Source organism: Grus americana, chromosome 5, assembly GCF_028858705.1.
Source record: "Grus americana isolate bGruAme1 chromosome 5, bGruAme1.mat, whole genome shotgun sequence".
Lineage (NCBI taxonomy): Eukaryota > Metazoa > Chordata > Aves > Gruiformes > Gruidae > Grus > Grus americana.
The window spans coordinates 65,182,559-65,470,916 of NC_072856.1; the positions used below are offsets into that span (position 1 = coordinate 65,182,559).

The following is a 288,358-nucleotide window of genomic DNA, read 5'->3' on the forward strand; positions in this document are numbered from 1 at the left end:
GTAAGAAAGGTGGTAGCTTCCCTGGCACTTTCCTGATGAACTCAAAGCAGCTGAGCCTGGGGAAATGCCAAAATGGGCAGCTCAGCTCCATCGCTCTTGCCTTCACCTGCCCAAAACCACCACCGTGCCCCCACCACAGCCATGCAGCCCCCACCTTCCCTCTTGCAAAGGATCTGCTACACGTTGACTTCCGCTCAAGGATGGCTTCAAAAGGCTGGATTTAGCAACAGATGCAGGCACACGATCAGTCACGCCGTCACCTCCACTTGTGCACGCAACCGTTTCCCTTTCTCTTGCTGGCCCACATTTGCCAAGAGCAAATTGAAGAGTTACAAAGAAAAGCAATGGAAATTGTTTATTCCCGTTCTGCAAAGGATCTAAGGGGGGTGTTCAGGGACCTCCGTGCAGGTACGGCTGCACTGCCACTGATACCAGCCTCACTGAAGGTAGGCTTTGCCAGAAGTTAACCACTGGTGAAAACCTCAGAAGAGCAGCCCAAGTGCATTTTTCCATCGCTGGTCACCTATGCATCATTGGAGGTTCTGTGAAATTTCTCCCAGTGTTTTTATTTTCTTTTTTCGTAGCCTCATAACCACTTAAAAACACTTATTTTGGAAGAGCATGGGTTGTCTTCTTTGTTCAGAAGAGAGAAGTGAATTGGCAGAGGACAAGGCGAGGAAAATCCCTTTCAAATGACTCCCCGTGAACTGAGCAAAGCGCCTGGATCTACAGCACGACGGAGGCAGAAGTCTTTCTTTGCTGGCTCTCTTTGGAGAAATAAACACAATAACTATGATTTATACAGCAGCTCACATGCTTAACAAAAGGCAGGCAACTGTTCAGCAGTTTTCTTGCTCCTGAAGGTGGGAAATCTGTTTGGTGACACTCGCCCCCTTCCCGAGTTGTTGGCATATCCCAAGGAGAGCGTGATATTCCCGTGTTTCATGGGAACAGCATAATGTGACAGAGAGACCTAGAAATCAAGGACCAGCGCAAAAGCAATAAATACCAACCACAGCGCTGATCCAATTAGCAAAACGAGAAAACCAAGTCAGCCTTGGGTTTTCACTTAAAGGTAGCAACGCGTCTGCTGCAGTCTGGGAAGTTCTCAGGCGTTGGCAGCTCTCTAAATTCACCTCGTGTAAACTCAGCAGCAAGATGAAAAATATGCTCCTGCTCCAGGCAAGCTGATGAGAAGCTGCAAAGTGGCTGAAAGAGGAGTCTGCGGGCAGATTAATGTGAGGATCGACGAAATAGCCAGAGCAGCCAAATGAACTCAGCTGGACATGTGAGCGGGTCGATACAGTTACGTGAGCAGCCCCCAGCCCGGCCGGTTAGCGAGAGCTTTGGAAACGATGGACTGCCTGGATCCAAAGCAGTGCTTAGAAAACGCAGCCAGAAAACGGGGCTGGAATCAAGGCTGACCATATCTCTTCACCGTGTGAGGAAGAACCTGACACAAAAATCAAAGCCCTCAAATCACCGTGGTACTCGGAGGGTGCTTACATGGCAGATAGCAGAGAGAGCAGCGCAATATCCTACAGAAGACGTACACAAAAGCACAAATGGAGGTTTTTGTGCCAGTAGCTCTCACCCCAGCTGGAGGGATGTATTCCAAGCTGAGAATTTAGTTCAGTTCTTGAGCTTCTACACAGGGAAGTCAACGCCTGATGTCCCAAGCAGCAGCTCTGTTCTGTCTTTATAAACCTTAATAAAAGGTTTTAAGTCAGCTTTTACACGAAGCTCCTGTATCAGTGCTTTTTGGCTGCAGGAACCATGGCTCTTCTAAAATCCTCTTCACAAAAAAGAAGGCACTGGGAACAGGCTCTGCTGCTGAATGAAGCTCCCCTACTCCAGAAGCTTGTGAGAAACCTCTCCTCTCAGGGGGAATGTGAAGCCCAACTAGCAAAAAACACATTATTTTAATTCATATAAACATTTTGACATTGCAGCCAGTCTTCATCAGTAAGACTAAATGTAATACTGGTGACTTAATGCACCTCACTGAAGAATGGGCTTTGAAAATCCCCCTGACGCTGCTGTCTGTGTGCCCATCACCCTCAAAATGGAGGATACGTGAGATTTAAAGGTGGCTGTGCCACCCCAGGTAGCTGCAGCCCCAGTCTGAGGAGCACGGAGCAGCCCAGCCCGGCCTGAGGGGACGCAGGAGCACGAAACCCCGAGCCAGCATGAAGGAAGGCTCGGGCCGGTCTGAGCCCCCCGAATGCTGGGCGAAGGGCCCAGGAGCGTCAGCACGGGAGGGCAGAGGCGACAGCGAGCGGCAGTAAAAGGGGCTGAGCTGGTCACCTAACCACAGCCTTGTGAGAGCCAGTATTTATGGCTCCACAGGTATCTGGGCCGGCAGGTAACGGCGACACAGCGCCGGCTTCAGCTCCCAACAAAGCACAGTCTGCAGGAGATCCCTAATCCTCTGGTTGCTGGGGAAATTTTCACATCCGGGGACCTCTTCTGTTTAAAGCTCTCCTAATGATCCCCTTTGTTTCCAGAGCCAGTTGCCATCAGCAGCAGGGAAAGGAGCAGGACCTCATGGCTGCCTCGCCTTTCCCACGCTGGCTCTGCCAGGCTGCGAGCGTCGGCAGCCGCCTGCCTGTCCTTGGCATCTCCCGCTGAAATCAGCAGAGCGGCTTCGCTTTCCAACGCCCCCCTCTTGCTTTCGGAAACTCTGGGCCACACCCCAGCCAAGAGCTGGCGTCATCCCCAGATAACCATCAGCTCCTGGAGCCGCAAGTACCTCTCGACGGGATGCCGGGATGCTGACGGCTCATCCGGGAGCTGCTCCGCCGACCTGATCCGTCACACCTCTTGTACCTTCGATCAGGAGCTCTGAAATTTAAAATACTATTTTAAAAAGTTGTTTTCAAATGGAGGGCAATAGTCCCACAGGGGCTCGGAGCCAGGCTGGCCACCAGCCCTGCCGTGCAGGGCGATATGCAGCAGCACGGACCCACATGGCGGGGCAGCCATGGGTGCACTGGGTGGGAAATGGCATGGTCTGACATATCCTCTGACAAAGCACAAGCCCAGGGATTTTCAATCATTCCCCATAACCTCCAGTGATGCCTGAAGGACGCAGGGAAGGACCAGACGATGCCAGCAGGGAGATGGGAGCCCGAGGTCCTTTCGCAGCCATTTCTCAGCTCGGCTGGAGCGGATGGTGGTGGGGTTTTGGCACGTTCATCCCCCGGACATCGCCCATGAGCAGTGCACAGGGAACGGAGCACACCTCCCTCCTCATACCCAGCACACAGCACCCCCACCCGCTGCCACCATCTGGAACAAATCCCTCGGCCAGGACAAGCAGCAGAGGATGGGGAGCAGCAGGAGAAATTATTTTATTTCATCTCTGCTGCAAGCATCAGGAATCCGTGTGTAAGCTGGCTTTGCAGCAACAGCACCTCTGAAGAAGCGTTTCCTGGTTGAGCGAGAAAGCTCTCTGTTAAATAATAGACTGAATGAAAGATGTCTTAAAAGCTGTTTATTTCTAATGGAACAACCCAAATTCCTAATATCTGCATACGCTTGCTGCCCTGAGATGCAGCACATAATATACCTACACATAGCGGCATGCAGTCTGAGAGCTCAAACACCATACCCATCAGCTGTCTGAGGGAGGAAGAGTTACCAGATTAAAGACCAGCAAGGTTTAAAACTGGCAGAGGATTTATCACAGTGTTTTTTGCACTCATCTGCTTTATGTACACAACTGGGATTTACTCGGAGTTGTTACTATTTGGGCTCTGAGGAGGAAGTACGCAGAGTCCTTCTACGTTTCTCATTCAGTGAGACACCTGAGCCTACACTTAAATTTACCCCAGAGAAGGGTCTCATTGAAGCCGGTACAAGTATTCATATGCTTAAATGTAGGCATGTGTTTTAAACACCTTGTGAAATTGAGGCTTGGGCGCAGTAATCCAAAATACTTTCACGTTTCTAAGCTTGTCCCCAGCCCTGCTCCTTTCAGAGCTTCTGTCAAGTTGCTCAAAACCTTTGCACATTAATATTTTCCATTTCATGTGGGTACTGTATCAGTTTTACTAGCAGCAGCCCAAACAATTGAAATACTCACAGGGACAATGTCACGGTAAAACAGCATTTGGTCAGGTATTTGGGCTGCATCAGAAATGTATGCATTACCTTTATTTTTATTTATTTCTTGCTGCAAGAGTTCAGTTTTGCATCCCTTAAAGTATCTGATTTCTGAGCACTGTTTTCTTCTGATGTTTCATTTGCCATGCAAAAGTTAAGTATCCCAGCTAAAAATTCCCATTACACCAAACACCCTTTGGAAAAAAAAAAAAAATCACCTCAAACTAACCTTTTCCCTAACAAAGATACCTAGCAAGATACAAAAATAGCTGTAAAAATAACAGATGAAGCGTAACGGCTGTGCCGCATCCGTCTAATTTGGTGTTGTCTTTCTGATGGTGGCCACCAGCACAGGAAAAATAAAATCTGTGACAACTGTCTCACATTTGCTGAAAACGAATTGAATTTCCAGTTAATTACCTCACGTGAGAACTGGCCTTCTAAGCCAGCTCGCAGCCTACGAAATGCTCTTGCAGACAGGAACTGGGAAGGAACATTTTAACGCCAGGAAAGGCTTTGCAAGGGAGCCGAGCTTCCCTGCGACGCAGCGCCCTGCCTAGAAACCCAGATCAGTTTTTCTCTGCTTCTGTTTAAGAGCAGCGTTCCCAGGCTGCATTTCCAAGAGGTTTTTGGTTTTACAGCTGTCATGACAGTAATTTTCTCGGCTTTGCGAGGTTCCCTCATATCCTGTTTGAACCGGCTTATCTCTGTTTAGAAGTGATGTTCCTACACGGCGTTCTTGAGGAACAGATGTTCCAGCTGATCCCGCATCGTAGTGCTCGACATATTACACGGCCCCATTTTGAAACAATTAGCCTGTCACCGTTGAAAGAAACCTAATGGTTGGCTACTTGTTCACTTTTGAAACAAAAAAAAAAAACAAAACCAGAGGTAACCTATGATTTATACTTTTTCCAAGTGTGCTAAGGTGTTCTAAATTTACAGTTCATTAAAACGGCAGCGTGTTCTGGTTCAGCTGCCAGTGCCAAGATTCCTTATCTGGAGAAGCAAATCTCTGGACAAAGGTGCTGGCAAAGAGCTTCCCCAGCCCCACAAGTGACCAAAAAAAATGAGGTAATGAGAATCTTTATTTACACAAATTAAAAGCTAATGAATTAGTGAGGAGTGTTTAGAGCAGTGGCATCCGTAGCTTTTGGACCACAGACTGCTGTCAACCCATGAAATTTATTGTAGAATACAAGGCAGTCGAATTACGAAGTCTTTAACAGTAGATGCTCTGGAGAAGATTGCAAACACCCAGCTGAGGGCCACGTACCCGTGGTTGTGACTCCAGTCGTCTGCAGACAACAGCTGGGGAACCGTCCGTGCAGGATGCTAACGCAGACCCAGTAAAGCAGAAGATGCGGTAAATGGCTGTAGCGCCATAGAAGTCAATGGAGCTACATGCAGATTTATATCAGCTGAGAATTTGATCACCTACATTAAGCAGGAACAGTACCCACAAAAAAGCAACCTGCAGGCCGCTGTAATGGAATTATCTCCCTTTCATCTCGTCAAGATTCCTCCAGCCTAGTCCCACTCGGAGAAATTGATCTTGTGGTCATACAGATCCGGACCAAAACGAGGGAGCACCCAGCACGGAGCCCATCTGCTGCCAACACACGTCCCTTGCTTGTCCCTATCTGCTTTGCGCTTTCTTCGGTATGATTTATAACCCTCCTTCTTGCCCTCGCCCTTTTTCCCTCTCTCTCCCTTTCTCTTTGGGGTGCACACATACAGCAACGTGGGCGGTAGAGCAAAGCCCGAGCTGGCAGCCCCGTGGCTGACGTGGCCCGGCCAGCACAGGGTGCAGTAACAAGGAAGACGGCAAGGACCGAGTTTCCAGCATGGAGCAGCTGCCAGGCCACGTGTCCCCGCTGACACGCAGCCTGGCAAAGAGAGGTCCAGGCTGCCAGGACCAGGCTGAGCAGGAAGAGCATCTCCAGGACCAGGCTGAGAGCCCAGGCAGGAGCAGAATCTCCGGTAACAGCCCAATAGCAGCAGACGGAGATAGGAGACGAGCTGAGTGTCAGGAGAGAGCTTTGCAACAGCAACGAGCTTCAATTAACTGAAAACAGCAGAGGCTGCCTGAAATAAAGCTCCTTCTCATATCAGCCAACACTCATGGCAACCGCATTTTTGACCATCAAAGCAAAACTGAAAGGCTTTGCTCTCTGCAATCTCTCACAGACTTTAGCTGGGAAGTAATCCTGCCACTCCAAATTTTAGCGAGAGAAATGCTTTCTCAGGCTCCTGGAAGGACCACACAGCACAGACATGCCAGAGACATTCCCAGGTATTATACATGCGTATCAAATGCAAAACTCTTTTCACAAGTACTACTACTACTCTCAAGCAGACAGCCCTTAAAATAGGAGTAGCTGAACTGAAAGGTGTGAGTGAAACATTTGCAGGGACCCATCCAGGTCACCGCTAACTCCAAATACACATTTAGCAGCCAACACTCCTCAGAGAAAGGTTGGAAGATGAGGCCTGCTCACTTGGAGGTTCCTGAGTCAACAGTGCTATTGGAAAATGACCCTTGGGGCGGGTTCATCTCTCCCACCCCCTGACCCCTGTCATCCAGGGATACTGAAGGGAAAGAGCCGCCTTACCCCAAAGGTGGTGTCTCCGAGAGCATCCTAGAGGAGATCTGTAAACCATAAGGAGGTGCAGAGGGCTAGCAGAGATGTGGACATCTTCATTGCCCAGCAAACTGAATCCCACCCTCAGTGGGGACACGGCAATAGGACCTCTGTATCGGCTTCCTTTTGTGTACACAGAAACAGTTGGTTTGGAATGAAAGGCAAAGCATGGACCCAGCACTTATTCCTCCTGGAATATTCCTGCAAGGTTCATCACTGATTAAAGTGATTTTGGCTCCCCACCACCCCCCCAGACTGGCCTTTCTGCCTCTGGGTTCTTGCACATTCTCGGGATTGCAGCTCTCAGGGACTGAATTACCGGGGTTGTAATTCTTGGCTGTGTACTTTTAACTACAGCGCGGCATTGGCAGAGCTCAGCGCACTAATTCACCTCCATGTAAACATGATTATTTTAAATGAACTCCAGACGAGGTTTAACTGTAAAAACATCTCCAGTTTTTGAAGCATTTTTAAGTGTTCAGCTCAGAACACTTTTTGCTACGGCAGGAACATACCCTTTCTTTAGTTTACAAAGAACATTTTCAGAATTAATGATGTCCCAACAACCCCCCAACTATAAGACAATGCTTGAACAAAAGTCACAAGTCTGAAAATCAAGCTGCTCTGGGATTTCAGTTAGGATTTTCCCTTTCTTAGCCGGCCATTCCCTTCCTTTCAAGCAGGAATGCTTTCTGGTTTCAAAGCCAAGTTGAAGAAGTGAAAACAGTAAGAGGTATTCATTTGGCCACATTTCTTTCAATGTTTCTGGCGCAAGGTTCCCATTATAGCTTGCAAGAAGAAGTGGCAGAAGAACATTGTGTATACATGGTAATGGTTGTACTTTCTCTGAGCAGACATGCTTCCAGGAGGCGGCAGATTAAAGAACTGGTGTTACTTCAGACAGAGAAGAATAACATCTTGCCAGTTGTGTTTATTTGTAGGGACCCATGATTTATGCTTTCCCATTTGTAGAGAAATGGATCGCATGGGCTCTGTTTAGATAATCCCTGAGGAAATTCAGACTGCATCAGGCGGGGAGAGATAGGGCTTGTTCTCACAGATGAGAGAGGCTGGGAAATGGCAGGGAGACGCGAGATTTCCTCAGGATCCCGGAATGAAGTTCAAGGCTCCGATTTTCTGAAAAGATTGAGTGTGGGTTGCGAGAATGAAGCAATTAAGATAACAACACAAATAGTCCAGGTATGTAGGGATGAGCAGTCCTTTGCTGTTATTTATTGGCACAATACAGAGAAAAAAACGTTCCTCCTTAAAGGATCTTTACCTGTCAAACAGTACAACAGGAAGATGCAAAACTCTTCCTACAAGCACAAAAGAGGGATGTCAGCCTCCAACTCACACTCCTGCTCTTTGTTTTCCATCAGGATGCCTTTCTGTGGTGTGGTCACCATCTCGTCCCTCTGCACCCTCCTGGTTTCAGCAGGACTTGCAGAAACCAGCCACTATTGTCCCAATAAAGGTCTAAACAAAACCACTGGCATTCCCTGCCCTGAAAAACATCTTTATCAAAATTAGAGGAGGCAAAAGTGTGACAACTTTTAAAAGGAAAATACTTATTGCAAAGATGGCTTTAGTTAATTGATCTGGGGAAACAAAGCAAAGCAAAACAAAAACAGCTATTCAAAGTTTGGCATTGGAAGAGGCGACAGCACAGCAGCTGGAGCACAGAACGGGAAATCCTCCTCAGTCTTGAGCTGCAAAGCTTATGGGCCAGAGGAATGCCCTACTCTACAGCACCTGGCACCATACTGCCTAGAAAGCTGCATTAAACGATCGGCATTAACAGACCTGAGTGCTATTTAAGCAGATGCTGAGTTTCACAGCGAGTACCAGGTCTGATCCGTGGCTCGGTGCCCGCTGCTTTCCCATAGGTGCTGATTAAGGAAACGCAGCAGGGAAGGAGGCACGACTCCGCAGCATGGAAGGGAAGATGGTATTTATGTGACAGATGCAGGATGTTGAATGCTCTTCTCCAAGGGTGTCTCAAGCAGAAAGAGCACAATTTCCAAGACTGTCAGAATAAAAAGAAGGGGGGGGGGGGAGGGGAATGACAGGATGCCACTCACACAGCAAAATCCCCAGTCACTGCAAGAAGCATCTCCCAGAACCCATTAAAAATAAGCTCAAAGTCATCATTTCAGTGGCAAGATTTTTACATGGTGATCAAACAGCTACCCAGACGATGACAGACTGCAGGGTAAGTACAACTGTACACGGATTAAGGAATAGTTGCGAACCAGGGGAGAATTTTTCAGCTGACAGTAAGAAATTGGTGTGCACGGAACGACCCCAGCACATCCCTGCACAGGGGGCTCTGCCGCCGGCCAGTTCAAGACAAAATGAAATGTTAGCAACCCTAATTTGCAGGGCTGGGCGCTCCTGCCAGGAAAAGACAGAGCCGAGAGAGGGCCCGAAGAGTCAGAACGGCCGCCTTGGCTGCCCAGGGCAGGCAGGATAAAGACCGGCACTGCTGGGAGCGCCCTGCCTGCTGCCTGCAGTGGTCACTGCCCTCCTCTGGGCAGCTGCCCGGGCTTCCAGCTCATCCACAAAGTAGGTGGTTTTAGTTTTTTGAGTTTTAGTAAAGTTCTTTGCTCAGCACCTGCTCAGCTCTTCAGATGACTGATTTTTGCATCTCTTTTTTTCCCAATTATTTTTCTGACAACTGCCCTAGTCCTGCAATAGAAACTACACAGGCAAGAACCCCACTGGCTTTTAGTTCAAGCCATTTCAGGGTCTTCATGTATCCCGTCAAGGTACTCGACAGCTTCAGTGCAAGACCCATCAGCCTGGAAATCCTACGGGCCATTGGGGTGAAGTCTGATCAGGACAATACTTCTCTGCCCCAAGCAAGCTCTACAGAAAGGTGAAGAAGCACCTCTTCCCAAAATATTGGGGAATGACCTCCTCCATGGACACCTCACAGGCTTCTGATTCCACTTCTGATTTGACTTTTCTCTTACCTTCTGGTTTCTAACCTAAATATGAAACAATGTATAAGGAAGAAAAAGAACCCCTAAACTGTAAGTCTGCACTCACCTGTGAAGGCAGAGCATGGGAGCAAAAGGGGGGGTTCACCTTCCACCCAAAGTCAAACAAAAGCTCTAGACATGGACACAGGACTGTGGGTTTGTATTATTGCCATCAGAGGAGCAGGGCCCAGGACATTATTATGGCTATGTCACCGTAGTAAGATTTCAAGGTTTTTTTGAGATTTCTGACAAAAGCTTCTATTCTGTTTCTGTAATGAGGTGTCAAAAGGACAACCCTGGAGAGGCAGAGAAGAGCCTCGTCTGGCTGAAGAAGCCACAAAGCAGTGGCCAGAATTCTTCCCAGCTTAGCATTGTCTCAGTGTTTTGTAAATAGCTTGACAGAAACAAGAAAACGCTAAAACACACAATGGTGTGGCTCAGGGATGCCACAACATCAAGATCTGGAGAAATGATATGGCCACATTTGTGGGACCAAAGAAGCAAAATGACATCCAAGTCCTGGAAGGTTGGGGGAGGCATCAACACACAATCATAATAATGAATATTTTAAAGACGTATCTAAATCAGGAGTGCAGCAGCAGAAGGGGAGGAAAAAAAAGAGAGCTCCATAGGAACGTGCCTGCCAACCAGTACAAATATGACAACACTTATACAATAGCTTTCGTCCCACACAGAAAACACAGTTGGACACCTAGAGAAAGGATGAACTTCTCATGTCACACCAGTTCCGTAGGATGCAATCCTCTTGCCTTTCTGTCTTAAACTCTTGTGTCGAGTGTTAACAGCGAGCTGTTAAACAGCTGCAGGGTTCCAGCTCTGAAATGGCTGCATTTCAGACTGGGATCCAGCAAATTTTTGCACATGTGTAACTTTAAACATCTGAGTCCCTAATTCACAGGGAGGGGGTTGGCACATCTTTACCCAGTCAGGACAGAAGCGTTATCCTGCAGTGATTTGTAAAGCACCTTGGAAGGTTAGCACACCTTTTTAGCAGCTAATTTTGACAACTTCCATCTCTGAGCTATGAATAACAAAAAATTGACTTTATCCAATTTCCCACAATTCTGATAAGATTAAGCGTGCACATGAAATTTTCTGCTTCCTATACTGAAACTCAAGATAACTCAGCTGAACAGGGGAAGGGTGACACTGGCATCAGAGAAACTGCCTACCAGCTTACGGCTGGCGTCCTGTCCCAAGAGCCTGTGCCAGGAATTGCATGATGTCCCCGTACATCCACCTGTTCTCTTTCTTGTTACCACCCTCACCCTACAGCATCTCTCTTTTTTCTTCAGGGAGGGGGAGAGGAGGAGAAAAAGCCTGGATTTTGAGCACCTCACTTCTAAACTGCCAGAATTTACTTACCAAAGTCAGAAAAAGATGCTCTGCAAATATAAACACTTCTGACATTTCAGTTTTGCGCTTTCATACACTGCAAGTCCAATCCATAAACAAATACCCTTGTTCGAGTGCTTTCCTAATGTAAGACACAAGCAAGCTTCACCAGGAATTCAGTCAAACCGAAAAATAAAGCCAGCGTTTTGGTTTCCACACTAAAATCCTGAAATCCAATAACATCCCCCTACCCCCAACCTCTCTGTTGCTGAGAATTAACTGAAAAATATAGCTGGGTAGAGGTGGGGTTTTAATACTTTTCCTGGATGGAATTCTATTTGATGCTGTTAAGCTTTGATGACATACCCCAATGACTTGCTTGGAAGAAATCCATTTAGCAAGCTTGCAAATCATGCTGTTTCAGTTCTGTGAGTGCCCATGAGAAATGTGCATTTTCAATCATAAAAGCTGTAGAAACAAAATGGAACTTGGAGACGCAGACAGATGAATTCCTTATCACGGTTTGGCTGTGTTCACAGAACATGTGCTTACCATTTCAAACTCCGGAAAACTATTTACAGGAATCTGAAATACAAGACTGAGCCCAAAAGTAAGAAATAGATAAATTTCTAGAAGATACTTTTTTTTCCATTTCAAAGGAAAAATGAAGACTGATTAAAACCAAAGCACACCCCACACACACATAGCCTTTAGCTTTTCCTAGGAATAGAAATACTTGTAACACTATCTGTGCAAGGGGTGCTAGATTTACAGAGGTCCCCTTTTGTTTATGTGGCAGGGTATTTTGTTTTGGGGAAGCTTTGGGGAAGGAAAACCAAGTCATTTGCACCTTCTTCACCTCTCCAAAATTCTCTTTGAATGGGAACAGCGGAGGTTGCAGTGGGGATGAACAATTAGCACATCCCACTGCCACGGCGTAATCCCCACCACCAGCAGACCTTTGAAGCACAGTGCCAGGCATCCAGAAGCTTCTAAAAAGATCAGTCACGTCAAGTTGGGAGAAAACATAATTCTATGGGGAAGTTTTAAAACTGATTGAAAATGGCCCTCACTGGGCAGTTTCTGACATATTTTCCTAAAAACAGAGCTCATTTCTTCAGGATTCAGTCAATGACAATGATAACACCTTTGGTTTAAATGCATGAAGAAGAGAAAAAGAAGAGAATTAAGAGAAAAATGTGAGATGCTCAGAACTGCAGACAGCAAGACCCGACACAGTTATTTTCCTAGTGCGATTAGACAGCTGCCTCTCCCATCGGCCAGGGTTGCCTCATCGTTTCCTGGGCACTCTCCTTGCCTGTGTATCCATCTGCTGTCTCCCACCTCATCCGTAGTTTGTCAGCTGCCAGCACGTTCTCAATTTGATTAACTGTACTTTGTTTAGCAAAGCGCAGTCCTGGTCCAGGCCTTCAGCTCTGGGTGCAGGAACAGAACAACTCATTTGCTTTTTACACTGCAACAAAGGGGACCTAAATTATATATTAGCATCCGAAAAAAACCCTAGCAGATTGATAGACCGTCTCATAAAGGTTTTCTCTTGCAGAAAGTTTGTTTATGAAGCATTTTGTTATCCTGGTGCCAGTTGTTCTAGTGCGACCACTTGATACTCTGCTGTAGCAACCTGCTGCAGGCTGAAAGAACATCTCCACCATCTCCAAAAAGGCTGCTGTTTTTTAAATCACTAATCGTGTCAGTAGTCTGATTTATAGCACAGTTCCACAGACAGCAGCATCAGCACAACCTCGCAGATACTCCTCTGCTCCTGGTGGTTTCTCACAGTGTAAGAACGTCTAGAAGCAGCTTTACCACTGGAGACAATGCTCATGGCATCATATGCTGAAAAACAGCTCTCAGTAGCGCTGTCTCATTTATACCTTTTTTTTTTTTTTTTAAATGCTGTTGCATTTTGCATGAACATACTAAAGAGACTCCCTTTAAAATTGAATCCTCTGGATATTACTGACCTGGAACGGTTGAAGCCCTCTCTTTTTCCATTTATCCTTGCAGATTCTGCAGCAAATCAACTGAACCTAGTGGTCGATGAGATCAAAATAAAAGCAAAAGGAACTTCTAATCTTTTTCTATTACGGAGAGATGAAATCAGTGCAGGCTCCATAAAATAAGAGTTATGGGAACTGTTCACGGTTATGAGTATCTGCAACAATAAAGTGCCTCTCATTAAGTGATGCAGTGAAGCTGTGCAGGTGAAGTTATATGCTCCAGTGTCACAACAAGATACAAGTCAGCCCAAAAGGAGTATTTTTCTCCTAGTTTTTGAGAGATGTCTTCATGCCCCATGTCTTTGAAAGTGCCACAGAATCTCCTCCTTTCCACAGATATCCCATGAAAAGCTCAGACTGGCTGAGGAACAGAGCAAAAGCTGTTTGCCCTGCTTGGAGAAGAGCTTCTTTCCTGGTTTTCCTACTGGAACATGTCCGAATTCCTCTTTTTTATTTCGCTTGGATGCTCCTTGGGGCAGATGATCCTACCACTGCTGGACTGACCACGTTGTCCTGACTGAGGCAATAAAAAAATTGAGCAATCCCTGGGAGGGTGACTAGAGATTATTTGGCTTCTGAAAGGTTGAGGCTGCAGCAACTAGCTCTGTCTCATGAGGAGGAGGAATTTACATTAAAAAATGTAAACAAATAACCTTAACCACACAATCTTTCATTCAGACATGTTTTAAGATGGAAAAATGTCTTTAGGTAAATAAACATCAAAGTGCTGAAAAATTCTTGCAATTCTGAAAAAAGAAATTCCTCATAATAACAATACAAACTCTAATGGTCTCTTTTACATACAATTTTGAATTGTCTTGTGATCTAAGGATGAACAAGCTCTGAAGATATCTAGGAACACAATTTTCTTGCAAACCTTGGTGTCCAATATATTTTCCTCTGTCACAGTAGTGACATTATATTGAGCGAAGCATTTTTTTCCATCAGTAAGGCAGACTTGTGCCATGGATTTTAACACCAATCACTTCCACCTTCATCTGTACTTACAATAAATAGTTAAATGGCCTTCACGTTTATTGATTTAAACTCACGATTCTGAAAGAACTGCATTTTATTTGCTTAAAAATATTTGATATATTCACAGAATCATTGCCTAAATTTATAATCATAACAAAATTATAAGAAAAATAGTAGAAAATAAACAGTACTAAAAGACCAGTATTTTGACAAAGCACCCAGACTACCACACTAGGCAGACAAATGTACCTACGACAAAATCTTCAGACAGTGACGGTCATAAAAACCTGTAAAGTTTAAAATGTATCTGTCCCTGAAGAATCTGAATCGCCATGTATACTACTCGTGCTCTCTGTTTGGTTATCTGTATTCATGGAAGGCAGCTTCACTGACACCTTTGCCGCAGAAACATGTGGATTTAAATGTGGGGCAGCGTCCTCTCCTAAAAAAAAATAAAAAGCAGAACAAAACACATTATTTGCTGTGGAAATACAAAGAACTAAACTGTACTGAAGTCACTTCCGTACTGCATCACTCCATGGAAATACAAAGACACAGACACCTCTCTAGTGTCCACAGTTTTGAGGCATTTCCAAGGGTGTTGTTTTGGCCGTCAGAGTTCTCTTTATCAGGTAACAAAGGGATGAATTTCTGTGCATATAGAGACTGGGCTGTATTTACATACAGATACACCGAACATACACACATACATACACATGTACATATATAATCTCCAGTAGGCCCAGAATAATTTCAAATATGTATATTGGTGTTTTCCACAGAAATGAAATGAGATCCGCCGACACGAACAGTATTTCTAAACTCCATCTATATGTGTACGTCTGTTTGCATCAAACCCTTAGAAAACATTTAGGTTGTTCCATACTGTGTATCTATATACAATCATAAAAAGCAAAGCAATCCAAGCTGAAGCCACTGGCTACAAGTCCTACAGAAAAAACCCACCCTATCAATACTTCAGCTGCCCAAAAGACAAGTGAGAAGTTGTTTTAGCTCTTCCCTATCTCCAACCCATTTCCCTGACTCATTAAGGGTACTTCTTGCTACTCCTTTGCGGTTTATCTCCCTCTTTTCATCCTCCGACAGACTCCAGAGAAAATGGACACAGCCTTTGCCCGGGAGATGTGGCTTGCAGGACTTTACAAGCCACGTTCATCTTCCAGTGAGTCTGAGATGGCACCTTGCCACTTCCCATTCTTGCAATCTGACCCTGCAAAATGTGGGATGTCCTGGGAGTGGGACAAGCCACCGCCATGCCAGCGGCCCCTGCAAGGGAGGGGGACACGTCCCACAGAGCTTCCAGCAGCACTGGCTGTTGAGCAGCTGTGAAAGAGCCCTGCAGCGCTGAAAAGTCCTCCTGTCTGGGAAGCAGTGGCAGGGTAGAAAACAACCTGTATCCAGATGCCCGAGATGGGAAGGGAGAAGGGTGATGGGCACGAGTTGCTACATTTAGCCAGAGGAAGGAGACAAGACGAATCAATTCATGGAGCAGAGGGAACAAGACATGAATTTGGCTTCAGAAGCAGAATGAGGGAGGACAGGAGAAAAGGCATTGGATGAATGGTACAACATTCACAAAACTACAGAAAGAGCATTTTGAGATTTCAGTTGTCCTTGGGACACGTATTTTAAGTGCAGCAGCTACAGGCAAAACAAACATATATGAGTCTGTGTACAATGGCAGAGGCTCTCCTGAGTTTGTTCTTATTCCAATAAGCTATAACAATTCTCCCTTCCTCTGTGATAGACTAGGTAATTAAAACACTATTTTCCCAATAAAACCGAGAAGTTAGGCTTTCTTTCAGCCCAGTTAATTATCTACTATGTCACTGTAGTAGTAATCTGCTTTCATCTGACTTGTAGCAAAGCACGCTTCAAATGACTAATTAAAACAACAAAAACCCACTGCTAAAATAAAATTTCATCCGGTGTTTTTCATGCTAGAACAGCAGCCAACAGCCTAGGAAGTCAAACACTAATGAGGCCAAAGACACTAAAGCCAGTACATGGGGCAACCCGTGCCAGCCAAGCCTCTTGCCCCTCAGGAGGGCTCTGGAGAGGCAGCAAGAGTATAAGAGCATTTTTTGTGTCCCCGGGGAATCAACACGTCACCTGCTCACCACAGCCGCTTATGCACTTTGCAAGAAGCAATGTCCATAGTTCCACTAGCTTCTCCTCATTAGTTGGACAGCCTTCGTCACCCCCAGCCCGAATCCCTCTACAAAACACAGCTGCCAACGTTTGGGTTGGCATGGGCCTGAGCAAACTTAACACACGAGCAATAAGACGTGAGAAATCCTACATCTTCTGAACATGATTCAAAAGCACATTTATGGCAACACCACAAAGATGTGCAAGCAACGTGTGTTGTTTTTCCAGAAGTACTTCCATGAGTTTAGTCTGTAGCCATGTTTGCACGATAAAAATAGGTTATTCAGAAGGGGAACTGAAGAATAGCAAAGCGTTTATTTGGTTAGACGTGAGGCTGACACACAGTAAAGATGTGGATGTGTAATGCCCAAGGAAACTTTGTAAATCATCCTAGACGCTAAAGCAACTCTCCAACACTATATGTAGTTTGATGCTTTCAAAGCTTGACTTTGTTAATAATTTCCACAGTCATGTCACATTCCATGATGTCATTGTTTCAACAGCTGTTTTCAGGTTTGTTAAAAAAAAAAAAAAAAGAAAAAGAAAAAATGGAGGGGGAACAAAAAGAGAATATTCCCTTATCCCAAGGCTCTGTATTAACTTCCCAAGTATTGGATTCTGGGGTGCTGAAAGAAAGTATCATATTAGTCTACATTCTTCCTAACACATGCTCTAATATATTTTACAGACATACTATAGTTCAATTTTATGATAGATATAAAATGCTAAAAGGACAGAAAAATTAAAAGAATAATTCCACCTACTTGCTCAACAGAAAAGTTACCACATCCTTATTTAGCTAAATATCCTTAAAGATAAGCTTAAAACTACCCAAAGTAAACATTTTCTTTTTTTTAAAAGACAGAAATCTGAAGTCTTTGACTTTGTTAGATGCATGCAGAAAATACAGAACCTGGATTTTCAGCATTTTAACTGTAAAAAAATGGATATCCTATTTCAGCTACATGGGAGATTCTGCTCCATGACTGTAACTTTCCAGGATAGAAAGTCGAAACTCTACACGTCGGCCCAAAGCTACAACTACTAAGTTACTCTCACATGTGCTTTATCATTATCACCTCTTGCTTAATCTAACCTTGTGCATGCAACACATACGTATATACGTATAGAGATGGGTATGTGAATAAATACACACAGGATTAAGTGCTTGTATTCCTGCTCACATATATTTACTGATGTCCGTATCTGCTTTTTTGCTGTACACCAGTGATAGCGCTTGTATAGTCCCTGGCCAGCTCCTTCTTTAACAATGTGATATTCCATTTTATTTCTTCCCCCCATCAGAGAACAGCTCATAACCAATATTAAGATGGTTTCCTCTCAAACATTGAGCTCTTTACCGCCACAAACATGCAAATTGAAATGGTGCTTATAATCTTCTGATATGCCATAAAAAGGGAATGGAAAATTCCTCCATTTACAAAGCAGTGCAGGGCAGGAAGGCAGGTAATCGTCACAGCTTTTTTCCCTCTTTAGAGGCTCTGGAAGTACTCAGCACAATTTTGTAATCATGTACTTAGATGCATTTATAAAAATTTTCCTTGTTAAAATCCAATAAATGGAACATGTGACCTCAGGTGACCTCCAGTTCTCCAAATTCATTGTCACCATCTAATAGAATACATTCATATAAACTGTGAAAACTGACACTCTTAATAAGTGTGTAAGGGTCCTTGACTGGTAGGAACTCAACAGCGACTGAAAACATCTTGGTGACCCACTGATGGAAAAGGTCAGATTTCAGATTAGAGATTTTTCCTGTTCTTGGCAATATATAACAAATTCATGTACAGTACTAAATTTCCAGATCTTTGTTTAACAGAAACATAAAAATTAATGGTGTGTCAACCATCCGGTGACCTGTGAAGGGAGTTTTTCTCTAAGAGGTACTGTCACACAGAGAGTATGCTATATACAAGTGTATCGTGAATGTATGCCAAATGGAAAAGGAATTAAACACACTGGAGGGAGGTTTGGTTACTAATACCATATGGCAACAATAAGAACAAAGAAAAATGTTTAAATCTTTCTTTTTAAATTGTTCTATTTGGCAAAATAAAAAGACTAAACAAGTCTGACTTTTAAGCCAAATAAAAACCATGTGCTTTAACTCCTTCAAGTCAGTGTCCATACACTAAATAAAACTTCTATTTTTAATCTATCCGGAAGTAAACCAGACGCATATCTTGTAAGTGAAAAGAGCTATCTTCAAGACAATAAATAGGGAGGGGTTTGAAGGATCATGACCCAGGTTATTGTTTCAGTATAAAACCGGAACCATAATTACTGTAATTACTTACATATTACTTCCTAAAATTTAAAACCAGCCATCACCCACAACAACCTTCCCTCTACTCTCTAACCTAACAACTGAAGCAGCTAACTTCTACAGCAAGAATAAACTTCCAAGCCTATATAAAAACAACTCCAGTGCAGTGCTCTCATTCCTTTAATAGCATGGGTTGATATGAATGGCTTGTTTCTTCTTCTGCCAGATTCCAGCTGCTTCACTTTGTTTATTACTGACTTCAAAGTTTAAAACACTGTCCTGTCCCAACAAATAACTTCCTCCAGATGGCATTATCTCAAGTGTTCCGAGCACTGGGGATAGCACAGCACCTGCAGATCTGTAACCCAGCATCTTAAAATCTTCAATGCAAGTGCCTTTTTTTTTTTTTCCTGTGTCATTCCCCCATTTTGCTTTTTCCCTACAAAAAAAGACTTCTATCTGGGATATAGTTACAAAGACCGTTAGCATGGAAACAGAGTTGTCAGAAATTCTTTAGAGTAATGACTGTAAAGTAGATGAATACCTACAAGCCCAAAGGTAACAGCACCACTATCAGTAGAAATGCTTTATCTGCTCCTCTTACCTATAAGTAAAGATGTGAGATACGTATTTGTGCCAATGTGTGTCTGATCCACGTCTCCATGGTTATCTGTAGGGTACCAAAGAAAAATTCCCTCATTTTCATACACAGTTGTACAGGCAAGTTACCAAGTACAGCAACCCAAGAAGCAGTGTTTTTTTGCAGAATCATAATTATTCCAGATTGATGGGCTAATACATATTCATAAGATACAACCATATTTTGATGTAAGCAATTCTGAAGGCTACATTGAAAGGAGAAAATACACTGTAATGTCAGTCATGTCACTAATTATAAGGAACAGTATTTCCAGTTCAGACTCATGTCTAGGTATACCCTGCGTGTCAGCTACATAATCCAATGCTTCTGGAATTGAATGGCTTGTAGAGTTGAGAGCGGGTATGGAAAGGATCTAGTCTCATGGCCTTGAGATCGTAAAGAATACAACATTCTCAGGGATAAGCAGGACCATCAACGGTTTCTCAAATAATCCAATCCTTTGGACAAAATTATTCACCATTCATTAGAAATGATAGCTCCTCCACTTTTGTATCTCTGGCCAGCTTGAATCCATATGCATGTTTATGTTATTGTGGAGAAGGTGTCCCTTCTCAGCTCTGCCAGAAATGAAGCAAAAATGCTTAAGCATGTGTGCTTTTCAGGGCAGGGACTCTCTTCTCATTGTGTACATGCTTTGTTAAGCATAGGGCCCCTGGCTGCAGGTCAGACCGCTGCCTTCCATTACGATAGAAATTCAGAAAGCAAGAACAAAATGCTCTGCAAATGCATGCAGTTCTGTTTTCATAACCCAAAACCAGGCTGTCCCTAATTTAGCCCATTTCATGACAAACAGAAAAGACTTAAGTTTTTGGCAAACTTAGGCCAAATTCCTAGAGCTGAGTTACATAGAATCATAGAATCAGAGAATGGTTTGGGTTGGAAGGGACGTTCTAGTCTAGAAGGGATCATCTAGTTCCAACCCCCCTGCCATGGGCAGGGACACCCTCCACTAGCCCAGGTTGCCCAAAGCCCCATCCAACCTGGCCTTGAACACTTCCAGGGATGGGGCCTCCACAACTTCTCTTGGCAACCTCTTCCAGTGCCTCAGCACCCTCACAGTAAAGAATTTCTTCCTTATATCTAATCTAAATTTTTCAGTTTAAAGCCACTCCCTCTCATTCTATCACTCCCTGCCCTTGTAACCAGTCCCTCTCCAGCTTTCTTGTAGGCCCCTTTAGATACTGGAAGGCTGCTATAAGGTCTCCAATGAAAGGGATAGATTTACAATTAAAACACTTCAGTTGTTTTACAGAAATGGACAGACATCTGTAGGACTTGAGCCAAAAATGTCTGAATTTAAAAGCATGAGTCTACTGCTTGAGCTGAAAAAACAGTTTCATTCTCAAAGGCTTCAGCCAACTCATAAACTTCCATAAGTGGGCCACAGACACCAGTGGAGACAGAAAACTATATAATATGAGTTCAGTTCAAGTTTTGACCTAAACTTGGCAGATTCCACCTTCCCATGGTGTAATATACTTACAGAAAGTCTGCATACAAGCACACAGAAAATAAACATGCATACACACGCGCTTTTCTTTTTTTGTTTGTTTGTTTAAACCCTAATGTATATCCTAGCTATAAATATTTCGAAAAAGAAAATAAATTCAGATCCCCAGTCAGTAAAGGAGGGTGGGGAACAGCCTAAGCAGCTAACAAATTTTTCAAAGCAGAATATTTGAAAATGATTTTTCCTCCTCTCAAGTCTGAGTTCAAGGTTCAGTGGTTTTCCAAAACACGCTATATTCCCACCAATAGCAACACTAAACAGAATAAAAACTACAAATACATAAAATAAACTAGAACCAGATTTTTCAAAATCCTAACACAGAGACCGGTAGGGAAGGGCAGACAGAAAACAGCTCCAAAAACATCTAGGAATGAGATTGCAGAGTTTACTAAATAAATATTTCCTTTTGGTGCCTAAAATCTACTCTGCTCCTTTAGATCTGGCATGTTTTGCTCTGTAGAATATCTCATTGCTTAACAAGTTCATTCCCTGGCCACAACTCTTGCTGTTGTTTCCCAGAAAATCACTTCCAAAAGATGTGTAATGATCTTTCCAAATAACTACAATAATTATTAATACTAAGAAGAATTATTAAAAGTCAATTTGATTTTTTCCGTACAGTTGCCTGTGATTTTTGGATGTGCAATTGGCTAGAAATAAACTTTTCTTAACTTTTAAGCACTGCTGTTTCTTGACTGCAACCATTTTCTTGAGGAGAAATGAGATGAGAGTCTGCGGTAAACCCTGAAGCAGTAGCTTTTATTTCAAAGTAAAAAAGGAGAAGGAGTTGGTTCTTTACTGATCCAGAGTCTTTGAAAAACACTGGGAAAATGTGCCTCATGCAAGGGCTGGGGGGAGGCGTAATCTCTAAATCCACAGGAGACAACCTAGGTAAACAGCTGGTGGAATCGGGAGAATCTGACAAGTGATAATTAAAACCCAGCATATCTAATTGTGTAATTAATATTTTATTTATTCAGTAGAACTAAATATCACCTACATACCAATCTTTTTCTCATTTTACTGTTTTTTTCAATCTAACAGGCAAGTGGACAGGAAGGTAATTTTACAAGTATGCTGGTATAATATGTTCAGCTCTGTTACTCACACCTTCACGTTTGGGAATCCAAAACACAATTTAATGCCAGCATCAGAAGCAAAATAAAGAAGCTCAAAAAGAAAATGGACTTGAATGATTGATAGCAGGAATTCACACTAAATTCTAAGATAAAGTTATGCAGACTTCCCTCAGGATGCAGAATCATTCGCTGCAATCCTAGCAGTGGACTGGCTCCACCGAGACCTCGTATCTTAACAATATTAATTGCAGCAATACTGCCTCCAGCTTATCTACATCGTACCACAGTGCTAGACACAATAGCTTTCGTAGCCTACATGGGGAGTGGCAAGTAAAAAAAAAATTAAAAAATCAAAGCATCTTTTTAATTCTTAAAAGTTACATGGTCTGGCTTTATTTAAAAATAATTAAAAATTAATTTACACAAGTAATTAAAGTTGAATGAACAAATTCAATGATGTTTCATCATAAATTAGGGTTGCAGTGGGTTTGAAAATGAACATCATTCCATCTTTCACACTTAAAATGAAGCTGGGTGTCCCAGTGAGGGGATCCCCTAAGCAAATAATGTTTTTTTCTAAGTTAGCATACTGGCCAGGATACACACTGGGCTACTGGAGAGTCCCTTACAGCCTCACAATTTTTGTTCAGATCAGTTTGGCCCACACAGTTAAATTACCAGCAATAACTCACACATACCACTCTTATGCAGTCTTTGATGCGTGGTTGTCCGTATCGCTTGGGATGCACATAATTCGGGGCAAGTGACAATCTCTACTTATCAGACAGGTTCAGTATGTTGCAGGTCAAGACTGAGCATGTTATCTGCAGCGATGCCTGCACTGCTTGTGCTTACTAAGCATCGTACGCTACCCAGCCCTATTAACTCTTCGGCTACGTGACTATTAAAAAAGGAATGTAAGAGGACAACTTTGAGCAAATCAGAGTGAGAAGTTACAAGCTACTTTCTATCACTTGAAAGTGTGATAGGGAAGACCTTGATGAGCTCTACCTCAAACAGCCAAGAAGATTTCCTGGGCAAGGAGGTGTCATCTCCCTCCAGCCATGGCAGCAATCTGTACCCAGATTTGAATGAAGGCTAGGGGATGGGCCTCATCAGGAAGAAAACAGAAACCTTTCTGTACCGCACAGCTCTACAGGCAGGGCTGCAGGGCAGAATTTTCTCATTGCAAGTCATTCTTCACATATAATGGAGTCACTAAATGCATTCTTATAATAACAATTTATATAAGATATACTAAAAATAAAAAACTGTGCAAATAACAAGTGTTTTTCTAGATGACCACAAACAAAATAGCTACATTTCTCTATTCTGAATATTCTAATTTCTAAATATTCACATGACCCTCTGCATTTGTTTTGATGATTTTCACTTACAAAGTCATGGGATTCTCCATATGGAAACAGTTTGCCAACACTGCTATTACTGTACTACCCTTACAAAGATCTGGCATATTAAAATGCTTATACCTACAGCACAATTATTCAATTTTTGTAATTACACCTTTTAGAAAGGAGATTATGAATGTTTTCTCCAGGAAAAAAAACAAAACAAAACAAGACAGAACAAAACCAGTCCTATAGAGTTAGCATTTTCCAGTGATATGTTCTAATAAACACTAGGACATCTCTGCACACATTTCTAGCATACACGCCAACAAACTTGTTAAAAAGACCTCCTTTCAAGCCATTTGTTTAACAGCAGAAGATGGCCACTTAGAGGTCCTACCCATTTGTGTGTATCAATTAACTTTCAAAAATGTATTAGGAATAAGCAATTCTAGGAGGCTGAGAGAAGCAAGTTATTTTCCTATTAGCCTAGAAAGAATACTGTAGTAATCTACATAAGCAAGCATATGTTAAAATAAAGAAAATATTAAATGTCTCTACTGGAAGATCTGCTGGGAGACAGCCATTCCTAAGCATCCAGTCCCTATTCTGCCAAAGACCGTCTAAGCCTTCTCTTGAAATGAGCACCCAGTGTGACGACAAGTAACACTGTCTCTACAAATTAATGCCCAGGACCAGAGACTTGGAAAGGTCTGAGAATAAATATATGTTTTTATCCTGTGCTATTTTAAAGTTGGTTAAAATCTAAAATGTTTAAACATTGTGCAGTAGAGATAAGCATCCCTTCAAGAACCTTGGCCTGTTACATGGGAAAGAGTAAAAACAAAATTCCTTTGCAATACTTGGGTGAATCTGAGCTCTAAATCAGTAGAATAAACGAACTGCAGAAACATATTGCTCAACATCTATGCTACGTATTCAGCACACTACGCCACCTTCTTAACTCTCTCTTATGCACATCACTACTTACTTTACCATGACGCGCACCTCTGTCTCTGCTAACCACTGTAAAAAGCAGGGAAAACACTGCAGACTGCTCCCAGCAACACTGTGCCTCTTGAAGATTTCACTACTGATCAACAGTTCCCCAGCAAGAATGGTGAAACCAACAACTGTTGTCAGCAACCCAGGAGCTGCTCTGCACAAATTTTCGAGCAGCAGTCAAGCAGTGCCTTCCAGGACACTGAACATACTTGTTTACATTAGGTTCTCATTGAGCAGATGTTCTTTACCTCTGAAGCTGCACACACACACAAGTTGAAATTTTGAACGCTGGCTGCATTAACTGATGGGGACAACTCCTTCTAGTATCTACTGCCAACTTATTTCAGAAAGCATTGCAACTCTTTGACATTCGCTCTTCCCAGTTCAAGCTGCTGGTGCCAAACCTGGTTGCACTCAGTTCATCAATAGCTTTCTTCATTGCTTGGGGCCACCAGCATGATTAATATAGCTTGTTAGCAGCCTGAATGAAATTCATTTACCACTTGTCTGGGTTTAAATATTCCTGGCCACAGTACAGGGAAATCTACACTGGAAAGGAGCGTGTACGGAAATCCAGTCGGCATGTGTGGGAGCGGCTTCCTTGCAGAGGTGTGGGCTACTGCGTGCTGATGGGACACGACTTGTGCAGGTGAACGGCACAGACGCCTGTGTCTGTTCTCCGCTCTACAGCACACACTGCAACTCTTGAATTTATATAGGGTTCATAGAAAGAGCAATTATGAAAAGCTCCTTAAGCAAGCAGCTTTTGCAAACCCTCCATATACCTGACAATGACATAAACCCAATTATTTAGCACAATCCTAATCTGCCACAATGACACCCAGTGTGTGCCAGTATGAAAAGCGCAAAGGCAAAAAAACCTTCTCTCATGTGTTTCATGGAATTTAATGGCTCCCCAGTATTTTACTTGAAGCAAATGCATTCACATTATATACACACACATGCACTCCCAAGTTCAGGAACACTTACTCTGCAAGTATTAGATAAATCAATCTGCTTTCTGGCAGTTTCTTGCACACGCTCACAGTAAGACCAGGAATTTTAAAAACATTATCCATTATTTTCTTTCTCTTCCTCTCTTAAATATCATCAAAGAACTGCGTCCAGAATAGACTTAAAATTCAATACATATACAAGTTGGGGAATATATTTCCCCTCATCATCACTGTCACTCAGACTTACATTGCCTACACAAGAGCAGAAGAGAACAAATGCTTAAAGATCATCTGTCTTTATACAAGACAATATTTGAATGTCGTCATTATTTGATGCAATGCTGGGTTATTAAATCATGGCGGGACAGAAGGCACATGTTGCAAGGTATCTCGGAACAGGACTGTCTCCTACCATGGAGGAAGCCTGGCAGAAAGGGACCTGGATTCTGCCTGGGACCTCTCAGTGATTCTGCAATGCAAACCGTAACAGAGTTTTACTGCCCAGGTTATGGAGTTATCCAATCCTTCTCTAGTCCTTCAGAGAAGAAATAAACTGGTTCGTGCAGACTCATTGTCTATTGCTCTGTATTTTCAGATAGCTACTTGGAAAGCGAGTAGCGTAGCAGCCAAGGTGTAGCACTATTCACACAACCTATGTTTGTTGCACACAGAAAGTTTCCTGGAAATGCATTCTAAATCTGATAAGAAAAATCCTCATTAAGAATCATTTGCTTGTTTAATTTTCACTTATTGAGCTTTAATGTACCATAAAAGTAAGTAATAACAACAGTGCCTTAAATAAATATCGCTTGTCTTGTACTCATTAATGTTTTAGAAGAACACAAAACTGCCTCTAGATACAGGAAGCTGCTGGAAAATAAAAACTAACCAATCATATAAACTAAAATGAGAGCTTTAAAGAATTTTTTTGTTGAACACGGAGTTCAACAAAAATGTATTCTGTTCACTGTACACACGACACCAATGGGAATAAGAGCCAGTTCAAGTTCTAAGTTACCATTACTTGGGTAATAGTTTCAAGCTGCAAGGCACAGCTGTACGGGCCCAGCCAGACAGGCTATCACAGCAATGCTTTGATAGCATGGGGCCCTTAAGTGTCAGGATATAGAAAAGGCAGCAGTTGTTGGCTGTGAAAACAGTCTGATACAAACCAGATGGGGACTTACTTGATGGGCAACACAAAGGAAAACAATTGGCTCATTCAACAAAGTCAGGCCACTGCCCCAGAGAATTAACAGAAGACAATAACAGTCAACCAGAGTTGATGCAAACAAGAAACAGCCATGTGGTTACGGTTTAAGGAATTGTTTCTCCTCAGACTAAACATAAAGTTTTGATTTCTAATTCTTATATTCATTAATTTCAGTCTCGTTTACAAGCCCCCTCTTCCTCCAAAGTCTTCCGTATAATTCATTTATGTAGCACCAGCCTTCGCACACCTACTTAAACAAGAAAAAAATTATATGACAAAGGCAGCTATATTAATCTAATGTTTTCTGAAGAATGCCAAGGCCACAGACAACTTTCTGAACTGTGTCAGAACAACATTACAGATACATAGCACACAATGTGTTATTAGACACATTTGCATACATATATTCCTATATTTACTGATTCTTTTTGTTTCAAAATGCAAAAAAAGCCCAGTAGGTCACATGCTGGGTTACTGGAGTACAGATGTCTTCCAGTTTTGTGAAGAGTTATTCTGGTTTCTTACTTAACTTTTTTTCAGAAGTAAATTTTAGATCAATTATGTTACCATGTAACAGTTGTGTTTGTCAGGCTACAGTTAGCTATTAAAATAGCTATTACCAAACTTCTTTTGAAGCAATCAAATATTTAAAAATTGGCTATTTCAGCCATAACTCAAAAAATCCCCAACCCATTCATTTTTAGAAGCTTGTAGAAGATTATGGTCCAAAATCTTAATTGCTCTTGCTGTTTTATTACAGGAAATATAAAAGTGACATGTGCAAAGGTATTTTGATTACAAATTACTTACAGAGATTGCACAATAAGTCAGACCTCTAAGGGCCTTCTGCAATTTCACTCTCAGACTGAAAACATCTGAACTTTCTTTTCATATACTTCAAAATATTCCCTCTGGCAGGCTCTGCACTGCAGTGCTCTACACGAGGGTGAATGGTCGGATGGCAATGCTGCAAGACAGTCACATACGCAGATACCCAAGCAAGTATGTCTAGAAAATGCAGTGACATGCAGATGTCCCGGATGCCTCGTGAAATCACGTTGTCCTGGGGCCGAGCAGCTTCAGCACACAACCACACATCCCCTGAGCTTCACCGCTTCTGAAGATTGCTCGATGGCTAGTTCATGGATTTCTGAGCTGGCCATGTTGCATGATGTAAACATCTCCTGAACACATCACTCAGACGTAAGACGGCTACGCATGAAGTCTACTGTTCTTTTTAAGTGCTTTGCTTGCCATGCAGACTTGCAAGAAGCAGGTGGGTTAAAGAACTGAAAGTAAGGCTCTCATTTAACAGCCCAGACCCGACAGAGCAAGCAAGGGAGTCTGTCCTTAAAGAAATAAAAAGACCTACTGAATTAAGGAAGTGTAAAGTCAGGCTCTAATTGTCATCTTAAGTGGTTCTAGCTTTAGCTGCTGAGGTGCTCAAGGCTGTAAGCATGGGTTTATTTAAAAAAAAAAAAAAAAAAGACTAAAATGCAGCTTTGGCCACAGTCAAAGCAACCACCACATATTGTAGGTAGAAAAGTAAGGCTTTTACTGAGTTTCCTGCTATAAGCACAGAGCCAACAGTCCAACAAAGCCGTTGTGTGCTGCGCTCTGCCTGAGCTAAAACATCTCTCCAGCAGAACCATGAGACTTATTTCCAAAAGCGCAGCCAAATTCTTGAAACCTCTGATGAAGGGGTGGGTTGTCACATCGTAGCAGAGAAGATTTTGCCTGCAGTGCTGCTATTATTCATTTTTCACATCACATATATCGAGGTCAGCACACATTTTTTACATACAGCTGAGATTTTGGGTTGACCCTCTTCGTTAGGCCATTTCTAGAAGATTATGAATCTTAGGCACAGAACAGCCTTTATCAAGCCTTAACCTCAGAGATACTGGCTGTCGTAGCCTTGCATTTAAAAGCAGATGAGAGAGGAGCAAAAACCTCTTTAAATCCCAGGTCTGCCTGTACAGGCAAACCACAATTGCTCTTGTAAAAAGGGTTTTGGACTTCGTTCGTCAGAGAACGCCTCCACAAAGGACGGCATGTAAAGGCCAGCTGGAGCAGGGGGAGGCACGACTGCAGTCCTCCGTTAAATTGAGGACTCCAACAGGAAACTGCCCCCCCCTTTCTTTTCTTTTTTTTTTTTTTTTTTTTAAATCAGGAAGGAAGCTTCATCTTCAGAAACAAGCATTCCCTGTGTAATCTCCCTGCTTGCCTGTCTCTAGGAGCGGGTCCAATTACTGAAATAAGCAACACGCACTTTTAAGACGTTAATCATGTATTTACACTGTAACTCAAACTAGTAAATATTTCACATTTATAATTTTGATTTATGCAACAGGACACAATGGCAGCTGTTAAGTAAATAAAACAATTTTCTCAAGATCTGTAATTATGGTTTTAGGATTTTAAAAAAAAAAAAAAACCAAACACTAAAAAAACCAGAAATTAAGCAACTGCCAGCAAATTCCATGCTTTTTACTTCTACTGAAGATACAGTGGCCTGACAAGGACAGAAACTACAGCTGTTAAACTGCCTTTAAACAAACATAGCTCTGCCTAACTCTTGCAATATGTACACTGCATAAAACAAGGCCACGATATGCAACCCTGAGATTATTACTTTACTGTAACAACCTGAGTTAGGATGGAGGTCAGCAGATCATCCCATATTAAGTCTAACCTGCTTTGATTGCATAATTTTGAGCCAAAACATAAATGCAATTCTACCAGACCCAGAAAACGTGAGATACATATTTTCATTGCTCACATATGGTTAATGATTTATTATTTTGTATCAAAACTGCATGCCTATCTGACATAAAAAAAGAAAGTTAATAGAAAGTCAAAGTCATGCCATACACAAAGAGAAACACCTCCCTGCGGCCAAAGCATTGGGGGAAGGAAAATGCATTTTACGGAACTGCTACGTATTTTGTGTCACACTCAACAACTTTCACTCAGGTTGTTTAGAACTGTGCTTAAAACCAGCTCTTCCTTCTTTAAAAGTAAAACATAAGTTTTAGATTAGAGAAGAATGACAACACAGATACAAAGGTTCTAAATCTAAATTAAGTTTTTCTAGTTGTAGGGTTTTTCTTTTCCTGAATGACAGCATTCGTGATAAAAACCAGAACACAGTAGTCCACAGCCCATCTCCATCATTTACTACTGTTCCTTGCAACTGCAGTTACCAAAAGCACATTTACAACTGGTATTTCAGAGATGAGGATTTGTTGTATTTTACTTTCAAAATTAGTTTTATGGAAGATGAAAAGTGTTTTAACGAAGTTTTACATTTGCACGTTATTCAACACTGTTACAAAATGCAGTCCCATATGCAACCTCAGCAGTGAGCAACAGGTCATGCATGACAACTTTAATCTTCACTCACCAGTCCTTACCCTATTTTTAAAAAGAAAGCTAGTTTGGCAGATTGCATTTCTCAAAATCAGCATGTTATCACAGAGTAGCATTACCATTATTTATATAGTATTCTTCATTTAGAAGACATCCTAGATAACATTTACTCCATGCTCTTGCCTAACTTCAAAGTTTCCTGGGCTCCTAGTCTTAAGAAATTTATCACATGGGCACTGGAAACATATATTTACATTCAATTATAGGCAGCCTTTGTGTGACTGTATTGAGAATGTGGTGTGAAAAACCTGGCTTTTTTGGTGCATCAAGTAAAAGGTCTGTTTACTCCTAAAATATCTAGAAAAATAAGCAAATAAAATACCTAGGTAACAACACTGTTCCAGAGCATGAAAACTGCCCATAAATCAAGCCCTCTCACAGTATAATAAGCAGTAAAATTTAAAAAATAACATTACAATTTGACTGTGGACACCAATCATCTACATATCTGTCTTTATTAGCTAGTTAGGTTTTATTAATAACTTTACAGCTATGCCTCGCCTCTGCTAGCAGTGCAAAAATTTACAAAGCATTAAAAAAAAGTTTAATGGCTGAGAAGGATAGTTTTTGTAAATTCCCCATTCCCTTTATAAAAGGTGTTTGGGGGCAGACAGTGAGAATCCGTGGGTTATTCATCACCCACATTAAGCCACCTCCACTCAGCATATACACTCCCATCCTAGTAATTTCTCTTCTACCCAGCCACTCCCCAAACAAACAGGTGGCTCCTTCCAGTTTTTATGTAGTACTTTAAAAAGCTGAATTGAGAGCTCTTAACAACAGGTAAAGCTGAAGGGAGTCCAGCTGCCTCTGCCCAAGGATCACCAGAACCAACACAACGGGGAAAGCAGAAGCTGTTCCTTCTGTTGCGTTGCTACCAGACTGAATTATAAAGGGCGACATCTGCCTTTCCTGCCAACCAGAAAAATAAAACAAATCCAGCACATACTGAAGACAGAAAGCCTACATTTCTCCTATCACAGTGCTAAAAATGTTTCTCCAAGTTGAAATATGTGTTGGTAATACTCCTTGTCTTCACCTTGTGTCACCATACAGATTCCATGCAATGTGTTGCCAGCACCCAACGGCATCAAGACTTCCTGGTCTGATACTGATGCCTTTTATAAAAGAAATGCAACTTTCACACTAAAAAAAGAAATGAGATAAAAGGCCTACTTAAATGACTGTTAATCCAAGAAAGGATGGTCAACCTAAAGAGATCCTATAGTGCATCTGCCAACTGAACTAATGCAGAGCTGGCAGCAGGTCTACCTGAGATAGCTGGAATGGTTCCTGACTCCAGCTTAGCTGGCATTGATGTCCCAGGCTGAAAACGATAGGGACTGAGGAGTCTAAGTACATCTTATCCAGGAAACTGCCTTTGCAGGCTGTAATCTCTGGCACAGGCTGTAGCGTACTCCTGGAGGTAGTAAATCTAACCAAATCCTCTGCTGAATACGAAAAAGACAATGCTATTTCTTACAATGCATCTTGTTATAGCAACATACCAAGGCACATCGTTTAGAACAACTAGGAATCTCAATTTAAATGCACTTGCCATCACTGATAACAAATATCAAAATAGCAAATTAAAGCAGTACAAGACCATAAAAATCAAATGCCTCTTTACAACATTATGACTGATGATGATGATGTGTAAAGGGACTTCACATTCAATGATATGTATATAAATGAGTGGCAGGTTCAGGAGAGACTATTCTGATCATTTTCCATGACCTACCACAACACACAGGCCACAGGACAGCTAAGCACGCTTACTTTCTAGATGCACATCAGTTCTTTCTTATTAAACCATGGGCTCAGAGCTGTGGAACCACTAATTTGTGAGAAACTTCTCCCTCCAGAGAAGAGCTAACTGGAAACAGCCCTGGGGCTGATGTAAGCATTAAGTACATAGGGAGTCTCTGTCCTTAGGTGGCTTGCCCAAGCCCATTAATTCTTTGTGTGTGTCCCCCATTTATATAAGCGATGTTTGCATGAAAGGGGAAAGCAGGTCAGCCTAGTCAGCTTGCTACCATCTGCTTTTATTCAGAGTTACTCAAGATCAGTGCCAGTGGGATCAGTGCCCATTTAGGGGGTTTATTGTGTGTGTTTATTTTTTGCTCTTTACAATGAAGGCAACGGCAATTACTGTAAGTTTGTAAAAGTGCATACAAATCATAATACACAATACAAAGCTGCTTCAGTCGGATCCTAGCGTGTTTACGAATCCTACACAGGCTGTGAGAAAGACTGCTTTGGCACAATAATTTGGATAGACTGGCGAGGAGTGTGTTAGCGTCCAGGAGATCTGAGACTGTATTTAATACTTGCTTATCAAGACCATACCCTGCTTGCAATGCACAGCGACTCCAGCTGATTCACCACCCCACGAGAATCTCACACAAAAGAAAAAGCATCACTTTCTAGCTTGGCCCCCAGACAGGCTCACAATAGGTGGATTTATACAACTGGAAACCGGAACTGGTAACAATCAAAGGTAGATTGCCAAAGTGCAATTTAGGGCTCTCAGCTAGTACATTCCAACTCTTACGAGTGGATATGTAGCAGCAAGAGGTACCCCTCTTAATGAGAATTCTGCCTTGAATATGCCTGGCCGCTAGAGACACAAGCTACAAAAAAATCCCAAACCAAACAAAAAAGAAACCCCAAACAACTGACCACCCGTTACCCCCCACCCCCCCTCAAACTGGTGAAAAGGGAAAAAAAAGGGAAAATATGAAGAAATCCACATTGCAAGGATGAGGCAATGGTGCCGCATGCAGCTTAGCAGAACTGCCTGGCAGCCTGGACTGCTTTGATTCCAGCAGGTAATCACAAGTGTTTGAAAAGCAAATGCAATTATGAGTTGATTTTTTTAAAAAGAAATTCTAATAAATTTGGAAGTAAAACCCTCACATGATTAAGATATACTTAAGAACAGAAGATCCTCAGAATCCTCTGATGTCTGTGTGATGTGATACAGACAGTTGATCTCAGCAGGCATGTATACTGGGAACCACACAATATTTTGAGGCAAAAAGGACATACAAACTGCAGAAGGTATATTGGATGCTTGACGCGGCAGTACCATGGGTTTTCAGCTTACCAGTATGAAAAAGGGACTAGTCTCTCATTATTTGCACATTACAACCCCTGTGTACGAGTGAAATACCACACTTAATTTTGTCACTGCCCTGAACTTCAGGTTTATGATATATAAAACACACTCTGAGGGATGCCATAGGGCACTGGATTAGATCACCTGCAATCCTTTAAAATCTAGGCTTGAAGAAGGAATCAGATGAGATTTCTGGATATTTACCTTGAGCCCCAGTAAATCTGAAAAAAGACAAGTAAAAATCCAAGTATTTGACAGTCTGCATAGGAAGTAATCCTTTAAGTAGTGATCATGTCAGTTTGAGTAAGTTTTTCTTTCCCTTTCACCAGAAAAATCCCAACTGGTGCTGGAATTTCAGTGAAAATCCCTGCTGCTCTGTGCAGACCAAAGGAGGGACTTGGCACAGGAATACACCCTGAATCTCAGCAAAATAAGTGTACTTTAAACACAAAGATCTGATTAAAAGGGAGAAAGAAGCAACTGAGAACTGCTTCCACCTGCTCAAGCGATGGGGCTATAGATACCTGCCTCACCTCCTGAATCTAACTGCTCAGCAGAAACAGCCCTTCAGCCTACACTGGAAGGTTTTCTGCTTTATTCTTTTTACCGTATGAAAAGTGAAAAATATCTTCTCTCCGAAGATTAACGACACACACATCAAGCATGGAGCAGAGATTGATTCTCATGTGGACTATACAAGGGAAACTTCAACATATACAAAGCTGTGCAGATTTCACGATGGGTGTACAGCATCATCTGTGGAGGCACCAAGGGAAGACTAAAAGCGGAAGTTTTCTGCCTTTGCACACACCTCCTGCAGCAAAAACCTCGGCACAAGGTCAGAGAAGTGTCTTGATGATACTGCAGCAGTGAGAGCACTGTATCCCTCTGTGCCATTTAAGGAGACATGCAGTAAGAGGAAAACTAACTCTCAGCTTCTTAGAAGTTGAAGAAAATTGTCAAGTGAATAAAAACCTAATGCATGATCAGTAAGAAAAGGGCCAGGTAATAGGTGGTGTGGAACTGGACTACAGAGGAGAATGACTTCTACCTAAGCATGCCAGTCAGTAGGAAATCCTCAGACTGCAAGGCAGTAGGAGCCTGCTTTCTACAGTTTTAAACCCAGCATAAACTGGGTTTTTTGTGTTTTTTCACTTTTCCATCTATTACTTATCAATTAATTAAGATGCCTCAAAAACTCAAATGACATTGGAGGAGTCTAAAAACATACCAGGGAGATTTATGCTTCACCCACTCTCTGAACTTGTTAGTAGTTCCTCTTGTTCATGCCTTTTGCACAAATAAGCAAGGGAAAGAAAGGTCTAGGAGACCAGAGGATCATTTCCCAGAAAGAGATCTTTTGGGAATGGGTGCAAGGATATGCAGAGTCCCATGAAACCCACAGCAGTTCCTGGTGCTCAGTTTCTCAGGACCCAAAGCAGCAGAACACACCCACAGCAGAAGGACATCATTATCTACAGTAACAATTCTACACAAGACTTTGCCTTAAGCCATGAAAAAATCAAAATTCTGTTTTACTATTTTGGCTGAAAAATAACTGAAATAACTTAGTAGGAAAAAAAGCAAACATAGATAGAAATAGCACTTCTTAACAGATAAATAATATTTACAAAAGTCAAGAAATTAAAAACTCCTGTTCCAAATGTACTGTAACACAGCTAAATACTGACTTACAGTAATTTAAACTAGAAACTCTGAAGTGTGGCTACTGAGGATTTTACGTGGGGAGAATATGCAAAATGAATTATTACTCAGATGCGTGTTTTCTAATACATGGGCTATCACGTAACTGCTATGGTCACGTGCAGAAAAAGCAAATGAAAAACTCTTTGAGAACTGGTTTTCTAAACCACTTGGAGCACCAAAAAGGCAATGACTACTTATAGAAAAGACAGAGTTTCTGTGGGAAACACAGCTTTGCATTTCCTGACTTGGCCGAATGTAAAATATATTAACTGAATTATGTTAATGAGCCATCTGATATCATAGGGAGGTAACTGTATAGGAAAACCAGAGACAAAACAGACCAGAAATAAGAGTTGTGAAGAAGCACTGGAAAACTTACATAAACCTCTACAGGACGTTTGCCTGTGAAATGCCATAATTATAGCTAAGTGATTTCATTACTTCAATTTCCAAGATCCTCTCTGAGAAATTAGTCAAATTCATGGAGCAATGTAGGCTACGCAAAGTATTCCTACCTCTCAGGTTGTGGTGGAACTCTGTCTACAGACTGAAGGAATAGCTCTGTTTTGCTTCACTAGCTGCTGTTTTCAGGGTGGTATGGACAGTCTTTAGCAAAAGCCTTTAGTGAAATTCAGTCCAAAAAAGAAACAGCAGGATATGAAGGAGAAAGTAAACTTTGAGTAGAATAGTTAAGAGTTTGACCAAAACAGTTCCAGTTCCAAGAAAAAAATAAAGACCTTTAGCCTTATCCTAATCTTCTTCCTTCCTTGAAGCATCTGTTAGAGATTTGCCTCATGCCACAATAGTTTTAAGAAAAAATAACCCTAAACCTGACTCAGAGCAATTCCTGGCTGAAGAAGAGAGGCAAAGAAATATTTAGTTATATCCATATTTTCAGTATTACATTTTTCAATACGGCATAATGTCATTGTTAACACAGAAATAGCCCATTTTCAATACAGAACAGGGACTCTGGAAGCTTTATTTTTTTATACAGATTGTTTTAAGGGTTTCTTGCCCTCTTATTCATTTATTGCACAGATCATCTCCTCCCATAAGCAATTGTGCAATCTCTCTGTGGCAACAAAGCCAATTGCTTAGCATCCTAATATTACTTTCCCATGTACTTATGGCTGCCTGAATATAATTCACTGGCTGGAGATAAAAAAGAATTACTGTCATGAAGTTGTGCTCTCCAGGTCACATTTTGAGAGTCTGTGCTGTAGAAAAATAATTAAGTGAAGATACATCTACCTCTTGGTTCCGACCTGCTCATGTTAAAGTTTAAAAACGCTCTGCAGTCAAGCATTGCCACCTGTTCTTTCATTTTAATTCTGAATCTTGTTAATGTGAGCCTGAAAATGCTTGTATTCTGGAAATGTGTGCATTCACCAACCACAACAATTATTATCATATTAAATTTATGAACATATATGAAAGAATGGTACAAAGATTAAAGGGTATTATAAAGCCAAAAATATATATGCATGTATATTATATACTACAAATACATGTTTTCAAACCACTGTCTCCACTATGTCTGGAGAAGGCACACATTTCAATTAATAATACATTCAGGCTTTATTTTCAGTTGTAACTTTCAGGAGACATTACCCTTTCAGGCATGATACTGTAACAGTCCTACTGAACTTCAACTTTCATTAGAAGACATCAATCAACTTTCTTTCAGTAAAAACACATGTTCACTGCAGACCACAAAAAACTTTTAAACAACAAAAGAAAGCCCTATCATATATATATTTATGACCATAGACAAAAGATAAATCAAATCTTGTCATGTATTTATCAATTAAATTAAAAAAAAAGCTTTTTTTTGCATCCAACTCTAAATCCAAAACAATTTCCCTTTTCTCCAAACACCCTGAATTCACACTTCATTTCAGGGCTCCAGATTTTCTAAGATCTAATACCAATACAACCACTTACCCTTTAAACTCTGAAAAAATACCTAAATGATCCCACCTCTGAAATACTTCTCCATTTTCAGGCAAGTACTCCTTGTCCCTTGCTATCTCAGTAAAGGCAATCAATTTGACATGAAGTTTTTTACAAACAGGGTGCTTTGAACTCACAGTAACAGATGTGCTCAATTTTAAAATGTTGTATTTACTTAAACCCACATATACTTATCATGTTGCAAGTTTTCATTTTTCTTTCAAATGATTCTTATTAATTTTACCCTCAACTTTTTGACTTATAAGTTTGCTCTGGTGAAGCTTATAGAGACAAGACCTTCTGGTTAAAACTGACAGACAGTTGTTTCCATTTGCAAATCCTCTAGATTTTTATTGGCTCATTAAATATGTATACTTTGAATGAGATTTAAATTATCTTGGTATATAAATCATCATCTTTTTTGGTGCCTCTCAAAGAAAATTGCCTGCTGCCATCTCGTGGTCAAACGTTTTCATCTGACACAGCGGTAGTTGGGCTGTGCCCAAATACCTTGTATTACAGTATAGGTAGATTTTTTTTTTAAAAAGATAAATATTCCAGAAAACAACAGATTCGATTAAAAAAAAAAAACAACTTACTCCATTTCCATCCCTCTCTAACACCCTACTCAATGATACAGGCTGGAAGTGCTGTCTTGTTAACACTTTGAGACAAAGTTGAGGTGTAAAAGCCTGAAGTGTTAGGAAGAATATTCCCCCTTTCCTCCTTCTCTCTGATGCTTAATAGGAAGCGTTGGGGAAGAAGAAGAAAAGGGAGATTCCTATAACCACTATTAAGGAAAACTGCTTTTAAAGTTGGGAACAAGTTGATCCTGCAAGGCACATCATTCCCTTTTTGACAATTTAGAGGTCATACTCAACTTAATAGAAATTCACTTTCCTTAGGCAGTTTGGATTTTCTGAACACCAGAGGAAACATACCGTTCTTCCTATTAGAAAAAATCATTGCAATATTTCCAACCAATATTAAATATGAGTTAACTCCCATTTTTTAATAAATTAAGTCTTTATTTACCAACTTTAAAACCACGTGTTGATAAATGTCCCTACAGCAAAACATATACGTGCACTGCGGTGTGCCATTTCAGTTCTGTATGCTTTACCACTAATCATCCATAGAAGTGAAGTTTTAGATTATTCATAACTTTCTTCATATGTAAACCATGGGTTTGAAATTAGGTTCCAAGTTCCATGACCAATAATATTGGCCTAGGGCTTTTCTTGCCATTTATAAACAGTTGAAACAAAATAATTCCATCAGAATTATAATTCGATTAGATGTTTTAAAAAAAAAATAAATGGAAGAAGTTCAAAGAATTATTTTAAAAAGGGCTTGAAGGAAGAATTTGTCTATACTAGGGTGCAGCAATTATAATTGCATATATAGTAGACATGCAGGTTTTTAGATTCCTGTTCTTAGCACGTAAGATTAAAACTGCTCCATATCTCACTCTACCACCTCCACAAATTTATTATCTGTTAAGACAATTAAATATGGCAGTAATATGCACAGTTTATGTTATTCCAACATTGACTTGAACTACAATAAACAAAAAATATTCCCTCCCTCTCATGCAATATCCTTAAGACTTTTAACAAACACTGTTAAGTAATCTCCAAAAATAGCATGGTTATGCATAGCTAATACATAGTGTCCTTCACAAAAGAAAATCACTATCTGTCACACACTGGCTTGAAGCCCATCGCAAACCAGGCCGTTTTAAAATTGAAAATCTCTATTTTTTTCCCCCACATTTGCATGATCTTAGCTTTCTATTATCTTTCAGTTCTCCTCTAGTACTGCTGTATTTTCTCATGCATATGAACCACTGCCATCTATCACAACATTATGAATATTTTGTTTGCTGAACAGCATTCTATAAAGCAATTAAGATTCAGCTGACTACATAATATGCACATTGTAATGCTCTTGGCAAATAAAAATTTAAATAAATACTTAATTGCAAGGATTCTGATGACTTACATACAGAAACATTTCCCATCCTTTCAGTGCACCCCAACAATATCGTAACTATGTACAACACGGATTTACACACACTATACAAGAATGTTTGGAAATTTTGGAAATGTGGTAGTAATGAATACAAAATTTAAGAAAATTGGAACTTTATTACACATGAGTATACAACAACATTTAAAAGTGATGTGCTTAACTGAAATAACAATGTTTGCTTATTGACATTGATTTACCTTCTTGTTGCATCTCTTCAGACTTCCTCCTCACATGAATAACTCGGGGTCTCACAGTCTCAACTTGTGCAGCTCCTTGTTTTTCCTCCTGTGTATCATACATTAAAATCATATTACAAATCTGACTTTTGATGTAAAAGTACAGTAAAATTATGTGGAGTTTCAAGAAACATCCAAAGAGTTTTTTAAAGATTCATTAAAGGATATGCACTTGTTCTGCTTCCTTTTGACTTCAAAAGAATTCAGATCTGAATTAGCCTATTGCAATGCTATTTCCTCTAGACAAACATCCTGGGAGCAGTAGGTATGGCAAAGTGCCATTTAGACCTGAAGACACATGAGACCCTCAATTTCTACTCCAAGCATGTGGCAAAAAGAACATAAGATTTCACTGGCTTTCTTCAATACCCAGGACTTCTCCCTAGGTATTATCCTCCTGAGTAAAAAGGGAAAGTTGAAAGGGAAAAGAAAAATAAAAATTTCTGCATACAGGTTGCAAATCTCATGTCAAGTATAAAATTTATTTCCTTGACCATGTTTTTAAAACCATTTTCCAGTCTTCCTGAAATTCTCTTCAGGACTTAGGTCTGCAACAATGCCTATGGGAAAACAGTTTCTTAGAAGCAACAAACTGCGTGTTAAAAAGGGAGACGTCATATTTGTTAAGTATGCTTCTTGTCTTACGCATTAACTGGAACAGGAAATTGTGGCCCAAGGACATTCCACTACAGGTAGATGGGAAACATGAAAAGTGCAAAGCGTACACCTAGACCTAGAAGAATTAAGCATTCTCTAAGAAAAATAAATTTGATTTCATCAATTATTCTGTTGATCCCACAGATGAATATGAGGATTTTTAATGAAGATTCTTAAAGAAGGAGGAACGTGAGAAAGATCATAAATATTTGCATATCACACAGTGTTTGGAGCTTATGGACAGAATTGCTGTATGAGTTTTGTGAAAATTATATGCCCTGAGAAGCAACGGCACGGGTATTCTCCTGAAGACCTGATGACGAAGCACCAGTGGTATTTTGCTCCCCAAAAGCTAAAAAGGAAGAAAAGGAAAGCATGCTTTGGTTCTGCGAGAGAAACCCTCTGCTATTGTGGAGGCCACAAGTGAAATAAGCAGCCAGAAATACAGACAAACAGAAGAAAATTTTTATGTCTGGCAAACAATAAGCACGGCGCCAACTACGCAATCCGGGCTTCCCATTTCTTTCAGCTAACAACTGTTTCCTACAATAAGAGGAATCTCGACAGTAATGATATTGCTTCTCATGTACTTAACGATCATTTAAGCCAGTGTTGCAAAAATCAGGACGAACAAAAAGATAAGCCATTCAGTCACTGTCTTTTCCTCAATGGCTGCATGGACTTGTTTACACTCCCCAGTGAACAAAGTGTAGAGAGGCCTACACTAGTAGTTAGCACGTCATCTCTAACAAGGATCAACACAATCTCACTAGTGCAGCGTAAGCTGTTGAAAGTGAATATGCAGGCATCTGAGATCAAGCTGGTATTTCCATAAGGCACTACATGCATGGATAGGCCAGTTAGGATTGGCACTAACTTGGGCAACTCTACGCACCTTGATGTTGACCAACTCTGTTCATCATTTAAAGCTGACAAGATGATTTTCTGAAAGCAGGAAGGTCTCATGGAAATGTGATCCAAGGCCACCAATGTTGCAGAACATTAAATGTAAGCAGCCTAACAGTAGATTCATGAGTCCATTTGAAGTGATTTTTTGTTTAAGACAAACCAAAAACCAGTTTAAACTGAACTGAGGTGCAAACAGAAGTTGAGAGATAACACATAGATTCATAACCTACAATTATACATTCCTGGAAGATTTAAAACAACATGTCTTTTGAAATACTAAAAATGAAAGCTAATGAGAATACCAAAGTGACAATCCCACTTAAAAAATGTTGATTGTATAAAACCATTCACACTTATATAAGAATATTATGAAAATACTTTGCAACTAACTAATTTTCTAAGATTTTAACGATGCACTTGGGACGTCAAATTATTTAGATTTACCATCTTTTAAATGTCTAGTCAAAGAAATATGACTGTCAGTGTTCGTGTCCCTCCCATGATCAAAATGATTTATCTAGAATAGAGCCCAGATTCCTCCTAGTCATCTCTTGCTGCTTAGAGCTACGAGCACAGAGGCAAAGTGGCCACAAATAACAGTTAATTCCTGTATTGTGGCACAAGAATGGACAGAAGAGGTCAAACTGAAGATGCATTCAGTCTGGCATTCTAACAGTGGCTAAAAGCATATATAAATCTCACAAAAATCCAATGCCAGAAATGGAGGAGCAGCCAAAGAATTTGGGTAGATAAGAAAATTCCTGTATGACTTAAGCCATTAATTTTGGAGTGAGTGACCACACAGACATCACTCTTCGTGACTAAAAGAAGGCATTTGTTCCTGCCCTACATGAAAAGACACAATGCTCTTTCTATTGGTCAGAATCTGATCCACACACCCATGGCAAGGAGCAAACAAGTGGTTTGTATGTGGTAGTTCCGCACTGCTGCCCACAACCTCTCTGAAATGAGGATCCTGTTCCAACAGATTACCAAATCACCCAAGCTTTGCCATAACAAGTCCTAACATCCAGGAGGATTGTTCCCACCTAAATCACAACAAAGCTCTACCAAACCCAAGGACCAGCTGGACGCCATCTGAAATACTGTGTATTTTCTCTGGCCTCTCAGAAAACACTATGAAAAGCCTAGTTTTGCTCCTAAATGGAGCTTCTTGCTTTGTATGTAGCTGATACAGTTTCATTTCAATGAAGGCAAAACACTGCCTAGAGATGAAAAACAAGATGTGGAACAACTGATGTGAGAGTCGGTGACTAACTTGGGAGGAAATCTTTTAAGAAGTTTAAAGGGATTATCATCTTAAATATTGCATAGAATGAATCATTCTGAAAGTCCGAGTATTTCTTGCTCTCTTAGCTGATATTATGTTACCACAAAATCTATTTTCTACAGGCAGGTGACATAACAAAGCCAGCTGTAGATCTGAATACAGATGCCATCCCTGTTTGAAACTAGGGGAAAGGTTCACCATTATTCCATGGTAGATAGATGCTGTCAAAACAAGCTTTCAAATCATCTGGTACAGGGATTTTTTTTTTTTATTTTTTTTTCGCCAGAGAAGGATGTACAGATCTAGTAGAGGATCTTACAGAGCATGGCTTTGCCCCAGCCAGGATAGACATTTACTGTGGTTATCACTTAAAGGTACGGTCATGTCATAGGAAAGCTAAAAATTTAGCCCATGAGAAACGGTGATTCAGAGTCTTACAGCAGGAATACCCAAGTACAGGAACAGATTATTTTGTTTGGAGGAAAAAACCAAAACAAACAAAATCACACAAAGAAATTTCAGGGTTGGTTTGGAGGGACAGTGAGTTTTATATGTGAGCAGGCAAAAAAAATCCACGCTACGGGTTCAAATGCAAGAAAAAGTTTCTAAAGATAAGATAGTATGTAATTATCTGTATATTTTCTATGAAAGACAGTAGGTCAGATCACCTTACATTTCTTGCATAGGTAAGACCACGTACACGTGTTATCTTACACATGGTACATTATCATATGCCTGTACTGAGGTAAAGAAAAATCTATCCTGACCCCATCAGCTAATTCTCCAGAGCAAGAGATGCAGGTATCACTGTGCTCTTTGTCACAGCCAGTGGTGCTAAAAGAAGGAAACATGTTTTATCCTCTCTGTCCCTTTTACTTTTGGCTGATGAAACAATAACAAGGATATGAGCTTCACCCCAACAGATAGAGTGGTTTAACAGAATCCAGTCTTGCCTGTGAAAAATTGTTCCAAGAAATAATATGTTCTAGTGATCTCAAAATGAAAGAAGTATAACATTTAAAATCCTCTTTGAGGATGTAACACATCACTTCAGATGACATAATTAAGAACTGCTCAGACAGCAATGGCACAACACATATCAAGGCTCAAAAACATAAAACCAAAGACAGGTCAATGTAAGATACTTTAGGTTATTTTTAATATAGAACATCAGGGAAGGACAGAATGCATCCATGAACATAGCAATCATTATATTATTACTTTCAAACATACGGTGAAACAACATATTAAAGAGCAATCTGCTACCTCATTTTTAGCTTTTGCCACTCGCTGTTCAAATTTATCTTTAGTTAGAGAGTAAACCATCATCTCTAGGTAACAGCACATACTAATAAAGTAGCAACAGATTAACCATATAGGTTTCAAGCAGAGATCAATAGGATCTTCTGCTATCTTCAAGTATTCTGAGGTACATCATCATTACCGCATTTCCAACCCTGCCCCTATGAGGACAAATGAAGCTCCTGAAATGCTGAATCAGTGGGGTATAATTGGTGAGGCCGAACCTCTACTGTCGCTTCCTCTCCCATATATCCGTCATGTTATTCTTGAGTATTTGAAGCATTGTGCCCCTAAAACATTGGAATGCCCTATCTGAACTGAGTATGAATAGTATTCGATCCTGTGAGACCAGTGAAGCTGTGAGGAAGTGCAGAAAAGGTAAAAGAGAAGGTCTGAGCCTAACAGAAAGCATACTGTAAGGATTTTACATCACAGTAAAACCAATCATTTTTATTACATACATGTACTTTTGACTTCAGTTTCTCAGCTGAATGTGTCACTTTAAAGGCACCATTTCTATGCTGTCAGTCACCATAGTGAAACAGGAAAATTTATTTTGCTAGGTTTCAGTTTGCAATTTCTGACCAGTCACAGAAAAGATCCTTTGAGTTTACCTGGGACAGATCCTCTGAGAGAGACATCACTCTGCAGCTTGGCTGGGCTGCTTGCAGAACAGGATCTGAAACTGGTTGAGATTCCAGTTCAGCCATACGCATTGGACCACTACTTGTATCTCCATCTCCAAGAATTTCTGCTGAGAGAGAAAAATAAAGATAAAAAAATTCTTTGATGAGTTTGAGCCATAATCTCCCGGTTAACTCATGTGGCAGGATGTGAAGTCTTTCAAGGTTCAACAATGGGATGTGCAATGTTAAAGAGAATTATTTCCTTCTTACACGGCTCATTGTATATCCCTTAAATTGTTCTTGTGGGGAAAAAAGAAATAAGAAATACATGTCTGTGGAAATTGAAATAAATAAATCAATTTTATCATCCGTACATTTCTAACATGGCAAACATTTGTCCTGGTTTCAGCTCGAGAACTAGCTGAGTATCAGCTTTGGTTGATGAGCAATTGTGCTGTGCATCACTTGTTTAGTATATTCTTTTATTATTATTCTCTTCCTTTTCCATCCTATTAAACTGCCTTTATCTCAACCCACGAGTTTTACTTCTTTTCCCCCTGATTCTCTCCCCCATCCCACTGCGGGGGGGAAGTGAGCAAACAGCTGTGGTTGTTTTAGCTGCTCGCTGGGTTAAACCATGACAATTTATGGTAACTTCAGAGTTGTATAGTTCATCATGTGCTTAATGAGCTTTATCACACGTATCGGAAAAAGACTGGAAAGGCTTCTTCATGAAAATGTTTCACTGTTGTGTGAGTGAAAAGAAACCTGTATATAGTCTTTTTTAAAGGGATAATTTGCTATATAATCCAGCATTTATCATGCTTTTGCAGCCTGCAAGTGTGTAAAGCATCTTTATGAAAAATGTACTAATAGCTCACGAACTAACTTTAGCCTTCTGCTATCATACAGAGCCAGAGAATGAATTTTAAGCCTAATTAACTATAATTATTGCTTAATTAACTGTAATTATTGTACACTTTAAGACTACATGTGCCACATTTCATTTGCATGTTGGGTTTTATATCCATGACTTTAAGCACTAAAAACAAGGATTTATAAATGAAAGACTGATCATCAAGATGCTGTTATATACCTACATAAGAAACACGTTCTCCATCCTACAGACATCATGTTGCCATAATACAAATAAAAACTGGTCACAAAAGTGAAGACAGCCATAGAAACACAATCTCCAGAATTCTTACAGATTCTTACTCATTCTGACAGAGAAACTGAGTATCCACAGCAAGGTTATATGGACTGAGATATACACCCTGAAATACATTAATTTTTACACCTATTGCTATAATTATTATTTAATTTTACCCCTAAAAATAATTCTGAAATAAAAGGACAGGCTTGCATTGTAATTGTTGGGGCTACCAGGAAAAAGCACTTTGCCCTGATTTGCAATAGACTGAAAGACATGCAATCTCACATACCAGTGGATGGACACAAAAGATTTGGAAGAAAAGTGGAAACATTCTCAGATCATTCCTTCCCTCCTTCCACCTCCCCCAAGAACAGATTGTTTCCTTTTCAGTGTTTACTTCGCTATCAAAAGGAGTTGCAAACAAGATTTCTTGTTTGTCCCTGATAAGAAAACACTCCTGTCTTGAAAGTAGATCCTAGGTGTTATACAATGTTGTTTCCTTAGCAATGTCAATGAATGCTGTGCTGTGTGTTCAGAGTTGGGGAGAGAGGGAAGATAAGTTAAAGATCATCAGAATGCCACAGAACTCAGGCCAGGATTATTACAGATTATGTAAAAGCACAGGGCATTCCCCTATGGTAGTTAGTCCAGGACACTTGCTTCCTCTAAAAAAAATACTATAACAGAAACAATACTACAAGATTTAGAGAGATGAGCATAAAAATTACTAGAGAAACACACTGCTTCTAGATTATCATGACATGCAGGAGCTGTTTTTGAAAAGTGTTAGATATTTACAAGACAGACAAAGGGCATCCTAATTTAAATAAATTTAAGAAATAGATATAAAGGAGATAGAAACATGTTATGCCAGATACAGCTACGGACAGTCTGGGTAAGAAGGAAACAGCCTTAGTAAACAGGTTTTCCCATTAACGCACATCTTCTGACTCTCTGTATGGTCCTGAGCACTGTAGAGACTTACCACAGATTGACCTAGATCACTAATTTATTCCTACATCCCACTGTTCTTAATGCTGACTGTCCTTTAACAAATCAGCATTAAATGAGTGATTTGGAAAAATATTTTATGCCAGGGAGCCTAATGTAACCAATCTCCAAACAAATTCAACAAAATACTTTCAAGTAAAAGTTTGATAATATATAATGTACCAGAATGTAATTTTCAAGCCTGACAGTGGCATAGCTGGTCCAAAACGTTAGGTAATAGCTAGCTTAAAAAGCTTACTCTCTGTATAACCAGTTCGAATGTGAATTGGTTCAAAACTAAGCAAATACTCTTACTTCTCTGAGCTTATTTTTGCCACAGGTCAAACACATTCAAGTTCAATCCACTTCCTACTGGCCCAGGGTTGATAATGTGAGATATGCTTCTCTTGTCAAATCCATAAATGTGAAAATTAAAAGGACAGAAAACCAGCTGTTTTATCACTTTAGTTTACACAACTTTTGATGAATCAGTGCAACCACATTTGTGTTGTAACAGCTGAATAATTATTTCAGTTTAGTTTAAATCATATTTAAAACCAGTCAACAAAACAAAGAGTTTCTACGTGCTTGCAGCAGTTTGATTAAGCAAGTATAGAAGTACATTTTCAGATAACAACAGAGAAACTGGGATAAAAAATAAGGGAAAGGAAGGATGGGCCATCGGTTACTGCACTAGTTTCGACTGAAAAGAAATAAATTCATTTCCCTGCTTTACCACAGCACTACTTTGTACAAGCCATTATGTGTGCGCCTCAGCTACCCATCTGGGAAAAAAAGAATTTCCATATTGTTATAGGAATATATGAAGTTAAAATGTATTACCAATTATCAGACGCTGCAGCATCACCTTGATGGAGTGATAAAAACAATGAGGAGGAGTGCTGTGTAAGCAGACAGAGAGAAACAGCTTGAACTGCCGGCGTTAATACCTGTCCTATGGAAACTGACTTGAAGAATGGTCAAACTAAGTGTTTTTGAGAACTGAATTTGACTTAGAAGAATAAAATACATACTTTACAGTCAACTTTTGTACAGGCAGGTGGGTACTTGGCATGATTTTTGTTCAAATTATAAAATATTACAGACAAAGAAGAGTGAAGACATGGCTTGAATTAAATTCCGTTCTCAGAATAGGAATGCTAACCATTTTGTTGCAGCAATTGCCTGTAAATTTTTAATATTGGGTTTTGAACATACTCTCTGAAATAATTTCAGATACTGTTACAGGAAAAAAGTCAGAATCCACATAAATATCACAGAGAAGACATAACAGTTTAATTGTACCTCCAATTTGGGCAAGCTGCCCTGGCGACAGAGAACGGAAGCACTGGTGTGGTCTGTTCTCAGAAGTTCGAGCAGTTGGATGGTCCATATAAACTGAATGTCCCATTAGGATTCTCTCTGCTACTCTGGTCAGCCTCGGTCTTTGACCTTCACTGAGCTCCCCAACACTATCATCAGAATCCTATACATAGGACAGCAACACCAGAACAGCAGGTATAAGAAACCCCAATGTATTTATTTCTTCCAAAACCAGGCATTGTTATCTAATTACATTTACCCTTACATCATATGTAAACTTAAGTCTATACTATTAGCATTGAACAAAGAAAACGGAAACTGAAGAGATACCATCTAATTGGGTTTGAAAGCAAGACCTACATTTATCAGTACTGGACAGAAAAAAAATCACTTACAGCCAAAGAAAATCACTTATTTTGTTAGTGATATCCCAACATGATCAGAACCTAAATTACATTTTTAGCACATGAAGTCTTTAATGCTACATATGGCTGTTGTTGACTGCCCGACCTGGAAGCATCTAAAAGCTATTGACTCTCTGCTGCACAGCACGTCAGATAAAAAGTTCAATTTTCAAATAGATTTGGATGACACATAAAATAGGGATGGTTCTCTGGATTCTGATTTTCAAAGCTGCAGGGAAAAAACCAGCTTGCTTCTATGCAGGAAAATAGGTTGAATACACACACAACGTGCACAGTATCAATCTAAGCCAATACTAGTAACACCTAGGAGAACATTCTTTCTCTTATAAAAGAGAAGGTATGCTTGCCCACACCTTGCCAAAATCTGGGGAGGGAAGTTTATTAGTGTTCTGTATGGACAGACTGAGTGGTCCGTAACTATGAGAAAGGAAAAAAGCAAATTAGAGATGCATTTGTAATTGGCAGTGCTGATGAGAAAATGTCACTACAATTACAGTTAGACTCAGAGCTGACACTAGAAAGCTTTTCACTAAGTCCATCCACCAGAGCTCATTAGGCGAAATAAAGACAGACAAGGGAACAGTTAAGGAGGTGAGCAAAGTTAGTAATTATTTAGAATAAACTGACCAAGACAGAAGGAAGAAAATGCATATGCATCAATAAAATTGCAAAAAGCAAGATCTGTCATAAATAAAGGTGTTCATGAAGCATGTTGCAGTACTCAAAATTCACTTCCTTTAAACATTCCTCTAGCTATGTCAGTTAGAATAAGCACCCAGTCCAAACTGTTATTTTCCACATAGAAAATACTTAGATCTGTGACAAAAAATGACTTTTGTCCTTTGTGATGCAGAAAGTTACATTTTTCTGTTAGCCTGTCTTTTCTGTCAACTGAATATGAATAGTTTGAGGTTTTGTTCCAAGATCAATATCAACAGCAGGTGCAAAAGTGCATGTAAACATTTGCTGAGTTATTCTTCATACCTCCCTAAAACACTTACACGGCTGTTAAATGCAGTGAACTTGGACTGTTAAACATACCACCTATAGCGCTGAAGTGACAGAAAATTTCCCTGGTGTCCAAAATGACAGGACAAATCTGGTACACTGGAACAGTCACATACACGCCTTGAAAACTAGGTACATGTGATATTATGTGCAGCTAACTTGTTTATAACAACACTTAACCTTCAGTGTTTTCAAAAAGTTTTACATGAGAACATAGCCAACAGAAGTGGGAGTAGTTCCAGCAGGGAATGAAGTGTATGAACCTGTTCTGTAGCCAACAGTAAAGATAAGTTTGAAATATTTTATCTGCTTTAGAGAAGGAAAGTATCACCTCAAAACTACTGTATTGGATGGAAAAGGACTGTAAGTTACCTCCAAATGGTACATTCCTTCTTGTGCAGCAACAGGTGCTTGATTTAATTTGGCTAAAAGAGCCAGAACAGGATCCCTGTGATAGCCTTTATTCTGTCTTCTCACCACTTGCCCTTCACTGGGAGGATCATAATCCTAAACCAAAGAAACAAAATCCACATAATACATGATCCCAAACTGGTTTTTGTAGGAACTTCAACCATTCTTACTTAAGTTCACAATTAAGCTTTTTTTTTCTTTTATAGTAAGTTGTTACAGTTTCCACACTGACAACTTGTGTCATGAAAATCTAGGCATTTGAAAATAAGCAAACTGACGATATACTGATTTCTCCTTTTGCCCACAGACATGCACAGTCTTTATTTGATACATAAGTCTGCAATACTTAGAGAAGAACAAGGTCCTTTAGGCCTCCAAAGTTCATGAAAACAATTAAATCCTCACACATACTGGTTGCTAGCAATGATCTGGCTGCAGAGCTGCTCTCACTAGCTCCCTCAACCAGAGAGCCTGGTTTGAGGATGGAGGACTACTGGAAGGAGTTACGATCCAGCTGACAAGGAGCAGGAAGAACATCTTAGCAAGCAAGCTTTCTAACCTGATGAAGAGAACTTTAATTTAAGTTCATCTGATAACAGAGTCTTAAGCTCAGAGTTTAAGAGAGGAAGTGCAGCAGACAGAGGAGGTATCCAATGAGAAGCCCACAAAGGGAATTTTTATTACAATCTTGATCAAGAGGGAGGACATTCTCCTCAAGTGTCCTTACAGGGGAAAGTCTGGACAACAGACAGAAAGATCTGCAAGTTCAGGGCACAGTCTCACAACTATGACATGAATGAAATCATGGATATTTGATGGGAGAGTATGCAGGAGTATGGCCATGTATGGGTAGAAATGTTTAAGAAGGATAGGCAGGGAGAAGAAATGAGGACTCCTACTCTAAGACTTTTAAACTTTGCATTATCGACGTTGGAAGGGACCTCTGGAGATTGACTAGTCCAACCTGACTGCACAAGGCAGCACCTCTTCCAGTGTTTGACCACCACCACAGTAAAAATATTTCTTATGTTTAAAAAGAATTTCAATCTATGTCCACTGGGCACCACTCAGAAGAATCTGGCTCTGTCTTCCTTACTTCTTTCCACCAGTTATTTATACACATTGGTAAGATCCCCCAGAGCTTTCTCTTCTCCAAGCTAAACAATCCAAGCTTTCTCAGTATGACAGATGCACCAATCCGTTAATCATTTTTGTAGTCCTTTGCTGGACTCACTCCAGTAAATCCTTATCTTTCTTGTACTGGAGAGCCCATAACTGGACACAATATTCCAAATGCTGTCTCACCAGTAGTGAGTAAAGAGGAAGGACCACCTCCCTTGACCTGCTGGCAATACTCTTCCCAATGCACCAAAGGATGATGGTGGCCACATGGGCACACCGCTGGCCCATGTTCAAATTGTACACCAGGATACCCAGGTTCTTTTTTGCAAAGCTGCTTTCCAGCCAGTCAGCCCCCAGCATGTTCTAGTGTATGGAGTTGCTCCTCCTCAGGTGCAGGACATGGCATTTCTCCCTGTTGAACTTAATGAGATTCCTGTCAGCCCATTTCTCTAGCTCGGTAAGGTCCCTCAGAATGGTGGCACAACCACCTGGTGTTTCAACCAGTTTTGTATCATCTGAAAACTTGCTCATGATGCAGTCTATCCCATCATGTAAGTCACTACTGAATATGTTAAACAGCACTGGCACTAGTACTGACCCCTGGCATACACCACTAGTGACTGGCCTCCAGCTGGACTTTGTGACACTGACCACAACCCTTTCAGCCCAGTAGCTCAGCCAATTTTCACTCCCAGGTCAAATTATTCCTTGAATTCACAGACCTCCACGTGCCTATTGATGGTCTGAGACAGGATCAGAGGGGAAAGGAACACTGGGGATGTTGTGGGCAGGGTCCGCTTCAGAGCACCTGACCAACAGAAAGCAAGAGAAGGTTTTCTATGAAACATTAACAGAGGCCTGATGATTGCAGGTCTTCATCTTCATGGCAGATTTCAACTATCTGGACATGTTCCAGAAGGGCCATACGGCATTGTGCAGGCAGTCCAGGAAGTTTTTAGAAATCGCTCTGGAGTTCCCTTCCAACCAATAGTATTACAATTTCACTATCTTTTTTTTTAATTCTTTCATAAAGAAAACAGTTTGGTTTAAGTTTAGTATTACTCTACCTGATACTATCATTTATATGACAGCTATGTCCTACCAGGAGGCATTACACAAAGTCAGAGAGAGAATGTCCAGGCATTTGAGGAAAAGAAAAGTGTTATAAGAGAAAGGGAATGGAGAATACCTTGACTTGGGAGGCTTCCAGGACAATGGACTAAAGCAGATGTCAGATGAGGAACTATACTGAAGTTTTAAGCAGCTTTAACTAACTCCAGCCTCAGCTAACCTACTTTAATAATTTAAGCACACAAGCAATGAAAAGATGGCTCAAAGCCGAAACAGCTTCGAGTATAACAATGTTCTATTCTGTTTAAGATGTCTTAAAAATAAAAACAATAAAGAAATGAAAATGCATATTATCTCTCACCTACAGAAGTATATAAATCATTCAACTTTTTAAAAAATATAAATTAGTTTGTATAATGTGGGTTTTTTTCTTTGGAGCTCTGAAATTCTAACATTCTTTGTAAGTGTACAATTTAAAAGCATGTATTTAAAAAGGTAATAAGTGAAAATGCTTAAAGCACAACCAATTTATCAAGATGCTCAAGGCAGAATACCACACTAACTCCATTTCCTTGTGAAACATTTCCTTACCATTTCATTGGCATCTCTTAAAGTACTCGTTAAGCTCCCAGTGAGATCTGGAAGAGAGAGTCCTCCTCCTGCTAAGGCTGAAAAATATTTTTCAAGTTACAAATACTAAAAAACATGCAAGCTATATGAAAGAAAGCCAAGGCCACATTCTTTAATAATTGCAACACAGTGCTTTAGTAAATTTGGAAATTCCTACTGCCGGATGTGTATTATAAAAGACGTATTTTCAGCTTCCAAGAAAATTGCTCTTACACTTTGCTTTCAATAAAAACTTAGTGCTTAGTAAAACATGGTACTTGTGCAAGACAGTCTCAATTATTTTCCAAGTTGATCTTACGACAAAAGAACAGATTTAATCTTTTGTCATTGGTAAGCAGAAGCATTTTGTTCAGAGACAAAAAAAGAGCAATGAGGTCTCTTAAATCCAAAATCACGAACTGAAAGTTAAGGATCAGGTTAATGCTTGCAGTTTTATCAGAAAATGTATGAAACGTAACTTCAGTAGATTGGAAGAGAAGTTTATAAAGAAAAAAAGAAATCCAAATTCTAATTGCCACAAATTTGTCTAGTTAGTTACCTCTTGCAGCCAGCACTTGTCCATAGCTGAAGAGTACCTCCCCTTCTGAGATGGGTCTGTCTGCAGTTTCTGTTTCCGTGAGGGTAAGGCTGTTGTCCTGCGTGGACTGCCCAGAACTAAGGGTAGGCACAGGTGACGGGACCTGTGGATCGCAAGGACGCGACTCGAAGGGCCTTGCTGATGACTGCCGAGGTGGTAAAATCAAGGCCTCTGGTTCCTCATCGTTAGCCACTGACATCTCACTAACAGAATACACATTGTGAATACAGAAAAACGCATTGAACAATATAGACTAAAGTCTTAAATCAATACTGAAAATAAATTATTTTGCAAGTATGTTTTCAAATGAAAGAGCACAGCATTTTACAGAATAGTCTGAGAATCAACATGGTTAAATATCATTATTAATGAATTTCTGGTTATAACTAAAAATTACCACATGTATTCCCACTGAGGTAATAGAAAAAGGTAAAATGCTTATAGTACAATATCTCATTGTCACTACATTTATTACTGGCAGGTGTAACAATACCAGTTTACAAAGTACAATGTTCAACAGGACAATGAATAAGGACCAATAAATTCTGAGAAAGGTCCTGATTTCACATTTTCCTCCAAAATATAAGTCAAGCAATTAAACAAAGAATCCTGGCTTATCTCAATGCCTTCTGAGATACATGTTAATCATTTCCGTACTGACTTTTTGAGGATATATATAGAAAGAATACATTCATTTTTTTATGAGAAAACCGTGCAGCTTGTTCAACTTACACAGGCTTGGGATGGAATGGTTCTTCAGTTAAAGGACTGGGTTTCTCCTCTTCCAGAGGAAGTTCTGCATCATCCCATGGGTTTGGAGGCTTTGGACCTTCCATTTTTGCAGCTTCAGAGACCTGTTCTGAGGCAGAAGGGCTTGGTGTAGTTGTTCCAGGAGGTGTATTGACAGGGGTAACCACAGGTGTGCCAACACGACTAGCGGCAGCTGGAATCTCAACTCCTGTATGTGTGAAGTCAAATTTCAGATCAGAAAGGAGAGCAGGAAATAAATCTCAGACAGAGAGCTAGTCAGTTCTACTAAGCACTTGTAGTTTTTGTAATACCTTTTGATATTTATGGAGACAAGACTAGATTAAGACTAGTTTCTTTTAAGTACAGTGTTGGCATCTGAATGAGCTAGAATAAAACCTCAGTTGCTTACTTCCTTTAAGAAGGGAGACTGCTCTGCATTTTAAAAACTAAGCTGCTTTACTTGGAGAGTGTAAATTTGGCTTAATTAATATTAGAAACACAGGAAGGAGCAAAAGACAACTATTTTTCTGATATGAAAAAGTGTGGAGGGGCTGGGAGGGGTGGAAATCACACAGGCCATAGAAATGTGCATTAAGTTTGAAAACAGAACTGTTACCAAAGAAAAGATGTTTGCTTTTTATATGAATTAACCCATAATTTTTGTACTACATGAGTTCCCACTTGAATTATAGCCTCAAGAATATGTATCCTGAGAGATAACGTGTCTTTGAAGAAGAAAATTAAAGGCAGCAGATTAAAGCATATTTGCTACTTCTAAACATCAATTACTATTTTCACTACCTGTTTCTTTAATTTTTTCATGTTCGCAAACATCCCCACTCATTTCTGTAAGAGATAGAGAAGATTCTGGAGTTTTGACCGGAGGCAATTCTTTTTCTGAAGGTGGTGTTTGTGGTGGTGTGGCCTGGGGTGTTGGCAATGGAGTAGGCACAAGAGACTCCTGAGGGAAAAGAAATCATAACCACAGTTATTATCTCAATGCAAAATTCCTATCTTCCAAGTAACTCCAGAGATAGCTGAGGAAGGGAGAGAAAGGTAGGTTATCACAGAACAGGAACAGTTGTTTAGATACGTGCTTCATGGATCTAACTCCTCTATCTAAATATAAAGTTGCACCAGGCTAAAGATTATGTCTGGACAAAATAAATTAAAAACCAGTAAATTATACATTAGAATGATTACCATTGGAAATCATTACATATAGAATACAATAGACTATTTCAGTTGGAAGGACCTACAATGATCATCTAGTCCAACTGCCTGACCAATTCAGGGCTGACCAAAAGTTGAAGCATGTTGTTAAGGCCATCGATCAAATGCCTCTTAAACACTGACAGGCTTGGGGCAGCGACCACCTCTCTAAAAAGCCTGTTCCAGTGTCTGACCACCCTCTTGGTAAAGAAATGCTTCCTAATGTCCAGTCTGAATATGATTTATATGATTATATGGATTTTAATAAAGCATTTGATACAATGTTAAGAGAGAAAATATTTTGTGACATGGATAACATTGAGTCAGCGAGATAGTTTTAGGGTAAGAGAAACAGCTAAAGAGAAGATTATAAACAAAGCAATAGCCAAGACTGTAAAGCACTAAAATAAGCACAAACCCAGTTGCAATGTTCCTTAAAAAATGAAAGTGATGGGGTAATATAATGAACCTTTCCAGGTTTTTTCCAGCCCTGTTTTCTGACATTTCATAAAGAAAACAAGATAATAGGGCTAAAGAAAGGCTGCCAGGCTAGTTTCTGAAGACTAAATCCTCAGACTGATGATTTTTATTAAAAACTCTTATGGGAGGTGGAACATGCTAATAACTGTGTGACATTGTGAACACTGAAGAACTCAGTAACTGGGCAGTTGAACTTCAAAATAGGAAAATTCACAGTAAGAAGGGGTAGATCAACAATGCATAAACTACTTATTCAAGAACTTCTGCTATAAGCTGAGCAGAAATGGAAAAAGGAGAAGAAAAAAGATGTACGAATGTACAAGTTATCCAAAGGATAACTGTTAGCCACAAATGTGGAAAGACTTTAAAAAAAACATAATTAGCTACCTGAAATTCCAGTAAAGGTAGGAGAGTATCACTACTATAGCACAAGGCACTGAGGAAACCCCACCTTGCATACTACATGATTATTAAAAATGTCTATTATTAGTGTTACCCGTGGTCAAGATCAATCTAAATTATAAAACATAAAAGTGCTGCCCATCAGCAAGAGTCGAAAAATGGTAGACATACGGATGATTGCTTTCTTAGGCTAATCAAACAAAGGCCAAAAAGGCCAAAACTAATCTCTTAAAGTGCGCAAATGAATACACAGAGTAAGGAGAAAACATTCATTTCAGCCTAAGGACATTTTGCAGTTTAAGCTAGTACAGAAACAAGAAGGCTTAAGAGGGTCATTAGTAAATGTAGAATGCTTATTAGAAGAGGTTTCTGTGTATCAGAACAAGCTACAAAGAGGACTCTTCAACATCACACCCTCCTTAAACTGTAATGGAGTGGGGAAGAACTCTTTAGATGCAGGATGGCTGTATTTAAACCTACAGCAGTGAAATTGTTACTTTGGACTACAGAATAATCTGTTGGTCACTTACAGCAGGCACTAGGTGGTATTTCAGTCCATATGCACCGTAGCAGAATAGAATAATTGATCACACTTTCAACAAAGCTTTGAATAGTTAGATTTCTAAGCACAGCAATTTTCACGTTCATCCCAAAGACATCATACAACACCAGACTGTAGCACAGCCATGTTGTTATCAAAATAAGAGCCAATTGATTATCAAAGGGAACAGAGAAAATTATCCTGTATTACAGGAAGCCCTACTAATCATTTAAGCATTTACTGAAAACTACTGAACTCATAACTTAGAAAGAATTAATACTCATTTTTACAGATATTAAAGAATGGTTGCAAGCCTCTAAGACCAAAAATAATATGTCTCAGCTTCTATTTCTTCTTATGAAGAAACTAATTTCTTCATATTTCATTTCTTCACAAGAAAGTAGCATAGCTATTTTTGGTGAAAATAACACAAGCTATCTTTCAACAACATGAAATGAAGTACCAAGTCTTTCCCTTAGAAATCAGTTTTGTGCTCATCCTTAAAGTAAATAAATAAATACAGCATGTTGCATGCAGCACAAAGGAATTAATTATTTTTTATTTTCAAATTTTTTTAAAACTTGAAATAGTTTTAATCTTGTTGCTTGCTGGGGTATAATGAAGAATAATCAAAAAATGCAAACCATGCACATTCAGTTCATCAGTCTTTTTCCATCATCTCTGTATTGCACATAGTTGAACCATCATGACACGAAGAAATTATTCCTTAGAACTTCAGTAGGAAAGCTTAAATAAAACGGACTCTTACCATCATAATTGTTGTGCTTGGAAGAACATTTGTAGCAGGAACTGCTTTCTGAGCCTGCTTGTTACCCAGCATGGTCGCAATTGTTTCACTGAGAGCTTCATTTACGAAATGACTTATCATTTCTGAGTCCACAGGCACGCCAGCATTGATAAAGAGTTGAAGTCCTCTACCACCTGCAACTTCAACTGAAAATGAAGAAACATAAAGCGCACATCCAGGTCTCACTTCTTAAAATGTATGTACTGTACTGCAGCTACTCATTTTATTCTTCATGAACTTTTAAACATTCCTTTGCAAAAAGTGTCAGGTTTTTTTACTTTACAGATAAAGAAACAGCAGTAGAGGAGCAATTCGGGATCATTAAAAGGCAGCAGCGAAGAGCAAGAGAAATGCATTTGTCTCCTATTCTCGCACATTTATAAGGGAGATAATTTTTGACATATCTATTAACAAAAGAAAAGGAAAAACATTACAGGCTTAGCAAAATGCCACATTTGATTTAGATGGCAAATAACAGAAGTTGATTTGCACAGTGGTGTATCTTATGTGTTCTTTTTCTTTTTTCAAATAATTTATTTCAATGGCAATATAATGCTTGCTCTGTTTCAACATAAATTAAAGCATGCACTTTTGCATTTTGTAGTTTCACTGGTTCAGCATTATCCACTCTTAGGCTCAGGCAACAGCTACCTACACAGCTTGTTAAAATTAGCTGAAAATTCAGATAATCCATCTGAGAACAATAACTCCTACTTACCGATGTCAGAGTTTACAGTCTCACTGTCTTCACTCTCTGAGGCGCTAACACTGAGCACTGTTTCTTTCTGAACCGGGTACATCCCACTGATAATTTTTGCCATTATTTCTTGTTCGACCCTAACAGAAGAATAAAACCTGTTTAACTATAAGCAAATGGCAAGACACCTAAAAGTATACAAAAGAGCATTCTTGACATAAAATGCAAGGCAGCTCAAAGGAAAGAGGAGAAAGGGAAGGGAGGGGAGAAGAAAGGGAAGGTAATTTTATGCAGTCACTCTTATTTTCTTGCCACTTTGTTACATTGCAACTCACCAATTTATCAACCTGTCTTCTACAGTTTCTTTCCTTTCAATCAGTTCATCCAAAATATCAGAAGACTGCTGAGGAGCGGAAGCCACTGGAGGAAACAAAGGACCGTTGTATTTTGGTGAGGCAACTTTAAACTGCCCATTAAGCTCCAGAAGAGGCTCACAGAATTCTGCAACTTCATCCCTCTCCTCTTCCTGATCCTAATAAATAAGTAGTAAATTAAGTTATGGTGCGTTTCTGGAAAGCAATGTCATTGAGGTAACCGACATGTTTTTTTCTTAAGAAACATCTGTAGATGTGTCACAGCACACAAACCACGTTGTTCTCGCTTCTTAGTATGTTGTAGCTAATTGATACAATTCTAAACTTTGCAAATCACGTCTCTGTAGAGGTATTAAGCTATAGGAACTGCTAAGTAAACATGATTTGGCTCATATTTCCTGCCTGTGCTGCACAGGGCAGGGAGCCAATGGTAGTGCTAATACTTGAGAAATTTATTTGTGACATAAGTCAGGTTTCTTGAAAATATACTCCAGAAATGGTCTTCCTTTAAACAAAAATGTGTAGTAAATTTTCTACAGTTACTTGTTGGGTTACATGTTTGGGGTTTTTGTTTGGGTTTTATTGTGGGCTATTTTCTTTTTTTTTTTAGAAATTAAACTTTTAAGTAAAAGTCTCCTTCTGAACAGATACATTCCCAAAAGTTAATGAGCATGTAGTCAGTCAAAACTCTAATAAAGTTGCCAGCATTGAAGACTAGATATTAATAATTTACACATTACATGTATGTTTACACATTCATTAACTTCATTAATTAACAGCATCAAGTCCCCAAAAGCAGTCGCCAACCCATCACACCATCATGTAACACTTTAGAAATGTCTCGAAGAAATAGAGTAGAAATACTCATAATATTAAAAATAAATGTCTCTAATAGTAATATGATTCTTTAAGAAGAAAATTTGGCATACCAGAAAAAGATGAAGAGCTGAGCCCTAAATTACCAGTGAGAAGTATGTGATGTTGCATAAAAGAGCTCACTGTAAATCTACATTTACTAAGATTAATCTCCAACACAGTGAAAGGAGAAAAAAAAGTCTTCTTTTCCCTTATATGAATTAAATTTACTGTAACCCAGAAAATAAAAAAGCTACATATTTTCCATGAATAAAAGAACAAATCACTAAAACCAGAAAGAACAGAGAAGAGGGGAAAAAAAAAAAAAAGATAGTAACATTGTCCTGTCTCCTTCCCCAGTCCAGCATTAATAGTTCTCTCCTACCTTAATATACTTTAAAACTGAAAAGTCAGATAGGTCCATGATGAGTATTACAACAAATAGCTATTGGGGAGTGGGGTCTTTCTGGATCTTTAAATAGTAATAATTCTTCAAAGAAAAGCTGTAACTTACAAAGCAGGCAAAACAGAGTATGTATATCTGGGTGATGAAGAAAGATCTCTAAACCATTCTAGGCATAGAAATAAGGCAGTAAAGTTAAACTCAGAATGGCACTGGATGCCTTACAAGCCGATAAGCCATTCATTCTGTTAGGATACATGTATTCATAACCGTAATTCATTCTGACAGTAAATGTAAAGATGTCTTTGTCCTCTGTTTCATTTTGCATTTTCTTCTGACTGCATTACTCCATAAATTTTCTTTGATGTTGCCTATTTAATATAATCTTTTCTGAAAGTATGCAAAATACAAACATCTGGATTAAATAAACCAAGTACCTACAATACATCTTACATATATTCAGTAACTTCCGACAAACCTTTGCAGTTTTCCTGCATTTCTAAACTAAGTGCAAAAATATTTTATATTTAATAGTGCACAAATCCAAAAGAAAATTATATTCATTTTGGGGTGATACATTATCTCTGCTGAAATAGAAAAATAAGATAATAGTATTTAATTATACAGATTGAACTTGCACATATATCACCTTGCAGACCAATCCCAAATAATCTGCACTCAATTCTGCATTTTACCTCCCTGGAGACTGTTGAAAATATCTATCATGACTCCAAATCAAAATATGGCATAAATTAGAAAGTCTTTCAGATATGATTGGAATATTAATCACTGTACTTTATAATAAAGTATCAGGCTGAAATTCTATTTTGCAAATTAGATTCAGATAATTAAAAAAAAGTTTGAAACTATTAGGTGGTATAGATTAATTTTGTTCCATTACCAAACATGTATATGCATAGTCTTTTATTAAAGCCATCCAACACTTAGTCAAGAATTTCCTCTTGACAGATTTCTAAAGCAATATTCACAAGCAAGGTCAGGCTGCATTGCAGGTGCCACCTGTGATCTTTTGTCTGCAGAGTTATACATGGAAAAAAATCACTGCCCCCAAGAGCATCTATGGGAAACCAGGGTTGAGGAAAACACATTTACTCTGATCTCTGCAGGTGATATTCAATATATTTCACAGTGGTGTTCAAAATGGAAGCAAAAATTCTGAGAAACAGGTCCCCACGTTGCAATTAGGGCAAGTTCAGAGAGAGCAAAGAGTGTGTCTAATCTTAAATCCTAATAAGTTTGCTAAAGATACTGCAGGATGTGGCTGCTCATAGGAGTTGGAAAGTAGACTCAATAAATCTGAGAGTCCGTTCTGGGCTCATGTTAGCTGAGCAAGTTCCTCAGTCTGGAATACGGCAGGGTCCATGCAAGGGTTGGCCTTACGAGACCTCTTCTGTGCAGAACGTCTGCACCTACTTTGTTGTAGGTGCAACCATTGATAAAAAAATAAAGTGTGTAAATCAAAGCTGTAACAGCTTTTTATGTTTTATTCCACACGCAAATTTTCTTATTGTGAAATAAGAGCACCTAATTCAACTATTTTGGAAGATGGAGCTCTGGGTCTTTAAACATTAGACTGCAGGGTTGCAAGGGGAGAATAAGGCACATCACCTCTTCCTATGGCAGGGCTTGCATTTTACAAGTTGGGACATGTTGTGTTAGTGCAAAAAAAATGTTACAACAAATTACTGTTAGGTTATGTGATAAAAGGTTTGTCTCCACCCACACAAAGTGGCGCAGAGGAGTGCTGACAGGTGGGAGAACCCAGATAACCTAATACAACAATGGAGCACCCTGACATGGCTACTCCCAGCGCTGTCACAGGCAAGGGCTCAGCCCCAGTGTCCAGGTGTGAAGCCTAGCAAGATGAGTCCATGGAAAGACTCTCCATAGCACCTTTCCTATGGTTGGGCAGGTGCATTTGGATGAAGTGATGACACAATGACTTATGGAATGCAGGGAAAAGTATTTTGGGATGATAAAACACTTTCTACGTGGTGTTTACAGGGAGGAACCAGAGGTGTGGAAAGGGAAGGACCCAGGTGGTTTGGAGAGGTCCCATGTGTTGGGGCAATCCCAAGCACAACTACAAGCTGGGCGGAGAATAGATTGAAAGCAGCCCTGAGGAGAAGGACATGGGAGTGTTGGTGGATGAGAAGCTCAACATGAGCCAGCAATATACGCTCAGAGCCCAGAAAGCCAACCATATGCTGGGCTGCATCAAAAGCAGTGTGGCCAACAGGTTGAGGGAGGTGATTCTGCCCCTCTACTCTTGTGAGACCCCACCTGGAGTATTGCGTCCGTCTCTGGGGTCCCCAGTACAAGAAGGACATAGACCTGTTGGAGCGAGTCCAGAGAAGGCCACGATGATGATCCAAGGGCTGGAGCACCTCTGCTATGAAGACAGGCTGAGAGAGTTGGGGCTGTTCAGCCTGGAGAAGAGAAGGCTCTGGGGAAACCTTAGAGCAGCCTTCCAGTACCTACTGGTACCTAAAGGGGCCTACAAGAAAGCTGGAGAGGGACTGGTTACAAGGGCATGTGGTGATAGGAGAAGGGGTGATGGCTTTAAACTAAAAGAGGGTAGATTTAGATTAGATGTAAGGAAGAAATTCTTCCCTGTGAGGGTGGTGAGACACTGGAACAGGTTGCCAAGAGAGGCTGTGGATGCCCCATCCCTGGAAGTGTTCAAGGCCAGGTTGGATGGGGCTTTGGGCAACCTGGGCTAGTGGAAGGTGTCCCTGCCCATGGCAGGGAGTTGGAACTAGATGGACTTTAAGGTCCCTTCCAACCCAGGCCATTCTATGATTCTATGATAGGTGTGGGAAAACACAGGAATAAGGGGACAAATGGGGCTGGCTGCATGTAAACGAGCAGCTGGTCAGCATGCTTGCCTGCCTTGCCCTGTGCCAGATCAGTGCAGTCTGTCCTGTGTCCTCACTAACCTCCACCTCCAACTATTTTCCTGAGCAAGGGGCTTTCCAGGGGTTGCATGTCCAGGTGCTGGAGCTGGGGAAGGTAAGGACCCAGGGCCAGGTCCTGAGTAGACTGAGTGTCTAACGCCAGATACAAGAGAGATCCACACTCTGTGTGTTTATGCCTGTGTATATACACCTATACACACACGTTATCTATTTGTACATACAAGCACACGTATGTCCCAGACCTCCATCCTGAATTGCCAAGAGAGGGGAACAGGATCAGCACGTTGGTGCTGCCACCCATGTGTACATATATGTATGTATGTATGTCTAGCATACGCGCGTGTGTGTGTGCCTATTGGCAATGCACGCTCAGTCTCGCTGCTGGCTGGGGCTGGGAGCAGGCAGCTGCCACAGCCTTGCCTCTATCAGGCTGCCATTGCTAACAATTAGCATTTCAACTCTTCAGTATCTATTAAATATGTATCTTCTAGTAGCAAAGGTAAAACCCTAGGAAAAGGAAATGCCTCGACAGGGTCCTGAAGCCTTTTTGCACTGTCTACCAGGGAAGAAAAAAAAAGACAAAAAGAAAAGGAAAAGAAAAAGGATATTTCACACAAATACTTATTCTCTTCAGTTCTAACAGAATTAAGTTTTCATAAGAAAAGGAGTGTGGGGGAAGACAACAATAAGTTATTTTCCTGTATAGCATTTTATGCACATTTTTCATGAATCTGAAGCCTCTTTCACAACAATAACTTTGCTTTCTCTTGACGTCTTAAATACCCCTGCCACTCCAGAGGTTGATTTTATGCTTCCACATTGTGTTTGCCTTGCACATTTTTAAGAATGCTGCCTGTGTGGTCACAGGCCAAACATATGTTCCACTTGGAACATTTTTGGTATCGTGGTTAAAATAGATCCCATTGCCAAAAATAAAAGATAAAAGCAATCCAGGAGAAAGATGAAAAAATATTAATAACTATAATTCACATATAAAAAATTTAACATTGCAGTACTTTTTTGTTAGTTCATAAACTGATTTCTTACATAGCTTTCCTATTTAATTTTATAAAATAAAGCTTTTTTGTGCGAACAGAAGAAAGTTGTCCGAATAGATTTAACTCCTCCCGTCCAATAACATAAGGTAATTTTGAAACTAAAAATTAATAAACTATTTCCCCACTTTTGACAGGTACACCACCCCTTTAGGACTGTTTGAACTAACTGATAATGTTAAATGACAAATTCATTTCAAAAACAAATCTACCATACTGACCTGTAGGCTATAGAGTTAATGTTTCATCTACATTCTAATCCTGGGATCAAGAGCACATAGAATAGGTAAAAAGAATAAATTTTGAGGTAGATTTTACTATGCGCACAGAAGCTTGAGGAAAAAGCACTTCAAGAGAAATACGAGCCAACAACAGCAATTTCAAGCTCCCGGTATTTACTGAGCCCTAAATGCAGCAGGAGGTGGAAGGTGCCATCCTCCACAGTGGCAAGATACTACACAACAGTTGGGTGGCAGCATCTGGCTTCCTTTAGAGGCAGCCCTTCCCAGCTACCATCGAGTTCCTGCTTGTGCTCGTCATCTGGAGAAGTGAAATACAGCCTGGATCACCAACCTTGAGTGTTTGTTGGCCCTCATTCTGACTGGCAAGATGTCAGCAAAGGACTTACTACATAAAAAAATTAAACTGTAAAAGACTATCTGCAATAAACCCATGTTATCATAATCCAGAAACAACGATGTTGTTGAACGTGCACAGACACACTAACAAGGCATCCAGCAAAACAAAATCTTGTCGACTCTTAAAATGATCCATGAGATAAATAGTACATCTTGTACACATATAACGCACATGCACTGCTTGCCTTTTTTTTTTTAGTTATATCATTTTTGACGGAAATGCAATATTTTGCTAAAGCATTTTATGACCTCAAGAACATATACAAATTGCTCTAAATGTTTTTAAAAGGGAACTCTCAGAAAATACTTTCACATGATAAAACATAGGTCACCTTACTTAAAATCTGTAAGAGCATCTCATATATGCATTATATTTAGACCTTCAAATTGTGAAATCTAAGTGCTATAATCAGTACTGATTTTAAAGTACTACTTCTATTTCTAATGGATTCTAACACATCCAAATGAAATCTAAATTTATCTTTTTATTGTAACTCTTCAAAGGTCCTTTACTTAATAATACACCGTAATTTATAATATTGTTTATAGCACTGTAAACAGTTCACTATTGATCACAATGTGTATTATTAAAGTTGCTAGTAAAGCAAACTAATTTTTTAAATTGTGTTTTCAGTTATAAGACAATGATATAAAGGAAATATAAAAATGTTTAAAAGGAAAGGACACCTTTGCAATGTAATTACCTCCATGACATCAGAAACACTGACGAAATTAGTTCCCGGAAACTTTATGTCTTCCTCCTCACTAGGTATATCTTCTGGACTCTTATAAAGACAGACTGAAATTGTTAGGTATTTCATATTGGGTGGAAAAAAATGCATTAGCAGAAAAACTTCATGACACAAATGCAATTAAATCATCACTCATTGTCAATAGCATGAATCCAGAAAAAAATGCTTTACCCACTTTAAGAGTTAGGAAGAATCTCTTTGCATAGGATAAAGATAAGAGAACCCTTTCTTGCATGCTGACAACTAAAATCTGCTGTTACCCAATCTAATGGAATACCTCAGCATCAAAAGTTCTAGGGCAACACTAGTAACTCTTACTAAAACATCAGTAAGACAAAATATTGTAAAACATAGCACACAAGAGTCTAGAAGTGTCTTAAACAACTTATGTGCAATTTCTACAGTGTTGTTTAATAACATCATTTTTTAAATAATAATTGCTATTTTAGTCCACGGTCTCTGTCTTTTTCAGTGAATACCTTGACCACAGGACTCTGGAGGACCTAACTCCTTAAGTCAGAATAGCAGCTAACACACAGGGTAAACAGAAGGTACAATAATTATACAGAAATCATCACTGCATCACTGTGCCTTCACACTGTCCAGTCTCTGCAATGCACAAGACAGAAGTCCACAGGAAGAAATAATATGCTATCCTGTAAACATGTGCCCTAGTTTACAACTTTGTCATTCAGCATGCAGCAGTTAACCTTTTAGTTGTACAAAACCTTTCATTACTGCTCAGATTAGATTAAAAACACTTCTGAAAAGTTCTATGGAGAGAGAATAGAGCAGACTGGCCAGCTCCACACACACCAGGCTACCAGTCAAGAGGCTGCGGCATACATGCCACTCATCACTCAAGTACAGCCAAGGAGCAGACAGAGGAATGAAGAACATCCTCAGCCTTCATGCCATGACACTGAAGCCAGTATAAATAAGACAGATATTTGCCAAAAAGGGATTCCAACTCTTAACAGGACAGAGAGGCACTGTTTTTCTTAGGGTTTTGCTATGGTGATTATTTAATCTTGGAAGAACAGCATCTTGCTGCAATTTTTCATTTCCTTAAACAAATACCTCACATTATAAATTCTTCAGAATGATTACTCCATTTTTCCTGGAACTGTCTAATTTCTCTAACTAAAACAAGATCATGAGATAACTTTGTAATAATTTAACATATTTTCTTTTTTAACAAATTTGAATCCACAGACATTTAGACCAATCAATACCTGTATTACAGCATCGACGGGAGGAAGTGCAGGTTCAGAGCCTGGAAGAACGTGGTTTACACTCACACTGTCACTTGAAACACTATCAATATCTACATTTGGTAACACCTAGGACAGAAAAAAAGCACGAAGCTGAAAACCTATGTATTGACTCGGCTACTATCATTGAACTTTTCAGATTCTCTCTCCTACTTGCTACTGAGCCACTAAACTTCAGTGACCTCCTTTTCTCATACCTGTATCTGATAATTACTTGGTCCTGAAAAACAAAATATTGTAATGTCCAAAAACTAACCCCAGAAGTATTCACCTCTTTTCTTGCAGTATCTGATTTCTCCTGTTCTCTAATTTCCTGATACTTGGCTTTGCATGTGACAAAATGTGACTATACCCATAACTAGCAGATGTGTGTTTGACTTGCAATTCCTTCACACTATGTTGGTCTACAAGCCAACTGTGTAGGCTGGTTATTGGTTTCATGTTGTCATACGTCTGATAAGGTAAAACAAAGAGATAATTGTATGACAATATAGTTTGTAATAAAGGCATGTCCACTACAGCATCAAAACGTTTTTCTTTTCTTTCTTTTTTTTTTTTTTTTTTTAAGAACAAAGATTTAAATGCTTGCTTAATTCTTTGGGGGAAGAAACGAATAAAAAAACCACCTTAAACATTTAAGAACTGTGTGAAATAACAGCAAAATGCATGTGGGTGGAAAACAGTGATACAGAAAGGGAACAAGCAACATACTCTACCTCTACTTAACTTTGAGTTCCATGAATCATTTGTATCTGAAAGGTGTGTGTAGGAGTGTGTATATTCTCAACAATTTGAATCCAAAATAATGGACGTGTAAGAAACATTACCTTCCTTGACAACAGACTCATGTAAAAAAATATTTAAAAAACCCCTACCCTCTAAGTAAGGACTGCAATGGTTGATTAATCACGAGTGAAATTCTTGGGTTGACTATCATGCTTGAAACATAAATCTTAAAGGCTAAAGCATTCATCCAAGAAAACTGACATTTATTTTAATACTTTTTTTTATTCAAAGTTTAATCTGGCTCAAAAATCTCATTAAAAAAAAAAAAAGAAAATGTGACACAGAACTATTTTACAAACAGTCTGCATAGGTGACTTATGGAAGAAGTAGTTTTCTATTTTGGTTAAATAATAAAGATATTTGTTAAAATATGAATAAAAATATTAGCATAGCATGACAGCTTTTTGGTCCCCCCTTTCTATATGTTTCTAATGCTTAATGAAAACCATCTGCTGATGTCAAAGTAAGTTACTGATGGATAAGACTGTCTTTAGTTAGCACTTATTAGAATAAACACACAAATAATCATCACTCTTGACACGTACCTGCACAGACAGTTGAGGTGGATCCTTTTTCTCTGATCTCATCTCTATTACAGCTATGTTTGGTTTTTTTATCTCAACCGGTGATTTTTGTGACACTTGAGGAAGAGAGGTTGTAACTGTAACAGGGTGTGGTTTACCTATAACTAGTCCAGCAGGCTGCAATGAGATGTCGCTAACTTGGGTTTGACCTATGGACAGTTTAAAAATAATTAAAAGATTTATATAAATCTCCAAAGTCATTAAATTAATAAATTAATTAAAATTAAATTCTGGGTGTCCGTGTTTCACGTGAGACAGACTGACATCTCGCGTGCAATTACAGACCAATTTAAAAGTCCTCTATTAACACTAGCTAAAGCTTCACCAGGTAATTTTAAGGCTTTCCCAGCAGAAACTGTAAACTCAACACTGCCATTTTTTTAAATCATTCACTTTTCTTGACTACGGTGACACCTACTGCCAAAAATGAGAATAACTACATTGTGTTTGCCCTTCAAAAATTACATACCATGCTTCTCCACCTCACATTTTCTTAACCATATTCAAAATATTATTACACTTAGTGTAGCATCATATAAATTTTTGTTTGAGACACCCTTATTTTAAAATAATTATCTTCTTTAAATGCCAATACTAACCCTTCCTGAAACAAGGCCTGTAAAAAGGTTCTATTGAAGGTCCAAAAATACAGGACATGACAATGAATTTAGTGTGTTTCACACAATCCTACTGAAATATTTGGGCCGAAGTCATCATAAATGTTGAATACAAGGGCCAATGATTCAGTTCCTGCCTACATGGATACCAAACTTCAAGCCAGAACAAGAACCCTAGAAATGGAAAGCGTACCCAAGAGGGTACGTACAGTTAAGCAAATAATTGCTCTGTCAGAGTGTCGCCAGACATGAAGAATGAGGAGAACCAGAACATTTTAAACTGTTCTCCCATGTAGATTTCCCATGAGAAGGGCAGCTACAAATCTCATGGGTCAGAGCGAATCACTGACTTAAGAAAGATGTAAGTGGTATTTCCGTGAAGTAGCAGTAATTAACCTTCACATGTCCCTTCTACGGGTTATTTGCTCTTACCCAGTGGAATAGCCATAGGAATTAGGTGGCCTTCAAGCGGACCGCAGACAGCAGGAACATCTCTACTTGGACTAAAGAGATACTGATTTTCTTGGGCAAGTGCATATAAAGGATGCTGTTTCTTAGGGCTGGTTACCATCTTCTGTGTGCGAGAACAAGTCTGTGTTCTTACTGACTTTACCTTTGTACCTGAAACAAGAGCAGACAAACCACATATCATCAACACATGAACAAACCCACTCTGCTACATTAAGCCCTTCTACTGAAACAATTATAAATTTTTGCTGTGGGATGGAGGGAGCAAGAGAGGGAGCCAAGAAGGGTGGAATCGAAAAGTGCTGTTACATGTCTCAGTATTTATAGCAATGAAGGAGTTAAAATTACTATTTTTGAGCATCTGAATCTAGCAAATAAAGGCACAGAAATACAAAGAAAAGGACACAAAGATGGTAGTGGGCTGGAATGAAACATGCAATTTAGCCGCTAAGAAGAAACTTGTGCTTTAGGTTTGAAATACAGCATTAGAACAGCACTACTACTACTACTTCTATTTTGTAGGCATTAGGAAAATGAACCTGGAAAGAATCACGTTGGTAAACAACTCCGTATCTTGATTACAGCTGAAAAATGTCATCTTACTCCTCTGTTGTTTCTACCCATCGCCCTTCCTGTACTAATGGCCAGCTAACACGTGGCAACAAGCACTTTTTAGCTCTGTTCACATTTAACAGCTTCCTAAGAAACTGAAGAAGTCAATGATTGTAAAATTTAGGGACAATAAAGATTGATAATGTGACTTTTAACAACTGCAGACAAGCAAGTAAGGCAATTCGCTCAAGAAGTGGTATTTTTGTACACACAAATTATGGGTTCTAAGCCTTGAAACAAGAACTGCAAGTCGTAACTCTTCAATGAGAAAATACAGGTCAGAAATAAGTGTCTCTGGAAAAGGCCTTAAGGTCATGTTGGATAAGCAATGAAATGAGAAATCACAATACAATGCTGTGGTCAAAAGGATAAATGTAATCCTCAGATGTCTCAACAGGATGTCAGTGAGGTGGAGCAGAAGACTTCCATACATGATAATACTGTATTCAGTTCTACTTCTGTATCTCTGTAAATATTAAAATAGATTGGACATTAAAAGCCTTTTTTTTTTATTTTAAGGAAAATTACCTGGAAACTGAAGTAGCAGTAAACTGAAGCCAAAACCGCTATAAATCAGATATTAAATTTGAAACATCCCATTTACTTTTGAACCATAAGGTATCTAGCCATGGGGAGATGTAATTAAGGGCAGAATTTCTGATGTCTTTAAATGATGAGCACGTGCCTTTCTGCAAAGCATAGGTTAGCCAGAAAAACTGTTCTTTAGTCAAAGACAAATTACTGGACTCAGTAACATAAATAGATACAGTTCAGTGGCTTGTGATTTAGAAGAGGTCATATCACATGATCTCACAGTCGGTCCCCCCCCCCGGCCTTGAACTTTTGAGTAAAAGCAGAAATTGGCAACATATCTGTAATACCGCCAACTTGTAAAAACAAGGTTCTCACAGTAAGAATGATTAAGTACTGTATACACACAGCACCTCATTTTAATTGCTTTCAACTTTTCATTTCCCCCTGAAAAGTTTATTTGCACTGGGCAGAAACTTAGCATTTAATTAAACTTAGCTTTAAAAAACCTAGTGTTTTACGTATATTTATCAGTTCAAATTATGCAAGAAAACAACTCCAACTTTTTTTTTTAAGAAATGCTCTCTTACTCATAAAAGTGTTAGTTGGATTTTTTTCCTAACTTCCCATAAGAAACCAAGCATTAGTCACTATAGTTTATTTGCAAAGAAAATGGTTGAGCAAGTTATAAAATGACTGAAAAGAGACTCTCCAGATGGCCATTTCAGTCTTAAATAAACATCCTTATTCTAACTCTAATTTAAAACAAGCTCAGTGGACTAGTCTAACAAAATAGAGTCATTTAATAAGTCTGGATTTTCCAGCCAATCAAACCCAAGGCCAACAACTTCCAAGTCTTTATCACCTGGTACATTAAGGCCAGGAAGGGAATCTGTGAGTGCAGATCCGTGAAGGAAAGAACTGACCATGCCTAATGTGAGCAAGATTTCTTTCTTTTTTTTTTTTTTTTAAAGAACCTGGTGCTTTAAAGTGCTCATTCAACTTTGTTTCATTTTATTTATACTCCTACTAAAGAGGAGTACAGATCTGTTTCTAATTTTATTATTTATACTTTCCTGCCATAACAGCATCTTAGCAGCCCTCAAAAATATTTAACTATTTTATCTTCATGAGACCCAGGTGAAACACAGAAGTATTACTTTTCCATTTTATTGGTAAGATGTAGGAAAGCATAAAGTGTCTTGCAAGACCAATTGTCTTGTAAGAAGAGTCAAAGACATGTAATGCCAGTATCAAACAAAAGCTGACCTCAGTCTAAAGCCATTAAAATCAGAAAACTGGGAAGTAGGACACATATTCATTGCAGTGCTATTCTTTTAAGCAACATGCAAAAAAATCCGTGCTCTTCCTTTCTTCCCTCAGATAAGAACACAAGGGGGTGACTTACTTTATTTACTGTCAAGATAGAGACAAAACCATAACTTTCTGTAACTGCAGTCTGATGTGAAATAAAGAAACGAACTTTATGGAGGCTTTATTATTGCAAACACACATGTTGCTGTACGCCTGTAGTATGACTTAATGACTTGGAAGAGAATTGCTTTGGGTAAAGGCTATCCAGAGTTCATTCTGTTTTCAGGCAAATAGATTTTAAACTGTATTTGTCACATGCAGGAGTTCTGGAAGATTGAATATAGCATGGATCCAGTACACAGTTTTCTCCCTCATTTCTATTTGCCTCCAACAGAAAACAAGCTAAAGCACAGGAGCAACTGCATACAACGAGTACCTTTACATTTCACTGACACTACTGAATTAAACACATTAACAGTAGAAAACAGTTAGTATCAAATGATCAAACGACCTACTTCTTAAAATTAGATTGGGGGGGCACCTTTTCTGCCTCTTTACAAGGCGTTGTTTCTGGAATGAAGAAACTGGCTTCCCTGGAAAGGTTGTGACCTTCTATAAAGGACAAGAGCCCAATAAATATAGAAGAAAAATGTAATTTAGGACTCAGCAAAAGCAGAACTGCTGATTAAATATTTTTAAAGAAGTGTCTGTTCTCAATCCAAATCTTAGAGGTCACTGATCATTGTTATTGCTACACTAAGTGCTTACTAGCACACATTTTATTAAAAAAAATCTGTACAGAATAAACTAAATTACAGGTGTGCAGCATAGCCAGTAGTCTAAAGGAGTGATATATCATGCTGGTCCTTCAAATAAGTATACTGGCTTTTCTCACAAATAAAGAAGTGGTTCAAAAGAGGTCAAATAAAAAAAAAAAAACCAAGCAACAAGACCAGCATTTTTCATATACCAAGTTCTTATCTTTTTAAAATAAAGTGAGTTTTGAAAAGTCTTCTAGATTTTTGTCAGGACTATAACCCACATTTTCCAGGAAGGTTATGAGAATTGCAAATACTTTCTACCAATAACACTTTCTTCATGGATCACAGCTGGCTCCAGAGCACTGGTAAGAAAGTGTCAGGAAATGGCATAAAGACTATGCTAAGCTTAACAATAGATTCTTGTAGTATTTTGAGGATCTGCCACTGTGGATATACATTACAATGTAAACCCCCCCCCCCCAACCCAAAACAGCAGTGCTTGTCTTCAAAGACTTATATCCATTTTATGCCATACATTTTAATGGCCTAAAAACATGGTCTCATCAAGTGACTGCCTTCTCACATTAAACTCTTATATTTCATACAGAATATAATTTTTTGACAGTTATAATAAAAACTCGGACACCATTTTTTTAAACATGACAGTTAAGATTGCATCAAGTATATTTTCCCTGCATGGGTAAGTGCAAGAAGCGTAGAGGGAAGCCAACGAATATTTTTTCATTGATGCTCATCCTATTAACTCGATTGTGCCCACTATCACTTTAACTGCCTCTTACACTTAACATGCTCTTATCTCTTATCTTGTAATTTGCTTACTCTCTCCTGCAGTGACAAGAAAAAGAAGCCCTTGTTGTTGTGGTTTTTTACCTGCACTCCACTGCAGCTTTCTCCTCTTGAATTTTCCAATCCCCATCATTTTTTATTGGTTTCTTGCCATGTTCTTCACTTCCTTACAATGTGTAAAACAACTTCTAATGAAAGGAACTGGTATCTTGACTAAACTCTTTTCTGCACAGATATGGGGAAGGATGAGGAGTTCCTCCATAGCTTCAATCATAATTAAAACAGCAAAGTACAACCACTTTGGAAATTTGACTAAATTTCATCCTTCGTGACAAGCATTTCTAGTTATTACAAGTAACTGTAGTAACAACATCTAAATCTCCCCATAATCCTACACATTAGGGGTTTTGGCAGATCAATTAAAGATTAATCTTAGTTTCTGTATTAAGAATCAGTAAGTTTTGAAAAGATAAACAGGAAATAAAAAAGATCAAATTGGAAAATATAGATCTAAAATACACTATTTCAAACTGTTAATAAGCTGTGAAAGACAACAAAAATTACCAAGAAAATTCCAAGAACATAACAACTGTAAGAAAATGTAGAGCAAAAGGCTACCGAAATAGAGAAAAATAGGAACTTATGTTCTTCTGCAAACCCACTTCAAATACAATCCTACACTTTCTGTATCTCCAGCATAAGCACCTAGGCAAGCACTAAACTGGCCTATTCTTAAAACCACTCATTTTTAAAACAGAAACAAGACAAAGTGTGCCTTTGAACAGCATTTGTTTTCCCATAGAAGTTCCACAAGGATGGATATATGTGTATGTTTTAATCCTGACTGAAAGTGGCTTTCCATAGCTTTCACAGCAGTGCCACATACACTCACATTGCTTGTTTCATATAAATATGTTGGTTGGTACTTCTCTTTTTTCCTTCCTTTTTCTTTACTTCTCTTTGAGAGACTACTTTGAAAGAATTGCCACTACTGACAGGGTGGGCTGATTTAAAACTAGAGCGTGTTACAAATTTACTTTACTTCAGAACAGGGAAAATAATCCATTCTGATCAAGATTTGTCTTTGTACCTTATAATTATTTCCTTAAAGAAGGTCATGTTGATTAACATGACTTTCAATGAATGGATGAATTTCACTAGACCAAACATTACTGTCTACTAACTCAGGTAAGTCTAGATAAATTTTATCTTATATCGGATATCACAGCTTCCCTTTTTAATTATTATTTTACACATTTTTAATAGGTTTAAAAATCAGAATCTTCTGATCTTAACACTTTGCCTACAAAACTAATGAATGCAATTCCTTATTAATCAACTAATAATCTTTATCAATCAACTAAATAATTGTAACAAGTTAGCACAAAAAAAAAGTTAATAGTCCACATTTAGTCCACCCTGACCTGACTAACAAGAGAAGGGTTACCTGCACTTAGTGAACTGAACCAATGCTTCTGATTAACATCTTTCAATATTTTCAAGTTAACAGTTGTCATCTTCACACCCATCAATTTAAATTTTCATATTTCAATTCATGTATTAGAGGTGGGAAAAGAAATATCTTAATTCCTTAATTTTTCAAATCTCAGTAGACTTCTTAATTCTGAATGAATCAATCATTTGAATGACATGACTGGATAAACCCAACACAAAGAAGACATCTCAGTAACCTTTATAAAAAGCCAAGTTAGATTTTCAACACACTAAGCTTTCAAGTGCTTATGTCGTTACTTCCAGCAATTCAGCTCTTTAAGAGTTGGGCAACAATAAATATATACTAACATGTTGATTGAATTTAGAAATAAGTATGAATTTGACAATCTAGAATAAGTGACATATACACTAAGCAAATCTGAAAACCTACTGGTATTTTTTAGTTTTGAAAAGAGCATCTTTTAACCCTACTGCAGTTGCTTAAGCTTTAAATTGAAAAGCAGGTGAACTACGATTAAAGTTTCATTTATACAAAGAATTTCTAGTAGAAAAACTGGGAAGGAACACCTTGCTCACATCAAAGAATTACTTACCTCTAACACACTCTATCACCTTTGGTCTTTGAAGTTTAGATTTGGGAGAGGGAGAGTTGAATCTCAGATATGGTGCTTTTTTAAGCGTGCTACGATGGCCCTGGTAAATTGGTTTCCCATAAACTTGGCACAGATAGTCTTCATTTTGTACCACTGCACTTCCATTCACAGGTCCCTGACACACACAAAATAAAAATGGCTTATAATTCTTCATGTGTGAAAATTTGAACACATCAGTAGTGTTGCAAGAGTCAAGAGAAAAAAAAAGTAAGAAGTTCTGTAACAAACAGTATACATTGAAAGCACACGTGAAGATATGGATACAGAATACCTCAAAGAAGCTTATTAACAGCTGAATAAAAGAGCAGGTACTGGGTAAGACAAATTAGTAACACGACAATGAATTCTACGTTGCTGTACACACTCAGCTTAGGCTTCCACAGCACATGAAAACAAGGACAATTCTGACAATAGAGCTATCGCTTTAATTTAAAATTACAGTTGCACATACAAACAATTTTTTATGTGAATACTGCAATCTACAGCATAGCAGTCGTTACCAAAAAAGAAACCAACTACTTGGGAACCCACATCTGCCCTTTTTTCTTTCCTCTGCAAACTTTCAGAAGAAAAGTAAGTTCTAACCCTCTGTTTGCTTGTTTTATCTTCTGCTGGCTTCTGCAATGGCTTAGCTGCAGAAAAAGGCTTCTTTGTTGAGCATCCTTGGATTTTTTGACTTTTAGCTTTAATTTCTTTATTGGTCTTCATAGCCTTGATGTTTTGGGCTCTCTTGATCCATGGGACCTTTTGATCATGTTTAATTTGTTCTGAATCATGTCTTGCCATTTCAGCCTAAAGATAAAACATAAACGTAATAAAAGGAGATTTTATCTTCAAGGCTATCAGAAGAGCCTGTGGATAACTTTGAAGTTCTGAGAAATGGCCTGTTTTTCATGTTAGCCAGCAACTGTGACCAGTGATTTTCATTAAACAACTGAAGTTTGAAAAAAGAGGTATTTTATTATAGCATACTACATGCTAGTAATAATCAGCAGTTTTCTCATGTTTTCAAGTTGTGAGTGAATCATGTTTAACTATTGACATGAAAGATCGATGTAAGGTGGAAAAATATAACACAAAAACCTGAACTCATTTTTTCCAGCCATACCTGGATTTCTACACTGATTGCCTTAATCCACTCATCCACAGTCTTCCTGATACGAATCTCTTCCAAGAGATCTCTGAAATAGAAGAAAGAACTATTATAGGTCACTGCTTCTTAAATTGCAGAGATTTGTTCCTGGGAAAGTAGTGACCTATAAACACTAGAAAAAGAGAAACCCAGATCACAGAGACAGTAAGATTATGTACCTCTACAGTCTCCGAGAGGGACGAAGCATACCCTATCCGAGTTTCCCAAACGTAAATCTGTTCTTACACTGCCGCCTACAAACCCCACGCTCCATTGGTACGTACTAACAGTATTACAAACATCTACGAATAAGTGGCAGCCAAGTGTCAGTTCCTATTTTGATCAAAAACTGAAAAAACAAGGCAACAAAAATATTCCAACTCAAAAGACAAAAAGCAGATGACAAAAATTACTACTTCCTCTAGAAGATAACGTTAGCAGGTATTATGCCTGAAAAAAGTCATGAACAGTTTAAGTTATATTTTAATAGGAAAACTTTCATTATAATTCAAGCAGGAGTATTTAACACAACTAACGAAGCAGAAGTTCAAAAGCCAAAGATCTCCCATAGGATGACTAAATCTGTAACATTTACAGGCTTATGAAGACTCTCCTGTTCTGAATGATGAAATAACTCTTTAATTTTCCTATTAATGCAAGTTTGTCTATAAAAATCTAAAGGCCCCCTTGTCATGACAGCACAGCAGTTCATCCAGATGATAAAGTCTCAGAATTCAGATTTACCAAGAAGTAACAGGTACTTGTCAAAAAATTCAATTCACAGCAGGAAGGTCAAAAAACATTTGAAGTTCAAGAGAATCATCTAATGATTGCTAAGAAGAATCAGTAACACTTCTTGCAGGGAAGTGCACTAGTTCTTCAATGCATGGAATTAAAAAAATGGAGAGAGAGGTGATAAAAGGCGAGCACATACAATAAGTAGTGACACAAAGTGTTGAATTATAGGGTCTAACCTGTTTGTAGTCAAGGCGTTAATAAAAGTATACATGGCATCTCCATCTTTTGCGCGAATAACAGCTTCCAAATTTTCTTCAAGAACTTTTTTATTGTTTTGAACTCCTCGCAAAATCCTTTCAGCATCCCTCAGTATAGATTTTGGCACTTTAACATTTTGAAGGATGGATGGTTTATTGAGCTGATGATCTATTTGAAGATCAGGTGCAACAGTAGGGTTTTTTGACTAAAATTGAAACAGAACCATTAGTTTTTAATTATAGATGGTAATTTCAATTTTCTACACACTGATCAGAATTCCTATTAATCTATTATCAAATCAAGGCCCAGCATATGAAATATCATCCATGTGTACCATCATCAACTTCAATTACTCAAGAACATTCAGTATGCTGCAAATATATTTAAAAGACAAGCAAATGGAAAGACATCCAAAGATCTCAAATGCTAAATGATGTAATGTATGAGAAGCAATGCTAATGAAGCAAATAAGTGTGTGAAAAGATGGCAATTAGATACATGAAGTAGGTATCCCATGCAAATCTTTCCATGTAACAATATTTAAGTATAATTAAATGCGTAATAAAAAACAAAGTCCCCTAAATATATGCACTCATTTGGCATCAATCTGTCCCAAGAAACACCAAGCAGTATACTTAAGTTTTAACAACAGAAAAATAAATCCTTCAACAGCACCATGATCCTCTCCCCCTTCCGCTGATTTTTACTCTTCATAAGAAACAATGAAACAACTATTAGCCTTTTACTTTGCCAAATCCTTTTACAAAGATAAAAATCGAGCATATATTAGCTGCTAAATACAAAAGGAAGGGACACAAGTACACTGGACACAGAGCCATACAGCTATAGTTCTCACATTCATTCTCACACTCCTGATGAAACCCAGAGGTCCCCAAGTAGAGTGCTTCATTTTCCAGAAAGAAAACAAAAAAAAAATTAAAAAGTGATAGAGGTACATAAAGAAAAAGAAACCCCAAACCAAAACCAAAATACCCAAACTTGAGTAGATTCTGAAAGCATCAACTGAATGAATAGAAAAAAAATCTCACAGATCACAAATCAGTTTTGGCTTTAAGGCTACTCTTTTATCAAATCAGAATTAAACAAGTTTATGTTCTAACAGGTGTACTGCTAAAGCACAATGGACATAACAAAAGAGAAATCAACACACTGATCCCATGATTTTGGTTTTGCCTGGTGAGAAAAGAATAATATACCAATTTTTTTACCAATTTTATATAGGTTTTCATTTTAAAATTAACCTTATGATGAATACTAGCTCAGTAAGACAGGTGAAATTTGTGAGAAAATGTAACAAATACAGACACATGGTCAACCGTAAAATTATGTAGATCTGAAAATTAGACCCAGATCATGAAATGGTAATTATATTAGCAGTCCACACTGTGTCCACTTGAGGCAGCAGCTTTCTGCCTGACATCTGTATTATTCACTCAAGGTAGTTCACTACGATTGAATAAAACAAGTCAAAGAATAAGTTAAATCTTACTTTGAATAATGTAATCTGTACATGATAGCAACTTTTTAAAAAAAATTTACAGGTATGCAATAGTTACTTAGTGTTATATCTCACTACAAGAATATTCAAAACTGTTTCAGTATTACAGTATTAAAAAAAAATTAAAACCATAAAAATTCAAGGCATACCTTAATAAGATCATTCATGTCTGATTTCCATGAATTTGCTTCCTAAAAAGACAGAAGAACAGCTGTTGAAACTTATCTAAAGACAGTTCTGCTAAGGTAAACTCTAAAGTAAATATTTGATCAGTTTAAATGGGCACAATGAATGCCTCATGAACTACTAAATCTCACTGCATACTTCTTTTGGATTAGAGCACCACCTTCTGTTCCGTCTCAACCTATCTCGGTTAATTCAGGCTTTTCATTTGCTTGTATGACAAAGCTAGCAGTCATTTATCCCAAACATTTATTTTCTCATTCTACAAATCTCTCAAGCAATGATGAGAAGTCAATAGCTAAGTATCTAATTGACTCAACTCCACATTTGGTGAAGTCATCATCTCTGTCTTCCTATTGACCTTTTTCATAAGAAAGAAGAAATTTGAAACCATTTGTCAACTGTATCTTTCTCACCTCCCATTCCTTCTTCCATCTTGTCCTGTTCTGTTGCCTATAAGGTATGTTACTCGATTATGTTTTTAGCAGTAGTGGTAAGCAAATATTTGCAACATGAGCCGGCATGTGGCATCTGTTCTCTTACTAGTACAAACAGTTAAACATGCAAACCACTAATATCTTACAAAATCTATGAAACAATGCATCAGCTATACTATAAGATATGACCGATGAAGCTATGTTTTCTAGAGATACAGGAAGAAATAACTGGCACATAAGACGCAGTATTTTTAGGGAAATATGCAAGCTGAAACCTTCAACCACAGAAACAAACCAATAGAATCAAAGCTATCATGTTCCAAGCCAATTCGCAAACTTGTGGATATTCAGTCTTTCTTCTTTCCCACCACTTCTATTTAGAAGAACAGACGACCACAGCAGACAGGCTAAATGATCAGGTATACCTTGCTTCCACATGGAACCAGGTTAACAAACAGATAAAAGCCTTCATTTTCAAAAGCCAGACATAAGTTACATGTTGCCAGTACAGAACCATTCTAGCACCAAAGGTACAAAATCATTAGCATGAGAAACAATACAATTATGTATACCAGGTAATTCTTTGGAAACAGCACTCTTTACAATAAGAAATGGCAAAATCAGAAAGGAAGTAGCTTAAGTTATCCCTGAAGTTGACTGCAGATAAATAGAACATTGTTCTTTCCCAAATGAGAACGTTACACCACCTCTTTAGCTCTAACATCACAGGAAGAGGGCAAGTAGAAAAGAGACATTGAAAATATCTGAAACCTTAAAGCAAATAAATAAAACACTTTAAAAAAATAATCTGTTTTATATTTAGAATGGCAGTAAGAGCCTCTCCAGTCTAGTCCACTGTATACTCATTGAGACATTACTCAGGTTCAAAGACCTTCTACATATAAAGACTGCAATATTTCAAGTCATTGAAAACAAATGTCAGTCTTTTCACAGAAGTAGTAGCAAGGACAACATTTTTACTGATACCGGGCCTCTAAGTTTTTCTCCACACCTTTTATTCCCCTTATTCAAAGTCTTGGTCATTCTGATAACATGGACTTTACCTGTAGCACATCATGCATTTCTCTTCTCAACTGGCCAAGATCTTGAAGTAAATCATTTGCTTTTTTCACCGTTTTCTCAACTGAATTGCAATTTTGGAAGGAGCTTTCAACAGCAGGAAATGAGTCTGTACACAAAGCAGTGTGCCTGATGGGAGAAACACTCTTGATAAAAAGTCTTGTGGCTCCCTCCTCATGTGGCCCAAGAAAGTATCCAACTTTGAAACTGATTATGAATTTAAAGTGCAAGAATAACAAACCTTAATATGAAATGGAATTTGCTTTTTCACCTCAGGTTACAGACAGGTTACTGGGTTATCTCTGTTTACCACTTAACACCTTGAGCTGTATCCTTGTATTTTAAACAGTGAAACTACATCTAAAATTCAGATCTAATAGAGAACATTTAAAGTTTGGATACCTATCCATTTGAAGCAATTATTATTTTGGTCCATACTATCATAAGTAAGACAGTATATATGTAGCTGTTTCTCTTTGTATTAGTGAAATTATGACATCAAATTATGGGGGGGGAAATATGTTTCAGACTGGGTAGCTAAGAACATTTCCTAACCCACTCTAAAGCTTAGAAATTGTTAGGCGGACGATGCAACTTCCCAACAAAGCATTCCCATACAGTTCCATAAGCAGGCAGCTTGGAATTTCACTTGACAAGGGCAATTCCACTTTAACACAACGTATGTATAGTTGACTGTGACACTACTGACACTACTCCACAAGCTGCTGCAATAGAAGAAATACACCCAGAAGGCAGAAAAGCACTCCAAGTGACACCCACTGGCTGCTGAGAAAGGTGTTACAAACCATCCTTAGCAACGAGCTTTCACCCACCTTCAATACAATAGAAATGCAAAAGCAGCACAGAAATACCAGTGCTCCAGGGTTTTACGTCAAGTGCAGCTTTGTCAGAGTCAAGGGGCACGCCAGTGACTCTATTACACCATCAATATCTAATACACCTTTCTCAACTTCATTAAAACAAACAAAAAATCTTCCTCAATTTTGGATTGTTACGTCTATTTACCTGTCTCTCTCAGAATGCCAGCTCATTTTATTACTATTTATTGCTGCCTCCTTGGAAGACTCAATTTGCCTCGGTGGCATTTCTTGAGAATTCAGAATATGCTCAAGAAGTCTCCCTTCACCTAAGACAGAAAAAAGAAAGTTAAGTTTGTTCAATAAATTTACTACTTTCTTTTCCTTTCCAAATATTTCACCATTATATAATCCTCACCGAGGATAGTAAAAATAGTTTTTAGATTTTAAAACATAGGTAAGACGAGTCACATAAAACCACTCACACTACCTTACTATGACTGCTTTACATTAGCAAAGTCAGAAAACAGATGAATGAAACTGTGACATCAATTAACTGAGTCACAAAGAAACATTCTGTTTGTAATGTCACAGATCTGTTCTTCTTCCTTTGTCTTGTTTCATTTATTTCTGGACCCAGGGAACAATAGGAATATGTGACAGTGATGTGAAAAAGAGAAAGAAGCAGCAGTCTGAGAAGGATCTGATGAAGACACCAACAGGCATTTTGTCCATGATAGCGTATAATGGCTGGATCTTTTAAATGTTCTTCCTCGATCTTAGATCCTCAAGCAATTCTAAACACAACCAGCTAAAAAAAAGATGTTTTATTTTTTGATGAAATCTTCAAAACTGAGTTTCATGCCACTAAACTGATCAAAAGCAGTAAAATTTCTTCCTTTGCTTTACACGTGTTATTTTCAGTACAATGGCCTAGAGATCCTATGAATGCATGGTTTTGAGGATAAAAAAATTCAATTCAAACAATGATCATGACTAAGCTATTGCGCAGACCTCAAGTTTCTCATTATTCTATATAATCTTCCTTAAACCTAACAATGAAAGGTCACTCAATTTTTCATCTGTACTGTCATTAAGTCTTCAGTTAGTTAAGAGTAAGTGACTTATCCACAAAATTAACCCTTCCCAAACATACTTTCAAATATTCTGAATGTATGTATTTAAGTGCCAGCAACCCGACAGCTCAGAATAGGCGAAGACCACTCAAAGTAACCCCCAGGCCATACTGTCCATGCCAGTGGAGGGCAGGAGTGTCTTAGTCACAATACCTTTGCTTGTGAATTTGGGAATATTTTCCTTTTCTGTTACAGGGTTTTCTTTCTTTGAGATTTTCACATTTTTTGATACAGGTTCTGGAGCGTATCTCCGAGGAATGGGTGTCTTTAGAGGAGATATTTGTGTATGAATGCCAGAACTTTGAAATTGGCTTGGATGTGCTTCAGGGGAAAAAAAAAAAAAGTCATTTAACATGTTAACAATTTTCTTCAAAGCAAAACAAATCTAGAAAAAAAAAATTCACAAAAATTCAAAACATTACAGAACTAGTTTCAGAAGTAAACAGGAAGAAAGTTTCATACTTACAAGTGCTATTATAAAGGGATCAAAAAAACCTCAAGAATACTATGAGCTAGTTCATTACAAGCTCCCACACAGATTACTTCTCAGTAAGATTATTTTAGGTTAAGTCTAGGCCTCCATTGGTACAGACTAAGCAGTTAGTAAACATCAAACTCTCACTTTAATTTAAACTGGAACATTTTCAGATGAAGTGGTATATGTTATATAGTATGTTAGGCAATAAAATCAATTATACAGAAGAAATGTTTACTACTCATTACTGATGTGATGTACAATCCAATATTAATAGAAACAAAATTAATGCAAAACTAACACTAGAAGTAAGATATTAAGAATTTATATTCACCTTCGGCAACTGGACCACCGGTAGGAAATAAACCCCTCTGACAGGAAGACACTTCGTTAGTAAGCAATTGCTGTTCTGGCTTCCCAGATTGTTTTGTCATGAGACTGGAGGAAGATACGTGCATTTGCTGTAAGCCACCTATGTTGACTGCAGAGCTAATGAGATGAGACTAAGAGACAAAATTACAAAGTATATCTGATATATACGTTACTTTCCCAAGTAAAACTCTAAACGTGAATACTTGCCATGTAATCACATTAATAGGATTTTGACATGCTATTTGAGAAAACTAATTTACGACAACCTCGTAACACAGACATGCTTGGACATTGTTCTGCCTTTCAAAAAAGCACAGAGAACTCTCCAAAGAAACAAGTTATAACTGTTCTTAGATGTTTAGTCTGACTGGCTACTTATTAAATGAAAGTTTCTTCAATTAACAAAGGTCCAAGCAATTTCTTAGTGAGAATGAGAACATTTCACAATTTTTTGTATTTACTTTCCACAGACCCAAAAACAGCGGGGCAGGGGAAGCAGATATTTATGACAGAACCAGAAATAAAACTTTTCCCCAAAAGCTCTAAGATCATGTGTTGGCCACTGGAACTTTCTTTCTAATACTAAGATATAATCCAAATTACTGTAACATTAACAGTGATATACAGAAGAAATTATTAAGCTAAAGCTTCTGCATTGTTACTTAGATACCTGAATATTCATTTGTTGCTCCTGTAACTTTTCCAAATGCTGAATCCGTTGCACCATGAAAGCATTCATTTGTTTTTCAAGCTCATTGACTCTTTCGTGACAGTGGGGCCTCTCATGTTGAGTTTTCATAATTGTTTGCAGCTCAGCAACACGCTGCAGTTGTCTGTCTGTCTCCTGTAGTTTATGAAGTAATGCTGAAACTGAGTTAACTTTTGCTTCCAAATCATTTTGAACCTGCAAGAGAGGGAAAAAAAAAAAAAAAAAAAAAAGGAAGGGAAAAAACCTTACTGCAAAAGAGGTGCAAGCATGTAAAGAACAAAATATCCTTCCCATCATCATGGAATGATTTGCTTCCAAAAAGACACAAATAAAATACTAGTTAGCCCTAATGTTTGGTGGTTTAGCAGTACTATGAAATTCTTCTAAAAGATAAATCAAATGGTCTCTGTCCATTTGCCCATTTAGCCAAATCCAAATTAGTTGTCTCTGGTATATTGGTCAGTGAGTCTGAGATCACTAACACACAGAAAACTGAGCACACACATTCAGTCTCTCTGGCTCTACTACCAACACGTTCAACATCTGCTATTTTAAGCAGACAAAGAACTAATATTACCACAAGCTACTTACTTTAAGAAGTGGAGCTGTAGTAGCAATGGCAGCAGCAGTTGCTGCTGCAATGGTTGTTGCAGAATCTACTTCCCTGTGTGCTGACCTGGCGTCTTGTCCAACACTTTCCTTTTTTTCTGTGGAGGCATTTCCTAAGAGCTGTACCTTTACTTCCTTAAGTACAGGAGTACTTTGAGTTCTATAAAAATAAACAAGTGCACATAAATAGCATTGTACTCTCAAAATCCCCTCCAAGCAAATAATTTCCCGCATGTAGCATTGGTATCACTACTTATATAAACATTTCTCCTTCAAGCTCTTGACACCCAAGAAATAATTTTATTCTCATCTTTTAGCAGGACACGAGAAATTTCTCAGGGTTGTGTTACAGATTCTAATATAAAAGGCATTTCCATGCAGTGACTGCAACCACACAAAGAATATGCTTACAGGTTGTATTTTGCAAAGTTCAACGTACTAGTAGCAAAGTCCAACTAAATTTCTGATCTTCAAGATTTCTAGCCAATGGATAAACAGCATGTGTCCTTATCGGTCTTTAAAACTATTAAATATTTTTGGTACTAAATGAATTATCTGTCAAAGTAGATCTTGCCTGACTCTTATATCATTAAATAATTAATTTAAATAGTCTACAAGCATTACCAAAACTATGCAAAATAAACACGATATTCCAGTGAGCTCTGAATAATAAACTGAAAACACCTCCACAGACAGAAAAAGAATACTAACAGAGAACAATAAAGAAACTTTTTCCTTACCAGCTATGCATTTTGGCAGAAACTGAAATAGTATAGTAGTATACCTGTACAGAAATAGAACAGCTGAGACGCTAACAACAACATGTACTTACTTTTGCTTTAGTACTGCTCTCAAAGCCTCTTTCTGGCCAGTAGCATATTGAGAAATAAAAACATCATCTGTGGGGAAGGATATAAAATATACTTGTTGGGTTAACTGACACAAAAGGTCTGTTTTAGAGACAAAGCATTATTTCAACAACATGTACAATTTTGCTGCAGAGAATCTGTTGCCTGCACAAACCACATAATCTATTCCAATAACAAATTGTTTCCCCTCACTAAGCAGACTTAAATCATGCTGAGAGAAAGGGTAGGCTTCATTTAACACAATTTTATCTAGTATTAAATGTTGGTATCAATAAAATCTATTTTGGTGTGCTCTGAAAATGATAATACCTTACCTTCATAAAATTCGGAAAAAAATGCCATATAAATGGTAACTTGAGCTCAGACAATCTATTCGATAAACCCCTGCAAATTCTAACTTGAAATAAATTAAATAAAAAAATCAGAACTGTGATATGAATATTTTCCCACCGTCATCATAAATTACAACAAATTTTCTTAATAGCTTTAAATTATGCTAAAAAGGTTACAGTCTCTCCTTCACCCACTGTTTGCTGGGCAGAGATAACAACCCCAGATGTGGCAGGATGGGTGTTTCACTACCGCTAATTACACACACACTGATAAGCCAGCTAGCTGCTGCCTCTGTGAGCGTAGAATAGGAAACTAAAGTATTGCTTTTTGGCCTTAAAGGGGTTATTGATTTGTGTTTCCTTTCTCTACAAAGACACAGATATCCAAGAAACCTGAAGAAGTGTTCTGAAATCAGATTGAAACTGACTGGCAGATTCAGAAGTTACATGAAAATGCATTGACAATATGATTTCTTAGATTCTTAAGGTTAAAAATATACTTTTTACAGTGTAGGTTGCTTCCAGAAAAATATGCATTTGTAGTACAAGTATACACAACTGGAAAATGCATCCAACAAGACACCCCCCCCCCCCAAAAAAAATTTCTCTATTCAGAGACATGACTGGTTTGATTATCAAAAGGAATCTCAACATTCTGGTGCACTGGTAGAAGTCCCTCTCAGTCAATCACAAGAGCTACATAGACTAGTGTAATGTGAGCAAGACTGAAGTAAAATTTACAAAGTTTAAGAACATAAATCACAATTATCATCTTTTTATCAAAGAAATCTTTAAATATTCTCACTGAAAAATTTCTAAATTGAAGAAAAATACCAAAGATAAATTAAAGCTCTCTTTTCCTCTAATTATCGGTTTTATTACAAAAAGGGCTGTAGCAGTACATCGATGCATATTACCTTCAGGTCTTCTGCTGTCTTCCATTAGCAGTGAAGGATCTTCTTGTACTGCAGGTTCTCTAGGATAATCCTTCAGAACAAGAAGAGCAGAAAAGCATACATTAAAGCCTCTGGTATCAGTAGCCAAAATTTGAGAAGCAGATGGAATTGCTGAATACACAAATGTAAGCATCTTCACACACTAACACAAGCTATTGGAACAAAACACGTTAAGACCCTATCGCAGAATCATCTGGACTTTGTAGTCAGGAACTCACATGACATTTTAGGGACAAAAAAACCCTAGAAACACAATTCAAATTAAAAGTAAGTATTCAAAGTGCTGGTTAAGTGTATTCTCCTCATTTATGGCCAAAGAAGTAGCAGTGAAACTACATGTGTTTAAGTTTATACAAGTTGCTAATCTCAAACATTTCAGGATTACCCATACACACAGAGTTAAGCACATGTAACACTGTAGAACTGAACAGACAGAGCTGAATGTTGTTTTAGTGCAACCCATGTATAACCAAAGTCTGTGAGGAGTCATAAAGGCCAGTTAGGAAGGTAAAAATCTCCTGCTTAACCTTATTTGACGGTGGAGTAGTCCACCATCCTTTGAGACCTCTGTTCAGCTCACTAGGTTTACTTTGAGCCACGCAGAGACCTTGCTGCAATCCTTTCACAGCATAGATTAATGCTATCCTCATGCATGCTCATCACAGTATGGGTGCCCTGGAAACAGGTCTCCACTGTATGTCAGGTACAACAAACAAATCAAAAGGAAATAAGCCTTTTAATTGTAAGTATCAAAGAGTTCCATAGAAACTGATGTCCATTTCAGTATCTACAATACAAAGGAAAAAAACATCCAGGTTTTTCTAACAAATATCATGCCATGTGTAACTGCATTTTCAAAGGAAGGATAACACTAAAATTTAGAAACACACCTTGGTGTTAACTATGCAACAGGTAGCAGTAAACAAAGCCCCTCCAAATACTTCAGCATTAATATCACATTAGCAGCTCAAAGAAGCAAGCAGCTGCACAGTTATTGTGCAGAAGCTGAGCCAATGATTTGCTATGTTTTACAGAAGCTACAGCTTTTTGAGAAAAGGGCTCTGGGATTGCAGGAAGCAGCAGTAACTTTTCTTACCACTTTTGATAAAAACATGGACTCTGTAGAATTTTCTACTGAAAGCAGATGTTCTGGATGTCCTTTAGTACGCTGGACTCCTAAAATAAAAGCAGTCTTACTGTGGTCATAATGATTTTTTATGAATTTTCAGTATACTTTGACTAACCCAAATCTCAATCTTTCCTCTGCCTGTATCTTTGAATACCTAAAAACAATGACTTTCATAACTCAAATGACCAAAGCCATCAAACTGAAGCTTACAAAAGTTAATGAATTCTGTGAGCCTGGATTATAGCCTTGTTTTACAATATATGAAAAAGTCTGAAAAAACAAAGCATCTAAAAAATTGACAATGTCTAGCTCAAATTCAAGGCTAAAAATCATAGGAATATAGAAAGTTATTGTTCAGAGAGACAACTGTAATTATACAATAACATATCTTACAGAAAGACATTGAGTACAGTACACGTTAGTTATGTCAGAGACTAGTCTGTCTTCCGAGCACTACAAAATTAACATTTTTTGAAGCTGTTTGAACCTTGACCCGAAAAGACTAAAATCCCCTCCCCAAACTTCAAAAACTGTAATTGATATACATTTTAAAGAAACAAAAGGAATATTCTAAGTAGCACAGACTGTGTCAGTTTTGAATTTGAAGAGTACATGGTACATTGCTACAGTCTCATTCTATTCAAAAAGACTTAAAATTATTTACCCAATACTACTACAAAGAGGGTTTTTTAAAAAAGGATACAATTGTTTTTTCATTTTGTTTACTCATCTATGTATGCTTCATTGGTACAGCCAGCAGACTGGTATATGTTGTTTGTGTCAAGCAGGTGGGGTTTAGGAGGGGTAGGGTCAGTTTGTTTGTTTTCCAAGACTACAAGGGAAGAAAAATGATTTTAACAAGTAAAATTTAAAGTTATGGCAGGTAGCAGGGGAACTTGGTTTTTCTTAAGAGCTTTTTTGAATAGCTTTTAACTGACCAGCTCTAAAACTCATATTGTCCAATAAAACCTGCAAAAACTCTGCAAATAAAAAAGACTAGAGCTGAATGACTTTGTCAGAATGCCTACTTCCAACATTTAATATTTCTTACCTTTCAAGTGTCCAATAAACACTTCTTTATAAAGGCAAGCTTGTACAGCTATTGCATTAACATCAACTAGCTCAAGCTCCCCAGAAAAAATCACCTTTAGAGAAGCAGAGAAAGAGGAGAAGTGTTTGAAAGGCTTTTGACCTCTTCCAGTATAAAACCACAAAATAATTCACAAAATTCCATGAAAACACAAAGAAGGCCCAAATATTTGGACTACTCAGAGCTGTCTGTTGGCAGGAGCAATATTCTGTTAGGCACAGATCTGCTTGCTGACTATACTGTGGGCATAAAATTGAAGAGATAAAATGGTGTCTAAAAAGATGAGCTACAAACTGCATTAAAAACTGTGACAGACTGGAAAGGTATCAATCTTGTTAACTTTCTTCTTTAGGTCCCTGCACGCGTACACCGTTTTATCCTCTGATGCTGCCTGAAACCTTCCTGCCTAGTATATTTGTGAAATGTCATGATTACAGTCATAATTTTTTCTGATAAAAATAATTGCCTAATTTAATCAGGAGTCGAGACTGGAGTTGTGTTAACGGAGCTCTGCCTGACCACCCTGCACAAGTGGCAAAATAAAGTCTGGGAAAACAAACAAACAAACACACAACTTTGGAAAGAGTGCCAACATTCCCAGTAGCGGAATACAAAAATTCCTTCGTTATAAAACTATTATATGACTGAAAACGCCACACAGCGATTTTACCTCAAACCTAAGCCGAAGGCTCATGGTAAATCACGCACCTGGGGCCGCGCTGCGGGGGGTGCCGTGGGTTACCCCCCCGCACGGAGCCCTGTTTGCCAACAAGGCTGGAGGAACGCGGGGTGTTCCGTCTCCAGCCACAGCCGCCTGGCAGGGAGAAACCACTTCACGAAGCTTCTTGACAGCGATCGTCACTTTCTTCGTACGGACACCAGCTCCTGTCACAGCGTCGATGGGCTTCTTCCTGTGGACACCGGTGGAGTGAATTAGCACGTCGCCCGCCGTGAGACTGGCCAGGGAGTCCTGGCTGAGGCTGGAGTTGCTTTCTGTCTCCATGAGGATCTCATCACGCAGCTCTGGAAGGGAGTCCAACGGCAGCACCCTGACAGAGAGGCTGTCCCTGCGGGCCGGGCGCTACGGCGGCAACCGCAGCTGCCTCGCCGCCTACCCCGGCGCAGGGAAAGCAGCCTGAAAGCTCCGGGGAACGGTTCCCCCCGCGTCCCGGGCACACCTGCCCGCCCCGGCGGCCTGACAGACGGAGAACCCCGCCGCAACCCGCTCCGCTCCCCGCCGCCAGCACCGGAAGTGCCCGCTGCCATGGCAACGGTGCCCGCCTGCGCCCCCTCACGCCAGTGCGCGGTCCGCTCCTCAATAGTGTCCGGAAGGAAACTTGCGCCCTATCCCCCCCCGCTTCCGGTAGAGCGGCGAGAGGGGCAGATAAGAGCGCTGCGCTTCGGCGAGTAAAGCCATTGGTAAGTCCGCGCTCGCTGATTCACCGTGCGGCGAATCGGCGGGGCTGGTAGGCCTCCTGCGGCCGGGCCTCCCTTCCCCTCCCGCGCGGTCCGGGTGAGTGCAGGCGCGGGTGGGTGCGGGCAGCGGCGCTCCTGATGGGGCCGCCCCGGGCGGGACGGACCGGGCAGCCCAGCGTGGCCCCTCGGCCGTGCCCCGCCGCCTCACGGCAGGCCCCGCGGCGGTGAGGAGAGCGGAGCTGCTTCCTGAGAGGCCGGAGCGGCGCCGCCAAGGCCGGGCGGCGGGGCCTCCTGTCAGCTCTGTGGTGGGGGCCGGCGGTGCCGCGTTGCGGGACGTGGGTTGCGAGGGCGGCGGGCCGGGATTTGCCGTCAGGAGCGGCCGTTACCGGGAGAGGGAGCGGGCGGCGCTGTGCTGTGCTCTGCGGGGAGGCAGGGCAGGAGGGACGGAAAAGGTCCCATGGATGAAGAAAGCCCCGTCCCAGTTTCCCTGTTTCGGGCATTTTCCTAGTGCTGAGGCGTGCTCTCCCGGCGGGATGAAGGGGAAGGGGCTTGCTCCTGTACCCGCACTGGCCTGGCTGGGGCTGTTGGGTCGGGGCTGGGCTCAGCGAGCATCTTCTCAGGAGAGAAACTCAAGGTGCCCTTGAAAGCAAGAACTGCAGGATGTAGTTAAAAAAAATAAACCCCAAATCGGCATTGTTTTATCTCTAGCGCGGGTTGGGCTCTTACTGGGTCATAAGTATCAACCTGGCCTAATCTAACTTAAATAGGAGACTGCTCATAGAGAAATATGTGTTTTCTCCCAGGACAGACCCCCTTGTGTGTGCTCAGCCCGTTCAGAGAGGCTCTCAAGGTGTCTGATTTCAGACTTACTATGTTAACTCACCTTTGCAATTAGCAGACTTCTACCATCAACCTCTTCTTCCTGAGAGCAGGGTCTAGTCCATGGCCACAGGATGATGAATTACAATAACCTGTGCACCAGGTACATCATCTTATCCAGCCACCTTCTCACCAGTTCCTGCCTCATCTCACCACCTGCCTTTGAAGGCAGACTGTCACGTGTGGGGCCAGAGAAAAACCTTTGTGTAACCGTGTTGCCCTCATCAGTGCACAGGAGAGCGGCCCACACCTGTTCTGGGAGTGGGGGAGAGCTGGGTTGTGCCTTTCTGGCAGGGAGGGGGTATTGCGGGGCCATCACTGTTGCCTTGCTGGGCTAGTGCAGGCCAGAGAGTCACCTGGGCACACAGCACCAGGAGTCCTGTATCAAATTGCCTCTTGTCCTGAATTTTATGTGATTAGTTAAGCAGCCTGCTGGTTTCATAGGTATTTGTAGTTTGATTGGATTCAGTAAAAGAGCTCTTTAAATCAGTGAGGTTTTTTTAATCTGATGTCAATCAAGTTCTAGCCTACTAATTCTCAACAATAAAGAAACACTTTCTCCACAAGCTGTGGGTGCTTTATCTTGACACATTTCTTTGACTTGATATTTTTATTCTTCTTTGATCCCTTTTACACATATGCAGAAGCACTTGCGTGGTGGTCTGTGTGTACAATTGAAGTGAAGGTTTAAAAAAATAAATTGCAGCTTTGTACATATACAGTAGGTTCTACCTACACCTAATACAGATTGTTAATCAGGATAACAAGTGTGATGGATTTATGGTGTTCCTCCATAGCCCCTCTCCCTCAGTAAAATGTAGCTTCCCATAAAAAGATTGGAAAAACCCACAACACAGGGCTTGTTTAGCTTCCATGGGAAAGGATACTGTTGACTTGAGATTAGGTAATAGACACTAACATTGATTACCTCAGTGGGGAAAAAACCTGCCTCACTGTAGTTTACAGTGCATGTTTCACCTGTAAGACCTCAGGCTGTTAGTGGGGGCAGGCTCTTCAGCTATCCAGCATTGCAGTAATAATAATCAAAATCTCTGTTCCAGTTATTAATGCTTAGGAATTACATCCATGAGGCCTCTGCTTCCAAAGATCTGGAGATGCAGCTAGGGAAGCTGCGCTCCCACATGTACGAAGTTTTAGAAGAGTTCTGACCTCTGTAGGTCTGGCTCTTGTTCCTTCTGCCATTTAAACAGATAAATGACTGACCCGGGTTAGCTAGGAATCCTTAACCTAATCACTGTTTTTATTAAATAAACTAGCTTTAGCTCTTTAAAAAAAAGCTGTCACTCCGTAGTGATTTCATGTTTCTGTGGGAGGGTAGCCACAGCAGAAGCAAATATTAGAAATGTTTTACAGATTGTAAAACAAGGCTGGGAGCTGGGAAGGCTCTTGCATAGAGAATACATTTGACTAGGCCAAAGCCTTTATTATCTTTGGAAAGAGGATGGAAAATCCTGACCATGAGAAATCAAAACTTCAAGTTATCCTTAGCTGCTAAGTTTGCTCAGAGAGGCTTATCTTAAAAGAATGTTTCTTCAGAACATCAAAACATATTTGGAAGAGCTCCAGGGCCCTTCAGGAAGGGACACTTCCCAGCTGTTGCTGCTTTCCTGGTGAACCAGCACGTGCAGACCGTGTGGCCCTTGTTGCAGATGTTTATTCAGAGATACCTGCTTCCTTCACTGTGACAGGTTTAAAGTGCAATGTTGAATTTTCAAATCATGTTTAGCCCAGAGGAAGGTAATCCAGGTTGCATAGGTTTAAACCTGAAGCATGCTGGAGTTGTTTGAGCAGCTATGTAAGAAGCTGTGTGGAGTGTTAGTTAAGGTGCCAGGCCCTGCAATGGGCTCTTTTAATCACTTTTTTTTTTGCTTGTTTCACAGGCTGGAGGGAAAGGGGACAAACAACAAGAAAACTTGAAATGATACATTTAACATACTTTAAGAATAAACCAGATATGTACATTTCTGGGAATGTTCAGGTAGCATGTTTTTAGATGTGAAGGCAACTGCTTGTAATTTATAGCTACAGAAGAGGTGCAGTAGAGCCATGTAATTTCACTGCCTGCTGTGTTGAAAATGTAAAATACCTGTAGGGGGACAAGTGCTTCAGACACTTCAAGTCAGAGAGTGCCATTGTGCTGATTTAAATCAGAGCTATTTCCCAAGTGCAAGCGTAAAAGCTTTGTGGAACTGCAGTTCAGTAAAACTGTAATTTTAAGCTTGCCAAACTAGTCACAGAAGAACAAAAGATCAGGTTTGTTAGAAACAAGCGTAATGAAGCAATACCAAGTGTGAGAAAATGGCACTGACAGGAGTTGAAGCTTTTAGTTTTCTGTGCTTGGGAAAGGACAAAAGTCTTTCCTGTTCTCTGTGGCTTTTAACTCTCTGCTTTAATAATCAGCTCAAACTGACTTTATAGAATTGTCACTGATTATTCTTCTAACAGGCTGAGAAACAAGATAGTGGAGTTGCTATTCTTTTTACTAGTTGTCCTAGATGACAGTCATGTCCACTTCTCCTAAAACAAGTCAGAGGTTTACGTTAATCTGAGTAACACCTTGTTTTGCAATAATAGCAACCATTTTCTGTAGGTTCTCCTTAAAAGTAACCTGTGTTGCTAGCTGCCCATGAGGAATTCTTGGTTGTGGGGGTGTGCGTCTTAAGAATCATATGTGTTCTTTACCTCCAATCTCCAAATTGACTTCCTGTGTAGTGATAAAGTGTAATGTTAAGGGGCAGATGTTATAATTACTCTGCTACTGGGAGGGGGTGTAGGGAGAGTGCATGCTTGTGAGAGCTTCACGGTGCTATTTTTAGTTGTTTAGTTTTCTTTTGCAGAAATAAATATTAATGTCTTTTTGTTTGTGTTCAGAAGGCTTGCTTACCCTTTCCCTTCCCCCTGCTGAGAGACTAGAATAGTTTAAGCTTTCTAAAATGTGAATGTCTTGCTCAAAATTTGGCAAAGCATAATAAAAGATTAATTATAAGTAACCCTTGCTAAAAGGCTAAATGAACTTTTTTCATAAAGTGATTACACTCCAGTATTAATTTTTCTTCCACAAGTTGATGTGAATTAAACTGAAGGCTCTTGTTCTCTTAAACGTGTAATATTACCTTGCATTATCATCTGTGATAGGTCTTAGATAATATGTAAATTAAGGGAAAAGGAAAGCTAGATTTCAGTGTTCTTCTAGGAAACCCCCAGGGATGTTTTCAAGCTTTAACTTGTTTACTGTGGTGGATGAGGAATGTGAGTCTTCCTTGAGGATTCTTGCTTAAATTCTTGGATCCATGGCTGTTCATTCTTCCCTCTTTCTTTGTCTCTTTCACTTCCTTTAAGGCCATTCTCATTCTTTTATGTTTTCTTGCATTTAATTCACTATATTCAACAACCAGAACATTTGCTCTAGTTTAAATGTTTGGTGAGAATGCAGCTACACAGAAACCAGATGTCTTCTCTGATGCAAACTGGCTTATGCTGCATCTATTCAGAGTGGCTACAATTTTATACTTGCCTTTTTTCTTACTGTTTTTACAGATTACATCTAAAGTCACTGAAACTATAAGGCTAGAGAATGTTATTGCTTGCTTTTCGCCTGACTTGTGCCCTAGTTTTACTTTGTAAATTTGAAAGCATTTAGAAAAGACTTTTTTTAAAGTCACTTTAACTGTTTGAAATCCTTAAAGTGTTTAAAGGACAGCAGTTAACAGGTGGATCTGGGAAGGTTTCACACCTGGCATTATCGTGGATGTTCTTGTAACTGAAAACATTTTGAAGGAAAGTTATCTATTTAAGTGGATGGCTTGAAAGTCTGCTAGCAAAGTTGCATTTAAACACACTTTGAGGACGTATAAAATTCCATTCTGTTATAAAATATTGCCGTTCATGTGTATGTTTTTTGTGTGAAACTCTACTTTTTATCTTCAGAATAGGTGAGTGAATCACAGGTGGTAGAACATGGCTGGCCAAATATCGGAATCTGATCAGATCAAGCAGGTAAGATGCTGTATTCATGAGTGGTGGCTTTGAAGATCTTATTTTTGTCATGTAGAGTGAAAGGTGTAGGGCATGGAGAAGGACAAAATGTTGAAGTTATCTTAGTTAAGGTTAATTCTGTAGCAACCAAAATTTAAACACTTGATCATTGACAGATACAGTCTAGTATCTGATTTGAGTACTAGCAGCATTTGGTGCTGAAATCTTCTGATATTAAACTTTTCTAGTGACTCATCCTTTAAATGTTAGTGTCACCAGCTGGCCCATGCAGCTGTGTATAAAAATTAATGCAGACTTTTTTAATACTCATTGTCTGTTCAATTTTTATTTATAGTTCAAGGAGTTTCTTGGAACATACAATAAACTTACAGAAAACTGCTTCCTGGACTGCATAAAGGATTTCACTAGCAGAGAGGTTAAACCAGAAGAGGTAGGTAAATGTTTCCTATGCTTTTAATGACCTTTTGGTAGAACTGCTGTGTAACATTCAAATTTCAGAAACAACTTGAACTTTTGATCTTTCAAGTATTTAAAAATCTAGTTAGCAGTCTTTAGTGGAGTGTAGGTGTCTGGCATGTAGCTTCCAAGTGAGAAAGAAGGTGAGTTAGTGGAAGGAAGGGAAATAACTTGTCTGTAGTTTTGCTTCTCTAAGTAAGTCCAAAGGTGATGACAAATAGTTCTTTGTACCCTAGCAGTCTGTTTACAAAAAGAAACCAAACAAAGCCAAGTGCTTTTGATGTGTTAAATCATCAGCTACAGACAAACTATGAGCTAGGACCTCTTGAGGTTTTGTCATTGTTGTCTTTTCAGTACATACACACAGAGAGAATCTTTCCAATCTCACTTGAGTATTGGCTGCTTATTGCAACTCTGTGTGTTTCCTTCTCTGAGCTATCAGTGGAGGTTCTTGTGCCTCGACTTCTGATGGGTGGTATCTTTATGGACATGGAAGTTGCCCACCTACAGCCTGCATCTTGTTTTTCGAAGGTAGAATCCTGCTGAAATACTTGTTTACTTACCCATGTTCCCTGCATTGTAGTGAGTCATAGAAACATAGGCCTCTAAAGCTCTGGCTGTTAAATCCACTTCTCTGCATTGCAGGGAGCTCCATCACATAGTCATCTACAAAAAAGATTAAGCTCTTGATAAGATTAGTTTGTGGGTTTTTTGCCTCTCCTCTCCTGCTGAGAGGCTGTTTCAAAGTCTCATAATTTTGTTGGTTAAAAGTCTAATAACCTTTGCTTGACTCTACTGGCAGGGAAAAAAAAAACTAAAGTTTTAAACTAACCATTGTTTTTGAGTATCTTCTGCCTCCTTGGAGTTTAACTAACTCCTCAGTGCAGGCAAAAATCATGTCTCCTTTCAGCTTTTGTTTTGCTGTGCTAAGGAAAGCTCTCTTAGCTTCCCAAGGCAGATTCCTTGTTTCCCTGATCTTCTGTTTCAGTAGAATTTTTATTGACAACAGGAGGTCAAAATTACTCTGGATAAGGTCTTGTTATTGTCTTTTACCAGCTTTTTTCGAATTGCTTGAACAATACAAGGAGTGTCAGTTAACAGAACTGACAGAAGTGCTACTGGCACAACCTCTTTACCTTTCTGGGATGGTATTTGATTTCCAGTAGAGAATTATACTTCTTTCTTCTGCTATCCAAAGTGTTACTAGAATTTCTTTAAAAATAACAGTTCATGTAGTCTTTAATGAAAGACCTGGGATCCAAAACCAAAGAATGCTCATTGGAGGGAAGTTAAACTTAGATCACTTAGATCCAATAATATTCTTAAATTCTAATCTGCTTTTCTGCAAAGGGGCAGTACAGGAGCTGTCTGTTAACGACGGAGGTTAGGAAGAAACTTTCTTATGGGAAGCTTTATCCATAATTGTCCATTAAGGAGTTTCTTGCAGAGCATCTGGCTCTGGCCCCTGCTGGAAACAGGACATTGGTCTAGATGGACCACTGGTCTGATCTGGTATGGAAATTGCTATGTTCCTATTTAAAGCTGTAGTTTCTTATTAAATAATTAAGACGGATACCTCCATGATTCTCATTTGAGAATCTGTATTTGAAAAAGAAAAAAAAGCTTCTGACCTCCTTCCCTACAGCAAATCTGTCCTGCAAGTCTAGACTTCCCCAGGCACCATATCACAAACACCACACCCTCTGGGAGAAGTGGCTTTGGGTAGTTCAGGAATTTGTTTCCTAGTGAGACTGAACTCCTGCTTAACAGGTTTTGCTGTAGCTCATGCCAGGTCCAGGAGAGAGAAAGGTGAGTGGTGTGCATAGCTGCACGGTTACTTTGTCTTGTTCATTTTCAGCCCCTCTGGTTTTCACATCCCTTTAAACTGAGGAGAATAAAAGCAATTTCTGGTTTTCTAGTAATCATGCAAAGTGGTCATCTTTCCTTTCTATCTAAATTTGTTAACTTTTACAGTGATAGCAAGGTTTAGAACCATGATACAGAATATCCGATTGGTAGAACTGTTGCTCAGAAATAGATCTTTTTTTTTTTACACTTAAAGAAAAAAACCCAAGCCTCTAAATTTAAAAAACAATACTATGTGCAGAATAGGTTCTGGTATTTCTTTGCCTGCCCAGCTGCCTGATAGAACTTCAGCGGGTACTCTGGTTGCCTTTGAAGGTTAACCAAGCAGGTACAAGACGACTGATAGAGCTAACAGGACAAGGTCAAAAAAAATTAAACTGAGGTAGCACATAGTGATCATATTTGACTGTCAAAAATATTATGCGTTTATAAAGATAGTTAAAAAAATACTAATAGATTTTGTATTTATTGCAAAATAAAATGCTTTATATAATTAATTTTACAAGAGGAGCCCAAGGATGAAATGGTAATATCTCCTAGATCTGAGATGTTTTCCGTGAAGACTTTCATATGAGAATGAATATTAAAAGATGTTTCGGACATCCCTCAAGCCAAACCTCATGTTTTCCACTTCACAGAGAGGCTGTGCACAATTAGGCCCTCCTCTTGAGGCTTAACACAGCATATGAGATGTAGTCACCTAATCGTTATCCCTGTATAGGATTATATTTTGGGTCCTGTTTGGGGAAGTGTTTTAATTACTGTTTGAAGTGTTTTGTTTCCCTTTTCCTCTAGATGACTTGCTCAGACCACTGCCTACAGAAGTACTTAAAAATGACACAGAGGATCTCCATGAGATTTCAGGAGTACCATATTCAGCAGAACGAAGCTCTGGCAGCTAAAGCAGGACTGCTTGGCCAACCTCGTTAGACTCGAGCACTCTGTTCAGACTTTACAAGCAGTGTCAGTGTTCACTAGGCAAGAACACAGTTTGGATTTCCTACTGTCAGGATGTATGTCCAGCAACTCAGAAGAGAGTTCTAGATGCTGTTCAGACAGTGGAAAACATGAAGGGTTAAACAAGAAGTTAGTCACAGCGGACTGGCAATGGAGTCTGTTTCTGAGCTCTTTTTCACTCTACAATGGAGTAATATTGACACAAACTTTTCCAGGGCCCACAGACTGGTATCTTTAAATGTCAAGGGTGGTGGGGGTTATACTGCCTTTCTGCTAGGACTGGTTCAGATGAAAAAAGTGTAATGTGGGAAGTACACTTTTTTACTTAAGTAAAATAAATTGGAACTGTACACTTGCATGTATTTTTTTTTCTAAAGATGCATCTTTAGGACACCACTCAAGAACAGCATTTTGTTTGTGGTCTCGTTCCTTCTCAGCTACTACAGAGTTCTGCTTATTCATTACTGCTTGAAGCTGCTGATAGATAACAGAATTAGTGACTTTGTTTCAGCAGCTGGGGATTTGTGAATGTGTTATTTCTCTTAATTCAGGAAGAACTTCTGTGGAGCCACCCTCACAGAGCCTGGTGATCATTCTGACTCCTGGAGCTGGATGGTGGTGATTAGAGTGTCAAGCTGAGGGTGGTTGTAAAGGGCAGACAACTGCTGTAGCTAATGAGCTCAAGCAGGCAGGGATGCTCTGCCAGCTTACCCCAGGTTATGTTTGCCTCATGTTTCACCTGGTTATTTAGAAGGGACAGGAGTGTGTCACTACCAACACCTGTGCCCAAGGCAACTTCTCTCCCCTCCTTGCTTCCCTCGGGGAAGCCTAGTGGTCCTCCAAACCCAGCTTCCTTGCCTGATGCAAGTGTGATGTGCTCCAAGCACTGAGCCTGCTGGCAGTTTTCCCTTTTAATGGTGTGAATGCCAACAGAAAGTACAAGTGTTCTGCTGCTGGATGAGTACAGAGAGAAGTTTGTGGGAGCTAACTGTTCTGATGTTGTGGTTTAGAAAATACATACCAGTCCTTTGGAAGGATCTTTATAGCTGAAGTCCTGCAGTCAGATTGTTAGTCCAGTAGAATGATACCTAACAGGCACATTTTACCTTGGCTCTAACTAATAAAATACAGTAACAAGAGGAAGTGAACATCAGGATTACTGTATTGATTTGGAGATTTTAAGTGATGAAGACTGATGCAAAGCTATTTCATGTCAGCTGCCAGATTCTGTTGTTGGGTAGAAAGGCAACAATAAGGAACAAAAATGGCAGGAAACCTGCCCACATGGTGTTTTCTGTTGTTACCTTCTCTGTTGCTTTTTATTTCCAGCAGCAATTTGAAAGAATGATTTTTCTGCCTGTTTGTTTGTTTACTACTGAAACTCTCAGCTATTCAGGCTGTGGATTACTAGGCCTTGACTGCAGCACAGTACGCCTGCCACTTGCACTGGACACTGCTCTGTTTGCTGCTGCTTAAAGCTGCCCCAGCTCTCCACAGAAATCTGTTCATACACCTTTCAGAGGTGGAACAAACAAGTATGTTCCTACAGTCTCATTTACATGTGTTTTGTACTAGCCCTATCACAGCTCTTTCCTACATAGCCATCTCCAAGGTTACAAGACATGGGCTAAGAGCGAACTCTGAAATAGTAAAGGCTAAAATAGACCCCAAATAAGGCAGCAAGTCTCCAATGTCCTGTGTTTTCAAAGGAATTGCAGGCTAATGATGTCTAGATTGTTTGCTACAATTAGGCCACAAATGTTATGGCCAATTAGAAATAATATATCCATAGTAAATTTTCAAGGCTTTCTTTAAAGCAGTCTTTTTGTTAAACACTTGAAAGTAATGCATGATTGAAATTATCCCATTTTCCATTGCATAATGAGATACAAAGGGAATAGTTGCTCACAAAAGTGAAGAGTTTAAGTGCTGGGATTTGAGGATGTTTGTGTCTTCTGGGGCTGAAGTGAGGGGAGGTTGAAAAATAAATCCATTTTCCCTCATGTTTCTGTGTTTGGGGATTTGGGGGTAGGAAGATGTTTAAATATTTAAGACATTTACTGTAAAAAAAGTTTAAGCAAGTAAATTACTTTCAGGTTCCCCATTTTTCTTTTACTCCAGTTTTTAAGCTGCCTTAACTCACTGTTATGCAAGGAAAATGTATAATCTTAAAATCTAATTAGATGTCATATCCCACCACCTCTCCCCATGCTCACTAAAACAAATAGGTGGGATGAAAAGTGTCACTGGAAGTATGAGCATAGGGTTGATACCCTGGAATGAAGTTGGCCAGACAAAAACTCCTGACTTCCACAGTAGCGATGTGCTTATAGTGACTGCAGTTTATTTACCAATGTGCCTGCTAATTATGACTATTTCAAAGCTAACTAGAGTGGAAAATAAGTTGCAATGCTACTGCACAAAGATGCAGATAAGGCTGGAGTCACTGGCTCACTCTTTTAGATAACCAGTTTTGCCCTAGCTCTATTTCACTCAAAAAATGTTGCAATCTTGCCACATCTCTCAATGCAGGTGACTGATGGAAGAAAGAGGATACAAATATATTTTAGCTTGGAAATAAAGCACATCCATGTAACTAAAACATCCAGGTGCTGCAGAAAAGAACAGCAAAAACCTTCTTAAAAGGTTAACCTGCTTTGCTGAGCTTCAACTTCCCTTTGCTGCCTTGGTGAGTCAGCACATCCTAATGGCTGGCTCAAATTATGTTATTTAGAAAACAGCACCTCGTAAGATTTTGTTAACAGGACTTGGGGGTTGAGAATGATCAATGACAGAATGCAAGAATCTGTATTTCTGTCCACACTGAAGGCTAGGAATGCCTACGAAGGCAAGCCAGGCTGCATGTTTTCTCTCCCAGCCAAGTATTCTAACCTCCATGGCATAGCTTAATCTGGAGTGTTCTCCTTCCCTCCTCTTGAATAGCTTCAAGTTTACATGGCATAATGAAATGCACAGCCAAAAAATGAGTATACAGCTTAGTCTGTGGATCCTAACTGAAAGGCAACAGTTATGTAAGATAAGGTGTGTGGAGAGTAGGTGGATCACCTTGATGAGGCCTATTAGGTTAGGTGCAGGAATAGAACCAATTCTGATGGGAGGAGGAGCAAAGGGTGAAAAACGGAGTGCTGCTGAGGAAGGAATACTGAGAAAGTTGTGAAAAAAGTGAGCTGGAGTGGAGGCACGAGGGGAGAGAAGGCAACAGCAGCGCAGCCTGCCAAAAAAATGGCTTGATGAAACTGGGCTAGTGAATAGACACTCATTTGGAGGTGACATTCATAGCAGCAGAGACAGGAACACAGATCCTTCATTCTGAAATGAGTGTCTGATCCAAAAGGCTAGAAAAGTGTGCAATTACTAGTCAGCCCACAGAAAACAGAACAATTTCAACAGGAAGGGTCAAATGAGAGCCTTGCTCCAGAATGCCCTGTACATCAGTGGTTCTGGCAGAGTGATCAGCTCAATCATCTGGAAGATTATAATAGAGGTTCCTTGAATTCTTTCAAGGATAGGAGCAAAGTCCTAATTTCTGTAACCCTCACTGAGAACTTCAACTACTGAGCTCTTATCTGGAAGGCAGGGAAAGGATGCACTGCAGTCTTCTGTAAGGAAAGTGTGGGTTAAATACCTAATGTCCAGCGACTGATTGTGGCTGTGACTTCACTGCAAGGAGGCATTCCTCTGTACTTTTAAATACTTAACTCTGAGAATGGAGTTTAAGCAACAGCTCTTTTTTCAGCATTTTCTATTAGCTAGGTTAAGAGGTCAGCACACAGCATTTGAGGAATCTAGTTCAAATCTTGGGAAGTCCATTAAGCTCAGCTCCAAAATTTTTTGAATGAGTCTGGCCCAAACTCTAAAACCTCTAAAAGCAATTAGAGCTTGTGACACCTAAACTTGCATCATGTTTGCACATTGAGTTTTGAGAAGACAGCATTAAAAAGAACTCTAAATAAATTCTGTTAAACATTAGAAATTTTTTTTAAATTATGTTTTACCTTACCTTCATGCTCGTTTAGCCTTTTGGTGTTTGGTTCTTTCTGTAAATGCAACAGGGAGCATTCAGCATTCAAGTTTTAGTAGTTCAGGACTGTAAAATGATGTTCAAGTCTGTCTTCCTAGGATTTCTCACATACAGAAACAGACGTAACTGAAAGACATGAAAGAGCCTAAATCACTCTGAAGGACAAAAAGATCTACACTTACACAATGCTTGAATTGACTATGGGTGGTCAAAATTTTTTATTCTGTAACTCGGGCCTTCTCTGAGGGAAAGTGAGAGGATTGCTGAGGGAGCTGGGCTCACTGTGTAAATATTTAAGGCACTATGCTTGATATATTGCCATTTATTTATGTAACACAAAGGGGAGCTTATCTAAATTTCAAATTATCAAAGTAGAAATCCAGTTGGTGGTTATTTCTGTACTTTACAGATCTTGCCCTTACTAGGAGACAGAACTGGGCACCTCTTCCCCTCTCTTTCTGCCCAAGCACATGTTGAATTTCTGTGCGTGCTGCTGGCCCAGGGACCTGCCAGGAACTGTTTTGAGTAATGGCTGAGAGAGAAGGGTTTCAAGCCTCCCTTGCACAGGGCACAGCTCTAACCACCTTATCGGTAGGAGAGGGGTGCTGGCTGCCTCTCCTGCCGTGTTTTTTGCTTAGATCTCTGGGAGAAAGTGCCTCGGTGCCCCACGGAGGACACGGATTCCCCCCCGCCGGGGACGGCGGCGAGGCCCGCGGAGAAGAACTGTGGGACTTCAGCCCTGCCACGTCGTCCCCCGGGGCCTACGCGCTCTTCTAGCCCTTCGCCGGAATCCGTCCCTCGGCCACGCCGGGGAGCGTCTCTCTCCCTCAGTGAGAAGCGCGGCGGCTTGGCCTGGGGCGCCCGCTGAGGCGCGAGGGTGCAGCCCGCCGCCACCTCCCCGCAGCAGCGGGAGCGGCGGCTTCTCCCGCCGCCTCAGAGCAGCGCTCTCCTGGCGGCCAACGCCCCTCAGCCACCGCCTCCGAGCTCCCGCCCTCCATTTGGGGGGGCGGTGGCGCTAGCCTTTGAAACGCCGCCAGAGCAGGGGCGGCGGCAGAGAGGCTGAGGGACGGGCTGGGGCCCCCCCTCGGTAACTCGCCCATCACGCGTGGGTGTGCCGGGCCGGGGGAGGGAGGGTCCTGCGGTCAGCGTGTGTGGAGGAAAGAAGAAAACCCACAGGTTTCTTACAAGTTTTTATTGCCTTCAGGGCACGTAGGGAGGATGTCTCGGAGAGGGAATCGAAATGCTGCGGCAGGTGACAAAGGTGATCAGGGAGCAGCCATGGCAGGACAGGTGCCACTTGGCTGTGGGGGCCCGTGGCGGGAGGGTGACAGATCTGAAATGAAAAAGGAAAAAGAATGAAGAGTGTAGAAAACAACAATGTAAGAGGCTCGACCTAAGGCAGGCAATCGGGGACTTGACTATAAAAAGCAATACTCCATGGAGAAGCTGCTGGGATGGCACAGTGGATCGCAGGGTGGGAAGCAGAGTGTAAGCAGAAGGACTAGAGACTTTAGGGTTTTTCCCTCTTTTTAAAATGAAATGAATGTGCATCAAGAGATAGCTTTAAGCTGTGCACACACATAAACAAGTGGCTTCTAAAAAAAAAAACCAAAACAAGCACAAACCGCTCTTGTGCAATATAACAAAGTATTTCATACAAATTTCACATCTTACCCCTCCTTACGTAACTGGCAGAGCTGGCAGGTTCACGGCAAATTAGGTCACGCTGTACCCAGATGAGGGATTAGACGAGGAACAGTTTAGAAATAGCTGAAGACACTGACAGGCTGGCACGGAAATGTTGGGTTACTCTGAAGAGCAGGCAAAGAGACATCGCCAGCAACACGTAACCATCCCTCACCAGCAAGGCTCACAGCGAGAGTTAACCTCACACCACTGAGAAACAACCTGCAGGTTTTCACAGCTGTAATGCAGCTCTAGTGCTGATTTTCTTTGCTGGCAAGCAATGAAACAGAGAGAAAATAAGTGTCACAATGCTGCTGTGTTTTTTTTTTTTTCCATGATGAGTGAGCTGCACTGAATTAAAGCCAAGTGTCATAAAAGCAAAGGCAGATACTTTTTTACCTTTGAAAACTATTGGTATAGGATAAGCAAAGGATAAGGCTACTAACTGATATAAATAGCACATAGTTGCAGACCTGAAGCAGAACCGACCAGCACAGCCCTGCTCCAAAACAGAAAGTAGGATTTCTCTGAAAATGGGAAGAAGCAGGAATAGCAACATAAATAGGGCTGAGATAATTCAAAACAAAGAGAAAGCCAGGAAAGTCCTATTCTTAGAAAGGGTGAGAAACAGTCTGCTTTCACAATTGTCATTTAAAGAAAACTGAAAAGATAAGGCAATGCAGTGAGTATTTGTCTTTTTCTGCACATTGTTGCAAATAATAAAATCCCAAGTACAAAGAAATAAAAATAATGAAGATTTTAGTGCACAATATCTGCAAAACATAAGGGTGCAGTGAAGTAAACAGCTTGACGTACTTTTGTTAACACATCTTTTGTTTCAGGTTGTAAGTCTGTCTTCTGGCTCACCTGTCAGATTTGTTTCAAGTGATCAAACCAAATATTCTCTTGTCTTTAAAAGAAAACAACATCATTTCTTAGACTTACTGCCGTAAAAGAATTCCAGTAAACGCTGCCCAGAAAACCCATTTGGCCGCCTCAGCTATCCAAGAATATTTTTAATGGAGAAAATAACCATTTTATAAGAATATTCATTTTTTTAATGTGAAATTCCATCTGGTTGACAAACCTTTCTGGAGAGAGAAGGCTCTCGCAAGAGTGGATAGTCTGACTGAGACACGGGAGTTGACAATATTGAAATTCTCTTTCCAGCTCCCCATCAAAGCCATCCCGAGTAATTTTGGTAGCCACTACCGTAAATTTGTTTCACCTCTGTTGAAATAACGGCTTGTTATTATTGTTCCGACATCTGTGCTTCTCCTGCCCCATCTGTTCAAACTGATTAAGCAAGAGGTTTCTCAAACACCAGCAATCTGATGGAGGAGCCAGCAACAAGTGGAGATTTAACTGGGTGTTGCTAAAGTTACACATTAGAGAGGCATTAACATCTTATTAGTATACGTGTAGCTGGTACACTTTATGAAAAGAAAGTGAAAACTAAAACAAGTAGGAAAATTAATCTTTTCTTACCTTATGTCCTTGCATGCAAACGTTTCAAGTTTTTTCCAACTTTCAGATATATGCTAATACAAAAATAATGAATCTGACAGAAATCTGACAGTTCTTTGTATCAATTGCAAGAGGTGGGGGGAGGGTCTGAATTCTCTTACAGCCCTGTTCTTTTTAACAGTTCTAACAGTATTTGATCCCATCATCTTAATTATATATATTTTTTAACCTCCTAACTAAGCTTGAAATAACATGTATCAGTTTGAGAAAAAACTGCAGAAGACTAGAAGGCAGGAAACAGTGTGAAGCCTGCCAAGAGGGTGCTTTATTTTGATTGCTCTTGCAAACACGATACCTAATCTCTTATTAAAAAAAAAAAAAATCCCAATTCAGTATAATCATAATTACTGTGTCCTTGACAGCATAAACTTTCATTCAAGGCATTGGAAGACACTCTGGAATTTATTTTATGGTAACAAAGCAGAAATAAAGAGATTATAGTAAAGTTAGAAATAAAAGACCTATTAGGGTTTCTTGTTGATATCACCATTAGCACAGGATAGTCCCATATATCTTATGTAGTTAATCATCTTTTCCCTATGGGATTTTTAAACTTCATAGAAACTACTTTAAACATCTACCAAATAATCTGGCTAACCGATACGCTTCTTGCCAGAAAGATAAAACTAGGAAATCATTAACACGCCTGAGGCTTTGCCAGTAGCTTGGCAGAAAGTCATCACCTTTTCTTGCAGGTTTAGTTTCCTGCCAGAGCAGTGATGGTAGTTGTTACTGGAGGCGTGGGTGTCTGTCTGATGAGTACTAGCGCAAGGTAAGCAGGTGGAAAGAGGAAGGAAGGAAGGAAGGAATTTCTCTATGTCAAGGAGCAACTGTCTGTTAGAATGGGTTTCCGTGTTTCACGGGACCGTACCTTCACTCTTCCGTGCAATATTTTAAACGTTCCTAAGAGATAACAAGCCGTCAGCGTACACAGTGTGAACGTCTATGCCGAAGTACGGACAGTTCAGAGCTCATTCATCATCTGTGCATGTTGAGTGTGTGTATATGCCTGTTTAAGATCTCGCACTGTTTGTAGACAGAGGTTAGATATCTCCATTAGATAAAATTAATCCTATTATTTCACTGAATTTAAAATTTACTTCTGTAAATATTAAACATGGAAGATAATCTGAGAAAATGTGACCCATGTTATTTCCTTTTAAATGAGTATTGCTTTTTATTCATAGCTATTATAAGATTAACAGTGAAAGTTAGCTCTGAAAAAAAAGTCTTTACAACAATTTATGGAGATTAATTTTCCTATTTAGGTAAGTCCAGACATTTACAAGAACAATCACTTAAATAAAAATAGAATATAAAGCCTATGTTTAAAACATGGCCTTTATTAATGCTGTCTAGTGAGCTCCATATTTATGTTACATTGAAATAGTTCTGCTTTGCTTAAGAAAAGACAGAAAAAGTGCATTTACAAGAGTACTTTTTCTTTAATTTTCTGCGAAAATGGAAGGAATTGGAACCACAAGTTGACAAATGTTGTAAAATGAAATTTCAAGAAACATCAATTTTAGTAATGCTACGCCATCACTAGTGTTTCGTTCTGACTTTCTGCTGTGTGAACCAGAGTATCCTGATATACAGTCTAGAGCATCTATGTTATTACTCTACAGCATATTAAACACAGAAAAGGGGGTTAAGAACCCCTTTCAATGTACAAACATGAATAAAAAAATTGATAAAAAATCACTTTTTTACATAATGTATATGCAAACTGTTTTAAATACATGGTTTTGGAAGAGTTATTTACAAACTGTATCTGTCTGTGGGACAATCCACAGACAAAGCATACACAGTTGCTTTACTTTATTGTTGCATCTCAACTTTGGGAGATATAAATTCATTCGGCAGTATAGCGAACATAAGAACTTGTGACAAAGTATCTTAAGGGCAACCCAATAAATTTTGTTCCTCAAAACAACGTAAGTACTAGGACTGCCAAAGTTTCCAAACGAAGTCATAGTTTAATCCAGATGCCCGCTTACGGATCTGTATTGTGGAGGATACGTAGACAGACCCGTTTGAAATACAGGCACAGCTACTGGATAAAACCTCCTTAAGAGCCATAACTGGTAAGTATGTTTTCTCAAAAGAGTGAGCTAACCTAGAATTTTTTTTTTCCAATTTTATTAATATTTTAAAAAATACATAAAAATACAACATCCAATGTCTGAATAAATATATTTAACAAGTTGCAAGATACCTTATTTTACACAAAAATTTCAGCTTTAGAAATCTTGTTAAATAACTTCATTGTTGTTATATATTTCATTTTTCGTCTTTTTGTAACAAAATAAAAACTCTGAAATTACATAGAAAAAAGACAAAATATTTTTGTCAAGGGATAAGATAGTCCACTGAAAACCTATTCACAATTCCACTGTAAACATTAATAAACATTAAAATATTTGCATAATTGTGTGCTCAAAAATCCTATAAAAAGTGGAAGACTTATTACAACTGTAGTTTTCAGTCAACTACACTTCCTTTCACAATTTATTTTGTCCCATTTACACCTTTAAAACTGGGCACATTGCTGAACACATACTTTGGCAGTTCTGTATAGCAAGTGCTTCTGCAAAGAGGAACTACTCACCAAGAGTTAACGTACAGCTCGGTGAAAGTGCAGCAGTTACTCAATTCTTTTTGATAATACTCTGATGTCTGCTTGGTGCACTTGCTTTTCTAAGATCTCCCTAGAACACCTGAATGCTTCATTGGACATAACTTTTCAAATTTGATAAGTGCCCTTTCTCTGCATTTAAAAACAAAACAAAACACAAAAGTAAAAACAAATAAAACAACAAAATCAAAACAAACACAATGACAAGCATGTCACATTGTGCCTACAAACCTTCAGTTACCAATGAGCTTAATTTCTCTGAACAGTAAATTAAACAGAAGAGGGTAGGAGGGGAGAACAGGTACAGTCCAGCAGTGGAAGTGTGTACAGAATATACTTGGCAATGTCAAACCAGTTGAGTGCTTTCTGTGGTTGAATGTCAGGATTTATGTCCATGGCAGCAAGTTGCTGGCAAGGCAGAGAAATGTGTATCACCTGCATTCTACAGCAAGCACATTTTGTGGAGGAGAAGATGATGACGGACTCATTCCAGTGTCTGATGAAGCAGATGACATGGACGCTCCTGTATGTGACACTGAATATACAGAACAACAGATCAGCATCAGATTATCAAAGTACACGACAGAATGAAGCTTTCCTTGGTTATTAGGGTGTTTAAAAAACCTCAAAGAAGTGGCACAGTCACAGAAAACTGATACAGACTTCTGGTCAATTGCTTTGGCTGCTATATTCACACAAAGTGGGTGAGTAACCCTACCCTTTCTGCATCACAGACTAATTGAAAAGATAAATCAGGTAAGTAATTACACTGACTGAAAACTCAGACCAAGCTTGCACTAACTAGGAAGTCCAAGTTTCTAATCCACAGTCATAAAATAGTCAGTGAATGTTTTTGTTAGGTTCAAGCTCTGAAAAGCCACAAATATTCTTTCTAAATATGTATAGGTATGAACAGGATAAACAGATGATAACATTTTTTTTTCCTCTCCTCCCCACCACCCCCAACCCAAAGCACTGTCAATTAAACTCAAGTTGCTTTGAGTTATGTATTTTCAAGAAAATGAACTTCTCATAGGAAGCATAAAGCAAATCTGAAAGTTACCTTCTCGGTCTTTCTTTTTTAATCGTTTTCTTCTCCTGTCTATGGTTGCTACTTCTGACTTCAAGGACATGTAGTATTTTCGTATTTCCTGTAGTTTTTCTTGTAAGAAGGAGATCCTTTCAGTGCTGCTCATATTATCTAGTTCATCTTAGAAGTGGGAAGAAAAGAAAAAATAGCTTTGTCAAGGTGATTTTAAACGAATGAATGTAATTCTTAAGAGTATACAAGATGCAGCATGAAAGATAACATTCTTCCATAACTATACCATAAAAGGCCTACACCTAATTTTGAATCTCAAAATCTGCAGAGTTTTCTTTCTGAACAAGTTTTCTTGCAAATTCCCTCTAATCAAGTCAAGTAAAGAATTCTTACTGAGCTGAAAACTCCATTTGTATACTCTAGGAGAAGCGTTCTGGTGGTGGTGTTTCTCTCTGTGTTTATCCTTCTCTCCATCTTTGATGTGAGGTGAAATCACTCTTGCAGGTGATCGAGAAATCTTCTGTGGTTTGGATGCATTTATGTGTTTTACAGGAGTACATTTAGTTGAACTGTCCAGGACAGGAAGGTCTTCACTGTCACTACTTTGTCCTACAGTAAGAGAAATGTATTTGGCCTTCATGTTAAATATGTCTGAATATTGTATGTCAGATAACTAAGATTTTAGTTTGATATTTAAAAATTATAACTGCTGCCACAGTTATATTGACTAAATATATTGACTCATTCAATACAACGATCATCAAAAACAAGCTAAAGAAAACACAAAAATCCAGATTTCTATAGCAAGTTAAAAAATAGTCACATACTTGAGATAAAACCACACAAGATTCCTTTTGCTGAAAAGTTACTCTTTAGCATCAAACATTTTCTCCATACTTTATAAATGCACTTTTTCCCCATGAGAAACACCCACTGTAAGACTTTAAAGGAGATGCTTCTATTCAGAACAAGCTCCCCTCTCCCAAATTCATAACCAACCCAATATATAAAAATCAGCATAATGGTAAATATTTAGCAACTGCTAATATACAAGTTTTTCCTAACAAAGTAACTAAAAATAGCCAAGAGATTTCGCAGTAACGCTGCTACCACACAGCTGGTAAGTTCTCTCCAGCTGACAGCCAATAATGATGACAAATACTAATGAAAAACCCCGACAAGGAAGTTCCATCCAGTAGAAATAACAGATAACAGTGAGAAGAGTGGGCCCTTATATGTGTTTATAGGGCAGCATAACCCCCCCCCCCCCCCCCCCCCCGGTATGTACCTGTTCCATTCTTTTCATTTTTGGCTGCAGCACTTGTTCGCTTTGGAGTACGCTTTTGTTTTTTTGCCAGTGTTCCACTATTACTATCACTGGGTCTTTTTTGACCTAAATGAGAAGGAAAAAAAAGACAAGACACCTCAAATATTTCTGCTACTTACAAGCTCTCTTTATAAGCAACAAATTTAAACCAGAAGACAAAACAAACCAGGTATTTTTAGCAAAGTGACACCAGACTTAGACTGCTCCAGAAATCATTACAGCAGAGAATGACTTCACAGAAAACACTCACCTTTCTCTCCAATCTCTCTCTCTTGCACGGCTATACTACAGTTGCTTGATGTAGTGCTGGCTTCAAATCCATTAGCAGACTCGCTTTCACAGAGACCTTCTTGAGACTCTTCTGCCACACTGTCAACTTCAATAGTCATGTCGCTTTCACTCTTGATGCTGCGTGATTCATCCTGACTAAGAGTAAGAGGTGAGGCCACCGAAAAGCTTGACTGGACAGCAGGGGGTAAGGCAGATGGATTTGAATTTGAAGCATTAGGGTCTGGTTTTTCTGATACTGCATCTTCACTACTGCTCTTCTCCTTTTCATCCAAGTCATCCAAGTCTACTTCATGGCAGAGCAAAGTTTCAGGACCAATCTGAGGCATTGCATCATCCTCATCTTTTAAGGGAACATTCTCGTTTTCTTCAGACGGACGTTTGAAGTTCTCATTCCTCAGCTCTTGACCATGCTGAACTGATTCTGCTACCAGGGATGGCATTTCCTCATTTTCAGTTCTGAGGGACTCTTCAGCATTCAGCCCTCTACATTCCTCTGCTCCAGTACATTCGTTGGTCCTCTCTTCAGATACAATATTTGGCACTTCCATCTCACTCTCTCGTCGATTTCTCTTCTCAGGTGATGCCTGTTCCAAAGTTTTCCTTTTCAAAAGCTTCTTATCCTTTGTAGAAGGTTCTGTTTCACTTTCAGTAGTGCTGGAAATCTCTTTACAGTCCAAGGAAGACACGTCTAATCTTTCAGGTTCTCCAAGAGATTCATTTGCCACCTCTTCTTGGCTTCCTGGTGAAATCTTTGCGTTCTCTAAACAGGGATCTTTTGTCTTGCTCCTTCTCCCTTTTCCTTTAGGTGATTTTTCAGCCTCTCTTTTGATTTCTTCTATTTGCTCTGTTTTATTTCCAAAAATCTGAACAATTTGTTCACTTTCTTCAACTTCCAGTTTCAGTGTTTCTAATGGCTGTACTTGAGTCCTGTCACTTTCTTTCAATGCATGAGGAATCTTTGGGTTTTCTTCATCTAGCTTCTCATCATGTAGTTTTTCACTTTTTTCCAGTTCTGAAGTTTCTGGAGAAAATTCTTCATTCAAATTCTTTTCAGATGATTCATCTGCTTCACTGTCAGATGAGCCAGAGTCTGCAAAAAATTTTTAAAAAGAGAAGGAAACAGCACCCTAAATCATCAATTTCAGCACTATTTCTTTTTTCAACCACACAAATACTTTTTGTCAGTAATCTATGCTATTAACATCAGTTTACAATAAACAATTCCGAACTTCAAAATTCTGTGTTATTCAACACACTTCTTAAAATTATTTTTACTCAAAATTTTTTATGAAACTACAATAGTAGTAGTACTTCTACTATTCCCAAAGAAGCCAACAGAAACAAATTACAGTTTATAGTAGCAAAAATACTTTTACAGATTCCTATGATCTACCTGGGGATAATGACACCTCCACCTGCCATTACAAAGACAAAACCCAAGCCTCCTCCCCTCCATGCACAGAAAAAACCCCACCCTTCCACACCACAACATGGACATTTCATTGTTAAACTATTGCACGAATCACGCACCATGCACAGAGCAAACATTGTGACATTACCAGATTATTCAGGGACCTGTACTAAAAGGAGACAGTGATTTCACTTCAGTTCTTGTTCACAGAGGCTTAAGAAAGACCAAAAATATTGCTGCTGTTTGTATATAATTAACAGCTCTGCTGGATGATGTAGTACTGAGGTTGAGGACTTAATTACCACGCTAAAGGCTACCATTATACCACTAGATTTGGGTCTGTTCAAGATTAGGACTGAAAGTCTCTGGCTAAAGAATATAGAATGACTTGCACAGTCATTTCCATGCCATGGCTCATCTGTGAGCAAACTGTGCTCCTCAGCAATTGTCAGCTCAACTACTTCCTCAATAAAATTCACAGGGAGGGAAAAAAAAGTAAAAAAGTAAAAAATAAAAATCAAACCTCTTTTCAAAAAGGTACTGAAAAAACCTCAGAAGCATACACAGGACTGAGATCACTCACCATTTGATCCTCTGTCAGAATCAAACATTCCTGAGCTACGTCTCATCTACCTTTGAGGTGCTGCTAAAATCAAAAGTATTACTTTTTATAGAGTAAAATCTGCACCAAAAATTTGTTTTGTTATATTGCTTGCATGCTGACTGGTTAAGTAGGACTTTAAAGCTGCTGAGAGCACTGTGTTCGCTGAAGTTCTCATATAAATGCACCGCATTACGTCACTGTTTACATGCACTTGCATGCCAGACCACGAGTGCACCAGATGTACCTTCTGTTCCATTTGGTAATGGTGAGGAATCTGACAAGTTGTTCCGTGCACTTCTGGCTCCTGATTTACCTTCACTATTAGGTGTTTTGGATAAACTGCAAGATGTGTTTGATGGAAGAGTGGATTTCAGAGGGGGTCGTCCACGCTTTGATTTTTGTTTCTCTTCATCCTTCTTCTCATCCTTTTCACTGTCTTCTTTATTCTGGGGGGGGGGAAATGAATTTATTAATCTGCTTCACTGCTCATCATCAAATCTTTTCTCCTTTTGCTTTAGACTTCTATTAAAAAACTAGACTGGACTGAAGAGCTTTTTTTAAAATAAAGAACAGTGATAATCATTAAATATTGTACTACAAGAATCTTATTGAAATAACCATTACTTTTGTTTTTTTCTTCTGTTTTCTCTTTGGTCCTCCTTTGTCCACAGGCCAGATAATCCGATCAGCTTTCACCCATTCATCATATCTAAAAGTAAATAACAACATACTGTTATTACTACATATAAAAAGTTGTTTGTAATATGAGGATTAAAAGACTGAGTTACAGAAAATATTTATTAAGGAGAGGTAGGAAAGCAGAGCACATACAAACACAAGCAGCATCTGACATCAGAAAGATGAACTACATTTCTAGCTCATTAAAAAAATTATGGGATGGGGGAACAGAGGTGCAGTCTTCCCTGTCTCTTGCTAATAAAGCACTGGAACTCTGGGGACTCAGTCAGCCATAAAGTTTGTCAATTATTACACATCATATACAAAAGGCAGTTTTCACCATACTGTGCCTCAACAGTAAAATACACTTTTTTTTTCTTAAAGGAAAAGTTTTTAAATTATGGAAACAAACTGGATGAGATTCTGAAAAGCACAAAGACACTGCTAATGCTCTTCAAAATCTGAGTTATTAAAAAGGTAGAGAGACACGTGTAAGTATTTGGGGAACACTGCCCCCCCCCAACGTTATGGTGCCATAAAGAAATTTACTTAGTTTACTTAGAAATATATGGATTTGGAACACCTCAAGTTATATACCGGAAGTGTTCTATTTTTAAAAAATTGATCAATTTTGTGATATTTTTGTCTACATCACAATGCTCTCAACAACAGCAAAAAAGCCATTTCTACAGCAGTACTAAATGTAAAGCATGGCTGCCAAGAAGCATTTGATGAATTTTTTCCTGTAGTTCTTTGTCGCTTAAGCCCCGTCCTACCCCCTCAACACGTAACAACCGCTCCTTATAATCATAGTTAACATTCAATACAAGAATAAATTTTGTTGCCAAAATTTCAGTGCTTGATACACTTAATTGTAGATGTCTTCACCATTATCAAGGTCTCCCTTAAATAAAGAAGTCTGATAGTGCTGACACAATAAATTACAGGGATACTCCTGAGGAGTGAGGATTACTCACTTTAATCCAGATGGAAACTTGGAAACATACAACTACGTTTTGAAATTTCAATGAAATAGTGTCATACCATGAACAAAACTACTAACAAGTGTAACAGTGTCAGATCCTGTTATCATGTTGATAATTCAATTCGGAGCCAAGTTGCTGATCATCTTTCACTTTTTTTTTTTCTTAAAAACAAAAAATCTTTTTCAAATAATCCTTTTAACAAACAAAGAAATGAAAGGCAATGTTATCCTCACCTTACATTCCAACCATAGTAATGAACTAAATATAAAACTTCTCCATCATCAATTTCTGTGCTTTTAATACTGGCTTCATAAATTTTTTGAGTCTTTCCACGTCCATATTTTACTTTCACTTTGGTTCCAGTCAGGCAGGGTTCTGCGTCCTCCTCATCCTCTTCACCTTCTGATTCTCCTTTGTTCTCAATTTCCTCCCTGCAGTAAAATTTATTTAAAATGCCCACCAATTAGTGATAATCAATGTTTTAACATTTAACTAGCATAGCCAAGCTACTACAAAAGAAAAAGGCTGCAAAAAAATTTTTTTTTCATTTTCTGCATTCTGCACTGCCTCTGAAGCTAGCTTGGACACAGCTTTTTAAAGCAAGAACAAGATTTGGGGAGAATAGAGGTAAGTGCCAAAAATATCCAGAAAAATTGTATTATAATTTAAACACAATTTAGTAGGTGTATGACTACCTCAAATGTTAAAGATTATTTTTTTAATGAATATTTTGATAATACAGAAAGGAAGAATTTAACTCAGTATTTGGCTCCTAAGTAAGACAGGGAAAACTAACTTCAATATTTAAAATAGACTTGATTTTGACACATTATTAAAAAAAAAAGTTTTTCTTCTACAGTTTGCTTAATAGGCTACAGTTTACTAACAGTGCACATCAGTTTTAATCGCCACCATAGTGATCTTCTCATGGATACAAACACCATTCCATTGGAAAAAAAAAAAGTGGATTACAACAGTGTTTAACCAAGATTATAAGTGTCCACAGAGCTCTTATTAGCCATATCTACCTCTTATTATAGCTATATCTAATATTTAAATATTGTACTTAAACATATTTTCAAGAATTACAATCTAACCTGTTTTTACCTATACTTCTCTCCCTCGTTCAGGGTGAATTTAGCATAATGTATAAGTTAAACTACAAAAAAGTCACCCAAAAAACCCCCAAACTGAAAAAGACTATGGGTTTGCTTTCAATGAAATATATTTGCTAGCCTTCAGTGAAGGAAGAACTATCGTGTTGTGGCAAACAACTAAAAGAAAGAGGACAAACACCATCAGCACCAATTAAAGAAAGCTCTTTGATGCCTTAGCCATCTGATGCATTTCTGCAACCTGCTGCACACCCACACAGTACCTTCATCTCAGGCATTTCTGCACTGCAAAATTATTGCGTTTGGACTGCACAGTGCCACTTTTTTCAAAATAATTGTATGTTTTTCCCATTCCTTAAATCTCTTTAGAAGAAAATACGCAATACCCCTCTCAGTCTTTATTCAGTATCAACTTGTGTCCACACCGCTTAGCCGCATGGACAAGAAAAACAAGGTAGGAAAGCCAACTTAAACAGGTAAGACACTGCCCTTGACCACAGTCAAAGTTAGCTAAGGAGAGGTCTGCTCTGGTAATAAATTAGTCACCTGCTCACAACTTGTTTGTAACCAGGACTATAAATCCAATTCAACATGTCAAGCTTAGTATCTGGATGCTATTTTCACCCGGCCCTTCCATGTCTCCCCATTCCCTCCTCTTCAACCTACTTCTAGGTTTCATTCAAACTCCCTCTTTCCTTCTCCTTTGCTTTATTAGCTGATCCCCTTCCTGCCTGTCAGTATGTACTAGTGTGACAAAACACCAACAGAACCTTGGCAAGACCTTCAAGAAAAAGAAATTTAAAAAAACTGTCTGGCATCTACCAGAAAAAAAATGCTTCCCTAAAGTACAGCAGACTCTGCTAGCTTGAAATAAAATTTTCCCTTTCCTGTCTGGCTGAGTGCATCAGGCCCCCGATTTCCACATTTTAGTTGGTAAGATCTCCAACTCTGTGTATACTCCTGCTTGGAGTACAACTCAATCATGACACAGACATACTTGTAAGAAGGTGATACAAGTTAATGTTTACCTCTCCCTCTGCCTCTCTTCCTCTTCATCGGACTCTTTATCAGAATCCTCCTGCTTTTTAATTTTTTTCTCTTTTTGCTTTGGTGTACTTTTTCTCCCTAGTGGAGTTTCATTTTCTTTCTTTTCAGCATTCTCGGGCATTTCCTCTATGTCTTTGTTTTCTTTGTTACTGTCTTTTAATTTGTCTTGTGTTTTATCCTCTTCACTATCTTTTTTAGCAGGGGTTGCATCACGGGCAAGTCTTCTTCGTCCCTAGAACAGAAATTAGATCAGTTTAATGACTTCTGTTGATTGTTCTCTATACAGCCTCTCCAAATCTCAGCTAAAAGTGAAACATACTATTCCTGTGCAGAAGAAAGCCTGAAGAGAACACCAAAAAACTTGCTTTGAGTAGCCAGACAACTTCTGTCCAGGATTATCTGCAACTGGTAACTTGGGGATCTAGTACAGGTTTATCATTTTGCTATTACAAGTCTCTTGTATAGGGTCATTGCTTTGTAATTGGAACATTGAAAAGACATTATGAATGCAAGATTAATTATTTGGAGGCCATTCAAAGATGACAGTAACGAAGGCACTATAATAATTAAAATTCACAGTAATATAATGGTAAATACTTTGGAAAAATAGTAATTCATAAATAGCTGGTGACTGGATTAATAAAGTAATAAAAAATGTAATCAAATAATATTTAAATATTAACAAATTAACATAGACAATGATAAAAAAGGACAAAAAAATTCTTCCATTTCTTTATCCTCTCACCAGTTTTCTCCAAAACCAGAAAAATGAACAAACTAACAAGAAAGCTAATGTCATACCAGGAAGTTCATTAAGGCTGATACAGCTTGGAAAAACCACCTGCAGTTAAATGGAAATATAATACGTAACACAAATCTAAACTTATGTTTACACTACGTCTTTTCTTCTAGTACTTTAAAAGCCATGTACTTGCTTGAAAAGCTGGTTTGCAAGAAGTACTTTAATAGAATTACATGTTAGTTGAACACCATCCTTGCAGCTTGAACAATTAAAAAAAAGCAGCAGTTCATCAGTCATGCTAAGAGCACTAAGTCAGTCATAGTCAAATATCTTAAAAGTATTCTTGTGTTCTCCATCAGTTCAATATCCACTAGCTGATGGGTCACTGGTCTTATCTATGTAGCTACTAATACAACCCTCACCTCTACAGCATTCAAAGACAAAGGAAGACAAAACTTAAGTGTTCCTCCCTCTACTTTTGTCTACATACTGTAAAATTGCAGTGTTGCTTTCATTAAAAGAAGAGATATTGTAATAAAACACAAGTCAGAGAAATGGGTCTTCCTTTAATTCTTAAAGCTGGAGCAGTCCCTTGATATTCCTGCTTCTTGCCAGAAAGCTCCAGATTCCACGTGCCTGGGGAAATTCTCACCCAGAACCAAGACTGTCCTGCTGAGTTTCACCGATGATATACAGCGCTCAGTAGCTCTCAAAGCCATTCCTGAATCGAAGCATGTCTGACATCCAACACAGCCTGGGAAAACCCCAAGGATGGTTTAGAATATAAAGAAATAATCAAAACTGATTCTATTCACAGGTAGAACATAATTAACAGCTAACACCAACTCTGAGTTCACAGAACCCTGTCCTATGCTTGTACAAGTAAGCCAATTCAAACGTACAATCACTCCACAAGGGAAAACTCATTATGTAAACTGTTCACTATACAAAGGGGTTTTGTTAAGTACTAAATAGAAATCAGTTCAAACCATTTACCCTTGGGGATCTTAGTTCTATTTCTTCTTTTTCACTTTCACTGCTGGAATAATTTTCTTCTGCTTCTTTTTTAACTTCTGTTGGGGGCATTTTTTGTTCCTCTTTTACACTTTCCTCCATTGGTTCCGCGTGTTTCTGTGTGTCTTCTACCACTTTTGGTTCATTGTGATGGATGGTCCTAAACTGAATGTTTGCAGAACGGCAGTACTCTTCAAAACCATAAAGATACCTATAGATACAAATAAAGTTTCATTTATATTTCATGTTTAATTTTCTATTTACTGAAGTTCATAAAACCTATTTTACTGCTCACAGAAAAGCAAGAGGAGCAGCAACTTCAGGGGGAAAAAAAGCACACAACAAAATAAACCCAAATAACTGAAAAATAAAAAGCCAGAGAAGATTTCAAAATGAAACAATTATGCACACAAGTCAAATGGTGAGAAAGGATACACACAGGTGCTTTCCATAAACTTACCTTCATCCTTGTCCAATTAAGAATTCATGACAGTAAAGCCTAAGAACTGTTTTGCAAATGCACAATGACAGCTAAAATCGGCCTACTAAAAGAATATGGGCATACAAGAAGTCACCACATGGTAACAAATCGCCATGCATCAGCTTGTTCGCTGGTAACTGCCTGTGTGCTCCAGTCCAGTTACAGGTGAGAGAAACATGAACTAGCTTATTCATCAAAGAATAAATACACAAGTTGCAACACACTATCATGTGTCCATACAACATAATTATTTCCACCGTAACAACCACCTAGTACATATTTACCAATTACTCTTTTTTATGATAAATACTCTTCTCTGTAAAATACAGACCTTAAATATGTGCCCAGTTCAAATCCCAGTGGAGATAGTCTGAATATTTTCATCTTCATCATCATTAACATGAGTTGAGTCATTAGTCATCCCTATTCAACCAGCCAATTTTCCTTAGGTTCAAGTCAAGAGAACCTCATTCTTCCCTTTTACTCAAAAAGCCCAATTGTTGTTAAATGCCCCAAAGAATAAATAATAAAAATAATCTTTATTTAGAAAATGAGCTTGAAAAGTGTCATTCTTAAAAGGTTTCCACTTCAAAAGTTAAAACACAACCAAAAACCAGCGGTCAGAATAAAAAGATTTATGCATTTTTTTATTACAGCAGTGATTTTACTACTCAATACTGTCACATCCACCACAGCAATGTACATAGTTATGCCCTAAAGCCGTTGTTCTACAGATTCCACAAAGATGATATTTAAATACACCGTCTGAAACATGTCTATCTCTATAAACGTTCTTCAGGAAGTTAAAGAAACTGGTACAAAATTCTCGTCGCTGCATGCAATATCTACAGACTTCAATGAGCATGCAACTGTGGACAGAGCCCATTCTTGTTAATCCCCATAAATTGCAAAGCTGAATTTGCCAAAGCTTTTTTTTTTTATCAATCTCATTGTTGCACTCTGAAATGGCACTGTCAGATGCTGAAAATGAATGCTTCTGGATAAGAAAATGAGTGGAATTCTAATGCATTAGACCAACAGGAACTTAGGCAGCTCTGAGCGCTCCCTCCTTTCCTCCACTATTCCAATACTCGGCACTGGAAAATGCTCAGAACTGCTTGTTAACTGAAGAATGTCAACTACTGTTTCACCAAGCTATCAAGAATTGCTTGAATATTGTACATGCTACTAAAAAAAAAGGAAAAATGTTTTTGCCATTATACAGTATAAGAACTTACTTTCTATAAGCAGTTTTCACATTGTAGGAAGCAGCCGAGTTCAAAATAGGAATGCCAAGGTCCATATAAATTTGCTTCCATACAGCACCACTCTCAATCTTCGGGGGGGGTGGGGGGGGAAAGGAGAAAAAGAAGTTTTCAGGTTTTGTTAACCAAGAACATTAAGGAATGATATCTAACACAGCCACAAGCCACAGCCTTCGAGAATGAATAGATATATTTAGTTCAGGAAACATCTGACACTTACACTGTCACACCCACCCTGCTGATAGACCAGTCTAAAAAGTTTGAAGAGATTAAGGTCCTTGTAGCCCAGAACAGGTGGTTTATTGATAGGAGTACCTAAATAAAACAAAACCAGAAATAAGAAGTTATCACAAAGAACAGCAAACTGCTTCTTCCATTCCATTAGCAAGCATTTGATTACTAGTATCTTTCTAGATTTTAAAATCTGTATTTAATAGTTCTAAGATATGTCTCAAGTCAATAGTTTCCAACCACCGATTAAGGCTTCATCCTCTTTTGAATGCATCGCTTAATTCTGGGTGGTTTATTAGCACACTGGCACCAGCCGCTTGATAACTACGATTTCTCGACCTCCTTTTCAGATTTGTGCAATAACCCCCATCCAATTGGCTCATCCCACTGTTCCTCTCCTGAGCAGGGGCACAGCCAGAATTGCAGCGAGCTCTACAGAACACCTGATGAATGCTGCAATATAGCAACGTGCGAAGAGATTAAGTCAAAACACTGTGGTCTGAAAGGAATGGCGTAGAAGCAGAAATGTTGGATTAGAAAAAGATACACAGACAAATTGTCAGGATGTGAGAAAGCACAAAGCCCTAACAGGACGTGAATGTTTGGGACAGTTCTGGGAAAAAGAAAAAAACTCAAATCAGATGAGTGGCAATGATATAAAGAACAATAATTAATTGCAAAAGGAGAAACCAGAGGTGACTTGGGGCAAGCAGCTGCATACATAGACAGTATTCCTCCCAGCAAGGAAGAATATCAAACCTCTTCCCTGCTGCTTCTCATCTTCATGCAATTATATTTGGAATCATTAAAATAATTTTATAGGACTTTGGGAATACTGTCATGATTACACGAATCAAAACATTCATACCGAGAGAACAGAATGTAGAACAAATCTGTTGGGAACAGAAATCTTGCTATAAGGACACAGGGGAAAAAAAACCCCAAAAACTGACAGTAGGCAGACAAGGGGAAAGACCCAGTCCTGAAAAAGTCCTGTACATTGCTCAATCGACAGACTTGCTTAAAGAATAGTTTCTAGACTGAGTCTTCAATTTAGTGCACAAATGCTTTCCTCTTTTGCCTCTACAAGTCCCTGACACGATCTCTACTTGGTTTGTAGCATAAGAGTGCCTAAGAAAGGGAGTGTGGAAGGAGGAAAAACAGAAAAGAGGGAAGAATCAGGCTACTAGAAAAGAAATAAAATCGTGGATTAGTCCAGCAGCATAGGGATTTTTTTTTCCCCCTACATAGCCTCTTAGTCCCTCAAGACAGGTTATTCTCCAGAAACACTGGTTATACACAGGAGGCCTCAAAATTATATCGGATGAACTCCGGTATACTTTTCTATAATACATGATCCATTTCTAAATCTGTGATAAGAACTGGCAATATTGAACAGATTTGGAACTGTTCTTTTGTGAGTCTGTGGTCTAGAACACACCTTGTTAGTAGGGATGTAGAGTCTCTTTTACAAAAGTAACTTGATTTCTCCCCAATTTTAAATCCCAAGAAAAAAAGAAGGGGGGAAATACTCCAGCACTACATGCACTTTACATTTTACTCTTAGCTCTGGTTATTTCAAATTCAAATATATCAACATTTGTTGTACTATATGCTGCTACACAAATACCATTCAGGTAACTTTTCTCAAGGAAAAAGAAAGAAAGAAAAAAAAAGTAAAAAGGCAGTAGTTGCACTTGTGATCTACCTCCACCAACGTTATTGCATAATTAACACTTAGTGTATTCAAACTGAAATAGCGAGTTCACAAGTAAAATGAATAAACCAAATATAATCTAAAGGATAAAACTCCTTCCAAGCTTAAATATAGTTTAAAAATTCACCCACATGAGAATATGCTTGTAATAACAGCCATTACATTTAAAAGAAACTTTTAAAAGCCATTTAAAAAGTGGACTCGAGATTAAAAAGAATAATAAAATTCAGTGTTACCTCTGTCTTCCATAAACTTGTAAAGCTGTTGGAGGAAGTTGTCCCTCTCTTCAGGATCAAGCTCTTCCTCAGGCTGTGAAAACAAATGCAATCATAATGAAAACAGAAAATATGCAAAGTAACAATTTATTTGTACAAAAGCCTAACAGCAAGAACTAAACCCAAACCACTTCCAATTTGGCCCTGCACCCATATAATGATGAAATATGCAGAAACTAAAACTTACTCAGGAGACTGAAGTGCGTACCTCAGGAAGAGAAAAAAATGCAGGTCAGGGAAAGCCTCAATCCATGACAGAAAGAATGTAAGTGTGACCCTCAAAATGAAAGCACTAATATACTTCACATACTGTTCTAATAGAGAAAAGGTCTGTTATTTACAAGACTAAAGCAATTCACAGGAACTCTAGGTTTTTTCATTTGTTTTTTTTAACTCTTCTTCCTTACTCCAACTATAGCTAATGTTCCAGAACAATTCTTTCTCCAACTGTTCCTGGTTTTCATGCTCCAGACCATATTCATTTTGTGACTGAGCTCCAATGCTTGATTTCAGCTCATATTTGAAAACACTTTTACAGTCACTTCCATAATTCCCTGAACACATATTTTCATAATTTATTATTATAAATTCCTTAGTTTTATCTTTACAATTTAAATCCTCAAAGAGATAAACATTTATGAACTTTATGGTAAGCAGTCCACAGTGTGAAATAAAGATTTTATTTTATTCAGGTGGAACCTATGAAAATAAAGTACATTTATTGGGGAGGGTAAATAATTTCTACATATACTTCATGGAATTCTAAGATGCTAGCAGAGACTTAAAAAAAAAAAATCCTTTCCCTGCAATGCTTTACGCATGCCACTTTCTTCCTGCCAGCCTGGCAATCATAGGGATTGCTGGTAAGGCAGTTTGCACAAGGAAGACCGCAGCTGTCTTGAAGCAAAGATGTACAGTATGTGCCAAAAAATCTTATCATTACTTTATTAAAAATAACAGAAAAGTCACAAGCAGTTCCAGAAGGAAACCAGAATAGCAATTTCAATTTCAGTTGTCTCTGCATTCTGTAAACTTTAAGCTTCAAGGCAGGAAGACAGGCATCGAAATGTGAATGTATATGCTACTGCCTTGTTAACCAGAAAGCAATCTGCCCAGCATCAGAATGAATTTCAGCCCTGCCTGCTTCAGTGAATTCTGAGCTTCAAAGCCCAACAGGGATCACCTACAACCGGGCAGAGACAGCATCTGTTTCTTATTTTCCTATTTTTTCTTGGGAAATAATTTGAGGAAATTAAATGAATTATCACAACATTGCACAGCATCAGTTACCATTTGCTCATTCTGCATATTGCAGGGATTATATAAAGAGAAACAGTTATCTATAGAATTATTATGTTCTTCCATGTTAACAAATGAATTATTGCTATAGAAACCACGGCTTTTTCTCTACATCTAGATTGCGAATCAACTTCAAGATCGAGAAATTTCTACCATCTACTGTAATGTTTACTGATTAAAGGCAATACGACTCAAACTATGCAAACTAAATATATCTAAATAACAGTAAACATTCAGAAATATTTCTGAATAGTTCAATTCAAACCATTTCTTTTATGTGGGCATAATGCCAAACCAAAACTGTAGGTCAGAACAGCAGAAATGTAGGTTAGAAAGAGCACTCTTGCAGACTGAATGTTAACCATTTCACTGATGCCAAGTATTTTCAGCTGAAGGAAAGCGAAAAGGAAAGATGAAAAGCTTTTACATACTTATAGGACGGGGACCAAAAACCTGACTGCAGTATTCATCCATGTACGTGAGACATCCTGAATCCTGTACCTACTTCTCTGTTGACGGTGTATGAGCTAGGATGCCACCACTTGACAGACAGCGTCCGAGCCATGCCTGGTAACAATGCCAGAGTACACACCAAATCTTTCTGAGAGGTGACTTGAATAAACGACAGACCTAAATGACTGTCACCAAGGAATAAATCATGTATCAGCTATTTCAAATTCTTTTTCTGCTACTGGCCAGCATGAGAAAGATCGACCCTTCACAGATATTATTGCAACATTAAGATACATGTATTTTTATAAGAGGTCAATTTTCATCACAATTATCTATTTGTAACTGGACATAATGACTTCCCAGGAGTGTCTACCATTCTGAGTTAGAGTTGAGTTTTATTTTAAAACAGAAATCATCATCTAAGCTGCTGTATCAGCAACCTTAAAAGCTGCACCCCAAGCGCAGAAAACACCGAAGAAATGTTGATGCCACAACCTGCAATCACCATCAGTGACTCACTGAAGAGCTACAATTCCCAGCATCTCTTTTCAGCAGGCACCGGGATGACACTGCTACCCTCCAAAACTCACGTCTATCCAGACATTTGTGCCCATTTTACACTGGACATAAGTAAGTTCACAGTGACAATTCTTCAAAATCAGTTTTCTTAAGAGAGTTCTGTCTCTCCATTTCATTTTTTCCTATACTGATGTTGCAAAAAAGGGAGACTGCAGCCAAAGGTAAATCCAAGTGAGAGGCAAAACAATATGAAATTTTTAAGTGGCAGTTGTTCAAAATTGAGACCTTTCTGCTGTTCATCCAATATCTGAAACTAAAAGTGACATGAGAATTTTTTTTTTTCAGGGAAAGAGGAGGAATTTCGTTTAAAAAAAAAAAATCTCCAAGATGTCCTTTTTTGCTTATGATTAAAAAGTTAAAATTTTATGGGTTTGAGATGTTTTTTTCCTCCTTTCTGACTAGCAAGTCACATCAGTTAGAGAATATTGTAAACAGTAAAACAATGAAATCAACAACTAACATAGATCTCTGTATAAGGGACATACTCCTTTCCCAACTCAATTTCTTATTCCAAGGCTAACACTAACAGTGTTCTAGTATTTTGTGAAATTCTTTTGAGAGTAATAACCAGCAAATAAGCACAACATTAAATCCACAGAAACTTGTAGAAAACTTGTAACTGGCTTTGCTTCATTTGTTTTCAAGCCACTTTAATCACCATGAGTTTTGCCTCTGTCTTTAGCATGATTTTGAACAAGAATACAGCTCTGTTATTCTGACTCATTGTTACAGAAAGATATTAAAGCTTCTGTGGTGCTAACCTATAGAGCTGAGTGGGAACACAAAGGATAAATAGTTTATTTTACAAAACAAAGAATGAATCTCTACTTACAAGCATGTACACCACATAATCAATGCAGGGCTAAGGTACCAGGGACAGATCTTTCTTTCATATTATTAATAGATTGACAATACCATGAACTCTTCTGTGAAATAAATGCAAGCTAAGCGGAAGAACAATGTGTACAGGATTTGGAGTTCAGAAGAGTATATGATCAAGACAAGCTGCCAGAATTAGAGTTAACGTAATTTTGTTGCTTCAGAGTACTTAAATGCGTTTTTATCACTTGCACATTTGCTTTCTGATGCTAAGTTTGAACACTAATTAAGGAAATGAAAAGAATTAAACTGATTGCAACAAGTTAACAGCTTTACACCATGTGGAGATGAGAGTAGTCTTAAAATGTTAATTTCTACCAACAGGAACCAGGAATTCAACTATCCTCAACAATGACTCACTCTAGAGCTGTGCGCGCCTCAGTTTGCAACTTCTTCGCTCCTCTTTGTGGAATATTCTGAGAACGTCCGTTATCATAAAATGATGAGCAAGAAAGTCTTTGTAAAGAACACTTGTGCATGGTATGATGTAGGCCATGCTTCACAGTAGCCAAAACTCCTACAAATGCATGCATGCGAAGGATGATTAGCTAATCGATGTTTAGCTATTTTATAAAGGCTATTTTGCATATTACACATCACAGCTGCTTAGACTGTTTTTGGCTTTTTTTTTTTTTAATATGTAAATAAACCACTTGTTTCTGGATACCATGCACCATTAACTTTGAAATTACTGTATTCCTGTATTTAGAGTCAGCTTTATCAGTGTTATCTTAAAATACACATAGGTTGCAACAAAAATGGAGGATTTGGGTATCATTTTGTGTGGTCTCCCAGTCACTTAGAGAAAAGACTACATGGGAAACAAAATATTTACATTTTGCTTCAAAGTAGTTCTTCATAGATGACTACTGATCATTTGTAGGAATCTCAAGCCTCCTAAAACATATAATGGATTTCATATACTCATCCTTCCTTTATGACTTAGTGCTCATAAAATATACGGTAATGACTTACCATGAGAACCGAAATCCTTGCTTACTTGCAGAATAGGTACATTGGAAAACGCTTCTGGCATTTACATTAACAACGTAAAGCAATTGTGACCGATGTTTCTCGATGCTGTTGTGATGCAAGAACCCTAAAAACTTTACATGGAAGCACACTATTAAACAGATACATCCTTCAGGTGACTGTTAAAATGAAGACTGAGAGAAAATTCCTCTAAGCATTGACCTGCAGGTGCTACAACTCTTTCTTCATGAGAGGCATGGAGGCCAGCTAGCTAGAATTTTTTTCTGTACATTTTTTGCATGTTTGATTAGGGGGGGAAAAACATGAAAGAACAAGGATCTGCTATTAAGGTGACATAGATAAGTTGGAAGAGTCTCTCAAAGATGGTGTTATAACCAATTCTACAGGTAAGATAGAAATCCCTTTTTCCAGCTCTTGATATTATAAAAGGATATAATTTTGAAACTTGCAAAATTCAAACTCTAAAGAATAAATTCCTTACTCTTACTCTGATCTTATATGAATGTATCTGTTAAGAACAGGTACTGCAAATGTATTTCAAGTAATTGCATGTTAAAATCTTGATTCTTTGGGAATCCAAATGATCTACAGGGAGACTGAGAGGCAAAACCAAATGTTGCCTACACATTCCCTCATAAAAATAGGGAGTATTCGAGTATTTAATCCTGAGAAACAAATAGGTATGACTTCTTCCCTGACAGAAGAACTTAAATACAAGGAAATACAGTAGTGTATATAATCTGATTTTTAGTAAAATTAAGGTAATGTTCACAAGCTTCTATTTCTATGTGGAGATACTGGAGTTTAGATTTTCTTCTTCCTTTTAGCTGCAGTGCATTATTTGACTGCCAAATCTATCCTCAAAACACAGTTAATTTTCCTATTCTGACATGCTGAAAACTGGGTAATACCAAAAGCAATATCCAGATTTTTATCTGGATTCAAACCAATTGAGTGATTCTTTACATTTTCATTTGGTAAAGATTTTTTTTCTATGGTACCTCTGAATTTTTTCACTTTTTGTGACACAAGCAATATCTGTGCTGTTATTCAAACCTCACACTGTGAATGGAAAGTAATACTGAGTTGCACCATATATTGCAATTATTGCCAAAAATCCAACAATTTGAACACATTGAGCAACTCAATGTAATGCAATCCCTGTTAAAGCCAATGACAAGCAATTTCCACATTGTTCTCCTTTGGAGTCAACTCCGGACCACACAGGTCGGTGACCACTGATGAGGAGGATTAGCATCTCACCACCACCATATTGGTTCCCACTCCTTAGCTTACAAAAGACATCAAAGAACAACCATGTAAAGCCTGGAAATCTTGTACCAATTCTACCGTACTCTTAAGACATCACGAAAGGCAGCACAATTAGAAAGACAGCCTCTGTCAAAACAAAGTTACAGATTTTAACCCAGCTACTGGAAAAATGGTAGGATCCATTATCACCAGCTACAGTAGGTCTCTCTGCTCCATTATCATTATAAAAGATCCTACTTCAGAAAAATAGGATCCTTTCCCTTCCCAGAATTAGACTCTTCTGACTGACTTTATGCTCTCATTATATATTAAGTAAGTCTGTGTCAATTTGATTGATTTAATGAAGGCCTATCATTGCTGATCAGCAGCTGGCCAGGCCTTGCCAGCAAGGCTGCTGTGCATTTCAGAAGATGGGGGGAGGGAGATAATTTTTAAAATCTCCCTCCCATCTCCAGTAATATAACAATTTGCAGTTCTAAAACAAAAGGTCCACCGAGAATATTCTAGGAGAGGACAGACAGAAGCTATTTTCGACCTTGATTATTAAAGGAGAAACTCCACAAAACGTAAATGCAAAATTCGAGTAATTCAACATCTTTAGTCAAATAAAGGCAAAAAAATATCATTCACTTATCAATTCTCTCTGCAACCGGTATTACTGCCTTTCTAAGGGAAAAGAAAAAAGAAATTACGATAAATTCCCTAAATGCTGTCTAATTGCACTATCTAGCATGGCCCACAATTAAAATAAGAATATGTATTATAACAGTTGAATCAGCAATTCGATTTAATGGGCCAGAATGACAGTTCTGCTCTGACATAATCTAAAGAGATCAATATCTATCCTCTGCTACATAGCTTCAGCATGAAGAAGCTCACCTTATTTTTACATGCCCACTTGTCACTTGGAAAGAATGGATTCTACAGCTTCTCCTACCAGCCCATCCACCTGTCTGGAATCCTTTGCTTCACTACTCTACATTTAGATTATTCTTTAAAAATAAACTCTATTTCTTTTACAGGAATGCTTTTTTTTAAAAAAAAAAAAAACCTTCAAGCTCCCCCCTCCCCCTTCTTTGTTTGAAACACACAGCACTTTTATGCAATAGCCATGAAAAATTATATTAAAAATGGATACTAGAAAACTAGAATAGCAATCCTTGATTTTTAGTAACTGATACTCTGCAATTTTAACCAACGTTAATACAAACAGAGCAATACAGACTGCAACAGTTCACACCCTGCAAAATGTGGCCTATTCCGTCCTTTTCACTGCAAACAGAGAAAAAAAAACCCCAGAGGATTCTATATTCTGCACGCATTTATCCTTATATTTATCTAATCATACCATTATTCTCATACAGACATCTACTCCATTTTCCAGAACACTGTTATCAAGGCATAAAATTAACCCCTAAAAATAGATTCTTATTGTCTTTTTTTTTTTTTTTAAACTGGAAAGATCTACCCTGACTGCATGCTTCACCAGACAGTTCCCAGATCAGAAATGTAAGTCAAATCCGCATTCTTAACAACCATGTTAACATTACAGATTAAAACACAGAATCCTTACCTAGGAGCTGCATTCTTTCAAATGTAAAATGGTTTTACTTCCTTTCTATCTAATCTGCCCACTGCCTGGACATATTTCAGCCTGACTTTCCAAATATTTCCTCGCTTTCTCTCTCCCTGCACGGCATCCGCAGTTATACGGCATTACTTACATTCTCTTCCATATATAAAAAAAAAAAAAATTATATATATATATATATAAAAAAAACCCCAGACATTACATGAAAGGCAAAGAAAAGAGACAGCCCATTTCAAAGCATCTGGCAAACCTCCCCCTGGCCGGCGGCCAAGCCTCCGCTCCAGCGCCCGCTTCTCTCCCCCCCCTCCCGCCACACACACACACGCTCGCTCGCTCCTCCACCCCCGCGCATGCGCACTGCCGACCAACACTCCGGTTGCCCTGGCAACGCTGTAGGCCGCCTCCGAGTCTGAACGGCCATTCTGCGCTCGGGGCTGACAAAACCGCACGCTGCAGGGGAAGCGAAAGGGAAACGGGGTTTGACCTTCCTCGCAAGATAAACTTCACTTCATTTTTTTTTTTTTCCTATAGAAAGAAAGGAACGTTTCGGAGGGTATTGTGAAAATCGCACGACGAGGAAAAATACCAAAAGAAACCAACCCGACAACCAAACACACCCCCCTGCCCGTACTTCTAAATAGAACGTTAAGGTACTTCTAAATAGAACACCCAGGTTAAAAACAGATAGCAGAAATAAAAGGAAACTCTGTAGATACTGTTTTGATGACATGAAGAAGCTGGCTAACTATTTCAGCCTTAAAATTGCTGATGCCAATGCTTGCTGTGGCATCTTGGCTTCACTGGTTATATTTAAGGAGTTTTGTCTCTTATCTTCTCAAAGAAAAACCTATTGCTGTAAAAATTAGACAGAAAGTCCATCCACGTCATAGCATCTGATTCTACAATTCCCAACTGGTAATACTGGTGTTAAGAAAAAACTAACACTGACAAAGGTAACTCCTATATGGCTCTTAAGTAGTGTCTTAACAGGCACTGTGCTCATACTTGCAGCCAGCCTATTGCTTTTGCTTTAATAGTTTGTCCTTTTGGCTTTTAATCAAACTACTCTTTTCAGAAACAAGTTATTTTTTGCATAAGCTACATATAAAGTACAAAAGAAAAACAGAAAGTTAGTTTTATTTAAGTTTGGATTACTACTATTAGGCTCCGCATCCATTTTTTTTGGTTACGTTTCTCCTTCTGACCCAGATTCATTCTGTCACTCATCTCTGCCTTGAATTCTTAATTTCTGAGATTTGCCTCCAATTTCTGCATGGATAATAGAAAGCAATCTGCCAGTGCTCACAAATCCCAGTAAAGACAACTGGTAGCAAAGGGAAGATGAACAGGTCTGAAAAGATGTTGAAGTGAGTAAGCTGTCTGAGAGTAAAATGTCAGAAAGTACAGGACTTTCAGGCATGCAAATTCAAATTATCTTTGAAGAATGACTGAAATTGCTCAGACTTACCACTACTTCTTCAGTTTTCTCTTCTCTCTTTTCTTCCTCTTCATCAGTTTCTGCAGCAGCTCCATCTTCCTCATCGCTGCTAGAGGACTCCAGAATTTCACTGATGTCCATTTTCCAGTTCCGAGGAACACCCTTTGTGCTGAGAAACGTGCTTGCCTCCTGTAGCCCTACAGAAGAAAGGGCCCTGCTTTTACCTCATCTGCAGTACTTACTCACAAAGCATTTTTAATTTCCTTTTCACCTTCTTGTAAATTACAATGCCAACTTAAACCAAAAATGGAATTAAGTCATAAAATAGATACTTCAGCTTTAAACACTGGGCTTACACACTTTACATTTTGAGCTTATCAGCAACTCAGAGAGTTGAGAACATCCATCCACACACAGCATCCAGCAGTTTTCTAGGCACAGGTCCCCATGAGCACTGCTAAGGTTTACACCTATATATGTGAACAGTACCAAAGATAGGCACCTATATGCATCCACATATATTCTCTGCAACTGTGAACTGTTCTCCTTCTGTATGAAAGACACAAATACTGTAATAAAATTATTTCAAAAAGCAAAGCCATCACAGTTAGATCAAGTACTCTGTTCTTTTCAAAATATCTTCATGTCTTAAAGTTTAGATTGAAAAAAATTGCAAATATTTTGTTTAAGAGCACTGCCTAAAGAGATGCTATGTTAATGTTTGGAAAGGAAAAATACACTGATGAGTAAGGGAGTGACGGGATGGGGAGAAGTCACACTTGTACAATGAAAATACCTCAAATTCTTTTCCTTGAAGACGTGCTCCAAGGGGGAAAACAACAAAGCAAAACAAACCCAGATAACCCCAAAACATGCCCCCCCAGACACAATAAAAAAACTTTAATAAAGAGGAATTGGAAGAACACCCAAACGAGGAACATATTCCAAAGAACGATTCACAATGCTGCTGGAGAAGAAAAGGCACTAGTTTTTAACAGCTGCTGATAGAGTAACCTCTGGAAATTTGTCTAAACTCTTTTTTTGAAACCATTAGTACCTTTGGTTCCACAATACTCCCTCATGGCAACAAATGTCACAACCCAATTATGTTCTGCACAGAAAAAAATCCCTTCCATCAATTTATCTCAAACCTGGCATCTGATCATTTTTTTGGCTGTTCTAAAGTTCTTGTACTGTGAAATAGTTATTAAGAAGAAAGTATAAGAGAAATCATTAAGAATTACACAAATCAACCAAAACCACCTCAAGCTCTCATTTGTGAGTGTCACGGTCAATCATTACTTGTTAAGGAGCTGTTCCACACCGTTACTCAAAATGGAGGAATTGTGCTTGTTGAGTGGAGGGTTTTTGTTGTTATTGTTTTATTATATATTTTCAAAATTTCTCCTTAACAACTTTTGTGTTTTGAGGTCTGACTGGGAGAAACACCACCAACAGTTTAAGAATTATTTACATTAAAGTAAGAATCTGGCCTTTTACAACCTCACTAAAAAGATGGATTACTGTAGTCATATCATCCATCCATCCATCAATCAAGTTCTCTAATTATACTTTTAAGTCAAACGTTATTAGAACAGCCTACCTGTGATTAAAGTTTACACCTTGCTGTCTGAGTATTTTTAATGTAAAGACAGAGAGTTTTGAGCAATAGCACAAAACTTTGGTTTTAGGATACTTAACAATATATTCCATTGTTCAATGACATTTCAAATACTATGCCTTTAAAATATTCTATTCACTTTCTAAGAACTTGGAGTGGATCAAAAGAAGGAAATAAAAATCAAATAAACAACACTTCTACTGGGTGCAATTTTAATAAGGCAGCTATATCCAAAGTTTCTCTAATTTATCACATTTAAAATTGTTTGCACAATATCCAAGAGCAATATCAGAAATCAACAGGCCATAATTTATCTGCAAAAGTTAAAAGTACTATTGCATGAGATTTTTTTTTTAAATACCTAGAATTTATTTTAATTTACCTTTTTTAGGAGAAGACTCAGATTTTGGCAAGTTCTGAACGTCTAGTTCTTTAATGTCCTTTCTTGCTACTGAGTAACTGAAAAAGAATAAAGTTCTGCTGTTATTTTTAAATCACAGTAAAGCAAGCATTTCAGTTAGAAAAACAGCAATTTCTAAAATTTTCAAGGTCCTTTCTAACGTAATGCGTAAGGCATTTGTTACTGTCAAAACCAGAATAAGTTTCCAATCTTTCTTTGAAATTCAGACACTAAAAGAACTCTTGTAATTAAATAATTAAGAAGAGTTTGTAAAGCTTCTTTACTTTAAATGTTTAAGTTTGCAAAGGTAAAATACTCTACATAAACAAAAAACATTTTCTAAATTGAAAACATTCACACCAATCAATAGTTGCTACCCAAAACAGCAATCTAGCTAAGAAGAAAGAAGCATTTCTACTAGCACAGAACAACAGTGAAGCCAAATTCACATATCTGCATTCATAAATAGTTGATTTTTATTTTTAAAATTACAAAAGTGTTCTTAGAGCACAATATATGGAAGTTGCTCTGTTCTAAAGTTATACTGAATATTCAGTTACTGAATTACTACAATAGAAATGCTAACCAACCTGCAAGGAAAGCCTTACAAGTGAGTTATTATAATAAGATTTTTTTTCTTCTTTCATTATTTCAGAAAAACTGGAGTAAAACCTCAGGAATTGGAGGCCGCCATTTTCTGAAGTTAAAGCCATAAGACTACGGGGAAAAAAAAGTAAACAGAGCAAGTCTGCATGCTTTTCCAATAACATTCTACCTTCAGTATATAAAGAACCAGACTTATCTAGAAGGCTGAGGATACATGTCTACATTAAGAGGCCAAAACGAATTAAGTCTTCAGTTACTTGAAATATGTTTTAGTAATCAAGTACTCACATCCTACTCAAAATCACAGCTATTAAAAATTACAAATTGTTCACTTTGAAAGAAAGAGAGACAGAGGGGTGACGCCTGACCTTCAGCAAGGAAATTTTTAGTTATAATATGTTAAGACAGATGCGTTAGAAGTTAAGGATGAAGAGAAATAATGGGAAACAGCTTTAAAAAACAGTCTTCATATTCTTTTGAATATATTATTCCATAAGTAAGACACAGATTTCTCTCTCTTCCTTCCCCCCCTTTTGTGGGGGGGGCACTAATAGGACCTTTCTTTTTTTTTCCCAGGAATCTTGGTTCAGATTCTGTAAAAATTTTAATTAAAAGTTACTTTACATTCACTTTTTTATTAAAAAAGTAGATTAAACACTTTTAAACTTTGCTATTTAAACAGCAATGGACATCTGGGCACTGGAGGTAATGAGTCAATCAGATTTCCAAACTATTACAACAGACACCCATAAAGATGTAATAATTAAGACATTAAGGGAAATAATTAGAACCAAAACTCACACTTCAAAGAACAGGAATCATCCAAAGTGTTAACACCTGGGTTTTTTCAAAGTTGTTGATTTTTTTAAAACGAAGAAACACTAGAAACTTCACTAACCCAATGAACTCTATCTGTACAATGTAAAGGTAGGCGAGTAAGTGCAGAAGTTGGCTGGAAATGGATTACGAATGACAAATGTGTACAACTAACAATACACAAAATTCTACACTTTCCTTTTGGAAGAAACAACACCTTCAGAAACAATATGTAATTAGTTTTGCATTTTTCTTCCATATACATCTAATGAAAGCAAGCTATTACTTACAATTTGGAATCTGCAAAGGATCGAACTAAACACTGGTCCTTTTTCACTGTGATGTCATCATTACAGCTGGGAGACACAACCTGAAGTTTCAAATAAAACACTTTTTTTAAACAAACAAAAAAAAAAGCTGATCTTGAAAGGAAAGAAAGATGGACAGCAGGAAAACAGCTGTTTTCCTGTTTCTTCTATTTAATTTCCATTTCTGAGAAAAGAAATCTACTCCAATTTATATTACTAAGACCAAGAATGACAAATTTCAAGAAGCAGTTTACCTCAAACTGTTAACTTGTTAGGTACAAGCTAGAAAAGTGCAATTTCATTTGTAAACTCAAAACTACTCTACTGGGTTGACTTCAAGGGATCCTGTTTAGTCACTCTGCTTTTTTTGTCTTGTTCATACAAAACTTATTTAAAGCAGCTATTTAAAAAGTCAGACCCACTCTTATTATACCAGCTTCTGATCTTTGGCATTTGAACTGAGAGGTAAGCAGTTATGGTTTTTTTTTTTTGAGGTGTGGATACTACAAGCCAGTGTGGAATACAGCACATCCTTCCACAGCAGTATCATCTCTAAGTCTAAAAAGGTGATAGAAATGCATTTGCAATATTTGTATTACCACACACAGAACCAGTTTACATTTTGCTCTAGACCATATACAGACAGAAAATGTCAAATGCAGATGAACTTCTGGATCTACCAGGACTCTGCAGAAGCTGTGCCACCCCATTCAGATGAATCAGAAGTTTTACCCCAAAAATCAAGATAATACATTCCTGTTTCTCAGGTAGCAGAGAACAGAACAGGTACATGGCCTCCAATAACTTAATCCCCTAGTTAGAACCATGTTAAATTAAAATCTGTCATTAGTAAAGGGATACACAGCAATCAAAATATGTACAATGATACCACATTTCACACATTTAAACTGAGCTGGATAAGTCAATTGTAGCTTGTTAAGTCAAGTGTCAGCCATTCACCCTACATTACGACATCATGTTCTTTCAAGGAAGGGAAAACAACTGGCCTGTGTAGTTAGTTACCTTTTGATCCTGGATTCACACAGGGAAATAAAATCTTAAACTAAGTTAGAAGATTGTAACAGCTGAGCTCATTGCAGCTAACCCTGAAGACTCAAAAATAAAGGACTACAGAATATATAGTTAAGTAAATAAAATCTGCAAAAATTAGTGAACCAAACGTGCCTGTTTAATGCTCCAAATAATTTTTTTTTATAAAACAAACACACCTCTGATGGATCACAGGTGATGTGTATTGAGCTTGTCTGACAATACCGAAAAGTTTACTAAAGAAAGCAACTTTTAATATGCATCCATAAACCCTTCTGGGTATATAAAGAATTTGCAAAATGTCTACCTTTCAAGTACAAGTAAACTTGTACAGTTATTTATTTAATATATATTTATTGTCAGCAATGGCAATGAACAGCTGTATCCTATATTGATAGTCAAATAAAAATAATAATCAACATCTACTGCTAGAGTAACTGGCCATTTATGTAAATGCAAGCATGAAGAGAACTAGTATTTCATAAAATTGAAAGTCTAAGGAAAAAGGCAATCATTAAATAAAAAAAAGTAAAAATTCCACTACAATTAGAATTCACAAATTTAGTTGCCCTTAAATTGCCTGGGAGTGCAAGTCCTAAGGCATCTTATTTTTAGAAGAAAAATATTGTTACATATCAATCATTTTATGTACAGTTTTGACAGACTTAAGAGCCATAGAACTGTAACATATACATAAATGTTAATCTTTGCTCTCCTACTCTTCATAGATACTGTAGAAAAATTGTATTTTTAGCAAATATGAGCATCAGAGCTTAGTCTGACTACATTCACAACTTTGCTGTAAAAATTGTTGAGTTCGCAAATCCCCCTATCCAGGAAAACCGCTATATGAACAATGCTGGATGACACTCTTGTTTAAAAAGATAGTAGTAGTATGACACTAGAGATGTCAATGTCTTAAGCAACTTACCAAAGCTGGATACCAGTCTGCCTTCTCAGAATTACAAGTCACACTCACAACTTTGCCAAGCAGTTCATCATTGAGACGCCTTTTATCTTCATCTTCCTCTTCACTACTTTCTTCCTCCTTTTCATCTTCAGTACTAATTTATTAAAACATACAGTATTTTAAAGTTTTCATCTGAACTTAATATTTGAAAGCAAATATAGCTTACAACCAGATCAGTCTTCCTGTTCTGCAAAGCTTCAAAAACAAAATTAGAATTTTAAGAGTTGAAATTGCTTGACACACACTTCAATATTAAGTGCACTTAGTTAGTAAGAGGAATTTTGTAGAAATTCTTTCCAAGTAACAGTATTTTACAATAGCATCATGTTGGAATTGGAGGTATGAATCAGGATTTGATTGTGCACAGACATGAAGCAAAGAGAAATGGCCTCTACCCCAGAAATTTAAAAGCATCTTTTTTTTTTCCTACTTTGTGCAGTATAAAGAAGGTTAAAAACCCTTCGTTTCCTGACACGTGAGTTCCTATTACATGAAAGAAGCATAAACATTCTTAAGGCTACTACAAGCAAAAACCCCATGAATTTCCTAATTTTGCTAAGATACAAACACATCTGCATGAACTGAATTACTTAAGTCCATAAGCTGTGTCCACAGCTCACATGATGGAACATTCAGACCATTACAGCTTCAAAGGTACAACTTCAGTTTTAGCAAAGGATGCTAAAGGAAAGCAAGAGAGCACTATCAAAACTCACACAGGAAGGGAAGATCTTCTTCCTCTATTAGATTTCTTCCCAATAACTGGAGTTCCAAAGTGCTCTGGATTGGTTAGTGGCAGTTGATCAAGCGTCTACATGGAAAAAGAGGAAACAAAATTAGTTTGCTATTTCTTCTCATTATAAATAAATAAATAAATAAACCACTAAATTTTCACTGCATGTCCATCATTGTCTTACCTCACTTTCCGCAAAGTGCCTTTCTCCCTTCAAGCATAATGAAGTTCGTCTCAAGGTCCTTTCATCACCATCATCAAAAACTATTATGAAGCCAAGAAAACACAAGGTGATCAGATCTCTTTCACAAGGTGACAAAACAAGTTTACTATTTATCTCACAATCTAGAATATTCTCTAAAACATGACTTTCAAAACCTCCATTTAACTGTTTCTTTAGTTCACAAGCAAAATGAAGTGTGGTATTCAAGATCCAGCCTAAGAACAGATAACATTTGCACACAGATATTCAAGCCAGTATAAAATAAGGCTTTTGGATGCAATCATCTAATTTAGACATCCCTCTTATCAATACACTGCACATTTCAAACCATAGCTACTGGCTGCATATCAGTTACTATTATCTAACAATCTCAGGGTTTTGTTTGATTTTGGGTTCAGGTTTTTTTTACCGCATCCATTTATTCCTTACTGATGCTACCTACAACCAACCTCATGAAAGGACAAATGAATGAAAAAAAAGCAAGCAAGTGATAGTTTTTGCTACACTATCAATACTGTGCTACTAGCAGACTAAGAGTACCGGAAACTTGCAACTGTAAATCTGACCAATTTATACAGAATACTTAGTAGACATCCTGTTCTCTCAAAACTCATGCATAAGTGAAAAGGAAGTTCCATCTATTTCCATCAATACACATCTGAAAAAGACTAGAATGCTATAAGGCTACTGCAAGCTTTGCCTGAGAAAGATCTACTCTTTACTCAGTTTAAATAAAACCTTTTCACGAAAACTTCCTTGAAGAGAAGGAAAGAAAAGTTACTAGTTCCCCCCCACTGGCTCAGATCCCACTGGCTGAGCCATGTGAACAGGCTCTTTTCAAAGAGCAGAGACCAGGTGGCTGCAGTCTGGCATTCCAGTAAGGTAAAAGTTTATTTGTATGGGTCAAAGTGCAAGATACTACTCTATATTTAAAAGACTTAAAACAGGCTTTTTCCAGTAGTGAACTTAATAAATAAGAAAAAAAATAAATTCCAGAGTGTTGTGCATATCAGTATGGTAATTTTAGCATACTTCTATTAAAAATAAATCTCTTGCATGAATGTCAAATACATGTGTACTGTTAGCAAAAACACAGATTGGTTGCAGCAAGAAAAACACTTATTTGTCAAGTAACTAAATAGAAGAGTCACATTCTCATAAACTTAGATTAAAACCATAGACTGCAATAATAACTATATGAAAAGGTATGAATAAAAATTTAATTAAACTTGACAAGATAAGCTTTAAGGCTCCTCCATCTTCAGAGTAGGAATACCGCTGTGGTATGCTCCACTGCTGAATTATCTTAATGGCTTATGTTATAATAGTCATACACACAATGCAACTAACTTTTCCCCCTCCATACTCATAATATTTTAAGAATAGCAGATACGTATAGCCTAGTTATCTGGACTAGTTAATAATATTTTCAAAACTTTTAAAATATAAATACCAGTAAGACCCATCAACCCCAATATCGGCACATTACTCTCAAAATCTTCTAGTTTAGCTTACAGCTCAAGGCAGCCACCACTGCGATGCTTCGCGCTAACTGGGAAAACAAAGTATGAGCCCTTCCCCTCTGCATTACTTACTCAGCTCTGGTACCCACTGATCAGCTAAGCACAAAAAGCAGAGCGCTCAAAATAATTCTGAAGTTCAGTGTTGTCACAAGTTTACATTAATTAAAAAAAAAAAATCTGTGCCACCCCTTTGAAGTTTAAGCTTCATTACCTACTCCAAATGTGTCACTCATCAGCTCTCTTGTACACTTTGATAACAATATTTCACTGGCATATTTTTAAGTTTTAGGGTTGTTTGGCTGGTTGGGTTTTTTTGGGAGGGGGGTTTAAATGTTCTGTGCACCCTACAGCATTTGCCATTTCTCATCACTCTGAAGAGACTTAAAAGCAGATTATCATCAGTATCCTTTGCCAAACACATTCAGAACTAAAGTCAAAGTACTGATTTTTCGCAAATAATCATTTTAGGGGACAAATGGCTGGTAATTGGCAACAGGTAACTTTATTGAAATAAACAAACAGAACCTGGTACTTGACTTTAAATTAAAAAAAAAATCAGACTACTTTATCCCCAATTTTGGAAGCTCTACCTATTTAATTAAAACAAGTAGAGTAGAGATCAAGCAAACCATTCATAAAACAAATGACACAAGCCATTTTTTCATCCCTGAAAGATTAAATCTTATAAATACTGAGCATTAAGTAAAATTCACTCATAAGACACACTAAAAACTCTACTTAAGACACATAAGGAAATTATGACAATTTAGAACTGTGTGAGATATTCTGCTTTCCTCAATTACAACAAACATGCAAGTTAACTTAGAACTTTGAAAGTCACATAATTAGATATTCCTGACCAATATGAGGCAATTATAGACTGCAAAATGTAATTACAATTGCAGAAGTGTCAGCTTCATAAATTTATATTTCACTTTCATGGACAAAACAACATGGAAGAAAAAATAATTAATGCTGAATAATTAAGTTTTCCTGATCACCCCTCAAACCCAGAGACAATGCTCTCAGAGCTTGGCAGTCATGCTTTCAGTCCTATTCCCAGTTTCCTACCTGAATGAAGACAAGTCTATCCCATGCCTCAAAAGCAGACCTCTTCCTACAAGCCTTTTTCTGCCATTTGTTTCCGCTTTCTCTAGTTTAAGGTACAGAACTGGCCTGTTCTACAAAAGCAGCTTATCCCTTGCCGTACAGGGAAAAAGTGCTAGGCCACTCCACATTTTCCAGACTTAAACCAGGTGGACTACAAAAAGGAAAATAAAAAAACCCCAAAGCCCCTTCTGAAATCCCTCTCCCGCCCCTGGAAGGAAAGCTGCTCTTTCCAAAAGGACAGAGTACTTTCTTTCATATGAGAGACAGTTATCACACAACTTCAGGGAAGGAAGATGGAAAATTCTCAAAGTTCCTTCCTGAACTGCAAAAGTCCAAGGAATTGGTGTAACTGCTAAATGAAAGTGTAGAAAAATATCTCTGTTCGGCAGCCATGTGAGAGTGTCCTGCCTGGGGCAAAGGAGATACACAGCAGAGTGAAGAGTGTGTGATTCTTTCAAAGTAATCAAGTCTAATATGTTCCATTTTACCTTGGTAATTTTCTTCCAGGACTGAAGTTTCTCTCCCTCTCACCCCTCATTCAGGTTAAGAGAATGGATAGAGTCAACATATGCAACCCCCAACAGTCTCATATGAATATATGTAAATACATATATACACCCATAAATGACAGAAGTAGAAAATTTTTATCAAGTCTGTGTGTGTTTATCCCTACAGACATTACCTGCTCAGTACAGAAAATGCTTTTAGACAATTACAACAGAATTCTCAAAAGCAAAACCTAACTGGTGTTATATAGAAGAAATACCATAGCATTATCATTACTTAAAAAGACTTTGCCTTTTTTAAAATTATTAATAGCTAAGTGATAGTTACCTTTAATCTTCTGTCTTGATGGGGACCAGTAGGGGCAGAGGTAGAAAGACCAGGAGGGGCAGAAACAGAAAGCACTAATATTTTTGGTATTTCAAAGTCATTTAAATGCTTCAAGGACAAACCGAAACTTAATCTTTGATTACGTAAGAGTGTTTAGATACATAAGAAATTGTCTGCTCATTCTACAACAATTTATGTTGTGGACACATGCAACAGCACCTGCAACTGACAGCATAGCTGCACAACTCAGAGCAAGACAACATCTTTGTGGAACAACAGTGTATAACATAACAGTATAAAAAGAAAGATTTCCTTAGCTAAATTAGCGATCACTTTATAAAGGGTCAATGGAGAAAGGACAGCATCATTTTCATACAAAAATATCAATTATTTGAATTCCTAAAGTGGGGCCAAGTAAGAAGTCTCTCCAATCAATCACAATGCAGGAAATATTTTGTAATTGTAGCTACTTTAAACTTGCGTCTCTTCTAGGGAAATCACTTGTTTGTGCCTTACTGAAAGGGTAATCAAAACCACACATTGGTAGTCTCGTCACCTTTAAAAATACGTACCTTTCTTAAACTAAGTAGGCCTTGTGGTTTCCATCTCACTTTTAAGAAAAATCTACTTCACCAAAGTACCATTCATGTTATTGCCACCCTATGCATGACTTTTTAATGCTAGTCCTAGAGGCTTTAAGAGAACATCTTTTCAACGTACAGTATTATATATTAAGGATTTAATAAATATAAGCAGTAGGGCAGACAGCATGTTTTTTGGCTATGCAATACTTTGATACTATGATAGCAGTCATGTCAGAAGAACTTAATAGACTCTAAGCTGCAAATTCATTCCTCTTTTTAACCTCACCCACAAGTAAGACTGTTTAAATAAAACGCCTAGTACTAACAAAAACACAAATTAAAAACTGTTAAATTAATGTTGAATAACTTGAATTACTGTATTATGCCTTAAATACATTATTGTTACAACTCCAAACCAGCAGAAATTCTAGAGGTTGTATTCCGTAAGAAAGAATTTACTGAACAGTATCAGTTGTGCTAAAGAGGGAAGGAAACAGGAACGGAAGACAGGGAGATATCCCCCCCATACACATGTGACGTAGTCATCAAAAGATGTGTTTACAGTGCCACAATATTTATCTTAGAAGAGGAACTTACAATCCTGTCCTTCCAAAAGAACAAGTATAAAAAAAGCAGAAGCCCTTTAAGTACTACCATTGCCTAATCTTGTAGCGGGCACGTACTTGTTGGGGAAACAAGGTGTACCAGCTGACTACTTCGGTAAATACTTCTGGAAAGAGAATGATACACACCAGCCAGGAACCTAGATACTACTATTGAAGAGTCAATATAACACAGTAGAAAGGACAAAGAAAAGCAAAGTTTCTGCTGGCCAGGGGCCTTTCTTCCAAATATGCTGCTTAATGATGAACACAGAAGGGGAAAAAAGATGACTAAGCAGCACAACCTGGAGGAACAGTCTCTGTTATAACGCTTGTTTTAGTCCCAAGAATGAAGTTCAATATACTCCATATGGAGCATATTTGCACAGTGGAAATAAAATGGAAAATTTCAGAATTTTGCTGCATCCCAACCTTGTTGATAACAGGAAAGAAATGGAATTGATTTTTTTTTCTGTTTGTGGAAGCCTAGGCAACCCAAAGCTATGACAGAAAAACAAAGCTTCCCAGCTGGAATCAATGCAATACTTCCCAAAAGTTAGAAAAAAATTCTCTCGATTAAAAGTTGAGTACCTCAAAAACACTTTGAACAGTGCAACTTTCAACTCACTATTGAAGAGCCAGATATCTTCCATTCCCTGTCTATAGCAGGTCTGTATATGCCATTAACAAAAATAATACTACTCCTGTCCTAACAAAAATGCTGTCTCAACATTGGTTCTTATTTATTTATATAAGAAACATTAACAAGTCAACTAATCAAAATCATTTTAGGAACTGTGAAGAAACTTGCCACAAAATACTGCAGATCAGTTTAACTACATCTAGTTTATAAATATCCCTAAGATTAAAAGAAAAAAAAAAAGAAAGAAAGAAAAAGGAGAACATAACAGGACACTAGTGATAACATCCTCATAATAGTTACGATATTACTTACACACAGAGCAATCAGTGTTACCCGAACAAGGCAGTCCTGTAACAGGCAAGTGAATAGGGAAAACAACCCTTAAGGCTGCATTCGCTTGCTAACTCCAAATCCAACAAGTTATGGTACTGTTGCTGCCCAAAGAAGGAGAGATTCTATACTGCACAGCAAGTAAACGTTTTTTTCTCATTCCTCATCCCATTCAGAAATTTTTATCTACCAAGACAATGAAACTACTTACCAAGAAGTAAAAGCTGCTCCAGTGTCACTATGTACACTTAATTATCTTCACTAGCTGCCTGACAAAGCAGTAATTTGTGAACTAACAGAGATGCTACCTACAAATATATCGATGAATGCGGGCAAGTTTTGCAGATTTTTGGTTTTCAGCTGTGGAAACAATGTAGAAAGTACCAAGAGTCATGCAATACTTGTTGAATGACCTCGTAGACAAGGACTGTACTAACTACCGATTCATCACTGTAAGAGGGCTTAAGAGCAAGATACTGCAGTGTATTGTGCTACCGGAGAGACTACAGAACTCAATTAAAAAAAAAAAAAGTATATGAAGTATCACTGAAAACTTACAAGTGCAACCTTTGCGTCTACTCACAGAAGACTATCACCTTACAAACAAAAACCTACTGTCTGAAACTGCTTTTTCTGAGATGTTACAATAATCTTACTATTGTTACATATAAAGAGATTACAGAAAAAAGAGTCTATTTCCTTGCCTTCTCTACAGCATTGTTTGTACACATTTTTTTTTTTTAACAGTCAGTCCACATTGTAACAACAGTAGTTTTATAAACAAAGGCTCTATCCAGTTGGTTTCTAACAAGGTTCAGTTAATATAGTTTTTCACCATCACATCTGCTCCTCTACCTGCACATTGTGTAAACACACCTAAGTTCAAAATGCAGCGCTATTCTTTTTTTCTAGATTCTCCAGAAAGCAACACAACTATTGCACAGTTTCTGTGTGTCATAGGTGCACTTGAACAACGACATGGCCCATGGAAGGGCTCCAGGCAAATAGAGCATGTCCTCAAAATCCAGCCAAGCAACATTTTGAAGATGAAAAGAACAAACTTATGATGGGTTAGGGTGGTGTAGAGCACCAGTGAAGTGGGGACAACTGGACAGTTCCCCTGCCACACTTGTGGTTTTGGATTCCCAGATGACACATGCACAGCCCAAAGATGAAGTGATGTTTCTGGGATGTAGAACTCAACAGGATGCTGGGAAGAACTGGTCAAACTGGCCACACAAACTAGTGTGACTAGTGCCTTGCACATACTACAAGACGTGTGCTGTTCAAGTTCTAAGTGGTGGCACTGATAGCTTTTATCACCCTCCATGCAGGAATAAGACATGTTAGGAGCTTAAATTTGTAGCACAGTCAGGACCAAGTAAATTTTTCGTGTTAGCACAGACACCTCCACACAGCAGAGGAAATATTTTTTCTTTTTAAATAGGAAAATGTGACTATAAATAGCTCCTGTTAACAACCTTGCTCCTGAAAGTCCTAGGACATCACTGTTCGTTCATTTTCTCATAAACACTCTCAGAATTATGGATTAGAGTTTTCAAAACCCATGCAACATGAGAGAGGACTAGAACCAAACACTTCATACCTTTTGTTTCTGTCTCCTCTTTCTCCTAAACACAGTCCTGGTTTCTCCTAAACGATGCAACTGCTGGCTGAGACTATACTTCATTTCCCAAACGCCTCAAGTAGACTACCCAAAACTCCACTTGCACAAGGAAGAGCTCTCAGGGATCTAACTCCTCTCAGCACACACTCACTCGGCATTCCCTGCAAACTGCCACAGTGACTACGTGAGAGGAGGCAGTTACCACCACATGAGGCTGGAATGCAGCACAAGCAGAGGTATGGGGCTCACAGGGGTGTCTTGGAAGCGGTGTCTGGCTTACAGCACAGCCAAAGTTGGGCCATGTTGAGGTACAACACCATACTAGAGCCAAAAAGGAAAAACTCTGTTGGCTTTGCAGACTCATGCAGTATTGAAAAGAATGAGAAAAACAAATTCTTTACTATTTATGTTAAAATATTTTGCCATTTCATGATAACTTTTAAAAGGGGAAAAGACATGTCTTCTCTTACATAAAAGTACTAGATGAAGCGTGAAAGCCATAACTCTCAAAAAATAAAGACTCACGCTCCCTTTCACTTGAAACAGTATATAAAGCCCTCCTGTTGACAGCAAGGTCTGCTAGAAACTTCAAACGCCTCTCACTGTTTTGGTTTTCTTCTCCCTATTTCCTACTTATTTCAGAGGAAAAAATACCAAAAATTAATACATGTTTTCTCTTTCTCTCTTTAGAAAAACTTCTCTATGATTCTATCTAGCAAAATACATGGCACAAAGCTCAATGTATCTGATCTGGTTTTTCTTTTGTTTAAAGTTGTAGATATGGTTAACTTAACAAGAGATCTAAGCACATGCAAATTATTGACCTGAGTTTTGACAAGAGAGAGATGACACTTCTGTTTTGATGGGGCAATAAAAAAGGCTGTTCTAACAGTAACTCTTCAGATGCTTGCTCAATTGAAATACTGTTTCTCACTTTTATATAGACATTACATCACTTGTAGCTCTGTACAGAAGGGATACAAAAGTGTTTCCTTAGAGAACATATACATAAGGATTTCTGTTTTCTGAAATTCTGGTAATGCTTATAAGACTCCTGAGAATATGAAAAAAGGAAAATATAGCTATGCACTTTGTAAGGTGTAGTCTGGGTTTTGTGTCGGGGTTTTTCTTAAGTCATTTCAGACATTATTTCAGTATTTACCTGAAACATTTTACAAGTTAACAGAGAATCAGGTGGAAGAATCAGGTGGATGTTATGCTAAGTAAGCTGTAATTTAAACCTGGCTCAGCTGAAAGCAGATCTAATAGACCATTCTAATTCTATGCAATTATCACCTAGCAATATATTCAGCACTTCAAAAGCATCAATGCAGCACTTTAAAATTTGTAAATTAAGTAAGTTCATTTTAAAGATTAAAACTTCTAACTGAGCCATTTGTTACCCAAAGAACTTAAAACGCTATTACTGTCATCCTACTTTAGATGCAATTGAGCAGATGAGAGGGCTGACACGTGCAATGGCATTTTTCAGACATTGTTAAACTTTCACTCCAAACGGCTTTTGTTTCTTCACCTACTTGTACGGAAAAGCTGAATTTCAAAGGCAATTTCAAAAATATTTCCAAATCACAGCTGAAAATTTCAGTACAACTAAATGACTACAGTAACATCATCATTATGTAAAAATAGATGAAAAAGTGATTCCATGGCAGCTACAATAAAAATTATCCTTATTTATTTTGGGTACATGAACATCACTAATAGACAGGAGATGCTGTTAAAATAGACTAACGGATCATCTTTGAGGCTCTTTCATTACGTTGGTGGCAAAGTCGCCTACCACAGCAAACTCAACATAGCATTTATACTGGTTCACCTTATTGAACAAAGCAAAGTTGTTTCTGCTGACTTTTCTTCTTCTTTAGATACCTATCTGAAGTAGAGAACCTGATTTGCAAAGGTGAACCTCATTGCTTCGCTCTAGACATGCATGCAGTTTGTTTTGGTGGATTTTTTAGATATTTGTACTTAATACTTTGAAAATGTTCGTATATATTACCGGTTTCCCTATCCATATCAGTCCACTTTAGAACACAGAGACAGAGATGTTACATAACACAGAAAATAAATAACAAAGGAAAAGCACATACTACTGAAACACAAGCTTTTCCTTGTGCTTTCCATCTCAAGCCTGACCACATTCAGGAAGACATTCTAGAAACCTAAAGGCTGTTTAATCCACTTCCCTCTCAACTCTTTAGCTTTGAATCAGTCAGTAAGACTGCCGAGAAGTATGATCCACCATCTATTAAAAAGGAACCGATTCAACTGTATTTGCTTCATAGCTAACGTATGAACATACAGCTTACGTACGAACATACAGCTAATGTCTATCCAAAACTTTGTAGAAAGATACAATAGAAGCAGCAGGCAAAAGATAAGGCTTATTTTTCACACCTCAATGTTTTTGCACTCAATCTTGAACACATCCCCAATTTTAAAAGTAAAATAACTATTTTTTTAATGATACAAACTTCATGATCTCTTACTTTGGTCAATGTTACCTTCGCTTTCAACACCAATAAGCACGGTACCACATACAACTCACAAAAACGTTCATAAGATCTAAATACAATTCCAATGTGTTATAATTGTATTTTCGTAGTCATAGGCATATATAGTCTACATGCCATATTACAGTACTGCATGTTAACTTACCATAAGATTACTTAAATCCCCCCCCCACCCCCAGCTCCAAATTTTTACGAAATCCTAGCAGTCTTAATACATTTGCATATGGAAAACATGAGTTTATTTTCCCTGTACTGTCTGTCAAAAAATATTTTTGGGGGAAAGAAAATGACAATAATAAATTAACCATTGGTTTGAGTTTCTAAGAAACTGCGTTTTAGTAAATGTATCAAGTAAAAATCATGGCATGCATGATTTACCTCTTACATTATTGGGGAGAGTTCAACAACTTGTTAAATCTAAACAACAATCCACTAATACAGTATTCACTGTTCAAATTACCTGCTCATCAAGTAAAGATTTTTGGTAGAAGTGTACTGCTCAAAAGAAAAAGAAGAAAAAGAAAGAAAAAAAAAGAAAAAGAAGAAAAAAGCAAAGAAAGAAAAAAAAAAGAAAAAAGGCAGAGACAAAATTCACTCCCAAAACAGGGGATTTAAGGTTCACCTGTCAAATGTAAGAAGATGAATATGTTTGTTTTATCAATTAATAGTTTAAAGCCTTTATCACTGAAGCAGGAATATGTAGGGTTGGTTTACTGATGTAAATCTTCTGGTCCAAATTCAAATAGAATTAACTAAAAATGCTACTTTAAAACTAAAATAAGAGTTTTAAAATGGAAATGCTAATTCATAAACCATGAAATTATTAGTGCAAGACTGTGTTTCTTACCTCTTCTGTATCAGAACAGTGAGCCTCTAAGTCAATATAAAGCAAAGTTGAAGGTCCAGCATTCTTCATTGAGTATGTCACATCATAGTACTAAACCAAGTAGATTTTAAATCTTCTGCATTCCAAAGTAATCCTCCCTTTCCTCCCTGATCTGACATACACTACAATTTTACAGCTAAATCTACAATTTTACAGCAATGTTATAATCTTGAAGAAAAATACAAAGAGCAATGAGCTTTGTCAATTGGTAAGCCAAGTGGCTTATATTTAAAGCATGCAATACAATAATAATCATAAAGTGATAAATCCTTCCAAATTGTCTGCAGTGAGAGCCTTATCCTGATCCCACCAAAGATAACGTAACCTCACCTACTGCAATGGAAATTATGGATTACTGAAAATATCTTCTTTATATCTTAAAAAAAGGGTTAATGAATCAAAATAATTGACACTCCATGTGACAGAGGACTCCTCAAGAGAGTACAAAAGAATATGAAGTAAAGCTGAATACATTCGGTATACAAGGCAGCTAGTAAGAAACAAACAGCTTCAATTTACAAGAACCAATCTCAAAAGCAATGCCAAAGAATGGCACCTGCAAGACAATTAAGAGGAGCATGTTCCCTCGATGCTGCTATTAGCAAATATAACACTCCAGTGCTGTAAGAAAGTTTTTGTGCAAAACCGGATGGGTGCTTGCAAAGCTCTTTGATCCAAACACTGTGGGTTTTTTATTTGCTTATCTAATAATACTTGAATGTTGCTAGGTCTACTCTTAAAGCTGTTTCAGAAAAATCTAGAGATCAGAATGAGCAATTCTAATTATTCAAAATAAAGAAATTTATCTTGCAATGAATTTTTGTTCAACATTGAAATATCGCTGCCTCCGCATTCTGAGGTTTCTATTTCAAAAACTGAAAAATGCCTGAGCCTCCAACATGAGAAGCAAAGTAGTTTTCTATTTCACTTTAGATATAATCATTATTTGAAAATTATTTTAAATCAAAGTTATTCACATTATAAGTGAATGTCCCCTCTTTTCTTTTTAAAGTGTGATGTGTCAATTCTTTTCTAAAGAAAAAATAAAATCCTCTCTTCTATTGTTTCATAAAAAACCCCACAACCCTCAACTCTACACAGAACATAGTGGTGCTTTTCTTGTGTACAAGGTTGCATACAGCGAAAGAAAGTCTGCATTTCAGTCATTCATTACATGCCACAGGGTTTCAGCTAGAAGTGCAATTACTGGGTTTATGTCTTAAAATCTGCAAAAATTATTCTGAATTCCAACGAGTGAAACTAACATCAGTATCGTCAAATAAAACTTGATTGTTCAGCCCTGCAATTACTTTTGCAACAGCACAACTACTCTGAACATCAAATAATTATTATGCTATTTTAAATGGATAAGGAAACAAGACCTGGAAGACTTTAAAGTCCCCTACAAAATCTATCTCAGATATTACAATACAAGATATAATTACTTACATTATTACCTATAATTAGAAATGTATTCTTCAAAGATTAGTGACTGTAATGAAAGCATGTGGCTACTCACCTACAGTATACCAACTAGCATCTGTCAACTTGCTGATAACAGCTTCTTGAAAGGATCCATCAGGCATTTTGGTTTCAACCATTGCACCAACCTGCAAAAAGGAGTATCTCAAGGTTACACGTAATCCCAAACCCATATAATGGAGAAAAACACACTGAGGCATTAATTCTTCCAGCAAGCTAGATTTATTTTTTTAAGGAATCATTTTAGCTAAATGTTACTTTGTAAAATTTAATTACTTAGCTAGTAAGAACAAAGGTCCTTAAGCATGAACGCTGAACTGCAAGTAGACAGTAAAGCAGTAAGAAACCCAGAACATCTAATTTCAGCATGACTTACATCATCACAAGAAATAATACAAGGCTAATTGGAGATAAATATTCAAATATTCAATCAAAGTAATTATTACTGATGTGCATGCAATTACTATTTCTTATACTTTAAACATTGTTATACTGTCAGCCAGATCAGAATTTCAGTAGCAGACTACAACATGCATTGGTGTTCTTGCAGTAGCTACGGAGAAAAGACAAATACAAAACCATTGATCTCCAAAGAGTTCTATTTGCATTCAGTGATTTATAATGCAGCTATATATTTTCGCAGACAGCTGTTACATATACAAATACAGATCAACACCTATTTTATATAAAATACATAAAGGATTTTAAAACACATTTGGAGCAATCGTATTTACTGTTGTCTAACAGGCTTGAACTTAGCTTTGTAATCAAGTTCTCCATTACTTATAAGAAGTTTAAAAGTTTCATTACTTATGAGAAGTTTTGTATCTTATAAGAAGATACAAAAATCATTCTGCATGCAAAACTATTTGCATATAAAGTATACTACACGGAGAAGCATAAACTGTCTCTAAAAACTGCCAGAGTTAAGACTAATTACTCAGAATCAACCTAATCTAAAGCAATAAGCCTCCTCCTGTTGATTTAAACTCTTTAGAACAGGTACTCACATAAACAGCATCAAAAAGTAGAATTTTACAAATCAATTGTGTGATTTTAAAAAAAAAAAGGCATGCAATATACATACTCTTAAAGGTCCTTTCACTTGGTCATCCTGCACTAACTGAGTTGAGTTATCTCCCTTCAGGACCACCTGAAAGATATTCATAAACATTTATATTTTTTTATATATATATATATCTATATATATCTCTTATTTTTAATAGCATACAAAAAGCATACAAAACTATATTTATAGTAATAATAATTTGGAAAACAAGATCTTTATCAGTTAAATGGACTCAAACTTTATTAACGCAAAACACTTGCAATGAATGCTTTTACTCACAGGAAGCCCCAAGTACCACATTTAATATTTAATCTGAAACATCATAATTAAAGAATGGGGCAAATCAAACATCAGCCATTCCAAAGCAAAGAGTTTGGATATTGATGCAATCCAGGACACACCTGGAATTGGGCTTCCAGATCAGATTAAGCAGGCTTTCTCTCTCTCTCTCTCTACTTCAACTGTAGCACTTTTTTAACAACATATTGAGTGCTAAACTACAACCAAAATAAAAAGCTCTCTTTATCAAACATGTATCAAAAAAACCACCAAACTGACCACAATACCACCATTTCTGCTACCTTGAGCAAGAGAAAGTTTTTATGGTAAAGATGTGAATCACCACAAGTGTAATGAAAATAAAGATCAGTTACAGTGTAAGTGAACTATGCTTCTCCCTTTAAAACCCTACGTTTGAGAAGGTAACGCTGATGAGACAGAGTGAATGTAAGCCTATGCAACTTGAATCCCTGAGTTTGCAGAGACTCAGTTTAGAAACATAAAAGATGACTATTTAGATGTCAACACTGTTAACTCTTTCACTGCTGTTTGTTATAGCAAAACCACCTACGGCATTTTAATAAAAAATACCAAAGTATCTATTTCTTTTCAGGAATCAAAAGTTCCAGGAGCTTCCTTTCCACCTATAAAGATGTCTTCTAGCTCCCCCAATCATTTCTGAACCATAGTCTACACTGTGGCTGTATTTATAAAACACTGCTAGTGGCATGCTAAAATAGCATTGGTATTAACACACATTCTGATTAATAATGCAGTTTATACAATTTTTATTTACATTTTTTTATCGGCATAGAGATGAATACAGGTTGTCCTGCTACTCAGGAAAAGGCTACCGGACTTTTTGGACTCTTTGCACTCTTGGCAAGTGCACTGGGGTGTGCCTACAAGCTCTTAATTACAATATCAGGCTTAGCTTGTTAAAACTTCAATTGTTATAATATAATTGGGATACAGCAACAGGAATTTTCACCAAGTCCACCAAGCAGCCCCATATACATCCAATTCTTATCATGGAATAATAAAGCATAAGATTCTAATGAGAAAAAGAAACTGACACCTATCAACAGACTAAATACTTTACCTGACCAAAGATACAGACACAAAATCAAGGATGTCAGACCAGGAAGGGCAGCACACTGCTTCCTACGGAGCTTCTCATTAACACAGATTTCAAAGAACATCAGAAATTTCTAAAAGCTCTCATCAAGAACAGGGAAAAAGACTCCAAGATCTGAATTGTGGGGTTTTTTCTTATCATGAAAAGCACTCTGATAAAGTGATATGATCTATATATGTAACTGAAGAGGCTGATAGCTTTTTCTACTTGATCTAAGCATTAAAGCGCATGAAAACTTAGATGTGCAGTTATAAAAAGAAGCTTTCATCTCAATTTGTTAGGGGTTTTGGGGTCACTAATGCCTTATTTACATATCCTGGACAGCAGACAAGAAAGTAGGAAGTGGGAAGATTTTGACAAAACAAAGCAGAAGAACAATTTCTATATTTACTTTGAATTCTCAACTTTTATTTAACTACATTTTATTCTTATTTTCCCATACTAGCATCAACAACAGCATTGCAAAACCAAAATAATTACTTTTTTTTTTCTGGTTGTTTTGGCATAAGACCTGTAAATGTGAACAAATATTATGTGCCAGTACTATGCATGCGTAGAAACTCAGCTACAGCCAGAGCACACTGTTCAGAAGCGGCAGCAAGATGCTCAAAACCTAACAAATGTTATCCTGGACACTTCTAAAACCTGGTCTAAAAAACTAATTATTGCCATCTTTTTTGCTCTTATGTTGATTTATTTTGGTATTGCCTCTTAAGTTGTAAGCTGTAAAACTGAGAATGTCAGCTGGAATGAAATGGAACTTCTGCTTCTGAAGAGGTTGCTCTTTTATTCCTCATTACTCATGTAAAGCCATAATCCTCTATTTGTGACATCAAAACTGATTGCTGTGAAACTGATGCATTCACAAACAGAAGACAACCATGATCAGGAAAGACGTAGCAAGAATAGGTAATTTGAAAGCTCGTTCTTGTTCCAGCAGCCTTCTAGAAAAATTAAAAAAAAAAATCCACAGACCCCCCCCAAAAGAACAAAAAAACCCAACCAAAACCCACCCCAAACCCAACACCAAAATATGAAAAACAACATTCAAGTGTTTTTTAAAATTCATACAGTGAGGTAATGAACATTTCCTAATCTTCAGGACTAGGATCTCCTGACAGTTCTTTCAACACAATGCTTTAATAAAATCAGCAACAGTCACAGTATACTACCTTGACTTTCACAAGCCTTTTCACTGTTTTAATCTTTGCCTCACAGAAGGCACCACGGTACTTGGCACTGACATCAGTTCCCACTGTCAGGTAGGCAGGCTCATCTGCTGCCTATTAAGAAACAAAAAATAAGAACAAAGTTTAGTTATTCTTATTTATTTTTACAGGTACATCATTACGTATTTAATTTTACATCTAAACTTTTAGAACTATTGACTTTTAAGTGATAAACAATGTATGTACATGGAATTGCAATCAGACTATTCTTTAAAAGGAAAAAAAAAAGAAACCAACAAACAGGTTACAGGAAGTTTTGTTGATGTTGACGACCCCACCCCCAATTTTGTGAGCCTAATTACTCTCCTAGAAATATCTTGGAGGGTATTGAACTGATATTTGGAACATCTCCTTACAAAATGGGTAACAATGTGTAGGAGTGACTATTAATTCAAGTAATTCCTATACAGCATACAAAAGGAAAGTATTTCAACTGCAAAAAAGGCAGCATAAAAGATAGTTGTACTTTTTTCAGCTATAACCAATCCAATGACACAGATTATTTAAAACATTTAAGACTGCTATCATCCCAATACTTACAATTAAGTCTATAACATTCTATCTACAGGATACTTTTTCCCTGTTGACTAAAAGGAGACCTCTAGAGAAATTTCTTGTAATCTTTCAAACAGCTTTTAACTAGTATTTTTCTTTCCTGAAATGCCTTTATCAAAGTTTAATTGCTTCTGCATTTTAAGAGAAAGAAATATTTCTCATCACGTTTTCCTTAATCTGAACTTTATTACTCTACATTTGACTTTATTATGTTTGTAGCAACTGATAAACACCAACAAAATTACCATGTTGAAAACATCTATCAAGACAGGAAGTCAGCATAGAATAGTAAATAACAGTTTTTCTGTTATAGGTTTTTTCTACAAAAATTATTATTTCTTCATTTCTGAAGGCAAAAAAAGTTTTCCTCTCTTCTGTGAATTATACTGCAATTGTTAAGCCTTTGTACTGAAAAAAACCGGCAACGGCTAAGGCGGCACAAAAGCTGTGGTTTTGCAAACTTGCAATAGCAGCTGCTGATACAGGAAACATTTAAAGACAGTAGCCCAAAGGACAACAACTCAAAGACGTTGTGCATTTTCAGACTGCTACTGCAAGAATATAAGAGCTTCGCTCACCCACACCTCAGCTGGAGAGCAGAAACAGGATTCGCAGCATGCACTGAAACCCCAGCCAGCGATATCCTACTGTTGCTCAGCCGAGACGTGCCATTAAAAATGAAATCGCCAGAGTAACTAACGAGCGGGGAAAGGCAGCCGTTCCCTGCTCCGGAGTTAGCCTACCTTCATCTTTAAAGGTTATTTGAGGGATTCCAGCTCAAAGACTTTTCCTCCCCGCGAACGCACGGGAAACCACTGCAAAACAAGAGGGAGGGAGCGGTGAAGGCGCACCCGAGCGAACGTGGGTCTCCCCGTGAGGGGGCGACCGGGCTGCGAGGGGAGCCCAGCGCGGGCGGGCGGGCGGGAGCCGCCGCCCGTCCCAGCCGGGCCGGGCTGCGGAGGGAGCGGAGCGGGGCCGCGGCCGCCGCCCGCCGCTTCCCGCCCGGCGGCCCCTCGGTGTGTCACGTCGCCATTGCTCCCGCTCCCCACCTCAGGGCGGAGGGGTCGGGGCGCGCGTTTAAACCGGGAGGGAAACCCGCCGCCCCACACGGGCAGCTCCTCGCCGGAGGCGGGGGGGGGGCGGCAGGGCCCGCCGCCGCCGCCTTCCCCACCCCTTCCCGGCCCTCGCAACTTTCTGCGGCCCGCGGAGGGACGCGCCGAGCCCCTCCTCCCCGCCCCCCTCACCCGCCGGCCGGGCGGACTTCTGGCTCCCGCCCCCCCTGACACCCGCCGCGGCCGGCCGCCCAGGCAGCCCGCCGGGACGCTGCAGCCCCCGGCCCGGGGCAGGGGAGGCGGAGCGGGGGCGGGCCGGCGCCGCGCGGCTGAGGGGGCTGAGGATGGAGGGCAGGGCGGGCGGGCGGTCCCCGCCGCCAAGCGTCGGGGCAGCCCCGGGGACGGCGGCGGGGGGAGGCGGCCGGGGCTCTCGGAGGGGGCACGGGGCGGAGTTCGGCGGGGAAGGGAATCCCCGTCCCCGCCGTGAGGGGAGCGGCGGGCGTCCCCGGTCCTTCACGGGGTGGAAGGGCGCGTTGATGCGGGCGGGGAGGGGGGGGGGGGAGGGGGAGCTCCCAGCGCTGCTCTGCGCCCCCTCCCCCGGGACGGCGGCGGAGTTGCGGCTGCCGAGGCGCCCGCTGCCCTCGCTGCCTCCTACCTGGAAACTCGGAGCGAAGTGGGCAGCCCCGCACTGCCCGGCCCGGCCCCGCCGCGCTCCCAGCGCCGCGGCCCCCTCCGAGACGACGACAGCCCCGCGAGCGGCGGCGGCTGAGCGCGGCCCCGCTCCACCCCCTCCAGCCCGGACTCGCACCGAATCACCAGCGCCGAGCCCAATAACAAGCTGTTGAGCAGAATCTGTCCTGCTTGAACTCCCATTGGCCCCCTCGTGACGCCCCGGGGGCTCTGCCCCGCCCGGATTGGGCGCCGCGGACAGCACCTCTATTGGTCACAGGGAGGCCAGCAGAAGGCATTGGCCAGCCGTCGACGCAGGTAGCGCCACAGAGACTTTTGATTGGTGTTCTTTCGGAACGCCAGCCGATTGGTGAAGATTGAAGTGAAGTCAGCGTCCCCCCACGGTTGATTGGTAGGAGTTGGATCCGGATGTAGCTCTAGGCGCGATGATTGGCCACGAGCGGAGAACAGGAAGAACAACGGCGCGATCTGATTGGTGCCGACCGTCTCTTGGAGACGCGGTGGGGCGGGGACAAGAGGGAGGGAGGGGACGGTGGGGGGCGGAGACGGCGTCCTGCGGCGGCGGCGGCCCGGGACGTGCAGAGCGCATGCGCCGCGGTCAGCCTCCCGGCGCCATTTTGTGTGCGGCTCTTTCCCATTTTAGGCCGCGGGAGGAAGGCAGCGGGAGTGGTTGGCGCCTCTCCCGCGGGGGGGAGCGGGGGAGCTGCGGGCACAGGCGATGGACAGACTCCTCCCGCGCTCCGAAGAGGCCGCGCCTCGTTTCTTCCCTGCGGCCCACCTTCCCCGCGTTGGATGGTGGTGGCGGCCGCGTTGCCCCCTCTCCCGCTCGGCGGCGATGGCGTAGGAGCGGGCCCGGCCGGACCCGGAAGTGAAGCGGAGGCCATGGAGGGGTGGCGGCGCCTCTGGCGGCGCGCGGCGGAACCGCCCGTCGGGAGGGCGCGGAGGCGTCGGTCGGCCGAGCGGCCCAGTGAGGCGCGGACCAGCCAGCAGCCATTTCTCCCCGGCTCTCCCTCCGGAGCCCACCGGAGTCGAGTGGCGGTGCTGAGGCGGCCCGCCTGCCGCGGTCGCTGCCGAGCGCCCTAGCAGAGACACCGCCGGGGCTGCAGGTAGGGGCTGCAGGCGCCGCCCGTGCCGCTTTTCCCTCACGCCGGTCCCTCAGCCGGTGCGGGTGGGGCACGGGTGGCTGTGCTTCCCTCGGAGGAAGGCGGTGTTCCGTCCCCATTAATCATCCCCTGCTGCCCATGACGCATTTGGGGTGAAGCCCGGGGAGCGGGACGTGACCGTCTCTTGCTGCCTGTTCGCTTCTGCACATGGTGCTGGCAGTTGTGATGGCAGCCTGGCCTCCCGCCAGGCGGCTGAGGTCATCTCTTCACAGGAAGACGCAGCAAGGGCAGGGGAAGATTAGTGTTGACGGGGGCCGAGTGCTTTTCGGTTTGTGTGTGGGGGAATGTAGTCCTGTCCGGTCCTAACGCGCCTGTGACGGGCGCTCTCTGAAGGTGTGGACTCAGAAGGCAGGGTATCTGCACCTGTCAGAGGTCCTATTCAAGAGAATCTGTTGTTAAGGCTAGCTCTGACACTACTGAAGTGTTAGCAGTGACTAGCTAGCCTATAATAAAATTATATATTCTTTTTAACACTAGTTTCACATTTTGACTTCTTAAACAAAATTTATTCTCTGGTTGAATGTAATGTGGATCCATTAGTTTTCCACAAAGTAATGAGCATCTTTTTGATAGTGTTTACTCAGCTACAAGACATTCCATAGGCTTATCTAAAGCAGTAGTGGAGGGACCTGTCTGTATAGTTAAGAGATCCATTGTGCGAATTTGACAGAAATTGATTCTTAGTTTAGGTGTAGTTTCCATGTAAGGTCTGTTTTGAAGGTGTTTGATGTTTTGCTTTTTTTTTTTTTTTCAATTTTATTAAATTGGATGCTTTGGAAAGCAGCAGGCAAAAGGATGGATCTCTAGGCAGTTAGTGGTGTATAGTATAAATAAGATCTGAAGGTTTAGTAAGGCATGTTTGGGATTGAGTACAGGAGATGCCTAACACGGGGAAAGGATAGCTCTAGAGTTCTGGTGTTTGGATCTGGGTTGTAAATACAAAGATGCTTGAGGATGTATACAAATGTATAAAGATTTGAGGTATTTCTTGTAGTGCTGAGGGAACTTTGATTCTGTGTTGTAGTTCTACTTTATGCAGTAGATAAACTGAAGAGCAAGTTATTGTTTAGAATATATTAAATCTAACCAAAACGTTAACAAAACTTCAAAAAATCACTTTGAATGTGAATTTCTGATCTGTGGAATGTATTGGCCAAATCATGACTTACATTCTGACCTTTTTTTGAGGCACAACTTGTATCTCTGTACTAAGTATAGTACCATTCAATAAATAACAGTTTCTGACAAAACTAATCAGTCTTGTTTCTGATTTCTGGCAGAAAAATCTTGTCCACCTGGATATATCTGTTACAGCGGCATGCTTAGGGAAGTTAATGGCACATCACCCATCTAGCTGTTGTGAGCAAAAGGACCTCTGCATACAGTCAGTCAGCGGGAGAGGTGACTTGTTCTTTTATGGTATTTAAAGCACCTAAGAATGCCAAGCTAGGCAGCTCAACAAAGAGCATAAACATTCTCATGCAACTTAGGGATGATGTCTAGTATAATGGAATGAAAAAGCTGTGCTTTTTGGCAAGCCAGGGAAAGGGTTTAATTTTGGTTTAAAGTAACTTTACATTGGAATATGAACTTCAGGACTCGGAGTTATGCCATGATATTGAAATTCTACATTCAGAATGCATGTCAGTGTTAACTAGCCCGAAGACTTCAAGATAGCTTGGCTATATTGGATCCTCACAGCTGTGCCCCTTCCCCCAGTGCGATCCTGTGTAGGGAAACAGTTGAAATGAGTGGAAGAAATGAGCAGGGGACTCTTCTGTTGTCAGCCACCCTGTTTACTTTGTAAAGTTAACGCTTTAGAAGCTCTACAATGAGACAAGTATAGTAAGTTCTTTTAGTGTCTAATCTCTATGGTATCAAGTAGAAGAAAACAACATCATTCTTCAAAGCAGTGGTACTTGTATTATGTGTACTTTGTTAGTACTAAAGGTCTTGTAGAGGCAGTACAGGAGAGTCACCTGGGGATATACTTTTTGGTCTTAGCTTGTGCAAATTAGCACAAGGCTTCTTCATTTTAAAACAGCTCACACAAAAGCATCACAGCACTCTAAGATGACAGTAGTCTTTGGTCATATGTAATTCTAGAGCTTGGGTGATGGCTGTAAGTAATAATGTACTTTAAAATGTCTTTGGTGTGTTAGTTGCAGAATGTACAGAAATTTTGCCCAAAGTCTTCATATATGTGACACTCAGTAGGAAAAGGCAACTATAGGAATGTCTGTATCTTACAGTATTCTTTATAAGAATAGCAGAATAAGTAGCAGCCAAATAAAACTGTTGAATGTATCGTGTGGCTTCCCTGAAGAGAGACAAAATGAGAAGAGATACTTCTGGGATAAGCAAGATGTTAGAATTCTGTTCTGTAGTCACATATTGCTCTTGACATACTGCCTTTACACATAGATAGAATATGCATAAATCACAGCCAAAATATTCTAGAAATATTAGAAATTGATTCTTGTTCTAACATTGAGCTTCTTTGTATGTAATGAAATGCTGTGGTACTTTGTCAGACTTTGCAGATGATTGGGAGACATTTAGCTGCTTCTGGTTTTGTCTCAAGTGTTTTAGTTCTCCTTTTTAAAAATGCTCTTCTCCTTGGTGTTTCTCTTCTGTTAAGTAAAGAGGCAACATTTTTCCAGTGGTGGCTGAGCAAACATCTGCCTTGTGGTTCAGAACCTCTGTCTGTGTGGAACTGCTGTATTTCTGTGCAAATGAAGGTCAGATGTATGCTTCCCACAGAGCTGCTTTATCTAAGTGATTGCAAACTGCTCAGACAAGAAAGAGTGTGATAAGAAGTTTTGAAGTACTTACTGTGCAGGTATAAAGGAAAAAAAATCCTGACGACTGAAGTTGGCAACAGTAAAGTTCAGTCAGTAATGGAAGGTTAAACCTTCTTTACTAGTCATGGAGAAAATTGTGCTTTACTTTTAAGTATGAGCAATAAGTTCCTTCATAGTTATTTGGGGGGGGGGCAGGACCAAAAAAACCCCCAACAAAACCACCTGTTATGCTAAATGCTTACCTACAGTTTCCCCAGCTCTGGCACATTCCTGTCCCCATGTTCAGAAAAAAAGGATATTTAGTTATTCAAGCATAACCATACATGCTGTTTGTCATGATTTCATTCTGAGTGTTTCTGCTGGAGAAGACACAAAGTTTAACAACCCTTAGGAAGCCTGAATTAGTGCATTATATCCATTGAAGTCTAGTAGTGGTTTCTTGAATCTGGTATGGGTATGTTTTGCAGCAGTGCAGTATATCTTCTGGATATGAATAATCATGAAAATATTTACGACATGAAGTACTCTGTCATAAATATTTGTGTGAGGAAAATCTCAGAGTTGGGTTTCCTGTCAGCTCTGCAGCTAACAATAATACTCACTTTGTAGTTGCTTTTTCCAGTAACATTAGTAAAATGATGTTATGTGCTCAGCTTGTCAGAGTAGCTCTTGTTAGCGGCTTCAGAGATCTCTGAGGAGTAGTCCCATTTTTACTGAATAAACTATATCCAGACTTTGTTGTGCTTTGTGGCTGCAGATCTTAACTACAATCCCTTGTGTTAGAAAACGTGTGCAGAAATCAGTGATGCATTGACTGATGTGTGTTATTTAGCAGCCTACCACCAAGTGAAGAGGTTTTAGTTCTCAACTGATGTAACTGCTGCTTTCATCCTAGCCTGTTAGCTGTGTGGGGGTGTTTTGGCACATACCGTGCAATCTTTTAATTCCAAACGTAAAATCTTCCTTTTTAAAGACTGATTTGGTAATCTTGTGTTTGGACAGAATAAGAGCTGTATTGTAAGAGACTATTTTTATTCTTTCTGGTATGTAATTTTCTATTATGATAGCTAACATTAGCCAACATCAACATTTGATACAAATTTAGCAAGTATGGAAGAAGGGTGCCCATTGCCAGGGTTTACTTAAGATTGGATTCTAAAGCCAGTTTTTGCATGTTTTGTCATGTGCTGTTAAGTTATCTGAATATAGATGTTTAATTTCTCTTCTGTTGCCTAGCAAAGGGATGCAAGATAATGGAATTTGATTTCAAATCCACTTAATTTCCTGTATTACCTCTAAAGGCTATAAGTTCATATTGGTGACAATAGCGAGGCTATCACAACTACACTGGGAAGTTGTGCAGTGTTGCAGAACAACAATGCACAGTAGTACTACAGAGAAGCTGAAGATTTGTACAGCAGCTTGAATTTAGATGTGGCAAAGGACTTCGGTTGTCATCATCTGCAATCAAGTGATCAATCTGTCTTGCAAAACTTGAAGTAGGTGCTTGAAGTCAAACAAGAGCTTAGTTACTGTTCTGGGTGGTAACGTTACTTCAGGCGACTGCTGAAGGAGAGCATCCTTACGTATTTTTCAAAATAACAGTTTGTATCTGAATGCCAGCTGGAAAAGCGAAGGATTAGATCTACCTGTCGTTAGTGAGTAATCAAACCTTCTGTTGCAGGCTTTGTAAATAACTTTTTTTTGGTGACAGGCACAAGACACTAGTTACTAGTAGAAATGTATCCTTTGCGTGTATGCATATGAGCTGTGTTACTGCATCAGCCATTTCAGTATTCTAAACTTTAATTTTTAAAAATTGTCTATACTCTTTAACTGGCTTTCGAATTATCTTACAGCATGCAGCTTTTTTATTGACTTCTGAGCTGCAGACTTTACTGCTGATGTAAATATTTTATCTGTGGAAGTTTTGATCCTTCAAGGTGAGAAGAGATTTTTTTTACAGGATTGGACAAGTGGTTTTCTGTGTAAATATAGCCAGTCACCAGTCTACAGAGCAAATATGGTTTTAGTGTTCCTGAAATAAACTTAAATTGAAAACATTTAAACTTGCATCTGAATCTCTAAATAGTCTGTATTCTTCCTAACAGAGTCAAATCCTGATTATAAATACTACTACTTGAGTAACCTCCCATCTAAATCAAACATACAGGGTAAAACTTGAATGCAAAACCTGTGTGCTTTTGGGAGTGGCAACTATATGCTTCATTGCTATGAAAACTAACAGGAGAAAAAGTCTTTCAAGTTTTAACTTTTAAATGAGGTTGCATGTTGTATTTGAAGAACCTTACTGCAATCTTCTGAATAAGTTAAGCTTCTGAAATAGAAGGTATTCCTCCTTAATATTTAACTTCTGATATCTACTTTGGAGCAACAGTGTGGTCACTTTTTCAGCCTTTTGTGATACCAGACTGGGAATAAATGTATACTGAATAGGTGTCTCATGCTATCCATATCTAAGATGTAGATTGCTGCTGACGTTGGAGAGCTGAAATATGCTGCTGTTAGTTCTCTTTGCCAGAGGGGAAACTCGGGTTGGACTAATTTCTCGATACCTGTGTTAGTAGATTCAGGGTTTTCTTGGTTTTCAGAAGTAGTTTTGAGTGATCTGTCATGGCCAATCTGAAGTAGGAATATTCCTCTTTTATTCTACCTGTTGCTAGTTTGTATCTTGGAAGGCTTTGTCCCTGCTCCTTCCTGATAAAGAGTAGAAGTAGCCATGTTAAAAAGTACAGAAGGAAATAAAGCTGTTAAGAGCTATGTTCTTGTATACACAAGCTTTTTCAGACTGGCAAGTGGCTTGCTCAGTTTGGATTTTTACTAAAAATACATCTTTCCATACTTGCAGAGATTAAAAAAATAGGGTTCCAATACTGATGGTGAGTCCTTGGATGTGGTCCACCTGCCAGCCTAGGTGTCACTCAAGCTTGTCAGCACTGATAAGCTGTTGATTAAAATAATGGACTGTTACAGGTGCAGGTTGTAGATCAGCATGATCCAGCTGAATTGGGACTGTAGATGCATGGTCTTTCCTTGTAACTAGTCTCCAGAAAGCAATGTGTATTCCCCTCATAGTATGCAGCCTAGCACAAAGAAGCAAGTCCTATTTCTGCAAAGCGTGGTTGCTCAGCAAAAGAAAGCTTGTGAAGGCAGCAGTTACGTGGTCTGTCTTCTAGGGCTTCTGCTTGTCCAAGTTAATCACTTAACCTCAGCTAACAAGACTAGAGTTGGTCAGTATTGATTCTTTTTAAAAAGTATTAATGCCCTCAATCTTTTGAATTAGGTGTTTTTAGCTATAAGTAGCTGCTGTTAGTAAGAATCTACAGTTGACCGCTTATTAAATTATGAATTTCTTCCTACTTAGCCACCTTTTTAAAAAGATACTTTTTATTTGTATATATTGTTTGGAGGATATTATTACAGGTAGATAACTTCCAGGTGGCCAGGGAGTTAGCTGACCAATCAACAAAATGCTCACTTAACCTGTGAATTAATTGCAAGACTGTACTGTTTGCAGGAGGTTTGTACCTTCAGGAGTATGCTTTCTCCTGCAGTCTGTCACCCCATTAGTTACACCAGTACAGCTGTAAACAGAACCACTGAAATGAGCTGTGTGTGACATCCAGAACTCTGAAAGAACAAAATACATGTCTTTTTGGAGAGTTTGCACATTCTGGATCAATGAAAGATCTTTTATTAGTGTGGGTGATCTCTTCCTTGCAAGCAGCACAAGGGGGGACAAACTGGTATGAGCATAGAAACAAGCATTTGGCTGGTGGAAATAGCTGCTTGTTAAACTGACAGGAAACACATTAAGGTACATTTTGATTCTATCTCCTTAAACAGTATTTCAGATTTTTTCTATTGCTGATGTATATAGAAAAGTATTTGGGAAAAATAGGCTCTCAAGTGGTGTACTTTGTAGACTGTGGAAACACCTAGAATTAGAACTTAAATTGAGCTTTATGTAAGCATTCTGTTAAAGTCATCTAGCACTTCCTTTGCTGCTCTTGACACCTGTTAATGTAGTCTAATGCAATAGGTCTCTGTCTTTCCCCAAAATAATGAAATTAGCAGATTTCCTGCTTTTCTAAAAGCCCTGCAAACAAGATAAATTTCACTTCCAAAAACTTAGGCATCACTTGGATGGGTTTTGGGGTTGTGTGTGTGTGTGTGTGTGTTTGGAATGTATCAGCTTCTGAGTGAACTTACTATAATTGAACCCACTATTAATCTGCTGAAATGGAATCTTAAACCTATTTTGGATAGAGATACACCACATGATACCACCTCATATTCTTTTTAAACTCTTACTTGTCTTAACATGTCACCTAAAATGGTATTTTCAGTGGGAAGTTCTTATACTGTCTTTAGGGGAGACTTCAGGTGATGTCAGTTTTTCTTCTGTCTGATTATATGCACATGATTGGACTATAAACTGTGATACTGCTGCCTGCTTTATTCTGGTTGTCCATTTTTGGTTGGCACAGCAACTTGAGAGCCAGTTTTAAACAACTGTTTCAGAGTCCTTTAATAGCAGTGTACTAAAGATAAGAGCTCTGCATGGTGGCTGCCTAGTCCATCTGGAAATAGAAGGCTTAGTAGATGGCATGTTCTCAAATACTAGAATGTATTTACTAGATGAACAGTAAGGCTGTGCTCTTACCTCTCCTACCACCTGTTTAGACATAATATAGGTAGCAAGGTCTTCTATGATGGAAAGTTACAAACAGTTGCTGTCTCAAAGTAGTTCTCAATTTTGCAGTAAAAGTAACTTCCTTGCTGCATGTAACTTGAAAAACTGGTGGGTGGAGGAAAAGCTAGTCCTTGTCTTCTAGGTACGTGCAACTGAAGGAAGAAAATGAGGGGGAGAGAACAGTCTCCATACTGTGGTTTTGGTGCTATTACAGTCTCAAAATTGTCATGACAACTAATACTATTTTTCTCTTCAGAATCTTGAAACTGTGCACTTTATTTTAAGGTCATGACATCTTCCAGCTGACAAATGCTTCAGATACACTGTTGAATTCACTGGTTTGTGTTCCCTTCTATGGTTACAGTTTTATCTTAAGGAAGAGACTTGCAAAACAGCGTATGTAGTTATTCCAAATCCCCTTCCTTAAGGGTGACCTGGACTACCTAGGCAGAGAGCGTCCCAAGCAGTATTGTGTCTGTGTGGACAGTCACACTTTCAGCACGTGGGGCTTTTAACCTCAGGCCAGAAAGCTATTTTTGGTGATGAGAAGGAAGTAACAAATGACCTGATGCTTGGCATACTTCAGATCGGCATGAGACAAATTCTGTTTGAAATGTTTCCTTTTTGAGAGTCAGCACCAAATAAAGATTAGTAGTATTTCTTTTGGAGATACCCTTATGGATATCTGCCATATGGGAAATTTTACATAAGGGTTACTTATATGAGCTTCTACCAGCCTAATCTTACCATAATTTCATGAGCAGTACTAGTCAGTTGTAATGAGGGTATTATCCAAACCAGGGGTCTTTTTATGACCATGTAAAGGTAGTAAGAACAATAAAAAATTATCCTGATGCAATAGGCTAAACTTGATCTTTGAACTCTGAAGTCCAGTTGCATATTCTAAAATCTGTCCTGGTGCAGTAATGGCAATTTATGTATGTAAACTAGATACTGGAGCTTTTTTTTTGGTCACCTGCAGCTCACCATAGTCCCCTTGTTAATTCTATTGAACAAGGCTTCTGTATGTAGACTTGCTGACTACATAATTATAACAGAGAATGTGACACATCCAGTCCTATTAAATATCAGAGTAGTGATTCATCAGGTGCTAAGTCAGTGGATGTATGAGACTTAAGGGGACAGGAAGCATCTTACTGTACAGCCTACTCTTGTGTCATTGTTGGATCTATGTAATTCTAAAATACTCCTTGGCGGAGGGATGACTTTAAGCTAAGAAATGAGTTGGTCTATACAGTCTTACTTTCTGGTGTTCTTTTAAAGCCTGTGCTTCCGGTCTTAAGCAACAGCATATGCCATTAAAACCCTGAACTTAAGTGTTTCAGCATGGCAAGAACTACAGCTACACATTCCAAGTGGGTATGTGACTTTATACTCCGTTATATACTCCCATAAATGGCCAGAGTCCGGACTAAGGTTACTTGTGGAGCCTGAAGCAAGAAGTGCTGCTTGGTATGGGCTAATTTATGCTTCTCTGATATCTTTAGAACTAAAACTTCCCAGTGCTTTGGGCAGAAATAATCAAAATGAGACTGTTACAAATCACCTTTTGCTCAAATCTCAAATTCAGAAACTTCTACCCTGTCCATTTGTTAGTTTTGCAATGCATTTTCACATTTTAGTGTTAAACTGAAGTTATAAGGGGTAATGGGTTTAAGCTGAAGGAGGGTCAATTTAGATCAGATGTTAGAAAGAAATTCTTTACTGTTAGAGTGGTGAGGTACTGGAACAGGTTGCCCAGAGAGGTGGTGAAGGCCCCATACCTGGAAGTGTTTAAGACCAGGTTGGATGAGGCTTTGGACAACGTGGTCTAGTGGAGGGTGTCCCTGCCCACAGCAGGGGGGTTGGAGCTAGATGATCCTTAAGGTCCCTTCCAACCCAAACCATTCTATGATAATTGACCAGTTTCAAGCCAATTATAAAGGTAATTTTAAGGAAGGGGATCCAAGCTCCACTTCTGTAGGAAAGCATGCTGCCTCTGCAGCTGAAGGCTGGCCCTGGGAGCCTTTGGGGTCACTGAAACAGCAGCAGGCTGTTCAGTCTATCATACTGGGCCTGTGTCTGTTGCAAGCAGCTCAATCATGTCAGCCAACTGGGTGGCCCTTGGCATGTTACGAGACTCACTGCTCTGAGTGATCTTACTCAAAAGTAGTGAGGTTTAAGTAGGAGCATGTGCTATCCTTTGTCTCAAAGAACAGTTCTAGAGCATTGATTCTGAGCATACATACTTTCTCCAGACATGCCCCACAGCTGAAGCTACAGGAGGCTGACTGGTGGAAGTTTTCAAATCTTTGTTTTAGCTACCTGATCAATTCTTGCTCTCTGAGCTTAAGTGCTTCCTCCTAGGTATTGTTCAAGACTGGAGGGTAAGGAAGTATCTATAACACAGCTGGATTTTTTTCCCTAGTCCTGTACTTAGAACCTCTGCTAAATGCAAGCTTTTTTTGTTGAGATTTAATACTCTCTTGTTCAGTAGTCCTCTCTTAAATAATCTCAGATCCAGCTTGAGCCCTTCTGGAGCTTGAATTTTACCAAGTGATTTGACTCACACAGTGCTATATATTTAGAAAAAAACCCATGGTCTTCAACATTTGAAGTTTAATGATGTTGTGCTGTCCAACTGCATTTTTAAGTCTTTATGTGGTCTGTGTTGCAATGAGTAGCTACTTTTTGGGCTTCTTCCTCTGTGCAACTTCCACAGATTGACACAGCAACAAGTAATACTAATTCTCAGTAGCCAAATTCCTGAAAGTTGGCATTTACCCTATCAGGTGTGGACTAAATTAGTGGTACTGCACAAATGTGTCATTAAGCATTCTTAAGTAACTAGCTTCAAATTAGTAAGTTACTTGTTAAATGCAATGTGGTTGTCTTGTTGGTTATCCCAGTTGGAACTTCTCCTGCAACTAGGTTATGGCTACAAAAATAGCTGCAAAGGGGAGTTTGCAGTAGTTTTTTCTGCTGAAATCAGAGTCCTTCTGGACTAGAAATAGCTTCTAATGTTCCCTGGGCCTTATTGTTAAAAGGTAGCAATGCCTAATTTCAGATCAAATAGAGGTGCCTGCTAGATTTCTGTTTCTAAAGCTAAGGAAAATTTCAAAACTAAAATAGCTTATTCAGTATTTTCCTGCTTTTTTCTTTTTTGACCCTCCTCTCCTGAATAAATGTAAAATATTTTTTCCTTCCAATGCTCACTTTTTTCCCTCTTTCCCCATATGCAGTCAATGGAAATAATGGATTTTTTCCTTACTATAGATAAAGCTCAATTCTCATAACCAGGTTGAGCCTATATTCTGATAACTTAGTTATTTAATTTGGAAAAGAACCTGACAGCAACAGTCACCCTGTCATTGTTTAACTAAGTGTTGCCATGACAGGTAAGACTGCTGTGCAGCACTTTGTACTACTATCTGCTGCAAAATGCATGTACTCTTGAATTGCTTCTCATTGGACTTTACTACATGCCTTTCCACAACAAGCAAAGCCTCAGAGCATGGTTCTTCAAAGGAGCTTTTTAGATAGCTGCTTACAGAGAACATGGCAACTTGGAAATTCTGAATAAGCAAGTAGGTGGCTCTGTTCATACCTGTATCTTTTCACATACTATGGAAAATTTTCCTTCTGCTTTATCTTGTAAATATACATGACTGATTTTGCTCTTCTTTCTTAACCCTGAAACCTGACTTGTATAATTGTTACAGTTCCTGTCCCTGAAAGGATCAGATGGATGTGTGTAACCACATGAGGATGACAACTTCCATTTACCAGTTTGCCAGCGACATTGGGCAATATGGTCTAGTGGAGGGTGTCCCTGCCTGCAGCAGGGGGGCTGGAACTAGATGATCTTTAAGGTCCCTTCCAACCCAAACCATTCTGTGATTCTATGATTTGAGGTACAGAATAAAGACAAAGTGAAGAGAATCAGGTAGTTTTGCTGTCATAGCCAGTGAGTGAAAGATCAGCCCTCATCTAATGGTTAAGAGTGCTGATGAGAGTTTCCTGAATGGCACTTGCTAATGACTCCAACAGCTGAATCAGCAGTAAATTCAGTTTGGAGAAATGCAACACAGAACTAAAGGCTGACTCAGTGTAAGAGCAATGCTATTGCCTCAGGAGGAGACACTGAGGGAGGCTGTCACGGGCATCATTAGTGTTAGCTCAGGCAGGCCTAACCAATAGTTCCAACAGCCTGTGAAAGCTATGCCCAGCCAAGGAGGCAAAGAGTTCAGGTAGCTTGACTCCAGCTAAGGCTTAAGCCTGAGACAGTCACTAAGTATCAAGACAGACCCAACTCTCTATTGGCTTTCCCTTGTCACAAAAAGGAAGTAGAACCTGTATCTTGGAATCCCATTAGAAAGGGGACTGTAGAAGGCTTGGTATTTTTTCAGAAAGAAGAAAAATATACAAAAATAAACCTGTAAGGGAAAGCTTTTGTTTTAAGGGCTGGTGATCATAAGTGTGTAGTACTAAAGCTGAGGAGTTTGATTCATTAGAAAAGTATGCATTTTTAGATTAAGATGACCATTAGAATTTTAACTGCATGTACAAACAATACTTCAATTTTAACTGAGTTTTAGTGTGCCAAACAGAACAGTTTTTTACCTTCTGAGACTTTGAAGTGACTAGAATAGACAGTCTCTTTTCCTAGGAACTGGGGAAAGAAAGTGAGAAAACTTGCTTTTGACTTCTGGGGAGGTCAACAATTGATAAAGCTGATTCAGAAGCAATTTAAGAAACTAAACCTGAATGAAGTAATTTCAAAATAATTTAGCTCTTCAAGCATTAATTTCAGTTCTATTGCTTAATAGATGTCACAGCTTTAGAACTTAACACAAGCACTATTTTAAACTGAATTAGTTTTTAGTTTCTCTTACTCTTCAGATAAGCCTAGGCTTAATACTTCAGATTAAAATTCCTTTTCCTGAACTCTTGCTTGTTACATAGGCTGTTTGGAGTTGTCAGCCATGCACATCACCTCAATGTGTAACCAGTTGTTTCACAGGGATGCTCTCAGCTCTTCTGCCAAGTGCAATCACAGACTATGGCTATGAATGAGCTGCAAATTGTGATACTGGTTAATCAAGGCATAACCAAGTGCTAGTTTTTAATATTAAATTCTGCAGTATAAAGAAGAGACTTGTCAAATTTCTAAGCAGATTGTTTTTCTGTACATCCCCTGGCTCAGTGCTGTAGTAAGAAGCAGCAACACAATCCTGATACTATCTTTCCTTCTTAATGTCTGTTCTGATATACAGCACAGTTACTTCTTGATGATGCTGGCCTATACTCTTTTGAAATAAAAGCTAACAGAGTAAAATGGAAAATTTATTAGTGCAAGTTGGTCGCTCAGTTTCTTCCAACAAGTACATAATAGCATCCCATGCTTAATACATTATAAACAAACCTGTTCTAAGTTAAGAAAAGTTGAACTTGTCTTGAAGTAACAATGTGTTACATATTGTCATCGTCTGATTCATCTTCCTCTTTCAAAGATTCCTATTTAAAAAAAAAGTTAATTAAAAATAGTTTAATAGCTGTTTTATAATTGAGCCTACAATCAGCAAAATTAGTTTTGCTGTAGCTGTACAATCCTCTCAGTCTGTCCAAAGCCTTGTATTGAGCAGGCTAGCTCACATCTTTAGGAGGGAATACCAAGCACCATCATTACTTTTAGAACAAAAGCAAAGCTGTTCTAGGCAACATGACTTACTACCTCTCCTACTCACTTACACCACTGTGGAGGAGTTAATACATTTCCTTTTAAAGGAGAAACACACCACCTGTGCAAGCCTGCTGAACTACGCTGGTTTTGAAAGTAAGAACTATCCCTTGATTACTACACTGTAAACTTCAATATTCTCCCTTCAGAGTAACATTAGCTAACACTTAAGTGATGTGTGTTCTAACTACACATTTTCCAGTCACCTAACCTTCAGTTAGTTCCTTCTGCTCTAGACTTTTGTCTAGCAAAGCACTGAGACAACACCAAAATCAGACCTTACCTTGGCATACTTTTCTGCTTCTTCCCTGATGTCTTTGGGAACAATTTCGTGTTTTCCATTGGTTACTGCCAATAAAAAGAGTACGTCTTAAATACAATTCACACAAAGACCTTGACATAAGAGTAAAGTTAAAAAGCAATGTTTTACTTTAGTTATAGAAAGTTATACATTTTCTATAGCATTTATAGAAATTACAGAAATGCATTACTTTCTCCAACCCAGCTGAGTTCCAACTCAAAGGCTTTATCCTTTACTTCATCGTGAACTATGTAGATTCTGGAAGGAACAGAGAAAGTACAGATTAGAACAGACCGATCAGTTGGCTAAATATACTTTCTTCCTTTCACAGATTCTTCTGTTGACGTAATCTTCTTATGGATAAGTGAAGCTCTCCCCATGCTTTCTCCCCTGCCCACACACAAAAAAGCCATCAGAGAATTTTCCAGGCTTAATTGCTAGTATGACAATACATGAAATGATGATGGCTAAGATGCAGGTCAAGATGCTCAAGTTATCCTAATCAGAACAAACATTAAGATTCAAATACTGCTATATTGTCACTGCCTGCTTCTGCAAGATACTACAGTTAGGAGTGTCCTATATTTCTCCTGTAAATCTTATTTCTGGTTACACTTAAGACTAAATCCCAACACTATAGTATCTTGTGTCTAATTAGAAGCCTGTACATAGATCTCTATGTACACTGCCATGCTTATGGCCAACACAATGGTAATCAGAAGTTAAACTACAAGTGGTGTTACAGCATATGCAGTACCATCCAGGCTAGTAAAATCACTTAGTCTGTGGGATAAAAATATTACACTATAGTAGCAATACCAATTTGACCGCATCGTGGTATTTAGTCCTCAGTGGCAGAACATGTAAATGAACTACTACAACCCTGAGCTGAAACATACACTCAGAACAATAGTAGAACTTACAATAACTTGTGGCTTCACTTGTTGAGAAGGCTGTATTCCTCAGTTGTTTTTTCAGAAAGCATATTAAGTTCAAAAGCTGAAAAATACCAGCTATTTCTAGCCAACATAGAAAGCTTGGAGAGAGAGGAGGGAGGAAGCACACCTTCAGCACCACAGCAAGTACTTCCAATTAAAGTTTGATTAAACTTTTAAATTATTGTGAAGGAGATATAAAGAACAAAGTTAACATTGGTGCCCAGGGAAATAGCACTGTAAGCGTATGTTCTTCTGACACCCTTCGTCACCGTTAGACTGGACTTACTGATCATTGCTTGAGATGATCTATAGGCCTTTCTTACATGCTCAGCTGTTTACAAGCCTTTTGGACTCTGGCTAGTATTTTAGGGTTAAAAAAAATGATTGAAGTCTTTGCTATCTTGCTAAATGCTACTAAGGAGCTGAATTTGAGCTGAAAACAGAACTATATCTAGAGCTGCTGTTAAGTTTTGAGCTGAGGCAGAATTAAAGAACAGAAATCTTTTCATTATTTGAAAATCCATGCCTTATATATGCCATTTTAGAACTGCTTTGAGGTCCTTGCTAGGTTTTAAGAACAGAGATCCCACAAATTCTTTCCTCTAGCTGCTGCCATGACAGCCTCAGACACAAACTCTGAAATAAGCTCGTATGCTGCAACACCAATGATAAATACTACTTTATAACCTTCTAACCAATAGCCATAAAATGATGGAGACTCAGTTTCACAGCTGCAGATTATTCAATTTGTGACAAGCACAGAACATGTCCCTAAAACACTAAAATGAAGTGTTGTAGATAGCTATAAGTATCCTTTTAGGTCTTTGAAGAGATACTAATTCACAAAGTATTTTCAAGATATTTTACTACTGGCCAATTCATGCTCTACCTAGCAGAAAGTTGTGTCTCTTCCTGGTACCTTTTTTCCCCTCACTAGTACGTGACATCAACGGAATGGTACCTTTTTTCCCTGTAAGTACACTATCCTCACGCAGAGTTTCTGTGATAGTATTAGTGACCACAGGCGATTCTATCACTGCTGTGTTCTCCTAAATTGCATCAGTAAATTGCAAATTAAACATTTCGTCTTTTAATGCGGTATCGAGCTTTATCATTTAAATGAAACCAGCTATACCATACATACGTCTTTAAACAAGGAGTTATACTTTGCTTCTTTCCTAAGCACTTGAGTCTTTTTTTCAGGCAAATAGGAAGGCTGGGTCAAAGACCTCAGCTCCATTTCTGGACTCCTACTTGATGTCTGAAGCATCAGTTCATTGTTCAATCTGCGTAATGAAGCGTACAGCTCTTACTTAGAATTGAGACACCAAGGAGTTTCTCCCATCTGTTACCTAGTTTATGTATTTTAAAACCAGTGACTATATTCAGACAGTTTAACCTTTAATCCAATGCTGCTACAAGTTGCACTTATAAAAAGTAGCAAATGAGATCAAAAGGCGTATTTTTCACATCCTTTGGCATTTTTCAGTACCAAGTAGCATATCCTATCTCACAAGAAGAGAAAAAAATATACTAGAGTCAGCCTGAGGACTCATCTAGAAGAAGTGAAACCTGGTACCCACTTCAAAAGGGACAGCTTCAGTGTGAAACCATAGCAAGCTCACCAGTACGGATTTTTGTCAAGTTGGAAAAACAGGTTGGAGACTTACATTTTTGCAACCTCTTTAACAACATCACGGCAGGTCATTTCCTTCATCTGCAGACAAAAATAAAAAATACACAGCATAAGAGAAGATACTGTTTTCCATTTGCACGAGGCCAGAACATGAGTGGCTGTGCACATGCCTAATGAGCTTACTGTTCAGTGGTGATAAGAGTGACAAAAAGTTAAGACTAGAACCAAATTTATTCTCTACGATGCTTCTTTCAGCCTGCTATAGGCAAGTTGTTCTTCCAGTGAAGAATTTTACAGCTGAAAGATTCTATGAAAAAACTGTTAGGCGGAAACTTCCCCAGTTGAAAGCACTCATCAGCTGGAAGGTTAGAAGCTGGACAGATAAACCTCAGCATTGTAAAAGCTTGACTTGTTCTTAGATGCTTTATGATCAACTGACATAAAGTAACCACATGTACAATATGGGGGAGGCACTGTATTTTCATCTACAGTATTCATATTCATTCTAGGTAGTATAGTAATACTTTCAGTCTTACCAACATTTTATGCAAGCAATTTTGACTTTTAAGTAATGCCCTAAGAGGAGAATATTGTTCCAGTGTTAAGAACCAACTGCATGCCTGAGCAAGGTGTCAGCATCTCATTTTGTATTTTCCCACTGTTACATCACAGTCTTCTGACAGTTTCACAGTTGACCAAAACAAAGTCTTGTGCCAATTTCCATGACATCACAAACTTATGATTTGTAGGTCAAGTCTCTTGCCAGTCAGCTCTTCTGGACTAGGAAGTAGTAATATATTCTACTATATTTCCTTAATTCAGGGTAGAAACAAGATCAGCCTCATTTCCTTTCTCAAGGTTTCCTTTGCATAAACCAGACACCAGCCTTTGATACTGCACTCACAAAAATGCACCTGACATTATTCATTGAAACCAACGAGCCGTTACTCACAAACTACAGTCCAATACATTACACATTCTACTGACACTTTCCTTAACATAAAATAATTTTCAAGTTCAAAAGAAATTACTGTTTCTTCCCCCCGCCCCGTTATTTACACCGAGCTCAGAACGTAAACCATTAATTAATGTGTCCTTTACCATCTCTTCCAATTGCCAAAACATTTTCAAAACCCTAGTACGGAAGCTAGTTTTGAGACACTGGTGAAGGAATTAAGACAACAACAGTCCTTTGTTGACATTGAGTGTCACAGCACTTTCTGAGGTGAAGTGCACACCCACGGAAGCAGCAGGCCAGAGAAAAAATGCCCACACCTGGTTAGACAGACACGCCATTGCGATGAGACAGGTACCATTGATGCAGCGTTTTCTGCTTGCACCCTCAGCTACATACAAGAGTTTCACGTACTGTGCCCCCTCCCCGATACAGTATCTGCTCCGCAGTACCTGTAAGGTTGGTTTAAAGTTTGGACTACCTGCTTGCCTCTTACTTTCAGATGATCTGTAGTCGTCTCTTCCATAGGAAGAAATCTTTGCTGACAGGCTACTGTAGGCAGTATTGCCCCACAAAAGCCTTTCTATGTCTGTGTCTTTCCCATTCTGGTTTTGACAAATTCATCTCATCAAAATTAACTCTGACCTGGAAACTTGCCCAGTCTATGGGTAACAAAAAGCATTGGCATGCAAGACTGACTTGCTTTGCATTGCTGTGACAAGATCATACACGTTACTGAAGACATTCTGCAAACAAGCCATTAAAATAAATGCAGTGAGGCCATACAGCACGCCACTGTTCCCAGATACTAAATTTTACAGGCTCTACTGTCAAGTTCAAGTAGTAAACATACCCATTAGCTGTACAAAAATCAGTCAGTAAAACAGAATTTTTTTAATATCCCAGCACTGCACAAAAAAAATACTTTTTTGGGTAGATTAATATTACCCAACATACCATTATCTTTCTCCCAATTTGCACACATGGAAATTGAAATTACTATTTCTCAAACACCAAGATTCCTGTATCAAGATCAGATGATCTCATAGGCTTCCTACTTCTGATTTGGTATTCCAGCATCTGACCAGATTCAAGACGGAATGAAGCAAGTCTAGGAACATTTTAATTTTTCCCCTGTAATTTTTCAGTTATGGTGCTGTAGCACCATAAACAGACCATTCTTAAAAGCCTGATAACCACATGAACTCTGAACCTTTCCATGAACAGCTGTGAGTTCTTTCTGCAGACCAAAACCATAAGTGAGATGCAAGCAGAGTATCAAATAAGAATTACATGAGACAGACCAGGAGTAGGATTTTGTCCCATGTTAATTGTCTCCAATTCCAAGGGTGTCAGATATTAAAACACAAGAAGGACAGAAATCTTTTAGGATTCTAACATAGTTCTGAAATGGCTTAAGGCACACTTCAGTAGTCTTCTCTCCATGGACTCATTTTACAGAGACAACTGTTTGCATGCTCATTCAGAAGGCTACAAAACAACTTCTCAGCGCGCACTCATAGAACCTCCTTTAACACTTGGCAAGTTATAGTGTTGTGCAAGCAGGAAATGCTGAACAGCTCTTTTTGGTATCAATAATGGTGTGCTATATAGTTGTACTCTTCCTAGTGTTCACAGCACTAAAGTCCTTTTCATCAGACAGGTAAAGATGTTTTAAAAGGCATATTACATTCAGCAACAACAAGCTGACAGATCTTTTGAAAAAAAGGCAGTACCTCAACACTAGCCAGCTGGGAAACACTGTCTTACCTGGCAAGGATTTTATTTTTCTCCATTACATTTTCAGAGTCATAATATTCCAGTGGTCATTCAGCATCCTGCAGTTCCACTCATTGTCCTTAACAAGACCAGCTTTTTTCAACTTTTTAAACAAAAGGATCATCTAAAACCTTCGGAAAAAAATAGATATACCACCCTATACAATGCTGCCCTAAGGTTTTCATTCAGAACAAAAAAATGTAGTTACACTTTTATTTTCACTCAGTTACTTTGCCAGCTGGCATGCATGGGAGTGTACATTTACACTTCCCCTTTTAAACATGCACTCCCTGCGGACTACCCACTGTCCAGGGACAAGACTTGAGAAATGCTATTATAGAGGCTAAAACATCTCCTAGAACCTACAAGGAAATATTCCGTCTGTTTCTCCTGTATTTTAGAATTTACGCATCCAAAAGGCTAACATAATAAGCTAGGAATATTTGTCTTGAAACAGCACAACAAAACTGTAATATCATACCTGAAGTTTTTCTATCTCTGTTTTTGCAGCCTGCCTGGCTTTACCAATGGCACAGCCCCAATAACCCTAAAAAAAAGAAACAAAAAAATATGCAAATTTAATTAAATAAAGTCCTCTACAGTTCTTACTGCCACTTAGCATATGACAACCCCTACCCTGCTCACATAGCGAGAGGCCAATATACCATAAACCTTGCTATTGTTCTCTCTCAGGGCAAGTTCCCAAATTGTTGGCTAGAACCTAATTATTACATTAAGCACTACTACTGTTACTAGGAAACAGAAGAGCTCAGTAGCTCCTGGACAGAAACATATACGCTCAATTTGTTGCAATAGCTAATTTTTTTATTGTTGTTACAGTAAATGGAAGAGCAAACTAGAATTAGAGAAGTCCTACGGGATTAAAGAAAACAAACCAAACCCGCCTACCAAGAAAATACATTGAATTGTAAGCACATACAAATTAAGCACTTTTTCCCCCCTCAACAGCTACGGTATTGGATAGATCAAAAGAAAATTTAGAAAATCAGAACAGTATGAGTGTGTATCACCCTGTGCGCAGTACACAGCTCAAGAGGCAGCACTAACAACAATTAACAAAGGTATCTATTTTGATGTGACTTGCTGTTAGCAGCCCACGTCAGAGTAACAGCCCTCTCCTACCTGAAGTATTTGGCGAGTGGGTATCAGTACAATACTTGCCCTTTCTGGGCAGTGCATGGGACTTGTCATTGGATATAGCCAGGTGGAATGAACTCCCAAATTTCTGAGACGAGCTTAAAAACTCTTTTCTCAGAGATCGTACTTCTAAGAAATACACAACGTGTGTTTAACAAGGACATGCAAATGAGCAAAAACCAGCTCTGTCCATCTTAAGCAGTGATTCACCACAGATCTTTTTCCCAGGCAAAAAGAGGGGGAAAAAAAAAAAAAAAAAAAAGACAGCTCTCGTGGAATAGCACTTACTATTTTCCTAACTAGGAATTTTAAAAGGAGAACTTATGCCAAGATGGAAATATTTTTGACACACTCACGTATGAAACTCCTGATGGATCAATCATGTATAGTTGTGCACCATCGTCATCATCATAGGATCCCAACATGAAACTGGAGGGGAGATGAGAAATTAGAAACATTTCTTCTACCAATCCACACAGAATTACACAGAGACTACACCAATTCAGGTTTCCTACATTCCTCCTGGAGCAAAACTCCTACTGTCCTGCTACATTCTATTAAGCAATTTGTCAAAAGGTTTAGTGTTATCATGACAGCCAAGCACCAGCAAGCTGCCAGAAACATTTTACTTAACTCTAACAGCAGATCTCAGTTTATTAGTCCCTTTGTACTAGAACTGCATAGTAGCTGTAATCTACTCTTTAGCTATCAGGGCAAGCAGGATGATTGTAGAGGAAGGTTCTGCTTTTGTCATCATCACAGACATAACAGCATCAAGTCTTCAACTTTAAAATTCAGGGACAAACTGGCATCTGTGTAGGAGCTTGGCATACTGTTATGCAGATCTGAATTCTTCACCTAAGGTTTTACATACCACAATAAGAAAGGGAAAGGGAATCTGTTTATGAGATGAACTGTAGGTTACTAATTTCAAGTTTAAAAAAAGACCTAAGACAATGTAAATAGTTCCAGCAACTGTGAAACAAAAGATCATTACATATAGTATATGTTTGAAAGGCTTACCTGCAACCAAAAGGTCTGACAGCACTGTATAGTGTGTAGGCATGCACATACATAGCTACTCGGTCCGCAAGATGCTAAGTGGGGGGGAAAAAACCCAGAAAACCAAAACTTTATTTACAGAAATAAGTAAACATCGAGTAACAAAATTTAATTGTCCATTTCATAGAATCATTTAGGTTGGAAAAGACCTTTAAGATCATTGAGTCCAACCACAAACCTTGCACTGCCAAGTCCACCACTAAACCATGTCCCTAAGTGCCATGTCTATACATCTTTTAAATACTTCCAGGCATGGTTCCTCAACCATTTCCTTGGGCAGCCTGTTCCAGTGCTTGACAACCCTTTTGGTGAAGAAATTTTCCCCAATATCCAGTCTAAACCTCCCCTGGCAAAACTTGAGGCCATTTCCTCTTGTCCTAAACCTTGGTACTTGGGAGAAAAGACCAACACCCACCTCACTACCACCTCCTTTCAGGTAGTTTAGAGAGCAATAAGCTCTCCCCTCAGCCTCCTGTTCTCAAGATTAAATAACCCCAGTTCCCTCAGTCACTCCTCATAAGACCTGTTCTCTAGACCCTTCACCAGCTTCGCTGCTCTTATTTGGACACACTCCAGCACCTCAATGACTTTCCTGTGGTGAGGGGCCCAAAACTGAACACAGTACTCGAGGTGCGGCCTCAGCAGTGCCAAGTGGAGAGGGGTGGTCACTCCCCTAGTCCTGCTGGCCACGCTATTTCTGATACAAGTGTTGCTATTGGCCTTAGCCACCTGGGCACACTGCTGGCTATCGACCAGCACCCCCAGGTCCTTTTCTGCTGGGCAGCTTTCCAACCACTCTTCCCCAAGCCTGTAGCGTGTTGCATGGGGTTGTTGTGACCCATGTGCAGGACCCAGCACTGAGCCTTGTTGAACCTCATACAGTTGGCCTCGGCCCATCATCGATCCAGCCTCTCCAGATCCTTCTGTAGAGCCTTTCTACCCTCCAGATCAACACTTCCACCCAACTTGGTGTCGTCTGAAAACTAGCTGAGCGTGCACTCGATCCCCTCATCCAGATCATTGATAAAGATATTAAACAGAACTGGCCCCAGCACTGAGCCCTGGGCAACACCACTTGTGACCAGCTGCCAAACAGATTTCACTCCATTCACCACAAGTCTTTGGGCCTGGCCATCCAGCCATTTTCCCAGCAAAGTGTACACCTGTCCAAGCTGTGAACAGCCGGTTTCCCCAGGAGAATGCTGTGGGAAACAGTGTCAAAGGCTTTACTAAAGTCAAGGTAGACAACATCCACAGCCTTTCCCTCATCCACTAAGCGGGTCACCTTGTCATAGAAGGAGATCAGGTTGGTCAAGCAGGACCTGCCTTTCATGAACCCATGCTGACTGGGCCTGATCGCCTGGTTGTCCTGTCAAGACTAAGAAAGCCAGAAAACCTGAGTGAACAGCACCAATTTCTTACCTTCAGTGGAATATCGTAGCCATAGTTAGATCTAAAATTAGAAGCTTCTTCTCTAGCTATGTCCGCCAAAGAACGAGCATCTGCCAGAAGTCCCGCCACTGCCTGAAACGAGAATTGTCATCAGCTAGAGAAACAAACCTTGCAATAATTTATTAATAAAATCAATGTTCAAATGTCTAATTATGTGACTTAACTGTGATCTTTACTGAAGTCTATGTATGACTCCAAGTGAATTCAATCAAGCTATTCATCTGCTAGCAAGCTCAAAACATGTCGATATGATTATATATTAATACGGTACAGAATTTTTCTCTAGGAAGTCAATAACCAAAATTATCTTCATGTTAAATACAGTCTTATTATTTGCCACCGCTATGCTAACTCAAACAATATTTCATATTATAAGTGTTCATATGATATATGAAGTATTGTTTATTATAATTCTTCAAAAAAGACAACCATAGCAATAAACTATTTTTTCCCCCTGTTTTGATGACTAATTGGATTAGAAGCAAATCCAACTCTCTGCCCGATACTGATGATGTCACCAGCAGATAGTTTCAGGCATTTCTGTCACACAGTAACAACTACTTGATATCATCCTGACATCTCTATTACGGATTAGCCAGTAATCCATACGCCAGTCTTCACAGAATTCAGCTGACTCCCACAGTGTTGAGAAGAAAATCTTCTGGGAATTGGACTCGATGATCCTTGTTGGTCCCTTCCAACTTGAGATATTCTATGACTCTATGATCTTACAGACAGCATGTTTTCCCCTCAACACACCTTATTTGTTAACTACATAAAAAACGATGTCTTAAACACTTGTGCTTATCTTTACATTAATGTTTGAACAACTGGAGTGCTGAAACAACATTTTAAAAAAATTTAAAACAGTCTCAAAATAAGGACATGTCTTCTGTTTTAAATTTGGACTTAACTTCTATGTGTGTGCAATCAAGAATTACAGAAAACAGTAAAAAAAAAATCCACTGGCATTTCCAACACAAAACCATTAACATTACTTTCTTAATCTACTTATTGATTGTGTGATCCATAGATTTATATTTTTGAGGCGAGTTCCCTTCAAATTATGAAAAACTAAAATAGCACCTTACCATTCCAACATGTCGATCGACATTAAAGAGACGTTTATTGGAACCCTCTTCATAAAGCTTGGACAGAACTAGTTTTTCTACTCCAAAGACAACACCATCTTTGCATCTTATCCCGATTGCTGTACTGAAAGACAAGATAAATGTAAGTTTCTCACACAGAAATGGAACTGTAGTGTAAGATACATAACAAAGAGTTAACAAAATACGAGAAACAATGACCTAATTTCCCCAGAAGTAGATTTGTTACAACTCCACTTTAGAACTGAAGATAGCAAGGGTGAAAAAAAAACCACACAAAAGCTTACTAAACCTACAAACATTTTTTTAAATAAAGGAGGATGAGGCTGCCAGAGGTCCCTACCCGAATAGTTTTGAGCAGATTGTATGCAGTGGTGACACTGTTTGGAGTGACAGCATAGCCACTGCCCCGTCACCAAGCTGAACGATACTAGTATGAAAAACAGGGACTGTTTAACCTCTCCTTTTGGAAAAGGAGATCCTGTTGATCTAGGAGATGTGAAAGCTCTTTCTCTAACCCTCAAGTGCATCATCAGGCATAAATTACCAACCATGGCATACATGAAAATACTTCACTAATCCTTATTTGGCAGCCTGTGGCTATGATCAGACACTGGTGATCCAGTCCATGACGAGCTAATCAATCATCTTGCTGCCGCTGCAGCACAGCTGGGATTTTCGCTGTACAGCATATACTGAAGGGATGACAGATACTCACAGAGAGGTTGATATAGCTTTAGCAGAACTTGGATGTCCTCAGTTTCTTGAGGAATACACGTGAAGTTATAATTTACAAGGCCTTGAGCATGTCAGTGTTTCAGCACCTCAATTCACATCCATAAAATGTGTGAAAAAATTTCCTTTGCATTCTCCACAACCTATCTGTCTCTAGCAAGCAAAAGCGATTCCTAGCAAGCATGACAAGTGATTTCTAGCAAGCAAAAGTGATTATACTACCTTTACACTTAATTTGAAGCCTCCTAAAGTGAACCTAGGGATGCAGTTGCTCAGAACTCATTTTAACAACATAATTTTATCTGCAATGCCATCACGCTTGTCTAGTCCAACTACATTGCTTTAAAAAAGACCACTCAACAGAGATGCAGGTACTCATATCTTACCTACTATTCTCCACAGCTTTCATGGCATATTCAACTTGAAATACTCTGCCATCTGGAGAAAACGTGGAAGCCGACAGGTCGTACTGAAGAAGAAAACACAGTACTCAGAAAAAAACCCCACAAATATATTGCAGTATTTGCAGAAGTTTATTTAAAAATGCAAGACTGTCACTTGCATGCCATCAATGTGTGTTAAGTACCAGAAGCAGGCTGCCCCGACATAATATGCATGAACAACAGCAAACACACACTAACAACTACAAGAAGTCACTGCAGCCATGCTGGATATACCCACGCTTCAAATCCCGTCAATCCAGACGTTGCAGAGGTCTGCAATCACGGTGCATTATGCAATACTTAAAACCTATGGGGAACTTTCTGTGTGCCTCTCAAATTTATTTGATCATTTTTGAAAAAAAAAACCAAACCCCCAAACAGATATTTACTAACAGGAATATGTTTGAAACGCTTAGAAGTACACTGCGCACAGAGGCAGGCTCACTCCCCGCAGGCAGAGCACCATTTCAATGACAAGCCGTGGGTCGGGACCGAAGGCAGGAGAGCGCAGGAGCCCCCCGATCTCCCGCCGAAGGACCCGGGCCCGGACCCACCGGCGCAGCCCCGCTTCGCTGCCCCACACGCCGAAGCGGTGGAAAGCGGCTCAGAAGCCACCTTCGGAGGAGGCAGGCCCCAGGCGACAGCCGGCCCCAGGTGACAGCCGGCCCGAGGCCACCGAGGCGGCTCGGCCAGCCCCCGCCAGCCCCGAAGGGCCCGTGCGAGCCCTGCTCCAGCAGCATCGGACCCCTCCGGGGCTGCCTCACCCCCGCCCCGCCCGCGCCCGAGTCAGGGGAGACCCGATCCCCCCGCCCCGGCTCCCGCCGCCCCCCGGGTCCCCGGCGGCGGCCCCGCCTCCCGCCTTTCGTTTCCTCGGCCTAACGGGCCGCAGTGACTCAGCAGCGGCCCCGGCCCCGGCCCCGGCCCCGCAGCGGCGAGGCGGCGGAGCTGACAGGCCGCCCGTGCCCCGCCAGCCCCCGCAGCGGCCGCGCTCCCCGAGCGGGGGCGAGCGCGGGAACGGGGAAGGGGTGGCTGCTCGCCCCGGGCCGCCCCCTCGCCCCGCTGCGCGGCGGGCACAAAGCTGACCCCCAGGCCGGCGCTGGGCCCAGTGGGACATCCGCGCTGCCGGCAGGGCCCAGCGTTCGGGCGGGCCGCACTCACCCCGGTGCCGATGGAGCTCATGGCGGCGGCGCGCTCAGCCACAGCCGAACGGAGCCCCCCTCCCGCCCCGGCCTCGCTCACGCTCCCGACCGCCCAACAACACGCACTCCCATTGGCCCTCGCACGGACCAACCAGCGCCGGCCGAGAACGAGGCGCAATCTCCAGTGCTTCCCGGGGCGGGGCCGCGCGGCGGGGCGCTGACATCAGCCTGTCATTTGGTGAAGGGCACGTGGTGGCGGGCGCTCTGCAGCGCCCGGCTAGCTCAGTCGGTAGAGCATGGGACTCTTAATCCCAGGGTCGTGGGTTCGAGCCCCACGTTGGGCGCATAGGTTTTGTGTCGTCGCCGCTTTTGAAGGGCTTTGGGAGGGAAAGCGCCGCCTCAGGCCCGGCGGCCTCCGTTACTATGAGGGACCGGGGGGTCCTGAGTGAAGCAAACGGCCCCGGGGCAGCTCCAAACTTTGGCAGTGACTATAGTAAACGCTGTATTGCGGCAAAAAGAAATGTTTTTGTAAATGGTGCAGGAGTCAAATGTACATTAATAAAGGAGGAGGAGCTGTGGAGTCCTTACCGTGAGAGATGGAGGGGCCTGAGAGCAACCGCCAGCCGTGGGACGTTGAACCAGAGCAAGTGTGGGATTCTGCGCCTGGGAGAGAGCGATCCTGGTTGTACACACAAACTGGGGACGAGAGGGTGCAGAGCAGCCCTGCAGAAAGAGCTCGGGGGGTTGGGTTGATGGCGAGTTCAACAGGAGTCAACAGCCTGCCCTGGTAGCCCAAAGGGCCAGCCCTGCCCTGGGGAGCTGGCTGGTGGAGGGTGACGATTGTCCCGCTCTGGGGTGGCCCCATCTCTGGCGGCATGTGTGGCTTTGGGCGCCTCAGTGTAAGGACATCAAACTATTAGAGTGTGTCCAGAGGAAGGTGACCAAGATGGTGAAAGGCCTTGAGGGCAAGACTTAGGAGGAGCAGCTGAGGTCACTTGGCTTGTTCAGCTTGGAGAAGAGAAGGCTGTGGGGTGACCTCATCACTGAGGAATGACCTCATCACTGAGAGATGGCCTCATCTACACCCTCCTCAAGGGGAGCAGTGGAGGGGGAAGTGCTGCTCTCCTCTCTCTGGTGACCAGCGACAGGACACAAGGAGATGGAATGAAGCTGCATCATTCAGACTGGACATTAAGCAAAGGCTCTTCACCGAGGGCGGTCGGTCACTGAACAGGCTGCCCAGGGCAGTGGTCGTGGCACTGAGCCTGTCAGAGTTCAAGGAGCGTCTGGATGATGCTCCTAGTCATACAGTTTAGTTTTAGGTAGTCCTGCGAGAAGCAGGGAGTTGGACTTGATGAATCTTATGTGTCCCTTCCAACTCAAGATACTGTATGATTCTGTGAGAAGGCGATGAGGGGAATGAGTTAAAGCCCCTTCCCCCAGAGCCCAGCTCCCACAGTCGCAGCACGGACACCGGGCACACTGCAACAGGCCATGCTCGTGAATATTCCAAAATATTCCTCCTGTCAGCAGGACTTGGCTCAGCTGGAGTGCTTGGCTAACACCAACCTTCAATGGCATCCAGTCCAGAATCGGGAACTTAAGAGAGAAAACCTCCAATTACTGCAGGGGTTTGTATCTCTCACTGTCCTTCCCAATAAAACACTTGATGTCTCTCTGAATTTGTCTGCAGTGAGGAGCCACAGATCCCTGCCATGCCAGGCAGGGAAGAACTACAACATTTATGCTGGGGGGAAAAAAAAAAAGCCAAATCTCCTTCTATGCAATAATAGATTTAAGGTGTGATCTCTAGGGGCTTTCCAGGGCTAGTCATTATGAAAAGCAGATAATAGTTCTTTCCTCACTCCTTTGATGAAGTAAGAATCCTGTTTCTGTCCTTAGAGAGTTGTGGGACTCTGCGCTTAAACCTGCCAGTAACACAGGAGTTAGGATTTCTGGTCATGCAGCTGAAACAGCAGCTGTTGAAGCTGTTCAGTGATGCAGAAACCCCACAGGAGAAGAGCGGGCAGAACAAAGACAAGGTGGCAGAACATGCCAGGCTTGTGGAAGGTCCCAGAGTACAAGCGCATAGCAGTACAGAAATACTCCTGAAAAGGGAAGGGCTAAGAATATTCTGAATTTCCTCAGCTGCAGTCTGCTGCAGTTCAGGAAAATGACATCATTGCACCACCACAAATACAGGCTCTGTACGAGTTTCATCTCCCCTGCATATCCTTCCCAGCGAGAGCTACGCACGGACATGAGTAATCCCTCCCGGCTCCACGGCACTCGTGCTGATGGCAAACTCTTCTTTCAGGAGCAAACCCCGGCAGACTCTGGCTCAGTTCTTACTGAGGCAAGACACAATCTGGGCCATGGAGCTACATCGCAATTATCCAAATTATAAATGAAAATGAGCAGCAGAGCTTGGGCCTGAATGTTCTTTGCCCAGGCCTAAGGATAGCTCTCTGCGCCTTGCAATGAAATAACATCTATTTAAGCAAGCCTGTAATCACATCACAGATCGGGAACAAGTTAGGAACAGGGATGCAGCAGGCTGGTATCCAAAACCTGCATTTTTATGCATTTTGCTTTTTTAAGCATAACTGCTTCAATCTTACACACTTTCTGAAGTCACCCAGAAACCTACCGATAGACCCAATCCTTGCCAAAGACTGCTCCAGATGGGTCAGCCTCGTGCACTATGTATTCGCCTCCGCAGCCCTGTAAGGAGAACTAGACCTCTCCCACGGGTTTTCTTGCCAGAAGCAGCTGGAGGGACCCTCAGCCTCCTGCCCAGCCCCGTAGGTGTTTGGGCTATGGCAGGGCAGCACAGCCGAGCAGCGTACCCCAGAGCAGGGCCCCGCTGGAGGGGACGCTCTTGACGTCCAGCAACCCCGTAGTCCTTGGTCTCGCTACAGGAGAGATAAAAAGGGTTTGGTAAGGGGGTACAAGTTAGAGTGAAGGTCCCAAACCCTCAAGAAAACAAGGGGAATGCTGGTATTTGAGGAATCTGCTGGGGAATAAACATCCTCAAGTGCATTAAACCATTCAAGGACTGTAGGCTGATAGAAGTAAGGAAGAGAAGAACCCCAAGATGTAGGAGAGTGTGAAATACCAGACACAAAGGGAACACACATACCTAGCTATAGCGTTTAATCCATTTTCCAAAGTCCAGGCCTGACAGCACACACCACAGTACATTTTGAGGAAGCCATTTCTGTGTCACGGCATACCACTCATCCTCAGGCTGCCGCAGAAAGGCTCTTGCGTGTGGTAATTGCAACTTGTTCGACCTGGAAACCCAGAAAGCGTTTGGACTGGAGACTCTCACAGCAGTGCGCACTGGCCAGGTCCCATCGTGCTTTGAGGACTAAGAAATGATCTCTGAAAGTCCAACCTCATCCCAGGACTGTAAAACAACCATTAACAACTACTTACAACCGTGCCTTGTTTATTTTTCTACGCTGTCTGTGTAACAGCCACAGAGCTCATTTGCAGTAGGAAAAAGGCAATTTAAAAACACGCCCACCAGCACCTCTGGAGAGAAATCATCCACAGTAATGCTATTAGAGCACTGTTATCAACCAGCAAAGTCTCATCTAACACTTTAAGCAGCAATTACCTTTTTTCCTTGGGTTTTTTATTTTAAAACCATTGAGATAAAAAAGAGTATGTCCTACCGTGTGCCAACTAACACCATATGTTAAGGTAAAGCGTATATGAAACAGAATGACGAAGTCGTGCAGAAGCTTACTTAAATGCCACGCGTTCAGTTTCACCACAAGAACATTTCTTTAAATATAGGCTTAATTTCAAGAAACGTGCTTCAGGAACCACAGCAGGTAGTTAGCAGGCAGCACAGGGAAATTGCCCACAAAAAGCGTGTTTGTGGCAATAAAAGGCTCTACCACCCCTGCCCCCAAATAATTTTATATATATGTAGATCCCCAAATTTGAGCTAAACCAACTACTGCTCAGAGTAGGATCTGAACCTCAGTAATCAGCAGGTACCAGCAGGGTTACCGTTTAGTCAGCGAGTCAAATTCAGCATGTTTAGTGGTATTTGAGGCCAGGGGAAAGCCCTCTCCTAAGACGTGATGCTGCTGAGATGCAGTGGCACTGTCTGGAGTGCCCACCAGGAGCCACAGCTCCACTGCAAAGTTAATTCACAGCATTATGATGGAAGGGTAGTGAGAATCATGACAAGCCAAAACCAGCAGCACTAGCAGCAGAATGGAAGTGTACGTGTTCTGCTTTCCCACAGGAGAAATGCTCCTTCTCCTTCGACATGCAAAGTTACAGCATTGCTGAGAGCTTACTACTTAACCAACAGTTCCTAAATAGAATGTTAATATCCAAATGTACTTTTTTTTTTTCTTAAGTGATGAACTTTGTATTGCATTTAATACACATTGCTGCAGGACAATGAAGTTTAATATTTCTGATGGTGGAAAGGAGGGCAAAGAAGTGACTTCTGAACTTGACATTTCAACAAGAGACTCAAGATTTCCTCACAGCTGTTCATAATTCTTACACGGTTGAATTCTTTCTTGAAGGAGAGATACTGGGAGAGTTGTTAGCTCAGCACTATTTCAGAATGACAGGCAGAAGAGTAGTTCTCTGCTAAAACTCTCAAAACCAGACTACATCCAGGGGAAATAGTGCTCTAGCACCTTTGCTAAACGCCCCAAATCATTCGCTCACATGTGATTCAAGGGTGGAATATTTTAATACAGAAAGTGGCAGAAAAGCTTCCATAGATGTTTCCCAATGTCTGTGCATTCTTCTAAGCATATTTAAAATCAAAATATCTTAAAACAAATTCTCTCAACGATGTCATTTACTGTACAGATAAATAACAAACAACCAGTAGGCTACAACTCATGACAGTACAGAATTTCTTCAGGAGAGGACGAAACAGTATAGTAGTTGCCAGAGTTACATTTTTAAACTACAACTGGACATGGTTTTAAATAGTGTTAGTACCTACCACCATACTCCCCCAAAACTTCCACATCGTTCATATTTAATAGTGTTAAATACAAATTACTTAACTTAAAAAAAAAACCAACAAACAATGCATATATATCTACTTGAAATAGATGAGAAGAATCCTTGTGTAGCATTTAGGTGCTTATTTCTCAGTAGAAAAAGCCCTCTTCATCAATGGTGGGGGTGCTTTTCCAATATCAAACATCATTTCCAGGGGAGGATTATTAAGACAGCACCAGTCAGGTATGCGGCCTGTCTGGCTGTAATATTCTTTGGACACAGACCGGCTCCCAAGTATGTCCTGAAGTGCTCCAAAAATGGCTCCTACATTATTGGGGGAAAAAAATGTTGCATTAATTTGATGTACTGAATTTCTTTTTCTACTTTTCCCCATCAAGAATCTCCACTATTCTTTTTCAGCTCTGTCCCAAAAATTAAAGGAATGAAAGGATCTAGCCACTTTCCTTTTCAGTGGCCTAGCGAGTCCCTAATTGCTTCCATTTATGTCCCTTGAAAGTAACTGAAAGTAGCTGAAAGGAAAGAATCATCTAGTCCCTGCTGACAGCAAAACTCACCTAGCTGACCTGCTTCTTACGACAAAGTTTCCTAGAAGTTTTAATTTTAAGCACTTGAAAGAAACCACCTTGTGTTCGAGGAAACTTCCTCCCCCCAAAATGGTGTCACACAATACCCGTAAGAAGTTTACATATGCTGTGAGAAGATTCAGACCATGGCAGCTGACTAGCACTGCCAGTGAAGAAAAGTATCAGAGAACTCGTTGCACATAAATCATTCTTGTTTGCTAATCCTAAAAGGAGACTCAAAAGGTTTCAAAACTACAATTTTATAAACATTTACATTTCAAAGCATGTGGAAATAAAATCTACCTTTACAGTTAAAGTTAGTTCCTCACACATACCAGATGGGCTCCGCATATATACCAAAAGTTTAGAAAAGCATGAATTCTTCTCAACCTCAGAACCTTCCTGAAGAGAGTTGCTAGCAATAGAAAGCCCTTCTTTTTCCCTAGCCTGCCAGTACAGCATCCCAAATCCATCACAGAGCTTCTGTATTTGTTATTGGCACTTGGGAACAGCACAGGAGTTAGCAGCCTCCGGCCTCTCCACAGCTCAGAGCTCCTCAGTCAGTAATTAAACTTCTTTTTTCAATAAGCAGATCTTCCTCCACGCAGCAGGTCTCTGCTCTGCCTAATCGCTTTACTGGTGCCACCATATGGCAGTAGCCCTGTACCGCACTTGAGTCAACAACATCTTCCACACCGTTTCAAATTGCACATTGCCTCTTTAAAGCTCCCATAACCTGCAGCGCCATTCTGCCCTCAAAATGCCCGAGGGAGCTTTGCTCTGCAAGATTTCTTCCAGGAGGGCATAACAATTCCACAGAGCTGCAATGCAGCTTGATTTCAATAGTTCACCCAAGTTTCACTGCTATTTATTCATTACAAATCCCAGTTGGAAGGTTTGTTTTTCCACTTTGTACCTTTGCTTAGCAGTTGTTTTCATTCTTACCTCCCAGCCAGGCCACACAGTTGGGTTTGGCAGGTGGAGTGTGAATTCTGAAGGTTTTAGTGGCAAGTGTTTCTTTGTATTTTGGTTTCTCTACCAGGTATCTGATTTCTGCCATGAGCCTGTGAAGGAATCCTGGCAACATAGCGGTGCCACCAATAACTACCAAGTTCTCTGCCAACTGCTTCCGAGTGTCTATGGGACACTAATGCAAACAGGAATAAAAAAAAACAAAAAACAAAACCCACACAACACTCATAACTGCAGTTGCATGAACAACCATTCAGAGGTCTGTTAGAAATTCAGCCTGTCTATGCACTTCAATCACTGTTTTCTCATGCTTAGCTGAAACATAACCAAAATCACTTTTATCCAGACTTCCCAAGAAAACCAGGCTTAAGAAACTGCCCAGCTGAGGCTTAGGTGGTTCCCTGTAAAGCCCTTCAGCTGAGACAGGCCAAGAGAACAGAGGACAGATGTATCAGTGACAGTAATTCCCATGAGTTCTGGGAGAAGATGTGCCAGAGAGGTGAAGCTTCAACCAGTGCTCTCAGAGGGAAACCTGTTACATGTGAGATCGACTCTTTTTAGCTCCATCTGGGAGAAAGGTGCTACAAAAGTCTCAGTGGCTGAAAAGGTTTCTGTTGGATCTTGCGTCAGGCATCGGATAATCCAAATAGAAGACACGAAGGCATGAGAAAAGCAAGCTTTGTCAGTTCTGCCCCTCAGAAACAGATCTGCGCTAGCCCTTTAAACAAAAAAAAATCCAGACTGCTGTGGTTCTCTTGTCCAGCAGAAGTAACTGGATGCTGCTTAACACTCGTAAATTTAACACTGGTATTTCCTCTGGCCAAAGAGTGATGCAACGTAAATGCCTAAAGGGACAGAAGTGAGGGGTCCAGGCACAGATCTTGTTAAATAATTTGTTTTCATAAGGAATTCTAATTGAAATGTTTGTCATGTCATCCAAGCCTATGGCTCTCCAATAAATTATGCCTCAGCAAACTGATTTAAATGGCATCAATAACTACAAGAAGTCAACTTTAATTAACATATATATACCACCCTATAATGAAAATTTCCATTTATAGTGGTTTTCTAATCCATTTTTCCTAAATATAATAAGAAATGAAGCTTTTGTATATGCCAAGAAAATTTTCCATAATATACGTAATACCCTGCCTGTAACAGAGATGTCCAAATTAATTTTATTTTATCTTAGGTAAACCAGCAGTCTGCAGGATGCATAAAGTCTAACTCTGATCAAAACACCTTGTAAAAAGAAGAAACAGAATACGTGTGTCATTTCAGTTTAAGCAGCGTAATTCCTGTAACACTAAGTATTAGCTACTCCTTTGTCATTACATATGTAGAGCTTCACTCCCAAACAAACGCAAGATAGTTTATTACCTTTGCTGAGGGGTGAGCACTGCGATTCTTAGAAACCTGTCCTAGAAACGCTGCAGTACACCAAAGAGCAAGAAAACAATCACAGAGCAGATGACACTTGGTGACTTACTACCCTGGAGTAATTCATCATGTGGCAGCACCCTAGGAGTCACCTTACGCTAAACTTTTGCAACCAATCGCAACGTGCAGTTGGAAGGGTGTTACTCTAGAAAGTCATTCATAACAGCAGGTTCTCTAAGGCTGGAGGCATTCCATAAATTGTTTATAATATAAAATTACCTGAATGAGTGAATCTAAGATCAAAGTGGCAACAGATGTCTCTTCATTATCCTGTTCAAACAGTATTTCAACAACAGAGTCTCTGTTGAAAAGACAGGAAATGAGTGTTAATGAGAAGCAATACTACACCATGAGCTAACACTCACCAACAGCAGGGCTGGAAATAACAACAGACTTCCTGCTGACAACACATCATCACAACTTCTTCTGTCATACAGTCCATGCACCAGGCGGTGCCAACAGGGAGGAGACAATGCCCGTTTACTTCACTAAACGTGTTTCGTCATCATGCATTATTACTCCATTTCTGTTTTCCCATCCCTCCTATTTGTTTGCTCTCATCTTCAACTGTGAGCTCTCTGGGGAAGCAGATACCTCTTACTATGGGCTTGTACTGTGCCCAGCACAAAGCCTTAATTTAACAGACATAAAAAGCATATGCAAATGTTTCATTTAAATTCAATTTTATGAAAATGTATGTGCTTTTAGAGTTGAAAATATATCCTCCTAAAGATAAATATTCAGCTACAGTATTTCTCACCTGATGGGCCCAACTACATGGAGAATCTTTTCTCCATCTAAAGGATAGTCCACATCTGGAGGTGGTGAAGGACGCTAGAAATAAAAACATACGTGTATTATTTTAGGGGCCAAAAAGGCTACATACACTTCAAAAGACGAAGATAAGCTTCATTTGCCACCCACCTCAGCACTGCCATCAATGTTAAACTTGGCTGCTTGGATTTTCAGTCCACGTTGGAGATCACTCACAAAACAAGTGCGGACTTTGTAAAAGAGAAGGAAGGGGCAGAAGAAAGACTTTGTTGGATCCTTTCGTCACCAATACAAACAATAATTTTGCTTAATTTAGAGAGGAACACATGCTTTAGGCCCTTGCTGGTCCAAGACATTATCAAATAAATGCAGAGAAAAACAGTCTCTACACTTCAGAGGCGTTCAGGTGCTATCTAGGCCAGAAGTTTAAATGAAGCTAAGACTGAAACATTGCTAAGATAGGCAAGATTTTTTTCTCAGACAAGCTACATAAGATTTAAAGACAAAGGGACATTACTAATCCTGCCTTTGGTTACCACAAGGTGCCAGGGGTTGTATTCTGCTGTCAAACACACCACTGCGGGCCTCACACCATGGCTTCAAACAAGACACTACTCATTTTTTAAACAAGCTGAAATAACCCAATATTTTTCCTAGTGCAACTCTTCAGCACCTTAAGAACTCCAGAGGGTTTTTTCTCCAGGCAACACTGAGAGAACACAATTTCATTTGTATCCCAGCTGCTAGTGTTACTTATGCCAGACACAAATAAGTAAGTATATAACGAGCATTCTTTTCATAAATGGCTGTCACAAATAAACAACCCTTCAATACACAGGTAATCATAATTTCAACCCTAGCATATTATATCTGGTTCCAAAAGACTGCACAAAACCCAGAACTGATCAGAAAATTGTGTTCCAGTCCAGGAATTAGAAAAGCAACTTCCATTTGACAAAGGACCAGCTGCATTTAAGTTATTTTGCATTTGACTGATGGATTTCTTCCTAATTTGGACCAAGAGATATATACTAGTTGCTATTTTCTACAATTATGTATATTTTTATATCTGTTTCACATTAAACATTACATGGGAATTCATCCAAGTTCTGCCCAAAGATAGGCTCTATTTTTTCTGGTGTAACTGTAGTCCTTGACTCATCTTGCCCACATGATTAACACAGCAAACTGCCTTTTGTACATACCTTTTTTTTTTTCCAAAAATTGACTTTAAGGCAAACTGAGCCTTCTTAGTTAATTTATAAACAAAACATCATGACATAAACATTTTTAAAGTTAATTAAGTCTGCTTAAATGCTGCATTTGCAACCAAAATGTATCTGTGACAACAGATTTTGAACATTAGATCTGCTGAGTCCCATGTAGCGTACACACTGTACGCACGCACGCAGCAATAGTTAAAATGCAACACCAAGTTAACCTGACCTGCTGATCACAGGATATATATAATAGTGTAATACTCTCATTGCGCTAGCTTACCAAACATATCACAAGCTACGTCTTGACAACACAAAGGCTAAACCTCAAAGGGGAATTCAACACTGTTTTGGTTTTGCTTTCAAAGAGGAACAACACTGCAAATTCTTCCAGTAGGTAAGAAATATGATAAACAGAGAAGATAAAATAAATTCCTAAATGTAAAGTATTGCACACTTGCTATTATCATAGTCTACTGCACAATTTAATAAACTAGAGTTTCATGAAGCAGAAAATTTTACCTTTTATATCCTCTACTATGTCTTCCGGAACTGAGCCTGAAATTAAAAAATAACTTAGAACAAAAGATTTTAAGTAGAAAGAGAATTTAAGAATTAAACTAAGTTTGAGTTACATTTAGTACATTAAAGTTTCACCTTGACAGCTGCTTTTAAAGATTTCTAAGGACACAAGAATGTTAAGAACAGAAATAAAAAGTGTGTTTTCTCTCAAAACAGACTAAAATATTACTACAGAACTTTTATCTCAGCCTTCACTCAAACCTGCTGTTATAAATGGCTTATCATAAAAATAATATACTTGTTAAATACAGAGAAATAAATAATGAAAGTAGATCACAAATCTACTGCAGTGAATACCAAACTCATTTTATTCACTGTTAGTATTAACTCACTTTCCCCAATGCAAGTTCACAGCACATATGCTACATCAAACAGACCTTACCCATCACAGATGGAAGGCTTTGTCCTTTGGCTAATCCTGTATCAACTGTGCACTGCTCCAACAGCTGATATTCCAGCTCCCTAAAACATCACACATTAAGTTAGAGATAGCTATTAACTCAGGCCGATTCTCTGTATTATACTTAAGGGATAGTATTTATTCCCTTCAGTTATATTCTTTTAAATATAGACTGAAGCAGATCTGATTTCCACAGCTTTTACTACATAAACAATAGCCAAACTGCTGTCACAGCAACAGTGATGATTTAAGTCATGCTCAATAGGTATCTTTGGTCATTAATCAAAGATGAACTTTCACAAAGAAATCATCAGTAACCCAGAATGTATAACTGTGAACTTACTTGTGGATAGCCTTTCCTCCCAGAGGAAGGGAACCCCAGCAGCTCAGAATCGGAATTCCCTCATATATCTACATGAAGATCAGGAAATTCTCCTTTTTTGTTACGAGTTTTCAGTCTGCTGGAACTAAATGCTTTTTCCCCTCAACAATCTCTTACATTAGCTATTGGAAACACTTCATAATTGCTTTTCTCCAAAACTCATTTCTAGTTTATAAAGGCTGAGGTTATGAAGCATCCTTCCCAAGTTTCGAGGGTACACAGACTTAGCATGTCAGTTGTGAAGTGATGACATCTTACAGTCAAAAGCCAGACTAGTTGATCTGTTCCTATTGCTTTTTAGCACACTTGAAGTCTATAAAAATATCTTGTCACAACAGCCTTATTGCTGAGAATTTTGTTTGTGTATTATTAAAGGATACAGGCAGCACCAAGCTTTCCGCATATCCACAGTCTAGCACCATGGCAGAATTGATCCCAAGTGTCAGCAGAGACATTAGATGACTCGGAGCAAACAAAACGGAAGGTACCTGCATGGAAACCAAAAGGACAATTGACAGAAGGGGGAAAAAGAAACAAACCACCCAAAGCACTGATGCTTTCCCTGAATGTCATATTAAAAGCAAAATCCAAACAACTGTATCTTGAGGTATCCATTTTTAATTTAGTTTTTAAGGTAGTGTAGTAATGAACAAAATACAACAGGATTCTAAATTCTACGTTCACCTTATTTGCAGTACATACCAGTTATTTCAGTAACAATGAATCTTAGAATGTGCTTGGAAGAAAAGCAAGTGTTAACTGTAGAACTCATTTTAAGTCATAGATCAAGTTTCTTATTGTCCTTGTCATTAAAAAGAAATTAAAGAAACCAAAACACAGTTACTTGAAGTGTTGTATAAAGACTTGAAGATATGAACAAAGGTGCCAGAAAACCCACAAAAATGTGCCTTATGACAACATACTATCACACACAAACTCACAGAAGAGGCTATTTAAAACACTCTCCCCAAAGCTATGTGGAACCTCACGTCAAAATTACACAAGAATTACTTCTTTCTCCCAGAATTCCATAAATCAAGTTTCCTAGATAGCAACAGTTCCTTTAATGGAACGCCTTGAAGTGTGAATTAAATGAGCAATTTCAATAAATCATGCATTTAAGGGCAACATTACTGATACAGACACGTAGTTATAATATTGACCCTGTATTAATATGCCACTCTTATTCTTTGCATCAAATGGAAATACTAGACAGAGACCCTCACATCAGTATTAGCTGGCTTCTTAACAAGTTACAAACTCTCTCCATCAAAATATTACTTTCCAAGTCACGCTTCATTTTTGATAACCAATTTTGCACTGGAGTGCTTTATCTGAGACATGTATTTTTCCTGTAAGGGGATTGGGAAAAAAACAGACCCAACCTAAATCACTCAAATCTTTCAGCAATTTCAAGTCATCAGAAAATTTTATCAATTGTAGGAAAGAATTATGCAGAAATTTAAGATTAGTTGGTAAACTGTGCTGTGGAAGCACAGTGAAGAAGCACTGTAGACAAACGAGCTTCAACACTTTTTATAGAAGAACCTTAACCTTTGTTCCATCTGAATTGAAGAAATATGGATTCACCTTCCAAAACATTTTCCATTAGAACTAAGCAAGAATTAAGTTCAGACTTTTCTTCAAAAAGACTGATTAAGCAGAGAAGGTAAGTTCTTATCTAAATGAGTACAGCCAGAGGTTAGATCACGTGCCAGGCAGATATTGACTCTGGTAGAAGTCATGAGATTTGCTGACAGAGCACTAACAAGTGTTTAAATATAAATTCTGGCTTCAGGCAGTGCTCGGTGGGGATTATTGGATCTGTCTGGAACAGTGCAATGTAGTTGTATTTTTGTACAAGCCAGAAAAACCTTTCGGATTCTTTTTAATAGCTCCTGTTTTGTGGCCTCATGAAGAGTCAGAATGGAACAAAAATGGCCTTTAGTCCAATCTCCAAGCCCTACTTCTCCAGACAACGATCAGCTTTTTTTTCCATCTTCTTTCTGCGTCTCTCATTCTTTCAGCATTATTTTCATTTCTTGTCTGGTAGTGATTGTAAGTAAAATTTCTACTGGCAAGTGCTACGCTGAGCATGTACAGTAGTTACGTAAAACACGTACCTCAAAATGCTTGAAAAGGACTTTTGTGAGTGTGTCTCTGAAGTGTGAAGGGCACAAGACAGATTCTATGATCACAACACGGCGGTCTCTGGGATTCACCAGCAGATGTCTAAAAAAGGCAAGATGTGTAAAACAAAACTGTTAAGTTTAAGCACGTATTATGAGACCTACCTTATTTTCATATTCCATTCTCCTCAAAAATCCTAAAAATTTGCATTTAGATAGCATTTTCTACAGTAGATCTCAAAGTCTTTTTCCCAAATTTAAAAAAAAACCACCACACCACTTTCCTAAAAGAAAGTTAGGAAACTGAGTTACAGAAAACAAGTTACAGAGTTATCTGCCAGCAGGTTGTAGTTCTGAATATCCATTATAGATTTCTAAATCGGTATAAAGAAATGCAAAACCAGGCATACATAATAGCCATTAATGGCTTGTCCTGTGTCATACAGCATGTCCATAAAAGAAGAATGATGATACAGATGTCCTGATTTCAGTGGAAGAGGATGGAATTGTCCTGATATCAGTTACAAAGCGATGATCAAGGACAGAAAAAAACCAAAACAACCCCCACCAGAAGATCTGAGGCACAGAAATTAAGTACTGGTTTCCTGGTGTCAAGTGATGATTTTTTCCTGTGTAAAAATAAGGATTGAAAGTAAAGAGAAAAGACTAAGTCTATTCATTATTCACTAATGGTACTAAAAATACAATAAAAAGATGTATTGCTGAGCTAAAATATTCCACAGGTTAAGATTCCTCCTTCCAGACCACTGTCATGTGGAGAGAGCTCTACAACAATATAAGATGAGCTTCAGCCCTAACAAAATCTGTGTAACTTCTTAGGTAATGACTCCCCTATCAAGTCCTTTATAAGAGCCACAGTTAAAAGGCAACTTATCAAATACTTTTTTATTTCTAGAGAGCAACTGATGCTGCAGGACACTAATTCTTTGTAATATAACCTGAATCTCAGCACCACTGAATTTCTCCTGCAAGAACACAGCCAGGCAGCCACCTGCAAAATCTTGTTTCTGTTTTCTTATTCAACTAGCCAGCAGTTTCAGTCACACTTCTAACACCTCTCACTGTACTCAGAAAAGAGCCACAGAAAGTTCAGTAAGTAACATCCAAGGTAAGAGCTACTTACCTGAAATACAGCATATGGATAAATTCCTTGAGATATGAATATAGCTCTTCTGTATTAATATTATATTGAACAACTTTGACAGGCTGTAAAGTAAAAATATCCACAGTCAGCTTAAATATTAGGCAGTGATTATATATAAAGGAATATATACGTGATACATAAAAAAAAATCTATGATATATATGATAATATATTATATCTGAACGTATATATAATCTGACACATATAAAGAAATACTCACTCTTGCCTGATTTGCTCTACACCCCTTACAATGCATCTCAAACTCACCCTATAACTAAATTCCAGAGTTTATTCATGCTAATTTTTTGTACTGGTAACATATCTCAACATTAGTTTTCCAAAGCTGCCATCCTCTACTAAAAGAAAAAAACTCAAAACATAGCTAGGCAAAGAAATTTCTCAATAAATGCCCCAAACATAAGCTGCACGGGTGATGAGTACCAATTAACATCAGCACTGGTATCACACTTACTTGTATGTAGTTACAATCTTTTGATAGCAGCAGTTACAAGATAATGAAAAATAGTTTACGATGAACAGAAAACATATCTGCAAATTCTTTCTATACCCTGACATACCAAACATTATAAAGGTAAAAGTTCAGGTAAAATCATTTACCTTTGCCACATCGGGTTTCTTTATTTCACTAGGAATAATGCATCTTGGTCCTGTTTCTCCTGCAAAACCACACCTAAAAGAAAATGTTGGAAAACTTCTCATTTGAAGTCACTATTTCACATACTGGGCCTAAGAATCATCAGAGAGTAGTTAATTAGGGATACTTCTGTGACTGCAAAGTGCTTTGCATAGAGCTTTTCTATCTAGCCATTCTGAATGAGAAAGGTTTTCTATCTTTTTATTGACTCCCTCTCAGCTGCATTAAACTAACCAAGTTTTCTTCACTTCTGTAAGGACTGTAATGTAACTCTTATGTGCCCCCTACTTTCCACTGACTAGTTTTATATTTGTAACCATCCACCTGCAACCTTCCTTACTGCCTATTAAATTTCCAAAGAAATACCTTTCTGTATCCTCCATACGGGCCCACCATTTTCACAGAAGCTCTCAGTAACTACAGGCAAGATTAAGTTATCATGTCCTCTTTAAATACCGATCTTCTGTGACGTTTATTTAGAAGAAACAAAAGACAAAGACACGATAATCGCAATCATGCAGGTCCTGTGGCCTATTTCACTGCTGACCAGCAACATTCCACTGACACTTTTTTCCTATTTCCAGCTCTGACAGGCAGTCCCTTCACAAGCATCCTGGGTGATTTAATTACTGCCTCAAGACAACTAACTCCAGGACTCCTGACAAAACATGAGAGTTCTGCATCCAACCTAGATACAAGATAATAAAAATAGTAGCAATCCCAAAACAAACTTTTCTGAAACCGATCTGGTTTTCATAAAGCAATTGTACCTTAAAAAACACAAGAACCATGGACCGGAGAAGGCAAATTAAAAACAAAAGAAATTCAAGATTTGATTTTAAGAAACTCGGGGCTTGACATTTCTTTCACTACTGCCATCCCCATTAAGTACAAACCTTAGAAGAAAACTACATTAGAAAACTATAGAGCTGCTGGACTTTGAGTACTTATAATGCAAAAGGTCAATGAATATTTTATTTTGGTATTTGACAACTGTCAACATGTTTCTTCAGATCATTTCAGAAAAAAAAAATCTAAAATGACATAATTCAGAATTTAATTTTTTTCTTTGGTCTTCCAAACAAAGACTGGTGCGGTCCCAGTGTGCACGTGCAGTGTCCCTGCCTGTCCTCCTGACAGCTTTTGAACTTTTGGTTAATTTCAGCCTTATTTGCAAAAAGGACAGATGTCTTATATAATTAAGTTGCTGTCTCTTCTACAAGAATGAAGATTGCAAACAAATCTTAAAAACACACTATTCAGAGGAAATGCTTTTCTGTAAGAGCATTTTATTAGACAAATAATGCCCATGGGATAAAACCTCACAAGTGCCCCAAATTTGGGAAAGCTTGCGATCAGCCACACAACATGAATCCACAAGGAGCCACTCGTGGAATCCCTTGTTTCAATCCATGAAGGTTTTACTACATCTTCTCTATAACCACACTGCAGCAACTTCCAGGTAACGAAGTCTGCCCGCTGGTCTGCAATTACACAGTCACTTGAAAAAAGGCAAGTGCAACTTAACACAAAACCAAGTTGGGACAAGAAACCCTGCTCCTGCAACTCCTGCCTCTTTAGACAACCAGAGACATCCTAACGGCTTCCAGCAGGTAAACGCATCCACAGAGACACAGGCGTAGCCTAGCAAGAGTGACATACATCTGAAAAGATGCTTTTGTTGCAATATATATGTTTTTTTTTCCTGTGTGCAGGCAGCCTCTTCCAAATACGCCACTGAAACCATACTCTGGAGCATTTCCAGATTATTTTAAGCCTGGACACGGGGCAGGATTACTTAAACAGCCCTTTTTCTGCAAGGCCTGTGTGTACCTGGGACGAGAACTGTTGGTTGATGAGAAGCTCGACATGAGCCAGCAATGTGCGTTTGCAGCCAGAAGCCAACCATGTCCTGGGCTGCATCAGAAGCAGCGTGACCAGCAGGTCAAGGGAGGGGATTCTGCCCCTCTACTCTGCTCTGGTGAGACCCCACCTGGAGTACTGCATGCAGCTCTGGGGTCCCCAGGACAAGAAGGACATGGAGCTCTTAGAGCAAGTCCAGAGGAGGCCATGAAGATGATCAGAGGGCTGGAGCACCTCTCCTATGGAGACAAGCTGTGAGAGTTAAGGGGGGGTGTTGTTCAGCCTGGAGAAGAGAAGGCTCCGGGGAGACCTTAGAGCCCCTTCCAGTCCCTGAAGGGGCTCCAGGAAAGCTGGAGAGGGACTGGTGACAAGGGCAGGGAGTGACAGGACAAGGGGGAATGGCTTTAAACTGAAGGAGGGGAGACTTAGATTAGATATTGGGAAGAAATTCTTCCCCGTGAGGGTGGTGAGGCCCTGGCACAGGCTGCCCAGAGAAGCTGTGGCTGCCCCTGGCTCCCTGGAAGTGTTCAAGGCCAGGTTGGATGGGGCTTTGGGCAACCTGGGCTAGCGGAGGGTGTCCCTGCCCATGGCAGGGGGGTTGGAACTGGATGGGCTTTCAGGTCCCTTCCAACCCAAACCGTTCTGATTCTATGAACGCAGGAGCAGTTGGGGGTTTCTAACGCAACCGGGTATTTTGACATGGGGCAGGCCAGAGACACGGCTGCATTTTTGTGCCAGGACATAAATTACCAAATACTGAACATTTCTCCTTCCACCTCGAGCTGCACCCTTTTTTCATCTAAAACACGAAACTAAAAAATAAAGCTGTTACTGTCAGCTTTGTGCCGCGCAATCACCATAGAGAAGGAGCGAGAGGAAAAAACCTCACACAATTATTCATTCCGACAGCAGGCCCGCCCCGCTGCCGCGACACTGACCCTACGGCGAAGCCTGTCGCGACAGAAAGGGGCCAGACAGGGCTGGGAACGCGGCGCCACTCACTTGGTGAAGGCCTCGCCCAGGTCTATCACTACAGCGGTCTTCTCCCCGCCGCTGCCCAGGCCCTCGTACAGCGGCATCGCGGCCTCCCGTCACCTCAGGCGGCGGCGCGACAGGACCTTCCTCACTGCCGACGCGGTGCGATGGGGCCTTCCTCCTCCCCAGCGCGGCGGGCTGCCCACGGCGCCTGTCCGCACATCCGCCGCCCCGCCGCCCTCCCCGCGTCCCGCCGCCGCCCACCGGCCGCCTCGCAGCGATTCGAGGGGAACGGGAGCGCCTCGGCGGTGGCGGCCTGCGTGGGGCCGCGCGGCCTTCCCTCAACTCCGCCCCGGCGGCGGGCAGGGCGTCTGCGAGCGAGAAGGGCTGGAGGAGGCCCGAGAGGGGCAGCCGGGTGACCCGGGAGAGGGCGGGCCGGGGGCGGCCGCGGGCCTGTGAGGAGACCCAGCGCTGGGGCTTCACCTGCCCGAGCGAAATGGCACCGAGAGCTGGGGAAGCGTAAAGCCACACTGAAGCAGCTGTGCTGGAGGGGTGCGTTAATTTATACCGCATCATGGCTCAAGGCCAGGTTGGATGGGGCTTTGGGCAACCTGGGCTAGTGGAGGGTGTCCCTGCCCATGGCAGGGGGGTTGGAACTAGATGGGATTTAAGGTTCTTTCCAACCCAAACCGTTCTGTGATTCTGTAGTTTCTGAGGGGCCAGGCGTTGCTTGCCTGCGCCATCTGACTGTGCATCAAACTTTCTTGTGTCCTTCCACAGCTGACCCAAAGCCCTCGCGAAAGCTTAAACCCACCACGGGCCCTGTGGTGCGTGCTCTGGCTGCCGCGACATTTAATGCGAGAGCCATTTAATACCAGGCTGACTGTGTAGGTACCCTTAGGGTACAGTATCCTTCCTTTCAAACAGAAAGAAAATGTCTCAGTGGGCAAAAAGGCCCGATCTCCTACCTCCAAGAGCATGGTGATTAGGAGTGAAGATATGAGTTTGCACATACAGTAAGGGTATGCATAATAAACCCCACCGTGGTAACCCGTGCTTTCAAGACTGGGTCGCCTGTGTCTGGCAGACAGGCAGGAGAGGATCAGCTATGGTGGGAGTCAACTGGTAGGATGCGAGTGCTAAAAATGTAATTTGAATTAGTTCAATTTTAGCCACTTTCATGAAAGCATATCATTGTGCCAATACAGCTGGGTACTGCCTTCATCTGTCTGGTTTTTTTTGAAGGGGGAATTTGTCGGTCTTCGGACTTCCATAGTCACAGAGCCACACCACAAGACACATTTTGCAAAGTTTGTGGGAATGCTTTATTTTCTCAAACCCTCACAAAATAACAAGCTGTCAAAACCAAGATCTAACTCAGTTTTGGAGCAAGGAAGAAGCTGCATTTGCATGCAAGCATGTATGTTCCCACATACTACAATGAAAGACTTTGACCCAGTGTTGAGGTTTTAACCCCATCAAGGTTAGGAAATGTTAAGTTTTTCTAAAAAATCTTCATCTCTGCTTTATAGCTGAGTGTCAGCTCTGCTACAGGTGAGGTCAGTCACCATTTGTTTACAAGTAAGTTATTCAAAGTGTCTGAAATACGCAGCCTTCCTTAGATGGCATCAACATTTCTGGTCTGTGACTGCCGTGCCACAAAAGACCCTTAGTGCGAAGTTGTGGGAATGGGTTCTATACCTCAGGATGTGGATCCAAAAACAGACTGAAGAGAGGAAAAGTACATGCCAAAAGGAAGCACATGAAAGTCCCCCGAGAATTAATGAGCCCCACAGGCTAGCAACCCTGCTGAACCTGCCAGAAATAAGCTCAGAACACCAAGAGTTTGCCGCACCTGTGCAAGGCCCTCAGCATGAGCAATGAGTTGTCTAACACTGACTGCATCCACAAAGGCGGTGGCTGCGCTATGCCAAGAGAGACAAGAGGATTATCAATACACCTGGTGAACAAAGGCACTCTGTGAGGGACTTTGTGAACACCGACCTAGAAGCCACTGGCGCATCAGTACAAGCCTCTGTTTCTGGGTAAGCAGCGGGGATTGGCCTTCCAACTGTTGCTCCTGCTGGAAAACAGAGAGAGCATGTGTGCATGAGTGAAGTGTGTAATTATCTGCTATTAATAATAACAGCTGGACTTTATTAATAGTAAGAGCTTAGACAATAAAAGGTGTTCTAATGAATACTGTTTGTGATACGTGACCAGTAAAGTCAGCTGCTCTTCAGGCACTTTTTATGCATGCCCAGGAGTGTAACTATGGCTCTGATCATGTCCCCAAAAGATCTGTCACAGGGTATTTATATAGGCTCAGTGTGTGGGACCCATTTCTTCTTCAAGGAAGGAAAATAAATATTGAAAAAGCTATTAACTGGTGACTTGGGTCTAGACATTTGCTCATTGCCAGATGGGCAAGCCTGAGTGCATATGCACAGCCAGACAAGGGCTCTAACGAAGCAAGAGGATTTCAAAGTAGGCTGTTGTCAGACTGATGTGCTCTGTTGTCACTGATCCCAAACTCCTGGAGCTGTGAGCCACTGTAGTGGTTTGTAGATGCTATGCTTTTCACGTAGTCTGTGGCAGTGCTGTTGGTCCCACATCCACACTTGCTATTTAAGAATTGTGAAGGTGGAGGTGTGTGGGAGAGTCGGACGATGAGTGGGAGTGATGTGAGACACCAAAAGCTGTCGCTGCCACCATCTGCTCTGTCTCCTGAACAAACCTCTGCACTAGCCCAGCATTGGGACTAGCAGCTCTACATAACCACTTTCTCTTCTGCTTCTGTCACAGCCTTGTCACCTTTCCCTCCTTCTGTTCTCCCTGAAGTCACAAAGCGGGGTCAAGAGTGTGGAGCTGAGAAGGTCCATGTGTGTGCAGAGCAGGAGTGGAGACTGAGGGAGCTGAAGTAGATGGGGCATCGTGGAAGGGAAACATAAGGCATATCCAGGCATATCTGGATCTATATCTGGGGAAAACACAAGGAATCCAGGCAGTGCAGAGGGAATGAATGCAAGAAAGGTGTGAAGACAGGGAACTCTGCAGTGACAAACTCGGGGGAGACTCCTCACAAAGCCCTTGTATCTTATATCTGTCCTTCCAATGCTATCCCACAACTCAGCATGAGCCCATCCACTCTTCATGCCACCTGTCACCAGCTTCCCATCCTGTCAGCTACCGCTCCTTGGAGAGGAAAACTGAGGAGCAAGAACAAAGCTGTAGTGGTGATGCGAGATGCAGAAACAGTGACGGGGCCAGCATGCAACCGGCAGGTTCTAGAGGAGGAGGAATCATTGCCAAGGCAGCAGCGGAGGATGCCAACATGAAAAAATAAACAAACAAAAGCCTGTAGCAATTAAACACTCCAACATAGAGTTCAGATTGCCTTATGATTTTGTGTGGGTTTATGTTTTTAATGGTTTTTTTAATTTTTTATGGTTAGTATCTTCTGCCCTTCCAGAATATGGAAATGCAGCTGAACTTTAAAGCATATGAAAAACAACGATGCCCAAAAATATGTTTAAATGTCATTCTCACAGCAGAGCCTTAACTCTGCCATGTTTGAGCAATACCCCTGTGTACCAAGAATACACACGCAGTTAAAATTACACCTGACTGAGCTGGGAATTATATTCAAGAAGCTTTTCTCTGTTTGGGCTTTCTGTCAGGGAAACGATCCTGGAATTCCCCAAGTTACTACCTGGAGTGCTGTCTGCCATCGCTGGTTCTTTCAAGGACAGCAGGAAGAAAGCCGCAGGGTTACTGTGCCTGGTGAGAATATGCTCTCGCTGGCGTGTGAATTTTCATTCTTTTAAGTTCTGCAAAATGCTCCTGGATCTCTCTGTGATAGGGGACTTATAAAGGCTTAATATATTTAATGTTGTTGCTCTTGAAATACTTGAAGTCTAAAAATTGGAGTAAAAGTTCAGATAATATATGATTAAGTTAAAGTCTAAGCATGATGTTTTCATCACCTGTTTCACCCCCAAATCTCACCTGTTTATGATATATTACTGTGCCATAATGATGTGTTTACAACACTATGCTTATGTTTTAAATTCAATGTTTTAGGTAAAAATAATTACTTAGGTATGTTTTACAAAACTCACGGTCCCTACTTGAAATACATAGCCCATCGCTTCCTCCTAAACGTATTATCGCTGGGTTAGGAAAGATCAGAGTTTACTGCTAATCACATCACCGTCTTTATAGTCCATTGGAAATCTTTTCTTAAATTACATTAATCAATCACAGTTAACGTGAGTTCTGAAATGCAAGCTGCAGCTTAAAAGTGGCTTAATTTAATGGATGGTCTTTCCAGAGCCTAGCAGTTATTGATAATAGAAGCCAGAGACTTAGGAATGTGCCAGGGTTTCATAACAAAATCCATCCACGCCGTGCTGGTTTAATCGAGAGAGCTGCTTGCATAATGTGAAAAGTGCTCGCGCTCTACCGAATATGTAACTGTGGAAGAAACAGATGGTGATGCTAACCTGTAAGAATCAGAGTATAAATACATTTAAGATAACAGTATAAATGAAGATAATTATTCACAGTCTAAGGAGGTGGTAGGACAAGGGGAGTAAAAAGCTAGTAAGCAGAAGGTCAAGGGGAGTAAAAAGCAGGATCTTCCTAGGTCAGTAGAAAATTATTCCCTGAATGCAGCCAGTTCCTGCAACTCTTGGAAAGTATTCTCTGACAAGCAAGGAAGAGGATGCATAAGTATATAAAAATACAAGAAATTAACAGTAGCTCATTGAAACCAGTGAAAACTTTCTGATTTCCATCAAATTTGTAGGACAGTTTCTTTTGGCTAATGCAGTCTTTTTTTTTTCTTTTTTCTTTTTTCTTTTTTTTTTCTTTTTTCTTTTTTCTTTTTTTTCATTCTTTTTTTCTTTTTTTTTCTTTCTTCTTCTTTTTTTTTTTTTTTCCCAAAGCCCTGTTGGTATTCAAGCCACTGACAGCAAAAAATCTTTTGGAATCTCATGCAGACATGTTATTGTCACAGAGCAGCACCGTGCGCTCGTCTGCAAGGAGCGGTGGTGAAAGCGATGCTGGTGCCTCGAGGTGGCAGCTACAGAACTATCCTGGAGGGTTAAAAGGGAACATTTTTCATAAAGAAAATGACTTTTCTGTATGAGTCCTGAAATACAGCAGCTCTCAGTTGAATTAATCCCCGCAGTGCGCTTGCAAACATTGAAAACATAAAAGAATGTGTCCTGCAGCATAAACACTGCAGGCTCGAATGGGTAAGGCAGGGAGGCATCACGCCCAGCTAATATTCTGTTCCCCTTAATGCCGAAATGCCTATCTGGACCCCTGCGGAGACTCGGATTTCAGCTGAACCCTATGCATATTTCAACAGCAAAGCATTATTATTTTTTCTTGGTCATAAAATAAACAGTCTTTTGTGTCCCTGTGTTGGATGGCTTTGTCTGTGTACTCGCTTTTAAGCCTCCTTAATCCCTGTATACAGGCTAACTGAGGCACGTACCCAGTTTTTCCTCGCAAAATCAGATAGTTGCATAATTAGGGCCCGCTTTAGACATAACAAAAGAGCAGTTGCTCAGAGATCTGTTGTAGCTTCTGGAGCTCACAGAGTGTCTCCTCACCTTTTCCCAGCACATGGATTCAAGGGGATCCACTTATTAGCTCTCCAAAAGGAGAAAGAGGAAGAAAGCCCATAGTCTTTTTACTGCTTGAGGTTCTGTTAACAGCTGGACCTGGCTCCTGCTGTAGGATTTCAGCTTCATTTGAGTATTTCCAACACAAAAATGGGTGTTTCTCTGCTCATAACTGCCCAAAAAGCTGTCTGTACTGCCCTAAAAATCCCCCGAAAAGGGAATAATGAAAACATTGGTGGGGTCTGGATGGAGAGCATTGCTGTTTCACACTAAAACACTGTCCTCCTCTCGCCCAGGTGTCCTGCTACCGCGTGTTGCCCACAGCAAGGACCCCCTTTGTCCCTGTGCTTGGGGGCTTTCAGCCCCTCTGCGCTAGTTTAGTAAAGGCCTGTACTGTGAGCGATGGAGTGGCAGTACTGAAACTGCACTTCTTTAAAACCTGTGGATTCAGGGATTTGGTTTAGCCTGAAGTTTTGAGAAGCAAAAGAAAGCTGGAGTTTTCAAAGTCCCTCTGGGTATTATCTAAACAACTCTATTTAAGATGATGGAGAAGCTGAGGGTTTAGTGTCAGAACAGTGCTTAGGGTTAGCTTGCTTTGGGGTGGTGTGTCAAGTGCTTTTTTTATTGTCAGCCTAATTTTGTAGTGGAGTATGTAGGACGGGGGGAAAAAATATCCAAGCGCTACAGGGAATTGACAGATGGTTCATGTTTTAGCTGAGACTCCAATATGCATGGGGATGGCTTCCTCAGCACTTTATTTCTGGGAAAATTGTAATATGTGGTGTACTTTGATATTAACTGCATTGATTTTGTTGAAGGATGTGAAGAAGAGCGAGGGCTGTACTGTGATTCAGTTATGGAGGTGAGCGTTGGTCCTCCTGGGCTGTGTTCCCGGAGCAACTGCAACTGATTCCCGTGACCTTGGGCCAGTCAGCAAAAGCCCGGTTCTACTCTGAAAAGTGACTGTGTAAAAATGGCACTTTCCTACTCAGCAGATCTGGTCGCTGTGTGCTCTCCAAGTCACATCTGCTGACTTTAGTGACAAAAATAAGTTTTCACCGCTTTCCTGCTCTCTGAGCGCTGCAGAATCACGAGAGCTGTGAAGGCAGAAGCTGGATCCTGCGCCTCTTTGTAGGACTAATTGCTATAAATTACAGCCAGCAGTGGGGCTGCGCTGGCATCGCTTGGCCTTGCACAGCTTTTCTGTTAGTGCCAGTGGTGAGGAACATGGAAGAAGAAAGGAATCCAAGTTGATTCTCTTGATTGAGTTTTAGTTGCAGATGGCATTTACCGGGTTTGCGGTTAGAGGAAAAAGAAATTGTTCATCTGTAAGATGATTACGTTTGAAATAAGTGATTGGCCATAAACTTCCTGATACCTTTTTCAAAGTGGATTTTTTTTAAACATACTTCCCTCTCTCTGACAGGGGATGCTGTTCTCCCTTTCCCTGAATTACACTCGTTGCTACTCCATTCCAATGGCTGTGGTGTAATGGGAAGAGCAGGACCCCTTAAAACAGATGCTACCAGCTGATGTAAAGGTGAATTGTGTGATGGAGATGTGCACTGATTTATGTGCTGGGTGTCCCCAATATTCAATTTGGGAAAGTCATTCAGCAGAGAAATTAATGTTAACTATTTTAAAATTGTCTTTACCTTCTGTGGCATGTCCTGACACACTTAGGATAGCTGATACCATCTCCCCACCGATGCCAGGAGTAGGATCGTAAGATGCAGTATTCTGATGTCAGGACAATGATTTTTTTAGTTCATTTTATGCATACAAAATATGTCTTCACGTAAATGTTTAAGTGACCCAGTCTCTTAATTAGGGCATGTTATTTGTACTTTTTGGGTTGTGCAACAAGGCTGCAATAGGAATATAACATTTAAAGTAATCCACTGTATTATATTATTACTTTATACAATGGAGTTTGCTGTTATAATGATGCACAGACCTTATAAGGGACTCTTTCAAAAATTAGGTATTGTTATTGCCATTTTACAGATGGGGAAATGAAAGCAGAGAGCAGTCAAGTTCTGTTTCGAAAGTATCAGAGCTGGGAATGGAACGAGTCCCACGCTCCTTTTATCAGCTACGCTACCTGCATGGAAGAATAAACCATCTTACATCTGAATTTAATCTCTGAATTTCACCTGAGGGGGTGGGAAGTCTTTGAAGGACAAGACCAATAGGGGATTGCACTGAAATGTCTCAAACCAGAGCACTGGTAAGAAGGGCAAGGAATGGATGGTTCTTAACTTGCTGTGGAAGTGGAGCTGATTTTGTTTGTGTGTGCTCTGTGAGACACTGAACTGAGTTAAAAATTAGCATTTCCAATTAATAAACCATAGAAATGACTAACAAAACAGTGCTCTCTGTTGATTTCTGATTTCTGCTTCTTTCATCATGCCTCCTTCTATCAGTTTTCAGTCTGCAGATTTTTTCTGTTGATAACGCAGAAGCCCCCTGATTTTGGCAGGTTACATGGGGTAGAGAAACTTGCAGTGTATGGGGAATTTGCAATTTCAAACGGGAAAAAAACATAGATAACCTGCTATTTTGGTTACAGTGATTATCAGTGAAATATTTAACCTTGAGAGTATACAGTGCCAATCTGGGTTCAGAGTCAGTCAAAGACAAGGGGGAAGTGAAAACCTCTCCAATCTATTAAGTGCTCCGCATACCTTAGAGAACAATAGAGCATCATGAGTTACACATGCTTTAAATTTTAAATAACTTTCCTGATAATTTTAAAGGTTAGATAGAAAAGGGGTTGAAAACAATATCGCTCATTCTGAATCCCAGGTCAGCTGTTAGGGGTGGATTTTGTAGCTACTGAAGCCAAGCCTCTGGCTCGAGCCTGGCAGACTCATCGCCGACGGCTCTGATTTCTGGCGGGGGGGGTCTCTGTTATCCTGCCCCTCTCCCTGCACACGGATGAGTGAGCAGCTTGGAAATCAATCCCTGACCCGCCACAACGTGCAGTGCTGCATTGGAAAATGAGCCCTCATCGATTTTGGTTTGCTGTAACCATTAACTTCAGAGGTAGCATCTCCTCCACCGCCGAGCAATCCCCTCTTCTCTGTCAGAGCCCTCGGCCAAAACGAAACGGGCAGAACAGCAGATGAACCCATGGAGAGTTTTGGGTGCCTAAATTGGGAGTTAATGCTGTTTAAAATGGCCACAAAAATGCAGCTCTTGTCTCTTCCTTTCCCACCCCTCTGTCTCCCTTAGAGGAGAGAGTAAACATCCTTTCTTTTCACATATTTGTATTTTTTTTTTAGAAAGATGTTGCAGCACTAGAGATATTGATTCATGAATAATTTCCCAGATTTAACAATTCCTAGATGCAAAGCCAGAAGGGACTATTCCCATCGTTTTGTCTGACAGTTTGTACCGCCAAGCCGAACTCTGAAGTTCTTTCTGATGTCTTTTGCCAATGACTGTCTTTATTGCTGATACAGGCATTTTTACACTTTATTTTCAACTTATGCAGAGGTTAGCAATATTACCCTGAAAGAAATTGCCCTGATCTACAACAAATCTGTCTTTTAAAAGTTTTAATATTGGATGCAGAATGCTACCAAAATGAATTGGGTTGGTTCCAGTTTGGTTGAAATCCAGAAGAAAACACTCTATTTCTCTAAAATTAAATAGGTAAAACATTGGGGTGAGGCTAGCAAGGAGAACAAGCCACTAATATAATCGTTATTTCCAGTAGCATAACAAACACACTAAAAAACCCCAAACAACAATTTCTTGGTGAGGAATATCTCAGTTTTCCTCAATCAGTTCTTTTATCTTCATAGAATCACAGAATGGTTTGGGTTGAAGGCACCTTTGAGGTCATCTAGTCCAACCCCCCCGCAGTGAGCAGGGACATCTTCAACTAGACCAGGTTGCTCAGAGCCCCATCCAACCTGGCTTTGAATGTTTCCAGGGATGGGGCATCCACCACCTCTCTGGCAACCTGTTCTGGTGCCTCACCACCCTCATCATAAAAAAAAAAAATCTTCCTTATATCTAGTGTGAATCTACCCTCTTTAGTTTAAAACCATTACCACTTGTACTATCAAATGGATGTTGTTTGTTTAGAGAGCCCAGGGTTTGACAGGTACAAGCAGGTTAAATGTTACTCTCTTATGCAAAAAAAAAAAAAAAAAAAAAAAAAGCACCTCATTGTATAGATTATTATAACTGGTAGTACAGAGGGATTGACTAATTTGCTTCCTGGTAGAGCACTTTCATAGCAAAGTCAAGATTTCGACTCTTCTATATCATTCCTCTGTTCCCTCCTAGCCACACACACCCCCTTCAAATCTCTCTGCCCCAGCCATTCCCTCCTTTGAAAGAGCATTATTTTTGGTCTCTTCTCACCTGTGCCTACCCACCGCAAACACTTTGCACCTGCTGCAGCACCGAGCTGAATGAGTCATTGCCCAAGACGAGGTATAAAATCCTGCGTGTGCAGCTAGGAGCTTGTGGTGTCTCTGACACCAGGCTGAAAGGGGAGGTAAGAGGAAGAAAAGCTGATCCCTTTGGGGCTTTTTGGAGGCAAGGTATGGACTCCTGAGTGGCTATTTGACAAAGTGAGTTGATATGTACTTCAGGATCTGATGGTGTAAAGGTTTTCTATTTCTGTTAGAGTAGCTGTGGGGTTCCTGGTGGAGAAAAACAGGTGGAAGAAGGAAACCAGGAGTAAAATTGTTTACTTTTCTTTCTGGCCAAGTAGGTGCTTAAAATGAAGCAACAAAAGAAGAAACTGAAGCAAGCTCTTAATGCATGTGTGGGATATTATTTAAGAGGTCCTCCTCCTTTGCAGAGAGAGTATTAGGGGAAGGTGACCTCTACAGCTGAAATATACTGGAGGAGAATCTGTAATAGATGGAAAACTACTAACAGTGCTGTAGGCCTTGCTTTTTGCATCCTGTTGTAAGCAGAGAGGGAGCCTGTTGGGTTAGACTCTGATCCCGGCTTGTGAGGAAGAGTTGGGTGTGTGGGCTGAGGTTCTGACTTTGAAACTTCATTTTGGGGGAGTAAATAAAAATAATTAAAAAAAAAAAACCAACAAACCGTGAGTCTGGGTGACCTCTCCCAAGTGATGCGGGTGGTTTTGAGTATTAAAACCCACTAAGGGAAGGCGGGAACAACCGCACGGGCGGAGCGGACCGGCCCCCGACACCGCCCCGGTGGGGCGGTGTCGGGGGCCGGTCCGCTCCGCCCGTGCGGCCGCGGGTCGGTGGGGGTGAGCACGGAGCCCTGCCGAGGTACCGGGTGGAGGCGGCGAGAGGCAGGTGAGGCCGAGGAGGGGTTCTAAACAACATTCCCCCCCCCCCCCCCCCGTTGAATTTGTCCCGTGTTCATTCGGGTTTTTTTATTGATAATGATGCTCGGCTGCCCGCGGGGCAGCGCATCCTCAGCGCGGTTCTTTGTTCCCGATGAGCGGGCTGGTCCCCGCAGCCCCGGGGGAGGGAGGGATGGGGGGGTGGTGGGATAAGCGAAGGGTGCTGTCCCGTGGGGATGGAGGTGGCCTCTAGGAAAATCCTGGGGTGGTTTTCATCTCCCGGTGTTGGGGGTGGGGGGGTGATCACCGCTGTCCCTGCGGGCCTGGGTTAGAGAAATCCCCGGGTGGTTGTTTGCAGTTGATCTGCTGGCGTAGTGGGTGGCTATAGGGGAAGGATGCACTTCTGGGTCTTTAAGCTCACCTGTAAATATGATTGAGGAGGGCAGGGGGATGGATCTGTACCCCACAAGCAGGACTGCTGGGTGTAATCAAGCTTTGAGCTGTCCCTAATCCCATTCCCTTGCTAACAAGGAGGTTCTACCCAAGCTAAAAGGGCCTGACAAGGTGTAGTTAATTTGATCTTAAACCTTCACCTGCAGAGACTCATGATCCTCAAGGAGTTCTACTGTGCGGTGTTGCTGTCTGTGTTAGGTGAGGCACTGAAATTTCTGAGCGTTTCTTGCTGATTGGACTCTGAACACTACCTCTCTGCTCCCAGTCAGTCTGGAGAGCAGCATTTCCATCCTTCTGGTGTCTGAAAACTGCTACACCCTTTGGCCTCCTTCTTAAACCCCCCCACCTCCAATCTTTTTAATCCCTCAGGAATTTGGTAGACCTCTGACTTCTGTGGTGCCGGGGACCTGGTGTGGGGCAGAAGCCACGAAGAACTATGTGGCTTTTAATTGCAAATCCGAGTAGGGATTTCCATAGGTGGTCTGTGCTTTTCTGAACAGGGCAAGCGATTGCTTAGTGGTTGGGGGAATAATGCCTAAAACATGTAGTGTCTCTTGTTTCTCAAAGAACTGCTGGCACACCAGTGCTGGAAGTGGAGATGATGTATTATGTATTAAGGGGCCTCACTAGGACTGGTAGGAAGCTGGCCTTACAGAATATTAATCTCATTTGTTTACTTGTCCTCAAAGGCAGAGGAAGGTGTGCCCCTCTGCGTGGTTGTGTCTGCATAGTTTTGCTTGTCCAACTTGGGCTGTGTTGGTGGCTGGCGTGGAGTCGTGTCACTGTTGAGATTTTGCTGTGAGCTGTTGGAGGTGGCTTAACCGGTTGAGTTCTGTTTATCTGTAGTATGTGCTGTAAGAGCATCAGCTCTACAATTCACTTGATTGAACTGGGCAGAGACATAATGTAAGATGAAATGAAGGCTTTTTTCTCCGCTTGTGTGCGAAAGTAGGAGTTGGAGCTCTGCAGTGTATTATCTGCTGGGTTTTGTATTCAGGACGAGTAATAAGGCTTGGATAGCATACATTAGCACTCGGGTAACATAGCATTTGATTGCTGGCAGTTGCTTGACTTGTATATTTTGGCCAGATCTTCACATTAAAAGATTTGCAGCGTTTTTGTCTGTTTCCCTTATCAATCAGTGGCTGAATTGTGGAGCTGAGCACATCCAGGACTGTTCAGCCAGTCAAAGCTGGCATAATCAAGCCTGTACTTGGAGGTGTGAAAAGCTGTGTTCTGCAAAGGCTAGACAGTGATTTGTCTGACGCTGACCTGTTAATCTCCTGTGCTCTGCTATATGATGCATGCAGCCACTTCAGCTTTGGAGTACAAGTGTCCTCTCTGTGTGGGAGAGGGATTGTTAGAACAGGGTTATTAATTCAAGTGAGTTAAAAGCTCGATGCTTTTTTCTTGCTGTTTCAACAATTCAGGAAAAACACAGCCAGAACTTGCCAAAGGCAGGAAATAACAGCAAATGGTTTTCTTGAGTTCTCTAAAGTGGCTGGGTGAAACTCTAAAAAGCCATCCTAGGGAGTAGCTGCATATAACTGAGAGGGGAGAATTCCATCTTCTGCAGCATGTGTCCACAAACAGCTGATCCACGTAAGGAACGGCTATTGAACAAGAGAAATCTGGTCTGCTCTGTGCTTGTCCCCTTCAAGCCTGCCCTGTTGGAGGTTGGGGTTCCTTCCAAGCTGGCTTTTGTCAGACCTCCTGAAAACTGACTCTTCAAACAGGTCTCTCAAATTCACGGAGGGAGTTAATGGTTTAATAGCTATTGCTAGTGCTAACTGTATGGAGCGAGGGAGCAGCCTGGTTCAGAAAGATCCAACTGAGTCTGCAAGACTGCATTAGCTGGTGACCAATTTATATTTATTGTCCCTCAGCTTGGTGACTTGCCCATGGGAGTAGGTGTTTCTTAGTCTGATGGACAGCTCCTGGAGATGCCTGGTTTTGGCACCCATTCTTAGCCTAGCAGTCCTCTGTGCTTCTTTCCAGCCTACCTGGTGTTAAAAGAACCTTAATTTTTTTTTTCCATACTAAAGATAAAGCTCCTTGGCTGTTGGCAGTTGTACTGCCTTTGCGGCGAGGGGAATTGCATCTCTTGGGATTTGTTGTTATTAAGTGCAGGGGAAGTAGCTGGTGTTGTCTCTCACCCTCTGTGTGTGCTTCCTATTTGAAGCAAGAATTAGTTTTCCACCGAGAGCCTGCCAGTGCTTGGCAGCTGTCCTCCAGGGCTTCGGCTTGGAGAATGCCAGGTGAAATCTGGGGACAAGGAGCTTCTGCAGCATGAAATACCGAGTTATTCTACAGCTTCAAGCTAGTAACAAAAAAGCTTAAGCTTACTACAGAGGAAGCGCTTGGTCAGAGCAGTATGCTCCAGCTTGTTTTTATTGCTCGGCTAAGGCTGTAGAGCAGACTGACTGTAAAAATAGCCAGATGGGAGGATAAATGTATAGCCCAATGCAGCTTGAGTAACAAACTACTCTGCAGCCAGCTACCTGCTAAAACCTGGATCACTTTTGCATTAAGTGGAAGTGCTACAGCAAGGTGTCAAACTCTGCTTAAGAAGATAGCCAGGTCACTGCCTTTCATACGCTGTCTAATCCATCCTCTTCCTAAAGCTGAGTAGATCTTAAGCTCTGACTAATCTTCTTTGAAGTGTGAACTTGTACCATTATCCTGCAGCAAGCTCCATGCCACTGTCTCCAGCTTTCATTGAATGTTGAGGTCTAGGTTAGCTAAGATCTCCAGCATTATTTTTACCCTTTACAAATGTATAACCACAGTCAACAGTGCTTTGCAGACTGGAGGAAACAGTGTGAGGTTGCCTGGTACCCCAGGAACTCTTGTATTGGGCTAGTACTGACTGCCCATGTTAGCTACTAGCCAGAAGGAAAAAAGCTCTTAATTATTTTTTTTATATTTTAATTAATGGATGTCTAAAGGCCAGCCTTTCAGGGAGCAGCTTTACTTATTCAGTGACACTCTTAATCCTAGTAAAGGTGGAGTAAGCTTGTTGGGAAGATATTAACATTTCAGTACTTCTGCTAACCACCTCCTGAATGTCTTGGGCTATTTGAGAACCTAGAGCTAGAAACCTACACATATGTAATGCATAATGTATATAACTGCAAGAGAAATGCTATGGTTGTCTTTGAAGTGCAGCTGGAGTTCTGTTTAGGTTTTAACTACTGCTGAAACTACTTGTGTAGCCTTAAAAGACTTGATGTCTAAAGAGACTGTATTTAGATCCAAATGGTTTAGCTAAAAACCCAAACAACTTTACATGTTTCAATTTGTCTCATCTTAACTGGCACTTGCTAAAGGGGTGTAAGGTGAACATAATTTATATTCATCAGCATGGCAGATGCATGTCATCAGGCACTACAATTTAACTTGCATAATATACTCTTAGCACTTTTTAATTACAAAAGTGCATGAAGGATTAGCCTGGAAAAATAGCTGAATACTGTCAGTTTTCAACTATTTCTTTTGGCAGGGTGGGTTGAGAAGATAGATGGGTGGCCACCCATCCTTCAGAGGAAGGAGATGCTAAAAATAAAGTGGAAGATATCTATGCTGTTGCCGGTGAGCAACTTCTTGATACAAATCTGTTTGTCCCTGAGCACATGGTGCATGTGTATGGCTTGGGATGGGGATTTATTCCAGCAGCTCGAACTGCTGAGGGCCAGGGCTGCAGGGAGAGTGTTGGTGGGGGGGGGAGATTCTATGTGCCGTGAGGGCTCAACCAGATGACGCAGCCTGCAGCGGTTTGCTCTGACCTGTTGTGTCTCTAAGCTGGTAGTGCTGATGTTGTCTTCTAGGCTATGGGCAGCCCTGCAGATCATAAGGGAAATCTTTTTTTCCTGTATGGAGCAAGAGGCATGTTTTACAATGGAAATACACATAGCTGTGTGTGACCAGACCAGATGTATTGAGCTTTCTAGTGTCTTGGTTGTATTTAGCTGGCTGGACACATACAATAAATATTTTCTAAGAGCAGAAAATACACATGAGCAGCTGGTTGTGGGGGGCCTTTGTTAGATGGACTAGCACAAGCATGGTGTCATTGAGATTCCTCTCAACATCAGAGTTTACCTCTTGTGCAGCATCACATTGGTGCATGAGAAGACATGGAGGAGTGATACGCCCTTGTGTAACAAAGCAGTGCTAGGCGACTTGCTGCTGCGCTGTGTATACAGATGCAAGTAACTTACATGCCGTTTGGGTTGGGGAATGAGGAGTCTAGTAAGCTGGAAGGACTCATCCTGGTGCCCATGAGCAAGGCTGCAAAAGATGACCTTTGGTCTTGTTGGGAAGAGGGGATAGTTCTGACAACCTGAATGTTTTTGCTTTACTAATCATTAGTCCTATGGCTCAAAGGTAGGAGCAGTTCACTTGTGAAACTGAGACCATACCAGCCAAAGCAAGTGAAGCTGTCAGTGGTTGGAGGCTTCTTAGAGTAGGGCTTGATGGTGCCACTAAAACTGTCTCCTGAAACTGTGAGGATGACCTTGCCAGATCTACTGTGTGATGGAGGGTTGTCTGCTGTGTGCATGAGGCTTGGGTGACCAGCTGTTCTGCATGTGATGAGTGGGACCTTGGATGGGATGGTCTTCTGCTGTTGAGTGATGGTGCAGCAAGTCCAGGACTGAGGCACCTGCCCAGAGGGAGGTGGCTGGGAGCAGGCAGCTGCTGCGAGGTCCTCCATCTGTCCAGCAGCCTGAGCTGTGTTACTGGAGGAACAGAGCCTGCCAAGACCAGGCTGTCAGCTGGCTGGATCACTGCTGGGCTACTGGTTCAGCATTCTCTTGGAAACTCTCGAAGCACACAATGATTATACACATGAAACTTTCTGGAAGTGCCTCCATGGTGCAGTGCAGCATAAACACTGTGCTAATGCAGCAGTGCTGCTATCTGGGCTGTGAACTTTCTCTGTGGGGCCAAGGAGCTCATGGAGGACATGACACTAATGCAGCCCTAAATCTTCCTGGTGCCCTATAGAACCACCTTGTTTGCTGTGCAAGTTCCTTGGTTTCCCCTCTGTCAATGCACAGAACAGAGCTTGCTGTAACAGGCCTGAGACTTCAGTCTGGCCATAACAAGTATCAGTCCTGAACTTGGTAAAGGACAAACAGGTTGATCTTCATCACATACTTTCAAGCCTGATGCCTGCTAGGTAGAGCATAGCACTCTACCACTGGGGTGAGAGCTTGGCAAGGTTTGTCCTGGGCTTCAGATCAAAATTTGGTTTTGTCTGGCATAAGACTTCAGATCGGGTAGGCTAGGAATGGTAAAATAGATGGAGGGATCCATTGCTTGGGATGTGTAGGCAGAGCCTGCTCAGAACAGGCCATAGACTAGCATGCTTGGAACTTGTCACCCAGTTATTTAAGGCCCTGGGTCAAGAGGTGGTTATGGGTATGTGTAATCTTGGTTCCTTTTTCCTTTTCTAGGTCTTGTCAGCCTTGCAGGCTTTTGGCACATCTCCTCTCAGCTATGAGTAGATCAATAGGATTTAACATCTGTGTGGTCACCTGCAGCATCCTGCTCTTGTCCTCCAGTCCACCATGCCTTGCATCTCGGCCACTGGAGGAGAGGGACATGACAAAGGTCCAGCATGGCCCCTGGGCAGGGAATGGGGTAGAAGATGAAAGGGCAAGTGTGCTGAACTTGAAAAATAACCTGGGCCCTTCTGAGCAGACTGTCTCTGAAGAGCCATGTGGAGTGTCAGCAAAGCCATCTGGGACGCCCTTAAATAAAGCTTTCACTGCAGAAGGAGAAAGGCTGCCTGCAAGCCCAAGCCATGTTATCCCAGGCAGCCAGGGCCTGGGTGCTCACACCTCTGCTGTGACAGCAGCTGCTGTAGATGAGGAGGAGCTTGGTCCCACAAAGTCAGAGCTGGATGAGGAAGATGTGTTCAAGGCCATGCTGACCACAGCTGTGACCACACTGAACCCTGCTGTCCAGGAGGAGTCTGTTGGTGGCCCCATTAGTGAGACCACCACAGAGGGTGGTGTTGAAATAGAGTACAGCTCTGCCAGCCTCTCAGCAAACCCCCTTTCTGGGACAGCTGTGGAGGAGGTGGCAGAGAGCAACTTGCACCCCTCTGCTGTGCCCCAGCCCATGCTGTACCCCAGCTCTCCCAGCTGGGAAACAGCAAGTGACCACCCTGTCATCCCAACTCCCCAGCCCCATGGCATGACGTCTGAGGTGGGACTGCCAAGAGCCCACACGGGGAGCCTTCTGAAGGCCCTGGCTGGGCAAGCATCTGTGGCTGCGAAACATCCACTCATGGTCACTGAGGCCTCCCTCCACCTGGATGTGGGGACAGGTGTCAGGCAAGGAGAGCTGCCCACCACAGCTGGCACTGTCACCATCCACCCTATGGACACTGTGCCACCTGACTGGGATGACACAAAACTGGGGGATGAAAGCCAAGGGGGAAGCATGTCTCATGAGGAGGTGACAGAGGACCTGGGGACGACAGAACCATCCCAGACACCACAGGAAGGTGTGGGAGAGGAGGAAGATGCAACAGGAGTGCTGCCATCTCCAGTGTCCCCTCCACCAACTCCAGAGCTTGCCAAGGAGACCAACTGCACAGCACTGGTGCGAGGGGAGGAGTTGCCAGCAGCTTCCATGGCCAGTGGTGATGCTTTCCACACTGTGAACCTGACAGGTGTAGACATGGCTGATCTCAACTCACTGGAAAACATAAATGCAGTCACAGCAGAGGAAGGGAAAAACATCCCACCATCACAGCCGGAGGCTGCTGTGGTGACAGATACACAGTCTGATCTCTCTCCTACTCTGGAAAGCTCATGGAAAGGTAAAACTTGCCAGTTACAGACACTTGCCTCTAAATGTAGTTTTAGGAGGGATACTTTTGGGAATCTATGCTTCCTTTCAGGGAGGCAGAGAAAGGTGGGATCTTGATACTTGCAATAGAGGTAGGACACCTCTTTCCCTGCCCCCAGGAAAGACCATGGACCTTTATGGAGTGGTAACAGCCTAAATGGGTAACTCACACCCATAAAGTACTGCCTAGCCTTGGCTGTTCCTATATGTGATGTCCCTGTGTAGAGGTAGGCCCAGTCTGTTGGGTGGTACCCTTTCCTGACTGTCATGTGGGGCAACTGTATTGAGCAGAAGAGGCAGCTCCTCAGGCTGAGAGGGTGGCTGTAGTAGCAAACAGGAAAGCTGAGACTGGAAAGGCTGTGGCAGCTGAGCCTGGGGTTGAAGGGTGTCCTTGATTATGGAGATCTCTGTAGAGAATTGGAGTCTCATCAGCAGGGACTTAGTGCTAGTGAAAAAAAACAAACTTGCCTTGTTACTCTTCTGCATGCGTGGTGTACTGCCAAAGCAGGGCTGCAGTTTTGGTGCTCATGTAGTGGTTGAGGGGGATGGCTGTAGTCTGGTTGTAGGCATCTTGCCTTGACCAGAGATATGTAAATCTGCTTTGAATAACCCTCTGGTGTGCCTCTCCTGTGACTAGGGAGGGAGCCCAGCCTTTTAACCACTGGTTAAACGCTTTTTCAAGGAGGATAATGCTCCTCCAAGTGTCTCTTTGATATGGCAAGTGCAAGAACCCAAAGGTGGTCCTTGCACTTGCCCCCCCTCTGAAGCCCTGCAAAGTGGAGAGGGGAATAATTTTGGGGTGTTACATGAATTGGCATCTGGGATCACCTGGCTCTCAGCTGCTGGCTATGGACACTTGCAGTCAATGCAGAAGATGGATGGCTGATGGTGTCACCCTGTGCTGTACTTACCTGCAGGGATGGCACCGTCAGCCCACTGACTGAGTTTCCACTCAGTAGCTAAAAAAAAAAAAGACAGTAGAAATGTGGAAGGAGAAGTTCTGGTCAAGTGTGGGCAATGACATGTTCCTAGCCTGATGAGGAACTCAAGCTGGGGTTTAGGATTTTGTTTTAATTGGGCATCTTTAATCTTCCTCCCTTAGGCTGCAGGAGCAAAAGGATGACTTCACCTCACCACATCCAAAAGATTTAGCTCTTGCTGTAAAAGAAGGAAAGCTAATTGCATGCTGGTGCTTAAACCTGACTGATTAATTTCTAGATTAATTTATAAGCACTTGACTTGTCAGCAGGTTCCCTCTCCGCTGTTTCCCAAATGTTGGGGAAACAGTATCAATGACTTGTGCAACAAAAATAAAACCTTCTGCAAAGCTGAAGTCTCATAGCCGTGAGAGCCTGTCACTAAAAGCACTGCTCTGGCAGCATCACTTGCTCTGACTGTTGGACTTGATGATGTTAGGTCTTTTCCAACCTTAATGATTCTATGACTGGTATTTCACACCACTGGCCTGCAGTGCTGTGCTCCCATAGCATTCTTCCCCATGGGTTCACTTGTCCCTAAGGGATGATTAAGAAAATGAGGACTGATTCTGCTGCTTTTGTTCCTGTCGTGCACACTCTCAATCTGTCTTTATGCTGCGCTGCCCTAATGATACTTGGCTGGACCTACTGCTTGCACTGTGACTCTGGAAGTGCTAATGTGTGGAGTTATAGTCCTTCAAACATCTGCTCTGTTGCTGTCAGCTGTTCTCTGAGTTGGTACTGACATGTGTTCTTGCTGTAGGTGTTACTCAGGAGGTGACCACAGATGCCCAGGAGGTTGATGCTGCTCTGTCAGTTGTGACATTGGTGCCTGGTGCTACCCAGGGAGCAGGAGCTGCAAGTCTTCTGCAGGAAAACAGTGGGGAGGACACCCAGGTGCTGACTGCTCCTAGTGCCACCCAGATGCCAGTGAATGCTCCAGATGTAGAAGGTAGGGTTCTGCTTCAAGCTCTGCAGGTGTATTTCCACATGAGATGGTACTTCTGAAACTAAAATCAATGCTTGGACACTGAAGTCTCAACATACAGCGTCTTTATCCTAAGTTGCTTTTTTTAGCAGGCTGCCTCTAGCCCTGGACTGTTGCTGATTTCTGCGTGTGCTACCAGATTCACTATGTTAAAATATGTCAGCGTATTGTTTTTGTTGCAAGTAACAGTGGGGTAGAGATTTTAAAAAACCAAAATCACCCAAAACCAAACAAAATCCCAACATCTATCCTTGCCAGCAAGCTGACTTTTAGCCTTAGATGTTTAAGCCAGTTCTTATTTATGGAGGAAGAGCTCTGGCTCCTGGAGCCAAAGGCAGTCAGATATCTGACGTTCAGTCCAAAGGACCAAAAAGTTTCATCAGAGTAACATGGGAGCAGTGTAAGGTGGAGGGATTGTGTAGTGTGTGTGTGTAACCCTTTTGCAAGAGTCTGGCAAGTTGTTGGGTGTGGAAACCTGTGTTGATATTCACTTCCATGAGGAACAGTGAGTTCTTCTCAGGTTGTAGTTCATACAGAAATGCTTTAAGCAGTTGTGTTCATCCAGCTGCTGCCTACTGGCTCAATGTCACCTTGGCAGGTATGCGTAGGAGCCTGTCTCTGACAGGAGCGTAGCAAGGGTTCCCTTAGCACAAAGTTGACTTTGAGGTTGAGTGTATTTCTGTAGTAGTAGGTACCACTAATGAAGCTGCTGCTGGGCAGCTTTTTTGGTGATTTTTATATTGCAGGGCATAAAAAGAAAAAATCTATTTGCATTGTATCCCTTAAATTAAGGTCCCTTTGTAGGGCAGAGAAGGCTCTTCCAGCAGTTTCCACTAATTAATTTGCTCCTGGGATTTAATTATAAATTCAACTAATTTTTCTTTGCAATAAACGATTAGATCTATCACTCAGTTCAGATCTCTACCAGTGTCTTGATGCTCTGATCTTGCTACGGGGTGGTGACTAGCAATCCTCAGAGCAATGGAAGTAAAACCTAGCGAATTCTCATTAAAGGGAACCTCCTGTGCTTGCTGTCCCAGAGGAGATGCATTCATTACAGCAGAGTCACTCTCATCTTGAAAGAGGTGAAAGTTTAATAACTTCTTCCACTCAGAGTTAAGTTTTCATTAAGGAGTTTGTTCTTAAGTGGTGGGGTTTCTAATGTTGTGCCAAGCTGCTGCTGCTTCCTGTCTTCTGTAGATCTCTCAGATGTGGTCCCGGTCACCAGTGAGAAGGCTGTTCCAGCTCCTGGTGGGTTGTCTGCTACCCAGTCTGGACAGACAGAGGAGCAATCCAGCAGAACTGTGGTCCTGGCAACTCCAGCATCAATGGCATCTTCTGTCAGAAGGACAGCTCTTCCATCTGTGAGGAAGATCAGTACAGCTGTGACCTATGGGCTGGACCGCCTGGAGTCAGAAGGTACCATCGATCCCAAGGCTAAGAGGCGGGCAGTTTCTTGTGGAGTGGCACGCTTGCCTTGACACTGAGCTCTGTTTGGCACCTAGCTATGTGCATGTGTTATTGCTGCTAATAAAGTTGTTGAACAACCTGTCTCCTTTCAGGAGGTACAGGAAGCAAGCAATGAACAGTGTCATGGAGAATGCCTGGAATTCAAGCAGCTGTGGTGGGAGGGATGGGGTTGTCCCTTGGAGACGGAGCAGCAGTGGTACTGCTGTTGCAGTAGAGTCTGGCTCTGTGCACCTGTAAATGCTGGTGTGTGCAGAGCCTCTGTGCCAGGTAACACTCATGGAACATGTTCAGACAGGTGGAAAGCCCTTGCCACCCTCCTGCTGAAGCCCTCACCGCACGCAATGCAGGGGGATATTCAGCATGAGATAGCTACCTTGGTGTCCAGCTGGCTGAAACCTTGCCAGGACAAGTGATGCTCTATTGACACTGCTGGGAGAGGTGAAGGATGCATCCCCTGTGATATGCTCTTCTAACTCAAAGCTACCTGCTAAGCTGCTGTCCCATCACTGGCTCCTCCAGTCTTGCCTCACTCTCTGGGCTGCCTTTTCTTAAACTGCTTTTGCCCACTGCCAGTCTTGGAGTCTCTACTGCCTGACTGTCTTCAGACAGCTGAAACCCAGTGATGCAAATTCTGCCTGGGCAAACACCCACCAAGAGAGGTTTAGGTGAAGATCTAGAGTTGCTCTGCAGCTCAGATGTGTTATCTCTTCAGCTAATCCATGATTTTCTTGCAAGAGGGAATTGTTTTGCTTCTGCTTCTTGCTATTTCTCCTATTTAAACTCTTCTCTGCTTGCTCATCCATCCAGTTTTGTACTCCAGTGTCTGGACTGACACCACCTGGCAGGGATTAATCTTTCTGCCTGTTTTGCTCCTCTTCCTTCATCTTGACCTTCTCTTGCCTTCGTATTTTACTGCAAAGGTTGGCAGCCCTCCAGGGGTGGCATGCCAGATGGTATTTTTCTTCTGATTAGAGGTGGGGTGCCATAGACAACAGCTAATCAGCATCTTTTCTCTGCATGAAGCAATAACTCTCACTCCTGTTAAGTTTAGAGGGCAGCAGAAGCTGGGAGCCCTCCCCACTGTGTGTGTAAGGTGCTGCAGCTCCTGCCCTGTCAGGCTGCTTGCTTTGAAGCCAGCCATGAGCTCTCTGGGCCTTGAGCTACAGCGCTCACCCCTTGCCAGGGTGAATCTTGCATGTATCTGGCAACACACGGATGTGGTCGTGATGATGGGAGAGCGGCATGCATGGGGGAGGAAACCTGATCTTTCAGGCTGGGAAATAAGGTCTCTGCTTAGCAAGAGCAGTATGATTCAGGAGGCTAAACTGTTTCTGAGCCCTCTGGGGTCTCCTTTAGAAGCCTGGCTTTCTGCACAGGAAGATAAGAGGGATTTCTGTTTCAACTGAGCATTGGTCTCTCCCTATTTAATGAGACTTTCTGCATCAGCATTTAAAAAAACATCTTTCTGCTCAGGCAGGACTGCTGCAACTTTCTTGGGTTCCTACTGAGCTCTCTTGCGCAACCACAGGCCTGTCTTCTTTCCCCTTGAATATGCTGTAAGGGCAGATGTGGGTTGTAGCTAGGACCAGCTTTCCAAAATGATGACTCAACTAGAAGGCTGTGGGTTTCTTGGCTCTGGGGTATGGCTCTGCAGGTACCTGTCATCTAAGGGACATGGTGTGCTCTGCTGTGTGGTTTTGACAACTGGCACAGCTTTTGTGTCTTCTGATCAACCTAGAATTTATTGCAGTGAGCCAGACTCTTTCCTGGTGTTAGAGATCACCAATCCACATGTTGTAAAATGGGACAAATACCACTTGGGGATAGGCTTTCTGCCTGGGGATGCTACTGCCCCAATTAAGTAGAAAGGAAGCTTTTGAGCTGTGACTCTGCTTTCTAATATCTTTTTTTCTGTGTAATGGTAATTAGGGAGTACAACATCCTCATGGTGGAGTGGCACTCGGAAGCTTGGCTTCTGTTCCCTCAAAGCTACAGTTCCTAGTGCTTAATCTCAGGATATGTAGATGGTACCAGATACAGGAAAGCACTCCCAAACATCTTGTAAAGCTACACTGAGCCCCAGCCCAAGGTGCCCAGGCTCTGCGGGATGCAAGGTCAGACATCGCTGCTGTTCCAGGCATATGCTGGAGTCCCTGATGAGGGTTCCTGGCCCTTTGCAGGGAAGCTGTGCCTTGCTCACCAGTGGGAGAAGTGCCAGGAGCTGAGTGGGCTCGGCTGGTCTCTGCTGCCTTCAGTGGGGTCTTGCTGACTTGCCTCACTGAGGGCCTGGCTCATCATTAAATACAAAATCCTGCTGTTCAGCTAGTTCTGTTTCTTGGGGACCATCTGTGCCAAAGTGCCTGCAGTTAATTGCATCAGTATATTCACCTACCTGGCTTGGATGCAAAACTGTTTTAAAAATCAAATTGCACAATAAACATGAGGTGCTTTGAATATGTCTCTAGATGAGCTTATCCTTCTCTGTAGTGGACTCTGGAGAGATTAGCTGGGTAACAAATATCCTCCTACCTTGACTCTGTGGTGGTGCTCGTTCTACTTGCCCTTCCTAGCCAGAGAAATCCTATAAAGGGATTATAGGATGTGGGGACAGGACACAGCAGAGGATGAGGCTTACTTCTCTGGGAGACTTAATTACATATTTTGTTCCTGTGCCCAGAATTTGGGTGATGCTCTAGCAAGCTAAACACTGCGGCTTTCTCTGTAGGGCTTCTAGGGTCTGAAGAGATATAATCTAGTTCAGCTTGCCTACTTGGGACCACTGTGTAAGCCTCCCAATGCTTTTCAAAAAGTGACTCTTAAAAGAAGCCATGTTCCTTTTGGACTAGATTCTTTTGCCATAACATCCCCCATGGTAGATATGGGCAGAGATGGCTGTGCTCCTTGACTGTGGCAAGATTTGCAGGTATAACTTTCCAGAGTGGCAGGTAGTGTGCCATGTTCCCTCTTCTGCAAGATCCTTGCAGTGTTTAGTTGAAACTTGGTGGACAGAGCACAACAGCAGCTAGGTCCTCTTGGCTGTTCCTCAAGCAGTTCCTGTCACTGTTCCATATGAGATGCAATTCAAGGGTGCACTGAGGTCAAGCAGGAGGTAGGTTAGTGCACTTCCTATGAGGACCATGAATGTCATCCTTACATGCTAATCCTAAACCAGCAGGTAGTACAGAGCTAGCCTGCTGCCAAGAGTCATGCCTCACCTATCGCAAGCTAGTTTGGTGTGAACAGCTTACAGCACCATTACCTGTGGCTGTTGGTGAGGGTGGGTCTGCATCTGTCAATGCAGACTCAAAGTTTGGTCTCAGGTACTGCCAACCTGCCTGGACAGTAAAAACTTGGCTGAAAGGGCTGGAGGTGGTGACTGGAGCGAGGCACATGGGATAGAGAATGGGAAGATGTCTCAGCAGTCTTCAAGCCATGCTAAGATTAAGTTCTTCTGACATGTAGGGCAGATATCACTGTCACCTCCCTAGGCTGCCCAGATGTAGCACTTGCAGCTGCCTCTTGATGTGTGCTGTGTTTCAACCTACAAGTTCATAGAAGCCCTTCAGCTGTTAGACCCCTGTGTGCTGCCCTTGCTGCATCCAAGCTCAGCAGGAAAACAGTTTAGGCTGAGTGCTACTAGTCCCTGCAGCTCAGTAAGCTCCAGCTTGGCCCACTTCAGTGTTAACTAGGGATTTAGAGACTGTTTACTTGTGGTGACTGAGATGAAGGGAGGAACAAATAATCTGGCTCTTGCTACTCTCCTGTAGGTGTTTTGAAGATAATTAAAAAGAGGAGTGGTTTCTAATGTGCCTATCCTACTTTTCATGTACCCCTTACCCCCCAAAATCAAAAACTACTCTGCCTCAGTGTATAAGGCCTAAGGATGGTTCCTGTTCAGTCATCTAGGCTTGCTTTAAGCTGTTGCTGAGGATGAGCTGCTTATGCAGTTCAGCTTTCATGTAGGCAGCTGGATGTAGAGGGTGTTTAGAGCTTTAAAAGCAGAAGATGCTCTACCTGTTGTATGGTGTCAGGAACAGTCAATAGCTCTGAAAATGGGCAACTTAAACCCAGCTGCTCTAGAGGGAGATCTGAGCTGTGTAGCTCTTCAGTGTGAAGTGTTCATGATTAATCAGGCTAGCTCTTGACATGCAGCTGGCAGAATTCTGGTTGTTAGTGTGGAGGAGTAATCCAGGGGTTGGAAAGGCAGTGTCAGAGGTCTGCTGCCTAGGACAGCACAGTGCTGTCTTCAGTACTCTGCTTAGCTGGCATGTCCCACCTAATGCAGCATTTGGCTGTGAAGCTCCTCAATGATGCTGAAACAGGGCTGGTACTGTCCTTGGAACCAGCAAATCCAGTGTCCTGTGGCCATGGGGCACCTCCCCTCTGAACCTTGGCTGTGGGCTTCACTGAGTTTACTCAGCCTGCTGCATTACAGGCTGTTCCAGAACAGTGCCAGTATGAAGCTTTAGACTTTCTGACCTTTAATATATTAATGATAACTTAATATCCACTTGTCTTTGGGTTTAAACAGTCCCTATTGCTGTCTACTGACCTGCATACTCAAGTTTACTCTTCCAAGGAAACTGTAGCTTAACTAATTTCAGTGAGAAGAGCTCTTCTATCCCTCTTCTCCATTCTCTTTCCCCTGCCTCTCTTGCATCTTGTTCTTCTTGTAGAGCCATCTAAGCTGTGCATCATACTTCAGAAGTGAAGGCAGTGGTTGCCTCTCAAAATTCAGAATTTGTAGCCATTTACATAACTTTATAGAAGACCCTTCAACTTCTTACATTTTTCTCCTGAGCTGTGTCACAGTACAAGGGGCCTTTTTTTTTTTGGATGTGAAGAGTATTTTTGCTGGAAATCAAGGCTCTGACTGGGATTGCTATTTGGACCCTGACTGTATGGATTAAGACCTGCCTTGTTAAATCTCTACAAACCCATTAAAAATTTAAATGAGGTTGCAGGGGTGTAAATAAGACAGACACTTAGCCCAGCATGGTTAACTAGCCTGGTACTCTAATTCCTCACTAGCTGTTTGGATATCAGCTAAATTGGCAAGGAGCAGAAGATTTAAAACAAAGCATATGCAAAATGAATTAATTATTAAACTTTTGTCTTTCTTCCAGTTTATTACTGCCATTGAAATGGGAACTGTTGCCCCTCTGGTGCAGGTTGACCTCCATGATCTTCACAGTAGATCCCATGTTCTCCTCCTTTGTAGCAGAAAACTGTAAAAAAAAAAAAAATAATGTGGCAGAATATTAAAACAAGCTTTTTTCTTTTCCTGAAAGTGTTTGACCAAAGACATCTCTGCTGCTGAATCTGGAGGTGACTTGGTCAAGCATTGGAACAGGCTGCCCAGGGAAGTGGTGGAGTCACCATCCCTGGATGTGTTTCAAAAAAAACATGTAGACATGGTGGTGTTGGGTCAACAGTTGGACTTGATGATCTTAGAGGTCTTTTCCAGCCTTAATGATTCTATGACTTGTTTTGCTTCATGAAATTCATCTGAGAGTTGAGGAAGGAGGCATATGGAGGGTGATCAAGCCCTTAATGAGTTGGGAGCTTGTGGGGGAACAGCTAAGAGGGTGTTAGGCTAACTAAAGGCTTGCTGAGGAAAGGAGTGAGGAAACTCCTGCTGTGTGCAGCCAGTGTGCTGAGCTCAGCCTTGTCCATGCTACCCTGCAAAGGGAGGCAGAGTGTGGTCCCACCACCCTGCTCTGCACTGGCAGCTCTAACAAAACTCAAACCACATGATCTCTCAAGTGGTTGACTATGCCCAGTGGTGGACTCTAGGGCTTTATGTCAAATACCATATCTGTGGTGCTTTATGGTCTCCAACAGCAATACCTGCCAGAATCTCTAGGAATGGTTTAAAACATCATTGCATCATCTTTCCCAGATGTTAAGGGAGTTCCATGTGCCTGCCCAGCTGTTCTCTGTGTGGAGGTGAGCTGCACAGCTGTTTTACTATTGGTTTTTGGGAGGAGAATGAAACTTTCCAAGTTACCATGTTCTTTGAGATATCCTGGCAATGTTCTGCCTCCAGCAGGTTAGATGACATTTCTTAGTCTGACCCACTCTGGTTGCTGTTCTGGCCAGGCTATGCTTGAATTTTTAACTTTATGTGACTTCTCCATTTGTCTAAAAAAATTAGAGTTCACTTAAATATAACTTTAATGTTGTAGCTTTCCCATGCTTATCTTCAAGCTCAACCAAAACCAACAGAACCCCCATGCAGTTGCTATTGCAAGATAATTGGCCTGTGCAGGTACAAATTTTTAATGAGTTCTTGTTTGTTTTAATCTGGGGATTTAGCAGTTCACCCCTGCAGCTCTAGGGGGGTGGATTCAGGTAAGCAGGCATGTGGCAGTTTCTTCGGAAGGCTCTGCAAGGAGCATTTTTGTTCAGAGCTGCTGATGGCTGGGGCCCACATCGGGGGTAGTGTGGCTCACAGGGCTTCTCTGGGCAGCTTTGGGCATTGGGACCAGGGCAAACCACCCTGCAAATTGGTTTAGCTCTTTCACTTCTGCTTTCTGCCCTGTACGGGTGGGATGCTGTCTCTCTTGTTGATCTGACACAGGATGCAGTGACTAGGGCACTGGTTTCTTACCTCATTTTCTGGGAAGAATCATAGGCTTTTCCCCTCCTTTTTTTTTCCCCAATAACAAGCTGTCTTTCAATGGAGATGAGATCTTATGGTGTGTTTCTTCCTGGCTGATGTCAACACTTCATGCCATGTGGGTGCAAGGACAGGCCAGCGGTATCATTCTGAACCTCTCTGTGAAAATACCTTGGGGAGAAGCACTGCCCTTAAAGGGCAGTGAAGGAGGAGGATGTGGGAGGATGATCAAGGACTTAGAAGTGTGAGCTGAGTGGACTTGCAGTCATCTTCCCTTTTGTCACCTGATAGGACTTGAGCTAAAACCTCAATATCCTGGAGACTGTTGCCCATAATAACAGATCCACCCCCTAATCTACATCATCTGTGATGGATCTATGCTGGGTTTGTCTAGAAAATGAAGCTTAAATCAATTTTTTTCTTAAATCAGGCTGTTGGCTGTTCCTTTCCTGGGCAATGTAGTTGAATTGGATACTTCTAAACAGGCACCATTAAACAGTATTTTGCAAGAGAAAGTGGAGTTAACATCTCTGCTGGAGCTTATTTTTTTGCAATTGGGAAAACATACCATGTCCACAGCCCTTTTCCATGTGAAAGCATTTTGTTGAGAGAAGTAAACTCTGTACCTGCCTTCATCTGTCTTGCTCTGCCCTGTCCGCTTACAGGTCATGGTTGTTAAATCTGGACTGATTTGAATGTCCTTACTTGAAAAATCACCTCTTTGTCTTGATATTTATACTGCTTAGTTCGAGAACTGCATACCTCAGGTTAGAACAACTGTTCTGCAGCAAACTAGGGAGTAAACTTCTTATAGTCCATACTGTGTATTCTGCAGCATTCTGGGGTTTTTTTGCTTTAAAATAGCCTTGTATTGCTAAACTGACTCTCTAGCCTGGCTCAGTGTGAAAGCAATTTTGTGGTGAATGCTGCTGGAAACGTAGCTCTTAGGAATGATTGCCTCTGATCTTAATACAGAGGCAGACCTGTGGTCCCTGCTGGAATATCTTTTATGCCTTTTTTTTTTCCCCAAAACCTCTTTGGTGCCTCGCATCCCCTGTGACAAGCGATGAGCCAGAACTGAAAAATCAAGTGTGAATCCCCTCAGATTTGGGGGGAGGTAGGTTAGGATCAGAATCCAAATTTCTCCTTGTACTGTCTTTGCAATGTCAAAGGGACCTCTGCTGGGAAGCAGCTTCTGCAGCGCTTGGGCTTTGGCAAGCAGAGGGTGAAGACTTTCTGCAGCTCAAACATCAGCTCAGCTCTGCTGCCAGGGTTATGTTCCCTCTCCTAGACGTAGCAAGGATTTTCCTCTGTTACAGAAAAGCTTTGGGCATGTAATTTCCTCTTGAAACTTATATGGGTTAGGTTATCCTGCTTTGTGTGGTAGGATCCTACCCCACGGATGTGTTCTTCCCATTACTCCCTTTCCTTGGCTGTGCAATAGGCCAGAAGCTGATACCCCCTCCAAGAGGCCATGTTTGATTTTGCTCCCCTTCCAGAGCAAAGTATTTAAGGCTATGTTCATGCAACATGGTCCACAACTACCCCAGATAGCTTTGAAGTGAGCATGGCTGGGCTTAGCTGAACTCATCAATATGGGGGTTTTACCCTGATGATTTTGCATAGCTTCTGCACCCACTGCTTGCTTGGGTATCTCGACCTGCCACAGTTCAGTACTCTGCCCAAAAGCTGTCTGCGCATGATGAGAGCCCATCTATGTTCCTACCAGCCATCTTCTTCCAAGCTGTCATAAGCAATTGTTCTTGGCAGCATTTTGGAGATGTCAGATGGTGACATTATTACTGATCATGTGAAAGCAACAGATTAATAATAAGAGAATTGTCCTAGAAAGGTCTTCCTGCCTTGACAGTCAGCTGTGATCATAAAAGCAATGCAGAAAACGAACTTCACTGGAAGAAAGCATTTGTCAGACTTCTTAATGCCTCTTCCTCCTGTTCTGGGAAGAGGAGGTTGTCATAGACTGCCCCCCACTCCTAATTCTGTTATTTACATTCCTCTGCTTCCTATATGGTATGCACATGTGGGTGACCAGGGCCCAGTGCTGCTGTATGAGTGTGAAGTGGAAGAAAAGCTATGGGGTGCATGGTGGACAAGACATTTCAGTCTGGCCCTGCTGCCTTTTTCCCCTGTGAGTAGCTCTAGTACATGCAGGAGGAAAATAAATCACTTCCTTAGATGCACAGCCTGTCTGTGAAATGGGTGTTATTCTTCTCACCCTGGTACAGCATCCCTGGGAGAGGGTGGGACTGATTTCATACTGCAGAAGAGTTATAGTGGAGGCACAAACTAATACATGACAGCTCCTGTGGCTTGCTCTGTCCACCCTTTTGAAGTCTGTAATCTAAGTTATGAATGCCCTTGCTCTGTTGTGTGACAAGACCTGTAGATGGAAGGAAAAGGGATAGCTTTGACCAAAAGGTTGCAGCATCATGAGACCTCTTAGGTGGCTAGTTTGGCATCTGTGATGCTGTTGCAGATATCAAAGCTGACCCTGAGTCCTCTGCCATGTTTTGGTTGGCCAAAACTTCTTGAAAAGTAGAATTTTGCTCAATGGTGTGCAAACCCAAGCTTCCCCTGTTGCAGTGCAGGTGGGTGTTGTCATGCTTTGTTGTACTCTCCTTTCCTTCACAGGCATGTTATGCGGGTAGGTTCTAGATCTCCACTCTGCAGCCATCGTTCAGCTCACAGGAGCCTTTGCTCAGTGCTTACACAGGAGAGGCTGGTGTACCACGCCTCCCTGAAGTCACGCAAAGAGTGTGCTCACTACTGGAGACCAATTAGTGCTGGCTGCTGGTTAATCACAACTTACTTGGTGCTCAGACCCTACAGTGCTGGGTACTGTATAAAATCACAGCTTAGATTATCATGAAGCATCCGTGTTACTGTGTAGACAGCATTGTCCTCTGAGTTTGGGGTGAGGGAGGCTGGGAAGCAAAAGGACAAAGAAAATGAGCACCAAGTTTTGTCCTGCAACCTCCTTTTTAGTTTGTTTTGCTCTCTTATTTTTTCTTCCCAGTTTGAATTCAGTTTGTGACTGTCAGTGAATCTCTCACCTTCTAATGAGACACTCTTGCTGCTCAGGGCACAGCAAGATATTTCTCTTGTGCACTAAACCTGACAAAGGATGGTTTCTTGAATCTTGTGAGGAGTAAAAGCGTTTGCAAACATTAATGGAAAGCACCTAAACATAGAAACATCCGTCTTCAGTGAAGGTCTCTGCAACTGAAAACAGAGGCCCCGATGTAACTCTGTTGCCTTCAGCAAGGTTATGACAACAGTGGCTTCAGCTCTGGCTTGTTATAAGCCATCATACCAAAAAAACTTTTCCTCGTTGCCATTGCAGCCCCTTTGCAGCATGTTCCTAACGGTGGCGTTTGCACTGAGTGCTGCACACCTTGCTGGTGCTGCTCTCCCATGGCGTGGGCTCACAGCCGCTGCCCTGTGTGAATAGCAGCGCTGTGAGTAATTTGGATTTCCTCCTGCCTGGGAGGAGTGTGGGTTTCTGCAGCTATGTGAAGCCTGTGGAGAAGCCCGACTAAAGTCATCTATGAGGAATGGGCAGTTGGCGCTTTGAACTGCTGGGAGGAAGAGCTGGCCCTGTGATCCCCTTCCCTGCAGCACGGGACCATCAGGAGGGGCCGAAGTCCCTCTTTGCAGTTGATTTGTGAGGGCCCTGGTGCCATCGTGGGCTGAGGCTTTTACTTAGGGGATGCCTACCGTTATCCAGCTGCTTCAGACGCTGCTGGTTCTGGGTTCCTGCTGGGTCAGGGAAGTGCCTCACGATGGAGGTGCGAGGTGGTCTCATTTTTCTCTGCTGGGTCACAAGAGTCATCATAGATATGTACAGTTTTGAAGTGAAAAACTTTTTTTTTTTTAAGCAGGCATAGGGAGCTTTTACCACCCTGAAACAGCACCTCCCATCCTATGGATATCACCAATGTCACTAATGGATCAGTACAGAGCCCCATGATAAAGCCCAACCATGGCTGTTTCTGGTGACTATTTAATAAAGCTGGGAACCCCCAAAACTCCACTAATTTTTCTTTATTTTGCCTCAGGCTTGTTTTCTTGGTGCTCTCCTATAGCTTCTCCAAACCTGAAAATTTGAATGCTGGTTACAAGGTTGTCAAGTCCTTCAAAACTAAAATCTTTGACATGTGAACTGGGAATCTCATTTTCCTGGGGATGCCTGCTGCTTGCATCTCTCTTAGGCTGTACCATTGTCACAGCAGGGAGGTGTTAAATGTCCTGATTTTTTTTTTTCTTTCCTGTTTCAGTGGAGACAAAGCAGAGCCTACTTTACAGAACACAGTGCTTATTTAGTCTGTCAGAGTGGCAGATTTTGGATTTCTTCACTCTAGGAGATGAGTCTTTAACTCTGCCCTAGACTACTCTTGCATTACCCTAACTGCAGTAGAAAATATGAACCTCTGCTTGGACTATAAGTGTTTCAGTGCTGAAGTCTCCTGGTGTCACCAGGAGAGAAGACAGGATGCCATCCCTCCTTGATGGGTCCACGTGGCACATCATGAGCAAGAGCTAGGATTTGATGCGTGCAGAGAGAATAAGACAATCAGCTTATATGTAGCATGAAGAACTATAGAACAAGGATGGCTCATGGCAGAAACTGTGCTGTGTACCTCTCTGCTTCAGCGAGCAAGGGGCACTTGTGACCCCTGTCAGATGTTCAGAAGTGCTCCTGCAGCTGGGCTCCAGGCGAATACCTGGTTTGGGGAGATTCATGTCTGTGGCCAAGGAAACTTAATTCTTTTGTTTGGAGACTGCCTTGACAACAAAGTGCTAAGCGTTTCATTGTATGTTTATCTTGCTGCTTTTGTAAGGTGAATCTTTGCCAAAACTGAAGAGTATATACAAGCACAATACACAAAATAGTTCACAATAGTCTGCAAATGCACATGAAAATCCGAATGCCTTCTCAATCTGCTGGCCTTTGCACTTTCAGTTCTTGCTGCTTTCGGTCTCTTTGTTTATTTTCTTTCAAAGCTGCTGCTGAGGCAAGGCCAAAAAGCGCTAATTTTGTAAAAGGCTCTTGTGTGAAGCACAAGCCTCCAGCTTGAGGTCCAACTGTGTCATGCTTGCTTCGTTTTCCATCTTATGAGACTACCAAGTGTTATGCTCAGCCTGCCCACAGCTGCTGGGCTCCTGTTGCACCTCTGCTTCTGAAATCCAACGTTTCTGAAGTTTGCGATTTTTTTAGAAATGTAGCTTCCTCCTTGTGACCACCAAGTGGTGCTCTGCGCTGCACCTTGCAGCGAGGCAAGCTGTTGGCATTTTGGGATGGGGGCTTAAAAAGCTGTTTTCAGAAGTAGGAATGAGCCAGAGAGGAGAAGGAAACAAGTCAAGAGTCCTTTCTTTCCTCCTCGCTGCGGCTGTGCTACAAGGACTACATTATTCACATCTTTATGCTGTGCCTGCGTGATGATTGATGTAGCTTGGTGATGATCGGATGTGATAAGTAGTCTTGGCACTTTCAATTTGGGTGTTCAGCTTGGCTGCCTGCTAGACTTTGGAGGTACAGAGATGGCTCTCTGCTGCTTCAAAACTAGCTCCTGGCAGGTGTCTCTGATTTAGCTTGCTAAAATCACAAGAAGCTTATAAAACCCTTGCCCCAAACTAGTTTTTCTGAGATAAATATCAGATCCTGTTTTTTTCTTGGCTGCTTTTTCATCCAGTCCATCTAGGGGAAAATCTCTGTTCATGTTCCTCCTCTCTGGTGTGCTACCTGTTTAATGTCTTTGCTATTAAAGTTTGGAAATGTTTATAGCTGTGTTGCTCTCAGCAGAGGCAAAACACCGACATTAACTTGTCTTTGCAGGTTTCCTGCAAGCACTCTCCAGGTGCTATTCTCAGGTTTACAGAAACTGTGTATTTTGTATGAAAACATGCAGTTTGATAGAGAAAATTCTTATGTTGATTTGAAATGATGGGCACATTATAAGACAGAAACTGCCTATAAAATGTAATGGGAATTTAAGGGGCTAACTACATCCCTGTAAGCTCCATTAGATGCTCTGCGTGGTATAACTGTTTGCAGGAGTGATCGTTCCTTTCCAGGTACTGAAAGCCATGCGATAGCATGATGATGCAGCTAAATTCAAACAGCAGCTCATTTGTATGAAATACAGGGCTAGAATTGAAAGGTGGCAAGAGGGATTGTTTTGTCTGGTGAGCTGGAAAAAACGTGGTGTTTTAAAGCAAATCCTTGAATTAGAAGGAAAGGAGATGCCATGTAACAGCACAGCAAATGCTGTGGTTTTATAATGTGCACTGATTTCTCCAGGTATCCTGATCTGTGAAGTAGAGGCCAGAGGAAGGATGCCAGCTCCCCCCAGTCAATTCAAGTTGGATAGCCACCAACTAAATAGCTTCCCCAAAGTTCCCCAGTTTGTTTCTTGGGTGTTTTGTGGAACGGCTGTGCTGGAGTGCCATTGCATCCCGCAGCAGAAAGCAGAAGAGTAAAGCATCACCTGCTTACTTACAGCAGGTATGATATGTCCAGCCCCTCAGGTGTCCTACCTCAGCTGCTCCATCTTATTGTGGTGTCCGTAACCTATATGAGGTACAACTCCAACAGAAATAAAGGCATATCTAGATAACAAATGTTGATTTTGCTGGATTGTTAGTTTTGAACATGGTCTTAGACTCCCGGTTAAACCAGCTGTTCAGATGCAGGCTGATGGGCTCTCCCAGTCTGAGTACATCAGGAGGGATGAGCAGAGCTTCATGTAAATTAGATAAAGCGCATAAATATTATGTTTTAGTTTTCCACTTTGAAAAACTAATCATAAGAAATTCAAAATGTGTCATTATTCCAGATACAATCTTTTCATGGTGGGTAGCTCCATTAGTAGCTATTAAACAGCTCGGATACAAATTCTGGCTCAGGAACTCCTCAAGTCTTTGATAACTAAAAGCTGGGAAGAGAGAGTGTGGGAAGACTGGCTCAGTGTGTGCCCTGCTCTAGTCTTTCTTCAGCATCTGCGGCTAATTGTGGTCAGAAATAGGATGCGGGCAGAAAGGGCCTTTGGTGTGATCCAGTATGGTGGTTCTTGTGTTGCCATTTTAGATTCTGAAATATGGCTTGAGTATTTATCTCTCCATATGTTAACAGTACAGTCATCTTTGGAATAAGACGGGTATCTGCTCTAGTGGAGAATCCAGAGGGATTTCCTCAGCATCACGTTTATCTGCTCTCGCGTGAAATATTGGCTGTGCTGCCTTCTTTTCAGTACTGAGTTAAGTCTTCCTTGGTCATACCTTTGTCTGGTGTAGATCTGTTGTGACAGGAGTGCCGGTATAAACCTGCTGAGGATCACTGCCATCACCCCTCTTCTCCCACACCCAAGAGCTGATCTGCCAGCATACCTCAAAGCGAGATGCTTTTTCTGGAGGAGCATAGCAGTCTAATTGGGCTGGAAAGCGATGTCCTTCCCAGAGCTGTGAAAAGCCTAATAAACATTAAAAATAGAGCCAACTTATTGCTACCTCCAAGATTGGAAATCAGGGAAATAGTTCTCACTTGAGCTGAAAGCAGAGAGTTGAGCAGAGAGCACCGTAGTTAGATACACTCAGGTATTTGGACACATGCACCTGCTTGCTTGTACTCTGCTATTAGGAAGCAAAATAACTATTTCCCACTAATGTATTTGACAGTCTAAGACAACATCTCATTGTTACTTAGCAACTTCACATGGTGGTGAGCTCTTCCACATTAACCCCTTTGGGTGTCTTTCCTGTTAGAAAACTTCATTCAGCTGGTCTGCCTTTGGAGAAGTGGTATCAGGTGACTGTCTTGGTGCTCACCTATAGAGATGTATAAACATTGTCTTCTGGGATCTTTCCTGATGTTGCTTTTGTGTTTCCCTGGCCAGAGGGTGAGGAAGAGGAAGAGGATGAAGAGGAGGAGGAGGAAGAAGAGGAGGAAGAGGAAGATGAGGAGGACAAAGACATAGATTCAATGGATGAAAGCATGGAGGGTGACACAGAGCTGCCAGGTTTCACGCTTCCAGGCGAGACCTCCCAGGAGCCCATAGCTGGCCTGGAAAACCCTGTGGCCCAGCTGGCTGGGGTGTCCTACCAGGTTCCCGACACCATTGAGTGGGAGCAGCAGAACCAGGGTCTGGGTAAGAGAAAAAGCCCTTTCTTCCTTTACCCTTACAGAGGATATGCCTCCTGCTCTTACCTCATGCTGAGAAGTCTCACAGGTTGGCTCTCAAGCTAAACGCAGAGCAGGTTCATTTCTGAGGAAGCCCAGTCCACCAGTGACAACTGGTCAAACTGGGATGGTTCCCAGGCAGTGTGACCTGGGTTTTCATTTTGAGGAGAGCTGCTCTGAATACTCCAGACCTGCTCCTTCATTCCCAGAGCTTAGTGTTGCCTTGCTTCAAGGGTAGACAAATAACTAACTTCTCAGTTACATAATGGAATATAAGTTATGTAAGTTATATAAGGGAAATCTCAATTCCATTTGCCCAAGATGGGTTGGTGCAGGGATATACGTCCTGTGAGGACAAAGCGAATAGCCTAATTGGGTAGTTGATCATCAGCCTATTTGCTACTTCTGCAGCATTTTTGTAAGCGCCACTTTTCTGGCATTTTTAAGGAGTGTATGGTCCCGGCACGGGACCCCAAGCTGGCAGTGTTAAGCAAGACAAACTTGCAAAGCCTCTATAAACCTTTATCCAGTTTATTCCCACTGTATGTATAGGCCCTGTGTTTAATGACTGGAATAATTTATGCCACCTAGGAATAGCTTATCAGTGTTTATATGTGTGATGTCCATCTGATGCAATTCAAAGCTGGTGTGGGACAAGGTAGAGTTTAGAAGAGAACTTGCCTAGCTTGGCTAAGGGCACTGGGATCGTTTCCCAGCATACTTAATTTCCAAGCTAAACCCCGTCAAAAGCAGTGGGAACCTTTCAGGTGAATTGGTGGGAGCCGAATCATGTCTATACAGAAGGTCTCTGTGTCTGACTGTTAGGGAACTAGCTGTTTTGAGAAGCTCATCAAATAAAGAAACTCCAAAACTCTTTTATATGTCGTATTATAAGAACTATCACTTCCCATGGATGTTCAATTCTGATTTAACCTGGTGGTTCTCCCCCTGTGATGCTGTTTCCAGCCTGCTTCGGTGGTGTTAGCTTCCTTTGAATTGAATCAAAGAGCGCATTTCAAGAACTCCATGGGAGGGTTGCTTTTTGAGAGCAGATTGAGTTTGCATCAGGTCTGATACCTCCCCGTCCCACTAACTCTTTCTTGAAAAATGTTGTATTGGATGGTTTCCATGTCAGATCTGTTTCATGTGTCCTGTTATCGCATCAGGCTGGACAGGAGGGGTGTGTGTGTGTGGAATAATTATAAGCGTTTAATGGCTTTGTAGTTGGCTTTGGCAAGCTGGATTAAAGAGGCACGTGACAGTGCTCGGAGGAAAAGCGTAAGAAACGTAGGGCTGGCTTGGTGAGCTCTGTACAACTGCTAGCAATAGTGAGAAGGTAGCATTAAACTGTTGACCATCTAAAACTATTTGCCTGATTCAGGATCATAAGTACCAGGATGGATGGCTTGGCAGAGCTTTGCCTCTAAATCAGTCAGCCCTGGCTCAGGGTGCCAGCGCTTTGGAATGTGTTCAAGAGAGGCAGCGTTTTGCAAACTTTGAGGTGTGTCCCCACACACCAGGCATCACGTTGTGCAGCGTGGAGGAAGATGGCAGTGATACTTGGTACACTAACCATCCCAGCTAGGGTGGCTGATGCAATGTCATCTGGCTTGGGCTCTGATGGGAGCCCTGTTCCCAGAACGGGGTGCAGGGCAATGGCTCATTTGTCTGGAAGGGTGTCTAGAGACTGCTGAAGATGCTGTTGTATATGACATAGGCTGTTGCCATGAACTTTGGGGCTATGAAGGAGGTTGTTCTGCATAAGTCATCGGGCACAGTTCTGGTCATAGCTGATGCAGGTCTGAACTGGAGTCATGGCTGCATTTCCAGCCCTACCACCTTCACTGCTGGAGGAAGAGGCTCAGGGTAGGAGATGCATATCAGATGCATTGCTAAAATCAGGCAAGTGAGAAAACAGTGACCAGAGGATGAAGCTCTCCCTGGTGTGCAGTAAACCTCTCTAGCTGGAGAGGCTGTAATAATAATGCACAAAAAATAAGCAGGCCTGGGCTATGAAACAATATGTAGGTTTAACACTTCTCGTGTAATAGCATCTGTTATGAGGGGCCCTTGCCCTAGCACGGGACTACGCTGGACAGTACACTTTGCACTGTCTCTTCCAGAGATCTGCTTCTGAACATGTGGGCCCAGTTCAGTTTCTGATGTTTGATATTGCATCATCCTGCACCCTTCATCCTCCACCACCTTCTCTCTTTCTTAGACCTTGGAAAGACCATTTTTTCAAAAATTTCAGACACGCAATAAATTGACTGTGTAGCAGAAGGCAGGATTTTTCTCCTTAACTTATGTTTTACTGACCCTCATGCAAATTGGAAGAGCCCCCCGTGAAGTCTGTCAGATTGGGTCGGTTGCAGAGCGCTGAGTCCGGGCACCTGAAGGACTCAGTGGACATGAATTTCTGCATTCTCTGGAAGTGCCTGGCTGGCTTATGTGTCACCAGATCTGAATGGTTTGGATTGCCTTTTATTTTTGTCTGTTGCAGTCTGTGCTAGCAGCCATGAGAGAGAGGATGAAGCTGTGGCTGAGTTGAGTTCATCTTTAGGAGTTAGATGGGACTTCTGTGCAATGGTGTTATAGGCAAGAAAAGAGGGGATGTGGTGGCATCAGTCTCTCTCACCCCTCTTATTCTGCCAGGTAAACACTTATGTAAAGAGCCATTTATTCTTTTTCTGTCTAGACGACCTTAATGGCTCTTTGATATTGCTTCCTTCTCCATCTGCAATGTGCTGATGCCCACAATGCTCCTAAGAGGAAGGGAAATTATTCATGTTTCAGAGGCACAAAAAACCACAAGGGCTTGCATGAGCTCACATCAAAAATCTGAGGCCAAGCAAGGAGTTGAACCCAAGTGTTCGAAGGGCTCGTTTGCTGGGAGTGCGTGGGGAATGGCATCTTTGTGGCGGTGCTGGGCTCCTTTTCCCTGTGATGCTGCTGCAGTAGTGTAGCCCTTCCCCTCTTCCCAGTTTGTTGGAGTTTCTGCCCTGGTTTCCTAGCCCTGGGTGTGTGGACACACGCTGGGCTACTGCTGTGTCCATATCTGTGTCCATACCCGGTTCTGGTTATGTGTTTCTTTATGGGGTGTATTAGGGAGAACAGGAAGGGTGGAAAAAGCCTATAGCTTGTGTCAGCAGGAGGAGGATTGCTAAGAACAGAAGACATCCCCCCAGTCTGGCAGGAGGCCAGAAGAGCTGCCCACATTGTTCTGCTGGAGCGCCTGGAGAGACCAGACTCACCGTGAAGGGCTCGTAAAGCTTTAGATCTGCTGGACATGTGCATGGACTATTTTGCTTTGAAATTCTTTTTCTCTAAGTGCTTTTCATCTAAAGCTACCTCTTTGAAATCCATTTCCTTTAAGTGCTTTTCTTCTAAAGCTAAAATTAACTTGACTTTAATTTTAAGATGGCTTCGTACCTGCTGTACGCAGCCCCTGGGGTGGGGGAGCTGCAGTTCTGAATGCAGCTGAGTCAGGGGCACTGTGCTCCCGCCTGCCTCAGCCCACGGCATCCGTCTTTGTGCGTCCCGGGGAAGAGCTCTGCGCTTCCCGTCCTTCACCAGAGTGTGATGAGATGTGAAGATTTTCCCATCTTGTGCGAGTGAAATATGGTTTAGAGGGGCGAGTTGTTCTGCTTGACCTGGGATATGGCACAGGAAAGGAAGACTTGAAGAAAGATAACAGTACCCAACGGAGTACAAGATGAGGGTTCCCCATCTAAGCACCAAACTTTTACAGTTGGCATTTTCCATCTTTAAAATACTTTGCGCATGGGTTCTTCTCCTGGGGATACATCTGTCCTCTGGCCTCCAGAATTTTGACATTTAATGCTAAAATCTATAGTACAGAAGAGCCCAGAAGTATTGGAGTAGCTATTCTCAGGTCAGTTATTACTGCGTTTGCTTGGTCTGATGGCTGACACACTGCAAATCCCTAGAGAATGAGTAACTTGATCCACAAACAGCTTGGCAGAGCGAGAGACAGTTTAAATTTTTGTAGTGGTCAATGAGAAAGTGCTGGGGAAACAGAATTATTAAAAATGTCAATTCTGGGAAGTCAGATGGTCCTACATAACTCCAGCTGAGCAAAAAGCAATTTATATGTGCCAGTAATGAGGCTGTCAGTTTTACAGTCCATCAGCTGACTCTCTAACCAGCAATATTCCGACAAAAAGTAAAGCAGAAGATGATGTCATCTGTGCCTTTATAAAATAGAATTTGATCCTCCAAAAGCAGTTCTGATGGCCTGCAGCTCTGGAGAAGGAAGGTCTGAATATGCTTTGGGGTCTTTTTTGGTGTCCTATTCCAATGCTTTGTTTTCAGAGGTTGCCAGTGAAGGACACGGCAGTGCTTTGGGACCTCTCTGCATTGTGTGTGAGATGACTTTGACCTTTGTCTACTTGTTTCTTGATTTGTATGTAGGTGGTGCGTGGTGGGCAAACACCGAACTGTTCGGAGAGCATCAGAGGGGCAGGAAACTTGGGCTTTCTGGGAATGAATAAAAATACATAATTTTTCCCTGCTACCTCTTTTGTGATTAAGTGTTTGTGCGTTACAAGGAGAACTGCAGTTGGTTTAGATGGGTTCAAACCTAGTGAACAGTTTGTGGGTCCTTTAGTTATTCCTCATGAATGTTAGATGGTCTTTGTTGTACACTTCCATGGAGATCAAGGCCCTCTACTTCTGTGTTGGTGGTGGCTACTGTGACTGTGCTCTTCTCCTACTTCTTAAGAGTATTCTCCCAGTGTCTGTAAGAATCCTTATTTTACAAACCATGAGCCAAGACATAGCAACTTAGCTTGAACTGGTGTGGGAACTTTGCGGCAGAGCATGAAAATGTCCCTAGGCTCCCAAGCTATTTGTTAATGCCATAGTGCCTGCCTATCATCCACGTCCCAAGATGAAGAACTCCTGCTATCCGTAGTAAGGTAGCAGCAGGAGGTCTAGGGCAATTTAATTTGGCTGCTTTGGAGCATGCAGTAGGTTTTTTTGTGCATTCAAAACATGCGGAGTTGTTTGGAGTGACAATGACATTTTCATCTTGAGGCATATAGGGTGGTGACGTTTTGAAGATATGGCTCAAGTTGTCTGAGTAGAGGTTGTTATGGTGGACTTTGGTTCTTTAGGATCTTGACTAAACCCACCAGTTGCTTATCCTAGGCCACTACTAATATAGCAGCAGTAAACAGAGGAGAGTCTGATTTGAGCCATGAACCTTAAGAGAGGAAACTCCATTGTTATGATCAAAATTTTGTTTTATGGGCAAAGAGGAGGCACACCTGATATATTTATAAACCCAAGAATGTATTGCTTATATAACTGAAATCTTAAGAGTCTAATAATTATTAGTCCAGATCTAATTATTAAAAGAAAAGAAACAATAATGCAGTTAGGATTGTTACACACACTCTTCTTCGTTTCTGTGCTTTATCCTGGAGTTATGCTTGTCCTTCCCTTGCTTCTGTGGGTCCTAAGGTTAGTGGTTTCATTCAGGGGTCAGTGGTGAGTTTATTAGGGTGAGTCATCAACATCTGGAGTCCTTTGCCAGGAGGAATATGGTGTTCACATTGATGATTTCCTCTTTCTCGCTTTAGGGTCCACTTGCAGTCATTTTTCCATGTTTGCTAGCATGCTTTTTCACCTTGCTCTTTCTTCATTGATCTGCAGTTCCATATTACATCTAAATTTACTATATATGGTGGCTTTTATGTATGTTAGATACTATTTTTTGTTCTCTCGTTTACCATAAACTCAGTTTTGTCTAGGTCTGCATTTCTTTAGCTGACCATTGGTGTGCTGTTTATATCCACCTGTTTTGGCAATGGCAATACCGTATTACAGGGCTACGTGATTGTGCTGTAGCTTGTAAGAAGTCACCTGAATTGCCTAGTTGCATTCACAGCAATCATTATAGGTTTCCGTCTACCCATGGAGGTACTGTACACAATGGAATTTGGACCATCCCTTTAAATGGGAATTAAAGATAAAAAAAAAAATAAAATGGCAGTTCAGAAAGAAGTTGTGAAGTGTCTGCTTTTCATGTATTTTTGTGTGTAGGATCCTAGTTCTTACAATAATGGAAGGTCATATAACTTTCTCACTTAGGTAATGACAAGGCACTTGCATAATAAAGATGCTTTTGGAATGTGATTTTTTTTTTTTTAATGGATAAAAAATATTTGCAGCTCTGAGTAGTTACTTACAGAGAAAATAGCTCTAGCTGTATTGCAGATCTGTGGTCACGAATTGTTCTGCATAAACCATATAACGTATGCCACTGGTTAATGATGGTAAGGCAGAGTAGTGGAAGATGATGAATATTTGAAATGTCATTTTTACAGGAAGCTCGGATTAATGCTTTTATGGGCAAAAATAACCAGCATTAGGAAGACAGAAACTGAGACTCAGAAGTTAGTAGTATGTTCTTTAATTGCTGCCCCAAATGGATCTATTTTAAGTACTCCTATAGCTCATGTTATTAGAACATCAGCATGCCTTTTAATCTTTAATGCATTTGTCGTCTTAATTACTCTGGAAAGGGTATTCATGTTTTACAGGTGGTAAGCAAAAACAGAGAGAGGCCAAGTGACCCCACTGGTTTCATGAGGGAGCCTTTAGCAGAGCAGGGATTTGAACGAGGTGAATTAAATTAGTGCTTGGGCATTTCCTTTCTGTTGCTGGAGGAAGTGTGCACCTGCATTTCTCCCTGGAAAAGGTGCAAAGGGTCACACAAAAAGTCACCATCCCAACAGAAGGGACTGAGCCCATAGAAATCCCAGGTGAGAGAGGCTGGTAGGAACCAGGATCAGGAGCAGAGCCAGCAATTTTTTCTTCCTGATGTGTTTGAAGCGCAGCCGCCTGCAGCAATCCTGCCCTCTGTAGCTTTGCCCCATACATATTTATGGGAGTTTTGTTGTACAAAGCATTGGCCACGCGAGGTCTGCGTTCCAGACGGCTGCAGACTGAAATGAGCAGTCTCAGAAATATAGATGATTATTTTTCCTGTCTTTCTGGGTGCTCCAAATAATTTATACAGTTCCATATGTTCCTTGCTAGCTCCCCTTCCTTCTCGCAAGCAGTAATAAAGCTCCCATCATCAATCTGTGCCTAAATCAAGTTTCTGTTCCTCATGAGGGACGTGTACTCTGTTTGGAATGACTTCTTTTTTAACTGTTTTAAGAGATTGTTCATGGTTGCATCTTAATCCTGGAGTGGACTCATATTTAATCAGGTTCGCCTTATCAAAGGAACTTTTCCGTCCACGTACCTATAAACAATAGCGAACCTCTCTGCCAGCTCGATGTGCTATACGCTATTGTAACGACAGAGCAGCTCCCAGGAGGGAACAATTCATATTGGAGATGGCTTTTTCTTTGCATCAGCTTTTATCCCAATATGTTTTGAGGACTGTGTCTCTTTCTCCTCTTTAATGTTGCTTCTTTCTTTGACCTGACTTGCTCCTGCTTCTACTCTGAAGCCAGCTGAGATGATGAGCCTTGCGGACCAGTCCTGCACACACTGCAGCATAGTGCTTGGTGGCACAGTGAGAAGAACCCCTGTGCCTCGCGCTGGGACCTTGAACAATGGGACCTTCCAGCAGATGCAAAACTTGGACAAGTCTGAGCCCCGTGGTCCTCACCTACCACCCTGCTCTTCCCTTTTTCCATCCAGCAGAAGTCTGCCGTGTCCTCGTGAATGAGGCCCATGCGTTTTAAATGGGAGAAGCTGACAGTGTGTCTGGTCTGCTGTGAACCGGGATGAGGAGTTTCCAGCCACGGAGCATGTACCACTAATGGGTTGAAGCCACATCCTTCTTCTTGGAAGCACCCCAACTCTTGTCCTCGAAGCAGAAATTAAGACTGAGAGAAAAGAATAGCGATGAGTCAAACAGAAGATTGGAGGGTGTTTTGGTGATACCCAGCTCTGAAAGCAAGCAGCTATCAGAAATAGGTGAAATAAAGCCATTGCTTGTGATAAAAATGTGTGTGCTTGCAATTTATCATAAGGAAGGGCAAGACAGCGGGGCCTTTCTGCATGGAAACCTCCAGCAGCAAACTTGGGCTGATATTTTAGCCTGACGTTTTTGGTGGAGCGTATCGAGAAAAAGCAGCACTGTAACATCCTCAGATCCATTACTTTGAAATAGCAGCCCCTCTGCAAGGTTTATACGTCTAGTTAAACCTGTGTTAGAGGAAGAGTGGCTGAGGCCATTTGTTACCAGCCCTTAAGTGCTGCGTCCTGGTGCTGGGGGCAGATTTAGAGGCAGTTTGCTTGGATTTGGCTCTGCCTTCCCTCTCCCTGCCCGCAAAGAAGTTGGGATCCCATCAGAGAAGATGTTAACCTGGGGTTACTGGCTGTTGCTGGTGGGAATGAAGAGGTCCCGTCCATCCACAGCATTTCTCCTCTTTTTTTCCTTCAGTTCGGATTGAGGTGGTGTGAAGCCACGGAGAAATCGCCCGTCGGTTTGTGGGAGGAGAGATGGGACATTCATCACTGTGACTGAGGTGATCGGTACAAGAGGTCCCAGCTGAGGTCTGGCCGAGCAGGGGATGTTTCTAATGGATGGTGAGAGGCCTGAGTGCTGCTGTCACTCCTTCATGCCCTCGTCCTCACTACCCTGCTGTGCAAAAAAATCTCTTGAAAAATCTGCAAGGAGGGAGAAACACAGCTTCTGCAGCAGAAAGGGCTGAGTCTCTCTGGCTTGGGGCAGGGGAGCTTTGGGTGATGTTTGTGTGCAGACAGTGTTAGGGAACCTTTGACGAAGGAAACTGAAGTCTGGGCCACCGGTTGCCTACAATTTGCCTGGCAGACCGTAGCTGAGCAAATTCACCCTTCTCTGCATGCTTGGCAGCATGACAGGTAGCCTGCAGCAGCCCCAAGCTCCTGGGCTTTCCCAGCACAGGAGGACTTCTAACGGGCTTTCTGCCTGCACCTCCAGTTGCTCTTGTCGGCACAAGAAAGCAAAGTTGGAAAACTCAAGCATGTGGCTGAGCGTTTTTGACCTTCTCTGGCTGTCTGGCTCTATGCATCCATTTGCTACAACCTTTAGAGTTAGGATGTGTCTATTTTGGAGCACGGCTTGGTATTTGCTGCTCCAAGTAATTTATCTTGTTTTTTCGCCTGGATTAAAGGATAGGGTCCATTAGCCTGCACAGAGCTCCATGCTGCAAGGGCTGGGCTGCATCTGCTAACCAAGCACCATCTGGGGTTCTGCACAGCGCGGCGAGGCAGGCATCCTTCTAGACTGTCAGCTGCCTTGGCTCTGTCTGACCGCTTGACTGTCAGCCCTACTCTAATATAAATTGTGGTGTCTTCTCTCTCTCTTTAATCTGCAGTGATACTTTTTTTCCTCGTGTTTGCAATTTCAGTGTATACATGTATCACATCTCAGTGTGCTTTGCCTCTTCTCCTTCAGTTTATACATGTCAGAAAACTTTGCTCCATTTAGACAGGAGATCATTTTCGTTCGTCTCTCCCTTTGGGTTTTAGTAATCACTTATCTTGATTGAAGAACACAGGCAGGGCAGTAGCTTTCCCTGGGTAAGAGCTATTAATTTTTCCTTTTTGTACTAGTCTGGGTGGCCTTTGCTGCGTAAAAAGAGACTTGTCCTCATGTTGGAGAAATTGCATTTATTTTCTAATAGTGATCTATACTACAATGCAAAAGATCTGTCTGTTTTCATGGCATTTCAGCCCTCCAAAAAAAAAAAATATGGAGAGAGGGAAGGCGAAGGTTCATCGGCGTTGAATTGCCTCTCTTCTTTGGGGGATTTGTGTCAGAGACTGATCTTTTGGGTCAAAACGTTGGCTCTGTTGCAGAGCCGGTAAGAGAAAAATACAGGAAAAGAGCTCATTGCGACGAATAGCAGTCAGAGAGAAGGTAATTTATTGAGAAGATAGTTTTAAAATACTCCTTTCTAATGAGAATGTAGATATGCTTTCTCTCTGCTCAGTCAGTACAAACCACAAATGACTGATGCTTAACCTACCTCCCCTCTGGTGTTTGCTCAAATTAAGATCACTTGAGGATCAAAGGATATCCAAGCTCCTTCCTGGAAGGATGCTCTCTTGATACACATATAAATACTGCCCTGCCTGAGAGTGACTTAGAAACATGTATTGGAAATAAGTAAATTGCTTAGATTTTGACTGACAATAAAATAATTACTTCAAACCTCCAGCAATTGTTGTTTCGCAAAAATGCTGGGTATCAGCATTAATCACAGAGAGGGGTCAATATGGTGAGAATTACTAGAGGCTTTTGCTTTCTTTTTTTTTGGCTTTGTTTTTGAATAACTCTAATCACAGCTTCATCCAAGCCTGGGATGTAATCAAGGGTTTCAGCAAGGCTGTTCCCCGATAGCCTATCATTTATTTTAATATACCAGCAATGCCATCTGCATTGAGGCTTTATTAACGTGAAGCGAGGCCAAGACTTTCTCCAGATTTGTTCCTTTTCTAGGTTGGTTTCCCCACATCCCCCCATTCCCCTCTGACTGCTCAGGCTGACTTTCTCACTCAGGTATTTACACGGTTCGGTTTTGCAGTAGTGGGTGCTCGGGCTTGTGCTTGTTTTTAGCAAGGGGCTCGATGCAATCACTGGGGCTGGGCTCTGTCCTGCTGGCCATCTGTTCTGCAGCCGCAATGTGTCGTGTCCTCCCCGCCATTTTGTTTAGCAGCGTCATGTTGTTGTTCCTGTAAGTTGGACGCGATGTCGCATCCATCGTATCAGCTTATGGATGCATGTGCTGAGGGGATCCGAACATTGCTCTGAGGTCCCCGTCAGGATCCCAGCCCTGGCACACGTGGCATTGCAACGGTCCTTCTGCACTTTTGCTGCCTGTGCAAGTTGAGCTGGCATTTCTCTTTGCACGCTTGAGGACAGGTCTAACACCAGTGGAGGATTTAGAAGGGCCCTCGATGGCTTCCCCGTACCACCCTGTTGACCTGGCATGGGATTGCCCCCCTTGAGTTATCCTGATTTTGTTTCCTTTCAGCACAGCTGTCCCAAAACCCAGATGTGAGTGTGTGCTTTGGTTTAGGATTGAGGAGAAATCTTGGTGTCTGCCCTTCCAGTCCAGGCAGAAGCCGTTTCTTCCTGTGAGTAAGCCTTGGGGGTCGGTTGCTTTGCCCTGCTCAGTTCTGGCTTTCTTTGCAACTGTCCATAAGCAAGTTCTGGAAAATGATAAGGTAGGATTCAGTATAAATATCCTGTCAGGAAAATATCTTCCTCTTGGGTTTTTTTATTTTCTGTATCTGTAAGAACTGGTTAAATACAGTCGTCTTCTAGTTTTTGGTTGTAGGGACTTTTGGGTAGAGGGTTGAGTATAGCATTAGACTAAATGAATAGCCTCAATGAAGCAATGCTTTCTGGTTATATGTGCTCTCCCATAGCCAGAACATGTTCCTGTGAGTGCTGTTTATGAAGACTAGATTTTATTAAGTGCAAATAATATGCTATTGATTTAGAAGATGTTTTGGGGGTTAGCGGGCAAAGATACAGTCCTGCAGTAGACATGTACTGCCTGTAAGTGTGTACAGCGGTGTAATGTCTAGGCTGGAGGTGGGTTTCTTTGCCAGACAAAGTGCAGCTGCATAATTCTGCACCCTTCACTGTCTTTATTCTAGCCAGCAAATGCATTCCTGGTCGCATCCTTCTTGGGAGACTCATGTGGTCTTCTGCCTCAGGCTTATGTCAAGTTATGGAGCATCATCTGAAGCATGGTAGCTGCTTCTGCACGTGGCCTTAGTCTGCAGCGACCTCAGGGTGACATGCCATCACCTGGCCACAGTGAGATGAGCTGAGCTAGGTCAGAGCACCTTACGTTTCCCATCGGCTGGCAATGTGTCTATGTGGCTCAGGTATTTTGTGATGACCTCTTCAGTCACAGTTTGCAGTGAATCCATGGTGAGTTGACCCTGTCCAGCCACACACTGCATGCTCCAGTACAATTGCAGCACGGAGCAGGAGAGGCAGAGAGTTAATTTAACTTCTAGTAGACAGAGGCAAACCAGGAGCATTTTTTTTGCTAAGGTGCATATCTTACTGGAGCAGATAAAGTCAGAATCCTAGCTAGCAAAACTGAGCATCATTCTGGTGACTGCTCCAGTGGAGGCTTTTGTCCCACAGCCTTGGAGCTGCTATGAGGTCTGTGAAGACCCTTCTCCAGGACCGTGTACCATTTTGCTTCACACTTAGCAGGCCTGCATCACTGGCCCCTTGCGTTTGACTTCAAACTTTGCATCCTGACAAGCTCAAATCAAAAGCCAGAGTGGTTAAGTCTGGCCTAGCTTTAACATCTCGAACCATGTTAGATCACCTCTGTCCAAGAGGAGATACTGGCCTGGCTGCAGGTGGGCTCTGACAGCACACAGAAATGGCTTCAGGGGCAGCACAGGGCTGGCAATGCCACTGCATGGCTCCTTCCAGGGTGCTGCAGGGGATCCTGTCCCCAGGGATGTCTCCTGGAGCCGTCACTGCAGCCGGTGGGAGCTCCTGGGACGTGCATAAACATGGACTGGCACAGGCACTGCGACACCATCCCTGCGAGCCAGAGCTGGCATCCCTGAATCAGGGTCATCTGCTGTAGGGAAAGCACTCTTCAACAGTACTAATTGACAGCAGCAATGATTAGTTATTAAGGTTTGATTAGTCACTACTGTGTGGGATCTGAAGATGAATATGAGGGTTTAAACAACAGTGGGACTCCTAATTCTTAATATATTCTGAATCTGCTTCAAGGCATCCATTATAGTGTCCACTCTTGTATCCTGAAGATACCAGCAACTGCTCAGAGAAGCATCGTACTGTGGATTCAGCATTTCTGTGGTGCAACCTTGTTCTGCTTGAAGATAAGAAGAAAGATTTACAAATCGGACATGAGTGCTCCAGAGCCTGGCTGGAAACGGATTTGCCGTTTGCACCACCCTGCAGTGTGACGGTCGGTGCAATAGAAGGAGTTATGGCCATTCCTGCATTGCCGAGATTGAGCTCTTTGCGTCTTTCTGCCTTGGTTTCTCCCAGGATAACAGTGCTCCCTCAGGCTCTTCTGGTCCCTCAGCCCAAAGGGCAGCGCTGGAAGATCCATGAGTTCCTGCCAACAGTGATGCTGGATTTATGACATAGCATGGGTGGGCAGGAGAATCTCCTGGTCCTCACCCCTCCCTGGGATGAGCCAGGAGAGGTCTGCAGCTACTCAGAGTGCTGCAGAGGGTGCTGGAGTCCTTCCTTGTGACCTGCCAGCTCAGTTGCTTCCCTCTGCTCTGCACTGCTTAAAACCAGACTTTACTAATAGGGTTCCCAGGTGATGGGTACTGGACCCATCCTACCCTGTCCCAGGCCCCGGGTAGTGATGTAGAGGTTTTCTCCACAGTCGCTTTAAGCTTGGAGTGGGTGGGTATTAATGCTCAGAGTAAATATACTGCTGAGTCATGGGAGAAAATAGGACTTACTTATGCCTGGGTGAGTAAGAAACCATAGACAATGTTTCTGAAAGAGATCCTGGAGAAAATCCTAGGAACAGTCAAGTTCCAGGGGGAAATTTAGGCTGAGTTATTTTTATTGTTACTCCTGTCACCATAAGAGAGTGAACTTGGACGGTCATCTGGGGAGTCTGTTGTTAAAGAGTAGAAATTAAAGCAAATCCTCTGCTCCAAATCCTTCTGAGAGGATGGGGAGGATGATACATTAGCAACAGTGGTCTGGTGGGATGTGGGGGAACAAAGGAACAGAGAGAAAAATAACAGCCATCATTTTGACCCTAAATACTCGGTGCCATTCTGCCCCTGTGCCCATCTGGCAAAGGATAGAGCAGAGCTGGAAAAGGTATGTGGAAGAAGGATAATGAAAGAATAACCAAAAGGATAAAATAAAAAGAATAATCAGAGGATAAATGGGATTCTGTGCAAGGAATGACTACACAGACCTTGACTGAGGCAGGTAGAATCAGAAGGGGTGTTGAGTAGGGGAGCAGTGACTGTCCCCTGATACCAGAGCTGGGGAGCATCATGTGGAGCAGGCAGGAGGAAGAAAGTTCGTAACAAATTACATGACATGTTGCTCAGTTCATCACTAACTGTGGGAGAACGCCTATCCACAGGATGCTGAGGATGCCCACAGTTTGCGTGTTTGCTTTTCCATTTGGGTAGGCAATTTCACAGAAGAGAAGTCTGCCCGTATCTTTCAGATGCAGAAACGGTGGGTCTGGCTCCGCGGGTCTCTGAGCCACAAAGCACCAGGGCCGGGGGGGTGTAAGGGGAGCGTCACTCTGTGGTCATCCCATTCATAAGCATTTCCTAGATGGATGCTCTTGGCCGTTGTCAGCCTTACTAAGCCAGCCAGACCTTTGGTCTGACCTAGACCGGCTTTTAGCAGAGTCTGGTCCCCTCATCTGTTTAATTACTGGCAGTGCTGCTTTTTTCTTATGTGTCCTTAAGCAAATCCCTTACCCATCCTGTCCCTAAGTCCTGGTGTTCATAGACAGGACAATATCAGTGCTTCGGTGGTGGTTTATTTGTTTAGGTTCTTTTGGGCAGATACTGTCTCTCTTTACATGTCTATAGAGTTTTTCTCACGTGAGCGTGTCATCTCAGATGGCCGTTCAGCTGTCACAATAATAGAAATAATTAACAAGAATTTCCTTCTCTTCCTGCCTGTATTATATTTTGCTCATAAACAAAATGTTGACAGTTGCTGAAACAAAAACATCTAGTGAAGCCTGCAAAAGAGGAAAGCTGGGACCCTGGATTGGCAGTGAATTTCCACAGGCTGGAGAATGAGACAAGAAAGTGTCAACTGTGTTTTTGCCCTGCATTTAGGCTTTTCTGTGAGCATCCACCTTCAGAGATGGGATGTGGGGCTATGCTGATCCAGTACAGCCATTCGTACGTTCTCTTCCTTTGGCACAGGCTTCCCCCCGCAGCCCTTAACTGTATGCCAGGGACAGAAACCCCAGAAACTGTCTGGTTTTGCACACCAGCAGGGAGATATCACTCAGTAAGTAAAGGTACCTTCCAAGGCGCTTATCTGCACAGCGTCTTTCAGATTCACCAGGCTCTCCATAAAATGTTTTTATAGTGAAATCAGAGGTGTGACCTTGTAAATTTAACTCAGGGACCAAAGACGTGCAGCTGAGTACAGATATCACCGTAAGTTTACATCAACCCCTTCCCTTGCTGAGGACTCTGCACTTTTTCTTTTGCATCCGATCTGCCCTGCAGTTGCTGTTGGGCTGAGTTAATTTCCCACTTGCAACACAGGAGGGATCTTGTCTCAAGTCTCCAATGCAGAAAAGCTGGTGCAATAGCATAGAAAGTAATGGCATTTTCAGCAAGGCACCAAATAGGTTTGCTTTGCTCTGTTTCACAGGGTCTTGTTCACTGTTCACAGATACCAGAATGGAAATTTTCTTATATGCATAAATTGCCTGTGGATTCCCAAAGCCACCTGGGTTTTGGGTCCAGCAGCTCATATGGAAATGTATGGTTTGTTGCTCCTTTGGCTTTGGGAGATCTGTTTGTTATCTCTTAGAAACGGACTTTGAAAATGAAACTTAAGCTCCTGTATCCCTTTGAGTTCAAGTAAATGTGGACAAATAGCATTTCTCAGTCAAGGGACAGATTTATAAATCAGGATGTTGTGATGAACTGGTTTTAGTCAACAGATCATCTCATCCATCAATCAAACTCCTCACTAGGCTTGATAGGTAATTGCCAAAATCTGTCAACCAGTTCACAACATTACAGGATAAGGCCAGTAATTTATCTTTCATGTTTAGGGCTAAATTTTGGAAGTTTCACTGTTTTCTGTATCTACAAAGAATTGCAGATTTTTGGTGGCCCGTAGAGGTTTTGTTTGTGCTGTGGCAAAGCCAGCCTTTCCCCAGGGGATTCGCTGTGCAGAATCTTCACAGCTATAAAATAAAAAAAATGCAACTTATTCAGGCACAGAGCTCTCCTGAGCGATGGACTGTGTGATACTTTTGAAACAGCCAAAAGAAACTTCTTGTTCCCAACCTTTTCTTGGCTTTGTGTATTTCTGAAATATGCTGTTGGATAAGAATTTCCTTCTCGGGGAAGGCTATTAACATCGCCTTTGAGATTAGAGCTTGCTCGCTCATTTGCAGGATTTTGCAAGACCTGTTGGAAGATAAGAGACCAGCCCCCTGCTTGAGCTCTGATGAAATGCCTGTGTCTTTCTCCAGGCTGATTACTTTTAGCATGTAACATGAAGATTTATCTGCACACTGGGAGATATAAAACCCTGGCAAAGGTCTCTAAATATTTCATAGTCCCTTCTGCTGCTGCTCTTTCTTGTCTTTTTTGACCTTTGTTGCATCCTCTTACCTTGTGGGTGATGCTGTGTCCTACAAACCTTCCAGACTGGAGATGAGAGTCACCTGCAGTGAGTTCGGACTAAGATCTCCCATCTCCACATTTGCTTGGGCTGCAAGCGCGTGTGTGATGGAGCACGTAGCCTGACACATCCCATTGCCTGAAAAGAACCTGGAGGTCTCAGGAGGAGCAGCTGCCCCATAGCTGGGATGGGCCTTGAGGGAGGCTCCCTTTGAGCTCTGACCCTGTTGTGTGTCTCACCTGGTGGGCATGAAGCAGCTGGTCAGCGTGGGGCGAATGACTCCTGCCTGGTGCCACAGGGGAGAAGAGAGCCTGTAGCATTGATCTGCTGACATGTAAAGGTCAAGTCTTGGTGGGGAGGTGGTCATCAAGAAGAAATCAGGTTGCATATGTACACGTCAATTCAGTTTTTCAGCGTATCTCCTGTCCTTTTAAACCACAGTGCAGCCAGGCCACTATAAAAATGAGTTTATAAAGTGTCCTCTGTTTAGTCCTTCCATGGGGCTTGTCAGTGACTTTGTCTGCATATGTGTCTCTGCAGAATTTGTCTTCCTAGAGGACATGATACAACACTTGTCAAGTCAACAGAAAACTTTCTGGCCCATTTTGTGGGCTTTGGAAGCTGAGCAGTACAGAGTGGCCATCAGCATTTAGATAATAAACATTTGCCGCCACTTTGAAAGCAGTTTAAGCTCTGAAGCTTTATCTAGATAATTTTGTGAAGGTTCTCGCATGTCAAATAATTTCTTCATTATTTGAACAGATGATGGCAGCAAAATCAGGAGTTCATTCGGAGATATTCATATTCCAAAATGTCCCTTAGAGCCACATCATATCACTATCCTAATCAGAGAGTGGTCTCTGACCAGTTCCAATCAGGGTAATGCCCTTTCAGTGGAAGTAAATTGTTACAGATTATTGTAATCTGCTTGGAGAAACACCAGATCCCTGCGTTTCTGAGTGGAAGTATTGGGATGGAGAATGCCACAGCACCGTGTGTGGGTGCTTGGGGGCAGCAGCAAACCCCACAGAGACTGAAGTCGCGCAGGCATTAATCCAGCCTTCTCAGCTGAGCAGGAACAGCGCTCTGTGCCATACGTGAAATAAATGGAAAATTCAGATAACGGACAATCTGAGGATAAGTTAACCCTTTCACTTGCAGCACTGTGCAGTGCTGTCTGGGAGGTGATGATGATTTTGCAAGGTTCAGCGGGCAGCAGCAAACAAGATTTTGGGATATTAATTTGTCTGCAGAGCCTCACCCATAACTGTTAATAGGTGCTGCAGAGGAAAGAAAGGGTTTGCTTCTCTGCAGCCCCTGGAATAGGTACCCCATAGCAATTAAACTTAATATACGAGGACCTAGGTTGAAGGTACAAGGCCAGAGGGATGTGGAGGTAGGGCTGGTGCTTGGTTTGCAGTTTAGTCTCTCAAGCCAGGGCACCTTTCTGGGGGGTAGTTGAAATCTGAGGGTGAACCAGGAGGCGCAGGGTCCAGGTGATGGTCAGGCACTGTACCAGCTTGCTGTGCAGTGCTGAGTCCCACCAGTACAGTTTTACAGCATCAGCCCTATGGAAACAAGACTGCTGTCAGGGGGTTGAATTTGGCCTCATGCAGAACAAAAAAAGCCAGGGCCTACCACAGCACGTACCCTGAAGTTGCCAATCTAGCCAGTAACGAAAATTCCTCCTCTCCTTCCAAGTATTTCCCTTCAGAGACTTCTCAGTGTTAAAGTGTTTGAAATCAGCCGTTTCCCTCTATGCAAGCTGAAAAGGGAGCTAGCTGCCTTCTCTGCCTTTTCTCTACCAAATATATTTGTGGCTCCTTCATTTGGAAAGCCCGGCATCAGACTGTCACGTTCTGCCTCCTAGGAGAGTTTTCACCTGTCAAACTCGCTTTATCCTCAGCCAGTACAGACTCAGTGAAACCATTTTGGTTTGATTGCCATCAGGTGTCTGAGTCATTATTACTGAGAAATACCCGCTGGCTTTGAAGGCTTATTGCCTCATGGCCCAACTTTCAATAAGAAGCTTTGCTATTAACTGACTGGGAAGTGTCATCTAGATAATTTTTGTTATGACAGTAAAATAGGACTTTGGGTGAGATTGGCAGAAGAACTCAGCGCTGGTCTGAACCTCTTTGTGATGAAATGCAAATTCCTCTTCTCAGCTGGAACAGAATTGTATCTGTGCTGAAGATATTGGTAGGTTTTGCCCCTGCTTTTTCTACTGGCTTTGGATCTTCCTGCCTCCGTTTGGCTGTAAATACATCTTGTCGGTGCTTTCAGGTTTGGATTCCCAATCAATAGATGAAGATGCTTATATTAGAGAATGGTTGTGAGTGCAATTAATAAAGCTGCAAAGCTGAAAAGTAGTGGAAGAGCTAAATATCACTACATAATGAGACCTCATTCATAGTAAATGATGTGAAAAAATGATTTCTTGCAAAGAATAAAAAATTGCCATGGCTTTTTAGCCTAATTGTAGATGCTTGATTCTAATTTGTTATTTGTCATTTCCATGTTAATGAAGAGTTTTAGATATAATTACCGCATTTATGGCAAACAACACATTATCATTTTCTAATGCTTGCAAAGCACCAGCTTCTTTAGAAATAGAAGAGCTGAATAATTATCCTCCTTGTGCAGCTCCAGGGAGAGCTCTACAAATAATAGTGTCCAGCTCCCTCTGTGGAACAGGTCTCATGCAAGATGCTTCTCAAAGGCTGACGTTATCAACCCTCTTCTGCATTTGGGGAACTGAGACTTAGAGACATGAAGCAACTTCCCCAGGGCACTCGGCAGGGCTCCTGGTACGTGGATCCCTTCTGGACAGCATCTTTTCATCACTCTCACAACGCGTAAGACGGCCAGAGCCACCATTTTGGTTGGCACTGAGTTTCCCGGTTTGTCCTACTTATCATAGTCAGGGAGATGATCCCCACACCCCATTCACTGGCATATTGCAGAGATTTTGCTTGATCAAGGCTGAGTCTGACTCCCATTGGTGGTGATGGGAGAGTTTCATGGGTTTCTAAGAGTATCTCATCTAAGGCTTGAAAAGTCCTGGTATGATAGGAAGCCCGTAACTGCTGTTTTGGAACAAAGCAGTGTAATATTTGTGAGTTCCTCTGCCCACTGTGATTGTGGATTCCCATTGCATTGATAGACGTGATAGTTCCTGATCCTCTGTTTTAGCTACATCTCTTCTTGTCCTGCCCCATCCAATGACAGAGGCAGCCCAACATGGGCTTTTCTCCGTGGGGTGACAAAAGGCAATGCTGAGAAACTTTGATGCATAGCAGTAAGGGGGAGAGGTCCTAGCGCATTGATTTGAGATGCTGGTGAACATGTTGCTTCTCTGCGATGGGTGGCTGTACCATACCATCCTCTTCCACCGACAAACTCCATCTCAGAGCTACTTTGAGGTTTGGCCAATGTTATGAGAGGAGCCTTGTTACTCTGATAATGAGAAGCCTTTGGCTTTCCAGTCTCAAGTATCTATGGTCCCTTAGTCCTTGGAACAACATGGTTATTTAGCTTAACTACCTCCTCTTTGTAGCTCTTCTTCCTGTCCTGGTGCTGGCACGCTAGGATGTGCTTATAGAGTGTGATGCTACTCCCTTTCAGCCTTTGCTATAGCTGAATGAGCCAAGAGTCTTTTGCTTTTCTCTTTAAAATAGCTTCTGCTTTTGCATCCTAGCACTGAGACAGCCTGAGCATGTCTGTTATGAACATCTCCTGTACGTGGCTTTTCATTACACGTTACGGAAGGTGGATGCAACTCAGAGAAAGATGTTGGGAAACCAGCGACAGGGAGGTGCTTTACAAATATCTTAAGGGTATGGCAAATGGTGTGGGCCAGAGGCATGAGCTAAGCTTTGGGGACAGACAGACGTTCCAGTGCCAAGCACGAGACTATGTTCCTTTGCATTAGGACATACCATGAATTAGAGATTCACCTCCCTCCAGCCTCTCTAAATGGGGCAAACTGTTTCTTTTTCACTTGCTCCATACTCCCTTTTGTAGACCACGCTTAGGGGCCAGGAGATGGCATGTAATGTGTTTGAAGTGGAATAAATCGGTGGAACTGCTTTCAGTTATCCCAACCCAAGCTTGTTCAGTGCACAAGGCAGCTTGTGAAATATGGCGGGACTGACAAGACGTGAGCGCTGCCAGAGCATTAACGCTAATCTGCAGACAGACATCAGCACAGTGCCTGCCATAAGCGGCAATCCCTGCCTGCGCTGCCTCTGACAGCTCCAGCTACCCTGATTTGGGGAGGCTGAGCGCAGAGCAGGGAGCTGCAGGAGAGCACTGAAGTACACCTCTGCTGGCATGCCATTGCCGAAATCTTCGAGCAGCTTCTGCAGCTAATGCTTACAGCCACTTCAGCCTGTTCAGTCAAACACGAGATGTCCTGGGCTGCTAGTTTCAAGCGAGTGAAATTGAACACACTGCCCCTCATCTCACTGTGGGGGGAAAACCACTGCCCCGTGGTAGTAATGCCATTTCTGAGGCTCACAAACACCAAATGGGATGAAGGACCTTGCTCCTGCCCCCATCCCAGCCCTGTCTGGTTGGTGGCTCTGAGTTAGTCACATCTCCATGGGTTTCCCTGTCTGTCTTGCAGGACTAGACACCCAAGGTAGGATTGAGCAAGGTGACGTGGATGTGGGTAGGGCAGTGGGAGGTGGTGCATGCAGCTGTTGGCACTGGCCGAATCTTAGGCAGAGTTTGTTGTTTGTTATCACACACAAGCTCCTGGAGGAAGAAGGCTAAGAACAGACTTCTGTACTATGAAAGGGTCCCTAAGAGCTCTGCATGATCTTCAGTGCGACTTTGTGAGAGCGATAGAGAAGAAAGCGCTGTCTCTTGTGCTCCTACTGTGACATTCTCCTGTCACCCAGTTGTGAGTCTCCAGCTTCTTGTGATGTAATCGTCAGGAGGTCATGGCCCACAGAGGTGAAGCACTGAAACAGGAGGGACTTGGTTAAGTTAAGCCTGGCTCACCTGTTTCCTTCTGTATGAGATGGGAATAAATCACTGCCATTCAAATGACGCAGTGATTTCTGCTCAGCTTATATTGGTATAAATGCACATTTACAGTGCCAGAACAATTGCAACTTGGCTCAGAAATGAGCTTAGAAAGACTGTATCTAGGGCTTATGTCCTTTTTCAGCTTTCCTGGGACCATTCCTGATCTTTCCTTACATCCACCTGGTGTTGGATGGGAACACCTTTTCCCTTGCACCATTTACAGGCTCTGGAGTCAGAAGACAGAGGTTTCTGACCAGGGGAGACTGTGCAGCACCTGATCTGACACCACACCACTGGCATGGGATGAGCCCACGTTCATGTGAAGGCCTTGTTGTGACAAAGGACCAATGAGTGTAGCATCCCATAGAGACAGCAGTCCCCAGTCAGAAAAGAGCTACAAGATGTCATGAAGTAAAGAAAAAAAAAAGCACTTACAGTGCCAAGCTTCATCCCGCCCCTGGCACTCTGCTCCTTTGGCATTCAGGCTGCTGCAGTGGCACAGCATACGATGAGGGACAAAGCTTTCGCCTGGGAGGTGACCGTTCAAAATCGCATCAAAATATTCCTTAACGTGAGCTCCTTCCCTGGGAAATCATTTTAAGAGAGCTGCCGGACTCCATGTGGGGCTTGCCAGCAGTGGGGGAGTGGAGCACATTCCTGCTGAGGGTCTGATTTCTGCTGTGGATGGATCCATCACCCCAGCTCCTGTGGATGGGTGATTGCCCATGGTCACTCTGGTTCCTGCAGGCACCAAGCAGCCTGGTACAATCAGAATTACATTTCTGATTTAGTAGTGACACTTTCTGATGCATCAGATCCTGTTGCTTTGCTTCTAGTTTAGCCTGGTCTTACATGACCTCATGGGATGTATACAGAGGACTTCCCTCCACTTCGTATACTATAAATTTAGGGTAACGGTGTTCATTCAAAATGCATTACAGTAAGTAGAAAGCGTCATTTGCACTGCCTTGGCATGATGCTGCGTGTCATTACCTCCCTGTCTGCCTCACTTCCAGGCATGAAGTGTTTTTGTGCCATTGCTTTCCTGGAGCTTGGAGTCTAATCAGCAGTCTCCTGGTACCCAGCTCGGCTGCGACCTTCTCAGTGACCTGCCCTCTGAAGAGTGCTGTAATTTCCAGAGTTTTTCTGGGTTTTAGGGGATAAAATCTGCCAATGACAGAGGCCATTTGTAGACAGGAGGAATAAATCTCTGGGAATTGTAAGCACATGGGAAAATCACTGTACTACCAGTAGGATCCTACCATTTCCATGTTCTTTTTCCACTGGTTTGCTTTGCTCTTTGTTCATTCTCTTTCCCCTCTGCAATTTCCCTGGGGGCCACCCCCAAAGGTCTACTGTCAACATTACAGGAGGCTGGGAGGTTTTTGGGAAAACCCATTTGCTTTTTTCACCTGCCTAATGAAAATATATAATTTTTCTTCTCTTCTTCCCCAGCTGGATAAGGATGCTTTGCTCCACAGATTTTCAGCCTTCACAGTTGCGAATTTTGCCATAAGTGGAGATGGGTATTGACCATTTAGGGCTTAATATATAGCGCATCTGAGTCTTCGGTCGGGTTCATGTTGTCTTTAGTGGACAGTTGGTAAGGCACTATGTGGATTAAATGAAACAGCGTCTTTACATGGACTCTTCATTAGCACTGACTGTGAAGTCTGGGCAGCACGGGTTGATGAGTCACAGTTGGGTATCAATCACCTCCTCCCTGCAGCTGGGCTTCTCCTGGCAGCATGCACAATTTTCCTTATGTTATTGAAGGTATCAGTGGACGCTATAGGTGTGTAATGTGACAGCAGGGCACGTCCTCTGGCAGAAATGGTGCAACTCTGCTGAAGTTAGTGGAGTTTCACCACATAGGGAAAGGCTGAGTTTGGTCTGTTGTCCCATGTTTCATGTTCCTTCGTGGAGCAGGAGTAAGATCAGGTTCAATTTCTGTCACAAATACATGCTCAGCAGCTTTCTGAGCATCAGAGTTCTTCCCTCTTCGGTCCTATGTTTATGTAACAATTTATTTCTGCCTGCAAACATTCGTTAAAACTTCTTGTGCATGTTCCGTCTTCAAGAATAGGTAATACAGTGAGTGGATGCTAATGAGGGTAGGGAAAGGAGAATATATCTCGTTTTCGTTATCTAGCACCCTAGATACTTTGATACTTAAAATAACGGGTTCCTAACGAGCATTTGTTTCCAAATAAGACCATTTTACTGTGATTTAATATTTGTACTGTATTACCTTCTAGAACATCACATCCAGGTGGAGATGTTACAGTAGGGGCTATTAAAATATGTAGGAAGAGGCTCTGACATAAGCAACTTGCAAGAGAAACAGAAAAGACAGGCTAAATATTATATGTTATACCCTTAATATTCCCATGGTAAAGATGGAAAATGGAATAACAGAGATTAATTTACTTGCCTGTGGTTGTACAAGAAGTCAATTGCAAGGCTATTGAACCAGCATCAGGAGCCTTAAGTCCCCATTTGGTGTTTCATCACAAGAGCATCAAATCATAGTGGGAATCGATGTTCAGTTCTTGATGCAAGAGGAATGTGGGATCCGAATTTTTCTGTTAGAAAATATGAGCAAGTGCATCTTCCTTTTGCGACTGACACTGGACAGTGCTCAGTCTGCTCCTATTCCTAAGTATTTGCATGAAAATGAGTCTCTGAGATAATCAGATTTTATTTCTAGCATCTAATCAATGCACAGGGCTTTGTGGTTTAATTACTAGCATAATTGTTTGCTGAAAACACAGTTCAATATCTATTTTTTCCTTTAAAGGTCAACTCCATCATTTTCATTTCCAACCGTTTAGTACTTTATTGATCTTTATGTCATTTCATGACGAGTGCTGCATCTTGCCAGCCAAAATAAAGGCCAAAACTTGAAATAAAAAAAATACATTCTTTTTCTTAAATACAAAAATGGAAAATACCCTATTTCAGTCTTGCTTGCTGCAGGCAAATCCTTCACACAGTGCCCCCAGGAAAAATGATTCTGAAAATTACATTTGCTCTTTATGGAAGGAAAAAATCAAACCAAGAATCTTTTCAGAGCCTGATTAATATCAGACATAAACTGAAGTACAGAATGAAATTTTGCAGTTTAGCTGCTGATCCTTTAAAGTAGATAAGGATGCGGGCTCTGCCAGGGGGACGTGAAGGTCTATGTGGCTTGCATTTAGAGAGGGCTGAATGAGTGGGTTGAGTAGCGCATGGAGAAATACCTTCTTCTTTCTGTAGAGGGGAAAATCACATGGCTTCAGCTGGAAATTTGGAAGGTATTTAGTCAAATAACAGTGACCGTTGTTTTGCTGCCATCCTGCAGCAGAAATGAGATGCTGTTTATCAGAGGGATGCGTGAGGGGCACTCTCCATCTGCAGCTTCTCCGGCTTTTTAACTCCCCCCCCCTCCCCATCACAACGACTTGACATTTAGTTTTAATTTGCAAAAATGTATCTGTCTTTCCCAGATTATGGGAAAGGGTGCTGGGTTATAGAGCGGAAAATAGGCTTGTTGAAAAATGGGCATTAAAAAGTAGCACGGGACCGATTTCCATTTTGTGTTCTTTTTCTACAAACATACGGGGTCAAATCCTACAGTCATAGCTCAGACAAAACCATCGGCCATTTCAGGGGGACTTGGTGCCAGAAAGAGCTAAAAGATTGGCTTAATGTAAGTACGAAGATCCCCAAGCCATTTCTGCAGCTTGGCTCTCGGTGTCTGAGCTGTTATTTATCACGCTTTGTTTTCTCCAATCCCCAAGATGACTTGGGTAGATTGCAAACACAACACAGAGGCCGTTGACAGTAGGAAGAATTTATGTTCTAGGTCTGCATCCTCAGCCGCTGTAAATAAGGAGATGGCCAACGAAGGATCTCAACGTACCTTAAAGCATTTTAAAATACCTGTCATTAAGGCTGAGATGCACTTACTATGGAAGGGTAATGCTTCCCCCATAAGGCATTGCCATCTAAATCTGCACATGCATGTGGCTTGCCTGAAGATAACAGCTGTGCCAATGATTAAATTTGTTGGATGTTTCCTGTTATATTCTAGTTCTTGATAACTTTGCTAAATTTTAACTGTTTGGAGAAATTTTTCCATGCTGCTTGCCCCAGATTTTTGAGAAACTTTTAGCTAAAGGACTTCACCTGCTCCAGTGGATGAAGAGAGGGGAAAAAAAAATCATCAATAATTTTTTTGCTGGAGACCTTTGGGAAAAAAATAATGGGCAATTAGAAGTGGTATCTTGCTGAATACAAAAAACTGAGCGTTTCTTTACTCATGAGTCTCGACTTTGCAGCTTTAATACCCCTTTAAAGATAGCTCTTGTGTGTCGTTTATTTGCACACCACTATCCAAATATTACTACATAAAATCAGCAGTTGAAGAGCCATGTATCCTATGAAGGAAAGCCTTCATGTGCTTTTTCAGTGCTTTTTTCAGGGCACTAATATATGTGTTACAGAGGTTTAGCTAATCCCTACACTCTGCATTCTTGTTAAATTTTGCCATACAGATGTTTTACTCTGCCACCCATCTGAAGTCCCTCTGTGGCTCCCCCCTCTCCAACCCAAATCACACTGGGCTGGAATGGACTTGTTCAGGTGCCCTCATTGCTCGCTGCAATGACCAGGTGAGTGGTAGTAACCTGGACTCCCATAACCCAGACAGTGGATTAAAAATCTCCAAAGAGCAACAAAATGAACCCAAAACTGCCCTGAAAGTGCTACCCCACTTCATGCATGCTGCTTCAGTTGGAGAGGAGCTGAAGAAGAAATGCAGTGTGAAGACCTTCTGGCAGGCTTGGAAGCCCTTCAGACCCAAATCATCATAGAGTCATAAAATGGTCTGGGTTGGAAGGGACCTTAAAGTTCCACCCCCTTGTCATGGGCAGGGACACCCTCCACTAGCCCAGGTTGCCCAAAGCCCCATCCAACCTGGCCTTGAACACTGCCAGGGAGCCAGGGGCAGCCACAGCTTCTCTGGGCAACCTGTGCCAGGGCCTCACCACCCTCACAGGGAAGAATTTCTTCCTTATCTCTCATCTAAATCTCCCCTCTTTCAGTTTAAACCCATTCCCCCTTGTCCTGTCACTCCCTGCCCTTGTCACCAGTCCCTCTCCAGCTTTCCTGTAGCCCCTTTAGGTACTGGAAGGGGCTCTAAGGTCTCCCTGGAGCCTTCTCTTCTCCAGGCTGAACAACCCCAACTCTCACAGCTTGTCTCCATAGGAGAGGTGCTCCAGCCCTCTGATCATCTTCATGGCCTCCTCTGGACTCGCTCCAACAGCTCCATGTCCTTGTTATGTTGGGGGCCCCAAATCAGGGTTTGTTGTCTGTCATGTCTCAGCCAAGGGGACCCAGAGTTTGGAGTTTTGAACATAGATTTTCACCATTGTCTATGAGACCATGCTGTGTTTGCTTTTAGCTGCGGGATATTAGATCTTGCAATCATCATGCATTTATGTGGTAGAGTAGCCGTTGCATTTTAGGTCTTTATAGGAGATTTTAAGGTATTTGTCTTTCTCTCCTTGATTCAGTAAGACTAATGGTAGGGAGGCTGGGCTATAGAGGGGAGGACAGAAGATAATATCACAGTCAGAGCAAGAATTGGGCAGCTTCTGTGTGCAATAAATCACAATATGTGTCAATAGTACTATTGCATGTGCTCCATTCCAGGTCCTCTGGCTTCACTGCCTTTGTGCTTCCTCCTTCACTGTCACCCATCTTGTCTCATGCTTTGAACTTCTCCCAGGTGAAACTTTCTATTTGAAAACGCCCAGGCAATTTGGCGTCAGAGCTGCTCAGTTGTCTGTAGCCAGCAGAAGAGAAGGGCTTCTTCAGAGGAAAAATCAGACTGGAGTGGGGTGGATCACATTGTGCAGGTGCTGGTCTCTCCCTCGGTGACTCTGGGAGTTGAAATTAGATAGACTTTTAATTTGGCCATCTCAGATAAGTGGCTGAAGTTTAATGGGATACACCTTAAGCCTTGCAAACATTTTTCCTTTTCAGGTAGGCAGTGATGATGTGCATCTTAGAGAGAAGGAGGGCTCGCTACAAGTGGTAGAGCTGGTTAGCAGCTAAGGCATCCCAATTCAATTTGTAGGCCTGCTTTATATTCCCAATATGGGCACTGTGACTATGTCATGAATAAAAGCTGGTGAATATGAACATTTTCAGCATACAAGAAAACCCATTAGGTAAAGCAGGGTGGATTCTCACTGCTGCTTAAGTCCATGTGTTGCTCTAGGAGCTGTGCCAGGGCAGAGCGGTGGAGATCCTGGTCCAGCGTGTGCTCCGTCGGAGGCATTGCCATTTCCGAAACAAGGTTTGCATTTCCCCTCCCAGAGCGCATGCAGCTTTTGGACATGGTGCAATCCAGTAGATGTTTAATTGTACAACAAACGGCGACAGCCAATTCACAGCAATGTCCTGCTGATGCCTCTTACTCTTAGGATACCGAGAGGTTTTCTACCTCGGCTTTGTTTTAACATCTTGCACCTGTCTGGGATCACTTAGGGAGAAACAAACAGTTTGTCTATGCCAACAAGTGTTTTCAAGGCACCGCAGAAGAACTGAATTTCCAGAGAAAATGCAAAGGCAGAAGCTCAGCAAGTGGCCACTCAGTGTGGGCAGATCAAAGTGGAAAACAGCTTAAAAAGTGTAAGGGAAAAGGAAAAGGAGAAACCTGGCCTAACGCCATGGGGAAGGCAGTGTCAAAAGCATTGATAAGGTCAGGGAAGGAGTTAAGAAGCCCACTTTAGCTTCTGCTTTCTGGGTGAGCGTGGTGAGTTGTCCTGCCCATCTCCCTGTCTCTCTGAAGAGGTTTGGGTGGGTCGTGGCAGGTGGCAGTGTGCGGCCAGGCTTGGGTTGTAGCTGGGTGGACAGGGAAAAGGTGGTAGTCAGTACAGTTAATAAACCAGACAGTTGTATGGTAACTATTAAAGTCCAGTTTGTTAATTCAAAGTTTGCCCAATTGAATTTTTTTTCTGAAAACATAAATGGTAATTGTCAGTTTGACATTTGTTTGATTATCCGGCCGTTCAAGTCTTCTTGAGTTGGGCATGGGGGGAAATGCATTCATCAAAGTTTCCATCAAATTGGTATAGTTTTTCTTCTGGAATTAAAAATATGCTGCCTTCTAGCCAAATGCCATTTGCTGTATTATTTATTTGTGCTAGTAAGTAAATTGGCAATTGTGTTTTTTTAAGGAAAAAGAGCCGATGCAGCCTTGTGCCATTAACTTGTCAGAGCTGAGCAGATGAAACACGGAGCATTTCTGCAAAATTGTTCTTGCTAGTCTCATTTAAAAGAAAGTCTTACCTGCAAGAGAAAAGGAAAATCTGTAATGTAATAGGGCAGATTGCTTGGTGTAGACAGACTAATTTAAAGTAATCGATCTTTTCTTTATTTTTTAAACTTTAACCAGCTCTCCTTTGCTGGAATGAGGAATACAGCTTGGAAATTGTGCGTGTAAGTGAAGGAAGAGGACAACTAACTGTAGCAAATCTTGCTCTAGTGTGTGTAACAGAGGTTACAGTAATGTCCTGTTTTCTCACTGCAGAGGCTTACACAGGTAGCTTCTCTGGCAGCAGGGTCTCTAGCAAAGTCTAAACATCAAGGACAAAGTTTTTTCCTCCTGACTACCACCAGCTGTTAGCCCTAACCAGCAGCAACGCCAAACCCAGCCATTTCACAACAGGGAATGGGAAGAGCAGGGTGGCGGCCAGGCAAAGAGGTGAATAAATTTGTTCTTGGGCAAATTGTCCTTGGGAAAAAGGTGATGGCAAAGCTGTGCTGAGCTGCATCGATCGCAAGGTGCAGTTACGTTTCGCTGTACTGACATACACAAACCTTCCTCACTACGCACTTACAATTTCCACACTCTTGCAAATATGCCAAGCCGGCCTTTTCTTGCCTTACAGCAACCATAGCCATGAGTGGAACGAAGACCTTGTCCTGGCCGGAGGAAGCCAGAGCAAACGCAACATCCGTGACAAGCATCGCCAGTGCTCAAAAAGAGCTGCTTTCCTTGCTCCTTGGCTCCATCTGCCTTTGCCTCCTGCATCTTGTCTGATGCACAGATCACTTGGGGGGGAGACTGTCATCTGCTGCAGTGGGGGCCTTGTCCTTGAACAGCTTCTCTGGTTCCTGAGACAGGGATGTCTCTGATTTCAGATAGACGTGACTTGAAGTGACTGATATTTTCTGATTTCTCAGAATGAAGCCTGGTGGAGCTTTCTCAGCCTATTGCATTTAAGGAATTACAGATGCCATGGTTGAGTCAGGTTACCTGAGCTTCAGGTTAGTTCTTACCCATAAAAACATCCTTCAGTACTTTTCTCTGCTCTTTGGAGAGGGTATAGGACCTTGGGTACCACATTTTCACCACTGATCTGGTGGTTGTGGTGGAGAATTATTAAAAGAGAGAAGGCTGGATGTACAGACCAGTATCAAAATGAAGTTCTGGAATGAAGATATAAATGCTGGATTTGAAAATACAGTGAGATGCACAGGGCAGAGGGATAAGGTGCTGATTTTGCCATGGAAAAAACAAATTTGCTTTAGATGATGATTAAAAAAAGGAATATGATTAAAACAATGTAATAAGATGAAACTAAAGTGACAAGATAAAGCAGCAGGGCATCCAAGAGGGGAAGGGGGAGACAGAACTGATGGCAGGAGGGCATGAATTATTGATTGAAACCTCCACCAGAAGGTAAAATCTTTGCATTTTCTTATCTGGGAAGGGAGGGAATGAATGAGAAGTGAACAGAATTATTAAGCAGCTTTATCATTGCATTGGAGTGGATAATTAGGCAATTAGGATTACTAAAAGTTGGCAAAGCATGAAGCCCAGAGGACTTGTGCTCCTGATTTCAGAGAGGGGTGGTGATGGAAGCAGGGAAATGCCTTTGGCGAGAGATTTGACGGTGCATTATGGTGAGGCTTAAAGGGCAGATCCTGGCTCTGGCACCCAGCACCCTGCAGCTTCCAGAACAAAACAGGGTTCAAGAGACCTGACCAGTAAAAAAGAACTTACTTGAAGGTGGACAGTCCTCTGAATAGCAACAAGAAGTGAGGATGTGAATGAAGGCCCCTGATAAGGGTTCAGGGAAGGAGAGCACAGCTAATAACGCTACATATGGACCCATTTTTTTCTGTGGTGGGGGTGCACAGTAGCCATGGGAGCCACTGTGTAGTAAATGTTTTCTGTGTTTTTTCCAGATCTTTGTCCTCAGTTAACATGCCTTCTCCTTTCAGGTGAGTTGTTTGTAGCAAGACTTTGCAGGGCTGTAAGCTGAGGATGCTGCAAGATCCTTGAGCAGAGCATCAAGAGGTCAGACTCTTCCCTAGGAGGACAGTGTCAGACTGTGGTTTAGACTTGCAGTGAATATGGTCTGTCATACTACCTTAATTTCATTTTCTTTGGTCAGCAGTGACAAATATTGGATTTTCCCCTGATGTAAATCATGCAAACACTTTGTTGTCAGAGGATCTTTCCAGCTGAGCTTGGAGGCAGCTTCCAAACCTCTTCTGTTTTGATTCTCCATTGTAAATTATATCTGATCACCCCTTTTGTAAAGAGGAGCTCCGTAAAAAACAAATGAGCAGCTTGGGTAAGCTGGCTGCATCTATTTTTGTAGGGGATGTAAAGCTGTAGGATACAGTGGAAAGGAGAGGGATGGGAACCCAAGAGCCATCTCCAACAAGGGTTTGTTTGGATTTATAACATTGAAGAGTTCAGTGGTGAAAGGAGATGTTGGGCCATCCAGTGCCACATAGCACAGAGCCTCAAATGTCACCTATAGCCCCTCTCCTGAGCCTTCAGCCTGCGTCTGGCAAAACCTGAACTTTCAGGAAAGTTATGTTCATGGGCTTTTCAGCTGTGCCTTTGGAGCAGGTTCCTCCAAGGAAGGGCCAGGCAGGCACGGCAGGCTGCTGCTTGCCCCTGCAAATTAACCAAACTTCTTTAGTTGGCACCGTGGCTTTTTAATAGCTGGCTGCACATTTTGAGGGGGAAAGCTGAGTAAAAATGACTAAAAATAGCACGGTGCATCTGTAACTGTCTGAATTCATCCTGGGCTGCTCTGATGCCAATGCCAGACAACCGTGCTCCTCCTCCGTGCTCCTGACCTGCTTAATCTTAAGCTATGCGTTATTTAAAATTAATTTGCAGAGATGCAGACATTATATAAATCACTGAGGATATGTCAGATTATGTATGTAATTTTCAGAAGTGCTCCACACTCGTCTAACTCAGCTCCCCATGAAGACAAGGGATCAAAATTAAGCCAAGGCAGAGAGAGTTTGGACTAGTCACCATCCTTAAAATGCCATGGAAGATGAGCCAGCAGTGCAGACACTTGTTAGTAATTTCACACGCAGAGACTGTTGTCATTTGTTCAGGACATTCAGTGATCAGGGAAGAAAAAAAAAGAGATGATGAAAAATACATTGATTAGAGTATTTGTTACTAATTATTTGCTTGGCCTCATTGGCAAGTCACCTAGTGTTCTCGGAGAGCATTGCATTTTTATGAGAAGGTGCCATCCACAATGTTCCTCTTCCCAGACCAAATTCAGAATATTAATTACGGATAACAATGCATAATTAGAGTATGAAGGCCAGATTTAATCGATGGTAGCCATTTAGCATAGATATCAATTCTAACCTGAAAAAGTGCTTTATCTCCTACCCACACCCAGTAGTGTCAGGATATGGGTAAATAATTGGAGCAGTAAGCACTTGGTTCTAATGACACAGCAGCTTGTAATTTCCTCAAAGGTGTTAAAATGGTTTTGTCCGTTAGTGACATGAAAAATGTTTGTAATTCATGGTAATCCAGTGCTCCTTAACTTGTCATGGCCCCAGCCTGACCAGCTGCAGAGTCGAGGGGTCCGGGACCGTGGCTGCAGCTGCTCCAGGAGAGCTGGACCCACGACTGCCGCACACCAGTGCAATCCTGCCAGCACATTACAGGGCCAGCCAGGGTTTTGACCTCCTACTGTCTTAACCTACTGAATTTGGGACCATTATTTTCCTCTAGCACAGGTCAGAGGCTTTCACCCAGCCAGCCAGCTTGTGGCTGCGTTAGAGCATCTCTCGGAGAGGCATCCAGTCTGGGGAGAAATCACGTTGTGTTGTTTTTTCTGTGGCTTAGGCTGATTCATGAAGACATCTGACATGTGCTCTACGTGGCTGAAAACAAGGTCGGGCTGAATAATAAGCAATTGTATAAATAGCAAATAAAGATTTGTACTGTCGCATTTGGGGTCCCAACGGACTGCTGCTGTTGTATTGCAGAGCAGAGGGGAATGAAGCCAGAATTTGTGTTCGTTGAAAGTAGATAGTAGAATACTATAGATCAGCCCCTGACTATGACTTGCCAGAAATACTCCAGAGTTAGTTCCTTGCTGCTTTAGAGGCACCATTGTTCAGCAGCAAGAAATTGGGTCGACTATTGATGAGATCACCGATGCCATATAATTTTTGTGAAAGACGTGGAAAAATAGGCTTTGTGCTTAGCTTGAGTTGGGGCCAACCGAGCATCACAGTGGCTTTACGTGGCTGTGGGCACGCACCATGTGTAGGCGTGTAGCTGGATGTGCACGGAGGGCATCAGCCCAAAGCTTCAAAATGTGCACTGTGGTTTTGAAGCTGTGGCTGTTACGGTGTGACTGTGAGTCACCATCACCATTTCTCCTGGGAGCCTGGAATAAAACACAATAGCATCATTAAACATGAGAATCATGAAAAGACTCTTTGGCAAGTATTTTGGGATGAATTCCTTTGGTTTGCAATATTTGTGTTTTTACGCGGAATCTTCCTGGTGTTTAGTATCTCCCATGCCTGTCAGTGAGGCAGCAGCATAGGGGCTCTCCTTGAAAGACTACGTGACGTTTACACCTTGTGTTTAGTGTTACATCTAGAAACCCAGCTGAGAAACCTAGCCCAGGGGAACCATGCATTTCCTCCATCTCTGGTATTCCCCTGGGAGTGAAATTCAAGGCGTGCAGGTTTGGGCTGGCAGAAGGTGATGGTGATGGCACCTTCATCATTTGAGTTTGCTACAGTTTAGTCCATGCAGGTCAAGACTGATGGCGGGAAGAGTTGATAACAGCAGAGCTCTTGTCCTCTTCTAGTGCTGTGGGTGTCTGAGTACGTCTCCTGGATAACTCATTTTATTTCTTAGCTACCCATCAGAGATAGGTGAGTTTGCATGTATGCTCCTGTGCCTGTTTCACACTTTTTTCCACCTCTAGGTAACTTGGGATCCTTCTGTTTGGAAAGTGTTATGTTACTAATAGTTAAAAAGAGAGTATTCAAATCACTCTGAACTTGTTAAAATGATGCAGTTTAATTCAGCAATGCTAGCATCTGGGCTGAATCTTATTACTTCTTAGCTGTTGTGCTTCTCCATATTGTATCTGAGACACAGAAAGACCATTTACTGATGGCCCTACTGCTGGAACCTCCCTACTCACAGTAAAGCTCTCATTTCAGAAGGATGGTTACCCTGAGTGATATATGTGCATGTAGACTCTGATACTGCTAATGCACCTTTGAAGGGAGCTTGTGTAAGAAAACAGGCTTGGAAATAAAAGCCTCACTCCATAAACTTAAAACACAGTTGTCGAACTCTGAAAAAAATGCAACGTTTAACAGTTTTCTTGCCTCTTACCTATTAAAACATTAGCGGATCTCTCAAAGGCTGAGCATTTTGTCTCCGGCGCAGTGCAGATGAATCCATCCGCCTGTGGAGTTAATGAGTCGTGCACCCGCTGCTAAGCGGTTGCAGTTCTTTGAGATTAACTGAGTATTTCATCCCAAAGTACATACAAATAAAGACTTTTAATTCTTGGGTATCATATTTCATGGGACTTATATTAACTGTTAGGAAATGAAAGTCTCTGTGATGGCAGTATAAATGTACTTGGTTTAGTAATTTAGCACCTCCAGTGCTATCCCAGTCCTCTGGTGACTTCCCAGAGCAGGCAGGGGCTGCTTCCAGAAAAGCAGAGGAATAAAAGACAGGGAATAATACTTTTTTTTAGGCATCATTACAGGCTATGCCAAATAGAGGGAAGAATATCTCTGTGGAGGAGGCCAGTGGAAGGGGATAGCCATGCTGTAAGGTTTTCTCCTTGTCGGACATCCCAGTGTGCCTATGAGAAGTGCTGGTTAAAAACCCACAAAACCTGAAATACTGTTTTTCATCTTCCTTTTTCAGTCACTCTGAAGATGTGAATTGCACAGGCAAAAGTGAGCTTCTTGCCTGCCAATTCACTTGAAGAGTTTCTTGTGTTGATTTGCTACATTTGCTCTTTTTCATGAATGAGAAGAGAGGAAATCTAATGAAAAGTGTTATCAGCTTGTCAAGTTAATTAGTGTCTATTTCAATAGTATCGTTATCATTCATTACTAATTAATATAACATAATCATAACACGATTACAGCTTTTTTGTCTTATTTTTCAGTGAGAAGCTGGATGGAGAAGCTGAAAGATAAGGTAGGAGGCTCAGTGTTTCAATTACTTCAAAAGCAAAACCATTTTTACTTGCAGGAATAAACTCTTGTCAGTGCAGTTCATTATCTCTACAAAGACAATTGAGAAGGGGCTTAACATTTTCTCTGGGAGGCAATGAACCAGATGCTGCTGTTGTATATAGTGGTGTAAATCCACAGTACATCCCTGATGAGTAGTAACTAAGGGCAGAAGGAGGGACAGGGGTATTTGAAAGACTTCTCTGCACTAGAAAATCACCTTCTCTTCAGACTACCTGAGTTACTTTTTTTTTTATTGCCCTCTAACTTACCTACACCCCTTTTCTCTAAGTCCTAAGCTTGGTTCTGGATCCAAACCAAGAGGATCTGGTGATCCTCTCTGGTGAGAGGCTGCATGCCATGCCACTGCCTCTGGACGAGACCTTTTCTGCCTCCACATGCAAGAAGAGCTGCAAATTCCTGGAAGGAAAAAGCAAACACAAGAAGACTGAAAAGACAGCAGACCCTGATCTTTTCCTTGGCGCTATAGAGGTGGTACATGGAATCAAGAGTTATGCCAGCCTCAGACAGTGATGGCTTTTTAGGCTCTGCTGCCCTAGGGCAAATATTAACATTTTGAAATGGTTGTGAAACCTTCCAAATGTTGTGTTGATGATGGCAAAGCCACAAAGCTAGAAATGAGGTAACAGTAGTGTTTTAAGACAAGAACATTTGGGGATTCAACAGGGCTTGGAAATTCTTGAACAGGATCAGAGTTAATAGAAAAAAAACCAAACCACCACCACAAGGAATAAAGACTTGATAGGAAACTCCAGCCCCTGAAAATCCATCTCTAAGTGTAAGCAGATTGTCCCTCAATGAGCCCAGCCTTCCCACATGATCTCCACCAAATTCCAGCAGCACTTTGCCATCAAGTCTGAACAGAGAGACGGGGTCTGGGTATCTGTTTTCCAGGACTGGGGACTGGAAGGGTTTAAGGTGGGTTCCTGCCCAGCCCTTGTTGAGTTGTTTTTCTGCCTACAATAGGAAGGAGGCATGTCTAGTGTGATCTATGCTTATAGCAGAGCACCTTGGCCTGGGATTCAGCCAGAGCGAACGCTGAAAGAACAGAGAATGGTTTTCCAGATGAAGGTAAAAAGCGGACACCAAGACTGGTTGAGTGCCTCGAGTGAATGTAGCATGCACGGGTCACCTGCTCATGCCAGACCTACCCCAGCCGGCACAACACAAGCTCAGGGGCATCAGGTGTCTTCTCATTGAAGCCGTAGCTTTCACTTCTTTCCTCTTGGCACCTTGTTGCCTACCTCTGTCTTTCCCCACTGCAGAGGGGAGGTGCGTGTTCCAGTCTCCAAAAGAGTTGCTCTGTAGATTCTGAACCTCTTGCAAGTAGGTGTTGGACTGCATGGCAATGCCCAGCACAAACATTGGTATAACCGAAGGTCTGCTAGTGTCCACCTGAAAGAGAGACTCGGCCCTGAGCCATCTTCTCCTTTGGGGAACGGCAGATGTGTGGAGGCAGATCTGCACCTTGCTCATATTTTCCCCTAGAAAAGCCCAACAAAAACCACTCCCCCACCCCCAACCAAATGCTGGTGAAGCAAATCACCCCCAAATAAACCCACTCACCTCCGTTTCCTCCTCTTCCTTGTTGAGTTTATCAGCACCAGTCATCGTATGTGCCCCTCTCATTTGCTGTTGGCGAAGCCCTGTCCTCTCTAATTTACACTCCTGCCATCCAAAAGAGTATCCTGGACCATGACAGCCCCATCCCTGAGAGGTGTGTCCTCCTGTATCCATCAGGCCTGCTCTGCTGGGAGAGGGAAGGCTGTGGGGAGTGGGGGACCAGGAGCACGGGTCAGTAACAGATTTATGTCCAGTCTCCTGCAAACACTGTGCAAATGTTGCATTTGGCATGCCGAATAACGGACACAAGGTTCTTCTAACATCCTCTCTTGCTGTTATCTCAAAGTCCAGTGGAGCCAGGAAGGTTGTGGTCATGGATTGAGCATATTAAAAGCATCCCTAGGATCTGTAAAGAAGCTGCATCATGGTCAAGGGGTAAAAAAGTGGCTTCAGAGTGGCCTGTGAAATGAGGTTTCCTGTCAAGCAAGCGCAGAAGCCCTCATGAGTTGGGCTGCGTGACACAGAAGTGCTGGGAGAACAGGTCCTGGACCTGCTTCACATTGCAGGCTTTTGGGGTAGAAGTCGTAGGTCCAGCTGTTGGGGGGAGACTGTAAAAGAGCATAGGCTGGCCAGGCGTGAGAAAGGCTCACAGACGGGCTAGAGTTCACCATATTAAAACCAGTAATTCCTGATACGGAGACTCAGCTGGGCAGCAGCTAAAAATCCATCTCCCGGCTCCCCTTGCCGCCTGTGCCAGCAGCAAAATTCCTGAAATAGAAAAACCCATGCTGCACTAATTAGGTCACCCAATTAAGGCACTTTAATTGCCTCGCAGATATACAGTCTTTTAGCTGTGTTCTCACTAACCTCGTTTTTGGGATCTGGGGTGCAGGCACGCATCTCCCCTCCAAGCACGCGTGCTGAGCGGGGCCAGGTTTTCTGGCAGGGCATCCAGGGAACCTGCAAGATGCAGCTGAAGATCCCTCAAGCCTTAGTTTCCAGGCACAAAGGTGTTACTATTTAAAGTGCCAAGCAGGATCTGGAGGGGTTTGGGAAAGCAAAACAGCCCTTGTTAGCATTGTATCTGCCCTGGATGAAAGCAGTTATTTTCATTCTCCAGGTACGTGTACGAAGGCAGGGCAGCACACACTGAATAGTTCCCCCCCCCCCCCCCCCCCCCCCGCCCAGTGGATTATGGAAGAAAAGCAATTACGGTGTAAGCATGTGTTGTTAAGTTGTGTTGCAGTTTGGGAATGCAGATGACGATGAGTAGTTGTAAGCAATGGACTGAGGCTTGCTAAGAGCTATCTGATAGTCCTCTGAATTGTGCACGTGTCCCTTGGCAGGCATAAAATCTATTTTGGGGGGTGTAGATGGAGAAGGGTAAAGCTGTAGTGCACAGCAGAGGACTCTGCTGCTGCAGTGTGAATGAAGGCAGCGCTAATGACGGAGGGAGCCAGGCTGTACCTGCCTCCCTTACTCCACTGAGACCCCCAGCCTGCATTAGGTGAGGATGCTGAAGAGGATGCTGAGGCAATTTGACACTTTAAAACTTGGGTTAATTTTAATTTCAAACAGTAAATTATAAAATAACAAGCACTTGGGAATATTTTCTAAAGGATTTTAAATGTTTGAATGTTTAAATTAGTCCTGCTATCTGTATTTTTTTCTTTAATGGGCAGTGCAAACATTTGGATCATAGCAATTGAATTAGAGCTGATTTACGTTTGCTCTGCTTCCCTTAAGGCCAGCTGAAGGTCTGCGTGCCCTCCCTCTACATCATTGTCCTGCTCATGCAAGTCACCCCTTCCCATGCAAAGCGAAAGCATTTGGTTCAAAGATTTTGAGTGCGAAGCTGAGGATGCTCAGGCTGGGCTGGGCAGGGAGAGGGCAAACTGCTGCTTCTTCCTGTGACACGTGAGCACAGCCTGGCCTCGCACTTCAGCTCCTTCAGAGACCCAGCTGCGGGTGTTGGGAGCAGCTTCTGCTGTCCCCGTGCTGAGATATTCCTTTACGTGTGCACCCTTATTAACAGGCACTTCACCCCAGCACTTGCAACTCTGCACCAAAATTGTTCCCTCTCCTAAAAGGGGGCAAACACGGCAGCGTCTCAGCAGTATCTGTTAGCGAAACAGCGAGTGAGCCACGGTGGTTACCAGCTTGGTCCTGGAGTGGGGCTGGTTGGAGACTTGTTATCGGGTGATAGGGACTCAAATACAATAAACTTTGATGAAAGCAGCATAGGGATGTGTCGCAGTCCTAGACTGGTGGAAGATGACTCTAAAGGATGATCTTGTGAGTGCCGCTCCGCTTCTTTCTTTTCTGCATAGGCAGGATACATGTCGGGGATGCTGGTTCCTGTAGGAGTCGGGATAGCCGGAGCCCTCTTTATCCTAGGAGCACTCTACAGCATTAAGATTATGAATCGCCGAAGGAGAAATGGCTCAAAGAGACATAAAAGAAAGGTACGACAACTGCCAAGGAAAACCCCAATCCCACCCGCTCTCCTGTTAACCATTTTGGCTGTAAAGCGAGCGCAGCCTGGTTATGGGAATGGTTTGTCTGGGTTGAAGTGCCCAGGGTCTCTCGGTTAGAGTATGGGGGGGGATCTGAATGCTCTTCATTTCCTTTTTTTGCACGTGGAGCTCTTCAATGTTTCTTTTCTTCCCCTAGCAGAGGGAATTTAACAGCATGCAAGACCGAGTCATGCTCTTAGCTGACAGCTCTGAAGATGAATTTTGAATGAAACTGCAGTGCCCTTATGATAGCCCATGACTTTTAAAAGGAGGGAGGGGGAGAAAAAGAACAAGCGACTTTCTGCTGCATCGCTGCTCTCCGCCGCCCCGAGCCACCGAGCAGCGGTCGGTACCACCCCGGCGAAACGGCATGCTATGCTCTACGTGTACCGCGCAGTGATGTTTGTTTTGATACAGTAGTGAGATTTCACATTCGCACCCGGCGCCTCATTCAGACCCACAGCACATCTTGTTACAGCTGGAGCTGATCCATATGGATGATTATTTTCCTATTACCCTGGTGTACTGTTTTGGTCCTGGCTGGCAGTAATCTAATCATAACAATAGCTCTCACCTAACCCGGGAATGGAAATCTTTACTGTGAATGACTTCTGTCCAATTTGTTAATTTTAAATGTTACATTACCTGAGCTAGAGTTCATTAGTGCTAAGATTAGCTGCTCTGCTTAATTAATGAGTTATACACTTGAACTGTATCCCTTGCCACCTGAGAAGTGCCCACGTACAGTGTTGTCGATACAGTTTGAAGCACATTTCCACACTCGGTTCCCCGACTCTCACCCCTTCTTTCTTCCTTCAGCTCTGCTCCACGCTTCTTGGAGACACACAGGAATGGCCTCAACACTCGATTCACCACGAAAGTCCTAGTCCATTTTCAACCAGCACTGTCTGTTACAGCACAATAAATACCAGCGCTCACCTCCTGATGGATAGTCTTGCATGGATCTCTTAGCTTTTGTTCAGTGTGCAAGTAGGTAAGAGAAGAGGCAGGTCAGGGGTTTCTTCAGCTTCTGCCTCCTGTCTGAAGGACACTAGTTATTGGTTGACCTCTTTCACAAGGCTGCATTCACATAGAGATGAAAGCGGAGCATCTGTCTCCTTTACCCACTGGAAATTGCATTTTCAGCCACTGAAAGCTGTGTGAACGGCAGCACCTCTGGGGGATCTGGATGGGTCTTGTCTCCAGATCACCGAATGCACCAAAGGTTGCAGGGCGGGTGACTATCAGTGTTGAGGGATTCCTGGCTGATAGTCGGAAAGCAGTGGCAGCCACAGCTGGAGAGATGTCTGCTGTGGGGAGGTGAAATGGTCACACTGGGAACCCTTGGCCATGGGGAAAAAGGTGAATCTGTAGGACTGATGGCCGCAGAGGGCTGTGGAGGTGAAGCCCCAGGGTGGCATGGGGTGAGGGCAAGCTGCCGTGCTGCCTGGGCTGCTAGCACCGGGTTCTATAGGGAGACAGCCAGTGTCTGAGATGTTACGGGAACCGAGCTGGGGAAACTAATGTTGCTTTGCACAGAAATGATGTCAAAATAGTTAGAAAAAGGGCTGCGTTACTTTTATCTCTGCTTCTGGTTGTGAAATTACTTCAATCTGACGTTTATGCAAAACATCCACGTTGCTGAGGTGGGAATCACTGTTCTGTGGGGAATCATCCTTCGTACAAGGAACAGCGACTGCTGCCAGAGGAGACCTGATTAAGCAAATAAGGCCAGACCGCACATCTACTGAGGTTAAATCCCACTGAGTCTTCGAAGTGGAATGGAGGAGAGTTTAAGGAGGGGCACTGCAGGATTTCATTCCTTGTAAAGGTGAAAAGGCCTGTCAGTTTGCAAAGGGTAGATGTAGATGATGGTAAGCAAATGTCTTGTGGGCATGTGAGTGGGTTTGCAAGGTAGAGAGGACATTTGGAAGACTCTTCTGAAGCTCAGTTCTCTCTTGAAAGGGTCAAGGCCCCCTCCTTGGGACATTAGGTCATCAAATGGGATGTTCTTCTCTGAACAAGCAGTGCTCTTCAGAGCCCAGGTACTTTCCTGTAGGCCTTACCCACACATCTACTGAGTCACCTGGAGAAGGACCGGCAGGACAACCTGTATTCAAAATGCTGCTACTGATGCTAGTCTTCCAGTTGAAGAGTTGTGCGTGGTCCCACACACATACATCCTGCTGAGTGCATGGGACACACAGGAAGCAGGTTGGGGGAGGCACAGTAAAACCTGGTCCATCAACATGTTGGGGAGTCTTCAAACCCTAATCCCTCTAGGACAGGCTTTCCCAGCTGGGCTCCACGGTACTTGCATCTCTCTCTTTTCATTCCTGAAACTTTGACCAGGAAAATTTTGCCTTGCTAAAAACAACTCCGCATTTCTAACAGCCACTCACTGGCAGCCTACTGTAAAGACCAGGTGCCCCTACCCAAAATTAAAGCCTCTTTTTTCTGTAACAAGTGATCAGTCCCAGCTAAGAGGAAGTTTTCTATCCAGGCTGATCTCTCCCTATTTCCTTCTCATTCCTAAGTCTCTTGGAGCTTGGAGGTGGTTGGGGGTTGTTAACAGTCCAGTTGAGCGTTGCCAGCTGTCGCAGTTTTGGGAATCAGGAAATGTTGTCCCCTGGGCTCTTTGATGATCTGTTGCTGGCAAGGCAAAATGATGGGGATTGCAAGGTGGAATGACTTCTCCTCCATTCCAGTTTGCTGGAGATCATCTCCAGAAAGGCTTGTCTTTTAGGTACAGTGCCAGGCAGGCTGGAAACAAGACTACATAGGCAGCTGCAAGATGTTCTTGAAATGCTTTACCCTGGTCTAGCCAGGGAGGTATGGGAATAACCAGTGACAAAGGGCATTGGCCTCTCTGCAAGAGGGAGACTGTCTTGGAGCAGAAAGGATGATAGCTGGGCTGGCTGAGTTCTGTGCATGCAACTGTAGCCTGAAATAGAGACCCAAAATAACACTGGAAAAGAGGAGCTGCCAGCAATACTGCAGGGCAGAGCAGATGTACCAGCAAGACACAAACAGCTGGGGATCAGCAGGGTTTTGTGCAATAACAGCCTGTGAAGGACAGTCTCCTCTGGCTTTCCTGTTAATGGTACCGTGCCTGCCCAGTGTGTGATAACGGCACGTGTTGCGTTAAGTAACCAATAAAATGCAGAGCTCCCGGGCCAGTTGGGAGAAGGAGAGATGGCTGAGTGAAGCTGCTGGTCTGAGTGTAAGTACCCCAGCTCTGGCAGCACAGGAAGAGCTTTATGGGTGGGTTGTCGATTTGATGGATTGGGAAGGCTGGTGGGGACATGCCGTGGCCTTTCGTTGTGCTAATAAATCCACAATTTGGGAAACACTGACTTTCTACAGTTTCACTGTCTCTCTTCTCCCCAACATAATGAACTTAAGAAATTAAAGGCAATGCTGTGGGTCAGAATGATGAGGGTGGTGTTTTAGTGCATTGGCTGGGCTCCCTGCTGTCCTCAAGAACCAGGCTGCACTCGGCAAGGACATGGTGTGGGTGGCCAGGATGCTAGAAATCAGTAGTGCCGCAAGTGAGGCTGACAAATAGTTGCAAATATTGGAGCGGTTATACAGCGAGTATGGTGGGACAGACTGGGCGAGCAGGAGAGTTGTAGCCAAAAGGGAGGTCCAGCTGAATGCAGAGTTCGGTGTTAGCTCTGTGGTCTGTGCTGGAGCCAGACTTATGGGCTAGAAGGACTGCCCCAAAATGTTGCTTGTGGTCCATCTTCACTCCCAGGCCTGTCTCTGGTTCTGAACACCATCAACCAAGGTGCCTTGGTTGGGAGCTGCTGGTTGGCAGAAGACTGCTGTTGGCCACTCAGCAATGCAGAGAGATGCCCACTGATGTCCATCTGAACTGGAGGTGTTTGTTGAACAGTTGTTTTTTGTCAGGCACCTGCCCCAGAGCCTGGAGGCTCTCCGTGTCTTCAGCTTAGCTGTTCTTAACATGGAGGCAAGAGGGGCAGTCAAAACCAGCCTTGGGTCCCAGTGAAGGCTGTAGGAGCCTTTGGAGCACAGACAGGGTTTTCTGCAGTGCCCCTGACGTCAGTGTAATTTCTGGAGGCCCTTAAAGCACAAGTTATTGTTCAGCTGCTTCCCTTCTCATTCAAGGCCAGTAGACTTTGGATTGGGCTCTTAAAAATATTCTCTATACAACTCTTGGAGTTTGATTCATTTGCTTGAAATTATGAGATTGCAGGCAGGGAGGGGAGGAGAGTGTCAGGTGGGAGCTGAAGCCTCCAGTCTCTTAACGCTCTACTGATTTAATCTATACGTCTGTATTGCCAAACAAGCAAATTCTTTTGAAAGAGACAGGACAAGAAAAACAGCCAATAAATACCCTCCTCATCCTCCGTGCTGGGTGAACTGCGTGGCCCTGAATGTAGAGGTGGGTCGTGACAATGCTAACGCAGCCTTGGCCCCATGCAAAGGCATGGCTGCGATGGCGACTTCGCTGCAGCAATAATAATCTCTCGACTCAGCACAAGATGAGTCCCTCGCCTCTGTTTTCCTGTGGATGCCCAGCTTGGGATTTTCCAATAGCACAAGCCAGAATTTATTGTAGGTATCGCACACCCGCTTCGGCATCGACAGCCCCATTTCCAACGGGAGGAACCAGCCTGCCTGACATGCAGCTCCTGCCCTGATGAAATGCACCTGCACTATACAGCTGCTGATTTTTAAAAGGTGTCTCTAATGCCAGATGTTCACCTACGTGAGGTTTCTCTGGACTGCACTGCTTCCATAGAGTGATATTAGCAGTTCTTGTGCTTTCTTGTGTTTTTCTATTTCGGACAAGAACAACTCCTCATACTGTAACTATGGAATGTAGCACTTTGTTAAATTAAAACATTGGGAAATAAAAAGGTGTCCATCATATCTGACTTCAAGCACCTCGTCTCCCTGATCTGTGGTCCGTGGCATTCACTGTGTCTCAGGTAAAGCTGCGAAGTGATTCCCTGGAAGACTCGAGTGTTGCATTACTTTCTCCATGCTGCGAGGTCGGTGCACGGACTCAGGCTGGGCTTGGGGGGCAATACAAGCAGCGGGGAGCCTCAGCCTGGGATGTTTTGGGTAGGATTTACCTGGAGGTAGGTGTTGGCCATAGGCTGTCATGAGTAACACCTCAAATTCTCTCAGCTGGGTTTGTAATGAGCCCCAACACTGACACGTTTACACTGTTGATCTTTATGTATAGCCAGGAGTCTGTGCATACCAGGATATTTGTCCTCTCCATTTTGCACCGTGAGCAAGGGGTTCTGTGCCCTAATCTTTCAAGATCCAAGTAATACGGCACTGGTGAACCTTGAGTCTCAGCTGTAGGTGCTGCAAATGTTTCATAAAAGAGTAGCCTTATTGCAGGTCAATATTATCACACGCACCTCAATGGACCTGCGATCTAAGCAGAAGAATCAGAAAGACTCAAGGGTGAGTAAGAGGTGTACGGGCTGGGTTTATAATTGCCTTGCCAGCCCTGTTTGCAGATGTCCTTGCATGCCTTGTGTCATTGCATGGGCTGGGTACGCATCTTTTTGCCGTATTGCGCATCGGTGGAGGTCCTGGTGCAGGTGTGTGAGCCAGCGGGGCACGCGGCCGGCCCGTGGCAGTGGCTGCCTGCCCCGCTCCAGGCGCCCTCAAGTAATAAAAGCCAGCAAGAACTATTTGTCCAAGTCTGTGTATTTTCTCTAATGAAAAATGGCTTGTTCAAAACAAGATATTCCCAGGGAAATAGCCATTTGGGGATTGCATGAACACATTCTTTGCTAATTGGTAGTTGCCAAAACCAATCTGTATATTCATGAAGCTGTTTGCTGCATTGCTGACTTTTTCCAATGAGAAAACAGAACCTGCTGAAAGAAGATAAACAATGACAATGGTTTTTTCCATAGGTTTATTTCCTAAGGAATTGATTCTCTGTGATCACACTGCCTCACTGTGAGCCTCCGTCCATCAGCCTGTCTCCTCCCAATGTCCCTGACTCTGCCAGCCAAGCCATGGGTTTGCAAAAACAGGGGAGAGGAGAGATCGTACCAAAACCCCCACAAGAAAAGCATGTGTGGGGCCGTTCTGAGGCTGCAGAAGTCCCTCATGTGCCAAGAAGGATTGCCCTGATGGAGGGGACAAGCTGGATGTCCCACACCCCCATCAGGGTTGCTGCCCTGTGTGGGTTCCCTGGGCTGAGCAAAGCACGAGGTCACTCTGGCACGGGGCTCAGCCCAATTCAGTTACAAGCAGGCAATGGGCTGTGAGGCACCGATCCATGCAGAGCAGCGCAGACCGCCCAGCTTGGGGTTGTTTTCATCAACGTATTTTGGAAGGACATACCAAAAGGCATTCCCTGCTTGCTCTGGTGGTAAAGCCACCCGTGGGTGGTCCTTGCTGCTGTGCCTGAGCCTGCCAAGGTCTGCCCTGGGGTTGAGGTCCTGGGGCCAGGCACAAAAAGCTCCTTTACTTTGGGGCAAGTCTCAGCCTCCACCTGTGCAACCCCCCAGTGCATATGAGGGTTATAAGCGCTTTAAGGTTGGACCGGTGGCCAAAAATTTAGTGCACAGAGATGTTGATTATCAGCTTGCTCAGGGCTTGCAGCAATGCACACAGCATTTTTCCCCTTTTTTCCCCCAACGTTGATGCTCTCCCAAGGGCTCAGGAGCAGGACAGCCCCCGCCTGCAAGGAAGGTTTGGGTCTGAGTCAGCAGCAGGGAGTCAGCAGAGCTGATGGTGGAATTTCCCAGCAGAAGCATTTCCATCATTGAGTCCCTTCTTAATGGCAACTGCTGGGCACCCTGTGCTCCACTGTATTGACAGCCAAATGCCTATATGTGAGCACACTACATTATTAGCATGCATATTTGCTAAGATATATGCATACATAGAAGTTTAGGCAGTGGATTATATATACACAGAACCGCATGGTATTGCAACACAAATTTTCCACCTGCCAGGCACAGTGGTTTTTTTTTTTTTTTAATTTACTCTAAGTCTCATCAACTTCTGTCTTTTCTCAGTCCAATTTCCTGCAGATTTACCCCATGTCTAACATCAGGCTTATTGCCTGCAGAAATCTGCTAAAGGAGACACAAGAGTGATCCAAACCAGGCACCAGCTGAACTTTGCAATTAGGAGAGAAGAGAAGGTGCTGGGGATGGAAGGGGAGGCTGTGACTGCAGCCCTGGTTCTTGACAGGGCTCTGGGTGCAAAGCCTCTGAAACAGAACCCAAAAGTAGGATGATAAACACTGAAAAACTACTTCCTGAAGCAGTGGAAATGTGCCGCGTTCTCCTTCTGTCTGGAAAAAGGTGTCTTAGCATCCGGATGGTGGGGAAAATCTCTCCAAACTCCTTGCAGGAATAGGCTGAGTTAGAGTTATGGTGCCCCTGCTTTCACCATCAGTGCAGTAAGAGGAGCTCACAAACCCCCTTGGCAGATGAGCCATGATGGCTAAGCCATACCTGCCTGCATCATCTGTAGGATGCTTCAGCACTGCCTTCATGTACGGAGCTGTGAGGCTTCCCCGCAGCAACAAGCCGGGCTCCTGCCTGGAGGGGAGGGGACCAGCGGCATGGGTGTGTGTGTGGGGGGGACTTTGTCTTGGCTCACAGGCTGGTTCGTCCTTGGTGGGGACACTCCAAGGACAGCCCTGGGAGGCACAAGGTGTGACACCAGCTCCATGTCTTGGGAAGAGTTGGTGGACCCTAATGCTGCAATTTCATTCCTGGGCTGAAAGGCCACATTCAGCACAGTCCAGGCAGGAACATTCATGGGCAGGTCCATACCTTGTGTTGGCAAGTGCATTGTGGCCAAATCCATGCCCAGATGAAATGGCTCTGACACTAAAAGTTTGCCAGAGACCTAAGCAACTGCTGGCATTGCCCAGCTGCTGATACAGCTTCAACACAGGGGTCTGTGGAGGGAATGGATAGAGTTGAACAGCAGCTCTTGAGTGTCTGTTTCCAAAAATGTCCCCAGAAAGGTCCTGGGTCTTGCCCATTGTGCAAGAAGAGAAATGTTAACCTCTGTGTTGGGGCCAGCATTTGTGAACGGAGGCTTACCCGCCCTTCCTGGAGGGTTCCAGGGGCTCCTAGCAAAGTATTTGTTTCAATATGATGGATAATGAAGGCACTGGAGGGAAAGCAATAAAAGCTTTGCTCCAATTTCAGTGCTCGGGGGCCAAACTTGACACCCAGGGAACCACATCCAGCCTGGTGTGACAAGCTCTGTTGCGCGGGTGTTTCCAGCCCTTGCTCGCAGCATCCTTGTCGTGAAGCCCATGGGTTTGGCAGGAAATAAATCTGCAGCTGGAAAGGGACCAGTGTGGTACCTGGCAAGGCTGTCTGGGCACTAATGCCAGTGGGTTGTGAGCAAGCATCGCCCTGACCAGCAGGACTTCACTCAAGCAAGCTGAATTTTCCAAATCTTACGTACAAAATGACTTGAAGGATAAACTGCAGTCACTGAGGCTCTTTGCTAATGAATTCATTTTCGTCTGAAGCAGAGGAAATGGAACTGGGCGACGACAAAAAGGCTGATGTTAACAGAGGTTCACTGCACTTCAGTTATAAACTCTTTTTTTTCCTTTAATGGAGAACAAATTGGTAATATGGTAAAAAAGAGAAAAGAAAATCCCTTAAAAATGTGACCTTATTCATATCAAAGGATATTCAGAAATAAATCAAGAATTTCTGCAGTAAAATTTAAACATCTGCTATTACACAAGCAAAGTCTAGATAATGAAATCATTTGCCAGCATCAGGTTGTAAATTGACCTGGGATTTTGCAGTCAAAATATTTAAATCACTGGGTTTAATCATACTTTATATCAGGAATCTCAAAATCCTTATTTTAAATAATTGACTGACTAGCTATTTTTCCATTTTTAGCTGTTTTCCCAAGGTTCATTCTCACTGGTCAATATGCCCTTTAAAACTTATTGATTTGTCTCTTGAGATTGTCTGCCCATGAGGTTGTGCTTTTTTCTTACCATAACTTACTCTGCACTTAAGTACACTTATTTAAGCAATTTCAGGGCTTCTGATGTATTTTTTTCAGATTATTTACATTTTGCATTTTTAATAGTAAGAAAATAGCAGATAACATCTTTCCAATCCACTGGCTGATTGGTTTTGCGTTACACTCTGGTTTGGTTAAATCTCACTTGGATACAGACTGAAATAGAACCGAAATACCCAGAAATTGGATTTTTGTTGTAGGAGCAGAAGCGGGGTCGCGGCAAGCAGGAGCTGTGCTGCTGTGCAAACATTCGGGGCCAGTTTGCGGTGACAAACCCTTGCCTATGGGCACAAGGGGCTGTGGGGTTTGCTGGTGGGGTTGTGGTTTGTGAGACTAAATAACATGCCAATAACCTCAGTCCCTGCGTCCCAGGGGAGACCAGAGCTGCCACAACTTTAGCACGGTTGGGCGTGAAGAGCTAACTAGACATAAGATCGATATTATGTTTGAGGTGCAACCATGGTCCAGGAGACCCGCATAAAAAATACTCTGCTCTTGGGTTTAAAATGAAAAGGAGGGAGGTAGTAAAATGCATCACTGAATCCGGGCTGGAAGGAGAGAAAGCTGCGCTGTGTGTTAGTGTGTGACAGTTAATTACGGGCAGGAGGGCGTCAGGTCTTCGGCTCCTCTGGACCGTGCCTGTAGGTTGGTTGCATCAAAAACAGTGGCAGAAATTTGTCAACGTGTTTTGTTCTTGCTATAAGTGATGGGAAGAGTTTCCAAAACTACTGTCACTTGCAGGATCTGGCTGTCAGACACGAAGCTGCAGCCACGGGGCTGGAGGAGGGGGATGCTGCGCACCCCTGCTCCAGCGACCTGCCCCTGGCTGCGGTGTCTCCTCCCTGCCGGCTCTGCCTCTGCTCACCAGCCCGGGACCAACGTTAGCAGTGGGGTCTGCTCACCCCGACCTCATGTGGCCTCCACTGCTGCTAGAGTAGCCATCTGCTTGGCCATGTCTTTATGGAAGACATTCCTATTCATAAGAGACAAGTGAAGCTTTGCTGATGGATTTCTCCCCGAATATCTGATGCTGCTGAGCATCCCGTTCTGATTGGGAAGAGCCTGTCCCATCAAGTGCGACAGATCAGACAAAGCAGCTCTTGATGGGAAATACAGCTGCAGTATTTATTTGACACCGATATCAGGCGATGCTAAGTAGGTGCCCATGGGATCTTGTCCCCGGGGAGCGCTGAGTCCATGCACCTCTCAGCACGGGAAGGTGAAGGCACCGAAAGCAGCTGCCAGCTGGTTGCAGTGTCCTTCGCTCACCAAAATCCCGGCTCGGTTTTATCAGCTGTGTGTCAGTGCAGGACAAAAGCACTTTTTAACCTGTGGTGCCAAAAGTAATTGTTTTTAATGTCAAACTTAATCTGAAGGATGACATTTAATCTTCTCCATGGGGGGTAATGTACTTAGGTGCTAAATGAGTTCCTGGATGTGGCTGCTTTACAGCTCCAGGGTGCCATAAGTGAGAAAAAAAAAATTAGAGGGATGACACATCCGTATGCTTTCATGTCAGACATTTCGGTACGCTGAAGAACGAGCTGCGCTCCCCACTTAACGCTGGGGCAATGCACCAACTGCCTGATCTCTGCACAGGGACCTTTGGGCTGAGCTCATGGGGCAGAGCTGCTCCTCCAGGAGGGTGGAGAGACACAGCAGTGGCTGGGGCTGGTCCTGCAGAGTGGGCAATGGAGAGAGGAGAAGGTGCTGGTGTGGCTACTGGTGCAAAGATCAGTGGTGCTGGATCTGCAGGCAGAGAGAGAGACGAGGACAGGAGAAATTTCGGGGAGTAAGGGCACGTGCTGGTGCTATGGAGAGGCTCAGTCTCTGCCAGGGGACTGTGACAGAAGAACCAGTAATGTAGGAGGCTGGATGGGACATCTAGGAACAGCCCAGGAAGCTGAGGGCACCCAGCATCTCAGCAGCTGACCAAATGGTGGAAGGACCAGCTCAAAAATTATGAACTCCATTGAATACTATGGCTGGGAGGCAAATGCTCTTTCCACAAGCATGAAAAGGAAAGAGGAAGCTGATTAAAACCCAACCTTTTGCTTCACTGGAGTGTAAGCAGAAAGCTGGATCCATCTATGGCAATGTCTTGGGAGGTGTCATCACATGAGCATCACCTTCACTGTCCCTGTAACCTTCATAAAATTGGTAGTGAAGCATTGGCAAGGTCTTCAACTGGGGTAAGGCTGTGGGACCTGGAGGTGGCTCTGATGCTGCATGGATGGAGACTGGCTCATGTGTGGAGACCATGTCTTAGCAGCACAGAGGTTGCTGTGCTTTTAACTTCTCCAGATGGTTTGACGAAATAATAACAACTCTAGGATGTGCAGGGGTGACTTTGCATGTCTAGCTCTAAGTCAAAAGTGACTTTTATTATTTGTAATTTAATTTATCTTCTGTAACCCCCCCCAAAAAAAAACCCCAAAACCAACCATCAGAAACAACCCAAGCCCATCCTCATTTCCAGTAAAGCAGGGGAGAGGGCAGTGAATTGTTAAAGGCTCAACAGCAGTGGATGAGCTGGTGAACACATGCGAGAGAAGACATTCCTCTAAAATTGAAACTGAAGAATGTGTTTTAATAGCATTAAAAATAAAAGGCTAGCAAAGGGATTTGGCTGCATGCAAGCTGTACAGCATCTATTAAAAATGAGTATTTAATTGGATATTTGTTTTGCAGTCAGCCTACTGAACTTAAAAATACATGCTATTGCCCTGAAACATTTAAATGATCACACCTGAGTGTAGGAAGGAGATGAGGCAGTGGGAACACTGAGCCAGAAGATACATGGGTTTTTGGATGGTAGAGTGCGGACTTTGAGGACATGGGAACATATAATAAAACCATCTTATTTACCATTTACCTCATAACAAAGCGAAGTGCTCCGAGCCAGGCTGGGGCTTGCAGTGCTGGATAACATCCACAGGCACACGATGGCTCAGGCACTTAGGTGTAGGGTCAAATCTGCAAGTGTGTCACGGTCCAGAGAGGGCTTTTGGCGTGTATCGTTTGGGAAATTCATATAGGTCAAGTGTTATTAAAGCCCAAGAGCCTGCACAGAGTGTCTCTTCTAGATAACCCAGTCTGAGAGAAATCTGGAGCTAAAAATCTCGGTGTGAATTGCTTGTGAGCTCCACCGCCATAGCAAACCTTGAGCTCTTACTCTGGTGCTCACGGAACTGCAAGTGGGGAAAACCCACAGTTTTGGAATTTTCTGCAGAATAGGGATCTCAGTTGACACCATGGAAAAAAAAATGTTATTTTATGGACTGAACATTTGATCTGAAGAATGGTGAAGCTGAAGCAAGGGCTCTTGCTTGCCTGACTGTCCTTGAGGTGACACCCCTATGGCCACTGCTAGTAAGACAAACTTGAAGCAATATATGTAATTTTAGATATAGTCAACAGTAAATAAGTATATATGTCATCCAGAATTGGTACAGTGGAGAAAGTTGTGCA

General features: G+C 41.5%; 6 protein-coding genes and 1 non-coding gene across 23 annotated transcripts; 3 read left to right on the plus strand and 4 right to left on the minus strand.

Moving 5' to 3' along the window:
* Nucleotides 1-2,793: 2,793 nt before the first annotated feature.
* On the minus strand, nt 2,794-89,176 carry KIAA0586 (KIAA0586 ortholog). 9 transcript variants are annotated; one of them, XM_054827646.1, is made up of 33 exons: nt 88,632-89,176; nt 86,801-86,880; nt 85,666-85,735; nt 84,380-84,446; nt 83,530-83,707; nt 82,900-83,133; nt 82,192-82,360; nt 81,536-81,703; nt 80,455-80,575; nt 79,413-79,557; nt 77,878-77,919; nt 76,188-76,414; nt 75,190-75,262; nt 74,667-74,873; nt 74,022-74,196; nt 67,913-68,101; nt 66,825-67,012; nt 65,455-65,562; nt 64,172-64,252; nt 57,539-57,735; nt 57,225-57,343; nt 56,468-56,652; nt 53,865-54,024; nt 53,046-53,271; nt 52,275-52,516; nt 51,698-51,774; nt 48,875-49,009; nt 47,052-47,232; nt 43,589-43,728; nt 38,777-38,864; nt 19,161-19,226; nt 14,344-14,536; nt 2,794-2,844 (listed from the first exon to the last, which is right to left on the minus strand). In XM_054827646.1, the coding sequence occupies exons 1-32, from the start codon at nt 88,924-88,926 to the stop codon at nt 14,391-14,393; spliced, it is 4,779 nt and encodes a 1,592-aa protein (XP_054683621.1). In that variant the 5' UTR covers nt 88,927-89,176; the 3' UTR covers nt 2,794-2,844; nt 14,344-14,390. The 9 variants fall into 9 exon arrangements, 8 of the variants coding, with proteins under 8 accessions (XP_054683621.1, XP_054683623.1, XP_054683622.1 ...); XM_054827647.1 differs by lacking the exon at nt 2,794-2,844 and having other exon boundaries at nt 13,854-14,536; nt 43,589-43,725; XM_054827645.1 differs by lacking the exon at nt 2,794-2,844 and having other exon boundaries at nt 13,854-14,536.
* A 144-nt stretch (nt 89,177-89,320) lies between these two features.
* On the plus strand, nt 89,321-97,864 carry TIMM9 (translocase of inner mitochondrial membrane 9). Of its 3 annotated transcripts, none has more exons than XM_054827902.1 (4): nt 89,321-89,342; nt 94,167-94,235; nt 94,570-94,665; nt 97,353-97,864. In XM_054827902.1, exons 2-4 carry the CDS (start codon nt 94,197-94,199, stop codon nt 97,485-97,487), a joined length of 270 nt encoding a protein of 89 aa, XP_054683877.1. In that variant the 5' UTR covers nt 89,321-89,342; nt 94,167-94,196; the 3' UTR covers nt 97,488-97,864. The 3 variants fall into 3 exon arrangements, with proteins under 3 accessions (XP_054683877.1, XP_054683875.1, XP_054683876.1); XM_054827900.1 differs by lacking the exon at nt 89,321-89,342 and adding an exon at nt 89,349-89,436; XM_054827901.1 differs by lacking the exon at nt 89,321-89,342 and adding an exon at nt 89,457-89,644.
* On the minus strand, nt 95,133-155,175 carry ARID4A (AT-rich interaction domain 4A). Of its 2 annotated transcripts, XR_008577409.1 has the most exons (27): nt 154,997-155,175; nt 154,033-154,104; nt 152,678-152,788; nt 150,107-150,172; nt 149,057-149,147; nt 136,826-136,905; nt 136,625-136,719; nt 135,870-136,002; nt 133,871-133,950; nt 132,141-132,217; nt 130,168-130,334; nt 121,595-121,667; nt 119,631-119,725; nt 119,384-119,481; nt 117,647-117,875; nt 115,890-116,140; nt 113,980-114,177; nt 112,707-112,791; nt 112,396-112,528; nt 110,027-111,157; nt 109,738-109,842; nt 108,843-109,058; nt 108,471-108,617; nt 103,231-107,942; nt 102,742-102,889; nt 101,531-101,682; nt 95,133-95,357 (listed from the first exon to the last, which is right to left on the minus strand). XR_008577409.1 is itself a non-coding variant. In XM_054827896.1 (24 exons), exons 2-24 carry the CDS (start codon nt 154,036-154,038, stop codon nt 107,839-107,841), a joined length of 3,840 nt encoding a protein of 1,279 aa, XP_054683871.1. In that variant the 5' UTR covers nt 154,039-154,104; nt 154,997-155,174; the 3' UTR covers nt 105,212-107,838. The 2 variants fall into 2 exon arrangements, 1 of the variants encoding a protein (XP_054683871.1); XM_054827896.1 differs by lacking the exons at nt 95,133-95,357; nt 101,531-101,682; nt 102,742-102,889 and having other exon boundaries at nt 105,212-107,942; nt 112,327-112,528; nt 154,997-155,174.
* A 2,442-nt stretch (nt 155,176-157,617) lies between these two features.
* On the minus strand, nt 157,618-182,298 carry PSMA3 (proteasome 20S subunit alpha 3). Of its 3 annotated transcripts, none has more exons than XM_054827899.1 (12): nt 182,182-182,279; nt 180,967-181,049; nt 179,828-179,951; nt 178,707-178,808; nt 177,246-177,319; nt 176,579-176,651; nt 175,546-175,611; nt 172,365-172,411; nt 169,947-170,014; nt 169,739-169,803; nt 169,141-169,232; nt 157,618-157,920 (listed from the first exon to the last, which is right to left on the minus strand). In XM_054827899.1, the coding sequence occupies exons 1-11, from the start codon at nt 182,200-182,202 to the stop codon at nt 169,188-169,190; spliced, it is 768 nt and encodes a 255-aa protein (XP_054683874.1). In that variant the 5' UTR covers nt 182,203-182,279; the 3' UTR covers nt 157,618-157,920; nt 169,141-169,187. The 3 variants fall into 3 exon arrangements, with proteins under 3 accessions (XP_054683874.1, XP_054683873.1, XP_054683872.1); XM_054827898.1 differs by lacking the exon at nt 157,618-157,920 and adding an exon at nt 159,598-168,387; XM_054827897.1 differs by lacking the exon at nt 157,618-157,920 and having other exon boundaries at nt 169,049-169,232; nt 182,182-182,298.
* A 135-nt stretch (nt 182,299-182,433) lies between these two features.
* Nucleotides 182,434-182,506, plus strand: TRNAK-CUU (transfer RNA lysine (anticodon CUU)). Its single transcript has one exon. It is a non-coding gene; the product is annotated as a tRNA-Lys (tRNA).
* Nucleotides 182,507-186,875: 4,369 nt separating this feature from the next.
* On the minus strand, nt 186,876-200,537 carry ACTR10 (actin related protein 10). Its single transcript, XM_054826764.1, has 13 exons — nt 200,322-200,537; nt 197,420-197,492; nt 196,782-196,864; nt 195,632-195,740; nt 193,889-193,996; nt 193,470-193,537; nt 193,109-193,188; nt 192,667-192,702; nt 191,078-191,157; nt 190,914-190,987; nt 190,373-190,454; nt 188,687-188,888; nt 186,876-187,481 (listed from the first exon to the last, which is right to left on the minus strand). Exons 1-13 carry the CDS (start codon nt 200,396-200,398, stop codon nt 187,300-187,302), a joined length of 1,254 nt encoding a protein of 417 aa, XP_054682739.1. The 5' UTR covers nt 200,399-200,537; the 3' UTR covers nt 186,876-187,299.
* Nucleotides 200,538-200,770: 233 nt separating this feature from the next.
* ARMH4 (armadillo like helical domain containing 4) lies at nt 200,771-280,764 on the plus strand. Of its 4 annotated transcripts, none has more exons than XM_054826762.1 (9): nt 200,771-200,846; nt 202,208-202,339; nt 217,130-218,505; nt 220,275-220,463; nt 221,700-221,918; nt 236,505-236,756; nt 271,694-271,725; nt 275,675-275,809; nt 276,018-280,764. In XM_054826762.1, exons 3-9 carry the CDS (start codon nt 217,173-217,175, stop codon nt 276,084-276,086), a joined length of 2,229 nt encoding a protein of 742 aa, XP_054682737.1. In that variant the 5' UTR covers nt 200,771-200,846; nt 202,208-202,339; nt 217,130-217,172; the 3' UTR covers nt 276,087-280,764. The 4 variants fall into 4 exon arrangements, with proteins under 4 accessions (XP_054682737.1, XP_054682735.1, XP_054682738.1 ...); XM_054826761.1 differs by lacking the exons at nt 200,771-200,846; nt 202,208-202,339 and adding exons at nt 211,162-211,227; nt 215,173-215,261; XM_054826760.1 differs by lacking the exons at nt 200,771-200,846; nt 202,208-202,339 and adding an exon at nt 211,139-211,227.
* Nucleotides 280,765-288,358: the final 7,594 nt, after the last annotated feature.

What these genes read in the sequence shown, in the direction of transcription:
- KIAA0586 (XM_054827646.1), bottom strand. Translation starts at nt 88,926, where the DNA reads ATGGAGACAGAAAGCAACTCCAGCCTCAGCCAGGACTCCCTGGCCAGT. An exon ending in CAATCAGTGTAGAAATCCAG is followed by an intron (nt 74,874 to 75,189) that starts GTATGGCTGGAA and finishes TTTTATCTTTAG; the next exon opens with GCTGAAATGGCAAGACATGA. An exon ending in TCTCAGAGGATCTGTCCCAG is followed by an intron (nt 38,865 to 43,588) that starts GTAAACTCAAAG and finishes TATGATACACAG; the next exon opens with GAGGAAAAACAAGGAGCTGC.
- TIMM9 (XM_054827902.1), top strand. Translation starts at nt 94,197, where the DNA reads ATGGCTGGCCAAATATCGGAATCTGATCAGATCAAGCAG. An exon ending in AATCTGATCAGATCAAGCAG is followed by an intron (nt 94,236 to 94,569) that starts GTAAGATGCTGT and finishes TTTTATTTATAG; the next exon opens with TTCAAGGAGTTTCTTGGAAC. An exon ending in GAGAGGTTAAACCAGAAGAG is followed by an intron (nt 94,666 to 97,352) that starts GTAGGTAAATGT and finishes CTTTTCCTCTAG; the next exon opens with ATGACTTGCTCAGACCACTG.
- ARID4A (XM_054827896.1), bottom strand. An exon ending in TACTATGGTTGGAATGTAAG is followed by an intron (nt 112,792 to 113,979) that starts GTGAGGATAACA and finishes ATTTACTTTTAG; the next exon opens with ATATGATGAATGGGTGAAAG. An exon ending in CAAATGGAGTTTTCAGCTCA is followed by an intron (nt 108,618 to 108,842) that starts GTAAGAATTCTT and finishes CCCACTTCTAAG; the next exon opens with ATGAACTAGATAATATGAGC.
- PSMA3 (XM_054827899.1), bottom strand. Translation starts at nt 182,202, where the DNA reads ATGAGCTCCATCGGCACCGGG. An exon ending in GCTACGATATTCCACTGAAG is followed by an intron (nt 177,320 to 178,706) that starts GTAAGAAATTGG and finishes CCCCCCACTTAG; the next exon opens with CATCTTGCGGACCGAGTAGC. An exon ending in GTCAGACCTTTTGGTTGCAG is followed by an intron (nt 176,652 to 177,245) that starts GTAAGCCTTTCA and finishes TCTCCCCTCCAG; the next exon opens with TTTCATGTTGGGATCCTATG.
- ACTR10 (XM_054826764.1), bottom strand. Translation starts at nt 200,398, where the DNA reads ATGCCGCTGTACGAGGGCCTGGGCAGCGGCGGGGAGAAGACCGCTGTA. An exon ending in CTGGGCGAGGCCTTCACCAA is followed by an intron (nt 197,493 to 200,321) that starts GTGAGTGGCGCC and finishes ATTTTCTTTTAG; the next exon opens with GTGTGGTTTTGCAGGAGAAA. An exon ending in AAGCCTTCCATCTGTGATGG is followed by an intron (nt 192,703 to 193,108) that starts GTAAGGTCTGTT and finishes TTTTAATTTCAG; the next exon opens with GCTCAGTTCCGGAAGACATA.
- ARMH4 (XM_054826762.1), top strand. Translation starts at nt 217,173, where the DNA reads ATGAGTAGATCAATAGGATTTAACATCTGTGTGGTCACCTGCAGCATC. An exon ending in TCTGGAAAGCTCATGGAAAG is followed by an intron (nt 218,506 to 220,274) that starts GTAAAACTTGCC and finishes TTCTTGCTGTAG; the next exon opens with GTGTTACTCAGGAGGTGACC. An exon ending in GAATGCTCCAGATGTAGAAG is followed by an intron (nt 220,464 to 221,699) that starts GTAGGGTTCTGC and finishes TGTCTTCTGTAG; the next exon opens with ATCTCTCAGATGTGGTCCCG.